General features: G+C 36.3%; 9 protein-coding genes and 1 pseudogene across 23 annotated transcripts in view; 7 read left to right on the forward strand and 3 right to left on the reverse strand.

Moving 5' to 3' along the window:
* Nucleotides 1–4,073: 4,073 nt before the first annotated feature.
* Nucleotides 4,074–12,791, reverse strand: mns1 (meiosis-specific nuclear structural 1). Its single transcript, NM_199433.2, is given in 10 exon segments — nt 4,074–4,480; nt 6,244–6,369; nt 6,477–6,734; nt 8,019–8,126; nt 8,209–8,425; nt 8,548–8,777; nt 10,615–10,717; nt 10,998–11,125; nt 12,309–12,533; nt 12,685–12,791. Coding segments are annotated over 10 exon segments (1,512 nt in total). The 5' UTR covers nt 12,688–12,791; the 3' UTR covers nt 4,074–4,366.
* Nucleotides 12,792–12,861: 70 nt separating this feature from the next.
* Nucleotides 12,862–17,016, forward strand: zgc:153219. Of its 2 annotated transcripts, none has more exons than XM_005168912.6 (8): nt 12,862–13,034; nt 14,267–14,333; nt 14,437–14,571; nt 14,658–14,905; nt 15,023–15,181; nt 15,296–15,416; nt 15,532–15,635; nt 15,800–17,016. In XM_005168912.6, exons 2-8 carry the CDS (start codon nt 14,276–14,278, stop codon nt 15,950–15,952), a joined length of 978 nt encoding a protein of 325 aa, XP_005168969.2. In that variant the 5' UTR covers nt 12,862–13,034; nt 14,267–14,275; the 3' UTR covers nt 15,953–17,016.
* A 95-nt stretch (nt 17,017–17,111) lies between these two features.
* On the forward strand, nt 17,112–25,047 carry si:ch211-194p6.8. 4 transcript variants are annotated; one of them, XM_073906854.1, is made up of 8 exons: nt 17,112–17,512; nt 18,830–18,905; nt 19,930–20,082; nt 20,169–20,416; nt 22,751–22,909; nt 24,142–24,262; nt 24,393–24,496; nt 24,661–25,047. In XM_073906854.1, exons 2-8 carry the CDS (start codon nt 18,848–18,850, stop codon nt 24,811–24,813), a joined length of 996 nt encoding a protein of 331 aa, XP_073762955.1. In that variant the 5' UTR covers nt 17,112–17,512; nt 18,830–18,847; the 3' UTR covers nt 24,814–25,047.
* Nucleotides 25,048–27,567: 2,520 nt separating this feature from the next.
* Nucleotides 27,568–30,346, forward strand: itln2 (intelectin 2). The gene is given in 8 exon segments (NM_001159541.1): nt 27,568–27,614; nt 28,043–28,121; nt 28,217–28,369; nt 28,456–28,703; nt 29,167–29,325; nt 29,405–29,525; nt 29,731–29,834; nt 29,936–30,346. Coding segments are annotated over 8 exon segments (1,026 nt in total). The 5' UTR covers nt 27,568–27,605; the 3' UTR covers nt 30,089–30,346.
* A 3,269-nt stretch (nt 30,347–33,615) lies between these two features.
* si:ch211-194p6.10 lies at nt 33,616–37,116 on the forward strand (annotated as a pseudogene).
* A 3,230-nt stretch (nt 37,117–40,346) lies between these two features.
* si:ch211-194p6.12 lies at nt 40,347–46,778 on the forward strand. Of its 2 annotated transcripts, XR_012383357.1 has the most exons (10): nt 40,347–40,405; nt 40,554–40,587; nt 43,311–43,379; nt 43,460–43,591; nt 43,678–43,925; nt 44,123–44,281; nt 44,386–44,506; nt 45,746–45,849; nt 45,987–46,293; nt 46,675–46,778. XR_012383357.1 is itself a non-coding variant. In XM_073908723.1 (9 exons), the coding sequence occupies exons 3-9, from the start codon at nt 43,319–43,321 to the stop codon at nt 46,134–46,136; spliced, it is 975 nt and encodes a 324-aa protein (XP_073764824.1). In that variant the 5' UTR covers nt 40,347–40,405; nt 40,554–40,587; nt 43,311–43,318; the 3' UTR covers nt 46,137–46,778. The 2 variants fall into 2 exon arrangements, 1 of the variants encoding a protein (XP_073764824.1); XM_073908723.1 differs by having other exon boundaries at nt 45,987–46,778.
* Nucleotides 46,779–47,080: 302 nt separating this feature from the next.
* Nucleotides 47,081–204,088, reverse strand: itga11a (integrin, alpha 11a). 7 transcript variants are annotated; one of them, XM_073906539.1, is made up of 31 exons: nt 203,757–204,088; nt 152,094–152,253; nt 112,540–112,651; nt 88,524–88,636; nt 86,112–86,203; nt 84,064–84,178; nt 83,590–83,717; nt 83,354–83,502; nt 81,411–81,555; nt 80,994–81,159; nt 80,660–80,730; nt 74,472–74,616; nt 73,266–73,414; nt 72,344–72,487; nt 67,845–68,048; nt 67,620–67,750; nt 66,608–66,774; nt 62,709–62,848; nt 62,320–62,430; nt 60,906–60,991; nt 60,154–60,358; nt 59,918–60,016; nt 56,116–56,192; nt 55,574–55,657; nt 55,398–55,488; nt 55,209–55,322; nt 53,514–53,597; nt 52,311–52,421; nt 50,187–50,282; nt 49,396–49,509; nt 47,312–48,463 (listed from the first exon to the last, which is right to left on the reverse strand). In XM_073906539.1, the coding sequence occupies exons 5-31, from the start codon at nt 86,160–86,162 to the stop codon at nt 48,386–48,388; spliced, it is 3,255 nt and encodes a 1,084-aa protein (XP_073762640.1). In that variant the 5' UTR covers nt 86,163–86,203; nt 88,524–88,636; nt 112,540–112,651; nt 152,094–152,253; nt 203,757–204,088; the 3' UTR covers nt 47,312–48,385.
* coro2ba (coronin, actin binding protein, 2Ba) lies at nt 157,095–229,712 on the forward strand. 2 transcript variants are annotated; one of them, XM_683629.8, is made up of 12 exons: nt 157,095–157,232; nt 203,736–203,936; nt 212,138–212,254; nt 213,982–214,131; nt 214,729–214,893; nt 216,794–216,910; nt 217,916–218,020; nt 218,888–218,984; nt 220,242–220,354; nt 223,080–223,170; nt 223,262–223,401; nt 225,485–229,712. In XM_683629.8, the coding sequence occupies exons 1-12, from the start codon at nt 157,218–157,220 to the stop codon at nt 225,647–225,649; spliced, it is 1,476 nt and encodes a 491-aa protein (XP_688721.4). In that variant the 5' UTR covers nt 157,095–157,217; the 3' UTR covers nt 225,650–229,712. The 2 variants fall into 2 exon arrangements, with proteins under 2 accessions (XP_688721.4, XP_073764822.1); XM_073908721.1 differs by lacking the exon at nt 157,095–157,232 and adding an exon at nt 195,155–195,274.
* A 1,064-nt stretch (nt 229,713–230,776) lies between these two features.
* On the reverse strand, nt 230,777–236,704 carry anp32a (acidic (leucine-rich) nuclear phosphoprotein 32 family, member A). 2 transcript variants are annotated; one of them, XM_073906207.1, is made up of 8 exons: nt 236,337–236,704; nt 235,032–235,096; nt 232,757–232,906; nt 232,537–232,659; nt 232,168–232,366; nt 231,949–232,067; nt 231,811–231,865; nt 230,777–231,705 (listed from the first exon to the last, which is right to left on the reverse strand). In XM_073906207.1, the coding sequence occupies exons 1-8, from the start codon at nt 236,350–236,352 to the stop codon at nt 231,641–231,643; spliced, it is 792 nt and encodes a 263-aa protein (XP_073762308.1). In that variant the 5' UTR covers nt 236,353–236,704; the 3' UTR covers nt 230,777–231,640. The 2 variants fall into 2 exon arrangements, with proteins under 2 accessions (XP_073762308.1, NP_956280.1); NM_199986.1 differs by lacking the exon at nt 236,337–236,704 and having other exon boundaries at nt 230,780–231,705; nt 235,032–235,172.
* Nucleotides 236,705–258,515: 21,811 nt separating this feature from the next.
* The window catches only part of glceb (glucuronic acid epimerase b), a 74,624-nt gene continuing 44,781 nt past the window's right edge, over nt 258,516–288,358 (forward strand). Inside the window, exon 1 of one of the 2 annotated variants that reach the window (XM_073906002.1) lies at nt 258,516–258,685. The gene's annotated coding sequence lies outside the window, so the exon portion shown is untranslated. The remainder of the gene's footprint in view (nt 258,686–288,358) is intronic. The other variant, XM_005168839.5, reaches the window with a different exon arrangement.

The raw sequence follows: 288,358 nt of genomic DNA on the forward strand, positions 1-288,358 counted from the left end.
TGTATAAAATGCAAAATGTAATTTAGTTCAGACACTTGATGTGAACTGGATCAGAAAACGTTAATAACATGGAAAATCAAGTGTCATGCGATGGTGTGATCTCAGCTGATGTTTCAGCACTATTGCCAAACGAACAGCTCCGACAGGCCATTAAAAGATTCATAAAAATCGCAGACCTTGGCATTTAAACACACCCAACCTTTCATTTGGTTTGCATTGTTGACATTGGTTTATTTATTTACACTTTCCAAGGTTGGTCTGGGATCAGTGAGCTTTATTTCCACACCTCTGTGGAAAACTAGCAATGAAAGCGATGTGGTTTATGGTCTAATATGCCACGGCAGCAGTTCTAGATTACCTGGCGACGACTGATTCGGAATGTGCTTGTCACAGGTTGCTGTTATCTCCAAACCAAAGGCCCCAATCCCCACTATAGTTCCAGTACGGGGGTGATTTGTTCCAAAGGGAGAAACATGGAAAATAATACAAGCTTGCAATGAGCGTGGCTCGGATTAATAATGATGTGGTAGTTATGAGCAATGGCTGTTTACAAGCTCACACCAGCATTAATTAGCCCAAATGCAATATAATTAGGTACTGTTGTACGTCCATTTCCAAATGATATGACTAATCTTTTATTCAGACGTTCTCACGCTACTTCTGTGCTTTATTGGTCCATTGTCTGAGCCTCCCACTGCTTGGTCATTGATCTGAAAGACCTCCATACCCCTCCTCAGACAGTCTTTTGTATGGCAGCCCATAAATACACATCTCATTAGAGCTTCATCAAGTGAGAGATACACCATCTATTGAAACACAGCCAGTTTGTACCAGTTCCAACAGCATGCTGGGATTTAGTGCAAATGTAGAATATCTTTATACCTCTGCAAAGCCTTGAAGATGCAGCATAAGGGCAAACTGAAAGCCTTTGGGCTTTATGACTCTCCTTTATAAAACCACATCTTGTTAAAAGGTTAGCCACAGGAAATGTCTGAATTTTTTTCAGTGCTAATATCTATCAGGGGGTCCATAGGAACCAGGAAATGAGCAAAGTTCCACTCAGAGATCCCTGTATGTTTTTAATATGGTTAGCATGTGTATGATTTTCATTTCCGTTTGGCCTCATATAGTAATGATGCCTGCATAGAAGTGATGACGTAAAGTGTGATTGATCCAAGTCAAACCAAGCTCAGACTAATCCAATGGAGCGTTGGAGTCTGGTCTATTAGCATAAGCTTCATTGTAGACACACAGCTTTGACAAACAGAGTCTTCATTCTTAGACAATTCAATACAGTCAGGCTCAGGAACAAAAAGTTTCCATGCTAGAAAAAGGCAATGATGGCGTAAGCAATGATACACACACTCTGAGTTCACTGGCCTGTCAAACAGCGTAAAGTTCCTTCAAGGTATTCGTGTTTCATCTTCCCAGGTGAGCAGATAAAGTATGTGATGCAGAACATTGTCAGAAAAGATTAAGTCATGATCACTGAGCTTCAGTTCAAAGATGACAATTGAAAGAAATATTTGGCCAACTTGAAAGAAAATCCATTACAGTAGGTGGACCACATAAAATTTGATCCAGTGCTGGGGAAAATAACCAAAACTCTCATTAATGGTTTAACTGAGCTGCAAGGCACCTAAGTCAAGCTCTGGCATGGATTACAAACTTTATGAGACGGTAGATTTTCATGCTGAACATTTCTATATTTGACTTAAAGGCAAAAGTCTTCTTTCTCTAAGAAACAAAGGAAGGAAGGAATGAATATCATGTCTGAGTATGTGCGCAGACATGAACAAGTGCGTCAGTGTGCTGCATGTGCATCTGGTATAGTCAACAACCCGAGGACTCTTCATCATCATCTATGAATGGTGGACAGTGCAAAACATGGCTATATGACAGGACAGACATTATATTTTCTCAAAGCTATGGAGGACATCACTCTAATGTACATGTGTTTTTATATATATTTAACTTTAGAGTGATTCATAAATTCATATTTTTAAATTTATATTTTTGTTTTATTCTGTTAGCCACTAGTGACAATTCTTCTTAATGTAAAATAAAAATATATATTAATGCATTATTTGCTTAAAAAAACAAAAGGGTGCCATATTTTCTGACATTTTTGACACAATAGTAGCGACCCTGATTTTCAGTCACAATGAATGAAAATAATATATTTATTTCAATCAATTCTCATTTTTTAAGGGTCTTTACGTTTTTTTTAGAAATAAAAAAAATGTCCAAATAAATTAAATATATAAATACTAGTATATAAATATATGGGTTTTTAAAAATTTAAATGTTATTAGATACTTTCAAACCCATAAGTATAAACTACATATTCAAAAAGCTGAACATTTTTTAAAGTTGTACCTTAATTTTTTCCATAAATATACCTTAGTAAAACACACACAAACACAAACACGCATTTAATGCTAATATGCTGATTTGCTGCCCATAAAGCTTATTATTACCATCATAATTTGATTTTGGTTATTATTATTATCTTTAAAAATGTTTTCATCCGTTTCATAATTGTGTGGTAGATGCGATACATTTCTTAATTGACTAAAAAGTAAGAGTGATATAACAGCCTTTATTTTAAATTATATCTTTGGTAAATCATTATAAATATTTAAATCACACTCATTTTTTATCAATATAATGTGTGCTTGATAAATTAAACATTAGTTAAAAAATACATATCAAACTGAAAGTATAATATAACTTATATAAATGAGAAAAAAAAATCATAATTTTACTGAATGATAATTTTAAATGAGTCATCTGACAACATCATTTGGCACTGCAACAATATCAACAAAACGGCTTTTCTAAGTAAATTTTCCCAGTCATATTGCATAGTGTCTTATGACATAGTAGTATAGTGTATAGTATAGTGTCCTATTACTTATTACCATAGTAAAGTGTTAGCTTGGTACTAGCAGTAAACACTAAAGCTATTTAACACAGGATATTACCTGCCACAGACACTTAAAATGATTGATTGCTTTTTAACATTAAACCTCTACTACTACTCAGAGGTCATTTCTAGGATATAATTAAGAGAAGACTTATCTGGAAAAGACAAAAGCTTTTATTATCAGCATAGCACATAAGAAGAATATGTGGTGATCTAATAAAACGGATTTTAACAGGCTTAAAATCCATACGAAATAATATGAAAATGACAATGTTTATTATGCAAGCACACAATGTTATTCTTTAGGTGAACAATTAATTTGTGCAAGTTAATCCAAAGAAAAAAATGTTTGCTTCGACATTTAGAGTGGCAGTCTTTCTCTGATGATGTCCGTTTGATGGTTTCAGCCACAATATTCTTTAAGCTCTTGCTGTAGGTGTGCTATAAGGGAATGATGTGCAAAAAGAAAGCCCCACCCTCTACTCAATAATCCAGTTAGTTGGAAGCTCATCAACATACTGAAATACAAGTCAGAGCAACTTCTGGTTCATGCTGACTTTAACATTGAACTTGAGCTTCCTCGATTGCTGATGGTGACACAGAGCAAGGTTAAATCGGAAAGCTGAATTTTTTTATTGACACTTTCAAGAAATTCATTTTATGGCTCTTTAATTTTAGAACAGTATTAAAGAAGAATGAAAAGATGACAGCCTTTCAAATTAAACTTTATAAAATCATTTCCAAGAGGGGCATGACATTTTTTTTAGTAGGGATGTGGTATTGACTAGTCAACACTTCTAGTAGGTGGAAGAATATTATGGCCATGACAGCAGGCAGACCAATGTAATGGACTAAGTGAACAGACTGACTGACTGACAGCCGCTGAGACACTGACAGACTTGACTGTACATGAGCAGTCACATTTGATTAAATTCTTGCTTGTATGATTTACTGCCTGCCAACCATTAACCATGTCCAGTTCTTTCTTAGAAAGCAATGAAATCACGCAGAGGAAAGGAACTGCTTATGTGCTTTCTGACTCTAGATGAATAATCTAGTCTATGAATAATAAACAATCAACAATATGGTTCAGACAAAAGAAAGCAACACTGTATTACCCAGAATGTGACAGATTCACCTTAGATAATTCAAATGTTCATCTTTAATAGGTAGTATCTTTTTGAGACCAATATTTCATCATCAACCACAATCACTAGCTTAAATAAGTTTGACATTTACACAATTACAATTAACTTGAACATACTATGGACATTTTATTAAAGGAAACATTTTTGCATAATGTCTGACGTTTGTTCTAATCTTTTGTGAAAATGGAAGATGCACCCAGCAGCAAGCTATACTAGTCCAGTAGACACAGCTTAGAATGAAAAAGAATGCCATGTAGTGTTCATAAATTACCATCATGGTGGAATTACCCTACTGTGAATCATCTCCCCAGCCCTCATCTGAGAATATATCTGCCTGCCGTTGCTTGAAATTGTTTTTAAAATCCTCATCAAAGTGCTCCAGGTCTTCTTCTTTGAAAATACCCTACAGAATAAAAAAAATACATATATTATAAATTATAATATAATAAAAAAAAAAAAAAAAAAAAAAAAAAAAATATATATATATATATATATATATATATATATATATATATACTGTACATATACATACATACATACACATATGTATATATATATATATATATATATATATATATATATATATATATATATATATATATATATATATATATATATGCTAAAAGGGATAGTTTACCCAAAAATGCTAATTAAATAATCTATTATACACCCCTTTACTGTTTTAATGCGGATATCTTTTTCTGACTTAAAAAAGATGCTATTGAATCACAAAATAATCTCATGTAAGATATGTTGTAAAATCCCGCTGTTCTAGGATTATATGGAATCTGCCTAAAAAATCACAAACAGTATCTGTGTATTTTCATCATTAAATTATACCTGAGACAGTATCGAGCAAAAAATTATGGCAGTCAGATGACAGTCAGATTTCCACTTGACAGATTAGCTTGGACACGTTTTTTTGTGACAAACACAACAGATATATTTACTTTAGAGATGACGGACAATGTTTGTCCTAAATAAGTGAGTAAAGTGTCATTTTGACATTTGTGTGAATTTAGAGTCTAATATTTGTTACATTTAACTATTTGTTTTAGTATTTACCATCTGCACTATTGGAATTAAAAACTGGTGAGTGTCTTCTGCTAGTTAGCTAAGCATTAAAGCACTCTCTTATCTTATAAATAACAGACTGGAGATTAAACCAACAGCACATTTACTTAATTTTATATATATTTATATAAACACATCCATGTTTACAAAAAACAGCATATGCTGGTTAGATTTTAAAATATGGCTGCTGGTTTGAGCTAATTTAAAGTAGTCATGACTGGGCTCACACAGAATTTGCACACACAGAAATCTGCAGACTTCCTTCAGTTTTTAGCCTATCGTTGAGCTTATTTATTTGCTTGTGTAAATTTACATTTATTCATCTTTTTTTATAATTTCAGTAATATTATGGTCTAATATAAAAATGTTCATTTGATTTGTTTACAATATAGATTGTAAAGTAATATTTTTTGTCTTGTAGTAGATCTAATATGAGAGAGACTTGCTTTGTTTACCAAATAAGTAAATAAAAGGTAAAAGCATATTATTTTTATTTTATTTATATTTTTATTTATATTTTATTTATATTATTTCATATAATAAGTTTATTTATGATACTCCCAAAACCATTCCGCATAAATCCACACATTTTTTACAAAATTATGCACAGAAATGGCAAAATTCTGTCTGGCTCTAGTCATGACTAATGAACTGGTCTTGTGCTGTCCTGAGCAGGAGCTAGTTGCACAGGACCAGCTAAGAACCAGCTTAAACCAGCAGCCAGTAATGCTACAAAACCTACCTACTTTTTTCAACAGGATTAGGATGGAAATTAAAGCCAGAAATGTACTTTTTCTATGTTAAGATAAAAGTCCTATATTTTTAGTAACTAAATATTTATGCTAGCATGTGTGGAAATGTTTAAATCATGTGTTAGAGCTAACCCTATGTTAGTTTGTGCCCCGCTCACTCCACCATCCCACAGTTAAATTTGTGTTTTCAGAAAAAAAACTTGTGTTGTGTGAAAAAAAGAAAGAAGGGCATATGGCATTAACACATCACCAGAGTGAGCAAATGATGACTTTCATTGTTGGAAGAACTATCCCTTTAAAGCAGTGTTCATTTACAAAAATCTATCTCAAGTATTCTCACCTTTGGGAGGTATCCCAGCAGTTTAGTCGCATGCTGTTTCAGGAGCCTCTGTCTCTCCTCTTCAATGATCTTCCTGCGCTGAGCTTCTCTCTCCAGTTCAACTGCTCTCTCCTGTTCCTCCCTCTCCTGTTGAATATTTAGATTCATTCAGTACATGTTGTCTGTACTATGAACTTTTTTATATGGACTGAATCAGATGGAGCTAATGGCTTTTTTTGAGGTTTAAATCTTACTTGTTCGGCCAGATACTGTTGTCTCCTCTCTTCCAGAAGCTGCTCCACAGCCCGTTTGTGTTCTAGCTGTTTCATACGACGCTTTTGAGCGTTCATCTGCTCAATGCGATCATCTTCTGCAAATTTAGCCATCATCATTTGTCTGAAGGCCTCCTCTTCCTCTTTTTCCTCTTGTAAGCGCAACTTCTTGAAGGCCATCATTTCTTGCTGTGTTTGCTGTAGCTCCAGACGCTGCCGGATCCTCTTCTCCATCTCTTCCTGTGAGTGGCATGATTGTAAACAGGTGGTAAGTGTGAATAAGATGTGGAACTTTGAAGGTTTATTTTGGTATTCAACATCAGTCTCAAAGCCCTGCACCCTTCACTACATAACTAGTGGCAGCTTAGTTAACCACACCAATAATGAAACAAAAGTTTAATTCAGTTAAATAAGAACATTTTCTTTTAGGCATTTTCAATGTGGACACATTACTTGCATTATTTACGCTTAGAAATTCATCAATAAATAATGTTAAATAATTTTAATTATTATTAAATATAATAATTATTATTTGAATTATTATTACAAAAATGTACAAATTGTTATCAATCAGTCATCCAATCAACCAATAAAATAAGGGTTTGAATTTAATATATAAATATATAAGTGGTATAACGAATCACAAATCTCACAGTTCAGCTCACATAATATTGTTTTAGTCACGGATCAGCTTAAAAGGGAGGAGCTAAATGTAATTTGCTTTCCATTTATTACAAAAACAGTACTGCAAGAAACTTTTAGTAAAATATTCAGTATTGTGAAAATATTACTGTTACTAGTACTGTTGCTGATGATGCTAAATGCAGAAATCGAACATTATAATTTGTATAACCCATATTTATTGTTAATCTCATTTTCATTAAATGATTCAGTAATTCAATCATAAAACTTCATTTTTCATTGCTAGATGTGTACTTTTTGAAGAATTATTTAGTGGCATATTTTTTGATGGCTGGTTGTCGCCACCTATTGGTTAAATAATGTCATTTGTGCCTAAAACTTTCATTTTTGAGCATCAAGTTAAATGCATGACCCCAATTTTAATCTTTACCAGAAACATCAATGGTTTTATATAAACTATAATCTGTTATTCCAGTACTTCTGTGTTATTTGACTGTGTTTGTAACTTAAAAGACTCAATCTCTTGATTTTTGTGTTTTCAAATTTGAATGTAGCGCTTCAAAGGATTAATAAACATATGCAAATCACCATCATTTATGTTGCATTGTTGTTGAGAACACAATCTTTTAAGAATTAATCGTTCAGTTTACACTGAATACATTGATTCAGGCTAAACAAGTAGTGAAAGAAAACACCTTTAATGAACCCCATTACGTCCCGAATAACCTGCCTCAAGGGTTTTTATTTATTATTAGGGTCACAGTGAAGAATTAGGGTCATAAACATAGTGCATAATTTTGTTGGCTATGAATAAACATGACTAAAACATTTTAGAGACAAAAATCACAAGATTGAGTAAAAAAGTAAAAAGCGAGTTCTTACAATTTCTTGTTGCCTTGCAGCTTCTGCCTGCTCTTCCAAGCAAAGTTCCTCACGTGCGCGCTCCATCTTCTCTCGCTGTTGTTTTTCCAACTCAATCTGCTCAGAAAGCTAAAAGAGAAGGACCATGTTAATAATCAAATCTTGCCTGCTTTCCTGTATTTGAAGGAACATAATTTGAGCTGTCATGTACCATTTTGTGCAGGGTCTCCTTTGCCTGCTCTCGTTCTCTGACTTTGGCCATTCTGTCCTCCTCCTTCCTCTGTTGGTACTGGGCAAACTCAATGATGCGTCTGTTCTCTGCTTCCACCTTCTCTCTCTCCATACGTCTCCACTCTGCTTGTTGCTTTTTAAAATCTTCAATGTACCTCTGAGTGGCCTTCATCTTATCAAGTTGTAACTGAAGTTCCCTTTAAGTTAAGCTTTTCAGTTATTAACCTCTCCAGAACCTTCTTACTAAAACATCTGTTACACAATATATATATATATATATATATATATATATATTTTTTTTTAAAAAGAGCACACTCACATCTGATCCTCCATATAGATCTTCCGCACGATTTCATCCACCATGTGTTTCTCTTTAAGAAACTCCTCATAGGCTTCCTGCCTCTTGCGCTCCTTCTCCTCAAGCTGCCGCTCAAGTTCTTGCTGGTATCGCACCACCTCTTCATACTTCTTCTGCTCCAGCTTCTCCTTCTCCATCTCTGCAAGCTCATGCTCATCCCGCATTGTACGTGCAATCATAGCCTCTTCTCTCTAATATGTAAATAGAGAGCAATATATGGGTTCCAGAAGTAAAGGCTACATTTTTTTTGCCATTTTCAGTGCTTTATACACAGTGGCCTGCTGGTGCTAAAAACTTTTGTTAGGGCACAGTTAAATTAAAAATTTGACCAGAAAAAAACTACTCTTAAAACATGCAATAAAGTACAGGGTGATTCAAAAAGAATACCACAAAATGTTCTCTGAAAATCAAGAACTCTGCAAAAAACCAAAGGAGAGCTAAGATCTTTCTGTCATCTATTTAAGGCAGCTCTGACGTTTCATTTGGTTGCCTTTTTGAACAAAAGGTCCCCAAAGCAACGGATTGGCCACTAGGCAGCTTGTGACAGACCACTTTATCACTGGCTTCCAAGAAGTCCTGACCCTACCCCCTTTGATTTTTTTTTCTATGGGGGTACGTTAAAGATTTGGTGTTCTTTACCAGATAACATTGAGGAACTAAAAGAAGGAATAAGTGCAGCTATCCAAACTGTTATGCCTGAGATGCTACAGAGAGCGTGCAACGAGTTCAAGTATCAGGTTGATGTCACTCGAGTGTCTGGAGGGAGTCATATTGAACATCTATGAACTTGTTTTCTTCTGAAAAACAACTTTGTCATGTACTCTTCACATTGACTAATTACCCAAGGTTCCATCAGATTTCTTTGATTAAATACAGATTTTCAAAAATTCTTTTTTTAATCACCCTGTACTAAACCATTTATTAGTAAATGATATTTACTTTAATACATCAATTACAATATGTATCTGTTTTAACAGTAGGCCTAGCTTTAAACTATCCAAAATGTTGTTGTCATCACAAGTAATTTTTTATTATGAACAATGTATATTTGTAAACAAATAATTTCCCCTTTGCCGTATGTAGTTAACCCATCATTTAAAACCAAATAAAAAAATAAATGTATAATAAACAATAGATAATAAAAAAGACTTTATGCACAGTTTATTTCTTGAACAATATTTAGAATAACATTCTAATATTTTTTTCAACATAAAATTAACATATTTGTAAAAGATTAACAGCATTTTTCTCTAAATAATATTGTGGGGGCGCCCCCTATTGGACAGTCACCACTGTTTATATAAGATTTCTTTCTTTTTTTTTTCTGATTTCCATACATTTCATAGTTTCAAAGCACCCTTTGTGTAGTTGTTTCTTAGGTTTTACCTTTTGTCTTTTGTCTGACTTTAATACATTTTACCATTTCAAATCAAACTTTATATTTTTTTGTGATTCAACCTATATCTGGCTGTTTGGTTCATGACTTATAATGCTTTCACAAACACTTTTGTAAGAAACTATTGTCTGTCTCTGTCCAGACAGATATTCCACTCTACAATAAAAGTATGTTGATGCTCATTTTCTAAAATGGCTAAATTATTATAGAAGATTAAATGTGAATGATTTTGTTTTTGGGCCATTTGTGATGATCACATCATGAGCAAGTTGTGACCAAATTTAGAATAGGAACAGGAATCTGAGAACCATCTCAGACAAAAGAACTGCATTAACATACAGAGCACCGCTGTGACAACAAGAGAAACCACAATTACATTAGTGGTGGTAAACTAAAACAGTACAAAATGTTCGGGGTCCCTTATGACTCCACTGAACCCATGCCATGTACTTCAAGATGGCTATCCTAAATAAATATTGATAATTTGTTCTTACTTTCTAAAAAATCCTATGAGAAAAATTCTTACAGAACAAGCACTGCTGAAAAAGTGATCAGGCACTAATACACTTGATTCACAAATAACATCACAAGAAAATATGCCTAAAAGCAAGATATTTGGAGTTCACACTCACCAATGTCTCATATCGCATCGCTTCTTTTTCTGCCATCTGTGCTGCCCGCTCTCTATTCAGGTAAGCAGACTTGAGCTTTAACTCCAGCTCTCGGAGCTCAACACTGCAAATGAAACAACAAATGTAGTAAATTCTAAACATTATACAGAACAGTCCACATAAAATGTAAAAGTAAAACAGAATATCTAATAGTAAGCTGTTTTGTTTTATTGCACTGCCCATTTTATCAAACTGACATCAGAGAACATGCCATCCAAAATCAAGAAGCATTGATTTCAGGTTTGGATGAGTAGGCCAAGACAATGATTAATTGCTTACCTCTAGAACAGCAAATTGACGTAAGAAAATAAAAGAGTACATTTTGATTTTATCATGACTTATACCTGTTCTCTTTAATATACTGCCTCATCTTCTCATCTCGAAGTTTCTCGTTATTAATTCTTGCCAGCTCCTTGGCCATCCTCTCCTCCTGTTCAAGCTGCCTCTCTCTGAATAATTTGTCCTCTTCTGCCTAAAACATACATTTTTCAGGGGGAAACAGTCAGTTACAATTTATTATTATCACATGTAAGTATAATTTGAAGTAAAAGTAAAATATGTAAATAACGTTTGCCCACTGGCCTCTGCCCACGATCATGGTGTTCTATTCCTCACCATATTATCTACTTTGTCTCTTCTCCACCATGCTGATGACTGGTGATGTTCTGGCACACTATGATTGCATTCACATTCTAAGGTGAATTCTGAACACTGGTTGAAGAGATTCACCCTTCAAAAAATGTGTGTAAAGTGCTTTAGGAAAAAGTGCTATATAAATAGAACATTATAACGTCTTAACTGGCATGTTAATTAGAGATACTCCGATCGATCAGCCAGAGTACCGTATCGGACGATAATCACGTTTCATGACTAGATTGGTACTTGCTAATCTGGCTGATCTCATGAACCGATCCCAATTGTTTGTTTACGAGTTTACAAGCAGAGGACACATAAGAACTGAAATATTTTTACATATCAGAACTGAATGTTCTGTTTTCAGCAATATTGCAAGTTCATTTAATCCTGGCTGGAAAAATTAGGTGATTAAAAAAACAATTTTTTTTCCCCTAAAGTCATATAACTTATTGTAGAAAATTTGTATTGTAATAAGCAGTAGTTTATGGACCTATCCTTTTAGTAAAGAAGTAATGGATTATAGATGTGCCTTTTAACTCCTTATGCATCAAATATGCGCTCCATACTTCAATGAGACATGATGAATTCTTCTTCCATGATTTGCAATGTTTCCAAATTGCTTTATTAGTGTTTTTTCTTGCCAATTTTTAAAATCGGTTTTCATCTGTAAAGTTGCTTCTGACCATGACATGTCCAGACTAAATGGTTTAGTATCTTATGTGTCTTAAGCTTATACTTGGACTGAAAATGTGCTTATGCATTGTAAAGCGTAATGCATCAGAATCGGAGCAGGGTATCGGCTAAAAATTCTTATCTTATCATCCCTAATTGTATGTTTAATAGTTATGTGTTTTTAAACGCATGGTTATTGATTCAACTATGTTCTTGTTTGTTTAATATTTTAAATATGTATGTGGACCGACTCAGGAAGTGCTATATGGTACAGCTACTGGGAATCCATAAGGAATTCTAACAAATAAACAAAACGAGATTTTTTTAGCATATGTAATGAAACTAACCCTGAGAAGTGATTCCTCGATTTGTTTGCCATACTCTTCATCTTGCAGCTTGCGTAGGAGACGCTTTCTCTCGATTCTGTCTTCGCAGCTAAGGTTGGCTTCAAGCTGCCGCTCTTTAACGACGCGTTTGGAATGATCTTCACGCCTTTCCTCCTGTTTGCGGTGCTCCAGGATCATCTTCTGATGGTGGTTGTGAGAGATGTTGCGCCGTTGACTTGTAAAAGACTGCAAAGAGACGGTCGCTTTTAACCTCTGTACGTTAACAAATCCCGCACTATTTGCGTTTATATTTGTGGCATCTGTACACTAAGGTTACTTTTAACTATTTTGTTCAACAGACTCTTCGTTCAATGAACAAAAAATCTGTCACACTTACCATTCCTAAAGGTGTGCTGGAAGTTTTTGTTCAGCTCCGTGCGGTATAAGGGTTTCTAACCAGACAAAGTGTAATACACGGCGCTCAGTTGTTTGTGACTCGTTGTCCTAGAAACGTCGGATTTCCTGACCTGAGAATAAAGAGGAATTTTATTGGCCAGCGCCACTCATGGGTCCCGGAAGTAAACAAAATTTTTTCAAAGAGAAATTCATTTCGAGCTGTTCCCCATCGATCTCTGAGAATTTTTTCCACATTTTATTCCACTGTTATTTTTTTATGCTATATGTTTCTTTTGAAGACAACAATCAACGGTTTTTTAACTTAATTTAAAACGGTTCTGCTCTCGAACAGTTAAGTTTTTGTCTTAAGCCTGGTCAGGGTCCCGCATGCCTCCTCCTGCCCTTCCTTTGTTTATTGTATTACCCAACAAATGTAATACAACCAAAAATATATCCTAATTCCTAAATCTAATCTAAAAACTAAATCTAAAACTAATTTAAATGTTTTTTGATAATAATGTATCAGTAAGACAAATGTTGGTCTTTAACAAAAAATATACACACACACACACACACACACACACACACACACACACACACACACACATATATATATATATATATATATATATATATATATATATATATATATATATATATATATATATATATGTAACATATATGTGTGTTACATGTTTTAAAGTAAAAAAAAATATTCTAATGTGAAACAAGCTAATTAAAAATAAAAATGTTGATTTTGTTAGAATTTGGGTCTTAGAGCTTCAGAAAAAAGTCTATTATATAATATAAAAGATAAACATACACAGACTTCAGTGCATTATAAAACAAAAATAATGTGACAGCTTTTTTTTTCTTTCCCCCGTCTCTTTCTCCAAAATGTGCCTGCATGACCACAAACACCAAAACGTTTGTTGTCTGTTTATAACAGATCAAATGACTGTAATAGCTGGCTTTGGCGTTTCACACTACAGAGCTCTTTGGTCTCATCTGAGCAAGTTACAGCTGTTTACAAGTAATCCACTGTGTGGTGCTGTTTGTATGAAGTTTCAAGAAATGCATGGGCCTACTGGTTTTCAATTTTCTTTGTGAAACTTCAAAGCAACTGGGAAAATGTAAAGTCAAATTTTGGATTATTAACAATCACGTTTATGAACAGTACTTGTGACAGTGAAAGCATAAAGTTTATGAGAAACTTTTTTTTAAATACATGATAAAATATATATGTCTAGTGGTCATTTACTTTATCAATAGGTTGTTATTGCAGAGGTGCTGTTAATGTGTTCTTTATTTTCATGTTTTTTTATTGCTGGAGGGGAACAACAAAAAAGGACGCTTAAAGGCTATCTGCTAAATCAGAGGAAATAGTCAATCAAGTTGATATCTTATTTTATTTTGTTGCTTTTTTTTAAACAACTAGTGCAAAAAACAGTAACTGCTCTCAAAATCCTCTCAGAGCTAAATATTTTTCTCAATGAACAATTCAGTGTCACCAGAATAGCAAACTGTTGTCTTTGTTCACAAACAACAAATTAAAAAAATGTTTTCCCTGTTGCTATTGGCAGGAATAAAACATGTTTTCAGAACTCATCATCCTCTCACTGAGTTTTTGGTTCTGTAACACTGCACAAAGTAAGTGTAATTTATCAAAAATAAAAGTTAAGACTTGAAGATTGGTATGTCAATTTTAAATACGTTTTTTTATTACGCCATGTCCTTATCTTTCACATTGTAGCAAACCAACAAGAAACATCATCTACTAATATTGATGATGTCAGCATCAACCCTGAGATTGCAAAATTTGTGGACAGAATTAAATATGTTGGTCGAAGTTGCAAAGAAATCCGTGACAAGTACCATGTTTATGAGGGTATGATCTCATACTGTATCTTTTATTTGTAATGTTAGACAGCATCTGCATGTGTGTGACTGAGGAATGCTTGTGTTGACATACAGATGGCCTGTACTATCTGATCTCTTCAAGAGGAGTCCTTTACCAGACGTTCTGTGACATGACCACTGCAGGCGGCGGCTGGACGCTGGTGGCCAGTGTTCACGAAAACAACATGTATGGAAAGTGTACAGTTGGTGACCGCTGGTCTAGTGAACAGGGCAGCAATGAAAACCGGCCTATAGGTGAAGGCACATGGGCAAATAAAGTCACATTTGGAGCCGCAGAGGCCGCTACAAGTGATGATTACAAGGTATTACAATAATGCACTCACAATCTAAAAAGTTTATCTAGAAATAGAATCATATAAAATCTGTATTCTGTTATTAACCATGAATATTATATGAATTATTGTTACTTGACTTGACAGAATCCGGGATACTATGACATTGCAGCTCAGGATGTTTCTGTGTGGCATGTGCCTAATAATATGGAGTTGGAACACTGGAGCACTGGCTCCATTCTCAGATACCACACTGAAAATCACTTCTTAACCCTACACGGAGGAAACCTATTCAAGTTATTTATGGTAAGATTACCTTTGACACCACTTTTAGTTGGAAACATTAACTGAAATTTAGCCATTTTAAATTTTGTGTGGAAAAAAAACACTTAATGAATCTTTTTTAACTGCATTTCCCAGAAATTCCCTGTGAGGTTTGGAATCGGCTCCTGCAACATTGATAATGGACCTGCTGTCCCGATCGTGTATGATACTGGAAATGAAGAATCTACCAAAAAACTGTATGGTCCAAGTGCAAGAAGTATGACAGAACCTCTTCTAGTGCTTTTTAAGCTGACACATTAATCTGGTTACTCGAATGAATTGAAAGAAAACTTTATGACATCATTAATAATATATTCTCTGTGTTTTTTCAGCACAATTTGAGCCTGGATTCATCACATTCAGAGTCTTAAATTATGAAAAGGCAGCTATGGCACTTTGCTCTGGGGCTAAGCCAACTGGCTGTAACACTGAGCATGTGAGTTATAAATCACAATGGATTATTTACAGCAACATTTGTACACAGCAAACAACATACAACACCATAAGTCATGCATTAAATCAACTGCACCAATGTCATATAGAGAAATGCATGGGTATATGATGTGTTGTAAGTAATGCACTCCTACTGTATTTTTGCAGTTTTGTATTGGTGGAGGCGGACACTTTCCTGAGGGTTACCCTAAACAATGTGGAGACTTTACGGGTTTTGACTGGAATGGCTATGGTACTAATACAGAATGGAGTGCTTCCAGAGAGCTAACTGAAGCAGCTGTGCTTCTCTTTTATCGCTGAAACTTGAGTATATCAGAGTTTTAAGAAGAGACTTGTTGTGATGTACTTGCTGGAGCTGTCTCATAAAAGTATCCTGAGCAACGGAGTTGTCAAGCATTTTCCACAGTAATTAGATCTTACTTTGGCATGTTGTATTTTTAATTTAGATTACTGATTAGGCAATTGGATATTCATCCATTCATATGAGCATTCACTCTCTCTGTCTCAAACACACAATCGCACACACACCATACTATGGTAAGTAAGTAGTAAGTAAGTATAACAAGTATATGAACTGATGTGTGTGGTAATTTTTCAATTCAATTCAATTCAGCTTTATTTGTATAGCGCTTTTACAATGTAGATTGTGTCAAAGCAGCTTCACATAAATGGTCATAATAACGGTCATAATAATAATTCTATTGTTGCGATAGTAATGCACAACCATAAACAAAAATTGTTTTGAAAATGTGTAACTTTAGAGTTTATTCAGTGTTATGGATTTACTACACAGCACTGATGATAATCCTCTTTCCAAGTTTTTTTTATTAAAACATTGGATGTTGCTTAACTAAAAAAGCCCAGTGTGTTACCAAGAATGTGGACTATTGACATATAAAATATGGATCACTGACAATCTGAAATGATAAGGATGTTTTATAGCAACATTTTTTTTATCAATCTGAACCTTGAGAACAAAATCCTTGAAAACCATTATCAGAAAGCACAACTTCTCTCAATAACCTTTCATCTGTATAGCTTAATTAAGGATGTGCTGCTTTTATAAATAAGCCATTGATAAGAAAAGAGCAACTACTATAGACAGAGAATGTTTTTCTTTAGAATAGAGAACCAGTGAAACATTTAAACGATTAGATTATTACCTCAAAACCTTATATTTAGCCTACATATGAAACTTTTGTGTTTGGTTTTCTTTTTTGGAAGACTAAAAAAATGTTTAAATGTATAAATGAACAGTGGAGCACATTACAAGTATGTTCAAGAGTAATGTTGTCAGATAACTTTTTGTTTTCAAATAATGGAATGTTTTCAAATAACTAATAAACTAATGCATTTCTTTTTCATTTGCAAGAAAGTTTTTTAAAAAGTTTATGTTAATTACTTTGTTTTCTGATTTATTAACTTATAGCTCTATTGTTGAGAGAAATCAGGAACAAGTGCAGAAACAGATACAGTGTCACTTAAATATAATAAAATTCAATGCTAAATATAAATATTAATTGCTGAAGTTTTTGTTCATGCATCATATTCTTCATGAAATCCAGAAATACATAACATTGGCTCATTCTGAAAAAGCAGCCCTATATACATTTCTGGAGATCACAAATTATATAGCTAGAAATATGTATAGCTGCATTACATCTTTTAATCGAATGTTTCGGGGCAGTATAACGCCGTTCCTTTTCGCACTTACCAGCTGACTGCTTACCTCCGTGTGGACCGCTTTTCCGCTATCACCAGTTCGTCAAGTGGCTCGCCACTTATGTTGGCCAACTTGTGACGTGGAGTTGACTGCGACAGTAGGGTTTAAATTCTGTGAAGAAAGGTTCCAGAAAGCAGGTAAGACAAAAAACAAAAGCCAAAAACTTAATAAACAAGTAAATGACAGTATAAGAATTGGGTAAAATCTATAAACATGGTAAAAATCAGGCTGCTTTGCTTTTTCTGAATTGCTTTTAAAAACACTGCGGTTAGGTTTAGGGAAGGAGGATGGTGGGTCAGTCGATCAGTCAGTCAGTCGACGGTGGCCTCTGGTGGATTTATGCAAGAAGAGCAGGCACGAATGGCACTCGAGAGAGAAAACAAAAACTATACGTTTTAATAATACATACCTCCTGGGTGCTCACAAGAAATTTATATAGGGGTATGTTTTCAGAATGAGCCTGGGTTGGAAATGCAGCATTGCTGGATAGTTTGTTTAAGCAGCATCTTCAACTGTACAGACGTAATTTTATATTTTCTTTAGCCGAACTTCACTTCACAATTCACTTTAGTGTAAAAGGGTGACATCGACATGGATGATTTTGTTTCTTTTGCGAAAAGAAAATGAATGAATGAATGAAAAATATTTAAATTGTTAATAATCAGATGATTAACTGTCAGCTAATAATCAATAAAATTATAGTAAAATAAATTACTTACGATAAATGATTGTATGATTAAAGTAATAAAATGAGCAATAATAAAATATAAACTAATAAAAATAAAACACAACATAAATTAATGGTTGCTTTTGTTGCAATATGAAAGCCCAGATGAAAAATTAGTTACTTTTTTAAAACAAGATTGTAATATACTGTATTACTTTTAAAAAATAACTTTCCCTAACATTTTTATTTGTAACTGTATGAATTTGTTTTTCACACAATGAATGAATGTAAAGTCTAAGACAACACGTAATAGACTTTTAACCTTTGAACCCTTTAACTTTCATTGTATTGACAGAATAACTTTATCCTGCAGAAGAAGGAAATTCATTCAGGTTTGACGAGAATCCATCAAACAGTTTATAATCTATGTCTGATAAAATCAATAGATAACTCTTAAATGTCATATTTTAAGGATGCATATTGTGTTTTTATCTATATATATATAGCTGTAAACTCTAGTTATTCATAAATTAGCCAGTGAAGAGAACATTATAAATAGACATAAACACAAAACCCATTTACCACTGGCTCATAGAAATGGTAAATCGATGTGCTGCTTTGTTAAGATTCTGGAATATAAAATTGACTGTTTATTCAGAATATAGTTTGATAATACATGTGGAATATAATTAAATCAAGACATGATGTGATGAGTAACAGATTTGTTTGTACTAAGATTTTAGATGTTAGTCTTTGTCTCTTACAGCTTCCCCTTTTTGATATCCAGGTTGTCTTTCTAGCAAAAATGTTTTCAGGGATCCTCATTTTGTCATTGGGCTTATGGTTCTGTGATGCAAAATCAAGTAAGTGTAACTATTTTATTTGATTGAAGTTGAATTCTTGTTAGTGGCACAGAGGCTCGGTGGTTAGCACTGTTGCAAGAAGGTTGCTGGTTCCTGTCCAAGACTGGGCCAGGAGGCATTTCTGTGTGGAGCTTGCATGTTCTCCCCTTGTTGTTAGTGTGGGTTTCCTCCTGTTTATCCTATTCCAAAGACGTGAAACCCACGTGCATATGATCTACCACAGCTGGTCCTGCAATAGCTAATCATAATCCTCCAATTATATGATTCCTAAGTTACTATAAATAACCACAATCTTCATTCCACAATTACCCTCTTCTGGAAGAAACTCCCCTTCCTCCCTCTTTTTTTCTCATAGATTGGGCAGCACGACGGCCCAGTGGATAGCACTGTTAGCCCCACAGCTAAAACACCGCAGGCTCTGGTCCTTTTTGTGCAGAATTTGTATGTTCTCCCCTTGTCCGCGTGGGTTTCCCCCAGGTTCTCTGGTTTCTTCCCACCATCAAAAGATATACTTCATACATAACAGACTAAGCAAAACAAGCACTTTTTCTAGCTAACTTCCTGCTCAAAGTTTACCTTAGCTACTTAAGCTGGGGAGTTCTTGAGATGTTCCTGAGCTCAATCTCCCCTCTCGCTCTGCTTCGGGAGGTTGCCCTGGGCTCGAGGATTCCTTGAGCTCAGAGCTCTCTCCTGGGACAGCATGCCAAACAAGCTTAAGATAAATCATCAGCTAAGTGTGAACTCTTGAAATGTGGTATATTTTAATTGGGTAAAACAAAATTGCCCATACAATGTATGTCAATGAGACGGATGTTCCCCAGTGCTACATTTGCCGCACCAGTGTAATTAGTGGTTCATTGCATTGTGGCAACCCCTGATAATTCAGGGACTAAGCCAATGGTTGAGAGTGAAATTGAATTCTTGTTGAAATATGACTTTAAAAATATTATCTTTATCTGTCATCCTGTCTCACAGTCACAATACAGTTAAAGCATTGTTTACTATTTTAATGTTCATTCTACAGTGGGGGCCATGTATGTAATACAAGAAACAGAAACGCCATGTATTAACATCAGTGACTCCAACAGCAACCATGAACTTGAAAAACTTCTGGACAGAATTAAATATGTTGCTCGAAGCTGCAAAGAAATCCGTGACAAGTACTATGTTTATGAGGGTATGATCTCATACTGTATTTTTTATTTGTAATGTTAGACAGCATCTGCATGTGTGTGACTGAGGAATGCTTGTGTTGACACACAGATGGCCTGTACTATCTGATCTCTTCAAGAGGAGTCCTTTACCAGACGTTCTGTGACATGACCACTGCAGGCGGCGGCTGGACGCTGGTGGCCAGTGTTCACGAAAACAACATGTATGGAAAGTGTACAGTTGGTGACCGCTGGTCTAGTGAACAAGGCAGCAATGCAAACCGTCCTGAAGGTGAAGGCACATGGGCAAACAAAGTCACATTTGGAGCCGCAGAGGCCGCTACAAGTGATGATTACAAGGTATTTCATTTTTACTAAAACCTGGTTGTAAGGGCATTTATTATTTTGAACCAAGTGTAAACAGAAGCTCTGGTAAAGGGCAATGTTTGCTAATGTTTGGCATTTGAGTTATATCAACAGGAATAGAGGAAATTTACTTTCTCTTCTCTTGTGCTGCATTATTTATTGACATTCAAGAAATCAATAAACTAAATTATTTTACCAATACATTTTATGACAACGTAAAACATATGCCTTTCACATTTGGAACTTATGGTCTTATTTGGTCTATCACTAGCACCGTCAAACATATCTGAATGGATTTAGTAATTATTAAATAAAAAGCATCTTAGTCAGTTAACCAGTAAAATTAAATGACTTAACTTTGAAATTATGAAATAGAGAAGTGCATTAGTTTCATTTCTTTTCGATATTCATTTTCTTTTCGTCTTAGTCCTTTTATTTATCCAGGGTCGTTACAGCAGAATGAACCCTCAACTTATCCAGGACATGTTTTACGCAGCGGATGCCATTCCAGCAGCAACCCATCTCTGGGAAACACTCATATACACGAATTCACACTCATACACTACGGACAATTTAACTTAACCAATTCACCTGTACCGCATGTCTTTGGACTGTGGGGGGAACCGGAACATGCGGAGGAAACCCACGCGAACGTGGGAAGAACATACAAATTCTACACAGAGATGCCACAGCTCGAATTAGCGACCTTCTTGCTGTGAGGCGACAGCACTACCTACTGTGCCACCGAGTCGGCTAAATAAATATACAGTTCATTCAGATAGGTGTGCCAAGCTTGTGGCATTATGTTCAAAAAGACTTGAGGCTGTAATTGCTGCTAAAGGTGAATCAACAAAGTATTGAGCAAAGGCTGTAAATACTTATGTAAATGTGATTTTTTACATTTTCTTTTATTTTTAAGAAATTTGCAACAATTTAAAAAAATCTTTTTTTACATTGTATTGTGTGTAATTTAATGCATTTTGGAATAAGGCTATAACATAAAAATGTGTACAAATTGAAGCGCTACTTACCGGATGCACTGTAGAATAAATGTACAGGTTTATGATTCTTTTATTTATTTATTTAATTTAGATGATTATTCAGAAAGAGACCGATAAGCAGTTGTTAGTCAGTATACAAGTAAAAGGAAATGATTTTTATTTAAAAGTACACAATTACACATCTTTCTGTGGAGCTCAAGCTAAAGAAATATTTGCAAATCAGAGGTGCCCAGTAAAAAAACCTACAGTTGAAGTCAGAATTATTAGCCCCCCTGAATTATTAGACCGCTTGTTTATTTTTTCCCCAATTTCTGTTTAACGGAGAGCAAATTTTTTTCAACACATTTCTAAACATAATAGTTTTAATAACTCATCTCTAATAACTGTTTTATTTTATCTTTGCCATGATGACAGTATATAATATTTTACAAGACATTTCTATACAGCTTAAAGTGACATTTAAAGGCTTAACTGGGTTAATTAGGTTACCTAGGCAGGTTAGGGTAATTAGGCAAGTTATTGTATAACGATGGTTTGTTCTGTAGACTATCAAGAAAAAATATATCTTAAAGGGGCTAATCATTTTGTCCCTAAAATTGTGTTTAAAAAATTAAAAACTGCTTTTATTCTAGCCAAAATAAAACAAATAAGACTTTCTCCAGAAGAAAAAGTATTATCAGACATACTGTGAAAATTTCCTTGCTCTGTTAAACATCATTTGGAAAATATTTTTTTTTTTAGAAGAAGAAAAGAAATTGAAGGGGGCTAATAATTCTGACTTCAATATACGCTGACAGCAGGAATTTTATGGTAGCAAAAAAATGTAACCTAAGAAGAATGTTTCTTTGATGTTTTTTAAAAAGGCAAATGAGAACCAAAAAGTAATGTTGTGGAAATGTTGCATGTTTAGTTGGCGGGTATCTATGTAGCAACTGTGGGCATTGTTGGTAAAGCACAACATTTTTCTGTACTTTTTTGAGCTTTAAATAATATTACACATATTTATTATAATGACTACCAAAACATGAAAACTCACTTGTTCCAAACCCGTTTGAGGTTTTTAGTTCTGTTGAACACAAAATATATTTTGAAGTTAAATGCTGGAAACCTGTAACTATCAACTAATACAATATTCGTTTTTCTAACTATGCATGTCAGTGGTTGATTTTAAATGTTCTTCAAAATACATTTTTTATGTTTGTTCAACAATGCCAAAGGCTATTAGTTAATCTAATAATAAAATGCTGGACTAACAATTCAAATCTGTTCTTGAATCATGAACTGAAATCTTGAACCTGAATTGACAATAGTGCATGTTCTGTTACAGAATCCGGGATACTTTGACATTGCGGCTCAGGATGTTTCTGTGTGGCATGTGCCTAATAATATGGAGTTGGAACATTGGAGCACTGGCTCCATACTGAGATACCACACTGACAACAGCTTCTTAACCCTACATGGAGGAAACCTTTTCAGACTGTTCAAGGTCAGATACATTTTGACTTCACTCTTGTGAAAGTAAAAAAGACATTATTATAGTGAATTACTCAGAATTACTTATATTAATAATCAATAACAAGTTATTATTTAATTATGAACATTTAAATTGATTTTATCATTAATCTTAGCAGAATTAAAATTACAATAAACTGATCAGCTAATCTGTTGAGCATATAATTTAACTTTATATTATTTCAAAATCAAGTCGTTTTTCTGTCCTGGTAAATCATTTAAAAAAAATTTAATACAACCTGCAGATTTATCTTTAAGTATGTGTGTCCAACATCAAATAATAATAATAAAAGATGACAGACACAAGACAGAACATCTATTTACATCTAATGCATGTATTTGAGAGCAAGAGAGAGAGAGTGTGTGTGTAGGGATGGAGATAGTCTGAATGGTTGGTCGTCTTATCGCTTTAAGCACAGCTAAATAATCATCTAAAGACACTGTTATTTCCAAACAGATAAAATAGTTTGCATTGTTCAGAATTCTTGGTGAGCTTGGTTCTAGAAGTGGAAAGCAAAGGACTTTTCATTTGCATGCATAAACTTTTTGATGAATTTGACCAAAAGAATCTACCATAACATCTACCATATGAGATATATGATCACTTGACATATATTGTCACTTTACAAATTGAATGATGCTTAATTAGACACTAAAAACTTCAGTATATAAATTTTACATATAGATTTTTGACATTTTATTACATACAATCAGGATAATTCAACACTTGTACTATTAGATAAAGTTCCAAGAATCGTAATCTGTAAATATTGTAACTAATACACAAATAATATTTACACACACACAAAAAATAACACAAACACACACACACACACACACACACACACACACACACACACACACACACACACACAGGTAAAGAAAACATGTCAAACATTAAAATATATTTTCTAGCCATTTCTTTAGCGAGAATTCACATGTCGTCATAGTATGCTTTAAAACTTACTAAGTTGCCGTGGTTGCTTGTGTTGGTTTCTCCTTAAAATGTGGGTGTTTATCAAATAACAGGCCATAGTGTGGTAAAACCAACCCAAGGAACCACTGCAACTTTGTAAGCTTTAAAGCATAGAGACTGAGAGGGGCTATTTAGCAATTGTTTGCTAGATGTAAGTTTATTGTTATTGATCTGCATCTATTTTTCACATATTACATCAAACTATATATTTTTTATTTGGCTTTTCTCAGAAATTCCCTGTGAGGTTTGGAATTGGCTCCTGGAACATCGATAACGGACCTGCTGTTCCAATTGTGTATGATACTGGAAATGAAGAATCTACCAAAAAACTGTATGGTCCAAGTGCAAGAAGTATGGCATGTGTATTATTTACAAGGCATCATCATTATTTGTGATCATATGAGCGTGAAATTGAAACCATATCACACGTACATGAAACTAAAATGAAATCATAACCGATATAACCTATGATATTTTTTAGCACATTTTGAGCCTGGATTCATCACATTCAGAGTCTTCAATTCTGAAAAGGCAGCTATGGCTCTTTGTTCAGGCACTAAACCAACTGGGCATAACACTGAACATGTGAGTTTTGAATTTAATCCAATGAATTTATGTGGATTAACTGTGACAAATAATTTAATTCTGTTCATCACCACAGGCATTGATTCATATAATAAATAAAATTCACCCTGCCTTTTGGAGAAATTAATGCATGTGTTGTTAGTAATGTACTCAATTTCTTACAGTTCTGTATTGGTGGAGGCGGACACTTTCCTGAGGGTTACCCTAAACAATGTGGAGACTTTACGGGTTTTGACTGGAGTGGCTATGGTTCTAATATCGAATGGAGTGCTACTAGAGAGATAACTGAAGCAGCAGTGCTTCTCTTTTATCGCTGAACCTTTAATCAACCTTAAATCTTCTGCTTGAAATATTCAAAAACACTTCAGTGTTACACAAACAGTTGTTTGCTCAAATGTTTTAAGGTTAAAAACCTTTAAATAAACCTTCATATATGTATAGTGTAAAGATGAACAAAAACATGTCTTTTTTTGGTCTTTAATTGTTAATAAATTGTTCATGATTGTATATATTTTCAAATAAAACAATGGATAACCTGTTCTGACAATGAAGTCAAACTTTCTTTGGTTGTATTTCTAATTTTAACACTGAAATTCATGCTTCAGGATTATTTAATTGTAAAGTTTTGATTTGTGTGTTTCAAACTTATAAAAAAGACAATTGTAAATATTCAGCATCTAAAACTGGGGTCAGCAATCTCGTTCCTGGAGGTCCGATGCCCTGGCCGGCAGGGTTTAGCTCCAACTTGCCTCAACACACCTGCCTGAGGGTTTCAAGTAGGCCTATACCTAGCAAGACCTTGATTAGCTTGTTCAGGTGTTTTTGATTAGGGTTGGAGCTAAAATCTGCAAGACCTCCAGGAACAAGTTTGGTGATCCCTGATCTAAAAGATAATATATCCCATAGTATAGTTCAAAAATGTAAAAACAGGGAAAAATGTGAATCAATAGCTACAGTAAGCTGTTAAGATCAATGTAGAAATAGCAGAAAATAATGTGATGTAAATGTGTGTTGCTGTGCTGAGACTTTTAGAAAGTAGAAAAGACAAAAAACATGCTCTACAATTACAGCTGCACAATATTATGAGATTGATGCTTTAATTCTAATATTTTAGACATGAAAAAAGGTTTTTATCTATGCAAAAATGACCCTTACCCAGTCAGATTGCTAAATGTGTTTGTGCACTTGAATCTTCAGTAGATCTGTGCACGTGAAAATGTGCTGTTTTATCACTAAACCTAACTAGGCCAGACGTCTGATATAAATACACACTAATAAATACACACTAAACTGAATTTATAATAAGCCATTCAAATAAAACCGAATCAGTTTCTCATAAATCAGTCACCGATTAGAAAAGGAGAACTTCCTGGAGCCAGATCAAAAGCTGAAAAATACTTGCAAAAATAAATCCAACACTGACCTCTACATGCAAATAATAACCTATTTTGCCCTTTTTTTTTAAAGTCATGTTGATTCATTCCAGACTTGTACTGAAATCTGCAACCCAGTAAGTGCATTTTCATAGCAAATGGTCAAAATCTGTTATCTTTCAAAAAAAAGAAATAAAAGAAGAAGAAATACGCCAAATGACATTTCAGTGTCCCCTAATATGGCAAAACTATGTGTCGCTCTTCACCAAAAAAAAAAAAGAATCAAAATGCATCCTTTTCCTTCTGCTATTTTCAGAGTACAATGTTTTTAGAGCTCCCTTTTAGCCTCTCACTGAATATTGTTGTAAAGTGAGTGTAATTATTTGTTTTATTTGACAGAGATTTATTAACAGACTTGAAAATCTAATTTCAAGCACAGAATATTTCTTTACGGTGTGGCTTGTCTTTGTTTTACATTATAGCAAATCAACCAGAAGCGTCATCTACTAATATAGTAGCTTCAAGCTGCAAACAAATTTGTGACAAGTATCATGTTTATGATGGTATGACGTTTTAAAATTAAGCATTTCTTTACAAGACAATAATATAATTCACTGCAGTATGTTTATTAAGTTTTAAAAAACGTAATGTTTTAAAATAAAATAATGTTTTATGCAACATGATTCCTACAGTCAGTTGTGTTATAGTTATTTTGCTGTGTTTATTAGTTTATTAGCTGAGATTTACAGTGAAAAATTTATAAAATTGCATAATATTATAGGATAAATGTTTTAAACAAAAAAATCTTGATTTTACAAATATGGACTAATAATGCAAAAAGAGCAGGTGCAGTATCTAGTCAAAGGGCAAAAGGGCAAGTGTTTGCAGGCTGCTTTGAAGATATGTTGCATTATCATTGAAACTAAACTATGCCAGGCATCACACACACGCTAACCTGCAAATAAACTGAATTTATAATGAGCCATTCAAATAAAACATGACTAAATTACTCATAAAACAGCCGCTGATAAGAAAAATATTTCAATCATTTCCTGGAGCCATAGTTGCAACACACACAAAAAAAAAACCCAGAGCTGAAATGAATACTTGTGGCTAAATCGCTTAATGAAGTCGCTTGTTGACATCTCCTAACTCTGTTGTACATTTCAATCTTTTTACAATAACTGCACTGAGATGTTTGGACACATTGTAATTTACATAATTTCTCAGTTTCCCCCCTCTAACTATAAACACATTAAAATCTAAATATTTACCTAATCTAAATCTTAACATCTAATCTAAAGATCTATTATTTTCAATTTAGTTCCCACCCACGCAAATACGGTGAGAATATGCAAACTTCACACAGAAATGCCAACTGGCCCAGCTCGGACGTGAACCAGTGACCTTCTTGCTCCGAAGCGACAGTGCTAACTACTGAGCCACCGTGCCACCCAGAAAAAACATAAAATGTTTAATTTTATTAGTACATACTAGTAGAAACTAGAAAGATCTAACAAATTTTTTTTAAGATCTTTGAAAAAAAAACATGCACTCAAAGACCTTTGATATTCAAGCCCTTAAGAGATTATGATCATATACACGTGCTGTAAACATTCAGCATCTGTCTATATTAGTTACTCATAAGTCAACCAGTGATAAGAAAAATATATAAATACACATAATTCCATTCACTTCAAACATCAAGAACACAAAAGACAATTTTCCACCAGCTTATGGGAATGGTAAGTTTGTTGCTTTCTTGTTAAGATGATAGAATAGCCCAAATTAGTGAGCAGTACTACAGTATATGTTTTGTGTCTTTAATAGCTGTGTATAGTAATCCAATAGATCACAAAGAAGAAAGCTTTATTTTAAAACAAAAAACAACATAGAAATAACACATTTAACACAAACAATACAATCAACAAACTAAAAGAACTTAAGGACTTAAATATACTGTATCATTTTTTCTGATGGTTCCATTTTGTTTATTTAAGATATTACAGCTACATTCTGATTAGAGTATTAGTAGCCTGTAAAATTAGAGTAAGTGTACTTGTTGTTGACATGTACTTGCAAAGTTTCTTTTAGTCAGAAAAATGGGTTGGTGAAGCAGTGTCTGCAGATATTAAGCGGACAGTCTACTTAAATCTTTTTCTCTTTTTTGCAGGCTGCCTTTCTTACAAAAATGTTGTTAGGGTTCCTTTTCAGTGTCACATTGAGCTTATGGTTCTGTGAAGCTAAATCAAGTAAGTTTTTAAATCTATTTGTGTAAATAAATATTGTATTTCTGACACAGCAAAGTAAAACTGTTTACTCTTTTTTTTAATGCATTTTTTTTCAGTGGGGGCTATGTATGTAATACAAGAAACAGAAACGCCATGTATTAACATCAGTGATTCCAACAGCAACCATGAGCTTGAAAAACTTCTGGATAGAATTAAATACATTGCTTGAAGCTGCAAAGAAATCCGTGACAAGTACCATGTTTATGAGGGTACAATATACTTCATGAAATGTATTTTGTAATGTTAGACAGCATCTGCATGTGTGTGACTGAGGAATGCTTGTGTTGACACACAGATGGCCTGTACTATCTGATCTCTTCAAGAGGAGTCCTTTACCAGACGTTCTGTGACATGACCACTGCAGGTGGCGGCTGGACGCTGGTGGCCAGTGTTCACGAAAACAACATGTATGGAAAGTGTACAGTTGGTGACCGCTGGTCTAGTGAACAAGGCAGCAATGCAAACCGGCCTGAAGGTGAAGGCACATGGGCAAACAAAGTCACATTTGGAGCCGCAGAGGCCGCTACAAGTGATGATTACAAGGTATTTCATTTTAAAGTCCTAAAGGTTATGTACTGAAAATGTGCAAACTTAAAACAATGCAGCTCTTTTCCATTCTGATCCAAAATTACAATATTGTGGTGAACTGCATGTAATGCCTTCTAGTAACTAGTGTTCTTTGTGCTGCTCCTTCTAGCTGCAAGTTAGTGCAACCAAGTCAATCACAAAATTGTATGCAATTTTAATCAGAGAATAACAGTGCAAATATTTGTCAATATTGCTACACAACACAACATTGTTAATGCATTTTGCATGTGGAAAGGAAACATAAAAGCTCAGCTTAAAAAATGGTCAGTGATTTCCACATCTTTAGTAAATCTGTATGATTTAATACCAAAAACTGTCAGTAAATCTGTTCTTAAGACAATCAAGAATTAAGAATTAAGAAAATCAATCTCAGTTTTTCTTGAGCCTGAATCGACAGTATGCTTTCTTTCTGTTACAGAATCCGGGATACTTTGAAATTGCAGCTCAGGATGTTTCTGTGTGGCATGTTCCTAATAATATGGAGTTGGAACACTGGAGCACTGGCTCCATCCTCAGATACCACACTGAAAATCGCTTCTTAACCCTACATGGAGGAAATTTATTTAGTTTGTTCAAGGTCAGATAAAATATCAATTATTTTGTGAAATTAATGACCTCATACCAAACTCTAAAAAGTTTTGTCTTCCTTTTCCCAGAAATTCCCTGTGAGGTTTGGAATTGGTGTGTGCAATACTAATAATGGACCTGCTGCTCCAATCGTGTATGATACTGGCAATGTGGATTCTACCAAAACCCTATATGGTCCTAGTACAAGATGTATGGAAACTCTTCTTGAGTCCGTGCTTATTAAAAAAGTTTCTATGACCAGTCATAAAATATTTGTATCAATGCTACTATAAATTAATGCTGAGTATTATTCACTAGTAATGATCATTGCTGATATCAGATCATTTTGATTATGGTACATGTGTACTAGCTTATCTTGTTATTGTCAATTATATGTTTTGTCAATTTTTTTCAGCACAATTTGAGCCTGGATTCATCACATTTAGAGTCTTCAATACTGAGAAGGCAGCCATGGCTCTTTGTTCAGGCGTTAAACCAATTGGCTGTCACACTGAATATGTGAGTTAAAACTAACCATGGATTATTTACAGCAACATCATGCAGTACTTGTGCCATTCTATTCATGCATTAAATAAACTGCATTTCATTTCAACTCACAGTTCTGTATTGGTGGAGGCGGACACTTTCCTGAGGGGGTCCCTAAACAGTGTGGAGACTTTACTGGTTTTGACTGGAATGGCTACGGTACTAACACAGGCAACAGTGCTTCCAGAGAGATGACTGAAGCAGCAGTGCTTCTATTTTATCGCTGAAACTCTAATGAACCTTTAAATCATGTTTGAGATATTCATAAACACCTGATTGTTACATAAACACTTATTTTCTGAATTGTTTTTAGGTTAATACAATAAATAATTTAGGAAATCATTTGTATGATGTTTGTAATAAATGAAAAATTACATGTCAGATTAACCCCTTATTGTTTAGGTTCTGCTAAGTCACATTAAACCCTTTCACTGTGTATAAACTGTTCAAATGTATATATGTTCAAATAAAACTTGTGTGATGTAGGTGTGTTGCTGCGTTAAGACTTTTACTATTAAGATCTATCTTTGTAGCTAATAAAAACACAAATGCACGTTCTACAATTTAAGCTGCACAGTATTGTGAGATTGATGCTTTAAAACATTGGACTTGCCTATGTAAAAATGGCACTCACACAGTCAGATAGCAAAAGGTGATTTTGAACTCTACAGTACATCTCTGTACGAAAAGATGTGCTGTTTTATCACTGAAGAAAAGTAGGACAGATGTCTTGCATAATCAGAAACAAATACACACTAAACCAAATGGTTACGAATGTAACCCATATTGCCCAAGTGAGGGATTTCCAATGCTATGTTGCATGACACATTTGGAGTATAGGGCTGAATAGCATATTGCTAGAAAGAGTATAGCAAGCCTACACCAATCCAATCAGTAAGAAGAATATGTCTAAATAACCAAATCACCATACCTCAGCATCCCTCCACCACCCTGACTCTACTCCCACTTCCGCCTTCAGTTGAAGAGTGCATGAATATTTTAGCTGCCTGCAGTAATAAGTGTGACCTTATGAACTGGAATTTAGACACCTTCTTGCTGTGAGGCGACAGTGTGAACCAAGACAAGCGTTAATGTTGCTAAATTCTTTATGATTAATCTAGTTTTTATTTATAAACTTTTTGTTAAAGCAGCTCTTTGGTAGTGTCATTATATAGGTCAATTTATGTTGAATAGATTTAAGCCTTGGCTGGGTCAGTTGGCATTTCTGTGGAGTTTACATGTTCTCATCGTGTTGCAATGGGTTTCCTCCGGGTGCTCTGGTTCCCCACACAAGTCCAAAGACATGTGGTACAGGTGAATTGGGTAAGCTAAATTGTCCATAGTGTATGTGTGTGAATGAGTGTGTATGGGTGTTTCCCAGTGATGGGTAGCTGCTGGAAGGGCATGCGTTGCAAAAATATGCTGGATAAGTTGGTGGTTCATTTTGCTGTGGCGATTTTTTTATTTCTTTTTTGTTAAGTTAAATATAAACTCTATTATAATGTTTCAGATAAGGATAAGTTTAAATGTACTCACTGTTTTCGAAAAAAAAAAAAATAAATCAACAATCCACATAATCAGTAATTAAGCCTAGTAATACATTTTCATATAGAAATACTGTATATATGTTGTTGTGAATTTATACATAAAGTTACATTTAGAAAACAAAACCATTTTTTAGCAAAACAATACTGTAAGGATGATATGGATTATTGATATAACTGTCGTACCATTGACTATCAGATAACTAGAACTTTAAGACAAACACAGTTCACTCCTTTAAAAAAAAAAACCATGGACAATTAAAAAAATAAAATAAAAACATATATATTTATAATCAAGATTTATTTATGGGCAGTAATATAACCAGTAGCGCTTAGTGTGCACTGGCTAGTTTAGTTCCTCTGTGAATCTAAATGGTAGAATACACAGTAACAAGTCAGATCACCAGGTTCACTAAATAGGGCAAAATGAGGCAAAACACATTAACAAAAGTACCAGACAGATGATTTTGCAATAATTAATTTAGTTTTAAAGAAAATTAGAATGAATGCAATCGTGAATTAAAAAATAAATAAATAAAATTTTACACAATCTTAAAGGCTTCTTTCCCTTTAAGAATATAACATTTTGGAGTTTTTTTTTTCTCTATCTAACTGATTACATCATGATATATTACATATGTTTACTGTACTATTTAAATTGATATGAATAATAATATCTCTTATATATTTAAATAACATTTTTAACTTTGTATGTATTTAAATTCAGTTCTTAACCTCCTTTTCAGTTTGTATATGGTTTAGTTCTTGCTTGCTTAATAGTTTCTTCCTATTTTGTTTAACTTAAACTAAAAAGGCACAACATGAAACAAAATACAACGCTTGACTGAAATAATATATAATACCACTCAGTTGACGTATTGATATATAGGCCTACTCATATCGACCTAACTCAAATTGTTTATTGATTAGAAATGTTGCAGTTTTACGTTTTACGTTTGATAACACACCTCCTCATCGTGTCAGGTTTAATTTGGGTTTTAATAATGTTCTGAAGGCTCATATGACAGTAACAGGCCTACTTTGCCCCCTACTGGACGTACAAGGAATAACAGGCCACAGGGGCGTATATCCAGCTGCAGGCCCGCAGAACCACACACACGATTTAGGCAAACCATATATGGTAACTAACTCGTTAAAGAGTTAATTAATAATTAGCATTATCGCCACCTATTGAATTTCACATGTATGGTTTACCATTTCAGTCATTATTATTATTATTATTAATAAATCGTAACGATCATTTGAACATCTCTGCAGTTTCTGAACTCAAATTAGCCTATGTAAATAAAAATAATTAGTTAAAGACACTTATGACTTTATTCATGTGTCCACATACAAAAAACATTATAGACCGTCTAATTGTTGGATTAAGTGTAATAAACTAATTCAAGATCTTAATATTATCATACTTGGTTAAAATCACTTTGTTGTAAAATATAAAAAGCAAACAATAATGTCACTTTAAAATAAATTAGCCTATTAGTTAATCATTTGAACAATATATATAGTTAACTGATTATAATTATAATTTAAAGTTAATTTGTTCCTATAGCTAAATTTTGGTTTAAAAACTATTTGTTGCTTACTATAAATTATACATAATAATATGTGGGAAATCATTAATTAAAAGATTATTAGAAAGTTTAGCAAATAAACACTATTAAATCGCTTGAGTAAAATATGAATATGTTATACATTACATGTAAAAAGATTTTTATTACATATAATGTATTATTGCCTATGTTAACTTGCTATTGTTTTCTTCATTATAAATTAATCCATTATATAAATGAAACCTGTCCAAATTAGATCGTTCAGCAAGGCCAGTAAACGTATCTGCCATAATATTGTCAGATAATAATGACTGATCAGCTATAATGACTGATTAAAAACTGTTCAGTCTAATTTTGAATGGTGATCGGAAACAATGCTCCCCATTGGTCCGTCTCGATTGCAATATTTGTGAAATAAAGTGAAGTAAACACTATTGTTTATTGTGTACAATATTTATTAATCATATATATCAAAAAATATCGATGACGATGTTCAAAAAGACGTTAATAACATTAACATCCGTCGTAACCATACATGGTTTGCCTAGATTGTGTGTCCTAGATTGTGTGTGCTAAAACGTGTGTGGTTCTGCGGGCCTGCAGCTGGATATTATTGGGTAAAACTGCCTAGGCCATAGATCTGTCTGCCTCAAGGTCTGCCTATGGTCTGCCTCCATGTCTGCAGCCTCCCCTTCCTCTCCCCAGAGCGCCACCCCAAACTAGCGAAAGCTGTTGGAGAAACTCAATACAAAAACAACCGTAAGAATAGTTGAACCATTACACATAAATGTGAAGAAATTGCATAAAGTGAATGCTACATTTTCGTTTAATCTTGTGATTACAAAATAACTGTAAAAGTTAACGCGCATGACCTTACATATATACAACTATTTTGCCTTTTTTCAGTCATCCCTAAATCCTCCTTGATATCTGCAACTCGGTAAGTGGATTTTTTCAATAATTCGTACGTCACAGCACGAATACTTGAAAACGCAGCTTGATCAAAATGTGTTATGACAAATTGTTTAATTAGGCCTACTACTTTATAAAATGTTTACAGCAAAAACAGTGTAAAAACTGTAAAATTCTATAAGGACTTTGTAAATATTATTTAATTTGATAGTTTTGCCTCTGTACCCTGCTTTATTATTATTATTTTATTTTAGTATTATTTATTTTCTTTTATTTATTTTTTTCCCCTTGTTTATTATTGTACTTGATGTCATACAATTTTATGGTTAATATGATTGTATTGTTAAAACAAAACAACAACAACAATAATAATAATAATAATAATAATAATAATGAAAAAATTAAAAAAAACTTGGTCAAAATGTGATTTCCAAAGTAAATATGTCAACAAACATTTCAGTGCCTCCTAATAGCAACACTTTGTGTCAGTATTCATAAACAATAGTCAAAGCTCAACTTTTTTCCTTCTGCTATTTTTCAGAGTACAGCATGTTTTTAGGGTGCATTTTCTGCCTCTCTCTGAATTTGTTCTTTGCGATTGCACAAAGTAAGTGTAATAATCGACATCGATTTTTATTAAACAGTTTTGAAAATCTCATTTTATGTTATGGAAAATTTAATTATGTCGGTATTTAACCTTGCAGCACATCAACAGGAATCATCATCTAGTAATACCGATGGCATAAACCCTGAGATGTCAAAACTTCTGGACAGAATGAAATACATTGCTCAAAGCTGCAAAGAAATCCGTGACAAGTACCATGTTACTGAGGGTACAATATACATCATAAAATGTATTTTGTAATCTTTGACAGCATCTGCATGTGTGTGACTGAGGAATGCTTGTGTTGACACACAGATGGCCTGTACTATCTGATCTCTTCAAGAGGAGTCCTTTACCAGACGTTCTGTGACATGACCACTGCAGGTGGCGGCTGGACGCTGGTGGCCAGTGTTCACGAAAACAACATGTATGGAAAGTGTACAGTTGGTGACCGCTGGTCTAGTGAACAGGGCAGCAATGAAAACCGGCCTGATGGTGAAGGCACATGGGCAAACAAAGTCACATTTGGAGCCGCAGAGGCCGCTACAAGTGATGATTACAAGGTATTTTGTTGCAACATTAGCACTTGATACTTTTTTTATTGCTTCAAAGCAATCTTAATTTTATATATTTTAAATGTTACTTGAAATGTTACAGAATCCGGGATACTATAACATTGCAGCTCAGGATGTTTCTGTGTGGCATGTGCCTAATAATATGGAGTTGGAACACTGGAGCCATGGCTCCATTCTCAGATACCACACTGAAAATCACTTCTTAACCCTACACGGAGGAAACCTATTCAAGTTATTTATGGTTTGATGAAACTTTGGCATCATTTTGGATTTTTTTTTAAATTTGCTAAAAATATTGACAAATATAACAGTTTTGTGAAGTATTAAAATTAAAAACAGTAATAACAATAATATTTTTAATTTCCCAGAAATTCCCTGTGAGGTTTGGAATCGGCTCCTGCAACATTGATAATGGACCTGCTGTCCCGATCGTGTATGATAGTGGAAATGTGGAATCAACCAAAAAAACTCTATGGTCCTAATTCGAGAGGTATGTCAGCACCCTGAGCCCATAATTTCTAATAATTAAAAGTAAGTAAAGAAGTCATTTTTGCATTGACCCACCATGACATCATTATTAATGTTATATTCTGTGGATGTTTTCAGCAATATCTGAGCCTGGATTCATCACATTCAGAGTCCTCAATACTGAGAAGGCAGCCATGGCTCTTTGTTCTGGTGTTAAACCGACTGGTTGTCACACTGAACATGTGAGTTCAAATATTATGCTTTCTGTTGATGAGCTTTGGTGTATAAATGAAGATATTTAGTTACAACAGAAATGTCCTTTTTTCCCTTCAGTTCTGTATTGGTGGAGGTGGACACTTTCCTGAATCTCCTAGACAATGTGGAGATTTTACAAGTTTTGACTGGAGTGGCTATGGCACTAATACAGATTGGAGTGCTTCCAGAGAGTTAACTGAAGCAGCGGTGCTTCTCTTTTATCGCTGACAGATCAAACCTTTCTTTCCTTTGTTGTAATCACAGTTTACCATTTAACAGGTGGAGAGTTTTTTAATTGCAAAAGCCGCTAAACACCATTTTGGCCAAAAAATGAGCTAATGACATTGAATGAATGCTTTAGGCATGTAGTACATGTTCAACATAGTTTTGTTTGAAATCATCTAAATCCCCGGTGAACGCCACTTGCCTTGAGAGACGTACCGCACAACCAATCTGACCAACCCCCTCTCCCTCCGCTCTTCACTTACCGATCGTCCCATACCCCACCGACACCCCATACCCAAACTATAGCTACATTAAACAGCAACTCCATTTCACGAGAGACGAAGTTAAAATGCCGTTCTTTTATCCTGCATGGATGCTATGAAGATAATTAAGAGACGAAAAAGAAATCTTGCATATAATTAGGATGAATAAATGACAGCTCCTGAGGGACATCCTCTTTTTTGCACACTAGGCCAACATTGTGTTTCTTTTTCAAAAGCAAGCTATATGTTTTAAAAGATAAACATAATGTATAAAACTATACAATATTTATATTACTTCAATAAATTATTTTTTTAGTAATGGACAATGCACAGATATTGACAATGTTTCACAATATTTTTACACTACATTATTTGAATCTAACAAGCGTAGTTTACAATGTTTGCAATGTGTACATTGCACTACTTACATTAAATCTAAATCTTGAATATCAGAAATGACAACAGATTGTTAAGATTTAATTCATGTCAATTTTAATGTTATTGACTAATGTGCACAAGTTTTCATTCATTCATTTTCCATCAGCTTTTTCCCTGGTTTATCAGTGGTTACCACAGCGGAATGAACCGCCACTTACTTGACAGATTTATTTTTAATTTCAGGTGGTTTGTGTTTTATGTTTGGTAAAATAATCTCTAATAGCATCTTTAGTGGTTTTTAATCTAACTATAATGTCTTGTCCTAATAGGTGGATTTAGAGGGTTTTGCAAAAAAGCAAAAAGTGGATTTAGCTGGTTTTGAAGCAAAAGAAAATTTACTTTGTTAAAAACCAAAGAATTGTCTAAAGTGACATTTTTGGAAATAAAAAAGTTATTTTATTTACTGGCTAATAACCTTTTCATTATATATATATATATATATATATATATATATATATATATATATATATATATATATATATATATATATATATATAAACACACACACACACACACATATATATATATATATATATATATATATATATATATATTCATATATATATATATATATATATATATATATATATATATATATATATATATATATTCATATATATATATATATATATATATATATATATATATATATATATATATATATATATATATATATATATATATATATATATATATATATATATATATATAATGAAACTTCTAAACCTAATCAGAGGAGCCTGATAGAAAATGCTCATTTACAAGAAAAGAGGTCTGATGGATTTAGAGGGTTTTGCATCTGAACTCTTCAAGTGTCTTTTTCTAGTTTTTAAACTCATATTCAGTACATTATCATTTTAAACATACAGTATACACGATTCTCCTTATAACTGTCCTTAATGGAAATATATATAAAACCAAAATAAAATCTTAATTGCCTGTTTTAAATCACAAACATTCCTTCATTCATTTTCCTTCGGCTTAGTCCCTTATTTATCTGCTATCATAAACCTAACCATCCATCCATCCATCCATCCATCCATCCATCCATCTAGAATCGACTCACCAGAATGCTCGAAAAACACATAAAAAACCCGCAATAGCTGATACAATAGCTGAACTGAATTAGTTTTATTGTTAATAAGCTGAATTTACTTTATTGAACAGAAACGGAAATAAGAAATGAAAAAAGATTGATAGTGAACTGACTGAACTAACAACTTATTTACTTTTCTACCACTGGCTCCCTTTCCCTTCTTCATCAGGGATCTCCACAGTGTAAGTATCTGCCTGATTGCACTATACAACTAAATAATGACACTTCTGTGATGCTACTTCATGGCTTTACAGCTGTTATTGGTTTGAATTGAATCAACATAAATTGACCTATATGACACTATACCGGAGAGCTGCTTTAACAAAAAGTTTATAAATAAAAAATAAATTAATCATAAATAATTTAGCAACATTAAGGCTTGTCTTGATTTGCACTGTCACCTTACAGCAAGAAGGTTGCTGGTTCAAGCCTCGGCTCGGTCAGTTGGCATTTCTATGGGAAGTTTACATGTTCTCCTTTTGTTCGCATGGGTTTCCTCTGGGTGCGCTGGTTCCCCCCACAAGTCCAAAGACGTGTGGTATAGGTGAATTGGGTAAGCTAAATTGTCCGTAGTGTATTTGTGTGTATGGGTGTTTTCCAGTGATGGGTTGCAGTTGGAAGGGCATCCACTGTGTAAAACATATGCTGGATAAGTTGGTGGTTCATTCCACTGTGGTGACCCCTGATTAATAAAGGGGCTAAGCCGAAAATAAAATAAAAGAGCAGTAGTCTTTGTTCTTTTCTTTTATTACTGTAAAGTTGCTTTGAAACAAACTACATTTTATTTTTGATGTGGCTTGTCAGAATCCTGGATATTTTGACATTGTGGCACAGGATGTTTCTGTGTGCCATGTTGCTAATAGTGATCTAGAACAGTTCAACACTTGCCTATCCTGAGATACCACACTGAAAATCACTTCCTAAAACTACACATAGGAAACCTTTCAGAAGGTCAGAAAAAACATTGACCACATAAACTCTATAGAGTTTATATGATGTCAATGTTTAAACGTATGCTTATCTGAAACATTATTATATATAATAATGTTTCAGATAAGGATATGTTTAAATGTACACACATTATATACTCACTGTTTTCTTAACAAAAAAATAAATAAATCAACAACACAGTTGAATCAGTAATTGAAGCCTTTTAATACGTTTTCATATAGAGAGATACAAGCAATTTATAGCGAAACAAACTAATGATAGTATTGATTATTGATATAACTGTGGTAATGGATAACTGTAGAACTTCAAGACAAAGTTCACACCTTTCTAAAATTCTATGGATAATTTACCTAGCTGACAAAATAAAAAAGTAAAAAACATATATACTTATAATTAGGATTTATTTATTGACAACAATATGACTAGCACTATGCAATGAATAGTTTAGTCATATCAATATAAATGATAAACAGTAACAGCAAAAATACTAAATAGGGCAAAACAAAACACATTAACACAAAGACCAGACAGACGTTTTAGCAGTAAAAACTTTACTTTCAGAGAAAATTAGAATTAATACAATCGTGAAATGAAAGAAAAATAAATACAATTATGAAAAAATCTTTCTCTTCATAAGTATAACTTTTTGTAGTTTTTTTTCTAACTGATATATAAATCAAATTTTATTTTTACATTTTTATATATTTGCTATATTTACTTTTGACATATTACATTTGTTCACTGTACTATTTAAATTGATGTGAATAATACTATTTCTTATATATATATATATATATATATATATATATATATATATATATATATATATATATATATATATATATATATATATATATATATATATATATATATATTTTTTTTTTTACTTCTTATGTACTTAAATTCAGTTCTTATCATGCTACTGTATATTTTAACTTTTGCTATAGGTATTTTTTTTTCTTTGGGGATTGAAATACTTTCTTTCTATTTGGTTTAATTTGAACAAAAATAAATAAATAAATACTAAAAAAAATCTAACAAACTTGATTGAAATAATTCAGAAAACTCACAGTAACTCAATATACATTATAGCGATCAGTTGACGTATTGACCTATATAGGCCTACTTATATCGACCTTAATCCAGTTGTTTATTATTTAGAAATGTTGCACAGTTTAACATTTGCTAAACGTTAACATCTCTTCATCGCGTTGTTTATTTTTTAGATTTGATACTATTCTGATAAGGCTCATATTAATACAAGATAAAAGAAACAAAAAATACCAAAGCAGAAAGAACTGTTAATATGTTAAAGCCTTAAGTTTTGTCTGTAAATAATTGTATTTTTTTCTTTTCTTTTTATATTGTATTTGTTTTGATGTCAATATAATGTTGTTATTGCCCTTGTGTGTTCTGTGTTCTAAAATTGCAATAAATAAATAAATAAAAATACTGCGCAGTCTCCCTCTATTGGACGCACCAGGAACAACAGGCCATAGGGGCATAAAACCGCCTGAGCCTAAGATCTGGAGAGATCTGTCTGGCTCCGGGTCTGCAGCTTTCCCTCCTCCCTCCCTCCTGACCGCCGCCCCAAACTTGCGAAAGCTGTTGCAAGGAGAATCTCAGTACAAAAACAACCGTAAGAATACTTAAACTTTTACACATAAATGTGAAGAAAAATACATAAAGCGAATGCTTAATTTTCGTTTAATCCTGTGATTAGTAAATAGTTTTAAAAGTAAACGCACATGACCGTCACTTATTAAACAATTTTGCCTGTTTTTCAGTCAATCCTGAATCCTCCTTGATATCTGCAACTCGGTAAGTGCATTTTTCGCAAAACAATTGACAAAGCAAAAATAACTAAAATAGTAACTTGGTCAAAATGTGATTATCAAAAGTAAATATTTGTCAGTAAAGATTTCAGTGACCCTAATAGCAAAACTCTGTGTTCAGACTACGGACTGGGATGCTCTGTGCGTGCCACATGGTATGGACATTGATAACCTCACAGACTGTGTCACTGAGTATATCAACTTCTGTGTGGATAGTACTGTACCATTGAAATCCATACGCTGCTTTCCTAACAACAAGCCATGGGTCACTAAAGATATCAAAGCCCTTCTGAATGAAAAGAAGGTGGCATTCAGGTCAGGTGATAAGGAAGCAGCTAAGGAAGTACAGAGGCGCTTGTCGGTGAGGTTAAAGGAGGGTAAGGAGAGATATAAGAAAAAGCTGGAACAAGAGCTGAAACAGAATAACAGTAGGTATGTGTGGAGAGGCATGAAGAACATTACTGGCTTCAAGACCAGCAGCCCTAGAACTGATGGTGATGTGGATAGGGCCAATCAGTTTAATATGTTTTTCAATAGGTTTGACAGTAGGCCTCTCTCCAGCTCTGACACAGCCCTTACTGCACCTAGTGCATCTGCTCCCCCCAATAGTGTCACGTCAAATTGCAGCATTTTGCCCTACTTCATGCCCTCTCCTTCCTCCTCTTTCACCATCGTACCAACTGAAGCCTCCATCGCCTCTCCTCCTTTCATTGGTGTCTCAGACTCTTATAAACCACCTATGATCATCACTGAGGACCAAGTGAGGAGAGAATTATGCAGACTCCATCCTGCTAAGGCACCGGGTCCAGACGGATTAACCACACAAGTACTTAAGCTGTGTGCTTCTCAGTTAAGTGGAGTACTGCTGAGGATCTTTAATTTGAGCCTCAGTATTAAGAAAGTTCCTGTGATGTGGAAAACATCATGTCTGGTTCCGGTACCCAAGAAGGCGCGACCTAGTGTTCCATCAGACTACAGGCCAGTAGCACTTACTTCACACAGTATGAAGGTCTTTGAGAGGCTGGTCTTGGGCACTCTCCGCCCCCTAGTGAGGTCAGCGCAAGATTCTCTTCAGTTCGCTTACCAGGCCAAGATTGGAGTGGAAGACGCCATCATTTACCTGTTACATCGTGCCTACAGCCATCTTGACAAACCGAGTGCATCCCTGAGGATTACATTTTTCGACTTTACCAGTGCCTTTAACACTATTCAGCCAGCCCGGCTAGGGAGCAAACTGTCTGCTATGCAGGTTCATGCTCCCTTAGTTGCGTGGATTATGGACTATCTGACTGATAGGCCACAGTACGTACGGCTACAGGGGAATAAGTCCGATACGGTACTGTGTAGCACTGGAGCACCGCAAGGAACTGTTTTGTCACCGTTTCTCTTCACACTGTATACATCTGACTTCCAATATAACACAGAGGGCTGTCACCTGCAAAAATTTTCAGATGATTCAGCAATAGTCGGATGTATTAAGGGGGGGGACGACTTGGAATACAGGATGGCTGTGGACAGTTTTGTGGACTGGTGTGAGCTGAATCAGTTGCAGCTTAATATCCAAAAGACCAAAGAACTGGTGGTGGACTTGAGAAGATCACGGCGATCTCCAGTTACTCCCTTGTCCATTAGAGGGGTGGATGTGGAGATTGTTCAGGACTATAAATATTTGGGTGTGTATATTGATAATAAGCTGGACTGGTCCAAGAACTCTCTGGTCACATATAAGAAGGGTCAAAGTAGGCTGTATTTCCTACGTAAACTCCGATCTTTTAGAGTCTGCAACACCATGTTGCGTATGTTCTATGAGTCTGTAGTGGCCAGTGCCATTTTCTATGCTGTGGTGTGCTGGGGTGGTAGTGTAAAAGTGGCAGATATGAAGAGATTTAACAAATTGATTAGGAAAGCTGGCGCTGTGGTGGGTGAGGAATTGGACAATATGGAGACTGTGGCCGAAAAGAGAACATTGTGCAGACTTCGGTCAATTATGCACAATGTAGATCATCCTCTTTATAATGTGGTTGACGAGCTGAGAAGTACCTTTAGTCACAGACTTACCAGCTTAAAGTGTTCCACTGAACGCCACAGAAAATCCTTCCTTCCCACTGCTATCAGACTTCATAACGTCTCCCTCAGTCACTTACCCTCACAGTAATTTATGCAATATCTTGCTGCTCGTGCCATATATTAATTAATTATTACGGGTTTTAATGCGTGGAAGTCTGTGCATTATGTTCTATGATGTGCAATAGTCTATTAGGTGCAATATTTGTACGTTTTTTTACTGGGTCTTAAATATTTTTAGTGCAATATCTTTGTTTTTTAAATGAGTGCTGAATGACTTTACTACTTGAATTATTGTATGTGTAATTGTTTTATGTGTAATATTAGTTTTGGTTAATATTATTTTCATTACTTGATATATGACTTATTAGTATTAGTTACCACTGATTCTTTTAAGTGTAATATCTTATATAATAGTTTGTATACTTATGTATTGTGGCTGTTTTCTTTTATAGATTGGTTGGATTTATGTGACTTATTTCACTTACTTAATTTATTTATTTTGTCTTGTGGTTTTGTGTTTCTGTGTTCTGTGTGTTATGGCAGTCATTACATAAGCAATTTCCTGCGGGATAAATAAAGTTTTCTAAGTTAGACTAAGTTAAACACTGGTCAAAGTGCATCTTTTTTTCTTCTGTTTTTCAGAGCACAACATGTTTTTAGGGCTCATTTTGTGCCTCTCTCTGAATTTGTTATTCTTTGAGAATGTGCAAAGTAAGTGTAATAGGCTACTTTGTTTGGATTAACATTGATTTTGTAAAAGAAATTTAAAATCTTAATTTTTGGGATTGCAGCAAATCAACAAGAACCATCATCTGCTAATATCAATATCAGCAATGACCCTGAGATGTCAAAACTTATGGCCAGAATGAAATACATTGCTCGAAGCTGCAAAGACATCCGTGACAAGTACCATGTTACTGAGGGTACAATATACATCATACAATGTATTTTGTAATGTTAGACAGCATCTGCATGTGTGTGACTGTGGAATGCTTGTGTTGACACACAGATGGCCTGTACTATCTGATCTCTTCAAGAGGAGTCCTTTACCAGACGTTCTGTGACATGACCACTGCAGGCGGCGGCTGGACGCTGGTGGCCAGTGTTCACGAAAACAACATGTATGGAAAGTGTACAGGTGGTGACCGCTGGTCTAGTGAACAGGGCAGCAATGAAAACCGGCCCAAAGGTGAAGGCACATGGGCAAACAAAGTCACATTTGGAGCCGCAGAGGCCGCTACAAGTGATGATTACAAGGTATTTTGTTGCAATAATGGCTTGACTAACCTGATACCTCAACATATAGGACAGGGTTCAATGTTTTTAGCTTTAGCTTAAACATATTTTATAATTGATTAATTATGCAACATTCACACTTGTTACTTTTGTATTACTGTGCTCCTAATTTACTGTAAATCCTACTGTATAAAAATAAATATAACTTGACTTGACAGAATCCGGGATACTATGACATTGCAGCTCAGGATGTTTCTGTGTGGCATGTGCCTAATAATATGGAGTTGGAACACTGGAGCCATGGCTCCATTCTCAGATACCACACTGAAAATCACTTCCTGACCCTACACGGAGGAAACCTATTCAAGTTATTTATGGTTTGATAAAACTTTGGCATCATTTTAGATTTTAAAACAGTAACTGAAAATATAGATGAAGATGACAAAAAGTAATAATGATATTTTTATCTTCAATTTTCCAGAAATTCCCTGTGAGGTTTGGAATCGGCTCCTGCAACATTGATAATGGACCTGCTGTCCCAATTGTGTATGATACTGGCAATGAGGAATCTACCAAAAACCTGTATGGTCCATATTCAAGAGGTATGTCAGCACAATTGAGCCCAGAATTTTCTAATAATTAGAAAGAAAGTAGCTACATGGGGTTCCCGTTTGTATCATTAATTGGCTACATATATATATATATATTGTTTGCATATGAAGAGCTCCTATGTAAAATCCTCTAAATGTCATCTGGAATGTTCTCCTAAATGAAAATTTTTGTCAGCCTCCTATGTTTATGTACAGTTATGTGACATCAAAGGCAATGTAAATAACTTATTCGTCACTTTAAAAGTAAACTTACTGAGCCTACACACAGGAGTCGGAGAAAAATGCTCATTTTAGAAGAAAATATCATATAATCATATAATTTGTTTGCACGTCATATAATTTGTGCATAGATATTTACATTATATCGCCTATCCTGTTGCTTTTGTCTATTAGTAGAAATGCTTCAATAGAGCCGCCGTTTTAGTACAGGGTAACGCTCCTTTGAAATGAATGCGGGACCAAGGTGTAGTGGAGGACTGGCCATCCGGAGCCAGAGATATGTACACATCTACACATATATCTATGATTGGGAGCTTTCCAGGTGGTCAGTGTGCAAATATTACATCACTTTTCTACAATGATAAATAAGTGTACGGGTATTGCCGTCAAAGAATGTGTGTTTATGTGCATAGAAATGTATTATCCTCCCTTCTGTTTACTTTGATTTAATCCGTGACTGAAACACACCCCCTCTCCTGCTTTCACTTCTCATTCTAATGGAGGGAGTGATTCGTTTGTGAATGAATCTCAGTTATGAACAACTTCTTCACTTACCCGACAATAATACAAGTTTCTGGCAGCGCAGCATCCGGTTGTCATATTTCATTTACATTGTTTGCTGATTTTATTCAACAAAACTAGCATAAGCCCTGTATTTAGTGCAAGTTGGTGTTACTTTGCCTTATATTCAGGGCAGTAAGAGACTGTATTATCATCAAAACTTGTTTAGCACAAAAGTTCATAACATACAAAAACATAAAAAACGAAATTGAATGCTTTGATTCTTTGTTTGCTCATTACTACACCCGTACACAGCAAAGAAGTGCAAAATCTTCAGATTGGCTTTAGTCTTGACTAGTGATTTTGTCCTGGGAGCACTGTACAAATGTGGTGGCGCTATTGTCGTATGCTCAGAGTCCTTATGCAAAATCTAGTGTACATATCTATGTAATTTGTGCATTGACCCACCATGACATCATCATTAATGTTATATTCTGTCCATATTTTCAGAAATATTTGAGCCTGGATTCATCACATTCAGAGTCTTCAATACTGAGAAGGCAGCCATGGCTCTTTGTTCAGGTGTTAAACCAACTGGCTGTCACACTGAACATGTGAGTTCAAATATTATGGATTATTTTCACCAATCTTTATGAAGCGTAATTTGTGACATTCTGTTGAAGATCTTTGGTGTATTAATGAAGAGTTTTACATGTTGTTTTGTTAGTAATATAATTTTTTCCCCCTACAGTTCTGTATTGGTGGAGGTGGACACTTTCCTGAATCTCCTAGACAATGTGGAGATTTTACAAGTTTTGACTGGAGTGGCTATGGCACTAATACAGATTGGAGTGCTTCCAGAGAGATAACTGAAGCAGCGGTGCTTCTCTTTTATCGCTGACAGATCAAACCTTTCTTTCCTTTGTTGTAATCACAGTTTTCTACGGAGACCCGGAAGCGACGTGATGGTGGGGGAAAACAAAACTGAGTGGGAGAAAAAAAAAATGGGTGGGAGAAAAAAACAGTGATAGGAAAATATGTCGATCATCACCCTTCATATGCAACCTCTGAATTAGTGAATGCATGTATACAGACCCACTCTGTATGATAAACTGATCCCAGATCAGCTTCTGTACATGCCATGTAAAGTGACACCTGTTATCAAACAAGTGAAGAGCGGCAAGTGGATCTCTCGTTTTGTTTTGATTGATAACAGAGGTGTCTTTGTAAGAATGCACAGATCTATAATGAAAGCGTTCCATTACTTTTGTAACTGTTTGTGCTCATTTAGGAGAAAATTAGCTGTGTTTAAAATAAAACATGCAGGAAGATATGTTTATGTATTATTAAGACTATTTGTCTGTTTAAACACGCATCTTTAAATGGCGTGTACAGAAGCTGATGTGGGATCAGTTTGTCATAGGAGCGAGTCCGTATACATGCATTCACTTATTCTGAGGTTGATTGACGCACAGCTTAAATGGAAAAAAGTGAATGCAGACATTTTTATATTCATTTCAACGTGCTTTCAAGATATAAAATACATGAGAAATATGGGAAAATACTTAATGATAGGATGATAACGTTTTCCATTTAGTCTTTTTCTATTTCCTAAAATGGAAATATATACAAAACCAAAATAAATTCTGTGCATTTCCACCTGCTAAAATATGAATTGCCTGTTAATTCATACATTCTTTTCTTTCGACTTTTTTCCTTATTTATCAGGGGTTGCCACAGTGGAATGAATCGCCACCTATTCCAGCAAATGTTTTACACAGCGGATGCCCCTCCAGCCGCAACCCAGTTCTTTTTGAACACACATACACGCTTACATGCACACACGCTTATATACTACGGCAATTTATTTAATCTAATTCACCTATAGCGCATGTCTTTAGACTGTGGGGGAAACAGGAGCACGCGGAGGAAACCTACGCCAACACAAGGAAATCATACAAACTTCACACAGAAAATCCAACCGGGACTCAAATCAGCAACCTTTTTGCTGTGAGGCGACAGTGTTAACCACTGAGCCACCGTGCCACCCCATTCAAACACTCTTTTTCAAAATTCTTTATTCAGATATTTACTTTATTATCTTAGTTATACTTTATGTATATGATGAAGAGAATCGGGGTCCCTGACTACAATACATCTACACATAATATGGATGTTTCATAGCATTGTAAACACTCAACATCGTTTGATGTTCGGAAACATTTGGACAATATCCTTTAATATTTGAAATGACTGCTGAGGTGCTGTACAGGAAGCATACCCTTTCTCAAAGGCTACTTGTTGAAGCATATTTAGGGATGTTTGAAACTCGTGTTTACAAAGATAAAATATATTTACAAAATTCAAGTTTGTATCACTATGATATAAAAAAGTGCATCAATGTTTTAAAAATAGAAAAAAAAATCCACATCTGTTGAGACTGAAGAATGCTGATGCATCATTATGTAGAGTACTAGAGCAAGAAAATAAAAACAAACAAACAATGTGAAGTCTACAACATAGTTGACTGCCTATTCAATAAATTATGACCACTGAAAAAAAACAGAGCTACTTACTCCAGTGCCTTACATTACATAGAATAACAACGGCCATCACAATAAAACTTTTGCACCCTTTTTCCTCCCAGATGTCCTAGAAGAGCACCAGAAAACATGGCTGTTTTGTACCATCTCAGCCCTTTGAGGTTTCCTTTTGTATATTTGCAGAAGAACAAATGTAATCAATGCGCTTCCAAAGTCCCTGTGAGAAACAAAAGTTCTTTCCTTTGAATTTGTGTTCTTCCCACAAGCCATTTGTTGTAAATGCATCATCCAAAAGTCTCTGTTGAGCGTGTCTCTCAGGAGAAAGTCCTCGCCTTGTCGGCCCCAGGGTTTTGGTCTGGGATGAGAAGAGAGATGGAGACCCATCCACAGGGTCGGCTCAGTAAGCAGTGCAGGCATGGTGAGGGTCATCGCAGTGTTTTTCATCAATGAACAACAGGTCGTCCAGTGCACAGAACTTCTCCCTCTAGCTTTTTCATTGCCTCAAGTCCTGTCTTTCTCCCTCTCTTCATGTTTCAGAGACGTCTAATGTAGTTGTTGGTTTGTCCCTGAGATGTAGGCCTGTCTGAACCCTCTTGAGCAGCCTGCGTTATCTCTCCTCCATCGTCTTGCCATTGACCTCATTCTCGGCCTCTTCGCGCCTTTTCTGTCTTTGGAAAAACCCCAACTATCAGAGAGAAAGAGAGAAAGTACAGCAACAATAGAACATTATTAAGAAAACTACTGAAGATCTATCTACCTACCTACCTACCTACCTACCTACCTACCTACCTATCTATCTATCTATCTATCTATCTATCTATCTATCTATCTATCTATCTATCTATCTATCTATCTATCTATCTATCTATCTATCTATCTATCTATCTATCTATCTATCTATCTATCTATCTATCTATCTATCTATCTATCTATCTATCTATCTATCTATCTATCTATCTATCTATCCATGTGTGTCTATCATAAACCTAAGCATCCATTCCTGTTTCCATCCACCCACCCATCAATCAATCCATCCATCCATCCATCCGTCCGTCCGTCCGTCCGTCTCTGTGTCTATCATAAACCTAACCATCCATTCCTGTATCCATCTATCCACCCATCCACCACCCATCCACCTATCCATCCATCTGTCTGTGTGTCTATCATAAACCTAAGTATCCATTCCTGTATCCATCCACCCACCCATCCATCCACCCATCCATCCATCCATCCATCAATCCATCCATCCACCCATCCATCCATCCATCCATCCATCCACCCATCCATCCATCCACCCATCCATCCATCCATCCATCCATCCATCCATCTACTTGTCTGTCATCCATCCATCCATCCATCCATCCATCCATCCATCCATCCATCCATCCATTCATTCATTTACTGTACTTGTCTGTTTGTGTCTATCATAAACCTAACCATCTATCTATCTATCTATCTATCTATCTATCTATCTATCTATCTATCTATCTATCTATCTATCTATCTATCTATCTATCTATCTATCTATCTATCTATCTATCTATCTATCTATCTATCTATCTATCTATCTATCTATCTATCTATCTATCTATCTATCGATCGTTTACCTTTCATTACCTTCCAGAGTGCCAGAATGAGAAGAGAGAGGAGTAACAGGCCTCCAAGTGTGCTGCCTATGATAATCCAGATGGGAACACGGTAATCCTCCTCTTTCCTAATCTCTAGGATTATCTGAGAAAACACACAAGCAAAAGACAATATAACAAACTGTAAAGCTTTTTCAAAGACGTACCTTTGCACTTCATTGCAGTGATCATCAAATAGCTGCTTGCCGACCAATTGCTAGGTCTGACAGTATGATTTCCTCTGTATATTTTAATTTAAACAAGCCAGTTCTTACAGCAAAGCAAATGTCAGGAAATGTCTTATCAAATGTTTGATTTGTTGCAGCTGAGATCAGATTTGCTGACATTAATGTTTTTTTTTTTTATTCTGTCCTGCCAATAGATGGCAGCATCACACAGCAATAAAGAATAGTACAGAATTAAAGAGTGCTGCTGGTCCTTTCGGTCCCCTTGGCTCCATGTTCTTTTACTGTGGGGAAACAGCTCACAGCTGCAGCTCACCAATGCACAAACTGATGTATAAAGGGAAGGTTCCAGCATGTCTGAACCAGTGAATTTGAATTCAGTTAGCATAAAAGCATTTTAATCTCATGCTTGTTTATAATTGTTCTTCACTCTTTCACACAGATGAATGAAACGCTTTTGTTTTGCCAAGGATGAAAAAGACAAAAGCAGTGTCTCACATCGTCTTCTCAGTACAGTGGTAGATTTCTATTTGCTTAATCTTAACATGTTGTCTAGCAATGTTTCTGTGAATGCTGATGTGTGTAGAAGGTGACTCACATGTCTGACCGGCCTCTCTTCAGGCAGAAACATAGGGCTGGAAGGGTTCAGCTCCACTGAGGCTGTCGTCACCAGCTCAAGGGTTTTGAACTTCAGCTGCCCGTGACAAGAAAAACAGTTTTCAGTTTCTCTGACAGGCCATTACTTTGGTGAATGTAAAAAAGGTGGACAAGGACAAACACTTAAGGTGAGAGGCTAGAGGGGTGGTAAAAAGTATGTGTACTTTGACAGTTCACTTGAAAATGAAAATGTGCTGTTAATTTCCTCACACCAAGATTCAAATCATTTTAAAAGTACACTCCGTTATGCTCACCCGAGTTTGTTATTTGATTAGAAAAAAAACTAATGGAAACCCAATTATCAAATTAATTACATGATGTGTAACAGCAAAACAAATCATATTATGTGACTAAACTAACAAGCAAACAAAATTCAAATGTGTGTGTCATCTGTCTCAGAGATGCTTTTTTAAAATGGTTTCCCCATTACAGCTACTTATTTTATTTTAGTTCCAGGAGACCATGGAATATAGCCTTAGCATTACTGCCTAATGCCTACAGCCCCATTGATACCCTCTGCCACTGCATTGATGAAATTAACAGTTAGATGTGCCAAAACTTTCTTCAGTTAAACAAAGAGTCAAGGAAACTGAAGTCATTGCATGGGGAACAGAGATGAGGTTCTCAAGGTGCATGTATACCTTGGCTCTAGGGGTCAAACAACAAAAGTTAAGGTGAATCTTGGTGTTATTCTGGAGTCAGATCTGAGTTTAAGAAGTCATGTCAAAGCAGTCAGTAAATCAGCATACTGTCATCTCAAAAACATTGCAGGAATTAGATGCTTTGTTCCTAGTGAAGACTTAATAAAACTTGTTCATGCTTTTATCAGCAGCAGGGTGGATTACTGTAATGGCCTCCTCACTCCTCACAGGCCTTTCCAAAAAAACAGTTGCAGCTCATCCAGAACAATGCTGCCAGGATTCTGACCAGAACCAGAAAATCAGAGCACATCACACCTGTCCTCATGTCTTTACACTGGTTCTAAGTTACATTCAGAACAGATTTTAAAGTATTACTACTAGTCTATAAGTCACTTATTGGCCTAGGACCTCAATACATTACAGCTATGCTCACTGAATACAAACCTAACAGATCACTCAGATCATTAAGATCAAATAAATTAGATATTCAATTTCAGCTAAAGCAGGGTGAATCTACCTTCAGCTACTACACCCCCTGCTGCTGGAATCAGCTTCCAGAAATGATCGGATGTGCTTCAACATTAGGCACATTCAAATCAAAACTGAAAGCTCATCTGTTTAGCTGTGTCTTTACTGAATGAGCACTGTGCTATGTCCGGCAGATAGCACTATTATGTCTTTCTTTTCTTTTACATTCTTTTACAACCTGTTTTTACACATTTTTTATCTGTTTTGATCTGTTTTAATAATTTTTAATTTCTTGTGTCTTTTATTTGTGTTTATGTAAAGCACTTGGAGTTTCTATTGTGTATGAAATGTGCTACATAAATAAACTTGCCTTGCCTAAAAATGGCTCAGATTATTTGTGGTATCAGTTTATCATAAAAGTTAAATTCACTTTGAACGTGAGCATACATACAATACAAGTATTTCCTTATTTTCTTTTGCATTAGATACAAAATACTATATATTCAAGTAAAATCTGCAGTCTAATAATAATAATAATCTCAGTGCAAATGTAAGTTTTCTGAACAAACTGATCTTTTAACAAACTGATGTTCTTAGTCAAACTGATTTTAGGTATTTTGGTGTGGAACAATTTAATATTCAAATATTTTTCTAAATATATTTTCTGTGTCACTGTAAATTGAAAGCATCTGCTTTTTTTGTTTTTGAAAGACAAAGGGGAATGAAAACATAACTTTTAGCTGAACCAGATTTAGTAACCGTATCCCTGCATGAACCATTTAACATCTTCTCTCTAATTACTGCTCTAGTCAGAGTTTAGCGTTGGTTTATGAAGATCCTTCTCTTGAGCAAAGCCTTCATGCAGTGTGTGAACACTGTGCTCTGATGTCAAACTCTTCCCACACTGCACTACTTCATCTACATCAGACTGTTATTTCAGTGTCATAGCTGCTCACCGCATGCAGTGCATCAGTACGGAGGGATCCGCCGATCTTCACGCTGACGTCTCTGTAGGAAGGCAGATTGACGGTGCATTGCACTGGCACTGCCAGGGTGTTTGAGTAGTTCTGTGCATAGAAACAAGCAACATTTAGCTCTAAAACAAATTACCTTACTAATGAAACCCAGCTGCTTGTGGTGGGAATCTGACATAGATTACAAAATTCCTTACCTCAGACATATGAGTATCTTCAAAAACACAATAACATATTAAGAACGTAGAGGAACTACTAACCCCAAATATTCAGCTTTATTTATGGCACAAATTAATACACTAAAGTGGCTTTATTCAGGCAGTATAAACCAGCTATTTTGCAGAGAGGTGCTTTATGGTTGTGAATTAAATCAACAAGTCTAAAAGCCCCTAATCAGGCAAACCGTAAAGCCCCTTAAAGGGATAGTTTGGCTAAAAGAGGGAAGAAATCACTTTCGCGAACGCTCAATCTGCCCAGTTGGTGGAATGAACTCCTTAACTGCATCAGAACAGCAGAGTCACTCGCTACTTTCAAGAAACGACTAAAAACTCAACTATTCAGTCTCCACTTCACTTCCTAATCTGCAATTGCCTCTCTGGATATCACACAAACTGTACCCAAAAAAAAAAAATACTAATACTACTAATACTTTCCTTCTTAGACTTTACAGACCTGAAACTTGCCTATAGCACTTATTCATTGTTGCTCTTATAGTTGTGTAAATTGCTTCCTTGTCCTCATTTGTAAGTTGCTTTGGATAAAAGCGTCTGCTAAATGACTAAATGTAAATGTAAATGTAAAAATGAAAATTCTGTCTTCATTTACTCCCCCTTCACTTGTTCAAACCCTATTTGAGTTTATGTCTTCTGTTGAACACACAAAAAAAACACAAAGATATTTGGAAAAATGCTGGTCACTGGCACCCATTGACTTCAATACTACTTATTTCCTATATGGAATTCAATGGTTGCCAGCGACCAGCATTCTTTAAATATCCTTTTTTGTGTTGAGGAGAAATAAAAAAAAAATCATAAAATAAAATAAAAAACAGGAGGGTAAATGATGAGGTAATTAATCATTTTTGGTGAACTATACCTTTAACAGTACATACCTTCCTAAAGTGCTAGTCTAAAATGTGATGCACATTTTATCAGGCACTATACAGTTATCAGAGAGAGTCTTTACCAGGCGTGATGTTCGTGAGAGGTCTTCTGGAGAAGCCCGACTATGAGCCACATGCTGAGGGGGGATACACTGGCTTCCACCTATCTGATGGACAAAGGCACATAGAAGCTATTAATAATGAAAACACACAAATCTATTAAAACTCTAAACCAGGGGTGCCTAAACCTTTAGTTATGAAGGGTCAAAAACCAAACCCTGATTGAGGTAAATATCCAACTGTATTATAAACGATAATTTCCTGATTCACTTTAAAATAAAGAGAAAACAGTACTTTAATCACATTAACTAATGCATTATATGTTTTTACATTTTATATTGAACCTATTATAATAAAGGCAAAGAATTACGTTTATAAAACAAAAGAGTTTTCAATGCCAAGCTGCACCTGCCTTTGCCTTCATTCATACACAAAGGACTTCTGAACTGTACTCTGTTTAATGAGCATTTAAACTTTTTTAAATTCATTTAAACCATTTTTTTTTGAAACTTTTGTTTTTAGTAGCTTAACAATAAAACAAACCAATGAAAGGTTACGTTAATTCAGAAATTATAATGTGTATTAAAGGCATTAGACTCCAAAATTCTCCCTCTCTTCCCAGATGGCATGACCATGGGCCAAATTGAAGGTATTTGGGCCAGCTTTGGCCTACGGGCCCTAGTTTGGGCATCTCTGCTCAAAACACTATTAATATTATTTGTGTAGCTCAAATAATAGAGCATGGCATTGGCAACCGCAAAGCTATGGATTTTTATTCCAGGAAATCCATGAACTGGTAAAATATACACCTGACTGATACCCTGTCTTGTCTTGCCAAATGCATTTCTGTTATATATCTTCTTTTGGTTTTCAATTCATTCTTTGGTCCCTTTGTACACATGTCATGTATCATCATTTGTTGCCATAGTAACCGATGTTGAGCACCCGTTTCATGTTACAGTATGTTCCTTGTGTTTTTGTGTATTTATGTCAATAACGTTTTTTTTTTCTTTTTTTTTTTTGCAGTGATGACATAAAAGAACCCACTTAGACTTCTTAAGGAAACTTGACTTATTCAGATAATGGTATTAAATATATTAAATAAATAGACATCATTTTATTTTGTTAAAGAACATTTAAACTATTCTTGTAGATCACTGATTTATAAAAAAAATAATAAAATGACTAAACAATTAAAAATCACAAGAAGGTCACTGGTTCAAGCCTTGGCTGGGCCAGTTGGCATTTTTGTGTAGAGTTTGCATGTTCTCCTCGTGTTTGCGTGGGTTTCCTCCGGGTGCTTCGGTTTCCCCCACAAATCTAAAGACATGTGCTATAGGGGAATTGGGTAAGTTAAAATTGTCTGTAGTGTATGTGTGTGAATGAGTATATAAGGATGTTTCCCAGTTATAGGTTGCAGCTGTAAGGGCAACCGCTGCGTAAAACATATGCTGGATAAGTTGGCGGTTCATTCCGCTGTGGGTACCCCTGATTAATAAAGGGACCAAGCCAAATAAAAATGAATGAATGAATGAATGAATAAAACAAATTTGATGTCCTCATGCTGTATTGCATTATAGTCTGCAGAGATATTTCCAGCATACAGAGATTTTCTGTGAAATCTGTTCACTCAAATCTGCTGACTCTTTCAGATTTTGAATCTGGACTAAATCTTTGGGCTAAAGAATAAACATTTTGAGGGAAAGGATCCTGCTCACCTGGTCAATATGGAAATCTCTGATCTGCAGGAGTTGATTCCCATTTTTTGTGACCTCAGGGATTGCAATGTAGAGTTGCAAATCTTGAATTGGAAAATAACCAAGGTTCTGGATCTGTGTTGAATAGAGGAAACATTTATATTAGCTTATTCTCACTTTAGCTCATGATAGCAGGGAATAGTACCTCACCTGAAAGGTAAAGTTGAATGGGGGGTTGAAATCATCTGCTTTCTCTAGAGAGAGGTCAGGTTTAAGCTCATATCGGGTCGGGTAAAAATCCCTGGGGAAATTAAAATATGTTGTAATTACCGTAATTCACACAACCACCATCTATCGTCAGCAATTACATGTATACTGTAGCTCACCTTGTAAAGAGCAAATCAGCCTCATACTTCAGATTGTAGAAAATTTCATTGGAGTTATCATAGAGGATGACTTCTTCTCCTTCACTGCAGACACATGACAACAATATGAGAAACCTCACAGGCTTTTACACTCACCCTGTAATTCCCTGTGACACTTGGCCGAGTAGAAGAACATTCCAGCTCAGGCATCGTCAGTGTTCAGGATCCAACATTTCAGACCATCATGCAATTTTCTAGGCCACATTGAGTAGATTTCCCTCTGAGTGCAGCCATTTAGTAGTCATGCATGCGTTCATTTTATTTTGTGATGCACTGGATGAAAGTTACATGGTTTTTGAGCAACTAAACGTTTTAAAGGAAAACTGAATGCAGGGAATAGTACAGAATCAAAAGCTTTAAAGCACACATTTCAAAGTAAAAATCTTAACTGCGATTTTGCGTTTCATATGCTAAATTGCATTCTAAAGTTACATTTGACACATCTTAAAAATAATACAATGATACTTTCTTAGACTGAGCACAATTGACTTTGTGTGTCCTACCTAGTAACCTCCAGTATGATTCGTACGTGATCCAACAGCTCCGAGTGGCTGAATTCAAATTCCAAACGAAATATAACCTGCAGAATTAGAGACAGAGTCATTTTCATTTTAACAGCAACATAAATGATGGTCTATGTGTGTTATTATATTTTCAGACCTCCAAAGCCAAAGCTTTGGCAGAGGATTTAGGAGTAAATCCAGCAATAACCAGCCTTAAGCTAGAGGCCTCAAAGTCAAACTGACTAAAGATTTCACAGCAAGACTAGAGAGAACTGATGACAGAAATAATGTTCAGTTTTAGTTGCACAGACTGTTTATTACACTTTAGAAGTCATTGATGTATCATCAGGAGCCATGGGTATTGGTTTTGCTTTGCCTGTAAATGTTTTTGTGTTAGGGCAACACAGTGGCTCAGTGGTTAGCACTGTTGCCTCACAGCAAGAAGGTCTCTGGTTCAAGCCCTGACTGGGCTAGTTGAAATTTCTGTGCAAAGTTTGCATGTTCTCACTGTGTTCACGTGGGTTTCCTCTGGGTTCCCACCACAGTCGAAAGACATGCGCAATAAGCTAAATTAGTCGTAGTGTATGTTTGGGTGTGAATGCAAGAGTGTAAGGATGTTTCCTAGTGCTGGGTTGCATCTGGAAGGGCATCCGCTGTGTAAAACATATACTAGATAATTTGGCGGTTCATTCCACTATGGCGACCCCTGATTAATAAAGGGACTAAGCCAAAAAGAAAACGAATGAATGAAATTGTCTGTAGCGTATGTTTGTGAGTGTGAGAGTGTATGGGTGTTTCCCAGTACTGGGTTGCAGCTGTAAAGGAATTCGCTGAGTAAAACATATGCTGGCTTGTCAATTCACTGTGACGACCCCTAAATAAAGGAGCTAAGCCGAAAAAAAAAAAAAATTTAATTAATTAATGTTTTTGTGTTTGATTTGCATGCTATAAATCACCAAGGACCCCAGTGTCACTATCCTTTAAAGAGATAGTCCACTCAAAAATAAAATTTCTGTCATCACTTGATGATATTTTTTAATTACTGGAAACCAAAAACTTGATGTTTCCCTTCCTCTATACAAATGTATACTATGGAAGTCAAAGGCTACTAATTTCAAACAACATTCTTTAAAATATCTTGATAAGTAAATAAACTCAGGCAGGTTTTGAGAAACATTATGGTGAGTAAATAATAAGCACATTTTTAAAAACCACCTGCTCTGGTGTTTTAGCGAAGTGGTAATGAACATTCAGTCTTGGTTCCTGAACAGAATGTACTGGAAAAGTACTTACTGTACTATTTTCTAGGCTGATATGGCTTTAAATTATATTCTCATTCTGGTGTAATTATCAAGAAAATCTGCTGCCATACCATGGTTGCAGTAAGCACAATGATATTACGCAGCACCTGTAAATAGTCCTCAGCACCTTGTGCCACCACTTGCATGATTATTGCACCATTATCTGCATATTATCATTTTCACCAGCTGCAGTCATAGCACGACAGCAAAGTTCCTTGAGTGTTATATTACAAAGGAAATTTATTGAACCTCTTTGGTCATTTTTAAGCAAGAATCTAATGGTCCAATCCGATTCAATGATATGCTAAGCTAAGCTAAATGTGCTCCAACCAGACCTGGGGATTCAAAACTGTAAAAACTCAACTGTTTAACTCTAGTGGACTTGTAAAATGAGCTTATTTATTAATATTTCAGTTGGAGTGTTCCTTTAAAGCACAGGAGTTGGCTTTTGATTTTATTCTCGCTTAAAGAAACTGAAGCACTTGGACACAGTTATAGCTACGTGGGCAAACTGTTCATTCTCCCTCGGTGAGCAGTGGCAAAACGCAGCATGGAAAATCATTTTTATGTTCTCTCCTCCTGAGTGTTCTTCTAATATTCCCTTTCACCCTGTCTCAAACTGTTCGGAGCTGAACCAGGCTCCCACGTGGGCCCATAAAATCTCTCCCTGTAGCCACAAGTGTAGCACCAGTGACCCCCAAACCTCAAGAAAATGAATCAGGACTCTGTGAGAAGCTGCTGACCCGATTCCTAACAAAGCAGTGCCATTGCACAGGACAGACTTCTGTGGTCCAGGCCGCGTGATTGATGGCTTTCGCTCTGTATGGATGTAGTAAACGGTAAGCGGTATTCTTGCGTTACATTCCTGCTTCGTGTTTTTCTTTTTCTGAAGAGCCCTGAACACAAGCTCAGGGGTCAAACCAGGAAAAAGATGCTAAGTGAATCATTCTGTGACTTCAGGGTGCTGGAGACTTGTTACGTATGTTTATGTCTCATGCAACATTCCAGATGTAAAGAACTGGTATTTCTATGACAGTTTCTGAGGTAATGCGAGGAAGTCTATAGGAGTTTTGACAGCATGGATGGAGAACTGACCCTTTAAATGCCCAATATACTTCAAGCATAACTGAAAAACAAACTAATGTAATATGATTTAGATTTGAAGGATTTAAAACAGGCTCCAGAAAAGTTTGGTTCAACTGGTGAACACCTTTGAGGTACTACTGGTTTGTAGTGACATGGTAGGTGAGTGTGGTTCTGACTATCTGCCTTTTTTGACATGAAATGATAATATGATCTTCTATGTGAAGCTGCTTTGACACAATTTCCATTGTAAAAGTGCTATACAAATAAAGGTGAATTGAATTGAAAAATCTTTTGAGCCCATTTTCTCTGCCAAGGCGTTTTTTCCCCTTCGTGTTTAATGCTAAAGCTGCAAATCTACTGCATAAAGTGCTCAACAAACAACCACAATGTGCCTTGGCTGGAGTGCTGAACTTCAGAACTTGTGCAAACATCCACATGGCTATTATGAGATGTCTGCTTAACTGCTCTACATTTTACCTTATATTTATTTTGTTAATAAGAAAAGAAAGCACCACACATATTAACATGCTCATCTTTTCTAAATGCCAAAGAACAGAATTTCACTGTGAGTATATTGGGTCCTTAAATGCCCAAAGATGCTAAACATGCTTATAAAAATCCTCCCATTAGAACATAATTCGGCAATATGTGCGATAATGGGCCTTTCAGTAAACATTTTTAAAAATGTAAAGATTTTACTCTTGCTTTTCATTATTAATAATTTATTAAATTATATAGTAACTTAACGAAATATAGTAAATATAGTAAATTGGACAAATCTGCTAAATGACTAAATGTAAATTAATTAAGGACTAGCAATTTGTCTAATTATAAGTACATACAATCATTACATTAGTGACTTATTCTGAATTATTGAATAATGAATAATATACAGCAAATTAGAAGATTTTAAAGACTATCATCACAGTTAGCAGGTAGTTAGTGAGAACTGGTCCTAAAACTATGGTGTGATCATGTTTTTAGCACTTATAATAACAATAACAATTATTTAATCAGCAAATCAGCATATAAAGATGATTTTTAAATGATAAAATGACACTGAAGACTGGAGTAAATGAATATTGAGCTTTGTCATCACATGATTAAATAACATTTTTTAAATGCGCAGTTTAAGCAATCTTAAAATGTATTGAAAAATTTTACAATATTACTGTTATAATATTTTTAATAAAATAAATGTTTAACTTGGTAAAAGACAAGGGTCAAAAATAAAACTTGTTGAGCATAAAAGACATATTTAAAAAACATTTTTACACCCAAACATTTGTAGTATATTTATCTATGCAGAAAAGTGCTTTAATCAATTGTCAGTGTAATTACTTCAAATTATTCAAAATATTTCTGAGGATTCAGTGTAAATGTCTTATGTATAAATAATGAATATGCTCACTCACCTGGGACTTTGCTCTCATAAAGGGTTCACTGATGTTGCAGGTTTTCTCATATTTCCGCTTGTTCTCATTACGGCAGTCTATATGTATATCAGAGTTATCCTACAAATAGAGATGACCCCATTCAGCTTACAGTAACAATTACTAATGCATATGAATTTATAAAATATGAACAATGAATAAATGAGTTAATCGTTTTAAAGGTCCAAACAAGCAAAGCTATTAGAATGATGTTGTACCTTCACTATAAGGCTGGAGAAGCGTAGGTTTTGAGTGTAAGTGATGTTAAGCTTGGCTCCGTATGCATTCTCTCCTCTGTTTTCTAGACGTACATCCACTACCATCTTCCTCCTGGAACCCTCTATAATGCGTTCAGAAGGGTCTGTTGATGTGTGACCCTGACATAAGAGACTGGCTGCTCGAAACGCCTGCCCACAAAACTGCCTGTAGAGAAAGGTCGCTTGGTGATTTCCAAAAATCAAATTAATTTCATTAAACGATTAGAATTACCATATATTATCCATAATCTACTGAATAAAAAAAATAGTAGGTAATAGTTGCACAGAAAAACAATGACATGCAAATAAAAAGCCATCAGCCTTTTCGATTTTTTTGCATTATAAAAATCTGGGGTGATTACATTATATTCAAGTATATTAAAGACACAGCAGATTGATTTTATGGCACCAGGTTAAACTTTCTGACACGTTTATGGCACTTGCGTACAATAAAAACAAATACAGGCCACAACTGAAGATGGAGTATGGTCTCCAAATTCTTCCAAAATTAAATGATGAATAGACTTGTGTCTATTGGTATTTATGCCGTTGTGTGAAAGGTTTATTTATATTTATAACCACTTCAGAGGGTATTGGGGGGTTGTGAGTCACTAGCATTGTAATTTTGGGGATTGCAGGCTGAAAAGTTTGGGAACCCCTTTGCTAGCATACTGTACATGTGTGTGTGTATGTGTGTGTTTTTTTTATCTTACTGGCGATTCATTAGATCGGTGTGAGCTTGTAACAACAAGTCTGGAACACAATGGTCATCTTCATCACAACCGTTCCAAAAGGGAAGCTGGTGAAAAACAGAAAATTGAATGACATTAGGAAAAGGGAATTTTTGGATATTAATACCATTTCTCTCCTGTTTTCTAAGCAAATATTAACAATAATCATACAAGACACACACTAATTAGTCATTCATATTTTATTACTATTATCTTGTCGGTTTTATTTAGAACAATAATTTGATGACATATTAAATGACTCTTTTTAAAGATCCTGTGAAGTGGGCTCTTAAAATGTGCACTTTTATTCGAAGTTTGACATAATGTCAAACAAAAAACAAAGAGAGGGCAGGACATAGAGTAGCTAAGACGAAAAGAAAGTGAATGAATGAATGAATGACCTTGTTTACATTCACTGCAAACATATTTTTTCCTTTTTTTTTGCAAAAGAAAAAATTAAATGGCATTTTCATTTTAAATTTCATTCATTCATTCATTTTCTTTTCGGCTTAGTCACTTTATTAATCTGGGGTCGCCACAGCGGAATGAACTGCCAACTTATCCAGTATATGTTTTACACAGAGGATACCCTTCCAGCAGCAACCCATAACAGGGAAACACCCATACACACTCATTCACATAAATCCACTATGGACAATTTAGCCTACCTAATTCACCTGTACCGCATGCCTTTGGACTTGTGGGGGAAACTCACGCAAACATGACACAGAATTGCCAAGTGACCTGCCGCATTTAAATTTCAATTCCATCAAATGTTCCAAAAGCAATCCAACAATGCAAAGTGTTACAGATGTCTACAATTTGTGTAGATTTTTGCATTATGTGCATTAAAAACAGTCAAAAAACGAATGTGTCTATTAGCAGTGGAACATAAATAACAGTGTTACTTTCGTCCCCACTCTTGCCATTTAAAGCTGATTTTTTTAAAACTGAAAATCTCAGACATTTTAAACTCAAGGATGTGTTATTGCTAAATAACCTGTAAACTGATCATTAGTGAGACACATAAAAAAAGCGAAACACAACTTGTAATGAGGAAAAAAGAACCGCTACAATAATTTACTTTTTGCATTTAAAAACAGGAATTTGGAGCTAACTGTGGAACATGGTCCCAAAATTACATGTTTGGTAGCTCCATCAAGGGTTGCATGCTGAAAGTGCTGTTATAGCCTGGAAATAAAATGTTGTCAGGGCTTCGAGAAAATTGCTTTGTTACTTTAGTCCCCGCTCTCCCCATTTATTTTACATTATTAAGTCTATTTTATTAAGTAAAGTTGACACAATACTTGCTCGTGTGTTTTTGATATATATAAAAATGTTGATGATGTGTGTTAATGATGTTACCAAAAGTTTCCTTTGCCCTGCAGACACTCACCTGTGTTTTCACAGTCGTTGGCCAGCTGTCATCCAGAACTGGGCCGTGATACAGGTCCAAAAGCTCCGTCTCTACAGTGAATATAATTGGCCTGGCATAGTCTGTAGTCTCCTGTATCAACATTACAATATCATAAATCTCTCACTCTAAATATATATCGCTATAAAAGAGTAAACTGGAAGAACATGATCTGCTGTTGTAATGCTAGAAAGTGAAGTTATTAAAACCGGAATGCTGCAGTTGCAGTGGAAAATCTGAATGAACAATTGAATGGATTGTTATTATAGTTGGCCATCACTGATGATTATGTTAGAATTATCAGGGATTTCAAATGCAGTGCAAATTCATCTTCATTCTACTTTGGTGACCTGAGTAAAGTGAGAACTAACCATGACGTGGAAGTAGATGTGATCACAGGTCTCCTCTCCAGGAAGCAGTGTGAGGTTTTGTGGCTGCTGGCGATCTGGATCATCAAATACAGCCCGAGGGTTAAAGCGCTTCTCCTCAAAGAAAGCACTGTATCTAAGAGCTAAGAGAAGTGCAAGAAAATAGCTTTAGAACTTAATATGTTTGCAGTATTTAACAAGGGCTGCGCGATACTGGAAAAACATGCAATGTTGTTGTTGATTATTGGGAAAACAATATTTTTTACAAAATAACACTTCTGTAGAAAAAATGCTATTTTTATTGACTGTGTTTTTAATTATTTACATATTTAATGATATTTAAATAAATATAAATAAATTAAAATCAAATTAATGAAAAAAACTGTAAAAGTGCATGCGTTTAGTCTTTAAAACACTATAAATAAGTGATCGGATATTCTGATTGGCTGTTGTCAATCTCTCGCCCTCCATAAGTGTTTAATTTCAGTTCTGGGTTCATCTGTGGGCCACTCCAGCCAATAGCAGAACATCAACTACTAGGAAGGAGGGGTACGGCCCCATCTGATTTGTCAAATTTAGATAAAAAAAAATGCACAAATGCATTGTAGGGGCAGCACGGTGGCACAGTGGGTAGCACAATCGCCCTTAGAGCAAGAAGGTTGCTGGTTCGAGCCCTGGCTGGGTCAGTTGGTGTTTCTGTGTGGACTCTGCATGTTCTTTCCGTGTTTGCGTGGGTTTCCTAAGGGTGCTCCAGTTTCCCCCACAAGTCTAAAGACATGCGCTGTAGGTGAACTGGGTAAGCTAAATTGACCGTAGTGTATGTGTGTCAATGAGTGTGTTTGGATGTTTCCCAGTGATAGGTTGCAGCTGGAAGGGCATCCGCTGCATAAAACATATTCTAGATAAGTTGGCGGTTCATTCTGCTGTGGCGACCCCAGATTAATAAAGGGACTAAGCCGAAAATAAAATAAATGAATGAATAAATGCACTGTAATATTTAGAAGACAGATGCTGGGGGTCATGAGTCACACTAGGAGTCATCAATCAAATTGGTGAGGGCTCTTACACACCATTAAAGTCCAAATTCTTCATGGTTAATATTGTAATTATTATAATCATTAAAAGTACATTTTTATTCATTTTATTTCGTATTTCATTTGTAAATTACACCTAATTAATGTATGAATGGTAAATACTGTACAGCATTTAACAAAGTTAGCAAGAGTCTCACACAAGTTCAGCATGAAGATTAAGTTTGGCTTTGTATGACAATTTGGTGAAGACCTGCAGGAAAGAGGCTTAGATGGCATTCTTACATTCTTACTTTCATTTTCTGTCTAATATTGTGGTCAGACTGTCTGGAGTTTTTATTCTGATCATAGACTAATTCAGACCAATCCAAAAGTTAAACTAAGTTTAAATAGTACATTTATTTTGTATTTTCTTTGAAATAAAAGTACTTAGATGCTAATTATACCTTTGGCAGATATTTGCCCCTTAGTGTTGATATATATATATATATATATATATATATATATATATATATATATATATATATATATATATATATATATATATATATATATATATATATATATATATATATATATATATAAACAATAATTTTATTGTGCATATAAATAAGTATATTTATCTAATGGATGCTGCCTTAATAGGACAATAAATCTCTTCCTACACCCACCCTAACCCTAACAATGAACAATTTCCTATTAGGGATTTATTAATTTGTGCTGAAAATAATTATAATAATTATAACTGGTGGAAACTTTGGGTCAATCATGTCAAACTATATTGAGAGCTTAATAATTTCTATTATTTTGCCCCCAATTTTGTTATATACATAAAAAGTACAAGGACAATCAAGACTCAATGGAGTTAGCTTAAATAACAGACATTTTAAATATTAATATTAACGTTTGCTATGTTGTTTTACATTGGAGACATCAACTACATTAGTAAAGGACAAATGCACAGCATCAGCTTCATAGTCATTTATTCATGAATAGTGCTGTAGCATGTGTGGGATACAGTCAGATTATCAGACTCTAGAGGTGAAGCTGATGATCCTGAGGAGATCTGAGAGCAACCTAGGAGTTATGAGGCCTTAAAAGGCTAAAACATCTAATGTTAAGAAGAAAAAATAAACTTTTAAGAGACCTGAACGACACGAAGATGTGCCAGATGTTCAAAAGGAATCTTGTTCATGACCCGAGAAAAACCTTATAAACCTAAAGATGTCTCATTTTCTAAGATCTCATAAACGTGAAAAATGTGCGCAGATAAATGACACACTTAAAGGCTTAACTTATTCACAAGCCTCTCGAAAACATGTGAGGAGAATAAGACTTAGAGAGAAAATGGCCTTCCATTATATTTCACCAAATGTCTGATTCTTCAGATAATAATGAAGACATTTAATCTCTCTGAGACCATTACATTAGTTTTACACACTTGACATTTGTGAAGAAGATGCTCTGGGGTTATGAAAGGTTAACTAAAAACAGTTGCACTACACTGTGGTCCCACACATTAAACAGCACCCTGACCTTCCATGTCTTTCAGTACAAGACCATCATGGTCACTGAGGCCCAAAGTCAAACTGCATGAGTCAAATACTAAATGGATCTGTCCTGATATACTGATGCCTTTTAAAACAACAATTAGAGTTGTTTTAAAAAGAGCTATGACTTTTTGTTTAGATCAACATTTACATCTATAATATCTGCAACCATCTATAATCTTTACAATTTGAATGCTATTAATTTAAAATGTTTGGCTATACCTTGCGTTATATTACACATTCTAAAAGGACATTTACAAATTTGTTAGTTTTTTTAAGCCAGAGTCTTCATACGATGTGTCTACTTAGAATTTCCAAATCTAGCTAAGCAGCTTTTCTTTTCTACTCCCAAAATAAATCCTGAACCAACAGAGGAAAGATCAAGAGATTACTGTATGTCGAACAATTCATCACTACTGATGTTATCTTTTTGTGCTGCTAATACGTGGAATGCTTTGCGGAGCAACCCTAACTGAACTACACTGAGAATGCAGCTGTTTAGTGCTATGAGGAGCTGGCCAGCTGACAGATGTTTAGCTTTAGTCTTTTTAAAAAACAGATATTATACGATGAGAGGAAGCTGATGCTTTATAAAGCACTTCCTGTTTGAGTGTGTTTGGGTGAACGCTAAGTGTTATGTCATCCTTTGGCCTAAAAACACAGTTGCAATCCAACAATTTAGCAGATGGATTTGGTGTCGAAAGACCATATTATTTACATAAGCATTTAAATGACCACCAGTTTCATGGATGAGATACAATCTACCAATATATATAGAAAATGTAACAATTTATTTGTCTGAGGAAATATTTGGAAGACAATAAAGTACAGAATTGCTAATTTATTTAAAACGGACCTTTTCACAAGACATTTAACGATCATCATAATCTTAAATTGATACTTAAAGTTTTTAATATTTAGATTTTTTTAAACATATAAATATTCATATGCATTTATGTATGTATTGTATCATCTTTGCCTCAAATTACAAAAAAATATAGATGAATTATTGCTTATGCGAGGTGTTTCTAATGCAGCGTCTATGAGGCTGAGAGTAAGCTTGACGCTATTCTCTCCTTTGGCTGCCTTCATCAATCTCACACTATTTTTTTTTTTTCTGAAAGTCTTGATAACAGTATCAAGAAGTTTTTCTTTTATTTCAGCAAATGGGATTGTAAAAAAGGATTTGTTGTACTCTCCCATTCACTGTGCTCTGAGTTTACCCAACCATGAAGACTTCTGCTGCTGCTGAGAAACCCGGACGTGTGAAAAGGGTCTACAGTATTTCAAATCTGTATTAGACAAAGAGCATAAAACTGACCTATTTCCTGTGAGGGGTTGATAGGAGTCCGTGATGTGACATTCAGACATACAATAGCTGACATGCATGTCACGTCTTTTCCTCCTCTCCGACAGTCTTTATTGAATATGTTAATCTTGCTGGGCTCAAAACGGACTACTGAATTGATTCGGATCACACTTCGAGACCTGTAGCACAGGAGAAAAAAAATGTATTTATAAGAAGCTAACTTTTCTAATCCATTTTTCTACTTAATATATTATACCAGACAACCTGTAAATGACTGCCTGAGTCATGCAGCTTTCAAATATTACTATGGACAGTGTGAGGCCGTCTTATAGTATGTAAAAAAGAATAATTATCACTAATTTATTATAGAAAAATTTATGTATGATTTTTATTTTGTGGATCAAATTGACTTGCACTGGATTTTATGTAAATCACACAACAAACCTTTATGTTTATAAAGGTAAATGACTACTGTATATAACCTAAATAACCTGAGCAACTGACATAACAAATCAAAAATGTTGTACATCACTGAGATCATACAGTAGGTTAACTAGTGCTTACAACAACAAAAACATCAAATGTTGAAAACATCAAATTCAATTTAAAGATCCCAGTTTAAGAAATAAAGTCTGCCTTGACCCAACTTCCACTCTAAATGGTGTGTTGATGCTTATAATGAGAGAAAAGAGAAGTCATCAGTTTGTTGTCTCTGCATTGTTTGAGGTGACTACATTTTGACCAAATGGGAACAATTGTAGAATGGGGATGGGTGTGAGACACAGAGAACCATCTTATCAATGGTGTGGAAACTGCATTAACATAGACAGATAGAGAGAACAGCTGGGTCAACAGCCAAGGAGCAACTTCACTAACATCTAAAGGCAAGTCTAAAGACAACATCTAAAACAGTATAAAAAGTTTGAGTTTAAGAATGTTCAGGGGTTATTTTAACGCAGATGAAATTAGAGTAATGCCGTGTATTTTGAGACTGCTATGTCGTCCTTTTTTTTTGCAGACATACCACAGGAGAACTGCAGCACCAAGAGAGCCCACAGCCAGATCCACCAGGTCATCTCCATTCATGTCCATCTTCCCATGAATGCTACGACCAAAGTACTGCAGACCCGGGCCCAGCTGAACTGCACCAATCCTCTGACAGAGACAAAAATGAATAAAATAGCACCACCATCCCTTATTAATCACTCAAATTAATTACTATTGGGCACAATGGGCACTCATGTGGTACCTGTTTATATTTCCTCAGTATTCTGTTGCGTTGGCTGTGATAGATGTAAATGGCTCCTTTGTGGTCGTCCTCCAGCGGAGCTCCCACCACCACATCATTAAATGAATCCCCGTTCAGGTCAGGCACAGGAGCCAATGCAGAGCCGAATCGTGCATTCTGACCCTGATCTAACACCTCCAGGGAGCCTTCCAGGATAAAGCGAGGCTGATGGGTTCACAAGCATAAGGGACAGTCATGAAGTAGAATACAATGCATATATGGCACACCATGATATGAACAAAATAATAGCTTTTATAAAAGTTGCTGCTTCATAAAAGTTGATGTGTTGTACACTGCATTTGGAAAAAGGCAGTGGGGAAATTAATGAATCTCACAATGTAAAAACATACAGACATTTTACTCTTAAATTAAGTCATTTGACCTGGCTTACTCCACTACACTTAATACATTTAGCAGGGTAAACAGTTAGCGGTTCTGATTTGTAAAACAGTTAACCTGTTAAACTGGTTCACAAATCAAACTGAACAATAAATTCAGCAACTCACTGATTCATCTTATCCAGACAAAACAAGTCTTCTTCAGGTAACAGCTCAGTTATTCAAACTGCTCAGTCAAAGCAAGTCTCTAAATTACTCACTGATTCAAAAAATCTTAAATAATGCCAGAATGTGGATGTGTTTCACTAATAAAATCAAACATTTTCTTGCAAACCAAACATTCAATAATAAGTACTTTTTTACTTATGATAAGAGACATGGAAGTAAAATACAAATACTCACACTCAATATACTAGAGCAGGGGTGGGCCAACTTGGTCCTAGAGGGCAGATGTCCTGGACAGTTTAGCTCCAACTCTAATCAGACACACCTGCTTATAGATTTCTAGTGATCTTGAAGACACTGATTAGCTTGTTCAGGTGTGTTTGATTAGTGTGGAAGCTAAACTGTGCAGGACACCAGCCCTCCAGTACCGAGTTTTCCCACCCCTGTAATGGAGTAATATAAGTCTGTATAATAGTAATATATAATATCATAGAGGCGGCACGGTAGCTCAGAGGGTAGCACTGTCGCATCACAGCAAGAAGGTCGCTGGTTCGAACCCCAGATGGGTAAGTTGGCATTTCTGTGTGGAGTTTGCATGTTCTCCTCGTGCTTGCGTGGGTTTCCTCCAGGTGCTTCGGTTTCCACCAAAGACATTCAATATAGGTAAATAGGATTTACTTAATTGGCCGTAGTGTTTGAGTGTATGTGTGTAAGTTAGAGTCTATGGGTGTTACTCTAATTGTGGCTGGAAGGGTATCCGCTGTGTAAAAGATGTGGTGCTATTAGTCGTTTATTCCGCTGTGGCGACATTTAAAATCAGGGACTAAGCCGGAAAATGAACGAATACTATCATAGACTTTAGTCAACACTGCTTGTAATCTCCTATTTCTATATCATCGGATGCTCAAGCTCATCTTATCTAAGTCTAATTGGAATAATACATTGGGGATGCATTAGAAATTAGGACTAGGTGCAGTATGTATAAATATTAGGGCTTAAGATGTATAAAAAGCCTATTTACATTTAAGTTATATTGCTGCTGACAACATTTGACAAGAAATAGAAAAATTGTATATGCCTTTCATACACCCACCATAACAAAAACATTAAAACTCTGAAAAGCTGTTGTTTATGGTGGAAATATCCAATTACGCCATAAAGTAGGCTAAAGGGCTAACATTTCTTTAACCAGAGGCAATCCTTTGAGGAATTTGTCCAGAGACCCTAAAGACAACCCATTGTGTTTACGCAAAAGAAATCAGACTGACATTCTTGCCTCTTCAGACAAAACTGGGATCAAATAAACCAATACTGCACTACTTAAACATGATTAAAACAATAAATATAGCTTCAATTTCTAGTACAGTCCAAACCAGACTCTCAAGGTCAAATGCTAGAACTGCTCCTGTATTATCACTTAAGCCGAGGTCAGCGAGAAGGTATTTGTGCCTCTGAAAACAATTAGCATCAAAATGGATGGAAAGTTTGAGGGAAATGTGCATTTTCTCAAAGCAAAGACTGTGAACGTCAGCCAAGTATTTGGAAGAACAATTAGCCATGCACATCACCCTCCTCCTAAATTCCTAAATCTCTCTCCAAAAATATATGACCATAGACGACAGACACATGAAATCAGATGTTTTCTCAGTCTTCCTAAAATAACATCAGACTACAGGAGAGAAGAGAGGAGACGATGAGAAAGTACAAGTACAGAATAGACATGACAAGAGAAGAGACGAGACAAGACAAGAAACAAGAGAAAAGACAAGAGGAGAGGAGAAGAGACAAGTCAAGAGAAGAGAGAAGACAACAGAAGAGAAAACAAAAGAGGAGAAGAGAAAAGACAAGAAGAGACAAGACAAGAGACGACTAGAGAAAAAACGAGAGGAGAGAAGACTTGGCAAGAGATGAGATGAGATAAAAAGAAACAAAAAAATAGACAAGACAAGAGAACACAAGAAAAGTGATGAGATGAGATGAGATAAAATGAGATAAGAAAAGACAAGAGATGAGACAAGAAGAGAAGACATGAGAACAGACAAGACAAGACAAGACAAGACAAGAAAAGACATGAGAAGACAAGCGAAGAGATGAGACAAGAAGAGAAGAGATGAGACAAGATGAGGCAAGACAAGGAAAGAGATGAGACAAGACAAGACAAGAAAACCAAGTAAACACAAGAATAGAAGATGAGATGAAATGAGAAGACAAGACAAGGAAAAACAAGAGAAGACAACAGAGGAGAAGAGACAAGAGAAGAGAGGAGAAGATTCAAGACAAGACAAGTCAAGAGAACTCAAGAAGAGAAGACGAGAAGAGCTGAGAAGAGACAAGACAAGGAAAGACAAGAAAAGACTACAGAGGAGGAGACAAGAGAAAAGAGGAGAAGAGAGGAAAAGAAACAAGACAACAGAAGAGAAGAGACCAGAAGAGACTAGACAATAGAAGAGGCAAGAGAAGACTAGAGAAGACACAAGATGAGAAAAAAATGAAAAAAAGAGACAAGACTAGAAAGGAGGCAAGAGAAGAGATAAGATGAGACGAGACCAGAAATAAGAGAAGAGGCAAGAAGAAAAAAAAAGAGACAAGTTAAGAGAAGAAACAAGACTACAGAAGAGAAGACAAGAGAAGAGAGGAGAAAAAACAAGAAGAGACCAGGCAAGAGCAGAGGCATGAAAAGACAAAAGAAAAGACGAGAAGAGACAAGAGATGAGAAGACTAGAGAAGAGATAATATGAGAAGAGACAAGAAGAGACAGGACAAGAGAACAGAAAAAAAGTGATGAGACGAGATAAGATGAGACAAGATAAGACCAAAAGACAAGAGATGATAACAAGACAAGTAAGAAGATGAGACAAAAAAGAAAAAGAAGAGACGAGGCAGGAAGAGGTAAGACAAGAGAAGACAACAGATGAAAAGAGTGAAGAAAAGAGACGAGCAAAGAGAAGTAGAGACAATACAACAGAGACAAAACAAGAGAAAAGGCAAGAGAAGACTAGAGAAGAGACAAGACAAGAAAAGTGGCAAGAGAAGACTATAGAGGACAAGATAAGAGATAAGAAAAGACAAGAGAAGAGACAAAAAGAGACAAGACAAGAGAACGAGAAAACTGATGAGATAAGATGAGAAGAGACTAGACAAAGGACCAGAAGAGAAAAGACAAAACACAAGAAGAGAAGAGATGAGATGATAAGAGAAGGTAAGTGAAGAGATAAGACTAAAAGAGAGACGAGAGGAGACAAGACAAAAGAGCACAAGAGAAGAAATGAGATGAGACAAGAAGAGACAAGACCAGACGAGAATAGACAAGAAGAGAAGAGTTGATAAGAGAAAACAAGAGAAGAGTTGAGACAAGAAGAGATAAAAAAGGACAAGTCGAGAGACAAGAAGAGAAGGGTTGTTTGCTTTATAAATGCACAGAGTTCATACCATTTAAATAATGCCTTAAAGTAATCATTTATTCAAACAAATAAATAACATGCGCTGTTAATGTACCCAGTGTTTGGCTGCATCTTGAGGACTAACACAGATTGTGGTCTCCTGGTTAAGACCACAAGGAAATAGCTTATAACAGCTAAATGAATAAAGATGAAGGTCTGCTTTATTCACAGCGTTCATCTGCTCCAGCTTTTTCCATTTATTAAAGCGATGCTCTCTTTCTCTCCCTTTCTCTCTGTGAGCTTCGTATAATTACATTTCAAGGGGGAATATTTTCCTGCTGAGTTCACCCTTCACCAGTCTCTGGTGCGAGGTATAGCAGGTGGCAAAGGCCTGTCAGAATTTATGTGAGATCGTTAATGAGAAAATGCATTAATGCACAGTCGCAGTTTCTCAGATTCTTAGGCTTTAGGACAAAAGACAACATCTGCAGCGTTGCATTCCACATAAGAAGTAAACAGGAGGTAATATAACAGCTCGATAGCTAATTAACTTGCTAAAGGACTGAAGGGTCTTTACCTGCTCAGTGACTCTGTAGATGTAGACTTTGCCTTTCTCCCAGCCTCCACTGAAGAACATGGGTGCAGCCACCAGCAGGTTATCAGTCACTCCATCATTATCAATGTCCACTGGAGCAATCTCACTGCCATAGTATGAGCCGATCTGTAAAAACACCCCCATTGATAACAAACTCATTACTACTTTTACACCTGTAAAACACTTTACTTGAAGCGGTGTTCATAAAGACATGTCATAAATGTGAATGAGATTTTATGGATGCTTATAACAATTGTAATTAAGTGTCATTCGCTCAGTTGTGACATTTTAAATGCAAATATGACATCGCTTGTTATGACAACTTGACATAAACAAATACTGTACACCGCCATCTGTTTTTAACTTGACATAAGCAAGTCATAAATCTGTCATAAACATGAACTAGAAATTATTGTAAACATTTCCTTGCTCTGTTAAACATCTCTTTGGAAATATTAATAAAGATTTAACATTTCAAACTATATAAATATCTAGCAAAAACAACATTAATTTAATGTGTCACTTATCACAAGTACCTGTTTAAGAAACTTGAAATAGTATTTATCATTTATAGGGGTGCTATTTATATCTGTTTGATTACTGTGGTGCTAATCATCTGTTAAATGATAAATATTCAATATCATTGCTTTGTTTGTAAGAGGGAATTTATTTGCATGCTTCAGAATTGGGATGAGAAGCACATGGCTTGTGTGGGCTTAAAGTCTAGACAGTCTGCTTTTCACAAATGAAAGCCAGGAGAGAGATGTGCCGAATTGAAAACACCAAATTTAACACTGGTGTTTATACATCGGACAACATTAGATACAAGTCTAACAAGAATGCAGTAAACACAGACAAAAGTTAAAATTGTGTTGCAGCAGAATCTGCGATGCACTTGCATTACCTGCTGTCCCTTGAGTGAGTGCAATATAGTGAGCTCTCCTGTATTTTTCAGGGTGAAGATGATGACTTTGCCCGTATGGTTAAAGCGAGGTGCCCCTGCTACATATAACTGGCCACTGCGAGCAGACACCACAGACGTCACTGTGTAACCTGCAGATGATCATAAATGCTTGTCAGTCTTAAAACAGGTATATTGCATGCAGTTTGCATTAACTTTAAAAAGTTAATAATTACTACATCATAACAACTGCATTTAAATTACTTTTGTAATTACTTTGTCTAAAAAGTAATTTACTCAATAATTAATCTCATTACTTGACTAAATACATATTCAAATAAATCTAAATGCATATTCTATAGAAATTAAATTAAGTAATTCTTTAGATTTAAGTTTTTTTTTTTTTTTTGAAATTAGGACTTAAAAGTTAAACAATATGTCTATCAAAATACAAAATATAATATATGCAAATGTATGTGTCAGCGTAGCTGACATAGTATATGTCAGCTACGCTGCTGCTGTTTAGATTATTATGGCGCAGCACGTACAGAGACCTGCTCTGCCACTATATACACAGAAATGCCATGTGAGAATATAACACACTGCTGCTGCAAACATTAGGAGGGTCTCTGAACACCTGCTGCAGCTTGACAGCATAAAATGACGTGGAGCATTTAAACTGATGATATTGGCTACCGAGGTGACAGAAACCAATCAGATTAGGTGACCGATCATCCGGCGCGAGTTTTATGGCAGAAATTTCACATATATTCATCAACTAATTTCTTTCTTAAGCATATGCCATTGTCTTGATAAATGAAAAATGTTTTTTAATTGAAAAATTTAATTATTCCTAAATTATAAAAATTATTAAAAACATTAATTATATATATATTATTCTGCTTCTTCGAATTGATTTATATAGAACTGTTGAATATAGGTACAGTATTCAAGACAAGTATTTTGTAGTAACTGTAATTAAATTACAGTAAATTTGTATTAAAAACTAATTCAATTACTGTAACTAGTTACTTTGTAACTAATAACACCCAACACAGAGTGTGTGTATCTCTTGCCAACATGAGGAAAAAAGAGTATTAAATGAAAAATAATCATTAACAGAGATAGACAGATAATAGATTGAGGCGTTTTTCTGCTATAAGCACTGATAGCCCTGATTAATGTGTAGAGTAAGTGTGCATTTTTTACCCAGGTAGGCTCCATGGTTCTTTAGTTCTTCTGGGAACTCTTGTTCATAGGAGGATTTCGGTGGAACCACTTTCCCTTGCCGAGTCTCCTTTAGCACAGCGCCGTTCCAGTCATAAGCTCCCACAGCTCCCACTAAAATACCATCCTGCAGACAGAGCATACCAATATATACACAATCACATAAAATTCAGGAAACTAACCATATTCTTTATTTCTGTCAACCCTTATGGCATCAAACTACAGACTCTGGGCCATTAAACGGATGAATGAAGACATTTATTGCGTTTTAACTTGCCAAATCTTCCATCTTTGAGAGCATTGCTGAAGCTAATTTTACATTGATGTGCATTTGCTGTCAACGGCACTACATTAATAAAGTAATAAATAATAAATAAATAAACGTTAGTGACATTGGCATCAAATAAAATACACATGTAGAATTAATACTCGGCAGATGTTTTTGTCCAAAATAACTTACAAACAGAAGTAATCAAAACATATGAAACATATGACAAATCAAAGTAAGTCTAGCATGCAAAGTTCATCCAAATTTCAAACAGAAATATGATCATTCTGAGCATTTTCTTTAAAAAAAACAAAACAAATACAAATGTATCAGAATAACAAATGTTTTCATTTGCTGAAAATCAAGAATAGTCCACCGCAAGTCTTAAAGTTAAAACATGATATTGAACTGTCTAAAAATAAATATAATCATGTAATAAAACATTTCAACATATTACTTTTTTGGCAAGAAAACATCTTCATCAGTATTTTATTAATTAAACAAAAAATTGTTTATTTATATAGCACATTTTTACAACACAACTTTGCTCAAAGTGCTGAACACAATCAATACTAATTAAAATAAGTCTTACATCACATGCATAACAATTAAAACATAATAGCTCAAATGCTAAAAAACAAAGATGCCGTTTCAGAAGCTTTTTAAAAACAGATAAAGATGGTGCGTTTCTAATGTGAGCTGGAAGCTTGTTCCAGAGTTTTGGGGTGATGACAGCAAAAGCCCGATCCCCACTTCGCTTACACCGGGACCATGGTACAGAAAGAATAAACTGATCAGAAGACCTTAGAGACCACCAGCATTATATACATATAGAAGATCTGATAAGTAAGATGGTGCCAGTTCATTTAAGGATTTATAAACCAAAATTAATCTGTGACCAAACAGGCAGCCAGTCTAGAGAGGAAAGAACTGGGGATCTATGCTCATACTTGCAAGTCCCTGTCAGACGTCTCACAGCCCCATTTTAGACTAATTGCAATATATTCAGGGCATTAATATATGCCTTAAAACCTTATTTAAAAACTTCATGAACACCATTAAGCTCCAGAAAGCTCTGTCGTTGTGGTAAAACAGTTTTCTCCAATATCTTAGATAACAAGGATAGTTTTGTAATACAGTAGGTCTAAAATTGGACAGCACAGATTTATCCAAATTTGTCTTTTTCAGAAGAGGAAAATTACTCCCTCATAATTATAAACTATAAATTCAGAGAGCTGTAATCTCTTAATTTATTCTATACTTTAGCTTCAGTATATTAAATACGACATGGAAAATAGAATAAAAAGTGATGGAGTTAACAGGGTCAAATCATTTTTATAATGAATGAATCGTGAAACAATTGCTGAAGAATAATGAAATCAATCACTGAATTGATATGATTTACCTGATGCAGCATTCCTTCAGGGCATAAGGTATTAGAATGTTCTGTCTCACCTAGAAGTGGTTCTAAATCTATCTGAGTTTCTTTCTTCTGTTGAACAAAACAGGAAGATATTTTGAAGAAAACTGGAAACCTTTAACCATCGACTTGCATAGTTTAAAGGTTTTCATCTTTCCTCAAATTATCTTCCTGTTTTGTCATACAGATTTAAAACTACTCAAGGATGAGTACATTGTCATTTTGTGTGAACTATCCCTTTAACAAAATTTCCTTTCCTTTCCTGCTTTATCAAGGGTCTCAACCGCAGGATGAACCACCATGTATTGTGAACGCCCTTTCACCTGCAACCCAGCACACTGAGAGTACACTGACCCATGAACCCCCACTGCTGGAAAACCCTATAACAAAAAAATATCTTAAGGAATTTACTGTAGATTAAAAGCACACAAAAAAATCCACATTTTCCAGTTGAATTTACATTCTCGACCTTGTTAGACTCTCAGCAAAGTCCTACTAATCATTCTCATTCAATGTCCGTCCAGCTCCTTCATAATTTCTCTGGAAGTGCTTTCCAGTCAATTGCCATGGAAATCTCATAAACAATTTATTCCCTTAGTGACGAGTTTATTCGGCTGTAAATTATGAACAAAATGCTTGGCATCCCACACTATCAATTATGTAGACAGTAGTCGGAATGTGAGCAAGTGAAATGAGTTCATGTTTAGAGAGAGCTCAAATTCCCGGGCGGTTGCTTACACATAAACAAACAGCAACGTTGCGAGCCATCGCAGGCCAGAAGGAACATTCTTACCAAACTTGCAAGCCACTGGGAACGAGCTGCTCCAGTTTAGAGGATACATCAGAGCTGAGCATAAACACAGAGCACTGATAATCATGCCTTTCTGGTTTTTAATCAGAGAACAAAATGCACCGTGGATGAAACCACCAACGTTTTCCAGAAAGACTCCTGTGTTGTGTGCCTTTATGATGTGACCTCATCTTTTCAACAACTTCTGTTCTGCCTACTGGGTCCAGGCTACACGTACATGAAGGAGCGCTGACTGTGTGTGATGCCCATTGCACATGACCGCTACCATAAATCCAGCATGCTTTCTTTTCTACTCAACAAGCTCCACAGTGTATGCTGAATATCAGAGTCACAAAGCACGACAGCTGATGCCACCAGAAAGGCGGTGCTTTACTTTTCCCCCTGGGCTAGTTTTATTATCAACCACTAGACTTCATAACACTTTTACTGGACATGTTTTTCTCATTTTCGGCTTTTCTATGTCAAATTTATGCTCAGGTAAACTTTGCTCCCATCAACACCGCTGTCTGCCCTTTCCATTACAGTGGATCTTTTGAACTGACATTCCATAAAAGCACTTGGATTCTCAACTATAAACCTTGTAAATGTCAAACTAAATTGAAATAGATTGCTTTACTTTAGTTCTTTCCTCGATTAATTGCTCAGACTGAAAGATTTTGGGTTTTTCTTACCTTTATTGGTTCTTTCTTTCTAAGTAAGCAAAAAAAATTTAATTCTAAATGTAAATTAAATGTTTTACTATAGTATAACCTCACACTGTTTAATTATTAAAAACTGTAACTAATCATTCTTATTTAGTGCATCTAATGATGAACAAATAACACATTATAGTTTATTTTATTGTTTTATGCTATTTCTTTCTGTCATGTGGTTTATGCATTATTGTCTGGTGTAAGAGTCAGGGATGTGTAATTCAATTGTGACAATAATTTAGTTAAAAAGGTTAAAACTTGGTAAAAATGGTATTGAAATGTAAAAAGAATTCATAATGATTGTGTTATCTAAATTTATTAATTTATACAACTTCAAAACATTTGAAGTTGGTATTTTTTGTTTACATGGTATTTTTGTTTACGTCATGATGTTATAAGTTTGTACGTTTAGGTCAGATTGCAGCTATGGATGTTAGAAGCAACACAGTTTTTTAAATGAGCTATATCGAGTCTATAGTACCTTTGTATTTCCATTTTACATTTCTTCAGCAAACCCTTTTTAAAAAAAGATTTGGAACTATTCACGTCCTTTCAAATACTGGTTGTTGGACTCGCTGTAAAAGGTGGTACATTAGGATATGCAAGAAAGGTGTGCTACTGCATCTGAATTTGTGCACTTTTTATTTCCATGTATGCTAATTTGTGTTGTCAAATAATGTGGGTGGGGTTAAATGTTTTCATTTATATAAAAATATACTTATGGTTTTCTAAAGTTTTTGCATTCACTGTTATTCGCTTGTGTGTTATGAATAAAGTTTATTTTAAAAATATCAGTTTGACCATTTATAATTATGGGATGGATGGGATGAACTCGTCTTCCTCAATGTCAATGGAAGTTACAGCCATGTGAAGCATGAAAAAATGCTGAATGTGTGTAATATATGAGCCATATTTAAACCTGGATGCATCCCACTTTACAGAGGACCATCTGGATTCTGGGGTATGATTTTCTCCTCGAGTGCAAACATTCTTTCCAACTTATCCCTCCTCTCAACACTCAAGTTGCTTTTGTTGCAAATGCTGTTCCAGGCATCATCCAGAGGCCTGATAGATTGGATTTCCAGTCATCCCAATGGCCATCTGGAGTTTTCCTATCTGTTTCTTTCACCAATTTTTTTTTTAAAAAGACTAGATATTAATATCTCTCATGGCAGTTTGAGTTTGCCTTCAGGGGATGGAGTGGAAAAATTAGACGGGTTGCATCAGCGAACTCTCCAGCCCGGACAGAGATGATTAGCATTACAGTTGGGAAAAGATCTTGGATGGATACAGACCCACCAGGTACTGATTTTTTTGGACTGAGTGTGGCAGACGGCCTGCCAGAACAGCAGGTACAGTATGGGAGTGTCAGATGCTCAGTCTGTGCAGGAGGACAAGCTAGCTTTAAAGAGACAGTTCACCCTAAAATAAAAATTCTGCCATCGTTTACTCACCCTTTACTTATTTAGGTTTCTTTTTTCTGTTAAACACACACAAGAAGATGTTTTGAAAAATGCTCTATAGTTCTATAATATTTTTGGTCACACTTTATTTTGATGGTCTGTTTGTTGAATTTAGGTTACATTGCAACTAATTCTCATTAGATTATAAGTAGACTGTTAGGTTGGGATTAGGGTCAGTGTAAATTGACAAGTACTTGCAAAGTTTCTTATACTCAGTTAAATGTCTGTTGAAGGACTGTTAAATGTATGTATCAACAGATATTAAGCAGACAGTCTACTAATCCTCAAATGGACCATCAAAATAAAGTGTTACCACATTATTTTTCTACTATTAGTTAATACGCAGGTGTCAAACTCAGTTCCAAAACTCTGCACAGTTTAGTTCCAACCCTAATTAAACACACCTGATCAAACTAATTGAGTCCTTAAGGCTTGTTTGAAACCTACAGGTAAGTGTGTTGGAGCAGGGTTGGAACTAAACTGTGCAGGACTTCGGGCCTCCAGGAATTGAGTTTGACACTCCTGAGTTAATAGGAGCCAACAACCAGCATACCATCAAAATATCTTCTTTTGTGTTTAACAGAAGGAAGAAAAGGTTTAGGGCAGGGGTGTTTAACTAGGTCCTGGAGGGCCGGTGTCCAGCAGGTTTTAGCTCCAGCTTGCCTCAACGCACCTGCAAGGATGTTTCTAGAAAGCCTGATAAGAGCTTGATTAGCTAGCCCAGGTGTATTTGCTTGGGGTTGGAACTAAACTTTGCAGGACACAGGCCCTCCAGGACTGAGTTTGGACACCCCTGGTTTAAGGGTTTAAATCCACATGAGAGAGAGTAAATTATGAGTTTTTTTTCCTATCCCTTCAATTCACAGATGTCAAACAGGAGGGTCACAGGTCTGCACACTTTAGCTTTAACCCTAATTTAGCACACCAGATCAAACTCCTTCAGGCTTGTTTGCAACCTACAGGTAATTGTCTTGATGCAGGGTTGGAACTAAACACTGCTTTAATATCAGAAAAGAAAAGGTAAAAGTAAAAGAAAAAAGGGGAAAACAAAAAAGAAATGACGAGAAGAAAAGGAGAGAAAAGAGTAGACATCTTCCTTCTTCCCTGAGTTGCAGCTCCTCCACACTTCACAATAATCCATGCCCTGGGAAAACCTGGAGCTCAATTCATTTCTTTGGAATGAAAATCCATTTAAGTTATCAGGCAGGAATCTTATCTGCTCACCATTGTAAAGGTGTAATATTTTTGATGGATCTTACTACTGACAGCGACACATAAAGACGACCTAAAGAAAGAGAAGAAAAGAGAAGAAATGAAGAATGTATAAGGAGAGAGAAAGAAAGTTGGAAAGATAAGGCTTTAGTTCAAAGAAGGTAAACCTAAACATTCAGTGAACGTCTGACTCCTGCTTCACACAAAGTAGAACTTAATCCCATTTTGCTTTTGGAAAAAATAAAAAAGAGCTGTAAATTTTAGGAGTAGAGTTAACCGAGAATTGATGGACACCCAGACTCACCTCCACTGTGTGTGTGGAGAAGCCGGCTTGAGACATCTGGAGACCAAATGCTGTCCCGTTCTTGCTTGTCCCTGCAGAGACAGAGACAAAATTAACACAAACGAAAGCAAGAAATAGTCCAGTATTTCCTACAATAGAGCTCAGAGGTCTTAGCGTGTGAGCTGGCGCATACAATCTATCAAAGAGATGTGGTATAAATTTGAAGATTCGGTCTAATGAGATTTACAATGTAGTGCTGGGCAGAGATGTAAAGGATTTACAGGCTGAGGTTTTGGGCTGTGTTATGGCTATGATGCAATGCTGTGTGTGGTGCCGTCATAGTATAATCGCCCACCCTCTAAACTGAAGATCCTCTCTCCTAGAGCGTCCACAATGTCCTTCAAAGCTGCCTCGTCTGTCACGTTGAAGAAATGCTTATCATCGGGGTCACTGGCGATGTACTTAATCTCGTTGAGGAAAGCTTCAGGGTTGATGCCCCTGCGGTTGTAGTAACCCAGTACCTGGTGCGAAGAAGAACCCCAAAAATTAATTAGCCTGAACATGACGCATTGCTGCTGAGTGCCCAAGACCACGTCTCAAATCTGAGACTCAATAAATAGGAAAGAACTGGTTTTCTTTCACTTGTGTCAGCAGCTGAATGTGACCTCAATGACTTTTCTAATGTTCAGTTTATAAAGGCCTGGCTTCTGATCAGTGGCACAGTAAATAAAAAAGGAGAGATTGTAAGTAAATTAAGGAAGGCAATCCTTACAGCAATGGCATATCGGGTGATGCCGTCCTTCTCACTTTCCTCAATAACCTGCTGGAGGTCTGCGCTGTCATGCGATTCTCCATCTGTGATGACTATCATGACTTTCTTTGCTCCTCTTCTGCCTCCCTGTTTAAAGGCCTCTGAGCTGTGAATATCCAGAGATTACACATGATTCATGTGCATGGACATCCATTTAGCTTGTACTTTGTAAATGTAGTTAAACAATTGGTAACACTTTATTTTGATGGTCCATTTAAGTATTAGTAGACCATCTGCTTAATATGTTGATACTGCTCCTTCAGCAGACATTTAACTGACTCGAAGAAAATTTGCAAGTACATGTCAGCTTACACTGACCCTAACCCTAACCCTAACCTAACAGTCTACTTATAATTGAATGAGAATTAGTTGCAATGTAACTTAAATTCAACAATTGGACCCTCAAAAGAAAGTGTGACCAAACAATTTTTAAACTCTCATGTTGAATTACGGGTCACAAATGATCCGGGCATCAGTTTAACAGCAAAAAAAAAAAAAAAAACTTTTTATATTTTTATAAAGACTGTACACATTTAGGGTAAAATGGTTGTTCTTCCGGTCATTTTTGACTCATGAGCTATTAATCCCTTTTTACCCCACATAAACTACTGGCTCTAACATACACACCACAACACAAACCCACAATAGAAATCTGTTGAGAATACTGTCTTACTAAAAACTTTTTTACACTTATGCGGGTACTTTTAGCTTTAGAAAATTGTACCTTTCCTTGAGTGGTTGAGTGGTGTCCACTGATTAAACACTGATGAAATACTCCACACTGATGAACTTAGATATTCAAAGTTTCTAATGAATTTCACGAGTTCACACTTGCATTCGTTTAAGTATAAAGCATATTTGGCGTGCTGTCCGGGGGGAGGGCTCTGAGCTCGAGGAGACACCCCAACTCGAGTGATTCCCCTTATAAGGAAACAAAGAGGAGTTGGGATTCGAGCAAAGTATCTAGCCCGGCCCCAAAACGCTCCCCCCAGGAATGTAATGCAAGAGGTGAGGTGACGGGGTGGTGGAGGGATGCTAAAGTCGTGAGATGCTGCAGGTAAAACAGCTTTGGTATATACAGTATAGGGGTTGCTGAAGAACTGATTTGATGATGGGATAATTGTCAATGACGTATTCGATACTAAAACTTCTGCGCATGCTCCTCCCGAAATTTGTTTATAAAACATCACATGTTGTTTCTTAATGGAAAAAATTAAATAAAATTTAGCTGCTTTATTTTAGAAGTTTAGTGAAAGCGGGTTATTTTTGACCTGAAGGGTGAACAGAATTCTAAGACAACAGGAGGGTTAAGAAATTATACAGTACTCTGCATGGTGCATTAAACTGTCAATTAATATGGCAGGAAAGATTCTGAATTTTACAAATCAATGCTGAACAACCAAAAAAACCAAACCAATATGATAGTGTTTATTAATTAAACAGCACTAAAGCTTTCAGCATTGACAATAATAAGAAATGGTTCCTAGTGACTAAGCACATTACTGATCATGTGATACTTAAGACTGCATGGCTACTGAAAGTACTGAAAAATAGCTTCTTAAAAATATTTATTTAAAATAGAAAACAGCTGTTATAAATTGTAACATTCTTTATACCACTGTAGTTTATAAACAAACAAACAAAATCACAGCATTGGTCATTTATAACAGTTTGCAGTTCTCACATTTGCTGACATGGTTTGTTTACCACATTATCTACAGAGACTGCAGCACCCAGAATAAGGACATGCAACATTTTAATTGTATATACAACACACTCTGTTGTAAACTAGAATGGTTGTGCACGACACTGATTGCTTGCTGAGGCTGGGGTTTATGCTGTAATATTCAGACCAATTGTTCGATTTCATTGTAGGTTCTCAAAAGTATCTGTATGCATATTACCGTGCAACATTGATTCCCAGCGCAGTGTTGGTCTCTTCTCCTCCTCTCTGGCCAATCTTTCGGGCTGCTTTGACCACGTCCTCCACAGAGCGGAAGTCATTCAGCTGAAACTCGCTTACCACCTTTTCTCCATACTGGAGTACTCCAACCTGACAAGAACATGATCCACCTTACATTACAAAAACTAAGACACAAATGTTATTTCACACAGCTGTTATTCAGAAAGTCAAAAACACCTGAATCTGTCCCGGTCCAACGTAGAATTTCCTCAGGATGTTGATAAGGAAGTCTTGAACTTCATTCCAGGGGTAGATTGAATTTGAACCGTCCAAGACAATCACTATATCCATGTATGTCTCACACCCTGATGACGGGAATTTAGAAATTTTATGATGATTTTGGCATAATGAACTAATAAAATGTTAATAGAATTGTTGAGAAGCTAATTTTTAAGACATGGCCTGTGATCTGTGCTTTAGAAAAAATTTACAACAGTTTTTTATTTTTTTATGAGCAGTCACAATCATTTTCTTTTTAACAAGAAGATTCATTCCACAATAAATTGCCTAAGGCAGATCCAGGAACAGTCATGGCCAAATTAAGCATAAAAATAAAGTCCATGGCAAAGACAGAAAGTGGAAACATATTACTAAAATGTCACTTCAAAAACTGTACCAATTAAATAGAAGGTGCAGGTGTGCTCTGCTTACTTTGGAAAGCAGGAGCAATAGTGCGGGAAAATTTAAAGCTGGCATTGACTCTGGAGCAAATTCCAGTGCTGTAGTATGAGCTGCCACATTCATATGACCAGAGGGGACCACAAGCCTGTAAATTATCCCAAAGAGAATAAAAAGGATTAAGTTATGATTTACATAAAGATCATGAACTCATTTGAGAAAAATGATGATTTCAGTCTTTCACAGATATTGAGTGATGCATAACCACTAAAAAAAAGTTCCCTTAAAAATGAACATTGCACCATTATTTAGCACCCTCACCTAACCTTTTTTTCTCTACTGTATATATTATAAGAATGCTGGAAACTGGTACCAACTGATTTACATGCACACACACTTACCGGTTTCCAATATTTTTTAAATTATCCCAATTTCTGTCCATTAACAACAATACCACAAAAAAAGAAAATCAGAAAGGTTTGGAATAAGTGTAGGGTGAGTGAATAGTAAATATTAGCATTTTAGAAGTCTAGATGAATGTAATATATTCACTTACCAGCCACTTTACTAAGTACACCTGTCCAACTGTTCGTTGACACAAATGTCTAATCAGCCAATCACATGGCAGCAACTCAATGCATTTAGGCATGTAGACATGGTCAAGATGATCTGCTGCAGTTCAAACAGCATCAGAATGAGAAAGAAAGGTGATTTAAGTGACTTTGAACGTGGCATGGTTGGTGGTGCCAGTTGGCTGTTCTGAAAATTTCAGAAACTGTTGTCTACTGGGATTTTCAAGCACAACCATCTCTAGAGTTTACAGAGAATGGCCTGAAAAAAATAAAATATCCAGTGAGCGGCAGTTCTGTGGGCGCAAATGCCTTGTTGATGCCAGAGGTTTGAGAAGAATGGTCACAGTGGTTCGAGCTGATGGAAAGGCAACAGTTACTTAAATAACCACTTGTTACAACCAAGTTATGCAGAAGAGCATCTCTGAATGCACAAATACGTCCAACCTTGAGGAAAACGTTTCCTGGTCTGATGAGTCCCGATTTCTGCTGCGACATTACCCCCACATTCCACCTCACCGTTTCATTTAGGGAAACTCCTGAGGTAAGTAAGTCATATCTCTGAACTTTAATAATAAATCTAAATAAAATGCTGCGTACTCGATATCAAGATAACATCCGGGAAGTTTTACGAGTCCTCCGTACTTGCGGTTTTGAGTATTGGAACTAAACTTTGGCAGTTGATGATGACGTTACACAAGAAACCGAGGATGCAAGACCACTGAAAAACGTATATTGAGAAACAGCCAATGAGTTCACTGTACTCAAATGGCCTCCACAGTCATCAGATCTCAATCTAATAGAGCACCTTTGGCATGTGGTGAAAAGGGAGTTTTGCATCTTGAACGTGCAGTCGACAAACCTGCAGCAACTGCGTGATGCTATCATGTCACTATAGACCAAAATCTCTGAGGAATATTTCCAGTATCATGTTAAATCACAAAGTATTAAGACAGTTCTGAAGGCAAAAAGGGGTTCAGGCCTGTACTAGTAAGGTGAACCTAATAAAGTGATTGGCAAGTGTATATACCACTAAATAAACATTTTTAAAGGTGCAATAAGTGATTTTCTTTAGGAACATTTTTTGTTATGCTAGTTGAAACTAAAAATAGTTAAATAAATAGTTAAAATAATTTAATTAAATTCAAGTTGGTCCAAATGTATTTAAATGCATTTTAATATTACTTGGAAGGTGTAGGACCAAGAAAAGTTTATCTAATCAAAACATTTGGTCCAAACATTACTATAGGCTGTCCTACCTGCCTGTCAAAGTATGTAATTGCATACCTTTACGCACCCTGTTTGGGCAGAAAGGATTACTTCAAAGGAACGTTTATGTTGTCTAGTGCTTGCTCATGTGTTCAGGAGGATTGGTTTTGGGTGAGACTTGCAGGATTGGATGTTATCAAGCCAACAATGTTATTAGGCTTTCAGTGTTATCAGCCCAACTTTAGCATTTTCCAAAACCTCCTACAGCACCTTTAACTACAGTATGTAATCAAGCATACTCACCACAAAGCTGTTGTCTTTAGGGTTGGACGAAAGGGTCATTCCAAGTCTCATCCTTTCCTTTCGTTCAGATACATTTGTCAACGATATCTTTCCTTAAGAAACAAATTCAAAATATGTTGCCAATGTGGAAACAAAATAAAAGGCTGTGCTATAAAATCTGACCACACTCCATATGTAGCATATGTACTTTAAACAGGGACTTCCTCTAACTGTAAACATATTTGGTAATCCAGTCTAGACATTCCTGACTTTATCTGCAGGGTGCATCTGTTTCGTGTGCGTACTCGTGACTGTATCGGCACACTTAACATTATATAGAACACACATGCTCTGCATAAATGTTGCGTTCTGTAGCGAAGAACCCAGATGTGTACATGTAAACTCAATTAAACATCAGGAGTGCATCTGAATGAATCAATGTGTTGCTTTTCACAAGGCATGCCTGGTAACACTTTAGCCAAACCACAACTCCAACCCTTATTATGAAAGCTTTGTGAAGTAATTATGTGGTGCTAGTAAATCAATACAGTTCCTTTTAAAGTGCATTCACAAAAAATATTTATGCTAATTATTTATCTGGAGTTTTAATCCACAGTCACCCAGAGTTAATCTCAGGAATCAAATTATAGTTAAGGAAATTTTCAGTTAACCAATGAAGATTTAAACTGATAATAAACTGATAATAAAACAGATACAGAAAATGTGCTTCATTAAGATTCAGTTGTTTTCATACAGATTAAAACTTGCTTAAACTAATGAAGTAATGTATTAAAGCACTAAAAATAAAAATACAGATTTCATGCAAGACTCCTAATTTATTACATCCAATTGCATTTTATAATTGACTAGTATGGGGCGACACAGTGGCTCAGTGGTTAGAACTGTTGCCTCACAGCAAGAAGGTTGCTGGTTCGAGTCCCAGCTGGGTCACTTGGCATTTCTGGGTGGAGTGTGTGTGTTCTCTCTGTGTTCGTGTGGGTTTCCTCTGGGTGCTCCGCTTTCCCCACAGTACAAAGTCATGAGGTTTAGGTGAATTGAATAAAATAAATTGGCTGTAGTGTGTCTGTGTGTGTGTGAATGAGAGTGTATAGATGTTTCCCAGTTCTAGGTTGCAGCTAGAAGGGCATCAACTGTGTAAAACATACACTGATAAGTTAGCAGTTCATTCCGTGTGGCGACTCCTGATAAATAAAGGAACAAAGTCGAAAGAAAATAAATAAATTGACTTGTATTTTCTAAAGAAAATGATTGTATCTGCAATTGATATTAAAATTATCCAGTGTTTGTTCGTGTTTAGCAAAATTCCAGCTTCTAAGCTTAAGCTAAGCTTCCAGCTTATTTTGATGGCAAGAAAGTTTTTACAATGTATTTTTGACAAAAAACTCAAACTATTTGGTTTATCAGTATTAAAATTCTGTACAAAAAATAGAAGTGAATAGAAAAAACCCTCATAGAATTAAACCAGACACAATGTACTAGAACATGTTTTATAGTTGAAAAGTGCTTTAGAACTAAATCAAAAATTCAAAAATAAATCAAATAAAAATGAACTTTTGTTAAGTTTATGTATTAATTGTGATGTAAATACGTGTCTAAAATGTATAATAAGCATAAATATTTACACTACGGCCAATTTATCTTACCCAATTCACCCATACCGCATGTCTGTGGACTTGTGGGGAAACCGGAGGACACAGAGAAAACCCACGCGAACATGGGAAGAACATTTAAACTCCATACAGAGATCCAAACTGGCCCAGCCGGGGCTCGAACCAGCGACATTCTTGCTATGAGGCGACAGCGCTACCCACTGTGCCACCATGTTGCCCCCCAAATTTTAAGAAAAACATTAAATACAAATTTTAAAAAGAGGAAAGGTCAAGAAAAAAATGTACAAAAGCACACACATCACTTTAACTGGGTGCTCAGCCAAACCGCAAAAAGTGCAGAATATATATTCAAAAACGTTTCGAGCACATGGCTCTTCATCAGACAGCAAAGCAAAAAAATATATATTTTTATTATTACTTTGCTTGAATTTAATTGTATATCTTTTAATTTCTATATATGTTTGATATTTTTTTTTAAATAAATATGCTAGTTTAATAAATCTGTTTTGTTTAAATGCACCAATATACATTGCCCATAATTACTAAGAAATTGATAAAAATATTCATTTTCAAAATGGGATGGGATGCTGAGCACTATATATATATATATATATATATATATATATATATATATATATATATATATATATATATATATTGAGGAACACATTAAATAATATTTGTTGGATTGTATGCAATAAAATAAAAGTCAAAGTAATTTACTACATTTTTTCATTTGTGTTTTCCATACTGACTCATTTTTTTCTGATTTGGGGTTGTACTTAAAAAAAAAAAACTGTACCAAGATTGAGTTTGGAGCAGCTGGGTCCTCCAGATCTTCTGCTTAAGGGACATTTGTACACGTCTCCTGTCTGATGCTGTCCATTTGTTTCCAGTGGGGCTCCTACCAGTAACCTAAAATCCACAATCCAAACATTTAAATATTACCTTTGACACAGTACAACATTCATCCAGCAGAAACGTCAGGAAAGAAAACACACATAATCACAAAGCAGGTGTGTGATCCACTTCCCTGTAAATAAAACTGTTGATTTAAGCTCCCTCTGAAAACAGGGTCGTTTAAAGGAGCTCTGAGGAAGTGAATCAATGGGAGATATGGCAGGTGAGTGGAATCTTCTGGCAAAGGAATGTTTAAACAGGTTTAAGCTGAATGTTGAAGTCTGAGGTAATGTATCGACTGAAGCGCGCCGGGCGGTTAGGTATGTGGGACTTAGGTTTGTGTGCGTGATGAAATATGTATCCTACGACCCCGACTGACTAAACACATTGCTCCATTAACGCTGGCATGCTTCACACCTAAAAATGCTCCTGCAGAGAGCAATCAGGGACACACACATCATTTGGGTACAGTAGCAGTAGCACTGGATGGAGCAATATGTGCTTCTCGTGGATCTCAAAAGCATGTGGCTTTTAAAAGCAAAGCCCGTCACTTTCACTAAGTAGCCATAGAGGACTCATTTTACTAGTCACAGATCACCGGGGAGCTAGGCATGCTTAAAGGGATAGTTCACACATACAGTTTATTTTAATTTCTATTTATTTTTCCTCCAAAGTGAATAAGATAAAGATAAATTTGTGTAAATAGCCAGTTTATGACAAGTGAAGGGTGAGAAAAAGATGCCCGAATGTTTAGTTTTGGGTGAACAAAGCCATCAAACGTGGCAACATGTGCACTTTCTAGTGTTTATGCAAGAGAAGAATTCTTTCACACTGATAGTGGTCTCAAGGGAGAGAGAAAGCCTGCTTGCCTTCACATTTACATGCTTGCGCCAGGTCAAGATGGGCTCTTAAATGTTATTCAGAAGCTCGTAATTAGTTTATGGTGAGATGGTTCCTCTAAAAAAGTCTGTCAGATGCAATAAAGTGTCTTTGCAATGGGGTCAGAGAGTGTAAGTAATAACTACACTAATCGTGGGAAACTAAAAAAGCGGGTAATTTTACGATATGTGGGTTATTTGTCTGCCTTTTTAGTTTGAGTTTTAGTTCATTCATTCATTTTCTTTACAGCTTAGATCCTTTATAAGTCTGGAGTTGCCACAGTGGAATTAACCGCCAACTTATCCAGCATATGTTTTACACAGCGGATGCCCTTCCAGCTGCAACCCATCACTGGGAAACATCCATACACACTGATTCACACATACACACTACGGACTATTTAGCCTACCCAATTCACCTGTACCGCATGTCTTTAGACTGTGGGGGAAAACCGGAGCAACCGGAGAAAACCCACGCAAACACAGAGAGAACATGCAAACTCCACACAGAAACGCTAACTGACCTCAATGCAAACTGAGGCTCGAACCAGTGACCTTCTTGCTGTGAGGCGAACGTGCTACCAACTGCGCCTCCGTGCAGCCTTTGAGTTTTAGTTTAAGTTTTTCAAGGAGGGATGTCAGTTCTTATGGCTTATGTAGAGGTTAAATTACAAATTAAATAGCAAATAAATAAATAAATAAATAAATGAAACTAAACCAATAAAATGTATTGTTTTTGTTCGACCACCCAGTACCAAGAACCTAATTCAACAAACCGTTTAATGGAAACTCAGTTAAATTTTATGAAATGATTCAACTTCAGATTCAACTTCAGTTCCAGTCCACTTAAAAGATCACTGGTTAAAACAAACAAGTCATTTGGGAATCGCTTGTCATCACTACAGTCAGAAACAGAAACAATGGCGGGCCGGAGACTTACATTTTTGCAATGATTCTTGTTATTTCGAACTCATCGAAGAAAATAAGTGGATTTTTATTATGGTAAGTGTAGATTATGTGCAAGTAAAACTCTTGACAACTGCATGAAACACGACATCGAAAACAAACAAACAAACAAACCTGAATGCAAAGCACTACACCTGCACCCTGCACCTGCACTTGTTATTAAACATTTTAAAACCTGTTTTTGCCTCAATATAAATGATTTTATGTTAGTACACTCAGGCTTTATTGCAGTCCTTATCTCAAAGGACAGTGAATTTACTCAACTAATAACACAAAAACGTACAAAAGTAGCAAACACTTTACATGTTGTCATTAATATGTATATACAGCATGTAAAGCTCTGGGTTCAGAAGAGTTCTCAAAATATAATTTTATCCTACATTTTTAAAGAAAAATGAAGGTGTAGGTCATATAGGTGGTTATTAAATGCAGAGTTTCTTTATAAAAAATGTGAAAAAACACTTGCAAGTTCTGAAAAAGATCAAACCTCAGCCATAGGGAAAAGTAACCCAAAAATAACTTTATTATAAAAGTAATATAATGCATTACGTTCCATAAAAAGTAATTAAGTAATGCAATTAGTTACTTTTTGAGGGAACTTTTAAAAGTAACAAGTTACATGCAACCAAAACAGCGAGCTATGGTTTGTACAGATCATGAATCAGTTGTGAAACACTTAAAGTTCCTTCCTCTAAAAATGTGACCAAATAGGTTGTTTGTCCTATGCTTATCATGACCTATAGACTTTTGTTTTAGGGTTAAACAACAACCACAACAATATAGAAAAAACATATCCCATCCTCTTTTAAGTGGTCACCATTCATTCATGCACAGCTCAATTAGGCTTATTTTTAAAAGTGTGAAGGAGAAGTTCTGTGGTATTCTGTGCATGCCTTAAACAGCTCAGTCTCACAGACTGTCATCATGAAATAACGTATCATTGAAAATGCAGGTTTATTTTAATGCAATGTGTAGACTTTTTAGACTGTTCCTTACCTACTATTCTCCTGTTTATAATTCACAAAACTTAAACTTGTGCATTTGGAAAGGGCTTTGGAACATTATTTAATCTAGTCAAGGTAGACATTTTAACAATGATTGTGTACTGGTTGATGAGGCTAATAAAAACCCTCCATAACATTTAAAAAACTTGTTTTACAGTTTCATCAAAACTGCATAGTTTCACAGACACAGAAATATATACAGAAAGTTGGTGACCAAAAATAAACAGCTGTATTTATGTTACAATTGGCGTCCTTCAAATGGGGCTCATCATATATGAGGATCCTTGGAGTTAGAAAATTCCTTTTAATTCTGTGTTATACATAAAAGAAGCCAAAGACAAAATTACTATAGCACACGCCAATGATCACCACATCTAATGCTGATTCTGGTAGGTGGTAAAGGTTAATGCACTACACAGAAGCAATACCCACTCAGGGACAGTGCGATTCAGGCAGTGATATCTGACACTTGTTTACTGCAGATCCAGACCTCCATGAGTGTTCTGCCATAGGCCAGGGGTCAACATCACGGGCCCCTCGAGAAAATATTTCTCTGTTTGGCGAGCTTCACTAGTGAAGCATTCCAACTAAATCTGGATCCAGCTTCCCAAACAAATGGATTTCACCCTTTACAGTTAAAATACAATTATAAAAGACCCACAGGCTATTTACAATAGAATCAGGGAATGAATCTGAACAAGAATCATGACACAGGTCATGCTGTTCTTCCTCACTTAGGCAAAGAAGTCAGTCAATACAATCAAATAAACAATATGAACTCACATTGGCAGTTTATCACTGTAAACATTACATTTATGTGATTGATGAAATTTGAGAGTTCATAAAATTGGGTAAACAAACCCTCTAAGTCTGACGCTGCTTTGAAATGAGCATGAAATACGGAAATAAGCTTACATTTTAAAAAGCCAACAGAAGTCTCCAGTTAGAAGTTCAACTAAACATTTTCAAATGTCTCTGGAAATAATTTTTCACAGAAAGAGCTCAGACTGTGTGCATATTTCCACTGCTATTAATATTAGTGGTGTTATAGCTGCCTTTGGCGCTAAACTTTACACTTGAGTTCAGCTAAGGACACACTTACCTAAATAAAAAAATAAAAGTAGAGGGAAAGAGAAATAGAGAGATGAGTATGAGAAAGACCATTGTTGCAATGATTTAACGGTCTAGTCAAACTTCCAGGGTAGTGACACTGTGAGCTGTTAAAACAATCAGGCTCAGACTCATTAAGATCTTACGTTTTTTTTTCCTCTGCGGCAGGGCTACAAAAGACTAATAGCACTGAATGAAACAGCCTTCCTAGTACACTAGCCTCACATATTCAATGTCCCACAAAACGCTGCACCAGCAGCCTAAGTCTTTTGGAAAAATCTGAGAGGAAAGGCTTTGCCATTAAAGGCCAAATGTTTTTCACATTTGGAGAGTGAGAAAAGGCTTTGCTCACAGTACCATGGTGCTGAGCTCTATGATGTGCCAGTGAGTCCACTAATATGCCATTTCATTACTTTCCTATAAAGTAGGATGAGATGAAAAAAGAACAGATGCACCACAAATGCAAGTAAATCACAGCCTTTGTGTTACTGATTTAAAAGGACATGTCAAACATCATAAAGCAGCAGACAGAGTGATATTACAATGAAACCAAACACTCATTTTATTAGTTCCACCTGTTTAACTGCTTGTTAACGCAAATATTTAACCAGCCAATTACATGACAGCTCAGTGTATTAAATATGTAGACATCATAAAGATCTGCTGAAGGTTAAATTGAGCAGCAGAATGAGAAAGAAAGGTGATTTGAGTGAATGGATTTTGATGGCAGACAGGCTGGTTTGAGAATTTCAGAAATAGATGATCTAGATCTATTACACGAAATGGCTAAGAACATGAAAATGAAATTATTCACAGGGGCTCACCAAATTGGACAAAAGAAGATTGGGAAAAGCTTGTGTGGTCTGATGAGTCTCAATTTTTGCAGCAACATTTAGATATATAAGGTCTGTATATAAGTATAATAAGACTGAATGGATCCATTGTGATATTTCAGTTTGGCCCAGTAGTTACAGGCCCGTAGCCAGTGGGGGTTCAGGTGGTTTTAGAATTAATCCCATACATGAACTCATTTGTCCAATTTTGACTGCTACGCCATCATAAATAGTGAAATTAACCCATCAAAAAAGCCTTTAGAGCCAAGTGGAATCCTCTGTTGTCTGTTGTGCTAATCAGTTTTGTTCAATGAGTCAAACATCCAGTGTTGCACGAAAACAAACAATCTGACGTAAGGTCATCTAAATAGAAAAAAAAATTTATAAAGAACTTTTATTCTATGTCTTGGACCTTATTCTTGAAATAATAAATGACTAATAAAAGGTGTAAAGCATCAAAAGTGGCTCATATTAAAGTTAATTGTAACACTAATTACAATTAATTGTAACACTATTGTTGTTATTAATGAATTTTCATTTGAACGATTTTACAAGAGAGGCTAGAAAAATTGTGAAGCTCTACAGTGTTATTATTATGATTATTTATAATATTATTATTATTATTATGTGTGAATTTTTATCATTCAAATGGCCAAATTCTGAGAAAGGTTGAATGTGCTTTGGGCCAGTTTATTTTTTTAATATAAATGACAATAGGCCAAAGACTTTAACCTATTCTAATTATTTTCTAATGATAAATGATATTTGATGATAAATAACATTATATAATAATGATAAATTTGTATTTTAAAATTTTTAGCTGATGATCTATCGAAAGCTTGTTTGGCATGCTGTCCTGGGGGAAAGCCCTGAGAGAGGGGAGCTTAAGCTCAGGTGGATCTCAAAAACTCGGCTACAGTAGCTAATGGAACACTTGAGAAAGAAGGGAGCTTGACAAGTGCCTGATTTGCTAAATCTGTTATGCATTATGTAAATCTTTGGATGGTGGGAGGAAACCGGAGAACCCGGGGGAAACCCACAGGGAAACGGGGAGAAAATACAAACTCCTCACAAAAACACCCACCGGCCTGGTGAGGACCAGGGCCGACAGTGTTCTTGCTGTGGGGCTACCAATGCCAAACACTGGGCCGCCGTGCCGCCTGATCTATGGTAAAGGAGGAGAATGGGGAGGAAAAGGGGTTTCTTCCAGACAAATGAAAAGATAAACGTGGACTGAAGACTGTGGTTATTTATAGTAACTTTGAAGTCATATGATTGGAAGATCATGATTAGCTAATGCGAGACCGGCTGTGGTAAATCATAAGCACGTGATCCTCTCAAAATTAGTTTATAAATAAACTTCACTTATTGTTAATCTTTAGGAAATTTTTGGTACATCAAAAGTGTGGTTATGATGACCATCTGTCAAGCTAATGCAGACTAAAATGTCACTAAAATGCTGTATTTAAATCTCGTAATTACAGCAAAAAGATCCACTTTTTGAGAAAAGAGAACCATTCCTTTCACCAGGCTGGCTATGGGTCTGAGTGGTGAAATGGTGCATATTTCTAGACAAACTCCATCTTTGGATGGCTACTGAAGGATTATTTTGCTCTAATGAGAAAGAGTGATTTTTCCCTAAATTCATATGAAGGAAGCAAAACAGCAAAACAAGTAACACAGCTGACATGAACAGCGGAGGTGACAAATTGTAATTATAATTTAAACCAGGATTACCTAAGAAGTAAGCAAAAATAATAACGTAAAAAACCTGCATGTACACTTGTCTCGGTTATAGTCAAAGATTACTTCTTATGTGAATTTGATATTTTAAATTTGAATACATTTTTATTTTATGTTACAGTTATCTACTATATTGTATTTGTACATGTTTTACAAACAAATAAATGTAAAAGTAGAGTTTTTATTTTTAAAATACAAGTAAAAAGTACTTTGTTCTATTTGTTAACAAATAATACAATAAAGAGATGGTTGAAAAGTGACATTCAATTAATAAAGTTAATTATTTAATTTTACTTGCTGGTAAGTGTAATGTTTATGAAGAAATTGCCCATGACAGACTGCTCTCTGACTCATACTCATTACATCACTATCTGAATTTGCACACTCAGTTTTGTTCCCTCTTTCCTGTTATAGTCCACTCAACTGCCATATGCAACATAGGGATTAGAAAATAAGTAAATAAAGTAAGTGAGCATTTTCAGAGACAGCTAATGTGTTCATATACTAATATGACAAAAGAGGGACTAACCTGGTACTAGCAAGGTATACCAAAGCAACACACCCTGCTTTCTTAATATACCCATAAATATACTAATTGCCTTGTTAGTTTAATCTAACCTGTACTGTTTTGTGAACCAAGACATTCATGTCAGATGAACTTTCCTCCACCAGTGTGAAAGAAGTTTTTGTTTGCCGAATTTCAGCTGAGTTTTTGTCTAGAGATGACGAACGCCTCAGCGCTCCTGCTGCTTCTGGAATTCAGAGGTCACAGGACAGACCAAAGTCAAAACTCAGCAAGGAATTCAAACTGCAACCTCTCAAAAATAAACAGGCTGTGTGTGCGTGCGTGTGTCCACGAGTCTGTATGTCCATCCCGAGGGAACTATCAGACAAATTCTGTGGATGTGTAACTGTCAGTGACCACCCATGATTAAAAACTCCATTGGTACACTGAGAGACACCAGGAAAAGAATCCAAGCGTCATGAACACGTCACTCTGAGAAATCTCCCCCTATATGCTAAAATAAGAAAACCACAACTAAAAATTTATTACAAATGTCTATTAAAAATCCATGTGTGGTACATCTATATATTTCAAAAGGTCATAATTATATGTTTTCAACAGTATTCATGATTGCTGAAAATGCATAAACTCCATCACCGACAACCAAATCATAACAGTCACGCAAGAAATAACCAAACTCAGCTGATGTTTTCCCTAATGCACCGCCATACAAATATGCCTTCTCTTCATCTTTGAGCTCTGATCCTGTTTCTATCATAACAAAATCCAGACTACTACAGCAGAAATTGAGACATGATGAGAAAAAAACACTTGAAATTTGTTCTATTTGAGATTACTAACAGCTGAAAATGATGTTGCAGATGTTTTGCAGCTTTTCAGTGCTGTCTGAATCTAACTTATATTTGATACAAACATACAAACTGCCTTGCGAATTTATTACCGGTACATGGCTAATTATATATTAGACCAATATATTCAGAAACACATCTTAGTTGCAACATAAACATTCAAGGTGCATTAGGTAATATGTTAAAATCCTAGCATAAAGTTTTTAAAAACACAGTCCAACCTCTGCAATCTAAAGCTAAGCCTTCTGATATCATGATATCATTACGCACACATTAAAGAAGACAGTAGACAATCTACTAGATCAGTGGTCCCCAACCATCGGTACCGATCCGCGGAATAATTGGTACCGGGCCAAATAAGAAATCATAAATTATTTCTGTAGAAAATATTCCCCCCACAACTTGGTGTCTTCTACTCACCCCTGCCATATCATGAAAATGGACTATGCCAAAATCCACCATGGAGCGGGAAGAACTATCACTAGAATATAGCTCGATGGTGGTTGTTGGTAGTTTAAAGTTATAAAACAGGTATTATAGAGTCCAAGTCAGCAGAGCATTTAAGGACTGTGCATATACAGTATGTGTGCGTGCATCGCTAAATAAGTACCCGAAATCATTGCAATATGTATCTATATGGAGTTTTACATAATCATACTCATTAGGGCTGTAACATGCCAATGCAAACATTTAATTTGGCTATACGGTTGTGTTATTGTTAATATGTTCGTCAGTTGAGATGTTTGGCACAGATGTTATGTATGCAACTAGGGCATGCGCACTGAGTTGTTCATGATTAACCTGGATGCACGAGCGCAGCAGCTGTGTTCACGCGTTCAGTTGTGTAGTTAGCAAGCAAAACTTGTGTTGCCAACTTAGCAACTTTGTCGCTATATTTAGTGACTTTTTAGACCCCCTTAGCGACAAACTCACTACACATCTATACTGATATACTCTATTCAAACAGCAATACATTTATTTCAATTAACATGCATATATAAAGCATAGTGCTAATATAAATACCTCTTTAGTAATCATATGCTGTTAAACAAACAGAAACAGCATACCGTGATGACGTCAGTAGTATGCAAATTGGAGTAATCTAGCGACATTTATTGACTTTTCGGGCAGAGCTTAGCACCTTTTCATTGAAAATAGTTGGCAGCACTGAACTTGTCAATGTGCAATATTTTATGCATGCAAGGATTGCTGATCTCACTCTCTCACGCTCTTTGTCCTAAAGCGACTATACTATATGCTTGGTGCTTGGCCGGTAGGGTGGAGGAATTACACTTACACAAGCCATACTTACATGCTATTTCAGACCCAGTATTCAAAGTAGCATGGTAAACATTATAGGGAGCGTGTCACAGGCTGTCATTGTTCAAAAATGAACCAATTTGAATATAAAAGCAACTTCACCCAACGACTATAGAATACACAAGACATGTCTCTAATATAGTTTTTAATGGGGAAAAGTGTAACGCTCAATATGACGAATGAAGCCCCACCTACAAGTACAGAAGCTAATCATCAATCGCTATAGACTGGCGTTTCTCCGGGGGACCAGATGTGTGCTTTTACAACAGTTTGGTGGTCAACAAACACACTGGAATCTCAACGAATACTTGCTTCACAGACATAAGAAATATATCCACATAAAGTTTGATATATGTGCTTTTAAATGTACCAAGTGCACTTGAAAACAAAAGGTGTAAAGCATCAAAAGTGGACCCTGTTAAAGTTAATTGGAACACTAATTTGGCTATTGTTGTTATTAATGAATTTATAACAACAATTGATAATCTGTATAAAACAAACACGAGGTACAGTTCATCCTGTCAAATGCACACACTGTTAACCCTTACTGTAGATTATGCAGTAAATAACTGTAAAATAGCCAGTGTTTTGCTGTATTAAAAGGAAACAGTATTTTACTGTAAAAGGAGCAGGATTTGTATGAAATTTTGTAGTGCAAAGAATAAATTACAGTAATTTACTTTATGTACCCATTACAGATAGTTACTGTGATAATAAATGGTAAATTACTGCTCAACCATTATTACCCCATGTACTGCTTTATGTTGCTATATATATATATATATATATATATATATATATATATATATATATATATATATATATATATATATATATATATATATATATATATATATATATATATATATATATATATATATATAATGTTCAGTTTTGGTATGTGTATGGTCAGTATTGAGGAGAAAGTGAGACAATGCATAGATGATAAGCTAAATTTCTCTGCAGCCATCTCTGTGTTTTCTTTGGTTCCTTTTATGTTTTTAACATTGAGTATCAGGAGTCAACCAATGTCAATGTCACAGAGCTAATTAAAAGGTAAAGATATCGACGAGATGCATTTAAAGGCAAAAATATTCACACAGAGCAACCAAATTATCACAATCATTTTTATAACTTTGTTTACTTTTCTATAATTAATTTAATGTGCCTAGTTTAGTCAATAGTTAAGCTTTTAAATTGCACTTTAAGCTGAATATTAGTATTTTGCTAATTAACTAGTAAAAATGTGTTATTTAAAAAATATGTTAAACAGCATGTACAAACATTTTCGCAGAGACTCAGTGAATTTGTTTGGAAAACTTCAAATGAAGTTAGTAAAAATGGCATTAACAGTATAGTATAAAGACTTTCCTAAATAAATGTATTAATCAGGTTATTTGTTTTTTATTATTATTATTACTACAGGTTTGGAACAACATGAGGATCAGAATATTTATTTATTTTTTATTTTTTTGCTTTGGATGACGTTTGTATATTGTTTGTATATTATTGTTTTTATTCAATGATATGTGCATGATTGTGATAAATGTAGGCAATTCCTTTGAAAATATGCTATGTACCAAGGATGTCAAACTCCTGGAGGGCCGCAGCCCAGCAGAATTTAGTTCCAGCCCTTCTTCAACACACTACCTTTAGATTTAGTTTGATCAGGTGTGTTTAATTAGTATAACTGCACTGCTACTCTGTAGATTGTGCAGTAAATAACTGCAAAATAGCCAGTGTTTTGCTGTAATAAAAGAAAACATTTATTATTTATTAACACATTATTTTACTGTGAAAGGAGTAGACTTTGTATGAAATTGTGTAGTGCAAAGAATTAATTCCAATAAATTCTCTGATGGTTTATGTTGCTATTTATAGAGACGTGCATTTTAAAGGCAGAAAATAATGATTTAGGCATCCCCATACACTCCCACAGGCTGTCTGTCTTATTCTAAACACAAAGGTGTTAGAAATAGTTTTCAGAAAATGCTGGCCCTTTAAGGGAGCCAGGTGTTTGATTTGTTTACTGCTGAGTGCGCTCTATTCTCTGTCCATCAATTCAGATGTAGAGTCTGATATGTTTTAGGCTTTAAATAAGAATCTATAATGAGTAAGTAAAATGTGTTCAAATGTTTTTGAGGGTTTCTAAAATAAGGCTGTGTTTTAAGTTATATTGTTGTTATCTTGAACTGTGTACTTGAAAGCTACATTGTTAGCTAGTTAGCCTCTCCTCATATAACTTCTTACATTACTTTTGTTTAAGTATTTATTGGATATTGCATACTGCCATAATGTACAGATGCTAACAGTTGTATGTTTCTTTCTGGCAACTAAGCCAAAATTAAATTCCTTCATCTCAGTAAGGTAACTTGTGCACATCGTCACAGGGAATCACAAAAACATGATACACATAGCCATCCACACACAAAAGCTCCACTGTCCGGTCCCAGGTTGTGAGTTTGTTGCTAAGTATTTTTCAGAGCAGTGTTTCCACCTATGAATTTATATTAGAAACATTAATAAAGTTTGTTGTCATGAGATAATTATAACAATAAAAGATTGGATCCTTTGGTTTTTCTGTGTTGCCAACTTTATTTTTTATAATTACTTTAAACTTTTTATTGAGATTTAACACAGTTTTTAATTATTTAAAACTTTAAAATAATTATGTTGTGTTTTTTGCTGTTCATTTGCTGATCTACCTTCCTGCAGATTTTAGTTGCTATTCATTTCAAACACACCTAAACCAATGAATTAGGACCTGAACACCAGGTGATAATTACAGGCAGGTGTGTTTGATATTGGTAGCAACTGAAATCTGCAGGAAGGTAGATATCCAGGAACAGGACTGAGCACCACTGCTGTATACCATGGGGGTCAAACTCCAAGTTCCTGGAGAACTGCAGCGCAGCAGAGTTTAGTACCCACCCTGCTTCAACATTACCTGTAGATTTCTAACAAGCCTTAATTAGTTTGATCAGGTGTGTTTAATTAGAGTTACAGCTTAAAGTCCCGGTCACACTGCACTTTTCTCCCTATAGACTTCCATTCATACACATGTGAGTACTGCAGACCTGGAATGATAGCTCATGCGACAAATTTCATAATTCGCAGCATTGGAAAGTTCAAGCTTGGAGAACGCTGACGTGCGAAATCACATCATGTGATTGCTTAATACCAATCAAAGATCAGAACATGACCTCTCTGGCTTGCTTTTTCAATCTCTAATTATTTTGTTTAATTCCACTACTCGCTTTGTTTAATTCCACTTCGCAGTGCCGTATGACAGAATTTTGCTTGCTCAAATGTTAGTGTGACTGCAGCCTTACTGTGCAGACCTGTAATATGCAAGACAATATTTATATCTGCTGATTTCTTAATTTTGTTATACTTTTTCTGTTATTTATTTGTTTCGTGCCAAAACAATAAAATAAATTTGTCTGAAAAATTTTATGCCTTCTATTTTTAAATAACAGCTAAGAATACTGATTAATTTTAGTAACACTACAATAACTATATATGACATACTATTAATGTGTATGCAGTACAATGCTGTGATTTGTAACACTACAATACAGTAATTAACTGTACATAGTTTCCAGTTAGTTACCACTGCTGCTCTATTACAGTAATTAACTGGCAACACTGTTGCCAGCTACTCCCTGTATCGGTTCAGTTACAGTAAATAACTGGCAACACTGTTGCCAGCCACTCACTGTAATGGTTCAGTTACAGTAAATAACTGGCAACACTGTTGCCAGCCACTCACTGTAATGGTTCAGTTACAGTAATTAACTGGCAACACTGTTGCCAGTTACTTACTGTAACCAAACTTTTACAGTGAGTGGCTGGCAACAGTGTTGCCAGTGTTCTACTGTAAAAAACCCCGGTAAGGTCTAACAGTGCATTACATGACAGTAATTACTCAAACATTCACAAACTTGTTAACAAAGAGTCGCTGTCATTTCTGGAGGACATTCGCCATCAATACCATGTTGTGGATTACTTCAGAAGATTACTTCATGTGTAACACTCCCGTACATAAGGTTTTGTGGTCTTTGTGAATGAGGTGTTGTGATCTTATTCCTTTCAAGTGTGCATGCCCATTAGCTTGGGCAACCTGAACATATGCCAATTTTAGAAACACAACTTATGAAACAGTGTTGATTAATTTTATTGTTGATTCCAAATATATAAGGTAGACATAAGTTTGGCTAGCAGTTTCGAAGAATTTGGTTTTTCCCCATTTAGACAGAATGCCCGAGCATACTGCCCGAGAGGTGTTTCAAAGACGACCGCCAAGTGAAATAAAGCAGGCCAGGCAGAATATTGCTATCTCCTTATGTTTTGTTATTAAACTAAATAAAAATCTACATTATTGATGCAGTAAAAGATGTTTCAAGAAAAGGAATGTTTCAGTGGCTTTAAAACATGTAAGTTAACCCATTCGTAAAACAACAAAATCTACATCAGCTTTGCATGACTAAAATAGTTTCAAAACAGAACTTTACCTATCTAATAGAAATACTGCAGCCTTGGTGTCATCCTTCCTCCAGCGTGCAAAAGCAACTTCAATATTGATTCAGGATTTTAAAGTTTTAGTTGAGCATATGTTTGTACTGGTCACTCTCTCTCGTGTGCAAGTAAACGCGTGTGCATGTGCAGATGGCAGATCTGCGTGAACAGCTGCAGATGTACAAATCTACATTTGTTGACAGACAGTTTGGGCTACTTATCAGAATTATGGTAATTGTCAGCCCGACAAATTTTAATAAGATGAACATTTTATTAATCTTATGCTTCACCAGCGTATAAAAACACATAAATGCATTTAGATCATTTACTTTAGTCATTACTATTGGTGGGTCGCGGCTGGAATGGCATTAAAGAATTGCTGGACAAGTTGGCGGTTCATTCCGCTGTGGTGACCCCAGATTAATAAAGGGACAAAGCAGAATAGAAAATTGATGAATTACTATTGGAATGTGAAGAGACTTTCAAACAGCACAACAAAAAATGTTTCTGAAGACAATCACCTACAGTACTGCACCTTTAAGCAGTACAATTATATCCAGAATTGAAAATAATTAGAAATGTTACTTCAACACTATATAACAGATTTTGAAGAATTGTATGAAAATGAGAACTGGAGTAATGTCTGCTGAAATGTCAGCTTTGCCTTTGCAGAAATAAAAACTTTTTTTAAACATATTCAAACCGAAAACAGAACCCAAGCTTGTATAAAATGTAATATAAAAAAATAAACAAGTGAATGAAAAACACAAAAATCTCACTCACAGACATATCATATCACATATCACAGACAAAAAACACACTCAGACATATCAATACAAAACAAACACACATAAATCATACTTCAAAGAGCTGTAAGAGGCCAAACACAGCAATCCTGTACACCAGAACAACAGATTCCTGGAATAGTTCAAATATTTATCACCCATGAAACTTTCCTATGCCCCAAATCACCCACACGCTCCCTATATGAGTTGTGCAATGAGCGCTCCGAGATAGATCTGTTTTTATCATCATCATATAGAGACTTGGGTCACATTTCTCTATGAGTTACAAATAGTAGGTACTGCAGTTGTACATGGTAGCAAAGCAGGCATATACTGTCACTCTCTGTGTATATATGATGAAACCTGATTTAAAATAAAATTCAACATGCTTGTTCGGTGGTTTGCATGGCACTAAACTATAAGGTTTATCCAATTGCATAAAGTCTAAACACTAATTTGTGGGACACACGGTAGGCTAGATTTAACATGATAAACTCAACGTTCCTAGTCTGTAATTACATATCTGCTATTGAAAATGGTAGCAACTTCTGAGATTGTTCCAGTATACAGTATGCAGGGCAATGTCTGCATCTTGGAATACTGTATGGATAGTGAACACGTTCAAAGCTATTCTGGTGTACTGACCTGAAATAAAATGCATGTGTTAATATGTTACGACTTGGAGAGAAAAATATGAGTTTGCGATGACTACACACTTCTTTCCAGTCCATGGTTGCAAAAACCACAGCTGATGTGCGTGTTGCCAGCCCCTTTCCCCCATTTTCCTACACCACTAAACCCCTTCTGTGCCTCTAAACTGGGATAACACCTCTTTCCATTGTGTGCTGCTATGATAGGATATTCAAAGCAGACAAAGAATGGAGAATATTACTAAAATACCTAAATACCTATACCACTATAGGAGTTGAATCATTATTATAGCCAGGAATAAGAGCCCACCAGGTCAATATAAGGGGGCGGGGGGGCCCACCTCTTTGGAAGTTCATGGGTATCGAAGATATCTACTTTTGTGTTCAGGAAAAGAAACGCTACTTAATTACTTAGTTCATTGGTAACTTTATTAAAAAAAAAAAAAAGAGTAAACCCATTGCTTTAAACGTGACAAGCTAACTTTACTTATTAGATGAAAACATCTGTTGTAACTTAAAACTGTTAATTCATTCATTAATTTTCCTTTGGTTTAGTCCCTTATTTATCAAGTGTCGCCACAGAGGAATGAACCGCCAACTTTTTCAGCATATGTTTTACACAGCGGATGCCCTTCCAACCTCAACTCAGTACTGGGAAACACCCATACACTCTCACAGACACACATTCATACACTATACAGTCAATTCTGTTTACCCAGTTCCGCATGTCTTTGGATTGTGGGGAAAACCAGAGCACCCGAAATCCACACCAACATGGGGAGGACATGCAAATTCCACACAGAAACACCAACTGGACCAGCTGGGACTGGAACCAGCGACCTTCTTGCTGTGAGGTGACAGTGCCAACCACTGAGCCTCCTTCCCGCCAACTGTTGACTTAACTTATTTTTTATAATTATGCACATTTTTGATTTACCTAATAATTATAGGCTAATTGGTTCATTCCTTTTTTAAGTAAAAGTCAATTAATCTTTTTTTTTCACATTGACAAAAGTCAATTAGGTGGAGTATATGAGGAAATAGTTGACATTTTTGGGCAAAATATCCCTTTAACAATGCAAAGAAGTATGTGATGCAAGAAAGGAGGTTCTTTATTTTCATGATTCTTATTTTAATTTCAGTTCTGATTAAAAAAAAGTCTAAACATATTTTAAATCATCTCTATTAATCATTAGAAATGTAATCCATGATAAAATAAATAATCAGCCGATTTTTTATAAATCATTTCCAAAGGTTTATTCAATTTTGATGTGTTATACTAGCCATAATAGTGCATTCATGATGTGTGGGAGTTAAGTAGCAATTTATATACGATTATATTAAAACTAAAATTGTCCTTGAAGTTTCTTTGTTTTGTACAGTTTTGATATTTGTTCTTAGCCTATTTGTTATGTTGCTTTGCTGGTATTTGATAATTCGTTATCTCGGTTTATTAGTATTGTTTATCTTTATTTGATTTAAACTTTGTTGTTGTTCAAGGTTGTTACTGTCTGTTCTTTGTGTCACCATATATTCCCTATCCTCATAAGTTTCCTCATGAGTTTAGAAAGGCTGGTAGGTAATTATTTCACTTGACCTACATGTCAACGTGTAGGTTAACATCTATTTAGAGATACACTCTACATGCTTACGGGTGCGTGCCATCTCTCCGACTATCTAATCACTATCTTGTTGTCAACACCTTTACTTTGCTCCACAATTTACTTTTGAATTTACTTTTCTGCCAAAAACTAATTCCCTTGTTAAATGTGCAACCCAACTCCTCTAGACAAAAAGGGGTTCTAACACTTGGTTATTGGTTTCCAAATGTAAAGCGTTATTGTATTGCCTAACATTTCCATACCAGTGCATTCCCATATTGCATAGCACAGGCATTGCTAAACATTTGAGGGAATGGAAGCAAAACCCCGCTTCAGAAACAAATCTCCATAGACCCCCGGTCAAGCCTTATGTCAAATCATTTGAGTCAGTTCACTGAATTTTGCACTGAAAAAATAACTTGAACTGTCAGAATGAATGCACTGTGTGTTAACCACACTGAAAGAATTGGGGGTTGTGAGAGAGGTGATACTCAGCTAGACTCTATTACTTTCTTGGACTAAACATTCTCCTCCGAGGATCTGACTGTGCTAATCAAGACATTTCCTGAGTCAAACTGTGCAAGGACACAAGTAAATAGCCAGCAGTGTCTTGCTTTCCAAGTGATCTGAAGTAGCCTTACACCGCACAATGATGATTCGCTACTGTCTACAGCCAACTCCTGCACAACGCTTTCCCTCTCCTACTGCCAGCATAAACACAACGCTTTATCACAGATGGAAATGAGAGAAGGTACTGCTGGCAGAAGACATATTAGACTAATATTAATATCACCATGAGGTACTGTAAGTGCTGGTTTATTAACTGTTTAAAGCTGCAGTCCATTTTGCCAACAATTCTTGAAATTCTTGACAGCTGACATTCTTTGTCAACATCTTTGTTTGAAAGGTGCAACTGAAGTTATTTGAGGAAGTATATGTATACTTTAATAATAAAATTTATATAAAAATAAATAAATAATTATTAAATTATCAAATAATCTTTGATAAAATGTTTTAAATTTAGTTTAGTTTATTTGGAAATATGGAAAAGTATTTGGAAAAGTATAGTGGTCAATAAGGTAAATGAAGCCCCGCCTTCTAGTCCAGGAGCCAATCATCGATCGCAAAGATTCTCCAAGGGAGGGGCTTGGACCAGATTTGAGTTTCTGCAGATTTTTTGTGATTCGAACATTTAGAAATAAAGGTAAAGAGACAGTTGTTGTTTTACCTTAATGGTGATTTCTAAAATGAAATTTAGTCGTAAGCTTGGCAAGCAATTTTGGAGAATTTGATGTTTCTCCACTCAAACATTCCCCATTCATGCCTGAGCATACTGCCCGAGAGGCATTTCAAAGATGGCCATCAAGTGAAATGACCTGCCTTAAAGGGATATTGACTTTACGCCTATTGCGTATGATGTTACCCTTTAGTGTGGATAAATCGAATGCTTTGCCGTGTATGCATGGCAATCAATCGATATCCGTGGATATTGTACTGTGAGGTTAGAAATTTAAAATCTTAAGTGTTTGATCCAAATATAAATATTTTAGCGAAGATTGTCAACTACACATGTAACAAACATGTCTGCCACTTTTCTGACCTACTGAGAAAATAACAGTAGTACAATAAATTTCGCTATTTACCATTGTTGATTCAATCTAATGACTGATAATCAGCTTATATAACAGCAAAAATTATAAACATCAGCGATTCAGATTTCAATATCTGTACAGTCTAAACTCTGCCATAACATTCAAATTTCATATAGATTATTTGAATCTTGCTCAGTCAATGGTGCATTCAATCAGGCCCATAGCCAACTATCCGCTAATTAAGTGTGACGTCATGCGAAGCAGCTTCCGGGTCCAAGCGCTCTATTCAACTGAATGGTGAGACTCATGAAATGGTAATTATAAACGTTTACAAAGCGATTTAATACTTCCGAAAATCACGATCACAATATACATGTCCAAGCCTTATATCCAATGGCCAGAAAGTGATTAATTTTTTTATAAATTGTTAAAATGTTGGTATTTGATATGCAGCAAACCCAGAGATTGTTGTGTACACTATGACTTTAACTTTAATTTAACTTTAAAATTAACTATAAAATGAATTTAACTATAAAATTAACTTTAATGTGTGTTATGAATAAAAAGTGATCATAAACTAATGACTTTTCAACTCAAATGAGTGGCGGCTTGGACCTAGAAACAGTATTACATACGTTACCAACACGTCCCCACTTAACAAGCGGATAAGGTCTTCAGGTCTGGAAAATTATTTAAAATCATGTGACAGAATGAATTCACATACATGACTTACAGCAGCTGTCGGATTCAGCCTGAGCTCTAGAGGGCGCTGCTGCAGTCTCTGCTTCCCTGTTTTGCCAGATATAGTTATAATATTTGTAGCGTCACTGGACTTTTTAATAATAATACTGACAGCATTGATAAAGTGATTTGGGCATTGATGAAGCAGGAAGAGGAAGTTTGGTGTTAGCAATTCCGTATCCTATTCACAAAATACAATATTTGGATTTAAATGAGCGGCGAGGTGGCATGGTGGGTAGCACTGTCGCCTCACAGCAAGAAGGTCGCTGGTTTGAGCCTCGGCTGGGTCAGTTGGCATTTCTGTGTGGGGTTTGCATGTTCTCCCCATGTTTGAGTGTTTTCTGCAGGTGCTCCGGTTTACAAGTCCAAAGACATGCGCTATAGTTGAATTGGGTAGGCTAAATTGTCTATAGTGTATGTGTGTAAATAAGAGTGTATGGGTGTTTCACAGTGATGTGTTGCAGCTGAAAGGGTATCAGCTGTGTAAAACATACGCTGAATAAGTTGTTGGTTCATTCCGCTGTGGTGACCCCTGATTAATAAAGAAACCCAGCCGAAAAGAAAATAAATGAATGAATTTATTTAATAGAATATTCTTTTTGGGAAATTTGCAAGACTATCATTAGATATGTTAGACAGTAGATAGTAGTTATAGTTAGATAGCCAGTGGAAGTCAGGTTAAACTGTATAAACAATCATTAAACATTTATATAAATCATGTAGAGCATAAATGGGCTCTATGTAAAGCTAGAGTTTTATGGCCAACGACAAACATCCGGTGAAAACTTAATGTGACTATTTTTAATTTCATAAGGTTGTTTTTACAGCATTGATATTGTAATTTAATTATTATACATTCAGTTAAGCATTCATTTAGTAGTTCAAGCGTAAAACGAGATGAAAGACCATTGAACCCACTGGCGCCGTCAGTAGCTACAGGATAGCGCAGAAATTCTATTAAAAATACTAGGGTAAAATTAACTGTCATTTTTTAAAGAGCTGTTGGAGGTAATGGAATTTAATACAGTGCTTCTTGTCTGGTCTGAGACCCACTTCATATTGTATTTCTAACAGGCATTAAAGATAGAAGATTTTTTAAAGAAATCAGATTTTAAACGTGACAATTTTTCAATGGAAGGCCTCGGGCTGCCTGGCTGACAATTAAAAGTCTGTGTGCATGTCGTTGTCGTTGTCATACACAAATCCTAGTAAAAATGATGCCAGCAAAAATATTCATATATTGCTGCATTAAACAAAATGCATATTTCTTTCATTCATTTATACAGCATTATTTAACAACACCCAGACATCCCTCATTTTTAAATGTCATCTATGGCCATACTTTTAGTAAGTATTGTTTAATTTGTACTATAATCTGCAAGTATTTGTTGGTGTATTTTTATAGTCCAATTCATTCACAACACATATCTTGCACAAAACTTGAATATGCGTGCACACACACAAAGTCAAGCCAGACACACATGCCACACTGAAAATTTCCTCTGGCCTGTTAATGGCTTCCAGATGCTGTGTGAATGGGGCAAGAGACTGAAAGGGGGTCTGTTTGGCAGCCGCTCACTTGAGAAAGTCTTTGCTGATATCGCCTCACATCAGTCCAGCTAAAGTGACAACACACTCACATCCAAACTACACACTGAGCCATTTAACTGTTATCTAGGGAATGTGAGGTGGAATATATCATATTCATGATCTAAGGTACAGTGGAGCTCACTACTAATATAAAAACTCCTCATTATGAAGAGAGTCTGTATTGGATGATGCACTGAATGAATTGTCCTGGATGCTTATTACACCTATTTCTGTCACATGAAGACAAAGTGAGGAATTACACTGACTAATAAACAAAGAAAAGGTTTTATTTGCAGGCATGCTTAATATTTGACACACGCAGACAGATGCAGACCTCTGGGCTGGGTTTCAGGTGAACTGAGGCCAAGCAGACATACTCGGATGACAGATTTGAATCAATTTGCCAAAGCAAAGAGAGATGATGATATCACAGTGATGGACGACTGATGTTAAACTCCTTCCAGTTCTCATAACCCCCTAAAAGCATCACACATGGATTTTCCTATTACAAGAGATTTAAATTTACTTGTGATGAAAACTCTATAAATCACTGAGGCAATGAGACCTACTGTCAGTCTGGGAGATGAAATGAGAGACAAATTCACAACGCTCTTTTTGAATTCAACTTCTTTTGCTACAGGAATTGGATACAGACTGACAGACTGATTGATTGATTGATTAATTGATTGATTGATTGATTGGTTAATTTTTTAGCACAACCATGGTGCTATTCAATAATGGTCAATAATTTAAGATTATAATTTATTTATTATCTGTACATTTTATTTATCTTTATTTATAAAGAGGAGTAAAATATATTTTGGGACTCAAATGTTGGGAATGTGTTATCAAAGCTGATGGATGGCCAAGTCGAACTGAAGCAAGGATACTGTATGTGTGCCAGCATATATTATTACACTTAGCACACTCTCAAACACCAGCAATATTATGTGACAAGCAGTTTACTAAAAAACAAAAAAAAGGCAAAAAAAAAGGCAAACGTTTCGGTGAAGTGTTGACCATTGTCAATGTCAAACAAACATTGGTCAACATTGGGAAAAGGTCAACATTTGGCTGTAACGTTTACCTGTTGCCTTTTTCAGTAAACTGCTTGTCGCTTAATATGTCAGGTGTTCTTTTGTTGTTGAAGAGTGTGCTGACTTTTCTTTAGTCATGTCATTTTTTTGGGATTTTTTGGTTTGTGCACCTATTGGACCATTTTGAAGGTGCAGTGACACTGACTTTTGGAACAGAACAAAATACAGGAACAAACTTACCAACCTTCCTGACAATGATGAGAAATAAACAAAAGAGGCATAAATAACAGTGCAGCATAAAAAACAGTACCCACACAATGCATAACAAAAAGCCTTTAGCTTTATCAAATTCTTTAGTTTATATGAAGTACTTTTTGATTTTCAATGAAAATCTTTTGTCAGTGCCAACAGAACGCCATATCCTTGTGTCATTGATTGCACAAAACATACTCAAAATGCTAAGTCTTGTCAGTACTGCAATCTCTCAGTATTTTTGATGTAATCTATGGTTATAACAAATTGACACATCACAGTATGTGGAACAACTGGCTTCTTCTACCTCTTCCTTTATTTTGCATCTATAAATTTATAAATATTGTCTTCTTTGCTATAAGCCTTGTTTGTTTCATGTTTGTTCTTTCATAATCAGAAATTGCAACTATAATGTCCTGTCTATAAAGTGTTTAAATTAGGCCTGCACAATATTGGAAAAATCTAACATTGCAATGTTTTATTTTTTAATCATTCTACAATACATATTGCGATATGAATTCTATTTCACTAGATTGAATAACCATTTGGAAAGAACTGATAGTTTTAGATTGACTGGGATGATAGGGGTGCATAAAATATAATAAACAATCTACAAGCATAGATAATTTCAATAAAGAAAAAGATACAAATTAAATAAACAGCATTTTATTATCTTTATAGGAATCAAACCTTATTCAGGTATACAGTAATTAAACAACTAAATGTAAAATAATACTGCATAGTCTTCGTTATACAAACAATTCGGTATTGATTTGTCAAAGTGGTGGTTCATTCCACTATGGCGACCCCTGATTAATAAAGGGACTAAGACAAAAAGAAAATGAATGAATGAATGAACTAATGATTTAATGAATAATTTGTCAAAGTTACAATTTTATAAGACTGAAAGAGTTTAAACCCCTCACACAGTCACAGGTCTCAAAAAACACTTGCAAAATGATCAATTATAATCCAGACTCAACAGTGCATATACTCGCAATGTGAATATTGCGAATGATCACATTGCCATAACAATGCTGAAACGATATATTGTGCAGCCCTAATTTCAATTTTCATGGGATTTACCTCTGAGGTATTTTAGAGATCAGATTAATCACTGGCTTAATCAATGTTAAACAACCCCCTAAATTTGTCTAATTAAAGATTTGGGTTTGCAATTTATCAATTTATGAAATTTGAAAAAAAGAAATGTATAGAAAATAGGCTTGACAGATTAGTTTTACCATACCATATTTAATTGTTTATGCAATGAACTAATGTCAAGGTGTTAAGGGAGTAAAATTAATCAAAAAGTATTATATATTTTGATCAATATATGTAACATTTGGTAATGTAGAATAAAGCTGACAACAATTTCATAATCAACCGTATGAATGTAAAACAGCATTTAAAGTTTGCTCAAAAGAATGAAAAAATGTACTTCTTCAATTTTACATTCAGTTATGTTTCGAGATTTATAATTATGATCTAAGAACTGTGGCTGAGAAACCAGGAAGAAAAAAAAAAAGAACGACCATATACTGAGCCAGCTTAGTTGTAAATTGTTTGCTCTGTTGTGAAATTTGAGCTCTGTAAATAAAGGTTTAATTTTAAAGGTGTAAAAATATAAAATTCTGGATTCTATGGTTCTGAAAAAGCCCTTAAGGCAAACTTTACTCTCAATACTTTATCTCATCTTAACAAGTTTTTATTTCTTCAGCAGAACATAAAGATAGCATACAAATAAGTCTTATATGGACAATACAATGGAAATCATTGATCGAAAATGTTTGGCAACCAACAATATTCTTGTATAATCATTTCCATTTATTACTTTAACATCTTGTGACAGAATTGCCATTCTTGGGTAAACAATCCCTTTAAGATGCATGGTACTGGAAAAGACCCAAGAAGTGTTTCTTACCATTTTTGACCTCCAGCAATGTGTTGTTGGACAGTGTAGCCAAACTGTGTCTGCCTGGGGCCCTTTATGATCCTGTGATTTCTGGTGTCAATGTTGAAACAGTCATGGAGCCCTGTAAATAGACACAGACAGTTTAAATATGAACCATCCGCTGCATGCCTGCACAGAAGATTACACTTCCTGGCAATGGCAATCGATTGTATGAGCCAAGCGGCTACATCACTGACCCAAAACTGAGCAGCAAAATTTAATTGTGGCTAAACCAGGTTTCTGACAGCGAAAAGAGTCCAAACAGCAGAGCTTCTGGACATGAACTACACTGGATTTAATATATACTGTTTTTACATATAGCTTATACACAAACAGAGAGTAAACGACAGACTGTTTTTGTTTTTGAGTTTTAAATAGTGGTTTGTTGTTTGCCAGGGCAAAACGCAGTACTTATTTCGTCAAAAATGAGTTATGACCTACAGTGAATATGGCCTTCAAGGCTATGATCTGGTTTAGGCAAACTATGCACAGACATCTGAACATCTGACAGAAAATGCGTCAAAATGTTGAATAATTCACAGAACAAGTTCATTGTTTGTTTGTTTTTATAATATATATTTCTATATCTATATTTGGACAAATAACTTTTTACAGTCAATTTTGAACTGAAATTTAAACCATTCTACTTATGGCATTTATACAGAATGTTGTTGTAAGCATTGCTTATAACAGTACATCTATTAAATGAATTATGTTTGTGACAACTGTTATTTTTGAGGGTCTATGCATGAACATGTAGTCCAGAAATCTTTCTCAAATAGAAAACAACTTATAAATAGATTTCGCATTTTCCCCATCAAAGTTCAAAAGTGTCTCTGTTTACACATCACGTCTGTATGGCTTCTGCTTATGTTCTGACGGCCCCTGGAGACTGCAAGAATTCAGTCACTGGATTAACAAACACCTTCACGGAGGTCCTCTGCTGAAACCCTTTTATAATCAGCCTAATACTCATGTCCATGCAAAAAAATTTCCAGCACTTGACCTGACAATCTCCAGCTCTGTCAACAAAAGACTATTGGACCTCATTTTGGATGAGACTAAACAATAAAGCTGTCAATCACCTCAGCTGATCTGTCAATCAAAGATAGACATAATGAGAAATATAAGGCTCTTTCAGGGAGCTTCAGATTTACACAGTCAACATTTTTTGAACATATGAATGAATATATTTTCCCTTTTAAGCTGCTTACTGTGAACATAATAGTTATGGTTTAACCTTAAGCAAATGCCTGATAAGGTTGATATCTGCAGACTTAATTTAATGAATCACTGAAGACTACAAATTCAGCAAAAAAAAAAAAAAAAAAAATCTCATTTTAATTTTATATTGAAGAACAAACTATTTAACAGTGGCGGCTTGTGGAAAATATTCTTTTGTGCGAAGAGGTGGTGCGAAGAAAAACATCGGTCGATGGAAATGCCAAGATGCACATCAGTTTTGAAAATGCGCATGAAAACAACGCATAACTGAGTAGGATAAACTTTTATTCGATAAGAAAAGATGCTCATGAACTACAATGCACTTTTACCGAACAAATTCCAGTATGCGCATTAAAAAAGGTCATTTGATTTTGTTATACATCAAGTGATGATAAAAATGTGTGTGAATTGACAAACCAGCAGGCTGAGCACATTGTAAAACACCTAAAATGTTGTTTTGGTCATTCTAAAATGTCTTAACCATTTCAGTATTAGTGTTATTATATTACTAATGACCTTCAGAACTTTCAAGAGCATCTGTGCTCTGCATCTCACGCCTTCAAACGCCACCAGGCATTCATTGCGAGTCGATATCATCTTCTGAGATGCAAGTCATTTATTAAAAAAAGAAAAGATTTACACAGCTTCTCCTACTGCAGCAAAGTCCATTTATACTGTTGATATTTGGCGTCAGTTAATCAGGAAGTGACGATTTTGTTCTCTTTGACTTGTTGGATGGAAACGCTACTTTATTCGCACTTCTTTCATGCGGCAATCCAGTTTTGTGCATAAAGTTAATTCGCATTTTTGGATTGAAACATCGCTACAGCTTCAATTTACCAAAACTTCTAAATTAAGCTGCTTCGACACAATTGTAAAAGCGCTATAATAAATAAACATGAATTGAATATTGCAATAAATAAATAAATAAAAAACACTGCCAACTTTTTTGTTTTAAGGAGAGAAGTATTTTTCAACACATTTCTAAAGAAAATTTTTTAAGCTTTAATAACTTTCTAATAACTGATTTATTTTTGCCATGATGACAGTAGATAATATTTGATAAGACATTTCTTCAAGACACATCTATAAAGCCTTAAGTGACATTTAAAGGCTTAACTAGGTTAATTAGGTTAACTAGGCAGGTTAGGATAATAAGACAAGTTATTATATAACAATGGTTTAATCTGTAGACTGTCTGAAAATATATAGCTTAAAGGGGCTAGTAATTTTGACCTTCAAATGGTTTTTAAAAAATTAAAAACTGCTTTCATTCTAGCCGAAATAAAGACTTTCTCCAGAAGAAAAAATATTATCAGACATACTGTGAAAATGTCCTTGCTCTGTTAAACCCAATTTGAGAAATATTTAAAGAAGATAAAACAATTCAAAGGGGGGCTAATAATTCTGACTTTAACTGTTTTTGAATTTATATTTGAAGTGCTATCTTGAAGCCATTCATCACTGCTGTTTTTACCATCTGTAAATTATATAATCTGATGTTTATTTATTTTACAGATATATTTTTGAACCAACTGCTTATTGCATACGTGGTCTTCTCGTGTTAGAACCTCAAGTGATGGCAGCCTATCATACAGATCAGTATGGCCATTAAAATAAATCCAAAGCAGGCGCCGAACTGAGGAAAATATATTAAAGCTTTGATCCAAGTATAAACACAATGGTTAATTTATCTGAGAATTACACTGAATTACAGTTTTAATCTCCGCTCTGAACTCTGAACGACAGCATATGGATGTCATAACCCTGCACACGTGGAAACTGAAGTGTAGGAATGTATTCGTTTGACAAAAAAATGGCAAGGATGCAGAAAACCTACAATGGGATCTGATGAAAGGCCTGACTGTCTCTGGTGGCCCGCAGGTCTCCTTGCCTCCACTTTGGCCTTTGTACCAATGGAAAAAGCAGAGGAAAAACATCCATCTCTTCTGGATTCAATTAAAAGTCTTTTAAAGAAAAGTTATAATAAAATATAATATATTTTCCAGCTGTCACTCTTGAAAATGAAATAGTTTACTGATGACAATGCTGATAAGTATAATGTCTGCTTCGTGCAGGGATGTAGTTTCCATTTAGCGTATTATATCTTGCAAAGGATTGATGGATGCAATGACGAGATCTTCCTCTTAGTGGAAGGGGAAAGGAAGAGAAGTGAAGTGCTCTTAGTGTTTCCCACGTTCTCTGTCTGTAGACTAAAGCATGAATTATGATGAGCTACTGTAGTGCTAGGGATCATGTAAATGCATTTTTGCACATCAATCTGCTCAGGCACAAGAATGCACAGGGACTAATGGGGACCACATGTTTTTCTTAGCCTCATTTTCAGTCATTGGCGTTCACAGACAGTGTTGAAGAGTTAAAAGTGAAGTTGCCAATCACAGACTTTTTATTCTTAGCAGGAGTACTGCATGTCCCACTGTGAACTTCAATGAAGGCTTATAGAGAGAAACTCAGTGTGACCCCTGATTCACACAGACAGACTTATTCTTATCTGATCTGCTGTCTAATATCAGGCTTTCTCCTTCAGAAAAGACTGATACAAATGTGTGTCTTTTAAACAATTACACCTTTCAACATCCCTATGTATTTATATTTTCAATTATCCTATATACTGTATATACAGTCTTGCTATTTTGTAAGTTTCTATAAAAGTGAATTGCTTATATCATTCATATAGGCAATTATGTAAGTTTATATACAGTTGAAGTCAGAATTGGTAGCCCCCTGTTTATTTATTTATTTTTCTCAATTTCGGCTTAATCGTGAGAAGATTTTTTTTAAACAAATTTCTAAACATATTAGTTTTAATAACTGATTTATTTTATCTTTGCCATGATGACAGTACATAATATTAGACTAGATATTTTTCAAGACACTTAAATGCAGCTTAAAGTGACATTTAAAGGCCTAACCAAGTTTATTATGTTAACTAGGTAGGTTAGGGTAATTAGGCAAGTTATTGTATAACGATGGTTTGCTCTGCAGACTATTGAAAAAATATAGCTTAAAGGGGCGAATCATTTTTTCCTTAAAATGGTTTTTAAAAAATTAAAAACTGCTTTTATTCTAGCCAAAATAAAATATAAAGAAATATAAAGACTATAATAAACATATTATCAGACATACTGTCAAAAATTTCTTTGCGCTATTAAACATCATTTAGGAAATATTTTAAAACGAAAACAAAAACAAAGGGGGGCTAATAATTCTGACTTCAACTGTAGGTAATAATGATAAATAAATAAATGAATAAAATAATAATAAAAAATCATAAAATGATCTTTATAAACTTATATAAATGCTTATATGAACCATTTAGTTCACTTATATGGAAACATTCAAAATAGCAAAACTGTAAAAAAAATTTCTGAAACTTTTGCATAAATATTATTCTGAATTACTTCTTTTATGAATAATCATAAAAACGACCTTGCTCCTGAATGAATTTAAATATATCAATGATTTCACCAGTAAAAGTCCAATAACACCTGTGAGAATCCTGATTATATTAAGTTTTTTTTTTTCTTAAATGCATTTCCCTATACACTACCACACTCATTGATCACTTATTCAAAGTACTGGGATACGTTCACATCTAAGGCATTCAGTCTGTTACTGAAACCAAACTCTCCAAGACACCATCTGAGAACAGCTTTAAGGAAGAGAAAAAAGAAATGAGAAAAAGAGGGCAGCAGAAAGATTCTAGTTTCCATTTAAAAGGCCTAACGTGGCAGACACTTTAATATTCTCTGTAATATCAGCAGGTCCATAGTGTGGGTTTCCTCTGTGTGGATTCTTTTGCCCAGATAAATAAACCTCAGTACAGTGGCTGCAAGGGGTTGTGTTCGGTGTGCAGGCCAGGCCTGCGCTGCTTTTGGATCACAATCAAGCTACAGGAGCCACACCACAGTCATACTGACAGAGAAGCACCAATCTATGAGAATGTTCGTGTATCAGCAAGACTATTACAATCTGCCAGTTTGACAGAACCCCAATGAAAAGGATTTGCATGTACTCAGGTGCACCTGAGCTGTTGCACCTGGATGCAGCTTTGTCACGATATCAACATTACAAAGTAGATACGATATATAGATTACCAATACTAAAGTATATTACACCGTGAAAAAAAAAACCCTAAGGTTCATTTTAAAATAATACATCATTAAACACTTGCCAGTGCTACAGGTCTGAGGTGAATATTGCCTAGCCTAGATCTTTGTTAAAGTCAGCAGAAACCGGAAGTTGCTGAGACATTTTAATTCAGTGTGTCGATGTACTTCCAGCTGAAACAGACTATTGTGTAGGGGCTGATACTATCTTTTTGTGCATCATTCACCCATACCAAATTAAAGGTAAGATTGGTTTAGTATATTGTGCCTTAAGCAATCAAACTGATGTCAGCAGAGAAGGACCGCCACTAAAATCAAATGCAAAGTCAGACTTTGAATGAAGATAACCAAAAAAAACTTCTTAGTGAAGTAACATAATTAAGCACAGATTGATTGTTCACCTAAGGCATAGCAATACTCGCTTGCAAAATAATCATTGTAAATTTTAATATCACAGACTTTAATTTAGGTCATATAATTTAATTTAATAATTAGGGCTGAAACATTAATAATTTCAGCATGGATAATGCATAATGATCATTTGCAATAGTCACATTGCAAGTATTCGCAATGTTGAGTCTGGATTATTATTCATCATTTTGCAAGTGTTTTTTGAGGCCTGCGACTGTGTGAGGGTTTCAAAAGCATTCAGGCATAAGACATTGTATCGTTTGTAACTTTGAAAAATTTATAATGATTAATTAAAAAAATATATATATATAAATTGAAGACCATGCAGTATTATTTTGATTATTTAATTAATGTATATCATGGCTGACGTCTTTCAAGATAAGAAACCTTTTAAACAGATTTCAATATATTATGCACACTATCATCTACTGTATACTGGTATTCAATTAATATTTTAAAAATGTAAATACTATTGGAAAAGATTTATGGTAAAGAAATGATTAAACCCTTGTGCTTACTACATTTCATCTTCATTCCAAAAACACTGAAGCAGTGTTATCAGTATCAGCAAAAAATCCATATTCTTTTCCCAAAAATGATGCAATACTTGGCAATAGCACAATTTTTGAAGACAGACTTCTGCTTATTTGATAAAAAATGCAGATTTTCTCAAGCACAACAAACGATGAAAAAATATTTATAACATGTTTTTACAAAAAAGTACATGTCAGACCACTTCATCAGCAAAATGCTGACCTGCAGCTGCAATATATTACAGTAGTGCCCTAAACCAGCCCAAAACACATGTCTGGACACTACAGTCTTGAACAGCTTGCGATCAAAATCAAAACATTTCTAAAGAAACATTTAAGCGGGTGTCAGTGTCACCATAGGGCATAACTAAATTATAACCAAAGCCCACATCAATGCCACCAAAGACAATTACCATCACTGATTTATTACCAAGGCCTTAGTTAGCCATGCAGCTGTGTACAAGGCCACATGTGACAGACATCCTCTTCTAAACATCTGCTCAGCCCTCAGTCATCCCTTCCCTCCTTCACAAATATTTACGTGAGGAGCTGCCCCGATGCTAATGAGCCTCACTGATGCCCAGTGGCGAGGATTATGGGCCAGCAGATTGGCTTTTAATAAACTCCACATGCACCTTTTCAAACTTTTTGCTTTGATGCATCCCTGCTTAAGATCTCCTGGGCTTTGAGCTCTTACTGTATGTGCTGCACCCCAGGGACTGATATACATTCGGTTACACTCACAGATCATGAGCAAAATGACCAGACATTGCTCATTTCGTGCTGAGTCTCCAACTGTGAGCTCTGTGGTCTGGAAAGCTCATTGAAGGGCTGCTGAGAGATGGCTAGCAGGAGATGAGCCCGGTGGCCTGCGACTGCTTTTGTGGCCAAAGTAAACTAACCGTGAGGCACGTGGCATCGGCAGACGGATTTAGACCACAGCCAGGCATCACTCATTAGCTCTGGAGCTCCTCACCCACGCAAAATAACCTTATTCTATAATTATAGGTTCCAAAGTAAAACTCCAGGTATTGTAAAAGCAGCTCAAAATTTCATCTTTGAGCTGTTATGTTTTAAAAAAAAAAACATTTGCTGAGTAGCATCTATATCCGCTATGAAATTCAATCACTCTTACATTAAGGACTGAGAGCTATGGAGCTGTTTGTTGTTTATTGATTGACAGATGATTATCTGACTTTTTTCAGGTTTGGATTTTATGCAGTTTATGACAATATTAATTAATTAATTAATTCTTGTTCCTTTAGCTTAGTCTCTTTATTTATCAGGGGCAGGGCTTCATTTGTGCCGGAACATGCTGATGACGGATCCGGCACCTCTGAAATCTAATCAGGCGCCGCATTTTACAGATCTCCCTCCTCAACCACCATCCACCCCCGGCCACTGTTCGCTTTCACTTTCTTTCGCGACTCCCCAACCCTCTTCACTTTTGTTTGTGACAACCCGCTCTTCACTTTTGCTCTTCATCCTCGACACCTCCTGCCATCCAACGCCCCCTACCCCTCTGCTCTCCACTTTCATGCATGACACTTCTCCATCCTCGGGTAACATGCAGAATCCAAACCCCGATCTGTTCCGGGACATCGCAATTCACAAATTAAGCAATAATCAGGGGTTGCCACAGTAGGATAAACTTACCTAGCATATGTTTTATGCAGTGGATGCCCTTCCAGCCAAACCCAGCACTGGGAAACACCCATACACACATTGTCTTTGAACTGTGGGGGAAACCGAAGAGTAAACCCACACAAACGTGGGGAGAACATACAAACTCCACACAGAAATGCCAACTGACCTAGCCAGGGATCGAATCACCGACCTTCTTGCTAACCACTGAGCCACCGTGCTGCCTTATGACATAATACGATGATTAGAGTGATGAAGCCAATTATGATCTGGGGGTGTAAGGAGGCCATAATAGACCTTGGGCCAGTCGGCGAATTTGGCCAGGATGCCAGGGTTAAACCCTTACTCTATTTCGAAATACATACTGGGATTTTTAACAACCACAAAGAGTCAGGACCTCGGTTTAACATCTCATCCGAAAGAGAGCACTCACAGAACACTATAGTGAGTCCCCTTCAATATACTGGGGCATAAGGACCCACACAAACCGCAGGTTGAGCACCCCCTGCTCGTCTCACTAACACCACTTCCGGCAGCAACCAAGATTTCCCATGTGGTCTCCCATCCAGGTACTAACCAGGCACACAGCCCTGCTTAGCTTCAGTGGGTGACTATGTGAGAGTTGCAGAGAGCTAGCTGCCGGCTAATGACTGCACATTACTTGCATTGAGTGAGTATGTAAATCAATGCCTGAAACCATGTCTGAAATTATACACGTTCAAACTATCGTTGAAACTATAGGTAATAAAAACAGCCACAAAAAGGAAAGAAATGTATTTGATCAGTAATTTCAAATTCCAGTCACATACAGCAGCGAAGTGATGCAAGTTTAAGTGATATAAACAGAGACAGCCTGAAAGGAGTACAACAGACAGTAATATTATGGCATTGTACTTGTGCTTTGTTTACATTGCTGGACTTGATTAAAATTGGCCTGGGTCACAGATGGGTTTCTGGCATATGGTCAAGATGAGTAACAAATAAACAAAATAAAGAAACATGTTTGCACAGACTGGCACACACGCAATCAGCAACTACACATGCAGTTCCTCTTCCTTTAGTAGATCAAAATGATATATTGATATTCTCACTTATCGTCTTTATCATTTTGCAGACTGACATGAACAGACTGACAAAATAAAGTAAGTTCTATAACTTGATAGGACTGGACAGGAATGCAAATTCAATTTAAATTTCCTGAGGGTCCCTTGACAGCCCTGAGCTCTTTAAATATACTGTCAAGAGTGTCGTTTCACGAGTGAGCTCTAATCTGGCTGCTCACCACATCTTTCCCAGACACAGGAAACTATGAACTCCCAATATATTTCTGATAACATCTCCTTCCATTTCAAAGTATGCAAGCGCTAGGATGGAAATTGGAGCAAGGGTAAACTCCAAGCGTTCCACAGCCAATTCAGCATCCCCATCTATCACAGGAGGTCAGTGTAACAGCGATTGACATCGGAAAAAAAGACATGGGAGATGCAGAACACTGGGAAACAATACATTGCACTTCTTTAGCTCTCAGCTCGCAGGGTATCTCATTCAGTTTTGTAGCATCAGCGCTTTTCCTAAATGACTTCAACAGAAAACACACTCACCTGGCATCACGCTCCAGAAAACCCAGAGGAGGTGGATCCAGTTGTACTCCATGTGTGTGTTGGAGAGGGAGAACGTAAAAAAATTGTGTGTGTTGGTGTATGTGTGTGTGTGCAGAAGGATGAAATATCCTGACAGTGCGCTCTCCTGTACACCCGGCTCTGATTGACTCTACTGCTCCTAAAAACACTCTATATCTGAAGCAGGGAGGAGGGGACTGTGGCCGAACTAAAAGGAGGTGCTCATTCAGCCAGCAGACAGATCTTTTCTCTTTTTCTTTCTCTCTCTTTTACTTCCTCCCTCTGTGTGTCTGTCCATCTACGTTGGAGTTTGGGTCACTTTCTTATGAGCTCATTGCTAAATGCTTTGAATATGGAAATTCAGGTTTTAGGGATCACTGTATATCACCTCTATGGCAAAACCTGATCTTCCGTAATTTTGTAATTCGCTTAACATGCAGTTTAGGCTGCATACTTTCGGAGAAGATGCCCTCCAAGTTGATTGATGCTGAGATTTGTGGTTAACATACTGTAGCTGCAAGTTACCATATAAAGCCCACAGACAAACTCACAGCAGAACCTCAGACACCATCCAAACCACGCTACCCAAGCATATAATTACAGATTATATAATGACTAATACTGACGTTCTGGCTGCTCTAATAGTGAAACATGGCCCACCTCCATTTCAACTTGACCTTGAAAATATCAAAACCGCTGTTGCTTAGTTTTTGGTCAAAATGAACATGCAGTGTAAATGTAATCTTACAATTAAACTACCAAACACATGCATAATATCCTGTTTATATATTTTACAAGACAACTGTCAGACTTAAAAGCAAATTTCACCACAAAATGTTCATTTACTCACCCTCAAGTGTTTCCAAATCTTTATGGAGCTCATTTTTGTGTGTTGAACAAAGAAGATATATATAAAAAAACATACAGTATATTCATTCATTAATTTTCCTTAAGCTTAGTCTCTATTTCAGAAGTTGTGACAGAGGAATGAACCGGCAACTATTCCAGCATGTGTTTTACGCAGCGAATGTCCTTCTAGCTGCAACCCAGTACTGCGAAACAGCCATACACTCTCATTCACACACTCATATGGCCAATTTAGTTTATTCAATTCATCTATATCACGACTTTAAATTGTGGGGGAAACCGGAGCACCGGGGTGAACATGCAAACACCACACAGAAATGCTATCTGGCCCAGCTGGGACTCAACCCAGTGACCTTCTTGCTGTGAGGCAACAGTGCTAACCACTGAGCCACCATGCCACAAGACATATATTATACATGATTAATTAAAGAAACCTGCAACCATGTGTAGCCACCCATAGTATGAAAAACAAATACGATGGTAGTCAATGGTTGCAGGTTTCCATTTATCAAAATCACTTCTTTTTTGTGTTCAACAGAAAAAAGAAACTGGTTTGTTATATATGAAGGGTGAGTAAACGATGACAGATATTTCAATTTTAGGTGAACTATCCCTTTAAAGGCTGTACACAGTGGAATGAACCACCAACTTATCCAGCATATGTTTTACGCAGATTATGTCCTTTCAGCTGCAACCCATCAATGGTAAACATCCATGCACACTCATTCACACACATGCACTAGGGACAATTTAGCCTTTTCAATTCACCTATACCACATGTCTTTGGACTTGTGGGGTAAACCGGAGCACGAAAAATACTGGGAGAGAATGCAATCTACTGACAGAAATGCCAACTGACCCAGCCCAGGCTCGAACCAGTGACCTTCTTACTGTGAGGCGATTGTGCTAAACTTTGTGCCACCGTGACGCACAGGTCAATTTCATTAATTATTTTTATAGTAGTTAAAGCACATTATTTAATTATTGTGCATTGTTAATGCAGTCATCACTATAGTTATAGCAACCATCTTTGGTGTAAACATGGATTTTATTCCAGAAAACTATCACGTTCAGTGCTCGCGGTTTTTACATTTTTGGTGCGTTAATCTAGTTAATAATATCATTCAGAAGGTCATCATTAGCACTCATTAACGGTGCAGTAGGTGATATGCCAAAATAATAACCGGCTAGCATGATATCTTTAAAACAAAGTCCCTCCCCTGCTGTCCAAAGCCATGCTTTCTGAAACACAAACGTGCGCACCTTAAAGATGACAGCAGACAACCTATTAATTAATGTCATTCGCCAGCTAGAAATGTAGTTAGTGGTTGGCTGGTGGCGTGCAAAAATTACACTTATTACTAAGCCATACTTGCGTGCTATTTCATATCGAATATTCAAAGTAGCATGATAAAAATTATAGGGTGTCATTGTTCAAAAATGAACCAAAGCAGGCTAAGAGGAATAGCTCTATTAACTGATGCTTTGTTGTTAAACTAAATAATAATCTGTCGATGCTGTAAAAGGTCCCTTATGAAACTGAAAATAGTCACATCAATCTTTTGCCGGAGGATTTAAGTTGGTGAACAACACTTCTGTGCATATAACTCACTTGTAAAACAGCACAATCCACATCAGCTTTGCGTGACTAAATAATTTTAAAACAGAACATTACCTGTCTAAGGAAATACTTCAGCCATAGTGTCATCCTTCCTCCAATGTGCAAAAGTCAATCACATTACGTCATTAATTAGACGACCACTTAATAATTAAAAACTCGTTTTTAATATACTGTAATTAACCACAGATATTTAAATATTTCCTTTACCTTTAAAAGCATTATCTCCATTGTATAGGAAAATAATATTCAATTATCATCATTCACTTATTCATGTCTGGAATTCCGACTGTCCAAAACAATAAAAATACATTTTTATCTCATTATTTGTACCATTATATACTCAAAATCCATGATACCCAATATTATAGATAAACAATAAAACATTAAAGAAGCACATTAAAGAACTCACGACCTTCTGACTGCCAGAAAACTAATCCACCAAATTGTGGAGGAAGATCTGAGTTGAAAAATCAATGTTACATACTATTGAACACACGATTAATAAAGAATATATAAATTCTTAATAGTGTGAGGATGTTGCAGTTTCTACTATGTTTGTGCCTTAAGTTTGAAACCAAAGAGACCAAACATCTGATCAACACTGAGCTGATTTTGCTTAAAACAAAAATGACCAAAGTAAAGAGCGCTGCTTTCATTAAGAGTACTTAAAAAGTCATCTGTCTTTCCTTTCATCAAATATTTCCATCAAAGCAGAGCAATTCACTCATTTTGGAAACAAGGCAGCTGGGAGTTCTTTTAAATTCTCCAAAAAACAGCATGGTCAAATCAATGAGCTTAGAAGTTATTCCAATAGACAGACACAGGCATGTACAAAGAGACAGAATGAGAGAGGTGTTTAAGCCAGTCACACAGAGATAAAATAGAAATATTAAGTACACCTGACCTCTGTATGAACACTTCAACTCATAATGTACTCCAGATTAAAACAGCGATGTGTTTACACTCATTAACATCTTTGTTTGATGACCTGTCCATGAAGACTTAAATACATGAAATTGTAATAATTTACGATTTCATTCAATATTCAGACGATAAATCAATAATCAACTCAGTTGCATTTTTTTCTGAACAAATTTGGTGTCTGAGTCATGAATAACAAAATTAAACTATTTTTTTGATAGCTTTGAAATGGTTTTATGTACCCCAGTTGTTACTTAAAAGTTTATAATTTAGTTTTACAGGACTGTAGACTACTTACAGTAGATTTAAAAGCATCCAATGTATAAATAAATAAATAAATAAATAAATAAATAAATAAATAAATTAATTAATTAATTAATTAATTAATTAATTAATTTCCCATAATCTAATTTTCCAAAGTGTATCAAACTATTTGTTCATTTATTCAAAACCCCTTCTTTTCCAAGTGCCTGCTCTGCTCTGATTGGTCAGAGGGTCCAGTTTGTTGTGTTTGATTCAACACTTCAGCAGGTGTTGTTAAACAAATCACTCATTATTATGTATATCTGAATTAGAGTCCCATAGACTTCCTCACTTCTCAGCAACTGTAAATGTCAAAACAGTAATGACAAAATCAACTTACCTAGTCTAATGGTGAAGTACTGGAAAAATCTGCTAATAAACCCAACCCCAAACTGTACGTCCCCTTATCACCATAACAAAATGTCTACCAGGGTCAGAAATTAATGATGCCTTGTGTAAAATATGCCACTTTATTTCAATTCGAGATCAGGGGGAGCATTGCATGCATCTACTACAACTGTCGTGTATATTGTAAACGGTATTATGACATTAAATGAATTGCAGGGAAAAAACATTTTGTCTCAAGAAATACATGTTGCTTCTCTTTATTAACATGAACCAACTGAAATAATTGAGGCAAAACAAAAACCATAGAAACTTTATCAGATAAGCAAAAGATTTTTCTAGCTCTTCTTCCAGACTTCTGTACTCTATAGAAGTGGATACAAACAAGCGGATGAGGATTAAAATAGTGGGTAAACGGAGCAGAGACTATTTTGTTACACAACACAAGGCAGCTTTTACCAGTATTGTGAGGTTGGAACTCATAGCTCAAGAATCCCCACTGTCAGTTTGCAAAATGTCAACAGCCCAAACAAATGATAAATCGGAGAGGAACCTGCAATTAAAACTAAAGTCTGATTCGTTCTCTCAAAAGAGGAGAGGGGCCTGAGAGGGAGCTGGGCTGCTTCAACTCACTGTTTCCACATGAAAGGAAAATGCTTTTGTTTACATTGCTGAGCTACTGACCAAAATTAAAAGTCAGAAAAGAACGAGTTGCAGAAAGTAGTTGTGAGAAGTTGTTTTTGCTGGAAATCGTACCTTCCTTTTTTTCCACCTACATGTGGGGGTCCAGCACCCCTTGTTGAGAAGAGGATTGAAATCAATACATATCCTTTGCAGAAGCAACACTTACCTCATGACCCCAAACCCTCTAACAGCAGTAGCAACTGCAAACAATTATCCCAATAAACTTCACTTTACCTGCTGCATGATGTAAGACTGACTTTTTACAGAAACACAAGCAATATCCATTGCTGAACTCCTGCTTAAAATGAAAATATCATTTTCAATGATTTCATCAGTCCTTCCACATCTTCATTATGGTTGCAACTGATAGAAAAATAATGGACTTGTACTCTTGCAATCTAATAGCAATAATAAAATGCGTAATGCTCTTCAGTAACCGCTTTAATCACAATGGAAAATCAAAGAGATTAAATGGAAATTTGGTGCATCGCTTCTCATAGTCTTTATTTTGAACTCTGAGCATTATTCAGTGGTTTAAAGTAACTAATTACAAATACTCAAATTACTGCAATTGAGTAGTTTTTATCAGGAATTGCATTCCCTAAGTAGTTTTAAAAATGTAAGCTTTTACTTTCCCGTGAGTACATTTTTAATGCTGTATCTGTACTTTTACTCTATACTTTCCTTCAACCTGAAGTCAATACTTTTTTTTTCTTGGCTATGTGGATTATAAAAATCAGTCATGTGATTCCTGTCCAATCAAATCGCACATACTGTAGAAAGTAAATCACATCATAATGAACTACCTCAAGACATGTGCACTTTATAATTGCAGTAAACTGTTTGGAAGCATTAAAAATGTCCAAAATCTTTACATGCATTGACCCAGGAACTTTTTAGATGCATGTCACTGATGAGAAGATGACGGATGTTTACTGTATAATGATCGAAATGACCTTAAACACCCAGCAGGTACAAGACGTCAACATGACATCAGATTGACATGGTACCCTAATGTTATGGGGATTTTGCATTTTGTTTGAAAATGAAAATCAGGTTGACGTCAGAACTCAACGTCAGGCCAACGTCAATGTCCAATGACCAACCTAAACCAACCAAATATCAACTTTGGTTGCCGTGCCTGACGAATAAATATCAATATTTGATGACAATAGGATGTTGGTTTAAGATGTTGGCTCGACGTTGGATTTTAGTCACTTTCTAACAACCCAAAATCGATCAAATATCAACGTCATTCGATGTCATTATTGAACATCAAAATAGCGTTATCTTTAGAAGCTGGCTAGGTGTTGAAATTTGGTCACCTGACATCACAACCAAATTCTAACCCAATATTAACCTCTTATGACGTTGTGTGCCTACTGGGCAATAACAAGATGCACTACGGAATGTTAAGTTTATACACAGATGCACAAATTACACGTAAACACATCGGCTTTTGACTCACTACTCTTGAGTACTTTTGAAAGCTCTACTTTTTACTCATACTTTTAGCAATATTTACAACATATACATTTAATACTTGCACTACATTTTTAGGCAAGTAATGGTACTTTTATTGAGTATGATTTTTTCAGTCCTCTTTCAGCCACTGATTTTTAAAAAAAATAACATTTCACAAAAAGTGTTTTTTATTGAATTTATCAATAAAAAGAATACTAAATTTTCTCCAAGCTGTGATCATTACAAAAAAGCAATGCCAGTGACAGCCGTGCAGTTTTAAAACCATAGAAGTAATAGCAGTCATATCAACCCAGATCTGGACCTTTGACTGTTTCTTTGTGATGTTGCTCAAAACATGGCAACCACAGTCAATAATGCAGAACTGTGGTCATATCTAAATGCCAAAACCCTGCTTCGTTTTATTGCCTTTCATTCCACCTCCAGAATTTAAAACAGAAACTGTCAGAAAGCAGATGATGATTGACCTGTACTGAACAAACCCTAGTACATAATGTATATAAGCACAATTTGGGCAAAGAACGATTTGGGCAAGTAATGCATTTAAATGTCTTAATAATAATAAATGACTAAATTATATAAAACTAAGTAAAAACCGCTGTTATTTTCTTCACATTTCATCCATAGAATATAAAAAGGAAACATTAGAATTTACAAATAACTTTCAGAAGACCATGAATAACCTCAAAAACTCAAAACACATATTTCTGAAGCAATAGTATTAATGTATATTGAATATTACTGTACTGTCAGAAATTCAAACAGAAAATAATCTGAAAGATCAAAGAAAGAGCTTCAGCCACAGATATGCTTGTAATACTAATGTGATACTAATGTCACTCACATTGAATTAAAAACACAATTATGCTTAAAACCAAACTCTCTCGATTTCTATTTGCTTCATTTTTTGAGTTTTTGAAACACAGCAATCACATAAGGAATATGTGGATAAGTGAAATTCCCAACTGTGAAGTTACCAATACGGTATGTGATCATCGTCATAAAAGATACTGTAGAACCACGTCTTATGAAAATACCATATGACAGAGGTTGCTCTATAGCTTCTCTATAACATAAATACTGCTACTCCTTCACAAATTTAGTACACATTACATTAACCTCTATGACATGACTCTCCAAACCCCAGCATAAACGTGTTCATGAATCATATGAAATCATCCTAGGAATCAGAGATTTTGTGGTTAGGCTCGAAGCACGAGTCCACCAATCAGACATCAGTGTGTGATGTGCTTGGCCGTTTGACTGACAGGCAACGTTCAACTGGAGGAATTCAGTGGTTTGGGCGAAGACGCTGGTGTCCTTGCTCTCACTCGCAAGCTGTGATGAAAGCTTTGCTTTCCCAATGCACAATATATTACCAAGAGCTCAACTTGTGTAATCTTGGTATGCTAAAACCCGAATCAACACTTACGTTGTGTTGAAATCCAGTGGTTTGGACTGTAAATCGTGATCTCATAGTCATTTAAATTCCAGCTGCTCTTCTCTCGCCTTGAGATCTGCCATGAAAGGGCATTTTTTGCTGGTTTTGCTTTTCAGTTCAAAGACAAATTCTGAAAGAACTACATAAATAAAACAGGTAAACAATTCTTAAATGTCAAATTTTCATGATTTAGTGTCAAAGAGTTTCTTTAAGGACATGGAAGTCGAGTTCACGCTTGATGGTTGAACTGTGGCTTTCCTCTTAAATGAGTTTTCACTGAGCAGAAGCAGATTCATTATACTTTGATTTGTTCTTCTGGAAAGCTCAAAAGATGACGATTACAGACAATCATCTAAGTTCAGTGCTACTGTTCTGTCAACAGTTGAACTGAACGTCAACCACACATAGAGGTCAAAAACACTAGCTTCGATGATTTATGATACGCAAAAGATTGACCAACACCTGCAAAATTTAAAGCGAACGACAAGCTTTTCAATCAATTTATTTATTTATTTTTTAGTGACAGGCAAGGAGGGTATTTAAATAAGGTCATTTATTTGGGTTTGAAGGTTGTTGTCTTTGATTGATTGTATTTCTTTCTGATCTGACTCTTATAATAACTTTCAGTGGTGTGGCCTGATGAAGTCATATTAAAAAAATATTTTTGAATAAAAGTCAGTTATTGTATGAAGCATTTCCAAAGCTTATGAGTCACTATTAGGGCAGTGAGATACTGGAAAAACTGACATTGTATTACAATGTTTTTTCGATGCTATGCAATATTTGTCATTGTCATTTGAAAACAAAATAATTTGGGTGATATTGTTGGGGATTGAATTAACATAAACAAATCACAATCCTAGATAAACGCAATAAAACAAAGATACATATAAAAATACAAAGCTCTCTTTCTTGGGAATCTAACCTTCCAACACAGAAACTTTGCAATCAAATGCAATTTTTTTGTTACTGAAATAAGAAAATAAAGAGGTAATGTTTTTTTATTATTATTATTTATTTGTTATCATTTTTTAAACATTTATTTAAAGATTTACAATGACAGAACAGTGGTATACAGTTAAAGTGAAAATATTAGCCCCTCTGAATTATTAGCCCCCCTGTTTAATTTTCCCCCCAATTTCTGTTTAATGGAGAGCAGATTTTATTTAAACACATTTCTAATAATAATAGTTTTAATAACTAATTTCTAATAACTGATTTATTTTATCTTTGCCATGATGACAGAACATAATTGACTAGACATTTGACTAGACATTTTTCAAGACATTTCTATACAGCTTAAAGTGACATTTAAAGGCTTAACTAGGTTGATTAGGTTAACTAGGCAGGTTAGGGTAATTAGGCAAGTTATTGTATAACAATGGTTTGTTCTGTAGACTATCGAAAAAAAAAAATTGTTTCAAGAGGCTAATAATTTTGTCCCTAAAATGGTTTTTATACATTTAAAAACAGCTTTTATTCTAGTTAAAATAAAACACATAAGACTTTCTCCAGAAAAAAAATAAAAAATTCAGACATACTGTGAAAATTTCCTTGCTCTGTTAAACAGCGTTTAGGAAATATTTAAAAAAATAATAATTCTGACCTTAAATGTAGGTGTCTCATGTCATCATATACAATAATATTGCCATCTATTATACAATCGTCCATCGGCTAGTAATTCAAGTCTTTTGTGAAGAGTAAAATTAACAAAAAATAAATAAATAATAATAATAAATAATAATAAAATATTTCATCTTTCAAGATACATTCTCCAAAAACTCCCAAAGAGGATTCAAGATATACTAGAAATCATCAGATTTGTGACGCAAGTCATAAGTCAGTTATTTTAAGGGCAAGAAAATGGCAATCTGATTTATCCACATATTGACTAAAGGAATGTTGGGAGAGGACCACAGCAAAAGAATACATTTTCTTGCTTGATATGTACAAAAGTGTAACAGATTCTAGTCCATGACTAAGGTGTAAAGCAGTTTTACAATTCAGAAGATAAATAACTGGAGATAGGGAAAAAGGTTTACCTATAATATTCTCAACTAATTTGTGGATTTCTTTCCAGTATGTCTTAATCATGTCACAGTCCCAGAATACATGCTTTACAGTACCAACATTTGCACTTAAAACAACATTGAGAAACACTAGGAAAATTCTTATAGGAAATGTTTTATAATAAATCACTTTAAACTGCAAACTAATTTACATGTACAGTCAGCATTTCATATACCAGGATTCATATTTGACATTTTTAATAAAAAAATAATGTGTAAACTAACAAGGATGAATCGATTCACTAGCAGCATGCCACATTAAAGGCTACATCCTTAAAAGGCTAAAAGTTTCACAGGGGGCCGTCAAAGGCTGTTCCAATTCAAAGATCTCTTCAAATGTGGCTTTGAAATGCATCCTTCACTTCCTGGATAATGAAGAAAGAACTACAACAGATAGAGCCTTCATGGACCAGACAGTTCATTACACACCGTTGACAATGGGGTGTTTGAGAAATGTGGGGTTACATTAGTTCTACACTTCTTTTACTCTACTTAACATACAAATGCTAAAAACACAAACATTTTCAAATATTTACATTTACATTTACATTTAGTCATTTAGCAGACGCTTTTATCCAAAGCGACTTACAAATGAGGACAAGGAAGCAATTTACACAACCAAGAGCAACAATGAATAAGTGCTATAAGCAAGTTTCAGGTCTGTATAGTCTAAGAAGGGAAGTATTAGTAGTATTAGTTTTTTTTTTTTTTTTTTTTGTACAGTTAGTGTGATATTCAGAGAGGCAATTACAGATTAGGAAGTGTAGTGGAGACTAAATAGTTGAGTTTTTAGTCGTTTCTTGAAAGTAGCGAGTCACTCTGCCGTTCTGATGCAGTTAGGGAGTTCATTCCACCAACTGGGCAGATTGAGCGTGAGCGTTCGCGAAAGTGATTTCTTCCCCCTTTGGGATGGAACCACAAGGCGATGTTCATTCACAGAACGCAAGTTTCTGGAGGGCACATAGATCTGCAGAAGCGAGAGCAGATAAGAAGGAGCAAGGCCAGAAGTAACTTTGTAGGCAAACATCAGAGTTGAATATCAGTTATTTGATTGCAACTAAGAATACTGGAAATGGCACAGACCTGCTCATACAAATTATTTTTACAGTTTACACATCAAGTACAATTGTGTGTCATTTTACTCTTTTCCAAGTCCTATCATTTACAAGATTTGTATAAACCAATGTAAGTATGACAATGTTCTATGTCCTATCGCCAAATACCCCTTTCTTGCCACTATGGAGGTCTTTTCTTCCCCCTATAGCACCAAATTCTTAAAAGTGTCATAAAATCTCAATATTTCTTTTGGAGAGTCTCCATATTTCTAGCACGATGTGGCAAGAGCTTTTAACCCTCTTAGACCTATTTGGTTTTATTATTGCGCATGATGTGGTTATTCACAAGAATACTGCTGAGAGAATGGAGAGTGTTTAATTGTAAGCTGGGCAATAGAACCAATATGCTCATATAATGTGAAAGATGGCAGAGGGCATTAATATAAATACTGAACGCAAGCGAGCAAATGGTCTAGCCTGAGTAGTGAGTCATTCTTACTTTTCCAGATATCTGGCAGTGGAGTTGACTGGCGCTCAGAGCCAGTAGCAACATGGAGAGATGTGGAAACTGAAACCACACACCGACCACAGCAGGAATAGCCACATGATTTGTACCACGTAACACACACATGCGCATGCACAAAGTACTCAAACATGCAAACAAATGCACAGACATGCAGACACACAACCAAAGACTGAGCAGGGAAACAGAGCTCCATTTTAACTTCACAACTTACAAGCTTGCCATCTAAAGAAATCATTTCTGCAGGTGGGGCGGCCAAATGTCAGATTTTAGATTGAACAATCAATTGAACAATTAAAAATATTGTGTCCGGCTACTGGTGCTGTTCTGAACTGTACACTTATTTTTTTTTCTTATGAGATCATCACTTTATTCAATTATACGAATTAAAACTAATACTTAAACTATGCTTAATTTAATATCAGGCAACATACATTTTAAACTCATTATTGTTACACTGCCTGCCTTTTACCACCAATGGAAAAGTTCTACATAGTTAGAGCAAAACTGCTGTATGTACCATCAACAAAGTGATGTTTGTTATGGAATGACTCAGCGTTTTTGTAAGTATTACGCTGTTAAAAGCTGATGCATTTACATGTAATCTGTGCATGTGTGTGTAAACGTAACAATCTGTAGTGCATCTAATTATTGCCCAGCAGGCACACAACATCATATGACGTTATTATTAGGTTACATTTAGGTTGTGATGTCAGGTGACCAAAATTCAACGTCTAAGGACAACGTTATTTTAATGTCTATAATGATGTCAAATGACATTGATATTTGGTTGATTTTAGGTTGTGTGGGAAAGTGACCCAAATCCAATGTCAAGCTAACTTTTTAAACCAACATCATAATGATGTCAAATATTGAAGTTTATTGCTTAGGTATGGCAAACAAAATCCCACATCTGATAGACAACATAGTGGTAACGTCCACACAACGCCAAGCTGTAACATCATTAGACCTTGATATTTGGTTGGTTTTAGCATGATTGTTGATTACTGATGTTGGCCTGACATTGAAGTTTGACGTCAACCCGATTTTCATTTCCAAACAAAATGCAACGTCCCCATGATGGTACAACGTCAATCAGACGTCGTGTTGACGTCTTGTGCTTGCTGGGTGTTTAAGGCCATTTTGGTCATCATACAGTAAACATCCGTCATCTTCTCATCAGTGACATGCATCTAAAGAGTCTTTGGGCTATAGCGTGTAAAGATTTTGAACATTTTCTTGTACACTTTTAATGCTTACAAACAGTTTGCAGCAATTATGAAGCACCCATGTCTTGAGGTAGTTTTCTAATCCCCATAAACATAAAATAAATAAAGTAGTGACTGGAGGTTGAAGGAAAGTAGTGGAGTAAAAATACCGATACAGCACTAATAATGTACAAGGGAAAGTAAAAGTACACATTTTGAAAACTACTCAGTAAATTAAAATTTCTGAGAAAAACTACTCATTTACAGTAATTTAAATATGTAGTATTTGTAATTACAGTAGTTACTTTACACCACTGCTTTTAAGCTACAGAAATCCTGACGCTGAATCTGAGCTCTGGCCTTGGTTTGTTCTCACTTGAGTCAGCTCTTCAGCGGCTGCTCGAACACAGGCGGTTGTTTCAACATTGACCAATTAGCTCATAATGTGGTCTGAAATCACCCGATGCCGCGTGCGTGCACGTTAAAAAGAAATGCTCCTGTTTCATAGAGCTTCCGCATCACTGCATACGAAGCGGGATGGAAAAATGTAAGAGAAGGGGGAAAATCATATCTTTCTTTTCTCCTGCATCACCATGGAAAACCCAAAGCTCCGTCATTTCCAGCATGTAATTATTAGGTTTGAGGAGCCTTATACGTAATTATTTATTTCAGGGTTGACCGCTTAAACGCCGAACTGAGCCCCTGTGAGCAGGCCCTGCAAATGTATCCCATATGATGACACATTAGCAGGAGAAAGCATAATACTTCTTGCGGTCGAGAACATTTTTGCAGCAGTAACGTAGAGTCATTTCTTTCTCATATAAATGTTTTTTGTTGTCCTTTTATTTCCTAGCAATGCAGTCATTTAAAGGACATTTCACTTAGTAACAAGTGAAAACATTAAGACCCCCATCATTCCCAGTGTCCTAGGGCTATTAACATTGAAGTAAAATATGAAATAAAAGGTAATTAGCATATTTAGGTCAAATAAAACTGGAAAACTGACTAAACATTTTAATTACTCTAAAACAGGGGTGCCCAATTTTTTTTCGTATGAAGGGCCAAAAACCAAATACCATTGAGAGCTGTGAGCCGAAGGTAAATATTCATTCATTCGCTCATTTTCTTGTCGGCTTAATCCCTGTATTAATCCAGGGTTACCACAGCAGAATGAACCGCCAACTTATCCAGCACGTTTTTACGCAGCGGATGCCCTTCCAGCCGCAACCCATCTCTGGGAAACATCCACAAACTCATACACTACGGACAATTTAGCCTACCCAATTCACCTGTACTGCATGTCTTTGGACTGTAGGGGGAAACCGGAGCACCCGGAGGAAACCCACGCGGACGCAGGGAGGACATGCAAACTCCACACAGAAACGCCAACTGAGCCGAGGTTCGAACCAGAGACCTAGCGACCTTCTTGCTGTGAGGCGACAGCACTACCTACTGCGCTACTGCTTTGCCCCGAAGGTAAATATACCAAACTATTTTACATTAAAGTTGCAATGGGTAATTTCTTAATTTAGTTCATATCATTTAAAAATCGATAGAAAACATTGCTTTGATTAGGCCTGCTTGATATTGGAAAAATCTTACATTGCGATATTTTGTTTTACCGCGATTTTATTGCATATGAATACAATTTTACCAAATGATTTGAATAACTCTATTTGGAAAGATGTCATTCATTTAGATCAGCTGGGATGATAAAGTTTTTTTTTTCCAAGTATTTTAAAATCTTTAATAGATAATAATAACCTTCGATGTGACTATTGAAGATACACACATTGCGATGTCAATGCTTAAAAGATATATTGTTCAGACCAACTTTGAATCGTACAAATGCAGTATATTTTTCAAAATGATAAATTATTGCAATAAAAACATAAACAATCACATTTATAACACAGTGAAGATCAATGCTGAATACACTTGTCAAGTATTATCTGCCTGATTTGCTCACCAAAGTCACTACATTGTCCTCTATTCGTCAAAGATGCCAGTATTTTAAACTAAATTACAGCATTTCAATTAAAATATTTCATTTCAGTTCGCCTTACATTAACAATAAAACACATAAATAAAAGATTACATAAAATTTGAATTGACAGTCTCTAAACCATCCTCCCTTTCACCTTTAACATTCTCCCTCTCTTTTCAGATGGAATGGTGGGCCAAATCAAAGGTTACCATGGGTCAACTTTGGCCAGCAGGGACTAGTTTGGGCATCTCCCCTCTAAAATTATTTAAATTCAATAAAAATCTATTTGTATTAATTTAGTTTTGGACATTTTTTTAGAAAATTTGACAATACTCAACAAGGCAGCATGGTGGCTCAGTGGTTAGCACTGTCGCCTCACAGCAAGAAGGTCACTGGTTCGAGTCCTAGCTGAGCTAGTCAGTGTTTCTCTGATTCTCTGAAGAGTTTGCATGTTCTCCCCGTGTTTGCGTGGGTTTCCTCTGGGTGCTCTGGTTTCCCCCACAGTCCAAAGACATCCGTTATAGGTGAATTGGATGGACTAAATTAGTTATAGTTTATGAGTGCATGTGTGAAAGTAAGAGTGTATGGGTGTTTCCCAGTACTGGGTTGTGGCTGAAAGGGCATGCACTGCATAAAACATATACCGAAATAGTTGGCGCTCCATTCCTCCGTGGCAACCCATGAGAAATAAAGGACTAAGCTGAAGGAAAATGAATAAATAATATTTAAACAAAACAATTAAACGTAGAATGAAAATAACAAAATTGAAAATTAAAAACAATAATTAAGCACTTTCATGAGGCAACAGCATTCATATAGTACTAGGGGATGGGATTTTAATATTTGTTTAGCGTTTTTTATTTTAGCAGGGTTTTTTAAAGCATGACAGTAAAACACGTACGCGGTTATGAATATATTAAAACATGTGCTTGTTTGCTGTAAAAATTCGTAATAATGACAAAAAATACTAATTTGTGGATCTCCTTACTTCCGGGTGTAACTATCCGCCGTTGTGGCTGGTGTATTCTGGAAAATTTTCTTACCCCTTGGTTTCGAGTGTGGTCCTGAAAAATCTTCATTCGAAGGGCTATTCACCCTTTTCCCTTAGCCCTACGCCTTCAAGCTAAAGAGAATTGGGACACCCCTATCCCTTGACGTGAACACGGAGACCACAATGGAAATAAGCCCAGGGCTTTAATGTGTTTTTATCCTCAACAGTTTTGTTTCAAAATGTATGGAATAATTGTATTTTGTACAGTTTAAAATCTGTCAAATTAAAAGTTCAATTCAATGACTATGACAATTGTCACTGAAATGATCAAATATATTAATAAACCATAACTCAAACAAAAGCATTTTTTCTCATGAGAATCTCAAAAAGCAAGCTATTTGAGAAGATGGGAAGTAAACATTGCGCACTTCCCTGTTTACGGTTCGCTCCTCTGATGTTTGGCCAGGTCAGGGGTTGCTGGACAGACTTCAGAGAAATTAGCTTCCTTTTCATCCTAGACTGACCACTTACAGTAACAAGACCTCATCCATGACGTGAGCATGCAAACGCTTCAAACTGCGAATCCAACTGCCCTTTAAGAACACCATAAAATGAAAAAAATCACAATCTCAGATTTTTTCCTAATGTCACTTAAAGACCTTAAATAGATTTTTACTGTCTGCTTCATCAGCTTGTATGAAAATCACAGCCAGAAATAAAGTTTGTCAGGAATGAACAAGAAAGAGATTAAGCACTCAACAATATCACTTTCCTGGACGTAAGGCACAGACACCGCAGAAATTGCAAATATGCTATGGACAGAAGTGAAAATAAACACATAATTGCTCCACAAATGGGTATGACTCACTTCCTAAGTCGTTCAAAAAGGTCTGGAAAAATCGCACAGGCATCTTTACAAAGAGTACTGAAATACGGCTGGGTTTGGATCTGGCCAAACAGCTGGGGACCTGGAGCGGGTGTTCATCTGGAAATACCAGCTCAGATTTTCAGCCTGTTGATTTTACATACTGCTTGGTGAATTAAAGATTGTTCCAGAGACAAAGAAGCTCCACTCCATGAAAAGAGTGGAAAATCCCACAGTGCCTGAATTCAACAAAGGAGATCCAGGGCCAGCATCAGGGGGTGCACTTGTGGTTTTTAATTCATTTAATATATATATATAAATAATATATATATATATATATATATATATATATATATATATATATATATATATATATATATATATATATATATATATATATATATATATAATTAATATACTGTATACTGGCAATAAAAAACAGCAAAATGTGCATGATTTTTAAGTTAATATTTTAGTCATTATAGTTTTTCTAACAAAAATAAAGCTATTATGCTGTTTTGCTTCTAATGTTTATGATTGGTTGCATTTCATCTGATCCTTTATTGCAGGTATCATAAATATCAGCGATCATAATAGGCTGCATTGTTCACGGAAAAATTTACTCAATATGTAGTCACCCATAAGTGGTTCTTTATGTGATTTGCATGTTATCCCTGTGTTCACGTGGGTTTTCTCCGGGTGCTCCGGTTTCTCCCAGTCCAAAGATGTGCTACAGGTAAACTGAATAAGCTTAATTGTCCGTAGTGTATGTGTGTGAAAGCAAGAGTTTATAGTTGTGTTGGGTTGCGGCTGGAAGGGCATCTACTGCGCAAAACATATGTTGGATAAGTTGGCGGTTCGCTCCGCTGTGGCAACCCCTGATTGATAAAGGGACTAAGCCAAAAAGAAAATGAATGAATGAATATTCTTCTGTGTCAGAAGAAAAAAAGTCAAACAGATCTGGGAAAAGTGAAGGGTGAATAAATTATGACAGAATTTATTGGGGAAACTATCCCGTTAAGGATATATGCTGGTCTGTAGTAGTTGACTTTTGAGTTTGAGTTTTGGCAGTTTTTATATTATACCTTGTTTTTGTAAGCAGTTGCTGATTGTGTGGCCAATTTTTGAAAGCTGTGTGCCACCCTGTTAGTTAAAAGAAAAATAAACAAAAGAACTGATGATTGGTTATTTTCAGTCCGTCTGCTCTATAGGAAATCACCATCATCCTAATATGAACAATTCTATAGAAACATTCCAAGAATATTAGAACAGGATCTGTTTGGACAGTCATCTGGATGTATATTTACTTTGTCCTAAACCGTCATGTCTCATAAGGTCCACATATGGGCATTTTCCCAACATAGGTATGATATATTTCCACAGATGTTAAACAAGAGAGCAAAATCTCTTTCCATGATGGATTTTATGATTTACTATTAGCGGGGGGTCAAATGAATTGAGCTTACTTTTACTAGATGATCAGTTATATACAAAAAGAAATGTAACTTTTACATCTTTTTTTTTTGTAGTTTTCACACAAGACGTTTCACTGGCCAGCAAGCCATCCTTATACTATATAGCAGGGGTCACCAATCTCATTCCTGGAGGTCCGGTGCCCTGCAGGGTTTAGTTCCAACTTGCCTCAACAAACCTGCCTGGGTGTTTCAAGTATAGTAAGACCTTGATTAGTTTGTTCAGGTGTGTTTGATTAGGGTTGGAGCTCAAATCTGCAGGACACTGGACCTCCAGGAACAAGTTTGGTGATCCCAGCTATATAGCATCTCTAAGATTGATGGAATTTTCTATGCAGCATTATGGGCAATGTTGTTTATCTGCAAAAAAATTTATTTAAATTCTAATTCTAAATTTTAAAATTAAGCTGAACTAATGGTTCATCAAAAACATACCTAACCTAATGACCTCAAAGCTCACAACTAAGTCAACTAAGATTTATCAATCAGTGCTTAAAATCCGTGTCCCTATGGAGAAAATGAGCGGAGTTTTTACTGAATCTGACAGTTGCACTTGAAGAAGTCCTTGTAGCAAACTTATGTGTTAACTTAAATCAATCATTCATTTATGTCATTAATCATTTATATAATTATCATTGTCATTTTATTGATCATAAATGGTTTTATTATTATTATTGATTATTATTTGTTATTTATTATGTTTTTATCTTTTATTCTTACTATTTTTCTATATTTCTTTATAATTATTTCCATATTGTTCAAATCTTATGACTGTGTGGATTCAAGCGACAATTGTTTTCATGAGTAAGAGAATGTCTTCATTTTAGGGTCTGTATTGTGTCTGGACAATGTTGTGAAGCAGTAATTTTCCATTGCCATTGCTTGTGGTCTAATAACACTTGTTGGATTTATTGTGGTCAGACAAAGTCTGAGCATTGAATCTCACAAAACTAAGATTATTCAATAAACTCTGCTCTTTCTTTATCATCATGAATTCATCTCTCGACTGCTTTCTGGATTTCTATCAACAACAATTGATAGAAGACTGTTGATCAGTTGAATACTGGTTAACAGGTTTGGGTATATTGGCTTGGTGTCCGGATGCAGACATTTTCTGACAGGATCTGGTGTCCAGTTCTAGATATTCTTTATCTGGCGTGAAGAGTGTGATCTAACACACTCAACTGTGCAAAATGTTACACTGATCATTTCTTTGAAAATAAGCAACTCTCGTTTACATTTTTTCTATTTCTCCCAGGTCTTTATGTTTGACACAAAATCTCCAGAAGCTGATAGTACTTTCCTACAGACACACACCTGAATGTTGACAGGAACACCACCAGGCTTTGACTGCTCGATGGCTGCAAAGTTTTTATAGACTTGAGCACAATTTCCTCTTCTTTCATTCTAATCTGTGGTTTGTTAATAAAGCTTTGCCGTACACCTCTGCGAGAGGTGTAAGCAGACTCACAGCTCTGGTTTAATTGAAGCAAGACCACTGGACTCAGTGGCTCTAGGTTAAAGCCTCACCGTTCTTCAGAGGTGAGCTTGCAGACAGACCACACACACACATCTCACACAGTACATATTGTTCTTTGGATTGTCAGTCCTAAAGACACACACACATGAAAGTGTTGACCTCTGTACGCAACACAGTGCCTGGCACTGGATCAGCACAGCACACAAAAAAGCTTAACCAAACATCAATGCACAGATAAATAGATGCCTGACCACATCAAAGCATCTGTGACCATTGAGTTCGGTACAGCCTTTAACTATTACAATTTACTACCATTCACACTAAAATAAAAAGCATCTTTATACTGCCAAAGAAGATTTAACTCAGTGAGTACATCCAAAAAGAGATAATTTAGCTCTTACATGTCCGACTGTTATTTTATACAGTTATTCTTACCGTAAATTTGAATATTTTTTTAATAGAAGAAACGGTAGATGGTTTATTATATTCTTTATTAATGACACCCTGAGGCATGCATAAAGGGATAGCTTACACTCACTTACATTTGTGTTGCAATAATTCTAAAACGACGTCTATAAGCTGTCTTTTGCGACCACTTTCGCATATGTGCAGTGAATCAGTCAAATATGATGTGCAGAAGTGTGTAAGTCTTTATGAGAACGTTGCATGATGTTTAAATCTTGTTTAAAGTTATCAGCTCGTGAGACGGATCTGTTTCCAGCAAGCCAGTTAACCCTGTGGGGCAGCAGCAGTAACTCAGCAGAATAAGCCTGTAATGATGTGACGGGGTTAACAGACTAATGTCTTTATGAGGGGAAAAATGCCACGTGTGCAATGCAAACCTTCATGTATCACTTTGAGGAAAAATGCAGAGAGTTATGGTGGATGAGGAGGGTGGGTGGACTCACATGGGTTGTTAACACTTAAGATGTTTTAAACATGAAGATGTATGGAGCCTACAGGGGAAGTTATATTGTTGAGAAAAAATGTATAAAAGAGAAGCTTATCTACAAAGGTCGTGGTCAGCAGTGCAATTTCAAAGTCTAAAAAAAATTAAGTTGATAATCATTAAAATAAAACAAAATAACTTTTTACTTTATTCTTTTTTTATCGAAGTTTATTTATAAACTATTTTCAAGAGGATCACGTGCTTATGATTGCTTGCGACTGGTCTCACATTATCCAAATTATGATTCACCAATCAGACAATTCCTAAGCCAATATAAATACCCTATGTTCCATATAACAGCCATCTTCGTTTTGAAGAATCCCCCCTTCCACACCTACTCCCCCTCCTTTCCCAGATGGGTGGCACGGTGGCCCAGGGGTTAACACTGTAGCCTCACAGCAGGAACATCAATGGTTCTAGTACTTACCAAGGCAGCTGACGTTTCTGTGCGGAGTTTACATGTTCTCACTGTGGTCACGTGGGTTTCCCCTGGGTTCCCCGGTTTCCTCCCAATGTCCAAAAACATGCAACTTATGTTAATTGACTAATCCAAATCGGCACCATAGACATGCTCCTAGTAAATAGTTATCTCTTAAGAGCAATGACTATCTGTTCATTAGCTACTACAGCAGGGGAGTTCCACCTGAGCTCAAACTCCCCTCTCACCTTGCAAACAGGAGGGAGCCCCGGGCTCAAGGTTCTTAAGAGCTCAAGGCTCTCTCCCGGGACAGCATGCCAAACAAGCTTTACAATCAATCATCAGCTAAGTGTGAACTCTTGAAACATAATTTATTTCCATTAACATAATAATTAAAGGCAGATTAAAAGTTTTACTTCATGTGCATTTTAAAATATCTTTTTTATGAAATGGTTAACATTTTAACATGTACAAACAGTTATTTCTTACAACTTTGATTGTAGCATGCTTAATATTATATATTTAAACCAGATACATTTCAAACCTAAAATAATACCTGTTACAAACCCCTGATGTTAGTCTAGGGTGTGGGGTTTGACATTTATTTAATTAAAATATATTTATATAAATAGTGAATGAGTGAGAAAGACAACCAAAGTAATGCCAAAAAAAATGTGTGCTTTTATTTACAATCCCAAAGTGAACAACAACAACGAATTAATCAAAAATAAAGAAAAAGTAAGTAAAGCAAAAATATTCTATTTACAATATGTACAAACACTGAGACAAATAAAGACGGGAAAAACAAGAGAGCTGGCAGAAGGGACGCGGGCGGCGCTAAAGAAATGAAAAGAACAAAACCCAAACTAAATCTAACTTCCCAGAAGCATCTAGCTAACTAACTATGTGAAAAACAGTATAATTAACACACGAAGATCTTCCGAGTCCTAACTATCTACTCTATCTATCTATCCAAAAAGTACAAGGAGTGGCGCTCGCCCCTAACCTAGTGTACTAGACAGCAGAGTAGTCCTGAGTGTTGCGAAATGTATGTCACGTGACCTTCTTACCTGTCCGCTTCGTCCAAGCCTCGTAAACAACGATAAACTAAGAACAATGTACGAATAACGGACGGATAACGTGCACACAGAAACAAGCAACAACAAAACACAGTTAGACGGGGTTATTTCAAAACGCACGCGGTAAATACAAACAAGCGACAAACAGCAAAAGAGAAAATGCAAGCAAGAAAGCAAGAAAACAAGAAAGAGCGAGTGGTCTGGCGCGCGCTTTTAAGACGGGAGGTCTTTGCTCATTGGATGTGACGTAAGAGTGACGTAACCGGAGAGGAATGACTGACAGCTGAATGGACCAATGAACAGAACCTGAGAATACATGAGAGCAGATACGGGAGAACAGAGCGAGAGAGAGAGAGGGAAAAAACACAGAGAAAACAGAGCACAAAAAACACAAATACATAACACTCCCACCCATGAGAACAAACATATAATATTGTTTGTTAAAAAAAAATTGTGAAATAGAAAGAAAAAAAACTCGCAAAACAAACCATGCGGTTTAATTACGACCAACTACACACACCTGGAAAGAGCATCGGCCACTATATTGTCGGTGCCTTTCTTGTGACGGATTTCCAGGTTGTAATTCTGTACAATCAAAGCCCAGCGCATGAGGCGCTGATTTTGATTGTACATACGGGAGAGAAAAACTAACGGATTGTGATCGGTGTAAACCATGATTGGAAACGAACTGGAACCAAGGTAAACTTCAAAGTATTGTAATGCCAATAGTAATGCAAGTGCTTCCTTTTCGATAGTGGAGTAATTAATTTGGTGTTTGTTGAATTTTCTGGAAAAATAACAGACTGGGTGCTCGATGCCATCACGGTCCTCCTGAATAAGTACCGCGCCAGCACCTAAAGCACTCGCGTCTACTTCCAGTTTAAAAGGAGTGGTGAAATCTGGGGCCGCGAGGACAGGAGCGCAGCAGAGCAAAGCTTTTATGCTCTCAAAAGCATGCTGACACTCAGCTGACCAAACAAATTGCTGAGAAGGACTAAGTAAATTCGTTAGGGGTGAAACCACACTGGAAAAGTTTCGGCAGAAACTCCGATAGTACCCCGACATACCCAAAAACCGGTGCAACTCTCGCCTGGTTTTAGGTACGGGAAATTCGGCTATGGCGGAGCGACTGGCCGAACTTGACCTTGACCAACTTCCTTACCAAGGTATGTGACGGTCGCCCTAGCAAATTCACATTTTGCCAAATTTAATGTTAATGTGGCGTTGGACAGTTTTTCAAAAACAGTGTGCAGCAAAGAAATGTGTTCAGACCACTCAGATGAATAAACCACTAAATCATCCAAATATGCGTTACAATTTGGAACGCCGAATAAAACCGTATTAATTAATCTTTGAAATGTGGCAGGTGCGTTTCGCAATCCGAAGGCCATAACTGAATATTGCATGAAGTGATCTGGTGTAACGAAGGCTGAGATAGCAGAAGCTTGCGGAGTTAATTTAATTTGCCAGTAGCCCTTTAACAAATCAAGTTTAGTGACAAAACTAGCTGAACCAAGGTTGTCAATACAATCTTCCATACGGGGTAAAGGGTAGCAATCTGGGACAGTGACAGCATTAACCTTACGGTAATCTGTGCAGAATCTAAATGTTCCGTCTGGTTTGGGTACCAGAACGCACGGTGAACTCCATGGACTGCAACTAGGAACTGCAAGACCATTTTCCATCAAATATTCAACCTCCTTCCTCATAATAGCACGCTTGTGTGCGTTCACACGGTAAGGATGTTGCTTTATTGGGGAAGAATTTTGAATATTGATGTCATGTTTAATTACGGATGTTTGCGTTGGAGTGTCACTGAAAAGATTGGGGAATTTCTGAATTAAATGAATGATATCTTGCCTTTGAGAATCTGATAAATACGTGAGATGTGAATTCAGATTTTTCAGCATCTCTGAATTAGTTAAACGAGCGCACTGCTGATGAGCATTGCGTAACACCAGGCCATCATCATCAGCTTCAGAATGCGTAACATCGCTCACAACTGCAACAGCAGGAAGAACAGGTGTGGTGATCTGAGTTTTCTCTTTAACATGGTACGTTTTTAACATGTTAACATGACATACGCGCGATTTGCGTTTTCTGTCAGGTGTTTCAATTACGTAATCTGTCTCGCTTAACTTTTTCTGCACCACATAGGGTCCAGAAAAGCGGGCAGAGAGAGCAGAACCAGGCATTGGCAACAGTACGAGCACCTGATCGCCGGGCTGAAAAGAGCGCGCGACTGCTCGGGTGTCATACTGACGCTTCATGACATTTTGCGCAGCTTTAAGTGATTCTTTTGCCAATTTACAGGCATCATGTAAACGTTCTCTAAAACGGCTGACATAACTAAGAACATTCATTTTAGGACTTTCCTTAATTTCCAAAATGTTCTCTTTCAGAAGTTTAAGAGGAGTTCGCAAATAGTGACCGAATACAAGCTGAGCGGGGCTAAACCCAAGAGACTCTTGGATAGTTTCTCTCACCGCTAATAGTACCAATGGAACGCCCTCATCCCAGTCTTTGCAGGTATCCGCACAGTATTTCTTTAACATAGACTTGAGCGTCTGGTGAAATCGCTCGAGAGCACCTTGACTTTGTGGGTGATAAGCACTTGATACTCGGTGGGTGATAGACAGTGATTTTAGAACTTGAGCAAACATTTTTGACATAAAATTTGATCCTTGGTCAGTTTGTATGATTTTTGGTAAGCCGAATGTGGAGAAAAATTTAATCAATGATTTGATTATAAGAGGAGCTGTAATTCTGCGGAGCGGTATTGCCTCGGGAAATCGAGTAGCAGTACACATTATTGTTAGTAGAAACTGATTACCTGTTTTGGTTTTAGGTAGTGGACCCACACAATCAATAATTACATGTTCAAATGGCTCTCCTATGACTGGGATGGGAAAAAGAGGAGCAGGTGGAATTACCTGGTTTGGCTTCCCCATGCATTGGCACGTATGGCAGGTGCGACAAAACTGCACGACGTCCTTCTTTAAACAAGGCCAAAAGAAATGTTTAAGTATCCGATTGTATGTTTTCGTGATACCTAAATGACCTGACATCACATGATCGTGTGCTAGACATAATACATGTTGGCGGTAAGCGGAGGGAACGACAATTTGATAGACATTATTCCAATCAGCATCAGTCTCAATATTAGAGCACCACTTGCGCATCAACAAGCCATTTTCAAAGAAATACGCAATTTGCTTTTTATCAATCTGATCTGAATCAACAACGGAGTCGAAGCACTTTACCAAAGAATCATCATCTTTCTGCGCAGCAATAATCTGCTGACGAGTAACGGGCAAACTCAGAGCATCACCATCAAAATTAAAATATTCTGATTTTTCCTGTTGTTTCTGTGTAGCTGTTTTGTCTGGAGGAGAAACTACATTCTCAGAAAATACTGGCGCAATAAAAGAGTTTGATAAATCAACTGAATCATCTTTCCGTGACATGGCGCGCGTCATTACGCACGCTGGGAAAGTATCTGGGTGATTTACTGATAATTCGTCTGGACAATAGGTAAGATTGGGGTGATCAGTAACTTCTAAGATAGGCATTACTTTACCACCGGCCAAATCATTACCTAGAATAAATGAAACTCCTTTAACAGGAAGAGAAGGACGAATGCCGACCGACACAAACCCAGTGAACAAATCGCACTGTAAATGAACGCGATATAGTGGCACGTTTACAAAACCCATCTCAATGCCTTGGACTAAAATATTAGATCCACAAGATGAGTGTTCAGGCAGAGATAATGCATTTTCTACCATAAACGAGTGAGAAGCGCCTGTATCACGCAGCAGTACAATCTCACACTGATCTTCAGGGTTGCCAGATAATGAAATTAGACCCCTGAGCAAGAACGGTGTGTAGCTCGGATCAGTGCTCTCATCATTGCCGTTAGTTAAAATAGATTTTGCAAAACCAACACTTTTAGATGGCTGTTGCGGATTTTTTCGCTTCAGCGTGGAACATTCAGATAATTTGTGCCCTTTCTTATGGCAGTAGTAACACTCTATTGCCTCTTTAGGTCGGGAAGTAGCAGTCGGAATACGTGGAAAATTCACAGACTGAACAGTGGGATTTTTATCCGATCGGACTGGATAGAACACATTTTTGTGCGTAAGCACAAACTCATCTGCCAACACAGCTGCCTGTGACAACGACACAACTTTTTGTTCGTTAAGGTATACCACTACACGTTCAGGCAATCTATCTTTAAATTCTTCAAGCAAAATTAATTCTCTTAACGAATTAAAGTCAGTTGCCTTACTTGCATTACACCATTTATCAAAAAGAACGCCTTTTTCTCGCGCGTACTCAACAAAAGTCTGGCTAGAAAGCTTTTTGTGATTTCTAAATTTCTGTCTGTATGCTTCAGGTACGAGTTCATAAGCACGGAGGATTGCTGATTTAGCAGTATCATAATTAAGGCTGTCCTCTAAGGACAGTGTAGCAAAAACCTCCTGTGCCTTTCCAACCAATTTGCACTGGAGAAGAAGGGACCATGAATCTTTAGGCCAGCGAAAAGAAGCCGCTATGCGCTCGAAAGCGCTAAAATATGTATCGACTTCGGATTCTCTAAATATTGGTACGAGAGATACATATTTGCTTATATCGAAGGTGGTTGAGGTTGGATCGCCCACCGGAGCAACAGAGGTCTCAGCACGGGTGGACTGCGCAGCCACTTTAGGAGGAGTTTTTAAAGCCTCCAACTCCAGCTGACGCAGCTTCACCTCTTTTTCGGCCGTAATTTCAAGCCTGCGGATTTCGAGTCTCAGTTCCATCTCAGCCTGACGCGCTTGTGCCCTTTCCTGTGCCTCAAACTGTAAACGGGCCAGGCGGACTTTTAAACGTCCATCCTCTTTAGACCCAGAATAAACGGGGGAAAACGGATCGAAAGGTGACAGTGTTGGCTTGCCTTCAGTGAGCGCAGCCGCAGCACCGCTTTCATTTCGCCCTTCATCCGGCTCATCTGCACTTGAGCTTTGCGCGCCAGCACCAAGAAACTCGGTTTCTTCCTCTTCCACAACAGGCATTTTGAGAACCTTTAATTCAACCAACCTTTCGTATAAGGCACTCTTAATATTTTTCTTAAGACCTTGTTTTACCACTGAAATTTTGAAATGGTCCGCTATCTGTAATAAATCATCTTTTCTACAGCGGTCGAATTGTTCTACGGTTGGATTATTAATAAATGTCTGTAAATCAAACAATGCCATCCTGTTTATTTACTTATACCAGAAACAATACAGAGAGAAATGTGTGTGTGTGTGCGCGTGTTTACCTGAGCAGCGCGTTCCGCGGGTCGGGCCTACAGTGGGCCTTCGTAAATTAGCAGGTTGCTTTCACACTCAAACTATAAATACAAACAATTTTAATTGTTTAAAAATGGGTTAAATGATCCCGGACGAGCCCCCAAAAATGTTACAAACCCCCCTGAAGTTAGTCTAGGGTGTGGGGTTTGACATTTATTTAATTAAAATATATTTATATAAACAGTGAATGAGTGGAAAGACAACCAAAAAAATGCCAAAAAAAATGTGTGCTTTTATTTACAATCCCAAAGTGAACAACAACAACGAATTAATCAAAAATAAAGAAAAAGTAAGTAAAGCAAAAATATTCTATTTACAATATGTACAAACACTGAGACAAATAAAGACGGGAAAAACAAGAGAGCTGGCAGAAGGGACGCGGGCGGCGCTAAAGAAATGAAAAGAACAAAACCCAAACTAAATCTAACTTCCCAGAAGCATCTAGCTAACTAACTATGTGAAAAACAGTATAATTAACACACGAAGATCTTCCGAGTCCTAACTATCTACTCTATCTATCTATCCAAAAATTACAAGGAGTGGCGCTCGCCCCTAACCTAGTGTACTAGACAGCAGAGTAGTCCTGAGTGTTGCGAAATGTATGTCACGTGACCTTCTTACCTGTCCGCTTCGTCCAAGCCTCGTAAACAACGATAAACTAAGAACAATGTACGAATAACGGACGGATAACGTGCACACAGAAACAAGCAACAACAAAACACAGTTAGACGGGGTTATTTCAAAACGCACGCGGTAAATACAAACAAGCGACAAACAGCAAAAGAGAAAATGCAAGCAAGAAAGCAAGAAAACAAGAAAGAGCGAGTGGTCTGGCGCGCGCTTTTAAGACGGGAGGTCTTTGCTCATTGGATGTGACGTAAGAGTGACGTAACCGGAGAGGAATGACTGACAGCTGAATGGACCAATGAACAGAACCTGAGAATACATGAGAGCAGATACGGGAGAACAGAGCGAGAGAGAGAGAGGGAAAAAACACAGAGAAAACAGAGCACAAAAAACACAAATACATAACAATACCATTATCATGATTAAAACATGATTAATACAAAAATCCATACAGTTTTTGTCGAAATTACTTTTAATGAAATTTTAGTTTTCCATAAATGGTTCTTAGTTCATTTAAGAGTACATGTTAACCATATTTAAAAGACAGCAGATCTAACTAGATAACAAAGCCACAACTAAAAGTTAAAATAACTTTGGAAAGGGTTAAGTTACTCAGGTAGTCAATTAGAAATTTGAGTGTAGCTTACTTAACAATATTGCATGGCATGGATATATACATTAGATGTCGCCTACCCTGTTGTTGTCTATTGGAAGGAATGCGTCAATAGAGCTGCCATTTTAAGTACAGAGTAACGCTCCTTTGAAATGAATGCGGGATCAAGCTGCAGTGGAGGACTGAGCCAGAGATATACATATATAAATGATCGGGAGTTTTCTGGGAGGTCAGTATGCAATTATTATTTTTTTAATTATGAAATGTATAATATTACATCACTCTTTTACATTGAAATATAAGTAATCACACAGATATTCCTGACAAAAAGCTTGTGTTTGTGTGTATGGAAATGTACTATCCACCCTCCCTGTTAGGTTTAATCTAATCTGTGTCCTGAAACACACCTCCACTCCAGCTTTCACTTCTCATTCTGACGGAGGGAGTGATTCGTTTGTGAATAAATCTCCGTTATGAATGAATCGTTCACTGAGCTGACAATAATACAAATTTCTGGCACCGCAGCGTCTTATTGTTATTTCTTCTGCATTGTTTGCTTATTTTATTCAACAAAACTAGCATAAGCAGAGTGTTTAGTGCAAGTTGGTGCTACTTTACCTTATGGTGAATGCACTAAGTGACTGTATTATCATCAATAACATACAAAAACGTAAAAAACAAAATCTTACATATGAAATGTTCTGCCTTTGTGCTTTTTTTCTTTGTTTGCTCGTTACTACACCCGTAGACAGTGCTAAAGTCCAGCATCTTCACGTAGTAACACTGTCTTGTTGACTAGTGTGGTTGAATGACACTTGCCCTGGGAGCACTGTACAAATATGGCGGAGCAATTGACGCATGCTCAGGGTCTGTATGCGATATTTAGTGTATCTATGATTGCATGGATTAGCATATTTAGCATGTTGCATGGATTAGCACATTTCTCAGTTTCTTACTGTTAACACAAATTACCATGTTGTTGTGACATGATATGTAGATGTCCATGACTAATTTGTTTTACCTCATTGTTAACACAAGTTAGCATGTTCATAGCATGTTTAGGATATTATACAGCCTACCACTTTGTTAACCTGTTGCTAATTAGCATATTGGTAGCATGCATATTTCTAATATTTGTATATTTGTAATTAAAGAGTTTCCTGTACCTTTCAAACGTGGTTGACATATTTTTTAGCGTATTGATAGCATGTTTCCTTGTTAAGCCAATATAATTGTGAAAAAAAAAACATATTAAGATGTACTTTAGTCCTACTTTAGGTCAAAATCACTCTAAAGTTCACCTAATTGCATTTGATGTAAATATTAATGTTATTGAAATGTATTTTAACTGCAATTCACATGCAATTAAGTGTCAGAAAACCACTAGAGTCAGTTCACACAGTCACACCTAAGCACTTTTCATTTAAAAATGAGTGTCTTTACAATAGAAATAGATCTGTCATTATTTACTCTTCTTTACCCTGCCTCCAGTGAGAACACAACAAAAGCAGTTATTTTGAAAGATGTTTCAAAATGTTCATGTCATGTACATATTTTTGGTTGATATTTCCCTTTAAAGTTAATTCATTAAAGTTCAGCTATCATGCCCATGTCCCCTGTTACACACCTTCTTCTTCTTATATTCCACAAAGACATCAGTTCATCAGTTCCTCTCCTGTCTCCTTCCTGAAGGCCTCTACTTTTTCCCCTTCGCCCCCTGACTTCAGAGGAAGTGGTTTCTGTGCAGACGGCGTGTTGCTGGAACATTGTGTCATGTACATGGGAAACTGTAACCAAAGAAGTGCACATTAAAAGTTCCACTAGAGTAACACTTTCTGTGCAGACAGATCTGGTGAACAGTCAAGCCAGAAGAACTGAGTCTGCATCGAATCCCATCATACGAGAGGGAGTATAAACTCTGGCAAAATGTATAATACTGCCCCCTGGTGTTATTATTTAGTTATTGATCAGCGAACAGCGAAATAAAAATGCAACCAATATAACCAGATAACGAAACAAACACATGCATGCACATTCACGTTCAGTGAAAACTTCTTATCATCACTGTCTAACACAACACAGAACGTACAACTTATTGTAGAATCTTGCTGTCTAGATCCAGTAAAAACCACTAAAAAACAGTTAAAGGGATACGCTTTGACTAAAATTATATGGTCATTTTCCTCACACTTGTCACAAACATGTTTGAGTTTCCTTCTTCTGTTGAACACAAAATAATTATTTTGAAAAATGCTGGAAAGTGGTAAGCATTGACTTCCATTGTGCTTTTCTTACTATGGGAGGTTACAGTTATTAAACATTCTTTTAAAAATCTTACTTTGTGTTTAACAAAAAAAAAAGAAACTCAAAGGTTTGGAACCACTCAAGGGTAATTAAACAGTGAGTTAATTTTTATTTTTAGGTGAACTATAAGAGGACTTTCAGGAATGAGATCAGATCAGATATTTGCTGCATGCTGTGTCCTTATCTTTGCTTCTGTAGGTACAATTCCAGCAAATAGGTCTTTGGGAAGTTCAAAGGCATGGCTTATCTCAGTCATTTATTCTCATTTTTTTAATGAGCACTTGCAGACGGTATGTACTTTGCGTTCTTGGACAAAATATTTTTTATTCCACTACTGTAACGCAATTTCCCAGCATTATTCAATGCATCAGATATGACCCATAAAAGAGTTTGTTTAGTTCACTTAAAAATGTGTATGACATACTTTCCTCCTCTGAACAGAAAAAGGTATTTTGAAGAAATGTTTGTAATCAATTTGACAAATGGTTACTTTTTACTAACAAAAATTGTAAAGTGATCAAACGTGACAGTAAATTCAGACCATTAACAAAAGTGTCAAACAAATATTGTTCTTTCAACAATACTGAAACTTTATTTTTAATTTCGATTACAATTCATTTGAGCACACTACTTGAAGCTTATCTGCTCTTGGGTACTGAAAATCTAATGCAAAGACCTTTGGATGGAACCTTTATTGTTCCATCCTGGTGGAATAACTTACCAAACTCTACGTGAGCAGCTGAGTCTCTGACCATTTTCAAGAAGCATCTGAAGACTCATCATCAATACTTAATCATTTAACTGCCCACCAACAAGACTGCAATTGAGTGTGCTTCACACAGGTGCATGAGTGAGCTTTACAAATCATCTGTAGGACACAACCTGTCTTCTCTGTATGCATCAGGCTCTTTATCAACACTCCATTCATTCATTCATTCATTCACTTTCTTTTCAGCTTAGTCCCTTTATTAATTTGGGGTTGCCACCGCGGAATTAACCGCCAACCTATCTAGCATATGCTTTACGCAGCGCATGCCCTTCCAACCACAACCTATCACTGGGAAATATCCATACACACTTATTCACACACATACACTATAGACAATTTAGCCTACCCAATTCACCTGTTACCGCATGTCTTTGGAAACATCCATACACACTCATTTACACACATACACTACGGACAATTTAGCCAACCTTTTTTACCTGTACGGCATGTCTTTGGACTTGTGGTCGAAACTGGATCACCCGGAGGAAACCCTCGAGAACACGGGGAGAACATGCAAACTCCACACAGAAACGCCAACTGACCCAGCCTAGGCTTGAACCAGAGACCTGTTTGCTGTGAGGCGATCATGCTACCCACTGCATCACCGTGAACCCATCAACACTCCATGTTTCTGGAAGACCTCTTGCAGTTCTTAGTGTGCTTCACGCAGGTGAGTGGGCTTTACAAACCACCTGTAGGTGTGTATCACATGTACCAGACACTTTCTTTTATGTACCTAATACTTCTTAACCACCTTCACCCCCTGGACACACTCTCTCCTCCCTTTTCAACAAGCAAACAAACAAACAAACAACACCTTAGACTTGTAGACTAAGTAACTTAGGCGGATCATAGCGTTTACATACTGCAACTCTTTTGATTTGATGTGCTTCTTTTATCATCAATTGTTATTCGCTTTGGATAAATGTAAATGTACAATAGATCCTGAAGGATCTTGTGATGATGATCACTGGAGTAATGGATGTTTTACCATCACTGAAAAAAAGTATATTTTTATTTTCACTCATTAATTAATTCATTCAACCCATTACTGAAAAAACATCCATACACACTCATCCACAATGGCCAATTTTGTTTACCCAGTTCACCTGTACTGCATGTCTTTGGACTGTGGGGGTAACCGGAGCACAACGACAACACAGGGAGAACATGTCAACTCCACACAGAAACGCTAACTGACCCAGACAGGACTCGAACCAGCGACCTTCTTACTGCAAGGTGACAGTGCTAACCACTGAGCCACCGTGTCACCCCTTTAATATACATACCAATAAAAAAAGTTATTTTATATTCTAACATTTCACAATATTTCTTGTATTTCCTTTATTTGTCACAATATAATACAGCTGCTGTAGTGAGGAGAGACATCAATCAATCAATCAATCAATCAATCAATCAATCAATCAATCAATCAATCAATCAATCAATATGACTATTGTTGAAGGCCTGTAGTGAAAAACACTTTTTAAAGGACAGTCAAAAATAAACATTCATACACTCCGTGTTGTATGTGACTTTCTTTTGAACATAAAATGTAAATATTACTTAGAATGACAGCCTCAGTCACAATTCTCTTTAACTGCACTTTCCACCCAAATATCTCCTTTTGCTGTACACAGAAATAAATAAGACATTCAGAGAATAATGACTTTTTCTGAGTGAAATATTCATAAACTACTCAATCTATTGTTGTTTAACCTCTGTAAAGAGTAATGTAATATTGCTGTGGCCCACAAGAGGGCAGTAAAACATAAAAATCCCACTCAACCATGCTTTCTCAGTCATGAAGCTTTTGCAAAAATCAAAGCACCCTAAAATGTTTGTTTTTCTACTTCTTTACATTTTTCACAAAAAATAAGAAGTTTGATAAAATGTTTGCATTTAATAATGTGTTATATTCTCTCTCACTCATAGCTTTAATAGTAGGCCTACTAAATATTCCAAAAAACACACTGAGCTTTATTTCTATTACACACAACAGTAGTCTCTCTTTAATAATTATAGTCCTCTTTAACCAGTTTTAAAGCTTTCAGTCTTTGCTCACTTTCTGAGTTTTGATTACAGCAGAGAAGTTATTTTAAAACCTTTTAAACAAAGCTGACTGGAAAAGCAAAATGGAATTTTCATAGACATGGGCACAAAAAATAATTCATTCATTCATGAATTTTTCTTTGACTTAGTTCCTTTATGTCATCAAGGGTTGCTACAGCGGAATTAACCGCCTACTTATCCAGCATTTGTTTTACACAGTAGATGCCCTTCCACCTGCAACCCAGTACTGGGAAAGATCCATACCCACTGGATGTTTTATACACATCCAACAGACACATACACTATGGCCAATTTAGTTTATTCAATTCACCTTTAGCGCATTTTTTTAGACTGTGAACCCACGTGAACACAGGGAGAACATGCAAACTCCACACAGAAATGCCAACTGATCCAGCAGGGACTCGAACCAGCCACCTTCTTGCTGCTAGACGACAGTGCTAAACACTGAGCCACCATGTCACCCCGAAATAATAACTTTCTTGGTTAATTTCAGAAGCATTTTCTTCACGTTGTGAAGAACATTTAAACAAAGTAAAACTTTTTCCCCTACAAAGAACCATTTGTGGACAGAAAAGATTCCATGGATGTCAAAGTTTCAATTAAAGATTGTACCGAGGGTTATTTTGTGGTAAATAATAAATAAAAAAAAACACTACAAAGGGAGCAGGAGTTTGATCATATGTTATAAACAGCAAGTGAGTGTAGGTGTAAAGAGAGTGATGTTAAGATAATAATCTTTATAAGCAATAACAAGTTTGTCAAAAATCTACATTTTTCATAGTGTAAAGCTTTTAAAGCCGATGTTTGCCAGAAGAAAAAAGATTTTGTGGAATGAAAATGTTCCACGGATGTTATAGGCTCTTTGTGGAACCAACAATTCCAATAAAGAACACTTAAGAGTGAACACAGTGTAAAAGAATCATGCCGCTTTAAATTTTTTTAGTTAAATCAAATGAAATTTTCTAGTTGTCTCAACTTAAATTAGTAAAACAGACAAAAATATTAAAATAAACATTTACTTGTTTTAAATTACGTTAAAGTAACAAAAACATTTGTCATGACTTTTTGTCATATCATTTTTTACAGTACAGAAAATAGACTTTTAAGAGTGTACAGCAGTGAATGGTTTGAGTTTGGTCATATATTGTGAACAGAGAGTGAGAGTATGACGTATAAACAGAGTGATGTTGTGGACATTCAGTAAGCTTTATTAGCGCTTGCAGTAATCAGATTGACAGACTGAGAGAGAGAGAGAGAGAGAGAGAGAGAGAGAGAGAGAGAGAGAGAGAGAAAGAAAGAGAGAGAGAGAGAGAAAGAGAGAGAGAGAGAGAGAGATAGAGCAGTAGTAGCAGCAGCGTGCAGAGCTTACTTCACTGCAGTATCCAGACTATACAAGACCACGGCTGCTGCGCCACTGATAGGCTCAGATACTTAAAGAGAGACAGCGACCAGACCCTCCCTCTCTCTCTGTTTCACAAGCTCATTCTGCTGTCGTAGAAGCTTCAGGCAGCACATGCTCAGTGGCTCCTTCTCTCTGTGTGTCTGTCCTGCTGTTTCTGTCAGCATTTCAGGATCAGAGACTGACTCTTCTGCACTGTTCTCTGCATGACTGTCACAAAGGTAAGCGTGTGCAGGAGCGCGTGAGGCTGGGAGGGGCTGCTGGGTTCGGGCTTCACTGCAGTGGGATGTTCTGCTGAATCTGTGACTGTAATGTGTGCTGCAGTGTCGGACAGGTGGAGTGTGTGTGTTTGCATGTGTGTGTGTCTAGGTGTTCATGCAGGGGCATCTTACTATATAAGTGCAGGATACAAACTTCTATGTGTATTTGTTTGATTGGATGTCTGTGTGTGTTTAATATGCGAGTGGCCGTCCCGCAGTAGGGCAGTGGGTCTTGGCTGGGTGAGGCATGTTTGTGTTTGTGTTTGTGTGAGTGTCTGTGTGTGCGTTTAGCTTTAGCAGACTGATTACAAAGTGAAGCTCTTAATCCAGTGCTGTCCTGCATAAAGCCTGAGCTGTACTTTTTTTCTGAGGAGAGACTGTGTATGTCACAAACTTATATGCTTGACTGATTATAAGGAGGAAAGGGAGAAGGTGAAAAGAGGGAGGCCAGAGATTTAGGGTGAATTTGAGTCAAGTGGACCACTTTTTGACATTGAAAACACAATGAGGGTCAAAAAGTAGCTCAAATTAGCTGGAAGTACTGTATGAATGTGGATCAGGCTGAAGTAGTTTAGTCTTTATTGTGGGTTGTTTGTATGTTTGTCAACATGTTTGTTTAGGTTTGATTTGTGCTGTCTCTAATGAAATCTTGTCATGAGCTGCTGGTTAAATGAACTTAATTCATTAAGAGATGCAGAAAAACCTTTATGACTTTATGAAATCGGTGATTATTCAGTACACACGTAAAAGATTGTTGTCACAGTCTGTAAAGCTGGAATCATAGCTAGGCCTAACTCAAATGTTGCACAGATTAACAAGACTTTTATATCTAAGTATTATTTAGTCTATTTATGCTTGTTATTATTTCTCCATATACACGTGTGTGTGAACATTTCACTAGATAGTTCATAAATTATTCTAAAATGCTGATAAAATGTATCGTAATATGCTACTTAATACTTTTGTGGAATAATATAATTCAACAAAAATGTTATTAAAATGAAAATTAGTCAAGAATAGCCTAGTGGTTAGCGCGCCGACATATGGTGCAACAACACATCAGGTGCAGCGTCCCGAGTTCAAATCCTGGCTTGAGGACATTTCCCAACCCTACAACCCCCCTCTCTCTCTCCCACTTCACTTCCTGTCTCACTACTGTTCTATCTGAAACAAAGAGGCAAAAAGGTCCAAAATAAATCTTAAACAAAATAATAATAATAATAATAAAATTTAATTATTCCAGCAATACCTATTTCTTTTTTTGGGTAATCCTTTAAGATGCCACTTGTAAAAAAATTCATGCAATGTTTAGGTGTGATTTGTTCCCAGACGTCAACATAGTCTAAAAATCTTGACTGTTCTGTGGGTATCTTCAATAAACTCTGATCTGTTACTGTTTTCGATTGGGCTAAGTTCAGGTGATTGCCTGGGCCATTCTAGCAGCTTTATTTTCTTTTCTTAAACTAGTTGAGAGTTCCCTTGGCTGTATTTGGAATCATTATCTTCTTGAATTGTCCACCCTGGTTTTCATCTTCAGCATTCTGGTAATGCAGATGTTGTGTTTGAACCAGACAATATCCATTTACACTGACAAGAGGCAGGGATGCTTTCTAAATACTGAAAGCTTTCAGTTGCTGTCTTTTACACCTTTCTTTATGTGTTCAGTACTATTTCCCTGTGTCATCTCATTTTATTACACATAACTTCGTTTCTAAATCTTTATATCTATGAATTAGTTTAGTTTTTACAGACATCCAGTGAAAAATCCAAACCAAATGCATCTTTAAAAAAATATGTTTACTGAGAAAAATGATGACACGTTCAATAATTTTTTACTTACTGTTTATAAATATATCATGTTCCAATTATATTATTATGATCATCATTATTATTTAGATATTTTGATCACTAGATATTTATTCGGTCATTTAGGTTATGATTATCTTAAATCAGTGACGTGAACATTTAGTAGTTCCAGTGTTTAAGAATCCAGTGGTTATGCAGAGATGTGTGTTGCAGTTGCAGATATGCATGATGCAGATGCTGACTGTGTGAGAAGTGGTGTCTGTGTATGTGTGTGTGTGTTTTGCTCTGATAGAGAAGGTTAAAATGTTGAGTGGAGGCTGGACTGATGGATACCGTGTTACACTAAATGACCTTGAAGTGTATGTGTGTGTGTGTGTGTGTGTGTGCTGAGTGAGCAGAACAGCACTCAGTGTCAGACAGTGAGAGACAGTGAGTGTGAGAGCACATAAAGACTAGCATTGGACCACACAGCTGTGCAGCAGGATTTCCTCTCAGACTCTCGGGACTGAAACGGTCACACACCCAGACTGTCATGAACAGGACAGGACACATCTCTCACTGCAGGGCTATAAAACAGCTGGCATTACGTCACTTTCTGTCACACATAAGCGCAATGCGTTAGATAATAAATCACTGCGGATGCTAATATCTGATAAGTAAGGAACTATAGCTAAAAAATATTATTCAAATAAATTCAATAAAAGCATTAAATGTTATGCATTTTATTAAATGGCTGAGAAAATTTCTCACACAGGAAATATCTCCCAAGTAGTATAAAAAATTGCTTAGCATTAGTGGGCTAAATATTCTTATCTGAGCATTTATGTGCTGATTAGCAAAGTAAACAGTTTTGACCAAAAAAATAAATAAATACTTCAGTAAATAATAATCTGTAATTAATAATAACAATAGTAATAATAGTAAAACTAAATTAAATTATTCAACCACTCCTTTCTTGGATTAACCTAAAGGTATGAAATTTGCAACAAAAAAAAAAAAAAAAAAGCTAGAGGAAAAGTTAAAGAGCATTGTGTCTGTAAGGGTGTAGGGTCAACAGATGTGCCCTCATGCCTCTGTTTTAACATTTCTTTCAGCCTGGGACAGAATTCAGTCTGATAGAAATGCCAGCAGGCATCCGAATTACCAGCAAATAGAATGGGCTCATCAGATATATTTACTCCACATTCAAGACACAGAGCCAGGCAAACAGCATTGTGCTTTGTGCTCACAGAGTGTGTTTAATGGGAGGTTGTGTGAAGGTCCGTTCTCATATTTGGTGTATGTGGGTTGATTTTCATGTGTAGATGTCAGCAGGTCGAGAGGCAGGTAGGAAGCTTACAGGTGTAAGCGAATATTGCACATGTAAAATGTGCAGAATTACACTGGACAGGAGTGTTTTAGTGACTAATCGGACCTGCGTGGGAAGGACTATAAAGTCACAGGTGTAGACACATTATCATAACTGTTCTCCATATGCACAGCTGAGCTCTTGCAGAGAGTGGGTGTTGATTTGTTGACAGAAAAATGAATATAAGTATGTATGTAGGCCAAATGTTACACAAGTGTATGTTGGTGCCGTGCATCATAAATTAAAAAAAAGCAGCAAACCATTGTAAAATTTTGTTTATGAAAATTAATAAGTTCAAAATGCTGGTGCTGATTGCTTGAGACATGTTTCGGTATGTTCCACAGCAACAGGAAGTATTCATTATTAATCAGCGTACCTAACCTACAGCATGTTAATACAACAGCACAAATCACAATAAAAATGTTCGACAAGTAGTTATATTTCTGAAATAATATTTGGAATTTGTTGGAAATGCATATATTATTAAACAGAAGTAGAAATGTCAGGCATAAAGGGCCAAGTCCATGATTTTCCTGTGAAAACAGGCTATGTTTTATTTTGCTGGTGGTTGACTTGCATTGAACTATCTTACATATTTTATTTTCTACCATTGACACAACTATACAGGGTGATGTGTTTTCTATACTGGATCATGTGAGCTCCTATTGTCTCCTCTGTTTAAAGGATTGTCTTGTTATAAGAAAACATTGAAATTGTGCAAAAAAAGATTTACACACATAGATAGTAGTGTAATCTATGTATTTTAGACAAAGAACTAACATATTTTACATTTTGGTATTTATAATAGAGTAACTGCTCAGACTAGTTTTGAGCTCTTTTCATCTGGACATTGGAGTAGTTTTGCTTCTTAGACCTGGCAACCCTAAGTACATGCTTGAATTGGAGTTTGGTTTTTGTTCTGTCCTCAGAGGGAATCTTATAATCCGGACTGAAGTTGCTGGCTATTATTCCTTAATGCAGGCCGTGTGCACACACGCTGAGAAGAGTCACATTTGATCCAAGTCTTAACAGCTAGCTTAGCAACCCATACCTCCCGCTGTCCAATGTGCTTATACAGAAAACCTCCAATAATGAGCAAACAACTCAAAAAGATCCAGCATTTTTCTTTAACTTTTTTTTTTATTAAGCCTTGAGAAAGTGCAAGACAGTATGTTCATTGATCCAGATATGAGAGCGCCTCTGTCCATATTATGTGCTGAGAACAAACTGCTCAAACTCCACAGAGACTGAGAGTTTCACTGGGACTTTCTGTAGAAAAGGAAAGGAGATCATGTCATTTATAAATATCCTGCTCAGCTCCTGCAGAGCTGTGGTGAACCTGAGGTAAAGACTCTGGGAAGAGGATGTGCTTCCTCTTGTTCTGGGCTGCTGAGTGAATGTAGAGGGAAAAACTGGAGATAAACAGCAGCTGTGGGGCATCAGTGTGTGATGTTCACACTATCTTGTAATTTCCATTGTCTGTCTTTCTCTCTTTCCAATCTTCCTCTAAGGCTTTGATAAAAAAAACACAAAAAAATAGAAAAAAGAAAAATTTACTACCTGACAAGTCTTGTCGCCGATCCAGATTTTAGGAAAAACAAATAACTTCTGGTTGATCATTTGGTATCAGATGTGGCTTATATGAAAGGCAAAAGCCTCTAGATTACGCTTATATTACCAAAATAAAATATAATCATGCCTTGATTTTTAATGATTTAATTAGGACATTAAGGTCTGACTTTGCTTAGACAAAAGTCTTGTCACTTAACAAAAATAATGTACAGTGCATAATATAAAGTCATAGTGCAGTGGAAAAAGAACCAATATTGTGTATGACTCCCATGAGCTTGGAGGACTGCATCCATACATTTCTGCAAAAGCTCAAATTATTTACCAATAAAGTCATCTGGAATGGCAAAGAAAGTGTTCTTGCAGCTCCCAGAGTTCATCAAGATTCTTTGGATTCATCTTCAATGCCTCCTCCTTCATCTTACCCCAAACATGCTCAATTATGTTTATGTCTGGTGACTGGGCTGGCCACTCCTGGAGCACCTTGACCTTCTTTGCTTTCAGGAACTTTGATGTGAAGGCTGAAGTATGAGAAGGAGCGCCATCCTGCTGAAGAATTTGCCCTCTCCTGTGGTTTGTAATGTAATGGGCAGCACAAATGTCTTGATACCTCAGGCTGTTGAAGTTGCAATCTACTCTGTGGATCTCTCGCACGCCCTCATACTGAATGTAAACCCAAATCATGATTGGTCCTTCACCAAACTTGACTGATTTCTATGAGAGTCTTGGATCCATGCTGGTTCTAATAGGTCTTCTGCAGTATTTGTGGTGATTGAGATGCAGTTCAACAGATGATTCATCTGAAAAATCTACCTTCTGCCACTTTTCCAAATGATCAACTAAAGGTCGAGATATTATTTGTCGCTCTTACAACTGGGATCAATGACAACAAGACTTTTGTCAGGTAGTGTATTATTAAGATGCATGCCTTGAGATTTATGTATTGTCAACTTCGACATTGTTCAGCGACATCTTAGACTTCTTAGACACAGTTGCATATGCAATCACAAAGAATTAGGCCTCTTTACACCTGGTATTAAATTCCATTTTCATTATATGGTGGAGCAGTAGGTAGTGCTGTCGCTTACAGCTAGAAGGTTGCTGGTTTGAGCCTCGGCTGAGTCAGTTCACATTTCTGTGTGAAGTTTGCATGTTCTCCCTGCGTTTGCGTGGGTTTCCTCGAGGTGCTCCGGTTTTCCCCAAAGTCCAAAGACATGCTGCACAAGTGAATTGATTAGGCTAAATTGTCCGTAGTGTATGAGTGTGTGTGGATGTTTCCCAGAGATGCATTGTGGCTGGAAGGGCATCCACTGCACAAAAACGTGCTAGATAAGTTGGCGGTTCATTCCGCTGTGGCGACCCCGGATTAATAAAGGGACTAAGCCGAAAAGAAAATGAATGAATTATCATTTCTATTATAAATGGATGCAGTCAAGCATTTGAATACATGTTAATACATGTTAATATACATTCTAATAATGTAAACAGTAATGAGTGTTTGCTAATCAATTGTGATCATGTGGAAACAGGACTTTAGTGTACTCATATCCATGAAAACAACATGTCAACTATGGCTCAACTCAATGTTGTAAGTTTTGGAAACAGTCTTATTATTGTAATCAAATATTTGCGTCCCAAAGAGGTCCACATTGGAGCAGAGAAGGAAATGCTACAGCCTACGCAAATCAAACAGTGTGGGAAGGAACTAAAGCATGACAGAATGATAAAGATGGGTCAAACGCTTCTGCTCAGAGGATTTCAACATGCTCCTCATACATAAAAATGAAGCTCATTATCTATAATGCAGTACAGCAGTACATACCATGCGTTGATCCCACTTACTAATGGCTCTTCTATATTTGCTTGTGCAGCAGAAATGCACAGCGCTATACACTCTCCTAAAAATGCTGGTTAATTAGTTTTTACTCATGTTGTATGAAATGCAGGCTACATTACACAATATGGAGTGGATGAAATTAGATTTTTGTTTCCACTGGAAGAGTGATGCAATCATAATTCTCTGATTTACTTGTTGACAATGTTTATGTTTAAGTACGTGTTTCCAGTCAATAATGTGTTGTAATTTTGCTCCTTATCCTCTATAGGTATATTTAAAAAAAGATTAGGTTTATTATTGCTGATTTTTATGTTAAAAAAACAAACAAACATGATCTAGATGACATGCATTTGACACAATAAATCTATGTACAATCCATTTATAATATTTTGGAGCTGCCATAATTAGTTTTGATAGGCTCAGTCATATTACAGCACATTTTATTGTTGCCATAAGCCATTTAAACCAAACCGCCTTTTGATTTGATCCTCATCCATATAGTGTTGCCCCTCATAGATTATATACATGTCTTCTTACAGAATAAAAGTCAGTCTGTGCTTTTGAAAACACTATTGGTTGGGTTTAGGGAAGGAGGAGGGTGGATCAGTCGACTAGTCAGTCAGTCAGTCATTTAGTCGACAGTGGCCTCTGGTGGATTTATGCAAAAGCAGCAGGCGTGAATGGCACTCAAGAAAGAAATTTAAGGGGCCCTATTTTGACGGTCCATTCGCAAAGTGCAAAGCGCAGGGCGCAAACACTTTCAGGGAGTGTCAGAATGCATTTTTGCTAATAAAAGGACGGAAAAATCCGCTTTGCGTGGTCTCCGTGGTGCATGGTCTAAAAAGGTTCAGTTGTTTTCTTAATGAGTAATAGGTGTGTTTTGAAAAAAAGCAAATCAGAGTCTCATCTCTCATTCCCTTTAAGAGCCAGTTGCGTCGAGCCATAAGCGCATTTGCTATTTACATGACGTAAAGTAAGTGGAAAAACTGAGCATTTCACTAGCAAGAAAACAGTTAAACAGAGCATGTACCGCGCGAGAATGACAGATAAATGATATACTTTCACTTTCGCTCTCGTGGATAGGGAAACCTTTACGCACAGACATCAATTAGCCTATAAATACTTAATTTAGTTTGTTAAGCGAAAATATTTGTTTCAAAACTATTTCTAAATTCAGTTCTAATTTCCAGCAAACGAATAAATAAACAATAATAACGAAGTGTGTTCAAAAAGTTATATAATAAAATACATGCTGTGCCCCATATGGTCTAAAACCAGCAGGTGGGCACATCTAAGCTTGTTTTTAATAAAACAAATATAAATATGGATATAATAAATAATACTGCTAATTATAATAAAATTATACAAAAGCAAATTGTTATGAATGAACTGAAAAAGCCTCCCGAGATGAAGAAGGCATAAAAGCAGTGATTTTTCATATTAATGTAGGCTAGAAAATAATGTTTTGCAATATTTCAATCCTTTATATTTATATCCTATATATATTCTATATATATCCTTAATATTAAATTTTTTTTCATATGTAAAGATATTTGCGTACTGCTCTACATCTTGTGTGTATTAAGCAGTGTGTAAGCGAGGCGCAACTCTGCGCAGGACTTTAGACCGGGTTTGCTTTGGTCTAGTGAAAAATCTATTATAGTTTCTCATAAAAGGAAACACGCCAGCAATGCGCCTCAGAACGCCTTCCTTTTTAGACCAGAACGCCTATGGGCGCACTTGAGTGCAAATGCATTTGCTATTTAAACAGCGTGGCGCAACGCCTCAAAACGACTCTTGCACCAAGCTGAAACTAGCAAAAAAACTATTGCGTCATGCCTTGTACCATATTACGCCGGGTGTATGATAGGGCTCAAGATGTTTAAGATAAATGTTTTTTTGATTTGAGAAATTTAAAATAGAATACACAGCGGCCTCTGGTGGAAAATAAAAACAGCAAAAAACATACCTTCTGGGATTGCAGTAAGAAATGTTTCTAGAAAGAAAGATTGTTGATAAAAAGTGTCTGGTGCATATGGAGATGTTATGTAATATTCCAAATGTTTGCATAACAACAATTATAAGTAAACCTGTGTGGAATTTGAGGAACTTACCACAGAAAGTCTCCTGAACGTTTATTTACTATACATTGTTTTTCAGCTAGCAGTTAAGTTCTCTTGGCTGTTTAACACAATGTCTATGTTAAAATTATAAAGAAGCATAAATATTGGGACGAAAGTGAAACCTGGTCATAAGATAAAGCACCAAGGGAACATAATGAAGTAAACAATACCTAAATGTTGTCTAAGGCTATTGCCGCTTTAAATAAAAAAGAGAGCAGCTTTCTTTGTGAGCAGAGAGAAAGTGAAGGGTCAGCTGAGTGCTGTGAAGGTTCACATTCCTTCCCAGCATTCCCTGGCCCTCAGCAGTGTTTTTTGAAGTGATACGCCAAAAACTCAAGGCTTTTATTTTCTTAGAAAACCCATCAGTGAGAGAGCAAAGGAGCGAAGAAGAGTGTGTGTGTGTGTGTGTGCATTTTAGAACAATGTTAGACACTGCACTTTTACAACAGCATGTGGTTAGCAATTTCAGTGAGAGTGATCGATATTAATGTAAACACCAGCCGGAACATGATACCATCAAACTGAACTCATCCAGCTATACAGACTCTTTATGGCAGTAAGAACAACAAAAACCAACATGGATGGAGAAATCAAAAGTGGAAAATATGGGCTGAACAGAAAGCAAACTTGGCATAAGAAATGCATCACATGTATTACAGGCCTCAGGTAGAAAGTCGGCGTTGTGGAAAGGGATTTAAAGGGGCATGGATTAAAGCCCAAGTGAGCCTGGACTTACAGCAGACCAGACTTCCTTCAGGCAGTCTTCAGAGCACTCAGCTCTCCCTTCAGCCTATGATTAATCAATTCACAGACCAAACAAATCCCTCGCATCAAACCAGAGCAGGAGGATTAAGAGAAATAGACAGGTAAAAGAACAAAGGAGAATGTGCAGGAATGAAAAACAAAAAGGAGCATGCTGAAAACACTAAAGAGGATGTCTGAGGGAAAAATGGTTTCAAAAGCAAGGTGGTGAATCAAAACAAAAAGGTTTGGTAGCACTCCATAACAGGGCCTGAGGCCTGAATAGACAGATGACCAGGTGGAGACCCACTGACACAGATTTCAGTTCTACAACTTAAGCTGTTTACTGTTTGCAAAAAGGATCACCAAGTTCACTAAATAATAAGTTTCATTGTATCAACATCTTTATCACTAAAGGAATTTTGCAAGAGCTCAAATGAGTAAAAAAATGCATGACTTCAAAATGGGTCACATGATGAAGGACATGCATGTCACACGCATGCCTTTGTGCAGAAACAGAAATCTGTCAATAAAGAAAATTGATTTCTTGTACTAATGACGTCAATGACACAAATAGCAAACACAATAGAGGTCAGGAAAAATCCAGCTGGAAAGAGGCTCTAAAACTTGTCTAGAGTAATAGCAGCATTGTGTAAATGTTCTAAACAACTATATTTTGAATTATATTTTTGATAATATGATCTTTCAGATTTGAATCTTTGAAATCAACTGGTATATTTTATACATGTCCAATTATAAAATTGGTTCATAAGTAGGGGCCTTAGTTATGAACCAGTTTTCTTATTGAACATGTATTTAATATATACCAGTTAATATCAAAGGTTAAAATCTGAAATATCCTTGAAAAAACAGAAGGCTGTTTATACTATCTATGCTTTAAAATAGAAACACAGAAAACACCAAAAACATTTTTAGGTGAGGTTATGAATAACCATGTGAGTTATTCTGCTGTGGCAACCTCTAAAATAGAAACTAAGCTGAAGGAAAATTAAGGAATGACTAAATATGGGGGACGACACGGTGGCTTAATGGCTAGCACTGTCGCTGGTTCGAGTCCTGGCTGCATGGGCCAGTTAGCATTTCTGTGTGGAGTTTGCATGTTTTCCCCGTGTTGGCGTGGGTTTCCTTTGGGTGCTCGGGTTTCCCCAACAGTCCAAAGACATTGTAGTAGTGTATGAGTGTGTTTGAGTGCGTATGGGTATTTCCCATTACTGGGTAAAAAATATGTCGGATAAGTTGGCGGTTCATTTCGCTTTAGTGGCCCCTGATTAATAAAGGGACTAAGCCAAAGGAAAATGAATGAATGAATGAATATGAATATCATAACATAATTGTATTCAGTTTAACCACTTTGCAAATGTCTCTGTGCAGTTAAAGTTCTAACTCGGTGTATCTCCGTCTTTTCGCTTTACATCCAGTTAAGTTAATAAACACTGTTATAATGGGGTAGTGATAATGTCCTGTGTTGGGGGTAATCAAGGATTAAAACAGAAAAAAACTGTAATTTAAAAAAGAAAAGATACAATATAAAATGCCCATTTATTTTTTAATTAGTTTTTAGAATAAAAATGGACCAGTTTGCTGAATTGTTGGTTTTATAATATTTCCCTACAGGAAGATGGATTTTAAATTGAAAAAGCTATTAAAATAAATTTTCAATAATTATTATTTCATTCATTTTCTTTTTGGCTTAGTCCCTTTATTAATCTGAGGTCGCCACAGCGGAATGAACCGCCAACCAATCCAGCAAATATTTTACGCAGTGGATGCCCTTCCAGCTGCAACCCATCACTGGGAAACATCCATACACACTCAGAATCAGAGAATCAGAATCAGAATCAGAATCTTTATTGTCATTGTACAAAATACAACAAAATTTACATTTGCCCTTCCCTTCAGTGCAGTCCTATTTATCTAAAACAACAACAATAATTAAAAAGAGATAAAAATATAAAATCAAATGAAGAGTTACAATACAATATTAAAAGTGCGTATGATGTGCATATAAAGGTGCAAGTGCATTTCCAAGCAGCTTTTCAAATTTAAAAGTTAATAAAATGTGAGCCAGGAAGGCATACAATTTAATGTCCAAGTGTATAAAGTGGCAAGTGCATATCCTAGCAGCAAATTAAAAAGATTAAAATAATTTTGGCCAGAAACACCCTCAATTTAATGTCCATTCATTATTGCAACAGCCCTTGGATATGTGCTATTTTTTAGTCTGTTTGTTTTGGCTTTTATGGTTCTATATCGTCTTCCCGAAGGTAACATTTGAAATAGGTGGTATGCTGGATGAGACGAGTCCTTCAGGATGCTGCATGCTTTGCTGTAGCAGCGGGCCTTAAACAACTCCTCTAAGGAGGGAAGAGTGCAGCCGATGATTTTGTGCGCTGTATTGACAACCCTTTGAAGAGCAGCTTTTTCCTGGGCAGTGCAACTGGCATACCACACTGGGATGCAATACGTCAGCACACTTTCAATAGTGCATCTGTAAAAGGACACTAGCAGTTCTTGGGCCTAGTTGTTATTTTTTAACACCCTTAAAAAATGGAGTCGCTGCTGTGCCTTTTTGACCAGTGCAATAGTGTTGGTTTTCCATGATATGTTTTGATCCAGATGCAGGCCCAGATACTTGATTCACACTCATACACTACAGACAGTATAGCCTACCCGATTGACCTGTACCACATGTCTTTAGACTGTGGGGGAAACCGGAGCACCCGGAGGAAACTCAGGCGAACGCAGGGAGAACAATCAAACTCCACACAAAAACGTAAACTGACCCAGCCGAGGCCCGAACCAGCGACGTTCTTGCAGTGAGGTGACAGCACTACCTACTGTGTTGCACGTATAATATATACTTATAATATATTATAAATAACATACTATTATATTGTAATTTTAAACAGAACTGTAGGCGTGGGTGATTGCCTCAAAACCTGGCAACAGAACTAGTACTTCAGGTATTCTGTACCACTGAGCAAGTTTCCATTAGCATAAATCTGAATGTTAACAGAGAGCATTTTCCTTGTACTACAGACTTTGCTGATGTGCCTGGACTACCACATAATTTTGAGGAATGGACATTAAATTAAAGTCAGAATATAAAATAACTTTCAAGAAATGCATACATAAGATTCTTTTTCATAGAAACCACTTAGTTCTGCCGCCTTAACAATGCCATCTTCCCTAATATTTCCACTTAACAGTTGTTCACATCACTTCGCTTAGCCTCTCATACAGCTGTTTCATATTTGACACTGGCCTGAGCACATTTCAGAGCACACCTTGCAAAAGCCAATTTTAGCAGTGCTGTGCTGGCAATCACACTGAAACACAATCCTGCCTGCAATGAGAAACAGTCAGAAGAGATTAGCTGAGCAGGAAGACAACAGGCTAATACGACATTGTCATGTCACTGAGGAAGGTCACGGTGCTCATCAGTAGCTGGGTAACACTATTATGAGATGCCAGCCTCTGAGGTCTGCCTGCTGTTGTCATAGTTTCATCTGATACAGCCGCACCATGTTGTGGCTTTGTAAGTCCTAACATTGAAGGAAGCGTAGAGTCACATAAATATAATAACTGTAAAATGTCAACAACACTAGTATATTGGTCAACAAACACACTATTCTATTTCTGATTGAAAAATTAAAATCAAGCAAAGGCTGCAAAATTCTGAGATTGCAATTATTATAACTTTTCATAACATGTTTTAATAAAAGTCAAAAATGGAAAATATTCATAGTAGCTTAAAGAGGTGGTCCACAGTGCATTTTTAAAGCTTGGTTGTGTTTATAAAATGCAAAGCAATGAGTGCTCATGCAGCATTAGTAAAAGATCACGTTAATTCTTCACATATCGTACTTTGATTACACACTGCTACTCAGCTAACATGAAAATCATACTTCCTAGTTCCTCCGAAAGCATGCCCTCGAAAGGCTCTGATTGGTCAGCTAACAAAATGTGCTGTGATTCGCGAATCAGCTTTACGTCAGCAGGAAAAGCATCATGCTTCTAATAGCATGCGCTGTGCCTCTGCTGTGTAAATACTATCAGAGTAGCTGTTAGCTGTGTCAGTTTGAGCCTGAATCAGACAGAAAATGAAAACGACACAGCGAATCTCATGCCTGCTCTCTAAAATAAAATCTGACAAGTGTCTTTCACATATATTTCGGGTTATAAGCATGTGTAAGTAATATGAAATGGTCACATATCTTTAGCGAGTTTGTTATTTGAGATGTAGAACGCACGAAAAGTGTGCGCATAGAGAGAGATACTGCAGCGCTGCTGAAGATTGTGGGTGTTTACAGGCATTTGACAGATCACTATTTGTAGCTAAATTGTTAACTGTGCTAAACAGCATTTTTTTTTATTCATTCAATTATTCATTCATTTATTCTTTTTTTTCAGCTTAGTCCCTTTATTAATCTGGGGTCGCCACAGCGAAATGAACTAAAAACTTATCCAGCATATGTTATGGAGCGGATTTCTATTTTAAACTTATGCACTGTTGGAAGAATATAACAGAAGACCTTACTCCGAACTCCAAATTCATATATAGATTGTCTCCATATTTCAATGCAAAGGAACACAATGAATGCCACAAATATTGCCATAACTTTTAAGAAAATCAGACACAAAATCTGTAATTTGCAAAATGTCCTCTAAATATAGAAAAAAGTTCTTACACAATGTTATGTTACTGTGGCCATTTCAGATTTGGGTGTGGTGTGTCTGGCTAATTTTTTCCAGGGCAGATGGCATGTCTGAGCCATGATGCTCCTCTTCTGTGAAGCAGACTGTAACTTACACAGGGAGCCAGAGACTGCAGGAGAGAAAGTCTGTCCACTCAGCAAAGCATCGCCAAATCTGGAGCAATAATCCAATTTATAAAAGGACTTTCTCCAAGATGGAGAACGCTGGCACTGACCTATGTGGAGCTTTCACAGGATTAGAATGTGCAATATAAAGAGAGCAGTGCAAGAGGGTGAAAAGTGAAAATGTATCAAACTATCAAACAGCATCTTTACACAGCAAAGAAGGCACAGAAAACAAACCTGAAGCGATGCCATGAGGGTTATGATTGCTGCCTTTAACATTATGTGACATATCACAAATAGCAGAAACATTTCAGAACAGTTTATGCTAGAGGGAAGACAAGATGTCTGAATTGTTTCACTATAAAAAAGGCAAAATTTGATTTGAAAATGTAAAGAAAAAATCCTTGCAGTGTTCTTACCCATTTTCTACAGATTATGTTTTAAAATGTAATCCTCTGCATTTCTTTGTCTTTTGTTTTTGTAATCAGGCTTAGAAAAAGTTGTAACAAGGTTTATATTTATCTGCCAATTTCATATTTTCCTACAGATTATCTGCCAGTTATCTGCTTCTAAATTTAAAATATTTTTTATTATTAGTCCTGGACAAAATTTCCATATCAGTGCATCCCTAATTACCAAAAGTGTTTTTGAATTCCATCTTAACCCTCTACTGCACGCATTTTAATAAATCTATTAAAAAACTGACTGTTTTTCTTTTTTTAGAATGGCTTAACATAACTTGCAGTACTTTATGATATGTTGCCAATGCCCTGAGATCTATAAAGTACTAGACAGTACTCTATCAGAAAAGTGACTTGAGTAGAAGTTAAAGTGCACTTTCAGCACCATACTTAAGTGGAAGTACTAAAGTATTCAACATTTTTTGTACTTAAGTATTGCAAGTAGTTTATTTCAAAATTTACTACTCAAGTAATGAAAGTAAAAGTACAAGTATTGTGTAATTAGTTATTAAAGAAAGCGGTCAAAACACATCATCCTGTTCTGTTTATTTTAAATGTCTTTTTTGGGGCATGTGATTAAGTAGAACAAAAAAGAAACATGGCTTACAATACTGTTTTCTCACGAAAAACCTCAGATCTGACAGATTATAAAAGCTTTAACTATGGAACCAGATTAGTCTCAAAAGAAATTCACGCAAAAGACACAATGCACACATGCGTAGCCAAATTCACGTGCATAAAACCAAATTCACGTGTGTAAAATATTTATTTATATTCACAAACAAAATTTCACGTGCACAAAATAAAAATACATTTTCATAAAATATGTTTTACAAATGCAAAACACCATTTGCAAATGTATAAGAGTGTAAAAAAAGTTTTGAATGTTTAAAACTTGCGAGTTCATCCTGAATGAGAATGTGCAAATCCTCTTTCACGTACGACTCCCCCTGGATACGTGTGTGTGTATTTTTGAGACTTTCCTGCTAGAGTCAGGACTACTCGTACCTTTCAGCCAATCAGATGAGAGCTGTATTCAATGAAACCAACTCTGTGCTTCTTTTGCGCAGACTGTTCCCCTTCGGTTGGGGAACTTCAGTGCCATAAGTGGATGAAATCCACGATGGGAGGATTCGGATCAGAAGCCGCTTGTCTGGAGAGTATTGAACGGGCCAATGAATGAAATTAATTGGCAGCGTAAGCTTGCGCAGGTGTGCGGCATAGGCAATTAGCCCAGCATATAAGCGCACCTGAAGCCAGCAGACGCTATCCTTTTCGCTTCAGATCCTTTCTGAGTGAGTCGATGAGGGTTCCTCTTGCTGTTCAAGCACTTCAGAGCGAACGAGTGTGTCTCCCGGTCCAGAGTGGGTCTTCGCGGTGGCAGACGGTCGAGCTGGGTTTCTCCCTTGCCTGCGGTTCTTTGGGTCCGGTCCTCCAGAGCGGTGCGTATTGTTGCAACTTTCCTAAAAGAGCAACACAGTCGTGCAGCACGTCCTTTTCAGGATGGCGCTCCGACTGTGCGTTTCTGGATGCGGGGGTTTCCTGGCTCCAGATGATGGACACGATCACTGCATTGCATGTTTGGGGGTCCAGCATGTTAATGCGGTGCTCGCGGGCGGTTCATGTTGTCATTGCGATGCCATGACCGTTGCACCGCTAAGATCGCCGCTAACTTTCGCAAGAGAGCGAGCCACCTCAGTTGCCTCCTGTTCTAAAAAAGCAGCGGGCGCTCGGGCAGATCTGAGGGTTTCAGCGGGAGATAATCCGCCTTCCACGGGCTCGCGGACCTCTTGCTCCTTACGGCGCTCCATCCAAGCTTCGGGTAGTGGGAGTGATCCGTCTAACCAGATGGTAGCTCTCACACTCGCTGACACCGGAGATCAGATGTCCTCCGCAGCATCGGAGGGTGGGCTTTCACTGTCCGACGAAGATGCGGACCCGCTCGCCCCCTCCGGGCAGGTGAGCGCTGTCAAATCGGATCCTGAAGCGGACATGTTAGCCGTGCTTTCCCGGGCTGCTTCGGCCGTGGGGTTGGAGATGGTTTATCCCCCAGCTCCGCGGCCGGACCGACTAGATGGGTGCTACGTAGAGGACCAGAAGGCGAAGCCTTCGAAGCCTCTCGTCCCCTTCTTCCCTGAAGAGCACAGTAGGCTCACGCAGTCTTGGAGTGCACCTTTCTCTGCCCGTGCTGCGTGTACCTCCAATCAATCAATCAATCGCCTAGAGCTGTTGGCAGTGTTCCTCGCTCTCCACCGCTTTTTTCCGGTGCTGGAGCGGCAACATGTGCTGGTCAGGACGGACAGACTCCTCTGGAGTCACCCGCGGCTGAAATCGCTGCGCGCCATTCACGTTCCAGGCACGCTCAATCGTGCAGCCGATGCGCTCTCACGACAGCTGTTACGCCCTGGAGAATGGAGACTCCACCCCGAGTCTGTTCAGCTGATATGGGCGCGATTCGGGGAGGCCCAGATCGATCTGTTTGCTTCCCCCGAGAACGCTCACTGCCAGTTGTTTTTTTCCCTGACCGAGGGCTCTCTCGGCACGGATGCACTGGCCCACAGCTGGCCTCGGGGCATGCGCAAGTATGCGTTTCCCCCAGTGAGCCTGCTCGCGCAGTTTCTGTGCAAGGTCAGGGAGGACGAGGAACAGGTTCTGCTAGTTGCGCCCCTTTGGCCCAACCGGACCTGGATATCAGAGCTCTCACTCCTCGCGACGGCCCTCCCCTGGCGGATCCCTTTGAGAGAGGACCTACTCTCTCAGGGACAGGGCACCATCTGGCACCCTCGCCCCGATCTTTGGAACCTCCACGTGTGGTCCCTAGACGCGAGGAAGACTTAGGTAACCTACCGACTGCGGTGGTTAATACCATCACTCAGGCTAGAGCCCCCTCCACGAGGCGCGCCTACGCCCTGAAGTGGAGTCTATTCACTGAATGGTGCGTCTCTCGCAGTGAAAACCCCCGAAATTGCCAGATTAGTGTTGTGCTCTCTTTCCTTCAAGAGAAGTTGGACAGCAGGCTGTCGCCCTCCACTCTCAAGGTTTACGTGGCCGCCATCTCCGCTTATCATAGCGCGGTAGCTGGCGGCACCGTGGGAAAGCATAACCTGGTCATCCAGTTCCTTAGGGGTGCTAGGCGAATTAATCCATCTCGCCCCCCTCTCATGCCCTCTTGGGATCTCGCCCTCGTTCTCACGAGTCTGCGATCCGATCCCTTTGAGCCACTCGAATCAGTATCTCTAAGATTTCTGTCCCTGAAGACAGCTCTGCTGGTTGCGTTGGCCTCCATCAAGAGGGTCGGGGACCTGGAGGCATTTTCGGTCAGTGACCCGTGCCTGGAATTCGGGCCGGATTACTCTCACGTCATCCTGAGACCCCGCCCCGGTTATGTGCCCAAGGTTCCTACCACCCCCTTTAGAGATCAGGTAGTGAACCTGCAAGCGCTGCCCCCGGAGGAGGCAGACCCAGCCCTTTCTTTACTTTGTCCAGTTCGCGTTCTGCGCATTTATGTGGACCGTACTCAGAATTTTAGATCATCTGAGCAGCTCTTTGTCTGTTATGGCGGTCGGCAGCAGGGAAGTGCCGTATCGAAACAAAGATTATCCCACTGGATTGTGGATGCCATTTCACTCGCTTATTCGAGTCGAGGTCAGCCGTGTCCCCCGGGAGTACGTGCACACTCCACTCGGAGCGTTGCATCCTCTTGGGCGCGTGCACGCGGCGCCTCTCTAACAGACATCTGTAGAGCTGCGGGCTGGGCGACACCCAACACATTTGCAAGGTTTTACAATCTGCGAGTGGAGCCGGTTTCCTCAAGGGTATTAGGTAACCCTTTGGTGATTGAGGAGACAACTCGGTAGGGTGTTGAAACACGCTTGCTGCGCCATTCTCCCTAACACGGAGGTACGTGCGCCTTTTTATCTGTCAGTAAAGTTCCCCGTCAGGTGAGCCCTGCAGATTCCTCCGTGGCCCCCAGCACTGACTCAGCGGAGGAGTCACTTGCTGGCCCACTACGTTGTAGGTCTGCCCGCTGGTCAGCCCGCGTTTTGGGTATAGGTGCCTGCTATGCGTGATCCCCACTAGGCGATCCCATATGCTTATTCCGCCACGGTTAAGTCCCCCCCCTGGGCGGACCCGTGTCTTCCCTCTCCGCTAACCACGCTTTTGCTATGAGTACTCCCCCTTTTTAGGGCTAGTCCATATGTAAATTCTGCCATCTATCCCCCCCTTGGGTAACGGATGGCCTCTGCAGCGTCCTCCCTATCGGGATTGCACGCTTCCCAACGTACTGTCGTATTTCCTAGAATTATCTGCTCACGACTTCCTAAAAAATATATCTAAATCCGTAAAACTTCTGTTGAAATAGGATAAATTAGGGCCAGGGACACGTTGGAGGACCGCGCCCCCCATGATGTGGGTGCGTCACGCTTGCTTGACTATCTCCTCATCGGAGGTGTTGGTAAGGTGCAGTCATTATGGCGCTTTCCATACTTCTCCCATCGTGGATTTCATCCACTTATGGCACTGAAGTTCCCCAACCGAAGGGGAACGTTCGAGGTTACAGAAGTAACCCTTCGTTCCCCGAGGAGGGGAACGGAAGTGCCATACTCCGTCACCATAATGACTGTCCCTTAGCTGTTTGAAAGGATCTTCAGCTTAAAAGGATAGCGTCTGCTGGCTTCAGGTGCGCTTATATGCTGGGCTAATTGCCTATGCCGCACACCTGCGCAAGCTTACGCTGCCAATTAATTTCATTCATTGGCCCGTTCAATACTCTCCAGACAAGCGGCTTCTGATCCGAATCCTCCCATCGTGGATTTCATCCACTTATGGCACTTCCGTTCCCCTCCTCGGGGAACGAAGGGTTACTTCTGTAACCTCGAACGTTCCTCTCCAGCATGGCGAACGGAGAAAGCAGCAGTCGTATTTTTTTTATATATATATTTATTTATTTGACCATATCTTCACTCTTTTTATCCATTATTTTGCCGCAGCTCTGCTCTTCTTATTTATTGTCTCGCAGCCCTATGAGCAACATGGGTAATCATAAGTATAATAATTCGACTACAGATGTCCATGTAAACACCATCACTTTCTCCCGTGTTTGTGTGTTTGTGTGTGTGTGTGTGTGTGTTTTGACTCTGAAACTCGCGCGTGCCCAAATAGACACTCCCACACCATCCTACTTTAGTTCCTCCGACACTCCCACCTAAACAGAGCTGGACACGCCCACTTTTCTGACTTTTTCCAAAGTAGAGGTTTCATGGCCCTTTAAGTACAGTAGTAAAGGAGTTCTACTTCATTACTATACATCTCTGCCAATGCCATATGGCAACAACGTCCAATAGTGGATCTAACTTAGAATTTTTTTGTTTAGAATTTTCCTTACAATTAATAATTTGTTCTTTGAAATTTTGTTTGTTTTGATTTAATTGGTGTTGTGGTATTATAAGCTTTTACACAGAACTCACTTTATACTTACATACTTTACAACTTTACTTTATTCCAACAGCTTTCATTTATTCCATTCTTTTTGCTGAATATTATTAAAAAACAAACATAATGTTGTATTATCATGTATACAACATACAGTAGATACAATTTTTTCCACCAGTAAATATTCTAACAAATAAATAACAAGTCTAATATATCCAGATGCATCAGAATAATGTAGCTACTACAATGTTTATATATTGTACTGTATACTATACTATAACTGTCTTATCTGCCTCTGAGCTTACTTACCTGAACTGTCTTCATCACTGCTCTTATCGAATGTCCAATCTGCAGTATTCTTGTGGTCACTAAAATTTATCTCATCCTAACTTTCATCTGCAGGAAGAGCCAGTTCTGTCCACCATAGAACATGGTGGTGCTCGCTACACTGTTCCCTGTATTTATATCTAATCAAAAAAGTATTGCAATTACAATTAGATTTTACCCATAATGCAAATTCCATTAACATATGACTAATCACCATTAGATTACAAGCATTCATGTTGTTATTGTTACAACTTAAAAGATCACAGCTGACCTTGCTAGCTAGCTAGCTAACCCATTGCAATATTGCGCGGATCACTATTGGACAGTGTTGTCAACACATACATTTGATTGATTTACAAAAAAATCATTTGATAAAAACTTTTTTGAGTTGTGAATGTCATCATAACATACTGGAGATGATGTCTCAGATTCTTTTGTGGATCTGACATGAGTTGATTCTTTGTTTTTATTTGTGTTCAGCAACTATTCACAATAAACGCCAGTTTTTCAGATATCGCGCCACAGAAAAACACAGCATGCCATGTGACATAACCAAAGGATATCATTGGCTAAACCAAGGTCTTCTCTTTCCAACAAAAAAATAGAATGCTAGTCCTAAAACAGTGGCAGGGAAATGAACATAAATGTCATATGGCAACACTGTGCAGTAGAGGGTTAAATGTTCAAAGACATGTTTATTGTGTTTTTGGAGATATTTAGAGAAAAAAAATAAAGAAAATGAAGTATGGATCCTTCTAGTGCATGTATAGAATTAACAATAAATGGAGGAAACTTTGTGCATTTAACTGTGCTTTAGAAAATACTGATTGTAACAACTGTGAAGTTTAATATTAAAACACAGTGTCATTGCCAGAGGTTTTTGTCAGACATGATTACTATTTCTAAACCAGGGGTGTCCAAACTTAGTCCTGGAGGGCCGGTGTCCTGGAGGGTTTAGCTCCAACTCTAATCAAACACACCTAAACCAGATAATCAAGCTCTTACTAGGCATACTAGGAACTTCCTGGCAGGTGTGATGAAGCCAGTTGGAGCTAAAATCTGCAGGACACCCCTGGTTTGGACACCCCTGGTCTAAACCAAGCAATTCATCCAAGAAATATATTTATCTCCTTTTTCTCTAGTGGCTGTTTGTATTAGCTGCTTCTAGACATGGGACAATAACTGTTATCAAGGTACACTGCAGTTTGGAAGGGTCAAGGTTTTAAAACTGCCAGCATTTTCTGCTATACAGTTTCTACGATATATCTAAGTTTTTTTTTTAATGTTTTTAGGACAACAGCATCTCCAGCAGCAAAGATTCCAGTTTAAATTGTAAATAAATTTGTTTTATTAAAACTAATGAAGACAGCAGAAGTCAATGATTCATTTAAATTATTCAGCCTGACATGTACTGTTTCAAAATACTGTAAAAGTTTCTCAAAATAAAATAAATTGTGTTCAAAGGGGAAAAAGGTTTAGTTTTTTACCAAGACATTTAAAAGGAACATATTTTAGAGCAGTAATCACAAAACTGTCATACCGTGAGGTTTTTATCCAAGGTTATCATACCACCAGAATCTTATGCTGTCCCATGCCTAGCCGCTGCCAATAAAAAAAAAACAGAAAGCTGCTAAAAAAATGTCTTGGGCAGCTACATTGAATTATTCCAGACAGGTGAAGGGGATTTCTATTGAATCAGAGATGACAGGCTGTTAGTCTTTATGCAAGTTTGCGGGAATCTTGGCATCACAAACTAAGAAATATGTAGGTTGGGATGGAAGTAATTTTGAAAAGTGCATCTACATCTGTGCTGGAGCTCTCTACATAATGAAAAGTATTCCGCCAGCACAGTGCAGCTCCAGCAGTAAAGAAACTTTACATGTCAAATGCTGAACAAAATAGTTTTAACCATATTTAAACAGACCTGAAGCACTGAAAATAGCAGTGATTTTGGTCTGTTTGGTCTGTGTCTAGGAGGCGAACACAACTGAATATTCTTCTTGAGCACTTGCCAGATGGCCGTCATTGCAACTGGGGCTTATGTTTTTGTTGCATGCGGTTCGGAGCTGGCATCAGGACATCTCAAGCTGTGTCAGACAGCTCACACACATAGCAGTCACTCCGTATTCTCTATGCACGATGAAAAGTCACGCTCTTGTCTACCTGCATTCAGAAACCTCCTCATTTTGTGACAAATCGGTCACACACTTTAATGCAACAATATGTCATAAGTGAATCCCATGCCATTTGATTTGACAGATCAGCACAGAGCTGAGCCACTGTCTAGCCTCATGGTGACCATTATAATGATCATCCCACCCGCGTCTTCTCCTGCTCCCCCCTCCATTTCCCTAAAGTGTGCCATCCTTTGTCCTTCCTCTGTCTACCTCCCCACCGTAATCCCCATCTATCCATCTGCTGGTTCTGCTTATCACTCCCTGACTATTAGGCAGGTTAGAGGGAGGAAAACAACAGACAGCTTCTCTCCTGGGATAGACACTCTCTGGAGAACGCTCTTTCAGCTGATGCTGTAATGCTTAATGACACAAGGATGTGGGAGGACATATGGGAGGAACAAGTCTTTTTGGCGCTGATTTTGAGTATTCGGTCAATGAATAAATCATTGCATGATATTTTATTAATACAAAGTCAAAGGTCGATAGCAGAGAAAGAAATGTGGGACGTAGGAATATTTTTGATTACGATAACAAGCATAACTGCAGATATTTGTGTTTGGCTACTAGATTAAAGCAAATAGTCTGTTTAATCGACATGTCAACGTGTTTTACAAACCATATTGATTCTTGTTGCATGTATATGTTAGAAATGTAGGACCATTTAAGCTAAATTATTCGGTCACACTTTACAACAGGGGTCCACATTTTCTTATGAAGCAGGGTTCAACACTAAGGACATTTTCTACTGGCCCGACTGGACCAGCGATTCAGATTTTTACTTGCCCTGTCAAAATTTTCACTTGCCCCACCAAAATAAATAAATAAATGAAAACATATTTTAAATAATGTGTCAAAAATAATGTCTGTGAATCTAGAATTTAAATATGTTTAAAATGTTAAAATATTCAGCAGTGAAATATAGCAGCATGGAAAATGTGCAGGTATTTTATGGCAAAACAAAAAGTGGCGAACTTAAAAAACTGCAAAACATCACTTCATTTTTTTCGTCGTGTGCTACCCATGTAAATATCTGTTTCCATAATGTTAGAAAACGACGTTTCCTTTTAGCCTCATAATTTGATGTTTCTGTCATGTTGCCGTCTCTTCACTGTACTGGTTTTTACCAGGTTGTGGGAAAAAAATAACATAAAAAAAAAAGTAGCATTCAAAGACTTAAAAGCACACACTGTTTCTCGATTCTAAGACTGTATTTGCACGCAATTGACAAATAGTCGCAGATTAAAATTTTGTGACAAGGCAGAACTGGCCTGATTGGGCCAGTAACAATTCTCTCTACTGTCCCGAACATCTCTCACGCTGGCCCCAGGCCATTGGGCAGTCCTTATTGTTGAGCCCTGTGAAGGGTCAAAAACCAAACTTGATTGAGGTTGGCAGGCCAAAAGTATATATGCCAAACTGTATTTGTCACAATCACCAGTTAACCAGGCTGTGCAGATCGCTGGTAAACACACAGTTCCCTAACAAACTACAAATCTGACAGGAAAAGAACTACAAGATCTACTCATGCACCACTCACACACCTGGCCTAGATCCTGTCTGATTCCAAACACTTACAGCTGAAGCCGCTCATGAACTGTGTACATGGACTATAAAAAGAGCACTCCCACACACATCTGGGTTTGTTTTACTTTTGAGCAATTTTGTGAACATTACAATGTGTTTTCCTTGCCTTGCCTTGTCTTTGACCATCGCCTTGTTTTTTTGTTTGTTTGCTTTGCCTGCTGCCTGTCTGTACTGACTATTGCCTGTGCATTTGACTCCGACTCTGGATTTGCCTACATACATCTGTTTGCTCCTTATTGTGACCGCTGCTTGCCTGACCATCTCTATATAATAAACCCTGCGTTTGGATCCTCACTTCCTTGTCAGCGTCCTGCTTCACATTACAGTATTACATAAAATTCCTAATTGATTAGGATTTAAACCTGTCCTGTTCATTGTCCGCTATCCATCAAGTAACAGTATTTACCTTTTAACACAAATAAATCTGATTTATTCAAAACATTTAACTGAAACATTTAATATTTTAGTTTTTTTTGTAGCTCAACAATTAAACAAACAAACAAACAAACAAACAAAGTTATTTTAATCAAACAAAAAGTTGTGTTAAATTAAGTCATTAAAATGAATGATATCTGTTTTGCCCTATCTGCCTCACCCTTCCCCATCATTCTCCCTCTCGTCAGATGGGATGGTGGGCCAAATCAAGGGTTACCATGCGCTAACATTGGTACGCGGGCCCTAGTTTGGGCATTTCTGCTTTACACTAAGGTTTCAGTAGTTACTGGATTTACAAACATGAACAAATTATTAACAATACTTGTATTTTTTCCCAGTGATGGGTTGCAGCCGGAAGGGCATCCGTTGCGATAAACTTATGCTGCATAAGTTGGCGGTTCATTCCGCTGTTGCCACCCCGATTAATAAGGGGACTAAGCCAAAAAGAAAATGAATGACTAAATGAATACTTGTATTTATTAATCATAGTTTAACATTACTAAAGCATTATTAATTTCCAAATTCAAGCTAGTTAACTTGTTAATTAATACACTGTGAGTTAGAATGATGAACTAACAATGAACAAGAGAATTTTTTAAAAATAATGTTAACTAACATGGAAAAATAAAATTTTAAAATCTTCATTGCTTATGCTAGTAAATGTATTAACTAACATTAGCTATTACAACCGTAATGAAAATTACCAATTATTCTTCATAATGTTCATTGTTTTGACTCCTCAAAGCTCCCTACAAGCTTCCTCATATATCCAGGTTTTTCAAGACTGTATAGTGTATCTCCAGGCAGGTCTTATGTTTATACAGTACATAGGTACATTATGTATGTTTTGGTTGATGACGAATCGTTAACACTTTGGATGGACGGAAACGTGTAAAATATATTGTAACATTACAGCTACAAAAATGGGAAATATAAAAAAACTGCATCATAAAGATAATGTTGCAGACTCAATGTTATCAGTCTATAGATTTTTTAAATTCCATTAACCATATTCTACCCAAACCCAAACATATACATTGTATGATAATCACAATTATAGTAGAGATTTTTTAAGTATATTTTATAGTAGAGCATTGTTAAGGATTTTTGAGTGAGTAATTCCTTTACTGCCTCAAATCTTCATAGGGTTGCTTTTCAGGATGGTCATTAAATTCTGGGTCTGTTTCTCCAAAAACAGTTTTAATGATTTTGATAACATAGCACAAATATAATTAATTCATTTTGTGATTTTTATGCTGTTTTAGTGATTTTATGTCAGACACAGCAAAACTGGAAAAAATGCATTATTATAAAGTGAGAATTTTTGCATTATGTCCATTCTGAAGTCTGCAAAGTTAATCATGCATACATCATCTACATTTTCAATGTTATTTAAGTCAGTATAGTATGTTTAGATACACAAATATATATCAATATTTGTGTATTTCTGTGTTTATGCAAATAAGAGTAAATGTATGTTTGGTAGAACTACACTTCAAATATAATATTTACAAACATTCATGAGAAAAAAAGTAATTGAGGAAAGTGATATATCTTGTTTTTGAGAGTGTGTTCACACTTGTAGGTTTAGCTCCCTTGGTGGACTGGACTCCCCCTCGAAGTATGCTAAGAAAGTCAGCAAGTCAGTAAAATAATTAATGTAATACTATAACACATGCTTTAATTATATATAGATTTTTTAACTTATAACTGATAATTTTTATGATTTACCTAAAATGTACTCTACAAAAGGTAATACAAAAAAGTAAGCCTGACAGTACATCTGACTGTTGTATGTATTTATCAATGAGAAACACTCACAAGCAAGACTTAAAGAAAATAAAGGAGGGGTGTTAACCACTTCCTTGAGAGAAAGAATCTTTTGTAAGCACAACTTGACCATAAGAGCAGAGTAAGGCTGTCCTTGACTTTGCTCTCAGCACGGCATCAGATAACTTCCTCTCATTATTTTCTGCTTTCTTATCGAATTCTGATAACCCTCTCAAGGACATCCTGTCCCTGAGTGTATAGACAACAGCACCGTTTATATATTTTCAGATGACATGTTACTTTTTTAATGAAATTATCTGGTTAAAACCTTTCTATAACTGAATGCAACACAGCATCAATACACCAAAAAAAAGGGTTAATGAATAATGGGAGATGGAGATGCTTTTGCAGAATAAACTAAATGTAGATAACATTACACCCTAATGAGTCCATTATACTTGCCTTGCTTACTATTGGTTACCAGGTTACCAATGCTACAGTCAGCCGCTCTAATAGTACAACTTGATGGAAACACTCCTCATTCGCATTTGGAATTTTTTCTTGTTTTGCGAACTTTGAAAGGATTTATTTCACATAAGAATGGAAACCCTATGCCCTGACTGCACCCATCCTGTCTTTCTGATCCCCTACAAAGATGAAGGGAGGAAACTGTTCTTGTTTCTTATGTTTTTAAGAAAGTATGTCAGACAAAATAAAGCATATTTATTAGGCATGTCCAGATCTGATCACACGACTTGACTGGAATCAGACGTTACTTCCTGATGAGGACTCGATTTTTTTAATTATTATTTTTATCTATAATTATGCAGTGGCACAGAGTTAGACCTCTTTATTGACTTCACACAGAAACAGCAGCACATGCGGCATGACATCACTTTGTTGCAGAGATGCCATTGGTTAAATGCTGGCAAAGTAGAACACTGAAACAGCTTGAAGCGGAAAGCGCGAGTATGTCTGCAGTCTGGAGGTATTATGAAGTTGATGAGGCTTTTTAGTGCCGTTGCAAATGTTCTTGATAAGAACAAAAACAAGCTCCAACCTGGAATGGTAAAGATGTTAGTTTTCATCAAGAAAAACATACATGTGAAACTTACTACTGTAATGACATTAAGAGTTGAGAGTGCAGTTCCTAAAAGCACATTACTGGCTTTGCAAACAATGTGGCTTTTTTGTTTTTATTTTTTTGTTTACATGCCTGCTGAGTATTTCAAGTTGAGGTGCTATTTGTTTTTACAGTAGATTTTTTTTTTATATTTACTTTTGCACTACGATCCAAAAGTGAAGCATTGATGTGATTTAATACTTGATTGTTCAAGCTACCTTATAGAAATGCTCTGTTTGTTAACAGTAAAATAAGGTGAATTAAATAAAAAATAAGGAACGTCCTGGATGTTTCTTTGATCTTCTTCATTCTTTTTTTTATGTATTATAGAAGTATCAGATCCGGTTTTGAGTTGTGAATTTGAGTTCATTTGACCATTTGAGTGACTCAAAATCAGATACAGATCTGATGCTTTGCAATGTGACCACAGTGTGAACGGTTATGTAGGATTTCATGGACTTCAAATCCATCAACAAGCGTCATCAGTCTGTGCTGCAAACATCATCCACTCCTAAACAGCATAGTAAAATGCACACACAACAAATACATTACCAGAAAATGTTGGTTGGTTATTTTTAAAACATTTTTGAATGCAAAACTGGCACTTCTTAAACAATAATTAATCATCACCCTTTAAAAATATTGTTCAGTTAGATTTAACATAAAAAAATGTCCATAAAAATTTGCACACATAAAATAAATAAAACCCAGAGACCTGCACAAAATAGCTGTTTCACTTAAATAATTAATATATTAACTGAACCAAATATGAAAGACTATGATATGAAAATGATATGAATATCAAAAAACTCAGCCTTCATAGTTATGTCTGTGGCTGCTCTGAGCACCATGCTTGTCATAAATCACAAGTAAGGGTGTCACAATCCTCAAAATCCTCGATTCAATTACATTTTCGATTCTAAAGTCACGATTCGATTTTCGATTATGAATAATTAATTAATTAATGACCAATTAATTATTTTTAGCCTACCGTTTAAACTACCTGACCTGCATGGTCTTTGTTTTACCCATAAACAAATCATACAGTAAATTAATAAAGGCAAGATACACACAAAATTACCACCTGTCAATCACTTTTTCTGCGGGACTCGTGAATAGGCAGTGATCTGTGTCGTTATAATGGCGTCGGTAAAAAAGACGCACAACCAACAGGAACCAGCCAACAGTAGTGTTCGTTAATATGACAAGGTACATGTGAGTGAAAGATTGAAGCAGTCCTCTGACTGCCTGGACCTGCTGTCTCGAGCGCATGGCTGTGTATGCGTCTGTGTCTGTGTGGTCACGTGATGTGCATTTTCAGAGGTAGAGAGGAAGGAGGGCTGCTCAGAAATGCTACACGCCACTGTGGATGTCAAATCGTTGTCGTTCTAAAATGCCATTTAAAAACAAAGAAAGTGTAAACAGGGCCTGAGTTTGTACTTTTCACGAGCGGATTTGCAATGGGGGCGGGCGGAGGATCGCGATGCCGGTGTTGTCTATCGGACTAACCGTACGTAATATGTACATAGCAGAGCTTGCAAAACTGTTTTTATTTTTGTCGACAACACAAACGTTGTCAACATAACTCACTGGAAATCCAAAATGCTTACACACCGGCGACTTCATTGAATGAGAAGAGGGTTTAAGTTCTGTCGATGGGTCTCCTGCTTCTGCAGTTTAACAAGCACTTCAACAAGCCTGTTTTTTTCCCGCTTGGCAAGCCAAGCTGACGTGACATGGGGGCATGGCAGCATCGACGATTCTATTTTTTGATTCGATAATCGAAATTGAGCATAAATTTCGATCGATTTTGATTAAAAATCTAAATCGTGACACCCCTAATCACAAGTGATCAGTGTTTTCAATCCCAAGAGACTTATTTTAGATTTCAAATAACAAAATACACATTAAAAGTATAGCAGAACAGCCTTTTACAGTTCATAAAATACACCTGTCTGTGAAAAGGGCAATAATCACATTAAACCTAATCTAGCAAGGTGCTTACTCCTTATAATATAAATATTGTGTGCATTTTGTGCTGTTTGTAATTGTACTTTTGCACATGCGGGTCAGTTTAGGACACCGATCTTTTCACACTGTAAATCTGACTCTGGCCACATTATAACAACAATGTGAAAAATGCATGCAAAAAAAAAATTGATCTAAGAACAAATCCAATCCGGTCTTAAGTTAATTTCAAGTGCGCTATTTGCATTTGGAATCTGTTACTGTCAACACTCAAGATCCAAAGAGCTGTCACTATCAGTGAAGCAAGCCAAAGAGCAACCAAAGTGTTTTGAAGGGAAAGAAGTGGAATGTTATGCAATGGCCAAGTCAATCACCTGACCTGAATCCGATTGAGCTTGCATTTCATTTGTCGAAGACAAACCTGAAGGGAAAATGCCCCAAGAACAAGCACGAACAGAAGACAGTTGCTGTAGAGGCCTGGCAGAGCACCACCAGGAATTAAAACCAGCGTCGTGTGATGTATATGCATTTCAGACTTTAGGCTGTAATTGATTGCAACCAAGTATTAAAAAGTGAAAGTTTGATGTATGATTATTACTCTGTCCAAGAAACACAGTTGCCCCACAGCAAGAAGGTCACTGGTTCGAGCATCGGCAGTTGGCATTTCTGTGTGGAGTTTGTATGTTCTCCCAGTGTTTGGGGGTGGTTTCCTCTGGGGGCTCCGATTTCCCTCACATGTCCAAAGACACGTGGTATAGGTGAATTGGGTATGCTAAAATTGACCATAGTGTAGGTGTGTGGATGATTGTGTGTGGATGTTTCCCAGTGATGGGTTAAAGCTAGAAGGGCATCCGCTGTGTAAAACATATGCTGGATAAGTTGGCGGTTCATTCCACTGTGGCAACCCCATATTAGTAAAGGGACTAAGCCGAAAAGAAAACGAATGAATGAATATTCTGTCCCATTATTTTTGGACCCTTACCAAGTGGGAGGCACATATGCAAATTGTTGTAATACACACCATTCACCTGATTTGGATGTAAATACGCTCAGCTTAAAGCTAACAGACTGCAGATAAAGCACATTTTGTTTGTTTCATTTCAAATTCATTGTGTTGGTGTATCCAAATATTTACAAATCTAACTGTAGTTGATAACTAAAAATAATCCTTTCATGACTCCACACATTACTCTGTGAAGTCAGTGGCATAACGCTTAACACTTAATGGTTTAACTGTTAAAATCAGAATTCATTGGAAACTTTATAGATACAGACAGAATGTTCTCAGAATATTCAGATGTTATACGGCATGTCAAAGTTTGTAATCCGAATGTCAATTGTTATTCACAATTGCATATGCTTTTTCTTTGTCTGAAGAAGTAAAAATCCAGTCAAGCAGAGACAGACAATAACAAACAAAGAGCTCCAGTACACAAAACCCCCTCCAGTAGAGTACTAATGAAGGTCTCTATCCCATCTCCGAGTCGTTTTCCTCCTTCCCTTGAGTTCTGTCCTTACTGAAAACTGAAGATATAAATACCCTTCAGCTCTGACAAAAATGGTTCTGTTCTAGAACTTAACTTACACATGTTATTATGCTTCCCTCTAGGCATTGTCAGAGTAGTGTTAGCTCTCGTTACAGTGTGCATGCACCAGTGTAGTGAATCTAGCGAACACAAAATAAACAGTAAGAATGTACATTATCATTTGCAGCTATTGTCCTCATTATATGTTTATATCTGTATTGAGACACATGCAGAGCTTTCTAGTTTCCAACATTTCAGGCTGTTGACCTTGGGACAGATTTAAGGACAAGGTTTATCAAAGTCTACAGTAAAACCCTTCTCCAAAGTCACCAGCCTTGAATCTGAGTTTTCAGTGTGTGAAAGGACAGCATGCAACTTGACCTGGCTTTCTCTCTCAGCTGTATTTCATTCACACTTGGAGCCAAAGCTGCCAAAACAGACAGTGGGTCTCCAAGCTCTGGGTCTCCCACAGAGACAGAATGCCATCGGAACTGACTCCCCCTACTCACAAGTGGAAGCTGGAGGTTAGCTGCTCTAATGCCCAACAAAAACAAGCTCTGTGGCATGGTGAGGGGCTAAAAGCCATCTATCTAATGACCAGCTGTGGCCCTGTGGAGGCCTTTCATCCGTTTTTGTGTCCTATTTTAAAGACAGAAGAGGCTTGCTTCCTGTGTTGGAAGCTGATGGAATATTAGTGTCTTTGAAAGACTCATTGCATGAATAATATTGGGTTGGAGAGATCTAATATTTGGATGCTGTAACAGAGTGATGAATGGGAATGAGAGTGAGTTCTCTATGAATTAAAAAATGAAGCATAACTGCATATAGTTGGTCTTGTATCTGAGCTCTGTTTAATCAGTACAGGACTAGAATAATGAGATAAAAGTTGCATGTTTTAGCATTAGTGATTTGGAGATGCAACTTTTAAGCATAGATCTGCAGTAATGGAAAAATGCATTAATTGATGAAGGAAAGAAAATCAAAAGCCTTGCAGTAGAAGAAACTGCAAGCAAGCTGTGAAAAAGTCAATAAAGATTATAGTCTCTTGAGCCTGTATACCCTGCAGCCAAAACAGCACATGTGCACACAGAGTGTGGAACAGTGCACACACATCACATAATCACTTTCTCTCTGTCTGCTAGATTCTCATTGACAACATCTGAAATAAAATTATACATTCTTCCACCAGTTTTGCCCAACAGGACAAACTCTAGCCCACAATGAATCTTGTTCTGTTCAAGAATCATACAGGGGGAAATCTAGTAGTCCAACTATGAAATACAGCAATTCAAATTACGCTTTAAGGGAAAATTATTGGCTAATTCTTGGAAAATTTCTGAAAATTTTTGTTTTGTTGTTTTGCTTTACATCTGGCTTTAAAACCCTGTGTAATGGAACGTGTCACTCTTGAAAGTCTTGAAAGCAATGCCAGTCATACAAAATGCTTTTTGTGAGTAAAGCCCACTTAAGAGCAGCATTATCACCACCTTTGCAGTGTAAGCACTTTTCCTGCAGGCACATAACGTCATTAGACGTTAGGTTAGGTTAGATTTAGGTTGTGACGACAGGCGAACAAAGTTCACTGTCTAGTCAGCTTCTAAGGACAACATTAATTTGACATGAAATGACGTTGACATCTGGTTGATTTTAGGTTGTGATGAAAAGTTACCAAAATCCAACGTCGAGCCAACATCTTAAACAAAGGTCATATTGACGTCAAATACTGACATTTATTTGTCAGGTATGACAACCTAAATACATCCTTTGATAAACGTCATAGTGGTAACGTCTACACAATGTCAAGCTGTAACATCATTAGATTTTGAAATTTGGTTGATTGAGGTTGGACATTTACGTCAGCCTAATGTTGGGTCCTGATGTCAACCTGATTTTTATTTCCAAACAAAATTCAGCATCCCCACGACATTGCGGTACAACGTCAATCTGACATCATGTTGACGTCCTGTGCCTGCTGGGTTGTTACAGATAGATGTTTAGCAAATGACCTCATATTCGCTTTTTTTTTGGGAGGGGGTTTGGGGGGGGGGTAATAAGAGAAACCATGCATGCGTGTTTCAGAATTTAAGAAGAATAAAAATATCAAATGCTAATAGAAAAAGCATCAGTGAAGAGGCATAGAGAGTTTCACTCATGTCATTTCATTCAACGTTAAAGCTTTTATGCAAATAGGTTGTGTTCACCCAATCAATGACACTAAGAGCACAAATATATAAATAAAGACATTAAGTAAGTGTTTAGGAATGCAGTGTGAAATGTCATGAAGACTCTATAAATAACCAAGATTAATAGTTAACCCTGGGTAAATCATGAGCAGTGTGAAAGCTGTATCAAGATAACTAATGATTCTGTTTACCAGTTCACAATGACCCAGTCATAACTATTTCATGTGTGAGTTCCCCTTGTTTATTTGTATACATGGTACAAAACCAAAAATAATTGAAAATAGGATGCTGGTAGACATAAGCTAAGATTTTATTTCCATAAGTTAAACAGAAAAAACCTTCTGCAAATAGTAACTTTATAATAAACAAAAATTAAAACTGCTAAATTTTGCTATCTATAATCCATAATAAAACTCCTGTTTAGTAGTCCCACAACATTCTGACACTCGATGACACTCGAAAACCCTAGCAACAAAATCTAGTGGCTGGGAATTTTACAGTTTCTGCTATATTGTTAATGTTCATATTAATGTTTTGTGTTTTTACATAGAGGAATATGGCCAGGATGTAAATGCACAGTACACGGTCTTATTGCCACATTAAAATGTTATGATAACATGATATTGTTGCTTTCAGTGATTTCCACGAAGATAAATACCCAAAAAATATTGCAACTGAAATAACTACAGCAGTCGTGATCGTCTGATCTCATGTAAAGCAAGAGATTGCGATGACATATGAAGACGTGTGCAGGTGCTGTAGTGGTGTCCCATTTCTTAGGGGTAGATTTTGAAGCCCTTCCCCTTTACACTCTGTTTCAAGGGCCAAGGGGAAGGGAATTGGGATTGAGCCTTACACTGAGTTAATCAAGTAAATACTATGTAGTGACAGTGACTAGCTCCTCCTAAAAAGTACAAGTACAATATTTAAAAGCAACTGTATCATTGTAAAAGAATTAAATAAAATGATAGTGTAACAGTGGAGGACCGAAAAAAAATACCATCAATGACATCTTGATTCAAGAAGTTCCCTAGTACTAGCCAATCACATTAGCAGTGGCTATTTCAGTCAATGTATTCCATTTTTATGTGCAATATGCATCAGGCGGTCATTAAATGAACCGTGGGCCTTCCATGGGTGTGCCGCCTGAGGCTGAGACTAATGCTTCATGTGCACGTGTACACACACACATCCTCTCATGGGTCCAGCTCTAGTCTGTAGCCTAGAGAGATGCTCTCAAAATGAACATATCAACTTTTCTTAGGGCTAAACATCAATAACAGTCCACCTACTCTACATAAATATGTGGCTTTGATTTATTACCTAATTCAGGACAATCTTGGCTATTGTTTTCTTGTTTAACAGTACATAAATGCTCACAGACAAACAGACATTATCCGATAATGTACTGTCAGAAATATTCTCTGGACTACAGAGACTGTCTGTAAAAGTCAGAAAACCCAGACTACGAAATATCTGTTGGGAGTTTGACAGACACATGGTGAACAGAGAGCAGAGCTGAAGGGAAAGCCAAGGAAAGACTGCTGCCTCACTAAAGTAAAATAAATCACATCTGTTTGCATAGAGCTTGTCAAGAGCTAGCCAAATATCCCATTGAATCATTCAACATAATTAGAGAGAGAAACTAGATTTGTTTTAACATAGACCCGAGAACGCTCCAGACAATGTCCAAGGTCTTATTAACATTCTCCTGTTTATTTCTAAAAATATCACATTGCCTAATTATAACTGTATCGGCCAACAAGAAAAAAACCTGCCCTCTCTCATCTTCAGGTAGGGTCAATTTAGGACAAGCTAAAAATGCATTTATTTTGTGTAATACGCAGTAACATAACTGGTTAAGTAAGAATATGACAATGTGATCAACTCATTCAGCTAATTTCACAGACCATAACTGCTGCAACAAAATACAGCTAAAGAAAATAAACATCATACTTATTAAATGATATAAGCTGGACATAAATCCAGAAAACAACAGCCAATACAACTATAGACAACATGTACAGCATACAGATTATATACAGTTGAAGTCAGAATTATTAGCCCCCCTGTTTATTTTTTCCCCCAATTTCTGTTTAGCGAAGCGAAGATTTTCTCAACACATTTCTAAACATAATAGTTTTAGAAACTATTATCTAATAACTGATTTATTTAATCTTTGTCATGTTGACAGTAAATAATTTTTTACTAGACATTTTTTAAGACACTGGTCCTAACTAGGTTAATTATGTTAACTAGGCAGGTTAGGGTAATTAGGCAAGTTATTGTATAACAATGGTTTGCTCTATAGACTATCGGGGAAAAATATAGCTTAAAAAGGGGCTAATAATTTTGTCCTTAAAATTTTTTTTTTTTTTAAATAAAAACTGCTTTTATTCTAGCTGAAATAAAACAAATATTATAAGAAAAATATAAAAAATTTTAGTGAAAACTTTATTTTTTTCATGGCAAGGTTGACATTTGCATGGAATTGCTCATACATATATATGTTATATGCTCTATCTATCTATCTATCTATCTATCTATCTATCTATCTATCTATCTATCTATCTATCTATATATCTATATATCTATATATATATATATATATATATATATAGTCAGTAAAGATTTTTTATATTTACCAAAAATACATTAAAATGACAGTTCTTTCAAACTTTGAATTCATCAAGAAAAATAAATGCATCACAGTTTCCAAAATATTAAGAAGAACATTTTTGTCAATATTGAGAAGAATTAGAAATATTTCAAGCATATGAACATTTTTAAAATAGATGATTCAAAGGGTCATTTTACACTGAACATACGCTTTTTTTACTTTTTACTCAGCCATTTTAAAAAAATGAAAGCGAGGCTGCCCACTGAAACCCGAAAATCGAGGATAAGCACTGTAACATTGCAAAATGCTGTTGCCACGATTTTAAAGTGCAGATGTGTTTTAAACATCACTTTATTATTATTTAGTTAAATTTAAACAATTAAAGCATATTAGGCATAAAATAAAACCATAATCTTTTTAAGAGTAATACGCTTAAGTGTCCTCTTAGGCTTCAGTTCAAAGTAAACACCGTGGGGACACATCCCTGTTTCAGCCTATGTAACCCCTTGAGTGATAAAACAGTCCACTGTAGCACATCCTCATGTTGTCTGTAATAGTGTTGTCCCTGTACTGAAATTTAAAAAACGTCCATTTTCATCAGTTCATCAGGTCATCAGTTCACTGTAGTAGTGAAGATCAGTCGATTCATCAGCGGATCACTCGTCTGTGTTTGCACTCGGTAAACATCAGTGAAGTGCATTGACCCTATAACCATCACAGCCAATCACAGTCATTTCTGTTGAGCACTGGTAAATACTATGGCAAAACAGCGGTGTTTAAGAACACGCTCAACAGCGCTTAAAAGTAAGCAGGAATTTGACGTTTTTTAAATTTTATTTCAGTACCAAAATTTAGTATTGTGACAAGTCTAATATAGTGAAAGAATCAGTTTATTAAATTGAGTTTGGTGAATGGCATCTAAAATGTGTGTTTAACGTTAGCTATCTAGAGCCATTTCAGAGTGTGATATCCCTATTTATTTTTACTCTCTATTCAGAACGGACCTTCAGGTCACTCGCAAAGTAGTGGAATTATAAATTTGTGTCACTTTCTCTGATAAAATATACAGCCAGGTACACAACAATTCCTGTGTGACTCCAGGCGATACTTTCAGGTTTCTTCCCACCGCAGCCTCGCTTTCATTTTTAAAATGGAAATCAGTCTATTGAAGTAATGACTGCTGAAAATTGACAATACAACATTACTGCTTTAACTGTATTTAGATTATGATAAGGCAAAATTTTGGTGAGCATAAGTGATTTCCAGAAACAAATCTAACTGGCCATAAACTTGTCAACAGTATGATAAACGTTTACAAATACAAAATGACTTTGTTTATTTACTCATACTGATTCACATCTGATTTAGTTTTAGCATACAGATGAAACATTCAAATATGGCATGCATCTAAATGTAAAAATATTGCATAATGCAGAATAATTGTTATTATGTTTTACAAAAAATACTGAGGACACTGCCCCCGACAAAGTAGACACTGCAGTTGCATCATACTAATTACATAATGTTGTCTTTCAGTTTAGATCAATATGTTTTATAAACCTAATAAGGTCGATTTGAGGTCAGTCACTGACAGAAATGATTGGAAAGACATTAATAAGCAAACAATCACATAAAGAGAAGACAGAGAAACAATTTGTGCCGGTGGTGAGACAAGCATTATGTTAGAAAAGGACTCTCTCTTATGACGTGTGTGTGTGTGTGTGTGTGTGTGTGTGTGTGTGTGTGTGTGTGTGTGTGTGTGTGTGTGTGTGTGTGTGTGTGTGTGTGTGTGTGTGTGTGTGTGTGTGTGTGTGTTTGTCTGAAATGAATGTGTGTGTCTGTGTGTTTCAGGCAGAGAGAAGGATATTCGACCTCTAGCAATTACAGTAGCACAAAGTAGCTGATGTGGGGCTGGGCCTGGTAAGAGGGAGGGAATGAAGTAGTGAGGGAGGGATGAAATGAGGCTGTGGGAGGAGAAGGCTTGGAGGAAAAGAGGAAAGAGCAAAACAGATGCAACTAACTCAGGCCGGCAAACTAGATGCACACAGGACGCTCGAGAAGATACTGACTCTTTCTGTATATATGACTGCAAAATTCAGAGGGTGGTGAGCTCAAAACCAGAGGAAAGGTAAGATTTGGCATAAATAATTTGAACATTGGGGAGAAAACAACAATAAATAGGATGTATATTCATTTTGGAATAAGAAAACATGTTTTGAGGGATTTGTGTATGGAAATGTTTTCTGCAATTAGTAATTGAGCGAGTGTGTGTGTACGTGACAGAGGTGTGGACTCGAGTCATGTGACTTGGACTCGAGTCAGACTCGAGTCATGAATTTGATGACTTTAGACTCGACTTGACAAAATATAAAAAGACTTGCAACTCGACTTGGACTTGAACATAAATGACTTGGACTTTGACTAGGACTTGCCCCTATTGACTTGTAAAGACTTGCTGCTTCCCATGAAAAGCCCAACGATAAAAAAGTATGTTGACATGGACCACTCTCTCTCTCTCCCCGTTTATGTGTGTGTGTGTGACAGAGGAGTCACACACGCGCATGCGCGCTTTCGGCATGACGTCCAATCGAAGCACGGTAGATTGTTTTGATTCGACACTATCCAACGTGACTACTATGAGGCGCCGGAGTGGACAAAAGTCAAGCGAACGCAGAGAGAATTTGAATTTGAACTTGAGATCGAGCCAATACTCGCGTGCCAATACTCTCTCTCTCTCTCTCTCTCTCACATACAACATACACCTCTCTCTCTCTCTCTCTCTCTCTCTCTCTCTCTCTCTCGTGCATTCAGTCTCTTTGCGTTCGCTTGACTTTTGTTTACGATGGCGTCTCATACCTTTAGTGCTTTTGCTCTCACGGGATCCTCCTTTTAAACTGACCCTTCGCTAAGCCACGCCCAAAAACCGCCACCCACCAATCGCGGCTTACCAATCGTAGCTACGGGCAGAGGCTCTGTCAAGCTTTCGAGCGAGGGAAACAAGCCAAATCGTTGCGCAATTGGATTGTGAAAATCTGACACCCGCTATCCTAAAAGTTTGGACTGGGTGGTGGGATTTTTTCCCTTTTCAAAACCAAAGCCCAAGAGGAGAAATGCCAGCGTGAATCAAGCTGTGTGAGGGGCAGTAAAGGAGTTAAGCTAAGTTGGTTTTGTTTTCGATATTCACATTCAATGATAGGTGGCAATAACTCACACTCCTCTTATCCTAAACAGATCTAACCTGTGTTTCTTTAAAAAAAAACAAAAAAAAAAAAACAAAGCAGGTTATGCTTCCCAGCGGTCTTTTTCTTTTTTTCCACTCGATATTATGAGCCAGGGCTCGACAATAAGGACTGCTCGATGGCCCGGGGCCAGCGTGCGAGACACTCGGGCCAGTGTACAAAATGTTACTGGCTCGATCGGGCCAGCTGCTGCCTTTTTGCCTGCCAGATCGAGCCAGAGCTGCGTGCTGCGACTGTCTGTCAATTGTGTGCAAATACAATCTTACGGTGCTTTCACACATAGACGTTTGTTTCGGAATCTGTCTCGTTTCACCCGTTAGCGCGTTTTTTTAGCATATATCCAGCAGTTGCGCTCGCTTCCGCGCCAAATCAATCAGTCCAAGATCGCCTGAATGAGACGCGGTCTCTGTCCTATTGAGCAGATCGATTGTAGCGAGAAAACAAAACAATGCAACGAACTAACGACCCAGGCTATATCACAGTGTATCATGATCGTGTAATAGCCATATATACGGCTATATGAAGAGGGAATGATGAGCAGGGCGAGATGTCATTCTTACCGGTAACGTTAAATGCGAAAGTGAAAGCATGCTGAAATATTACCGAGAGCTGTTTATCCAGCCTGATCTCGGTTTATCCGTCAGGAAAATTGACCGAAATTACTATCTGTTAATTTTTCCATATTTTAATCGTATAATATGTTGTATTAGGCCTGTTGTTTTTGTTCATTTCCGCACTGACAGCTCGAAAGAAAGATTTACATTGATCTGATGCAGTCTCGGTTCATCTGCTATGTCTCTTTATAATTTAAGCCTAAAATACAGAATTATAGTCAACGTTTCTTTAATAGATTGATTAATTCAATTGATCGATTTCTACAAAACCTGACAATTGAAATGAGGCTCTGTATATATGAGAAAGTCTGACCTCGATTTGTATTTGGTGACGATGTCTGTGGGTTGTTAAAATTAAAGTGCACATTTTCACTTATAAAATATTCTATACACAATACACAAAAGTTTGGGGTCAGTGTGATTAAATATGTTAAAACAAGCTTCTTCTGCTCACCAGGGCTGCAATTATTTCATCATAAATACAAATTGTGAAATGTTGCACTATAAAATAACTGTTCAAAAGTAGTTTATCATTTAATTTATTCATTTATTCCAGTGATTTTAAAGATGAGATTTCAGCTTCATTACTCCAGTCACATGATCCTTCAGAAATCAATAATATTAATTATTATTATATTTATTAATGGTAATAGTTATAAAATCAATAATGTCTGGAGTAATTATTTTATTTGAGACTAAATACAATAACAAAGCAGTTATTTAAAATTTTAATAAATATTTAACAATTACACCTTTTTTACATTTATAAATATAGCCTTGATGAACTGAATAGTTTTCCTTAAGCATTTTAAAAATTACCGTAAATATATATACAGATTTATTAGCCCCCTTTTGTTTTTTGTTTTTTCTTTTTAAAATATTTCCTAAATGATGTTTAACAAAGCAAAGAAATGTTGATATTTTGTCTGATAATATTTTTTCCTCTGAACAAAATCTTATTTGTTTTATTTTGGCTAGAATAAAAACATTTTTTTAAGCATTTTAAGGTAAAATTTATTAGCCTCTTAAGCTAATTGTTTTTCAGACTGTCTACAGAACAAACCATCATTATACAATAACTAGCCTAATTACCCTAACCTGCCTAGTTACCCTAATTACCCTAGTTAAGCCTTTAAATGTCACTTTAAGCTGTATAGAAGTGTCTTGAAGAATATCTAGTAAAATATTATTTACAGTCATCATGACAAAGATAAAATAAATCAGTTATTAGAGATGAGTTATCAAAACTATTATGTTTAGAAATGTGCTGAGAAAATCTGTTCTCTGTTAAATAGAAATTGGGGAAAAAAATAAACAGGGGTGCTAATAATTTAGGGGGACAAATAATTCTGAAATCAACTGTGTGTGTGTGTGTGTGTGTGTGTATACACACACACACACACACACACACGCACATTCAAATAGCGATTAACTTCTTTTTTTTTTTTGGTGGGGCCAGTGAAAATTTGGGCAGGGCAAGTAAAAATCAAAACCACTGGCCCGATCGGGCCAGTAGAAAAAATCCTTAGCGTTGAACCCTGTGAGCACTGCTTAGTTTAAACCCTCGCTATTGTAACGCATATAAATACATACACTAATATTTGCTGGTAGGAAAAATCTATTTGTTCACTTCTGTTATTTATACTTTAATGTGCATTTCAATTTTTTTCTTCCACTTAACTGCAAATTTGAATAAAAACTGGATAAAGAGCACACAAACATGCTGACAGTAATATGTACTGTACACTGTTATGGGTCAATGATGCTAATATTCGGCACAAATCCATCAGTTTCTTAGGTTATTAGATTATTTTATAATTTCACCTCTCCTGCTGTGCATGAACTATGCTGTTGAATGTTCAGCGTATGAGGTTGCTAGGCTAACCTTGCTTCAATTTTGATAAAATTATTTTCTAATCAGTTGCTATTATGTTGTGAATATACCCCTGTAATGTATACTGCAGTCCTCTTTTGTCTGGCTTTCTCAGATATCTCACCTGTTTGCCAAAAATGACTAATTAAATCCTTGGGAATGTCTGACACCAGCGCATACACACTGTAATAGATGTGCCAGGCATGAAAGCTTGACAGGCGTAGCAACAGTAACTAAGGAGAGCGAGGCTTAGCGAAGGGTTGTTCCAAGAATGTTGATATGATTTCTTTCTTGCTTTACTATTTATTAACAATACACAAAAAACTAAAAGGTTAAGGTAAATTCTTTAAAAAATTCTAGTGTTTTTGAGTATTATACTTGTTGTATACTTGTATTATACTTATGTTTTAGGCTAGTATTATTTACGACTTGTTAATGAATGCTTCATAATACAGTAGTATTACCAATAGTGAACAGATAAAATAATACAAAGTGTAGTTTTAACTACAGTAAAGTGTAGTGATTTGTAGTATAAAATACCCTATATTGTAAAATAATACAGCACTGGGTAATTTGTTTATATTACACTTGTGTTACCATAGCAACTATAGTATTACCACAACTGATCAATTGAAGTTCTTTACTGTAGTAGGCTACTGTTCAAAACACAGTACATGCCAATATACGTGTTCAGGGGCCCTGTGGCACAGCTTTCCTCAAAATGAAGAGGATGACATGGAAAATGTCCTCCACAATCTCATCAGTAAAGTGGAAGCCAGCAGACACTAGTTTACTTTATTTTAGCTGCCATGATAAAATGAGATTGATAGTGAGATTTATTTAAAGAGTGAATAGTACAGTAGGCTATAATACCTTATCAAGTGTTTCCTTATTTTTATCACAGTTACATTTCTGCTTGCATTAGTTTTTGTTTAAATGCTTTTAAAATAAAATGTATTCTTTACATCCAACATCTATTCCAGAGGTGCCTTATAGTGGTGTAAACCCCTTTACAAGGGGTGTTACCCCTGTGTAAACTCTAGCCACCCCTGTGGCCAACCCGATATGATTTTGCTGTTGACATTATTTATTTAAATCTACTTACATAAATGCAATACAATGCAATATTTCAATAAATAAATAGCAGCCACTAAATTATTGTGGATTGATTGGTGCCACTGGCGTAGCTGGCCTCTTCTGGCCCCCCTTAAGCAAATTTTCAGGGGGGCACCACTGGTCTATTCTCTGTATTTAAGTGTTTGAAACTGAAAATATCTCATCATATAAAACAACCAAAAATGTTATGGTTTATTAGATTAAACATTTAATATATAAGTCTATTTTAGTATTTTGGGTATTGTTATTAAACAGTGCAGCAATATGAATCATATCAAAAAGCATGAAAGGAAGAGGGAACACGACACAAATTGTGAGTTTGCATATAATCTCTGAGAGCGCTCAAGAAAATTTGTGTGTGAGCAGTGCATATTTGAGAGCAAGAGAAAATTTGAGAACTCGCAATCAGTTTTGTCCACAAACAGAGGAAATCCGTGCACGAGCATCACACAAGGTAGAGAGCAAAGCTCTTCAACGTTATGTGAAGAAAACAACGTTATTGTTTGTATGAAGTAGCCTACTTCATTAACAATATGTGCTACCATTTTACATTGCTGCTAGACGGATTTGCAACTCCATCTCTTTAGCACACACGAGATTCAATTGACAAAATTCCAATTTCACTCAATTTAACTTTGCAGCATATACAGGAGTTGTTGGTCTACTGCTACCACATTGAGGTTATGTAATTTTGGTTAATCACAAGTTGATCACCGAAGACATAACATAGCACAACTAAACTTAATGAATTAGACAGCAGTAGACCTGCAATTTCTGTGTGATGTGAGGCAAAATGGAGTCTTTTTTTTGGTGGAACTCGTTCTTGTGCATTATGCTGTGGAGACGAGACGCAGCACTGTTCAGTACTTTTTCAAAAAATTGCATTCGTATTTTTATATATCTAAGCAATGTTCTTTAATAAAAAAAGGTTTGTTTAATTAATACAGATCTTACAACCATACCTAATCTGTATATATTTTATTTTTCTGTTAAAAAGACTCGAAAAGACTCGAAAATCAAACTGCAGGACTTTGGACTTGACTTGAGACTTGTTGCCTTTGACTCGGGACTTGACTCGGGACTTGCCTGTCTTGACTCGGGACTTGACTCGGGACTTGAGGGCAATGAATTGAGACTTACTTGTGACTTGCCAAACAATGACTTGGTACCACCTCTGGTACGTGATGTCATTTAATGAATGAATGCCCTTGTATGCAAATCTCAAAGGCACAGCTCTGTACAGCCCAAGGCCTCTGTATGTCGGTTATGATTGAACAGGCCAGACAACATGCACACAAACCGCTGAATGCTTTAGGACAGCTGTAAACATTCACACAGTGGGAGAGCAGAGGAAGAAAATATGATATGATGGAAAGGTCTCAGACAGATGCAATTCTAATGCCTCAATGCTAACTGGAAACAAATGGCCAAATATGTAATATGTAGACATGCTAACTTGTTCCTGATTAGGCAACAAATATATGAATGACCCTGGACCTCAAAACCAGTCTTAAGTTGTATAAGATTATTTGCTGGAATAGACAAAACTGACTTGAACTTACTGATTTATCTTTTAATCAAATTCATTAGAATAATAAACAAAGATCCTCTTCCATGAAGACATTTTGTATTTTTTTCTCACTGTAATTACAGTAAAACTAAAAAAATAGAAATAAGCTTAGGACTCAATTTGGACAACTTTGAAAGCAATTTTCTCAATATTTAAATTTTTTGAATGCTCGGTTTTTCAGATCTTTAAATCTCTGCCAAAAATTGCCCTATCCTAACAAACCACACATTATTGAGAAGCTTATATAAGCAGCTTTCAGGTGATGTATAACTATTAATTCAGAAATGTACCCTTATAAATAGTTTTGCGGTTCACATATTACAATTAAACTAAGCACAAAGCATGCTATGTTCTAACACAAAAGCAGAAATATTCTCAATACACTCTTTTAGTCATGAGTGATGTCAATCTCGCATAAAGATTCAGATCTGACACTGATGATTTAACACTTCCTCTCCTCCTTCTGGTCATCATCTCTTCGAATCACAGCTCATTTTAGTTTCACTGGCACATTGTCACATGTCTCATTCATTAGAGCCTAAATTGTTGCTTACACACATTCCTCTAGGCTAAACTACAAACAGAAATTTACAAGCATCCAGCAACCGCTTCCTGTTTGAGTGGCTTGAGTGGCTTTTTCATTCTGGAAAATGGAGCCAAATCAGCACTGAAGGGTCTAATATCAGTATTATGCTCATTTGCATTTTGCCTTTTATATCCTTGTGATGTTGCAGGGTTTATGACGGTTCTATGAAAATAGATTAAAATCCTTTTTAAAGGCCAAATAAAGAGAACATTATTAATCCCTTCCCTTCAAATTGATCAATTAAAGGGAACACAATAGGTCCCTGATAGAGAATTTGATAATATCATATATTCTTTAAGTGTCTTTTTATATGAAGCAACCAATGAGTTGTGACTGCAATATATGATTCACTGTATCAATTGACTTATAGTAGATATTTATAAAGGAAAAGGAAAATGCAAAGGAAGACAATAAATTTTGCAGTGCATGCAACATTGAATGCCATAACCATTGCTATTTGAACAAATTACTGTCTGGACTGATTTAACACCTTAAAAAGGTGATTTAGATATTTTAAGACTATTTTTAGACAAATGCTTTCAATAGCATCTGTATTGATATGTATTTATTGCCATAATATGTGTTTCTGTTCAGTCCCAAGACTCCAAGTGATGTTGGGCAGGATAATAGCTAGTTGGGTTTTGGGTGTTGGTTTCTATTCAGTTTGTCAGCCTTGCTGGTCCATTGCAAAAACACAAATAAAGGTTTCCCACAAGAATCACACTAAAACATACTTTTCATTTGAAGGGTTGACTGTTTTAAATAATATTGGTTAAGAAAGAAAGATTGTGTTTACAAACAACATTTTAATTATGCTTCTGCCCTATGTTTGTGGTCTTACACATTTACATTATTTATTTATTTATTTAAATTCATGCCAATTTGTTCATATAATAATCCTCACGTAGGCTATAAAAGGGACATTCTACCAGAAACGCACATTATCTGTCCCTAAAATAAAAACATAAATACAGTGAATAGAAATATTTCAGACCACAATGTCTAAAATAGACTGATGGTTAAATTCTGTGAGTTGTTCTGTAAAAGAATTTGTCATTCATTTGGTTCTCAGATTGTTTTCCTTATTAAAAACACTTTACAAATGTACAGTCCCCGTCAATGTCCTTTTCCTCAGCTCAACTCAACCTACAGCTTTAATAGTTTTATGCTAAAAACTGTTATTAAGAAAAAATACTTCAGAAATAGCCATTTTAAGTTGTTTTTATTCACATCAATTGATTTAAAACATCAAATTATAAATAAATTTTTACAAATAAATACAACAAATATATAATACAAATAAACTTACAATTGTCCACATTTTCGGTCAGTCCTGTCACATTGTGTGTGTGATTTTATGTTTGTTTTTCTATAATTTTTTTTGAGGATGACAAGCTTAAGTCAGGCCCTGTCACGTTTTTTGTTAGTAAAAATGTACATTTCTGGTAGAATGTCCCAAAAACAGATCTGAGAGACTAAAGCTAATTATCAACTCTTTATGCTAATTAAAGAAAATATTCCATTTGTAATAAAATAAATTAAAAAAAGGATGTAATACACCTTATCTAGTTTGCTGTCATGTGTTTTGCAGATGTCATGGCGGCCGACCTACCGGAGCTCCAAGTTTCGAAACGTCTATGGCAAAGTGGCCAACCGAGAGCACTGCTTTGAGGGCATCCCGATCACAAAGAACGTCCATGACAACCACTTCTGTGCGGTCAACGCCAAGTTCCTCGCCATTGTGACGGAAAGCGCGGGAGGAGGATCTTTCGTTGTAATCCCGGTCACTCAGGTAACCGCTGTCACGCAGCACGCGCGCGCATTACTGTTTTTCCCTGAACCGTTTGTCTTCTGGCTTTACACTAAATTAATGGCAAAATATAGGTCGTCAGACGAGCACTAACAGCAACATAAATGCAGCCAGCCTTTCAAGAGTCTTATTGTGGCGGCAGAAGTGCAGTCTGAATGCAGCCTGTTTAGCATAGGCTAGAGCTCGTGTTGGTGCGTTTGTGGAGACTGGTGAGTTTTGACAAATGGATGTAATTGGACATGTAAACATTGCAAAAACATTATTAGCTTCACTATGGGTTGTGTTTAAATATATGTCCAAATGAGGCATTGTTCAGGCTAATTAAATACATGTCAATTTGCATGAATATCCTGCAAAAATACAATAACATTGGGTGAAATCAGGTTAAAATTTTTATTTATTTGTTTATTATATATAGAGTTCAAGTTCTTTTCAAAATAATTTTGTGAATCTCAATTTATCATTTCATAAACTAATTTAGAAAGAAATCCTTGAATAAATCGTTTTATAGGCTATATAAAATTATACATTCTACACATTCAAACTACAGAAATGAATAAAATTGTGATGTTGAACAATCATTCATTAAGTAATAGATTGTCACCATGGAATTATAAGATCCTATCTGCATTGTAAATGATTTTGAGCTTTAAAGTTTTTGCATTCAATATAGCAAACAATAGCAGTTCTCTTTCATACATTAACATGACAGAGACCCTGAATGAACCCTAAATAAATTATCAACACTTTCTTAAATTCGCAAATTGGGGTAAAAAATAAATAAACAGGGCAAATGCAGATAGAACCTTCTAATTCTAAAAAAGTCATTTTCCACCTGGAATTATAAAGTTCTATCTGGCAGATCATTAATTGTGTGTCAATAATTGTGAGTTCGACTTTGTAATTAAAACCTTTTTTTGTTTTTTAAATAAAAAGTCTTAAAATGTAAGCAGCTTATACAAATTCATCAAAATGTAAATAACTTGCCATTTAATAAGAATATGTGAATAACTCAATATTGACAAAAATGTCAGATAAAACCTTATAATTATAAGGTGACGATTTGTTAATTATGGTGATTGTTTACATTTTTCTTAAAGCAAGCACTCAATATAACGAGGTGCAAAATCTAACCCAACTTACAAAATGTGTTCATAAAGCATAATATTATCATTAAGTTACAAAACTATTTTTAAAAGCTCTATGAACAGTCACATTATTTATTTAAAAATACTGATCCAGCTAAAATATTATCAATGCATTTTGGCATGTTGCTGGACACACTCCTAAACTTTAATGTTAAACCTTGAGTAAATGAAACTGCTGCAAAATCTTCTTTTTTTTTCTCGCCTTAAAGCAACCGTCACAGCGAAGTGCTAATGGATGCTTTGCACCAATTCACATTTACATTAATTTTAGCAAAGAACATGCAGTTGTTTCTGTACAGTGAAAAAACGTAGATGAGTCACCATGTACTCTTTTCTTATAAATGCACATGTGCTGCCAGCTGGAAAAAAAAAACCCACAGGCCTGCTACTCTCTTTCTGTCAAACACGTTAGTTAACACTGTTGTAGTCTAGTATGCATTTTCTCAGCACTGTTTCCTTTTTACAATGGAGATTTCATGTGATCATCTACATGCTGTTTGTTTTTGAATCGTCAAGAAATTTTGTTTGCATCTCCATCTTTAGTCTGACCCATGACTCAATAGAATCATACAAGTCAGTCTCTCACTCAGTGGCTTGACATGCTCTAAATTAAATCTTTCTGTTACCTTGTTTACAGGCCAAGCAAAAGCCTGAGCTGAAAGCAGATGCGTTGTGTTTCCTTTGATCTATGGCTTTAATGTTGGAAAATTGTCAAGCACTAGATGCTGTAACCTCCTGGTCACTGACATTGAGTAATCATAAGTCATTGAGTTGAGTTTATCATAAGTCATCAGTGTTGGCTGGAACAGAACAGTTTTGTGTGCTTGATTAAGAAAGGAATATGGAAGACGGGGATTTTGTTAGTTTTTCCAAAATTTGAATTCTGTCAACATTTACTCATTCTTTATAGATTTGGACCAGTGTTGCCAATCAAACAATTTTGGTCTGAATAAACTTCCACTTTATAACACACAGTAAGACACTTACTAAAAAAATAGTTTACCCAAAAATCTAAATTATGCCACGCATTTACTCACCCTTCACTTGTTCAAAACCTGTTGGAGTTTCTTTCTTTTGTTAAACAGTAAGTTAACTTCCAGCATTTTTCATATTTTTCATATCCACATGGGTTTCCTCCGGGTGCTCTGGTTTCCCCCACAAGTCCAAAGAAATCATATAGTTGAATATAGCCGAAAAGAAAATGAATGAATGAATGAATAAAACATAACGGGACCTTTGGCCAGAGTTCTGAGAATATTTCCTGTTAGCTTAGAAGTTTATGAATTTAAGTTTGTCTCAAAATTCTAACGCCAATGCACAACAGCAAGTGGCAAAACTGCACAAATATAGCCCAGACAGAAAAAAAGACAGATACGGCATTTATCATTGGCGTGACAATGAGATTTTGACTCTGATGTCCCATCTTTCCCTCTAGTCATCTCCTCTTTGCATTCTGTCTGTTCTTCTGTCCCTCCTCTTGAGCTCATCCGGTCATGCTACGCTGCCCAGTGGGCCAGCAGACCCTCAGTCACGGTCTCAGCCAACTTGGATAAACTATCAATAGCACTTTTGTATTGAACTTTGAGAGTCACCCAGTTAATGTGTGATGCAGAAGGCCAGCTTTGTACTCTTAATGTGCTCATTCCTCAGCGTTTGTGACTCCAACTGGGCTCTCAGGCCATGAAAAAGACTTCAGCCCCTTTTACTTCCGCGTATGTTTTTATCTAGACACCACGTGGAGTTCTGTTTTTTCCCCCTACTTTTTCATCCTTCATCTCCCTTGAGTCTCTGGCATTCTGGCATTGACAGCTCCCTGCAAAGTTTCCATGCTTACTGTAATAATGGGAAGTTCTCTCTCACCATCACTGAAAACTGTCTTAGAAATAACCGTGAAGCTATTTGATAAAAGTTCATTCATGCATTCATTTTCTTTTTGGGTTAGCCCCTTTGTTAATCTGGGGTTGCCACCGCGGAATCAACCGCCAACTTATCCAGCATATGTTTTATGGAAAGAATGGCCTTCCAGCTGCAACCCATCACTGGGAAATGTACGGAAGTTCAATACATTAATTTTAAGTCTTTATTTGGGAATTGTTCTTGCGCAGTGTAGTTTTTTTTATTTTGCTGTGGTACATAGCTCATTTCATTTTTGTAATGCTTTAAACAAGGCATTAATACAAAATGAATTGTATCTTACATGGACCGTTGCACGATAAATAATCAGAGATTCTCATAGTACATTTGAAATTCAGACACATGGCAGTGATACAATGGCGGCAGAGTTTTGGCTTTTCAAAAAGAATTCCTCATATGACAAAGAAGCTTCAGTTGTAGGATGGAAACTGCATTCAGAAACCACGATGAAATGGCCCAAGGAAAGAGAGAGAGAAAAAAAGAGTATGAATAGAAGACTGTGGTATTCGCGATGATGTCATCATTAACTGTTTAACCGTTTAAAAATGAAACCGATCTTTTCCTTGACCTGCTAAGCTGCTATTGACTGAAGCGTCTGTGAATAATAATGGGTTAGCTGGTGCTGTAATGCTTTGGGATGATTTCACGATTCTTAAAATAATGCAGAGCTCCCCTCGGAAAGACTCGAGCAGATACACACACGCACGCACATACGCACACATATAAAAGGGAGTTGGGCTGTCTGGCAACACTGATAGGAAACTGCCAACCAGTTTAAACTACTTTAGCATAGCCAAAAGTGCTTTTTACTAGACCCACACCCTTTTTTATAATGCCTCGCTTAGCATACAGTAAGCTCAAAGAACTGAAATGCCCTTTTTTTGAGAATTTTGTTCCTCAACCATGGAAAATTTTACGCTTGGTATTAGATAATTTTGAACAGACTTTAGAAAATAGGCCAGTCATGTCAGTTTTGTAATGAGTGTAAATCTAATGTAAATCTGTGGTGTCACTTGAAATCTACTACAAAATATTATTAAATGGACTCTACCAATCTTCATTCATTATTAATAATTGCATTGTTTTTGATTACTTTTCAAAATCCGAAACAGGTTTTCACCACCTAATTATATTCAAACATTTTAACTATAGAAATCAACACTGATTACAGTTCATTGTTTGGAAAAAACGTTTTTTATTTTGTTCAGTTTAATTTCTTTCTAAGGCAAAAAAAAAAAAAAACTATATATATATATATATATATATATATATATATATATATATATATATATATATATATATATATATATATATATATATATATATATATATATATATATATATATATATATATATATTAATTGTGATATACCAAACCCACTAAAATGTAATTCATTGTGATAGCAATTTAGCAGAAAATCTTGTCAGACATACAGTATAAGGATCAGAGGGTCTTTGAATAACAAATTTGTGGTTTAGTAAATTGCCGTATAATAAAAAGATGAAATGATCAAATATTTAAGAGCAATAAACTGCAGCACCTGAGTCTTTAGGGTATAATTTAAAGATATTACAGGCTGTTGAATGACAGGGATGTTTTTTATTTTAAAAGGGTGACTTTTTGATCAGGAAAGGGTGACTTCTTGATCATGTTATTCTAAATGAATTTTAGCAAACTAGAAAAACTTTAACAGACCACAGTAGACACTTCTGTTCAACTGTTCAAACTTTGTTTTGCAAACTGAAAGAAGGCTTAGGGCATTATTTCAACCATATTATTGCCATAGGTTATTTGAAACATTATAAGTTTGTTGGTATGAAAATATGAGTATTTTAAATGGATTTAATATGTATATACAGTATTTCTGAAAGAAATTAAATGGAATTAGAACAAATTTCTGCAAGACATTTCAGTTTGGGGGGATATGATGTGTTAATAATTATGCATTTATTAAATCATAAAAAATTAAAGCCTGTGGTCCCAAAGTGTACATTTAAAATTATGTAACTGTGTGAGCTAGGATTTTTACAATAAAAACTATCATAATAGCATCTTATTGTATCTGAACCTCAATATAGCTAGGAATTGATTTAACTGAAATGATTTCACAGACTACTCTTTGCATTGTCAATACTAATAATAGGTTGACTTATTTAGTCATTTAATAAAAAAGTGTCTCAGAAATGCCTTATAGTCTCTCTGTTTAGGATGTCAGATGTGTTTATTAAAAAAAAAAATTCTAGTGTGCTCTATGAGAGCTATATGCCAGTCTAGACTGTAGGCACATCCTCTGACATCATAATTAGTGTAATCACATGGCTGTAGTCGAGCATCATTGTGCTGCTCACAATAGGAGGAGTGGCTAAATGTATGATCTCCTTTTGTCTCAGACTAAAAACTCAGACAGCGACTACTCGGCCTGATCTGCAGCTAACACATCTGTGTCAACAACCGCCCGCCGCCAACACACTCCTACACATGAATCTGTAACGGTCTTACGTGCAAAATAACACCACACAGGAATCGAAATGAGAGATAATTAGAGAGAGGCAACTGGCAAACAGAGGGAAAATTAGGCACAAAAGCTATATGTATGAGATGCTTTTGCTTTTTATGCCTAATTTTCCCTCCGTTTATAGCAATATTTTACATATTCATTACCACAATAGATTGTATATATAATAATGAGTAATGAATATAGATAATATTGTTATTGTGTACTCTTCTAAACATTGAATTATTTTGTCTTTGAAATTTTTTTATTATTTTCAGAGCACTCTTTATACAAGTTGTTCAAAGTATAACCAGTCTAAAAATATTTTTTGGTATTAAACTTGTCTTTGTTTTGAAATATTTCCTGATATTTAACAAAACAAGGACATCTTCACAGTATTTCCTTTTTTTCTGTAGAAAGTATTATTCATTTTAGTTCGGTTGAAATAGTAGATTTCACTTTTTTATTTTAAGGTCATTATTATTAGCCGTTTCTAAATATATATATTTATATTATATATTTATATATTTATATATATATATATATATATATTTGAAACATCCTTTAAAAATGACGTTTTTATCAGGCTTCTGTGTGTGGGTTCAGTAATTTTAAGTTTATGGCAAAGAGTACACTCTTTTGGAGGTCTTTAAAATGAAATAACTCAACATAAACATAGGAGTCTCAGAAAATGCTACTTTTCAATGGAAATTTCAGATGGCACTTTTTTTGCATCTGTACTCTTCATATATAGTTTTGGATTTGTTTTGTTATTTGAAAACCATTAAACGGAAGTTTGCCTGTCTTTTCAGTCTCTTTTGTAATTTATTCAAATACCATGATAATGTTGTATACTGTGATAAAGAAAATCAGTAATTACAATGCCATGAAAATACAATGCCTAGTTTGAGCATTTGAGCATATAAAATCATCATCAAAAACAAATTTGCCTTATAATTTTTGCTAATTAGTTGTCATGATGGAAATTTGACGCATGTAAATACAATTAGATCATTAAATGTTTTACCTGTAGATACTGTAAAAATAAATAGTTCATATTACTTTATGCTAACTAACTATGCATTATGCTTTATGCATTTACTAATGTCAATGAGATCTTATTTATACAACAGTTCTGTCTGGTTCTCGAATCTGATTGGCTGATAGCCGTGATATATTTAAGTAATATCAGCACCCGTACAGCCTCTTTACCCTTTGTGTATTACTCCGCCCACATACAGCCAGCAACAAGCAGACACTACAGATCTAAAGTTTAAAAGATGCTTGCTCAGCTTGCTCAACTGTCAGCTTATGGTTTGAATCCAATGTGGAAGAAAGTAGTTCCTCATACAAAAGGGTTTTTGAGACTCTCCATGTTTGATTTTGTTTTTATAAACACAATTATGCCGTCAAACTGTTGTATAAACGCAATATCACACTTGTAGCAGTGCGATATGGCTGTATATCGGCACTGGTGGGGGGACTAAGGCACTAGGCCGCAACACACGCCTCCCACCAGTGCCGATATAAAGCCATATTGCACTGCTACTCGTGTGATATTGGTCATATATATATATATATTCGAGTCCTGATCAGGAGGTAATTTCTAATTCTGATCAGATCTGGACATCCCTAATAATAATAATAATAATAATAATAATAATATATCATTATATTTTATACTTCATGTGGTATTTTTAGTTCTAATATTTTTTATTTTTAATGGGGGTGAGGTACTTAATACCCAAAGTTACAGTTTGATTTTATAGCACACATTTTACTACAAAAAGCAAAGACAAGCAACATGTGAATCAAGTTTTATCTGTTTGCATAATAAGCACACATTCAAAGCTGCACATCCTAACCAAATCAGAAATCCTCACATGTAAGAAAACATTTGAACAACAAAAAGTAGCTACCAGTAGTAGTAGCAAAGGCTTTGACATTTTCTAATCGTTCATGTTGTTTTAGTAAGTTTTGATATCCTGTGGGAAATCAAGACACTTTCTTACCCATGAAAACTCTATTAAATGAACGCCCCTTAAGCGGTTGCTGTGCTAATTGAATTCAATAATCCAACACAGAAAAAATCACAGCCATAATTTTCATCATGCTAATCTAGGAGAAAAAGCACAGAAGGGCAGAGATAATGTGCATCATTGTTGTAATAAATGCAACCAATAAGCCAGATGCAGGCCGGTATGTGAGGTGCTTTTAGATTTTCTGGATCGTCTTCAACTGATGTCTTCATTCTTATATTACAGTGTTATCTCTATGCATTGAGCTATAGATGAAGAGCCTTTCTTAAGCAGCCCACTCATGCATGACCTGAACTACAAATCCCAAAGGACCTTAGAAAGAGGTCAATGGACTAAAGTGACATCAAACATTCATAGCATCATGTCTAATGTTCTGTCTACTATTGAATGGATGACTGTGGTTATGTAGCGCCATACTGTGGACAATTGTGTGTATTACAGTAGTATTTGTGGAATTTGTGGTATTTGTACTGTATTTGTGGAAGTTACATTGTTTGTTCTTACTGTACATCCATACATAGTTCTGTTTGTATACTTAGTCACAGTAAAAATAAATAAGATAACTATCTTGTACTTGTTTCCTGCAGTTTGGCCGTATCGACCCTCACTATCCAAAGGTATGTGGTCACCAAGGAAATGTGCTGGACATCAAATGGAATCCTTTCCACGACAACATAATCGCATCTTGTTCAGAGGACTCATCTGTGAGTATTTGCGAAGAGCAAAATCAAGACAATGCTCAAATGATTAATTTATTCATTCATTCAATCATTTTCTTTTCGGCTTAGTCTCTTTATTATTTTGGGGTTGCCATAGTGGAATGAACTTATCTAGCATATTTTTTATGCAGCGGATGCCCTTCCAGCTGCAACCCATCACCGGAAAATACCCATACACACTTACCCTACAGAGAATTTAGCTTAACCAATTCACCTATATCGCATGTCTTTTGACTTGTGGAGGAAACTGGAGCACCCAGAGAAAACCCACGCGATCACGGGGAAAACATACAAAGTCCACACAGAAATGAGAACTGACCCAGCCGGTGCTCGAACCAGCGACCATCTTGCTGGGAGGTGACCATGCTCCCCACTGAGCCACCGTTATGCCCTCCAATGATTCAATCTAATCTAAAATAAATTAAACATGTCTGAAACATTAGTTTGTAAAACAGACTCTTTAAAAATATCTCTTAAATAGAAAGTTCCACTACATTTCCTGCTACTGAAGCATTTTTTATCTCAATTCATGTTAATTTAACAAAATTTAAAAACATAAATTTACTTTATAATCATATTTATATTCCATTTTTTGTGTTTTTTTATAATTAATTTTTCAGTAAATGTAAACTATCCTGATGCACATGCTGAACAGAGCATAATGCAATGTTGTATTGTTATTTATTGACAAAAATTAATAGGATTAAATGGCTCTCTGGAGTACTTGTTTCTCAGTGGCCTGTCCAGTCATAATGTCACTATAGAGTCAGTATATGTTGCTTGATTGTATAACATTGTATTTGTCTTTTAAGAGTGCTAAAACTACTTGTGAAGTTTTACACCGTAAATAGAACAAACCTGATATGTTGTGGAGTAGTTAAATGTAATAGTTACGTAAGGTTGCATATAACAGTTTGTGCAACATTTAAAATGTTTAATAAATTGCACAAGAAAAACACACACTTATTTATTTTTTGAATTGCATTTGACTGCTTTAAAATTAAATGCGGGTGATGCTGTGAATTGGGTTTAGGCTAAGTTGTCTTTAGTGTGTTTGTGTGTGAATGAGTGTGTATGGATGTTTCCCAGGTATGGGTTGTGGCTGGAAAGGCATCTGCTGTGTAAAAACATGCTGGATAAGTTGGCGGTTCATTCATTAATAAAGGGACTAAGCCGACAAGAAAATGAGTGAAAATGAAATGCAAATGTTTTAGGACACGGAATAGGACAGATAAAAAATATATATATTTTCTATATGGCATTGTGTGTATGCTTTATTTTTTATATGAAATGTTTTTCCTCAATGCATTGTTAAAAATCTCTGTTTTCTTATATATTTGTGCAAAGACATGATTTTGAAAAGTCTTTGAAAAGGCTTTGTTGCTGCTGTAATTTAAAATATAATTTAAGGAGTGAAGGATTTTAAAGGTCTAGTAATCAGTGTTGTTATCAGTGAGTGAGTCCAGTAATCAGTGTTTTGTTCTACTGATTAAAATGTTTAAATATAATTAAGGGGTGAAAACCTGTTAGGAATTTAGAAAAGTTAGCAAATAAAGTATGGAAAATATAGTTACATTACTCAATACAATTTCAATGACACGTAGTCTGTAACCTGTTCAAACTATTCTCAACACTGCCCCACAATAGAGTCTGAAAGGATCTTCATGTTACATGGGGGGGTGTATGACTAAAAAGTGTTTTGTTTGCGTCAGGTGCGAATATGGGAGATTCCTGACAGTGGACTGACAAGGAGTTTGACAGAGTCTGTATTAGAACTCTATGGCCACAGCAGGCGTGTGGGCCTCATCGAGTGGCATCCAACCACTAGCGGGATTCTCTTTAGTGCTGGCTATGACTACAAGGTAAGGACAATTTGTGTGACACAATCTGATCAACTTAAACTTACTGATATGAGCTATAAAATTAAAACATCCTAGATATGTTAGATCATTAAAAAAGTGAGTAAACCCACTGCGTTAAAATTATTATGTAATTAAAGAATCTGCATAATTTTAAACCTCAATTTAACAGATTCTCAATTTAATTATTGTTTTTTTTAAAGTGTAGTTGACAAAGAAATCTGTCATTATTTACTCACCCTACACTTGTTTTAAGGCCATTTAAGTTTCTTTGTTCTGTTGAACAAAAAATAAGTTATTTTAAAACATGTAGGTTAATGCCACTCATTGTCTTCCTAGTATTTTTTTCTACTATAAAAGTCGATGGGTGCCAGTATTATAACAGAAAAAAAGAAACTCATTAAGGTTTAAAACCTCATCAAGAGGAATAAATGATGAGGTATATTTCTATTAATCTATTTAAGTAAAGAAATGGATCACTTTTTAATGTGTTTGTGAAAGCTGATTCTGATTGTCCACAATGTGAACACGACATTGCAGCGTTCAGAAATAAAACTGTCTAAGAATGTATCAGAGGTTGTGCTTTTTCTCACCCTGTAGATCCTGATTTGGAATCTTGAGATCGGAGAGCCAGTGAAAATGATCGACTGCCACTCAGATGTGATTCTGTGTATGTCATTTAACACAGAGGGCAGCTTGCTGGCCACCAGCTGCAAAGACAAGAAACTTCGTGTCATTGAGCCACGCTCAGGCAGAGTTCTGCAGGTGCGTTCAGCCTTACAATACACACATTTAAACACTCATTTACACAGACACGCTTATGCCCTCTTTCTTAGGGGTTTTCAATTAGAAACATTTGACATATTTTAATGTCATGCCTGAAAATGCAAACTTTTAAAAATGGGTTTCAAAGTGTAGTTTTTATTTAAAGCAAAACTTTAAATTTTCTGTGTGTAAACTACAAAATATGGATATTATGTGCTCAGTATATATGCTTCAGACCACAGTTTATGCTTCTTGAAACATTGCCTGAAATTGCCAGTTGTTGGCTTAGCATATGTGATGCTGTGTCTTATCCATTTTTCACAGATCTGTGTCAGGTCCTGACGTTATTGTCTGTGTGCAAAGCTTTTAAAAGATGCAATAGCTTTTAGTACACAGTTGTTAAATAAACAAAGCCTTAGCTTTATAATTGATGCTACACACTATTTCATCATATAAATCAAGGATTTAATGGATTAAAATAGATAAATGGGTTAAAAGGAACAGTAAAAGTGAAAGTAACTGTAAAGATACTGATCATGTTACAAAAGACTTTATTTTCAGATAAATCCTTTTCAGCTGAACTGTCTGTTTATCCGTGAAACCTGTTGGAACATTTAAGCAGCACAATTAGCATATTTCATTGATTTAATAATGTTCAGAATGGTTTTTGTGTGGCACTGAAGATTAGTTTAATGATTCATGAAAATTCAGCTTTGCCATCACATTAAATAAATACCATATATTAAAATAAATAAATTAAACCCAGCAACAATAAACACAGAGAGAAATTTGAAAAAGTTCCCATTAGAAATGAAGCAAGCATATATTATCGGATCATTATTTCAATAATTATTGTAACCAATATAATGCTTTTTATTTCTTAAAAACAACCAATATGGAAGGTGTATCCTATAGCCGTAGTACTGGGTGACAATGAAAGGAGAAATAATGACCACCAGCTGACCTAAAGTTAAACCCCACTGGGTTAGCCAGTAAACGTTGAAGGTCAGACAGTAGACAGAGCTCCCATTATCTACAAAAGAAGATCGCAACCACAAATTATGGTAACACTTAAAAAAACACTCATTAATGTCAAAATGAGTGAAACGATGGTTAGTGCTGTTGCCTCACTGCAAGAAGTGAGGTCGCTGGTTGGAGTTTCGGCTGGGTCAGTTGGCATTACTGAGTAGAGTTTGCATGTTCTTCTCGTGTTTGCTTGGGTTTTCTCTGGGTGCTCCGGTTTCCCTCATAGTCCAAAGGCATGCACTATAGGTGAGTTAAATAAACTAAATTGGCCAACGTGTATGTGTGTGGATGAGTGTGGATGGGTGTTTCCCATTTCTGGGTTTCAGCTTGAAGGACATCCGCTGTATAAAACATGTGCTGGATTAGTTGGCGGTTCATTCCACTGTGGTAAACCCTGATGAATGAAATGACTAAGCCGAAGGAAAATGAATGAATATCAAAATAATACTGTGACAAATACACAACATAATCAAGTCTGAATTACAATGAAAATTTTTGAATCTGAAACTTATATTAGTGTATTCCCAACATTAATACTTAATTTACGTTATTTTCTATCAAATAAATCTAACTTTAGTGAGCATGAGAAACTATTATTATAGACTATGCTTAAAATTTATAATGTCTACAAAAATGAAGTGTATAATAGTGTATAGTCTAGAAATCCATACACAGAAGATGAAATACTGTACTTTTACAGGGAGCCTGGTTTAATCATTTATTATTTAGAGACATCCAGATGAAAGATATCAAACATCATGTAGATATTTTAAAGAATAACCTTCCTTTTTATGCACCTTTGTAAATGGACTATTGAGAAAACTGCTGGTAGAACTGATTGTTTTTCTTGGTTTTGTTTTATATTGTCAAGCAGGAGGCCAACTTTAAAAACCACAAAGTGAATCGTGTTGTGTTCCTAGGCAACATAAAACGACTCCTAACGACAGGTGTGTCTCGCTGGAACACACGCCAGATTGCTCTCTGGGACCAGGTGAGAACAACCTCTGTGTATGTGTGTGTGTGTGTGGTTGGAGCTGGAGGTGGTGGGGGGTTGTGAAGGGTGCCCAGCAAACAATTTGGTGTTTAATAGAGGTCTAATAGACATCTAAACACAGACAGCTTGGCTAAAACAAGGCTAAACTTGGGCTGTCAGTGAAAATCTAATAGACATCTAAGAATAGCCCAAAACTAGATTAGTCATCAAATAGACAGATTAGACAGACTTTATATGTGTTGTCATTCATTTCTCATTATTTGATGACTAGTCTAGTTTTGGCCTATTCTTGGACAGCTATTAGATTTTAACTGACAGCTCAAATTTAGCATTGTTTTTGCTAAGACGACTATGTTTAGACATCTATTAGACATCTTTTAAAAGCAAAACATGCTTGCTAGGTGGTCCTTGGGTCAGGCTTTGACCTGATCAAATGTCCTCACAAGGGCAATGCAACCTAAAATCACTGATGATGTAGGACCAGCCAATGGTCACTGGGAGCAAATTAATAAACACAAGCAATATGTTAATGCTGCAATGTTTTGGTCAGGGTCAAGAATGAGAGAATATAAAGTTTAAAAAATCATTATTTTTTAACATAATGACAGATGAAGCCAACAGATGACAGAAAAACAAATGTGTGGATGCTTCTGTCTGATTAATTCCCAAAACTCATCCAGAAATACACAGTCCCTGATGTCTGCATGCATTGCCCTAAAGATTACCCACTGAAAGTCATTATGTTTTCTTCTCAGCATGCTCCCTGTAATTATTGTGTGATAATCACATTCATTGTTGTTTGAAATTGTAGCTAAACACTTACTCTTAACTGCAGTGGAAAGAGAATGTGGGTTAAGACGCTGGTTGCTTTGCTCTTAACGCATTGTTAATTTTTTTTTCTTATATCGTCAATTTGTTAATTGGTTATTTTTTATTTTAAAAAGATTTTTAAAAATCTGCAAATATTGGTACAGTGTTATCTGATGTTATCTTTGACTTCAGGAGGATCTGTCCATGCCGATCATTGAAGAGGAGATTGATGGTCTTTCTGGACTACTTTTCCCTTTCTATGATGCAGACACACACATGTTGTACTTAGCAGGCAAGGTACACATTACTTCTAACTCATAAGGATTCTTATATGCTTTTAATGTTTGTTAATTGTTAAAAATATAATTAATGGAAAAAATTTAATTATGTATTAGACTAATCATGTATCATATATTATCATTTTTTTGTTTTTTTGTTGTTTTTATTACTTGTATTCTTTTAATTTGTAAATCACTTTGGATAAAAGCATCTGCTAAATCAGTGGTTCCCAAAGTGGGGGTCGTGGGACAATGACGGGGTCTCTTGGTGCATTCCAAAAGTCAAATAAATTTGATTAAATTATTAGAATTACCACATTCTATTCATAAAACTAATAGTTAATTAAACTAGTAGTTAATAGTTACATAAAGATCAGCATCATGCAAATGAAAAGCTATCACCCTTTCAATTATTATTTAAAAGATTGGTGTGTTTACGTTCGATTAACAACACAGCGATAGCGTCGGCTGCAGCAGTTTGATTTTATAACACCAGGTTAACTTTTCTGACACTTTTCTGGCAATTAAACACATTAAAAATAAATATACAGGCCACAACTGATCATTGAGAATGATCTCTAAGTGGCGGTCTCTAAAATTAAACCAAGAATAGACTTGCACTGAAAACATTGTGTCCACCAGTCTTTTTAGGTAAGGTTAATATTTCTTTAAACTGAATAATACATTTCTAAAAAATATATATATGATTGTTAAAACCCCTAACTGTGGAAGAATATTGTATATCAGAAAATATATGCCGTATTCATTGTATCACAGGTAAACATTAAAATCCACATTGGTGCCTATGCTTAATATTGTTGAGTTCCTTAAACAGACTGAATCTCACCGTCATTGTCTGTAACTGACTGAAACAGTGTAATTGTAGGGTGATGGGAACATCCGGTACTATGAGGTCACACTGGAGAAACCCTACCTGCAGTACCTCATGGAGTTCAGGTCCCCTGCACCACAAAAAGGCCTAGGTAAAACTACATCCTTTAATAATCACACAACACTGGCTGTCTTTTCAAAATTAAGTTGATCACAATGACCCGCATTGGATTTAGTGGCCTTAAGGTTTATTTTAATTTCTCAAAAATGTATAATCTTCTGTCATCATTTAATCACCCTCCAAACCAATTTGAGATTCTTTCTTGTGTTGAGCAGAAATTTTGAGGAATGTTGGTAACAGGTTGATGGACCCCACTGATTTTCAGTATTTGTTTTGCTATGAAGGTCAGTATTTTTAGTTACCAACTTTCTTCAAAATAACTTGTTTTGTGTTCAGCAGAAGAAAGGTTAGGAACAAATGAGTAAATGGTGAGTTTTGTTTTTCATGAACCATCCCTTTAAATATGTTTTTGCTAGTTATCCCCTTGATAATGCTTAATTGTTTACCTCAAAAACATGTTTAGAATGTTTTTGTGAGACGTGTATCACCAAAATTTTGTGCTATATACCATATTTGTTACCCTTATAAGTTGCACATGCATATTTGTGGTAATAGTCAAAATACAGTGCATGAGTCAGTTATACAATTTTCTTTTATGCCAAAAATATAGATAATTTAATATTTTAATTTTCCACATTCCCAACAGTCTATATGTGGGTGTGTGTGTGTGTGTGTTTATACTTTTTCATCATAAGATTTCTAGCACTTGCTCTGGGATCCAAGCTTTTGTGGATAAAAAGTATAAAATTTATTTATTTATTTATTTGTTTGTTTGTTTGTTTTAAGAAAAAGACAGATAGTTTCACTATGTAAGACCTGTTTTTGTTTAAAAGATAATTTCCATAAATACATTTGGTAAATTTCCTATTGTATATATAGAGAAACTGAATTTTTGATCAGTAACGTGCTTTGCTAAGAACTTAATTTGTACAACTTTCAAGGTAATTTTCTTAAAATTTAGAGTTTATTTTAACCTTCATATATCATATTTTTTAATATTTGTATGATATTGTCCTATACCAAACATTGAAACATCAACAGATAGCTTATTTATTTATTAAATCTCAAATTAAATAATTATGATTTTTTTTTTTTTTTGTGGTCCAAGGTCACATTTGGATATGCTATCTTTTGGATATGCTCTTAATAGAGTTTTGGGGAATGTCAATAAATAAAATTGTATACTGATAATTAGATAATTATACTTATAATTATTATAAATAATATATTAAGTAATTATCATGTTTAGCTAATCACATGTTCTTCTGTCACATGTGTGTTTGGACAGGAGTGATGCCGAAGCATGGACTGGATGTAGGAGCATGTGAAGTCTTCAGGTTTTATAAGTTGGTGACTCTAAAGGGCCTGATTGAGCCCATCTCTATGATCGTGCCTAGAAGGGTAAGCATGAGGATATTTGCTCACCGTCACAGTTAAATGCATTATTGAGAGATTGAAGGATGAGAGAAATTTGTGCTAGAAGTCGTGGCAGGTTGGAGGAATAAAGGAATTTATAAGTTGTTCATTTAGAGGACAATATCACCTTTTTTTGCTGGTGTAACTGGTCCTTCAATGAAATGGGATGAGCCATGTAAATTAATAAATAATCTCCAAGTGTGTCACAGCATGTGTGTTTTGTTCTCTGTACAAAATGGGCATTGACAGTTTGGCCTATTATCAGAGGACTTTAAAACCCCTGTGAAAGAAACCAAATCCTCATGACACCACAAATTTAAAACACTACAAAATAAATTTAGTGCCAATTCAGTGCACACAGTTCTGATATTTTTGATATTTGAGAAAGCTGATGTTGGAGAGCTAACCATTGAATTCAGCAGTTACAAGAAGTTGAGCTCTAAATATGGAAGCAGTTACATTCACATTCAATAGTATGCTTAACCCTATTTTTGAAGCAAATTATTTACTAACTTATTGTTTAGGTAGATTTTTTACCCCTTCAAAATATTATTTTTAATTCAAATTTATATGTACAATATAATTTCAAAGCAACTTTACAGCAAAGAGCTCCATCAAATAGCAAGTTAAAGGCAATTTACTAAAATGAATATAGTGTTTTTAAACAACCATGGAATAAAGATCTTACCTAACAAAACCTTTTTATTTTACTTTTTATACTTTTTAAGCATTAAAGCACATCTAGCACTTGCTAAAAAGTATACAATGCTTAGTAGCTAAAAAGTATACAATTGATTTATGATTTTATTGATTTATTTTGAGAAAAGACAGATAGTTAAGATCTTTATTTCTTGGCTCGTATGATTTTGAGCCCATAAAAGCTGCATTGAAACTATAATTTGGAAGTTCAAATTATTGAGCCGTACAAAGGTGCTCCCTTATGGAGACAAATCCTAGAAAAATCCTAGAAAATTCTCTTTAGAACGTTAATTTCTTCTTGACTAAACAAAAGAAATAAACTGATTTCTTGGATGACAAGCAAGTGAGTAAATTGTCAAGAAATGTTCATTCTGGAAGTGAACTAATCTGTTAATTTGCTTGCTTTATATAATAATTTATTGTTAAGCTATGTTGAATATATTGCATAAACTACAATACAAATAGACTTGTGTTTTTCTGTAATATTGGGAAGAAAAAAAAAATAATGCATTCAAAGTCTTGGCGCAAAAAAAAAAAAATTAAAAGATTTCCTCATATGCAGCCTCAAAATGCGTCCTTCGTTTCGCCAAGAATAAAGGGCACAATCGGTGGATCCTTCGCGAACTCAAACATCTCAAAATTCATTGCACCCTGATAACGGCAGGACGTTTTTAAAAGAAAACTCTGGATTAAATTTTATTACTGCTTATTAACAGCAGCTGCTACTTTTGCCTGGTGATGAGATCTGTCCTCTAGGCCAGTGGTTCTCAAAGTGGGGGTCGGGACCCCCTGGGGAGTCGCGGGACAATGACAAGGGGTCGCTTGGTGATATCCAAAACTCAAATAAATTTTATTAAACTATTAGAATTACCATATTTTATTCATTACTGACAGAATATAGTTAATAGTTGCATTAAAGAAACAACAACATAAAAATAACAATCAGCCATCAGCCTTTAATTTTAAAAGCAAAATGTAATTAAATCCATAAATGACTTTAAAAAACATTATATGGCTAATAGACTGTTGCATTTTTGTGTTGTCAATAAGCTCATGTTTATATTTGCCTATAGTTGTGTATGCAATATTTACAGTACAACCACCTTGAAAAATGGGGGTCGCGAGCCACTGATATGATTATTTTTGGGGTCGCGGGCTGAAAAGTTTGGGAACCCCTGCTCTAGGCTAGTTTGTCTCATTTCAAAATGCTCTGTTCGGTCTGTGTGGACTTCGCAGTACTCACTTTTAAAGTCTGCATCCTTCGGAGGATGCAGCCTCTGAAATGAGACAGCTTATTTCACCACACAATATATATTCTTTTTATATATTTAACTACCTTGAAATTTAGGAAGCATTAAAAATGTTTTTCTTGTTTCCAAAGCAACTGCTGGTTATCTTTATTTGTAGCATAAACATTAAAATTAGGCAACCCTAAATCAACTTTAACATAATATAATATAATTTTCCCTAAGATATTGGGTTACCTTTTCATCCAGAGTTCACGCAGTGCACTAATTACATATCCTGAAGCAAACTTAAAAGGGCTTATTACAATGAACATGATAATAATAGTGTGCATTATGTGACCCTCTGGAGACTGACATAATACTTCATACTTCTGCCTAATATTAATGAATAACCTTAATGTAATTACACACATAATGTAACAAATGTAAGGTAAGACTGACTGTTTAAGGCTTCTGGCTTGTTTGTTGCACTTTATCAATTTGTGTTGATAGATTTCGGTTCAAGATGCATATTCAAAAAAAAATAAAAATTCTCATCAGCTCTAAATCATAAATCTCCACTTATATAAACCAAACTTCACACTTTTATTCATATCAAATCAATCAGCTTTTCAGTTCATAGAAAATATGCCTGTTTATATACAGCAATTTGTTATTTTTCTGGCTATTTTCGGGATATAAAGACATAGCCAAAAACATTTGATTCTAAACTAGTAAATAATTCTCAACCCTGTTCAACACTTAAAAACCCTCTTATTTTGCAGTCGGAGACGTATCAGGAGGACATTTACCCCATGACTCCTGGGACAGAACCGGCTCTGTCTGCTGATGAGTGGCTCAGTGGCATCAACCGAGGTGAAGAGCTAAACTTATTTTCAGAATGACAATATTTGAAAAGACAAAAGACTGAAACCAATCACCAAAATTTCTTCATCTGCACGCCCAGGCCCCGTTCTCATGTCCTTAAAAGAGGGCTACAACAGACCCAACAAGCTGGTGTTCAAGGCACCCGTGAAGGAGAAGAAGGGTGGAGTGGTCAATGGCATTGACCTGCTAGAAAACGTGCCTCCCCGTACAGAGAATGAGGTGTTTACCTGGTTTATTATGAGTTTTGAAGAACTGAAGGTAGAATTTCAGACAGAGAGCAGCGTTTAATTTTTAAACCACTTGAAAAGTGTATAGCTGTTTATCAGAATAAATGTGATTAAAAAATCAGTTATTGTTCCAAATATTGATTTCTCAACACTTCTGAAGTTTAAACATTGCTATTGTGCTGCCTAATTTGAATATAAATGTATGAAAACTATAAGAACCAATTAAATTGAATTTTATTTATGTTAAATTAGCAAAAATTTGAAAAGCAAAACTTGATAATATTGTACTAATAATTAAATTTTTAATATAGAAGATATGCTTATGTCTCTTCTATAAAGGAAGGAGATGTCATGAAGATGCAAGCAAAACAGTTTTTTGACTGTGTGATATACATTGCATGCGGAAAGTATTTATAGCGCTTGACTTTTTCCACATTTTTTTATTTTACAATCTTACTCTAAAATAGATTCAATTCATTTATTTCCTCAAGATTCTACACACAATACTCCATAATGACAATGTGAAAAAATATTTGTTTTTAATTTTTGCAAATTTATTAAAAATAAAAAACCTGAAAAATCACATGTACATAAGTATTCACAGCCTAAATTGAGCTCAGGCACATTCTTTTCCCACTGATCATTCATCAGCATCATGCTGTGGGGATGTTTTTCAGCAGCAGGAACTGAGAGACTAGTCAGGATAGAGGGTTTGGCAATGTACAGAGACATCCTGAATGAAAACTTGCTTCTGAGTGCTCTTGATCTCAGATTGGGGTGACGGTTCATCTTCCAGCTGGACAATGACCCAAAGCACAACGCCAAAATATTAATGGAGTGACTTCACAACAGCTCAGTAAATGTCCTTGAGTGGCTAAGCCAGAGCCCAGATCTAAATCCTATTGAACATCTCTGGAGAGATCTGAAAATGGCTGTACACTGTCGCTTTCCTTTCTACCTGATGGAGCTTGAGAGGTACTGCAAAGAGGTATGGGCAAAAATTCCCAAAGATAGGTGTGCCAAGCTTGTGGCATCATATTCAAAAAGACTTGAGGCTGTAATTGCTGTCAAAGGTGCATCAACAAAGTTATAAGCAAAGGCTGTCAATACTTATGCACATGTGATTTTTCAGGTTTTTTATTTTTAATAAATTTGCAGTAATTTCAAAAAATGTTTTCACATTGTCATTATGGGGTATTGTGTGCAGAATTTTAAAGAATTAATTAATTAAATCCATTTTGGAATAAGGCTGTAACTTAAAAAATGTGGAAAAAGTGAAGCACTATAAACTGTAGTTAAGTTAATTTGTTATTAAAACTTTGTTCGAAACAACATCACTTATCTTATGTTACTCGCGTTCGAATTCCGCTTGTTCAAAGAAATAAATAAGACAAGAAGTGATGTATTGATGGCACATACGTTTGCACAACATAATTAAGTTTGCAGATGTTTCTAAATTATGAAATTCAGAGAAACTGTCCTAATGTTCTCTTTCATTTATTCCATAGCTGTATATATACAGTTGAAGTCAAAATGATTAGCCTTTGTGTAAAATTCTAATTATTTTTCTAATATTTCCTGATAGTAGTTTTTTTGCAGCACATTTTTAAACTAATAGTTTCAATAATTAATTTCTAAGTAATTCATAAATTAATTAAACTAATATCTAAGTATTTGACATGCTGACAGTCCATAATAGTTTAATATTTTTTACAAGATGCTAGTAAATTGCTTAAAGTACAAACTAGGGGGGTTAGATAAAGTAGGCAAGTCATTGGACTAACAGTGGTTTGTTCTGTACCCAATCAAAAAAGAATCATTCATTAAGGGTGCTAATAATATTGACCATAGCCGGTTTTATTTATTTTAGTTTTTCATGTTTTTCTTCCTGCCAACATAAAATAATTAAAACTTTCTCCCGAAGAAATATATAAAACTAAATACTGTGAAAAAAAATGTCCTTGCTCTGTGAAAAATCACTTGTGAAATATTTGAGAAAGATTTCACAGCAGCACTAATGTTTTTGTCTTCCACTCTCCGTGTGTTTGTGTAACCCTGTGCGTTGTGCTCTCCAGCTCTTGCGGATGTTCTTCAGACAGCAGGAGGAGTTGCGTCGACTGAAGGACGAACTCACACAGAAGGACATTAAGATTCGACAGCTGGAGCTGGAGCTCAATAACATCAGGAACAGCCCGAACATCAACAACAACAATAACAACAGCAATGGTAGCAGCATTTGACACAGAACTGTTGATTTCCTAAAGTGACACACTACAAGCTCCAAACACTGCTGAAACACGGGCTTCCTCTTTCCTAACACTCAAATATCCTTCCTTCAAGACCGCAGGAGAGCCGGCGCTTGTCTTCATAAAGCAGTGTTTCAATCTGACCGCAGTGTTGACCCCACAGCTGCTGTGTGCTAAGTTGACTTTACTGGAGCGATGATTCACTAACCGGGTGAAAAATCTCCCATCACATGACCTTCAGTCACACTACGGGTCAACCTGAAGTGGTTTTGGTACAAGCTATCCATTGCATTTTCATCTCACAATTGTAGACATTACTAGATTGAATTATTAGAACTATTTATTATTTTCTTTTTTTTGCGCTACTTCTAAACAGCTTAATGACCCCATATAGAGATTAAAAAATGAGTAAGACGTGCTTCCCCCATCCAGCTGTTATCTCTTGTAAACATTAGGTCTATTGCATCATTATGATATGACCCACAGTGCTGTTTTAAAGGGATAGTTTACCAAGCAATGCTTGTTGCAAATTTGTACAAATATTTTTAATTCTGCTCCACACAAAAAAAGTAGTATGCTCAGCAGGCACCTTGATGTCAAAACGACATCAAAAACACATCAGTAATGTCAGTTGACTACCTTGATGTCAAAACGACATCAAATTGGTATCTAAAATAGGTGTCAAAACCAGACCAAAATCTATTACAGGATTGTCATGCAGCCCATTTTTAATCATGTTTTGTTTTGATAGCAGTATTAGATGTCAATTTGATGTCGTTTTGACATCAATTTATTTAAATCCATTGTAGGAATACACAATTAAGTGTAAATTTGTTGTTTGAAATTTAAGCTTTTAGATTAATGATAGTTTTCTTATATTAAACTTTTAGTGTCATTGTTTTGGTGGTCAAAATGGAATCAATGTGTGAATGTCAAATGTATGTCAAGGTTTTGACATCAAATAATTAATTCATTCATTCATATTCTTTTCGGCTTAGTCCCTTTATTTATAAGGGGTTGCCAAAGCGGAATGAACCGCCAACTTATCCAGCATATATTTAAGCAGTAAATGCCCTTCCAGCTGCAACCTATTACTGGGAAACACACATACACTCTCATTCACACTCATACTCTACGGACAATTTAGCTTACCCAATTCTTTTCTTTGAACTTGTGGGGGAAACCCACTCGAACATGGGGAGAACATGCAAACTTCACACAGAAATGTCAACTAGCGACCTTCTTTCTGTGAGGCGTTCGTGCTTCCCACTGCGCCACCATGGCGCCCTGACATCAAATAAATTAGCATTTTTGATGTTTAATTTTTTACCCCGCCCTCCAATCCTCAGATTTTTTGGGACAGTCTGTTACACCACTGGGTCACCAACTTTAGTATAGTATCTGATTGCAGCAGCCGCCCAAATTCCACTCTATAGTACAGTTACTAACACCACAGTACAGTTACTGACACCAGACCTACTACTCGCTGTCCCGGAATTTCATAGACAAATGTTAGCAGGTTTGTTTTGATATCAAGGTGTCCACTGGGTTTTGGTAACCAGACAGTTGACAGTAGCCATTGACCATGATTTAGAGCAGAGGTGTCCAATCTCAGTCCTGGAGAGTCGGTGCCCTGCAAAGTTTAGCTCCAACCCCAATCAGACACCTGGGCTAGCTAACCAAGCTCTTTCTAGGCTTTCTAGAAACATCCTTGCAGGTGTGTTTAGGCAATTTAGAGCAAAAAATCTGCAAGACATCGGCCCTTCAGGACCCAGCAACTTGAAGGTGTGTATTGTAAATGGTTAGAAGCTATCCCTTTTTAATGTTGAAAACACAACAGTTCTATAATCGTAATTGATGAATGACATTTTTCCTGTTGACACCCTCCTAAATCCTGAAGTACAGAGCTTGTAGTAAAACAATTTTGTGTCTGCAGTGTGAATTATGTTATAAGTCAGTTAACAGGTTAAATTATAAGCGTTGCAAAGGGGTCATGAATTGTATATTTTATTTTTATTGCATTATTTGAGGTCCACTTGTCGTTCTTTTTCATAATCATATTTTGAAGTAATTGGCTGTTTTCTATCTCGTCTCATTTTCAAACCCTGTTTTGATTGGCATGCCATATTCAAGACTCCAAAGTAAATGGTCACTGTTGGGTAACTGTTTGACATACTAAAATAATAGATAAACACTGCTTTGATGGATTCTAAAAAACAATACGAGTCACTAAGGTTAAAAACTTTCAATGACTATCAAACAATAGTTAATAGATAAACCACCAATACACATGGTAAAAATACAATGTTGCATTTGTATTTTTAATGTATAGTCAACATCTTTTATTTTAGTCTTTGTGAAAAGCCTGCATTAAACGTCTTATTTATGACCAATCCACACTCAAATGATGCAAAAAATAAATAAATAAATAAATAAATAAATGAATGAATGAATGAATAAACAAAATAATAATAGTAAAAGAAACAAAGGAACAGTGTTTTACTGATGAGAGTTGGAACACTTTTTTCTAATGTTCTGCCTTTTCTCATGATGTATTGTTATTTTCAGCAGCATCTCTATATACAGTATCAATAGAGGGAATTTGATTACCCAATTCATGGCCCCTTCAATTGAAAGGAACTGTTTATTGCAAAAATTTAAATATAATTATAATTTACCCTCCCTTAAGTGGTTCAAACTTTAATGAGCTTCTTTTTTTTGTTGAACACTAAAGAAGACATTTTGAAGAATGTTTGAATCTGGAAACCCGACATCCAGTAAAGAAAATTATCCTATGGAGGTGAAAGGCTACCCGTTTCAAACATTATTCAAAGTATTCTCTTAAAGGTTTAACAGAAGAATTAAATTTTTGGGCGAACTACCTTTACATTTATTGAAATGATTTTACAGTATAGATGAAGCAATGTCAGGTTTTATCGTTTATTACACTTTGCACCTGATGATGCATTTAAAAAACTTTTTAAAATTCCACTAATTGTATAGTCATTAATTGAATTAGTGATAGAGGTAGTGTTAGATGACATGCACTGTAGTTTGAAGGGAAGGCAAATGTTGAGAAAAAATGTGGTATAAAGAAAGTTCAGTGTTGTAGGATGCATTTTTGATTCAGTTTGATGAAGGAATGGTAATATCCTATTTTAGAGACAGACTGTGATTTATAACTCATAATGAAGCACTGTTATATTTTATTAACCTTTAAATCAAGCCTATTTATTGATTTCCATGTTCAGTTCGCACTTTTAAATGAAGGTTTTTGTCTTCAGGTTTTTTTGGTTTGAGCTTGTAACCACTTATCCTTGCCATTTCATAATTGTCAAATTATTTACATCTTAAAGTGCTTCTTAGTTTGAATGTATATTGCTGTCGATAGCATTGTATTCAGCATTCAACTTTCAGTGTAAGCCCCTTCAAATGTTGTACACAGGTTTCGGTTGTGCAAATATTATGCAATGTTTCAGTTCTTGAAGGAATAGTTTACCCCAAAATGAAAAATTACTCATTATTTGCTCACCATTAGTCAGTTTGAAACCTTTATGAAGTTCTTTTTTTCTGTTGAACACAAAAGATATTTTAAAGAATGTCACATATTTTTACATTGGATATTTTTATTGATATGTTTTGTTTTCAACAGAAAAAAAAACTTAAAGAGGTTTCTGACAAATTAATGATGAGTAAACGATGACGATTTTTAATTTTGTGTGAACTATCACATTTAAATCTTACTTTATTAATTAAAATATGCTAACATATTTATTTTGCCACCAAACTAGACTTTTCTAATGTTTTTAATACCACATTTGCTCAAACCTCTGATGTGATGTGTAAAGATGTTATCCATACTGATCGCTTTATTCCTGAATAACCCATGATTATGAATTAGCGCTCACCTCGATTGACCAGCATGGGAAGCAAACTCTTGTCCACCTCAGAAATACAGCCCTGAGTATTAAAAAAATTTCCTTGCTGACGCTATTTAATTAAAACAATATGCTGTTGAGCTTTGTGAATATTTTGCCTCATAAAACAATAACACAAACTGCAGCCGCTCCGGATTCGTTATTAAATAGTAATAGCTGGTTTAATGTAGTGACACCAGGGGGCAGTACAACCTCAGCTTTTAACATGTCAGCTCGTAGGCCTACACTTGACACGGAGCAAACATTACACAGCATCCCTCGAAAGGACACGAACAATTGTTCTAGGAAAAAATAGGTTCTTTTCTAGCACATGAAGTAATTGTTAAAACAATAACATACCATAAAACGAACAAACGTAGTGCCTTGATGAATTCCGTGGTGTCAATACTTGCTATACTCTGGCCCTGCATTTGGCACCAGCTCACTGCCTACATGAGCACAATCAATGTTGAAATAGTTTGTGCTGACGGTGCCAGAATAACTATAAGACATTAAGCTAACCATTGTCTTTGATTAAAATGTAGAACATTAATAAGTAATCAGCACTCTGTAGGGCACTATTCTTTATTATGATGAACTGACTATACACCATGTTGCAGAAAAGGTAACTGCATACTACTAAAAAAAAAAAAAATTCCTGCTGAAAATATGCTGCATTGAGTTTACTTTATCTAGACTCACTAATTTACCTGTCACTTTTACACTAAAATATAGTGATAAGATCAAACAACACACCTTAATTACACTCCACGCAATGCTTTCATGCTCTTGTTAACAAAGCACATACTTATACAGGAAATATCCATTTGCACAAAAACGCTGCTTTTTATTCATGTGAAATCTGGTCTTCTTTTTAATAATATTTTTTTTTTTAAATCAGTGATCGGACAACTGTATACAGCTCAGTTAAAACTGTATGGTTTGTATTTAAATAATTGGCATGGCGCCTCCGAATACTTACACAATATCCAGATCATCAAAGATACACAAGCTATTTTCCCTGAGCTTCACAATGCATTGTCACTATGTTCAATTAACCCGCAATATCAGAGGTGAGATTATATACACTTGGCATCACTGCAAATACATAATCTAGCGATCAAGTGTGTAATCACAGTTAATTACAATACGTGGATTTCTGTGGCCGTCAGAACAGAGACAGTTCAAAGTACCATAGAGCCGCTTGTGTTTTCATTCATTTTATTACAGTTAATGGTTACAACTGAGATTATTTGTGAAAATGTCTGCCATTATCAAAGGGAATCAGAAAAAAATATATTTGGTCATTATTTACAAAGAACACGAAACCTCTGAAACTATCCACACAAAAGGGAAAAGGGGATCAGGACTCATTTGACAAGGGCAGACATTCGGCTCTGAACATTTAAAAAAGAAATCAAATCAAATAGAACAAAAAAAAATAATCACATTGAGAGGTTGAACTGTGCATGTCTAAGCAGACATCTTGATGTATTCTTCATGCCTAAACAGCACGTCACAAGGTGGTGGTGATGATGATGAAGAAGAAGAAAACACCAAAGAAACAAAATACACAAATAAAAGATGCAATAAAAAAGTGGGTTAGAAAATGTTCTTCCTTGAAATCCAGTAGTCAACTTTAAAATAGAGTCAGCCATGCACTTCTAAAAGGTTTTTGGTTGTTTTTTTTTTTGTTTGTTTGTTTTTTTTAATACATAAGTCATCACCAGCATTTAGGCATCAACAGTAAAGACAGGGGAAAATTACAAGAGCATACTGGTCTGTTTTTTTTTCCAACAATAATAAATTTCCACACTGTGTTGTCAGCCATTTGAAGAGCTTTTGGGTGAAAATGAAGGGAATCAAACTGAAAGTACAAACCAAACCAAAAGAAAACAACAACAACATCAACAACGAAAAAAAGGCTAAAAACAAATATTTAAACTGTGTCCTCGTTTATACTAACCCACCCCCTACCAGTTGAAGACCTCCCCAAACCATCGCAGAGTGACAATAGGACAGATATACAGGGGTTAAACGGTCAGATCACAATGAGGGGAGTGCATGTTCAGTCATCATCTTCCTCCCCTTCCTCATCCAGCTCTCTTTTCCTCTTCAGACCTCGCTCCTCTTCTGTAAACAACACAGGAGGACCAGGCGTTACTCTCACCCTGCACTCAATTGGCATGTGGTAGCACCTGCTTTAATCTCAAAAACATGCTTAGTGTATTCACTCACCAAAGTCTTCCTCATCATCTACCTCGCCGTCATTTAACTCCTCTTCCTCCTCTTCCTAAAAGTGAGACAAACGGCACAGATGTACACCATGTATCTGCATTCATGCATAGAAAGAAAGCATCATGTGTCCACATTAACCTCTCCGCTGATGTCCTCTTCTTCTTCCTCTTCTCCCTCTTCCTCATCATCCTCCTCTCCCTCTTCTTCATCTTCTTCTCCTGGAGCTGCATCTTCATCGTAGTCCTCCTCTTCTCCCTCTGCGCACACAAAATTAGGTCAATGACAAATGAATTTCTTAATCTCCATTTTAGAAAAAAAATCATCATCTCAGAGCAGCCGGAGTGTTTGGAAACGCACCGTCTTCTTCATCATCCTCATCGTCTAGACCTTCAACGTAAGCTTCAGCATCAGAGTCTGGCGCTTCTTTATCTTCTTTGTCATAGCCGTCGAGATACGTCAACTGAGGGAGCAGCTTGAAAACATTTTCTCTGTAGTCGTTCAGGTTTGTCACCTCGCAGTTGAACAAGTCTAAACTTTTCAGGCTTTCCAATTTTTTCTGTTGAGGAAAGAGGACAGTGAAAAAAACAAACACTGATAAGCATTTGACAACCAACAACAAAATTTTGAGGTTTGTAGTCGGTATTGGTAATACTTCCACACATCAATATTAATAATAAATGTTTATCAGCACATGACTCCGTTAGCACTAGTATGAACGCAGCTTACCAGGGGTTCGATGGTGCTGAGGTCTTTAATTTTGTTGCCACTGAGGTTGAGATGGGTGAGGTTGGGACATTTCCCTGCCAGTACCTCCAGACCCCCTGAGATTCTGTTATCGCTGAGCTCGAGCTGCGGAGAACATGATTCAGTAGCAAATTAATAAGACCTAGCAAAACTTTACACCGCTGGCACTTGTGAAAAAAATTAACAAGAAGCTGCTCGTTACCTTTTTGAGTTTGTTAAGCTTCGGCAAATTGGTGACTGATGTTAAGCCTACATTGATTGTGCTTAAAAATTCCAGTTCCTCAAACTCATCAGTGAGGCCCTCGATTTTGCCCTCATTTGACCGACAGTTGTCGAGCACAAGCTCTTTCACCTGTTCAAGGGCACATGAGAAGAAAAGGATATTAAAATGTTATGATTAATTAATAAAGCATTTGTTAGTCTGTACCTGCAACTTCAAAACAATTAGATGAACGAGGTGGTTAAATCAGCTGTTTGTAACTTCTTCAGTTTGCTTCTAATGTTATTGTTTACCACCAAAAAGCTAACCATATTAAAACTCACATAAAAAGGCACATTTTCATTTACTGTCTACATAATAATCAGCAATTACAGTGTCCTCTAAGTATGTTTTAGTCGATTATTTTATTGATTCCCACGTAGGAAATGTCATTTAAAATACACATTAGTGTAAAAGAAATTTCGTTTAAATGGTTTATAATTCTCAGAAATTACTTTTATATGGCATACAACACATTCATCCTCGAAGATAATTGGCTAAAGATAGAAAAAAACTGAGCACAATAAACACGCCACGACCGAGTCGGGCGCCATTCAGTTGTTAAGTTTACTTCAGCATGCGGTCTACAGTAACAGATAGGGGTGCGTGTTTGGGTGCTTTGACAAAACCTCACATTTGACTCTCCATCCAACAAAATGGCTGACTCCGCAACAAGCGGCGTACATTGTTTTCTCATTGGGAGAACATTTTACTATAGTGCGTGCTGGAACAGCAAAGCGAAGACGCGTAAACGATAGCCTGGGTGTTACACAAATGCATTACATTGTCTTGGAAGAGCGAAGACACGAGGACGGACCCAAGAATTCACGAGTAGGAGGGGCAGAGAGGCGCATGATAATGCAACGGACTCGCTCTTTAAGCGAAAGGTATTGACTTTCACGGAATAAAAATTAAATGTCCCGGCTTTAAACGGGCTCGGCTCTCGGTATTCAGCGCCTCTGCTCGGTTCAAAGCACGGAGACGAAGGCGGCGACGATTCTCTGCTCGATTAAATATCGTGCGTCTTTGTTGCTGGTTAAAATGGCGGCTTGTCCTAGATCTTGCAACTAGAGCAGCGCAGCTTCAAGTTGCGTAGCGCTCACATAAGCGCCCAGTCTGTCAATAACAAGCCGAGCCACACGGCTAAAAATCTCTTTATCCAGCCAGTGGAGACGCACAGAAGTGGCCAGAACACGGTTATGACATTTTAATTACGAGTTCTATTACAGCGTATTGGGGTATGCGTAATGGGGCAATGACGGGGTCCCTGATTATTGTTGCTCTGAATTCATCAGAGAACGTGGTTACACTTCAGATATCGTAAGATAAACACGGAGGACACAAGTGAAAGAGGGAATACCGATTTGGGTTTTGCATTCTGGCAATGTCGTCGACATATGCAGTTTTAAATAGGCTTGGGAACCTTTACGCAACAAGATACACTCTGACACGATTCTTTCTATAGCCAACAACAAATGTGTTCATATGTTTTTACAGTCATAACCAAACCAAATACGCGATGATTAGCAACGTGCCGAAAGCCCACGGAAAGATCCCGCCTAAGTATTTACACAACTTTCTTTGATTGAGAAACGAAAATGTTTTCCATTCCGGCTCAAATCCGTCAATAAAAGCCGTTTGCTGGAGAGATGCCACCAAATTTAGTTGACCGATCGGGTTATCGCGAGCTATCTGTCAAATCGTCTGCACAGCAATCCACAAAATGCGTCCCACAACAAGTTACCGAACTGGCCAACGACCACTGTGACTGGCAAGTATGAATGTTGAATTGAAAATGGATGTGCGAAAGTGTGAGAGAGGCATGAACTGACGGCGGGCGACTTTTGCAGCACTGAGGATGCAAAGGAAAAGGGCGCGTTCAGGGGCTACAAAGTTACAAATATGGCTTCTCACGCCGCTTCCCTTGTTTATACACTGAATGCATGCAGCTCTTGCAGTCTCAGACCACAGCATCACCAAAAGGTCTCGCGAAAGTTGGGGAAATTCGTCGGGAAAACTGGTAAACTTATGGGCCGCGTGAAGGTAGACTGAGATAACAACATCCAAGGCTCTAGGCTCGCAACAAAGTCGCCGCAAACTTTTCATTCAAGACATCAACTTGACGCGTGCACATCTAGTGTTGTCCATCCACGCAGAACTACTCTAACCAACAGTTTTAATAAAATCATATCACTCAGCAATTAATAAAGATGCTTACGTCTGACGGCGTCCGGTTCCGCAACTCCAGGTGAATTCTCTTTTTCATATCCATCTCTGTGAACTCTAAATGAGTGATTTAAACCAAAGAGCGCAGTTAGACTTGGAGTCTTTGCTGCACATTCAGCTATAGCCTCTTAACAAACTAGCTATTGCGAGTCTCACAAACATGATGCCTCAGAAGGTGGGAGTTGGGTGTGGGATTGTCGTCACCAGCGACCAATTAGAAACGCGCAACGGAATGTGAAAACACTCACAACTGAGCTGACGGCCAATCAGCGGCCGATTACAAACTGGGTGGGGTTACAGGAACAGTTAGGTTGATCCTGCGAATCTGTTTTAGGGTGACATCTATGCGATAAAATCAACCGAACTGGCGAAGGCGCCAGATACTAAATAGAGGTTATGGTAGTTGCTTTAGTTTTGAGTGGGGTTATGTACGCTAAGTTGAAGATAAACGAGTTATTTGTCTACCAAGGCGCTTTGAAATTAATAAAATTAAACGCAATGAAGCCCGCAAGGATCGTGTGAACGAGGGTGGTAAACATAAATATTTAGTCAGAGTGCTGCTTTCTGTTTTGAAGCATATAATTTCCTATCAGGTAAGTGCAGTCAGTCACTTTGGACTGATGGATGGTAGACCGTCAGGAAAACACGACCCCTCCCCCTTTTGGAGGGAATGCACGGTGGCGACCACTGACACTATCTGCGCTAAAATCTTCAATACTTATATTCTAGTTTACAGTGAACACAAAGTACGACACTGCGTGTAAGCATGAGTGTGATTGAAGCAGTGGCCGTTTTTGTCCCCGCTTAGATAAATGCTGATATGTAAACAACATGATGGTTTTAACATATGGATCATAATTAGTGAAAGCGAACAAAGTGACTGTTGCATAACAGTATGAGACGTACAGATTGTAACATCCCGACATCTCTAACGCTGTAAGTGGTGATATGACATGAATCGACGTAGTTTAATTATTACATCCGAGCCCAGCTATACGGCAGAGCCCATAAGTTACCAGTCTTATTAAAAACAAGTTTGTCACATGCACTTGACTGCCACATCGCACACTCCAACCACGAGCCCACGCTTTTTCCTACAGTTCAAACCGGCCAATCGTATTTCAGGGGGAGCATTCACTTCCGCTTCTCGCTTTGACTATTGTTGGTATTGAGGGGGAAAAAAACAAGGTCACCTGACTGTTCCCGGCGCCATCTTAATTCGCAAAATACAACACATTCAAATAATTATAATACCATTTATTGACTTTTAAAACGAACAAAAAGCAGCAGACTTTACCTATATTTGATGTCATGTCTGTGTGTCGCTCCGCTACCCCTTAGAAACAACTGTAGAGCAACTGCTTGGCGCATGATTGTTTTCACAAGTGCACCGGCTGGGTTGTTTGTTGAGAGAGCGCATTTCACTGGCGAATTTGTCGTTTTACAACGTTATTTCGAAATCACTTCACACCAGGACATTTTGCCCTTGAAGACAACAGAAAAAAAAATCTTCTTCTCTCGATCTGGCCACTGACTCCAACCCGCGCAAGCGGGCTGCTCTCAAGCCCTTTTGATTGTACTTGCGCATTAGTTGAGACCATTTTTCCTCTGGGTGTGTCTCACTCGTTGTCTGAACGCCCTTGCTAGCAGTACTGCATCAACTGTGTGTGTCAGTGTGTGTGTGTGTGGATTGCATTGCAGAGTGCGTGCACGATGTGCGCAGAGCCAAATCGCATTCGCACGCTTTGTGGCACACACGCACTCCTTTTCACACCACCGACGGCTAACTTTCGTGCGTGAAAGGCGAGGAACGTCACCAGGACAAAGCGTAGAAGATTAGCAAACGTGCACGAACATGTTTGGTCATGCGAGTCAGAAATGAACGTTCAAGAAACTAGTTTTTGCGGGGTAGACTTCACTGGTTTGAGAAATGTCCATGGGGATCGCGGATATCATGTGACACTCGCCGAGAAGCTTTAGATAGTTGCGTTAAAAAGCTATTTGGAGAAATGTGTGCTTATTTTAACTGGACAGTTGCATTGATTAAAAAAGATCAGTTCGTGACGTGTTCAGTCGTCAGCCTTGACATTCAGCCTCTTCAAAACAATGCTTTTCCTTTTCCAGGACCATCTTTCTTACACAATGTTTCTAGTTTTGTGATTTAGTTTCAGCATTTTTTAACCAAACTGAAATATCCAATATCAAGCAGTTAATCACAAGTGTGTTGTTCTCACCACTTCTACTCCATAAATAGATCTTTATTCATGACCTAAAAACAAATCATATTTTCTATTATTTATTTTAGGTCCAGAATTTAGTCATAGCTAGACGAAGCCAGCAGTACACACAGCACTGATCTCCTTTCATAAATGATTTGCCAGACTGCTTGCTGGACATTTGATTCGCTTTCTATATTTACCCACCTCTAAAATATCTCATTTGTAAACATGCTCATGATAATATTATTACTAATAAGACGAACAACAATAATGCATTGTATATGTGCCTTATCAAACTCAAAAGCATATTATATAATACAATGCAGCACATGCTCATTATGTATTTCCCTCTTAAATCTGGTCAATTGTAATGTGTACCTTACTATGGGGAGTTTCTGAACTGAGCTGGGACTGTAATAAAGATATTGCTGTCTTAAGACTTCAGTTAACATGACTATGAGTTTCTAAACTTTCTAAATGAATGTAGTAGGCTATCGTATACTCCAATGTATCATTCTGACTGTTTTCACAACACTTCAGTACTAAATTACGTTCTAACTGAAAACATTTCTGCAATGCAGACACTGATGTATCATCATTGTTACTGCTCATTTCACTATTGTTAAGCTACTTGCTAAATCCTGCATATACTGTATGTGCATGACTGATGTTTTGGACGTAAGCATTAGATAGCTGAAGCATTCATGTGTAAATGAAGAGATTTGAGGAGAATTCACTACAAGTAATGAACTATTATCACACAGACTTTAGAAAACAAAAATACATTGTGATCTGAAGCATCTGTCTTTGGAAGGGAGATTTCCTGAACTGTGCAATCTTGTCTCCATTCTGCATCTCCTGTGTCATTCGGGCCATTGATAGACTGACAGTGAGAAAACATGCAAAACTGGAGTGGGGCTGGTTTGTAAAAGATTTGCATTGAGAACATCCTGTTTTACACACTCAGGCAAGGTGGTCTCGTAATGGAACAGTATTTCTCCATATCCGTAACAAGTTAATGGACTATGCTGATACGTGTTTACGTAAATAACACAGCTGTTCTTTGGATATAGAAGATATGACATAAGGTTGCTAATCTAGCCACTTGATTTTTGAAGGGTACTGTTGAGGGCTCCCTTTGATCATTTAATGAGTGTCCACTGCACACAGGAACATGTAGGTGGAGGGCAATGACCTAAATGCTGACCCACGCCGTAGGTTGTATAACAAATGATTTTGTCAACGGTGCATTTTGCTAAAACACCACTAGATGGCAGTCTTTTATAGGCCCAAAACTGGCTCTGCGAGCACAATGGAGTGACAGTGTTTTAGAAACGTTTAAAACTCCATTAGAGATTTCAAAACTGTAAAAAAAATGTTTTAATGTTATATAGGGACTTGTAAAATACAAATGTTTTTAATTATTTATTATAAAATAAATATGGTGTTATGAATAACCATAATGCATGGGTATACTTTTACACATGTTTCTGGAATTTATTCAGTATATTACACAGATGCCTTAAAAAAAGTTTCAGCATTCAGCAGTGTTGTAATCAGGCCTGTTACTTGCACTAAAAACCATGATGGGGTTGAGCCAAGCAAGGGTGTAGATGGACGGAGGGGACGTAACCCCACCAAAATCCAGAAATTACTGAAATGTTCCTACCAAGAATTTTATCAACTTCAACAACAAAAAAAAAAATAATGCTTCGTCAACCCTTAGTAACCTACTTGTGCACAAATAGTTAAAGTTAAGTTTGCTATGAGTTCACTATAATAATATTACCCAGGCTGTGAAATAATAATAATACAATTCCAACACTTCTCTAAATTTCACTTCAATTTCACTTCATACGTCCTCAAAGCCAGATTGCAGTAAAATCGTGTAAATTTGCAGCATGGAACGTGATTTATTAATTGTTATTTGTTTTATTAAGGGCTTATATTATAAAGTAATTTATTCATGTTTTTAAAAGCGCAAAAACAATTGCAGATCAGATGGAGTAGATCAGTCAGTGCCACTGAAATGATTACTAACTTCAAGCATTTATAATATAAGAGTAAACAGACTGGCTTAAAATAACTTTTGTTGTTATTACTACAAGAAAATGCCTATGTTTTGTTTCTCACCAAGTATATGCAGATGGTATATTGCTGCCATCTGCTGGTGTAGTAGTTTAACATAACACGGGAGCATGACGTCAGGACTTTTCTGCTTTCTGTCGTTTGTGTTGAAACCTAAATAGCAGCTAAAGGTTATCTTTTTAGTATAATTTCCCTTTCTCACATTTATTAGGCAGGCTCATAAGCATTGTCCATGTTTTAGACTTTTGTTTAACACAAACATGTAGGCCATTATCAGTGTTTTAATGAAAGTTTAGGTGTCGATCATACGTTCATCGTAGTAAGATATGTTTACCACAAGAGGGCGATCTAAGAAAACAAGAGAAAATATTGCCGGTGAGGACTGCATCATAGCGTCCTATTTTTTCAGAGATTGTGCTCCTCACAGGTATTTGCAATGTCTACTTTCTACAGGAACATTATCATAATACAAACACTTCATTTATAAGCGCATTAATGATTTAAACCAGAGGCCAATTGTACATTCAAAATGATTTTTGCTGCTTGTTCAAACTGCTTATTTAAAATGAGCCGAAACAACACAATTCTTAGATTTTTACATTGTGTGGGTTTTGCTCTAATTAAGATTTTTAGTGTGTGTGTGTGTGTGTGTGTGTTTGTGTGTGTGTGTGTGTGTGTGTGTGTTCAAGCACAAACTCGATGTCAAACCAGAATTTCCCAAAATTAAATTAATTATGCAGAATAAACACGTATTTATTCAAATTCTTAATAGTTTCTTCTTAAACTGTTATACTAATACATTGTATAAAGACTACTAAAGACATGCACTGTAGGTGAATTGAATAAGCTAAATTGTCCGTAGCGTATGTGTGTGAAGGAGTGTGTTTGGATGTTTCTCAGTGCTGGGTTGCGCCTTGTAGGGCATCCGGTGTGTAGAATATGTTAGAATAGATAGCGGTTCATTCCAATGTGGCGACCCCTAAAATAGAGACTAAGCTGAAGAAAAATGAATGAATGAATGAATGTTAATTAACTTGCATTAAAAACTTTGTTTTATGCAAACGAGAAACACTTCCACTGGTGGTCTCAGATGTTTGGGGTGCACAGTAATTATCTGACATTTTCGGGACCTTATAAAACACAGACTTTCTGACAACATCAAGCCAGAGTGATGGCCAAAAAAACAGTGACCCATTGGCGGGTTGTGTGTTTGTCAGATGAAACAAACTGAAATAAACCCCTTCATTCATTATTAATGTTAATTGACTCTTAGGATCTGATCTAAGATGGAGATTGTAATTTGATAGCCACTTAGAGGGTATTGATAGCCTGCTCTACAAAAGCATTCAAGACCATGTGGCTGAATGAAATTATGCTGTCTAATAGCAAACATTACATGAGGCTAAAATGGTTTTGTGCCTTGGAAAGGCAATGATTTAAATTTTAAGCGAATATTTCAAATTCAGAACCTCAATGTTTCCTCAAAGTATTTATTTGGATAGGTAGTATTCGATAAGTATTTGATTGTATATTATGGATAGGTTAAGTGTTTGTCCAAAACCACAGCATTTGTAATCTGCTTTACACTGCATACAGACACAAGTACACTAAAACATTCAAACTTGCTCAGTGTTTGCACTTTTTTTCTTTAGACGTTATGAGTGTTGAAAATAGCCCACATAATACCCCACCATAAGTTTTTAGTAGTTTGTTATTGTTCCATCTTCTTAGTTTTTCCATTTATTTATTAAATTATTATTATTATTTAAATAATTATTTCTCACTGATAAGCAATGGCCTGATTCAGTGTTGAAACTTTGTAGACCAAGCAATAAGGGTGAAAACCAACCCAGGCTCATTGGTAATACATGCCTCAGCCTACATTTTTGTAAAATGTAAAATACGTTGCTCTGGGTACTTTCGTTGCACATTTCAGATTGCAAATCTACTAGAGGGCGCTGTCTACTTTTTGTAAATATGTTAAGCCCCAGTCAGATCACACAATTTTCATAGTCGGTTACGAATGTCAGATTGTGCGATTTTGTTTTGATGAAATCTTGACATGTCATGGACAACAAATGTGATGTACGTTCCTTCACAATCAGTCATCCTGTGACATCTATGACAAGTGTTATTTCCTAAAGTTCACAAGTGTTGCTGTAACCATCTTAATAATATTTAATTAACCATCTGATTATTTATCTTAATTTAAGTTTTTTATATCTTATTTCATTCTCAATAAACACTGATGCTTTCTAACAACTACATTATTTAAGGGAATTCATTACGACATGGATATAATCAAACTTATAATCCCTTATAATGAAATCTAAATGTATATTTTCCAGCCATGGGTTGCTTATTAAACACTCCCTTGCCTGAACTTGCCACATAAGTTGGAGAAAATGAAACTACATCAGCACCAAGGGCGACGCAGTGGCGCAGTAGGTAGTGCTGTTGCCTCACAGCAAGAAGGTCGTTGGGTCGCTGGTTCGAGCCTCGGCTCAGTTGGCGTTTCTGTGTAGATTTGCATGTTCTCCCTGCGTTGCTCCCCCACAGTCCAAAGACATGCGGTACAGGTGAATTGGGTAGGCTAAATTGTTCGTAATGTATGGGGGTGTGTGTCTGTTTCCCAGAGATGGGTTGCGGCTGGAACGGCATACGCTGCGTAAAAACGTGCTGCATAAGTTGGCAGTTCATTCCGCTATGGCGACCCCAGATTAATAAAGGGACTAAGCCGACAAGAAAATGAATGAATGACATCAGCACCAAGGAAAAATCAGATGCTCAAGACAAAATAATGACTTACTAAAATAATAGCAAAGATATGACAGAGGTTTGTGATACAACAATTACAGTGAAGCATTAATTAAATCCTTATATTCCACAGAGCGAAACAAATCATCCACTCACACAGTTGAGTAGAGGACGGGCACAAACAAACATATAATTTGTATATTTGTCTTGGAAAAAATATATTTTTGAAACGAATTTCATTTGGTATAATTTGTATCTTTTAATATATTTTTTTGTTGGTCAGTTATCTAGTAGATAAACAAGAGTAACAAATAAGATTTGAGGTGAAGTGCTTCAAAACCAGTCCACTATATGCTTCAGCGCCAAAGCACAAACTCATTTGGTAAATGAAATTAAATATAGCCGAAATAAAATCAAGTGAAATATTCACAGTTTCAGAGAAACTTATATTAAACTGTTTTTAATTTTTAGTGACAAAATCATCCATTGCAGGTGAGTTTCAATTTAATTAGTTTAATTCAATTTAATCAAGTATTGAATAAGCAAGACAGGCTTTTACAATGTTTAAGCAGCACTTAATGTGTTTCCAGAATACCTCGGAAGAACAAACTCAGTTGGAAGGCTGAGAGAACTCAAAAACTTTTGAATGAGAGAAGGGAAATGTTTGCATATTTGTCTGTCAAATAAAAATGCTTAAACACTTTAATAATTTGGAGAAAGTAGTTAAAGTTTGATCTTATCAACCCGAGACCCACCCATTAATATGCAGTTTATGACTTAAAGATTAACGGCAGCAGCAGTGAATATAACTGAGAAATTATGTGCTCCATATTGTCCCGTGTCACCCACAGGACGGAACTCATCATGAAGATCTGGGAAAAAATTAAACATGCTAGACTTTCTGCGATGCTGTGGTGACGCGTCGCAGGTATGATATCCGTTGTTATGAACTGTGCCACATTACAGGACAAGAAACAATTGAATCTTGTGTCACGATGCCCATTTGTCACCAACGACATCCTACGTCTAGGAAATCCTGACAAAATTGTGTGATCTGACCAGGGCTTTTCTGTATATGTAGTGTGCATTTCAGATACATGTCTTGGCACAAATATAGTTTGAAATACAGCAGCTTCATGGCTGTTGTGCTTCCTAACATCATGTGTGCATATTAAAAATATTCAATTTCACACATTCTGATAAAAGAGTTTTGGTCCTGATTGAGATTTCATAAAAGAGTAAAAACCAGTTTATGCTATTAAGCACTATGTTCTATCCTCTTTTGCACTTGAACTAAATATTGCCATATAATGACAGGAGTATGACTAAATAATGACAGAATTAAACACCACATGTTCAGAGAACAAACATGACAACATTTGCACACAGATACAGCACATTGATTCAGAAACTTTACATGAAATACCCACATCTTTTTTTTTTCTGTGATGAGAGCCTGAGCATAGATAAGTTAAGATTGATTATGCTTTGTTTCTATCGTGCATTTCCTAAACTGTATTATTTTCTGATTATGTGGTGGACTAATTAAAAAAGTATAACAGATGGCTAGCAAAAAGTTGGAAGGATGTGGAAAAAAGCAAGATGAGTAAAAACAAAAGAGTGCTTGTGGTGTTATGCTTTGTGCCCATCTTCTCCAACATTTATAAAGATTCATCTGTCCAACAGGGTCATTCGATATTGTTTGTTTTCAAACGGCCTTTCTTCCTCCCCCACAGTCTTTGAAATGTTACTTCTCATTCTGTCTTTCTAAATTGTTAGTTTGGATTTATTGGTGTGATACAGTTACATAGTCGCTTTGCAAAACTATAGTTATAAGAAAGATAATAAGAAGATTTATAGCCAAATAATGAGCAAAGGAAACTCTCCCATTCTAAAATCTTTTTTCTTTTTCATGGCATTCCCAATCAATGCTGGCTAGTGACTGATTACATGTAATCTGAATTATGTAATTAGACTGCGTAAATATAGTGGTTGTAATTATTATGTAAAATCTAAATTCATAATCAGATTACAATTACTTATTTTATGCATTCATTTTCAGACCTTCTAAGGCTTTTTTCATGAAGAACCCAGTGTTGCTGTCTGTATATCAGCACGAACCAGATCCTCTGGATGTATTTTTTTAAAAATTGAAATCTTTGTCTCTCTTTCACTATTTTCTCTTTTCTCTGTTTATCCATGCTAAGTGTATGACTCCATCCTCCAGCTTGTAGATAATCACATTGTAGCGCAGCGGTGGATCCGTAATTGTGTATTTACTGTCTGCAATACGCCGCACTGGTGCCAGAAGGACATGAACCAGACAGACAGTAACTTCAGGCTCTGGAAATGGAAATCTGCTAGAGATATGTTGTTATTCACCCAGTCAAATCCCTTGTGTGTGCAAACACACTTGGCAATAAAGCATTTGATTGTGATTGTCATTCAGATATCAAATTATTGAGCTAATGACGGCTTTTTATCAAGAGAAAAACTTTTTAAATCTAACAATTCAGATTTAAATGGAGGCCAGTGGAAGCTTCTTAAGAGGGTAACCCAAGGCTGAACACAATTATAAAAAACAACGGAAAAGGTGATTTCACTCACCAAGAGTACACACTATCCCAACCCATCATAAATCAGCTCTGTCCTCTGAAAGTGTACTAAAGTTTCTCCCTCCCTGGCCTGCTTTTTTTCCTCCCAGGTTTACAACCTGGCTTCTCTCCAGTCACTCCCTCGTCCTCTATAGGTTTCACTATCATTCACCATTCATGATAAGGTCTTCTGATTTACTTACAATGACAGTCACTGTGCCCTTGAGCACTGTCCTGCCGGGAACACCAGCATAAATAGCCACCAGTTTAGGATACTGATTCAGAACACTTTGTATATGCAGCGTTAAGTGATCAAACAGCTGTGGTTGCCAGATCTTTACTCTATACTGTATATAGGGTCGGTTTTTGGTGGCATAGAGCACAATGAAAATCACACAATCAGCAAACTGAGAAAATGCCACCACACACAACATTAAAATAATACAATACATTAAGCAAAATATAGAACAGCCTATAACAAAATGGGACTATGAAAAATGGGTTCAGTGTTTTAAATGAGCTCTTCAGCATATTCAAAATAATTATCACCATTTCCACCTTTTCACATCGATAGTATCATTATTAGGAGTTTAAGCGTAAAGTGCTGAAACACTATTGTTTTTGTAAAGATTATTATTATTTTAAATTAATTATTATTATTCAGGCCTAGTTTGTATTGGTCAGACCAAACCGTAAGTCCAAGAGAGTTGAAACTTGTTCAGATAGTAGTACTTTGGTAGACTACATCCTTACCAAAAATCAGCCGAATCAGCCCATAGGTGATGCCACAGGGCTAAAAACCAACAAAATCTTTTTTGGCCACCATTTAAACCATTTGTCGCAGTCTAAAAAACTTTACATATTTGGAATTCTTGGATCAGAATTTTCTGTTTTACCATTTTAGTCACTAGATGTAATTAAACATACTTTAATGTTTATTTGTTACCATTATAACCCCTAGATGGCAGCAAAAGACCACTTTATTATTTTTTTCTCATTCATTTTTAACGGTAAGTCACTAAAATAGCAATTAGCATCATTCTAAATAACTTTAAATATTTACATACGACACAAAATATAAGTATGTTTAATGATTATTTATTGATATGTTATTAAATATGTTATTAATATTAATGTTATTGAATTGAAATATTTCACTAGACTGTGTGTGAGTCTGTTCTCCATCATAGACATGTTTTACTGTAATTAAAACATTTGGGTTGTCCTGATTAACTTGAAATTTGCTTTACATTATTTCCAATGTGGTGTGTTTGCAGTATGCCTAATATAATTCAGAGTACACTTTGTTTGTTTGGAAAGAAATAATGAGCCACCAAAATGATCGACTGTAACACTGACAGATTGCAATACACAATCTTTATTCAAGCATTACCTTGCTTGTTGTGAATAATTATGTAAAATAACTATTGTGCTTTATACAGATTGTTGCTCACCTATGTATGTTTTTATCTTGCAGTGGCAACCTTGATTTCAAAATGAAATCAAAAATGTAGTTTGATTTGACTAACTAACTTCCTTGATGCCACAATTTTGATGTGTTTTTTGACATCAATATTAGGTGTTAATTTGATGGCATTTGGATATCAAGGTAATTGTCATGCATTTTAGGATACAAAATCCATGATTGAAACATTTCTTATATTGTAATACTTTTTGGTTGTTATTTTGGTGGTGATAAGAGCAACAAAGTGTTTATGTCAAATTAACATCAAGGACTCTCTTTTAATGGTCTAGGCGCTAAATGCATGGCACAAAAGCATTAGGGGAAGTCCGAATCCACTTTTGTTATTTTAAGGATGGAAAAATACACTCTGCGCCCTGGAGCATGTTCTAACAGGGTTGTGCTTTTTCTCTTAATGAGTTATGGGTGTCATTTAAGCATAACTTGCATTAAACCCAGTCTCATCTCTCATTCCCTTTAAGAGGCAGTTGCGTCACACCATGGCACATTTGCTATTTACATGGCAGACTTTGTAAGTGGGAAAAACTAAATTCTTCACCAGTGAAAAAACAGTTAAACAGACCATCTGCAGCGTGAGGATAAAGAACGAGCCTCCTCAATTCGGCCTCTTTACTTTCTCTTAATTTTACTTTTATTCCTTATTTTACTCCTTTACTTTTGTGGGCAGGGAAACGGTTTTGTACAAACTCCACTGAAGACATCCACTAGCCTACATATTTATTTTAGTTTGTTAAGCATTAAGATTTGTTTCAAAACTATTTCTAAATTCATTTCTAATTTCCAGCAAATGAATAAATGAACAATAATAACGAAGTGTACACACCAATGTAATATCCAATGTATATCCAAACACACATCCTGTTCTTATGCCATACATGGTGATGCATACATGTCCAATACCCTCACAGATGGACAGATCTAAACTAGTTTTTTTTTTAACTAATATAAATGTGCATGTAATAAATAATGCAAATTGTCGTGAATAAACTAAAAAAAAAGCCCCCAAGATGAATAAGGCATGCAGGCAGTAGTTTTTATATTTATGTAGAAAATAATAATTTTTGTAACAATTTAATCCTTTAATTTTTTTCATATGTAAAGATATTTGTGTATTGCTGTACATCCTGTGTGTTTAAAGCAATGTGTAAGCGTTTGGACCTGCATAGGCGCATAACTAATGTGCTTTATTCTGCAAATTTAGACCAGTTTTTATTTGGTCAATGGTGCGTACTATTTTAGTTCCTCAAAATAGCAACGCGCCAACAATGCACCTTAACACACCTCCTTTATCCCAGAACACCTAAGTGTCCACAAAGTGGCACGAATGGATTTGCTACTTAAACAACATGGTGCAAAACGGAAAAATTACGGTTGCGCTGGTCTGAAAATAGCAACAAATTGTTCCAATTATGTCTTGCACTTTATTGCGCTGGGTGTATTATAGGACCCTAAAGTTTTGACATCAAATCGATTTCTAATTTGAAGTCATTTTGATGTTGTTCTGACATCAAGGGCCCCGTTGGGATCCATATGTTTTCTTTCCAAAAACAGATATGCATAGGCAGATAATTGGGTTATGAACATTCCAGTAATATTCCACAAAAACTACAATCTTTCCACACAGTGTTAAGTGAATACCTCTGAAGTTTGGAGACATACACATCTTTTTGTTCCACCCACATTAGAAGCTCCGTGACACTTTAGAGGAAAACTAGCGTGAATTTGCATGTGGTGTATATGAGCAGAGAATTTGTCAGTCATCGTACCCTGCACTAGGAGACGGTCTTTGAGACACAGAAAGAAGAAAGAAAGCGAGAGCTGAGCAATATAATAGATGGATTTGTGAAAAGGCTTGGGAGGGGAGCTCAAGATGAGAGCGAGGGAGCAGAATAGACAGACAGGCGGCCTGTCAGACATATAGACACCGAGGAGAGGATTTAATGAGTGTGTGCATGGAGGGGGAGGATGAGAGAAAGATGGAGATTTGATGGTCCCATTTCCACTGTCTTCACAAGCCCCTTTCACCCCCAAACCTCTCTTCTTCCCTGCGTCTGAGTGTCACCCAGGAGAGGAACGCACATCTGCTTAACATGCAGCTGATATAAACAACACACACACATACACACACACACACACACACTGACATTAAGACAGAGACACTTAGAGAAAGAAGATGAGGAGCTGAAAAGATACCATTAAATGATTTATAGCAGGGTTCGAAGTAATGAAATGTTTACATTCACTGTATGGCCAAATCCCTCTTAAATAAGGGCTATGAGGAAACACATCTGGCCGAGGTGATCACAATGAATTTACCATAAAAACACAGTGAGAGAGCCTTTTGGGTTATTATAGACTATTTTGAGCGATGTAAACAAAAGCAATGGTCCCAACATATTTCCTGTTTTACATTTCTATAGCTTCCAAGAATCTTAAAAGAGCCAGATATTGATAAATAATGTTATGATAGCTGTTTTAACATTAAATTATGATTGAATTGCCTCTTGTTACAGTTATAAAATTTGATAATCCTGCTTGTTCGATAACAAGCAGGAAATGTTCATGAGTCAATGACATAACCGCATTGTAATGATTTATAATGCAAGATTAAAATACTCAAAAAATAATAATTTAAATCAAATACCTAAACATTTAAAGCAATAGTTCACTTCTAAATTAAATAAACTTTCTCATCCTCAAGTGGTTCCAAACCTTTATGAGTTTCTGTTGAACACAAAAGCTGATTTTCTGAAAGCTGCAACTGTTGAGTTCCATGGAAGAAAAAACAAATACTGTTGAAGCCAATGGTCACTGGTTTTCCGCTATCTTCTGAATATCTTTTTTTGGTGTGGTTTACAGAGTTTTAATGTTAGTACATAGACTTTAAACAAGGCATATAGACCATTAAAGTGTTCAAATGCAATCCAGGCTTATTCTGATTATGTACCTCTATATACATTTCTGGAGAGAGCCAAATGCATCCTAGGAGCTACATTTTTTATTTATTTTTTTCTTCAGTTGTTGTTTTCGCGAGTCCACCAGAGGCCGCTGTGTATGCTTTTTCAGATTTCTCTCGCAAGCGCTATTCGTGCCTGCTGCTCTCGTGTAAATCCACCAGAGGCCGCCACTCGACTCAAAACCCATCGTCACGTCAACTCCGCTCTACATCTTAAATCCGCTGACTTGCGTGTCGAGCTAATGGACAAACTGGTAACAGTGGGAAAACCAGCCACATGCAGGTAAGCGGTCAGCTGGTAAGCAAGAAGAGGAATTGCATCATTCCGCCCCGTAGCATTCGTTTTAAATCCATACGTAGCTCTGGCTACATAATGCGCGATCTCCAGAAATGTACATAGGGCTACCTTTTCAGGATGAGCCTGTGTTGCAACATGTAATATTGTTTCATGGTTTGGTAACACAACACTTAAAGAGAAAAAGAAATTATCACAAATTATCAATCAGGCAAATAGGATAACTGGTCACATAGATTTTTTATTTGACTCCTTTATAGAAAAAACAGCAATTGTGATTTTTAAAGATAACACACATCCCCCTTACTCAGCTTCTTAAAATGTTACCATCAGGACGCGGGTTATAAATTCCTAGAGCCCGAAGAAATGCTCATAAAAAAAGTCATTTATCCCAATTGCAGTTGTTGTTTTAAATCAGATCACTGTTTAATGTGAATGGTGCGGTTGTTAAGAAAGATCTGCAGTGTTATGTATAGGGATAATATTTGTTAAGTTTTTATTTTATGTGGTTGTCTTGATGAGCGTTGCTATTATTTGACTGATGTATGTTACCAGTGTAAAAATTTTCTTTCTGTGCCAAGCAGAATGGACAATAAAGTTTAAATTAAACTAAACTGAACAAATCTGTGACAAATTAATTATCCCTTTAAATAAACTAATTGTTGATGCTAAAACAAATACATGAACTCATCCATGTTTCCTGCATAAACATCCTATTACCTATCATTACATTATCATTCATTCCTTTTCTCTTTGGCTTACTTTCTTTATCCTGCATGCCAAACTTTTATAAGCTTTTTCTTTTGTTGAACACAAAAGAAGATATTTTGAAGAAAGCTGACGAGTTTTATCCATTTAACTCCATAATAGGAAAAACAAACACTAAAATGAACAGTGCCATCTCATCTTTGGGTTGAAAAAAAGATTTTTTGATGTCCTAATTAGTGTCAAGCATTAATTAGGTAGGTCGATCCCCCCAAACCACCCTGTAGTTCGCACCCTGCTTGTATGGTGTTCAAGTCTGTGCACCTGTTTTCATTTTTTATCAAAATAAAAAAAAATTTTAAATTTTTTTTTTTTATCTTTTTATCTGACTTATTGCCCTTATCTCATTTTCTATGACAAACATTCATTCTTTTTCTTACTTCGTCAGGGGTCACCACTGTGGAATGAACTGCCAACTACTATATATGATGAACATAAACCAGAATAAATTTTCAGTTACCACACATTGTACACCTACCTCCTACAAATGTATTACATACAGGGTGTTTGGGTCCACAAGACCTAATGTAATTAAAGTACGTATGGAAATTCAATCCCAACCTGATTTCACCAAGTATGTTCCTGGAGTAACATCTGTGTTGATCCTGGAACAACATTTCTGCCAATCAGAATTAGGGGATATGTTTACTGTTTATGTTTAGTTTAGGCTTACGGTTAGGTTTATGCACTTCTACATGATTGTTATCCAACGATTATTACCCTCTAATATTGGGAATAATTTACGGTTGGGTTTAGGAGTAGAAAAAAAGGTATGGATTAGATTTTTCAACAAAAATGATGTTCCAGGATCAAGATAGGATCGCATTGTGCTTGGCAAAATCGTGTCGTGTGCAGATAGAAGCTCCTTCATTAACTCTGTCTTTTTGTATGCAAACCAAAGCGGACCAACATAGGCTCATTCCGAAAACATAGCCCTATATACGTTTCTGGAGATCGCGAATTATGTAGCCAGAAGTACACATGGCTGCATTTCGTCTTTAAAATGAATGTTACGGGTGCGGTATGATGCTGTTCATTTTTGCGTTTACCAGCTTGTCATTTACCTACGTATGAACGGCTGCTGTTACCAGTTTGCCCAGTAGCTCGCCCTGGCAGAGATCCAAAGAGGAGTTGATCATGATGACGGTGTTCGAGCCTGGTGAAGAATGGTTTCAGAGAGCAGGTGAGACAAAATCAGAAAATTAAAAAAAATGAATTAAAAATTTTCGTGAGAATGTGGTAAAATCTGAAAACCTGGTAAAATCAGACAAGGGCTTTTCTTTTTCTGGACTGCTATTGAAAACTGTCAGTTGGGTTTAGGGAAGGGGCTGGATGGGTCAATCTTTGCTTTTAAAATACTGTTGGTTGGGTTTAGGGAAGGAGGAGGGTGGGTCAGTCGATCGGTCAGTCATAATTCAGTTTACAGCAGCCTTAGGTGAATTTGCACGAGAACAGCAGGTGCGAATGGCACTCGTAAGAGAAATTTAGGATCTCAAAATAGAAAAAGCATACACAGCAGCCTCAGGTGGATTCACAAAAACAAAAACTGCAAAAATATAGCTCCTGAGACGTATTTGGTGCACTCCATTTATATAGAGGTACATTTTCAGGATGAGTCAGGGTTGAAGTGGACAGTATCCACAATATACCATACATGCATCAACTACAAAAAGTACATATGTTCCACAGCTAAACTCTTCCTCTCGTGTATTGTACAGGCTGGCATGTATAGGTAATCTGTTCAATGGGGCTGACAGAGCAAAAACAAGTACCTTAATTCATATAAAGTCAAAACATGTTAAAAAAAATGGAGCGGGTCCACCAGACCCATGAACAGTTAAATAAATATGAACACTACACAATGGTTAATTCTGGATCAACATGGCATTTGTGCAGTTTCATGTCAACATTGTCTAAAAAAATGCTTCCATAACACCAGCTAATGGATCTGATGGCAAAGAGAAGTTTCCATGAGTGCTTGGTCTTGCTGCTGGTGTCGTGCTGATGTCCATCTTGTTTAAGCAGATGTGACAGGTTGCTAGAGCTCGTCAAGCATGTCTCACACAGTGTATCGTGACTCTTTTACCTGCTCACTTTCTTTTAGGAGTCTTGCAAGCAGCATATATTTGTGCACATGTGCTTATTCCTTTCTCATTGACGAATAAGTAGGCTAACTGCAATTAAGCATGCATGCGTTATCAATTGATCTGTGCACCCGTGACCTACTTATTATTAAAAAAAATACCCAACATTTTTCTAAAAATATGCTGCCATTCTTTTTCATTCTGTCATCATTACCTACATCCGTTCAGACTGCCATGTTGTCAGCCTGTGTCACTTTGGCCTCCTCATGGCGATGAGATCTCAAGAAGACTGTGACAGAAATAAGCAAAGAAATACAGTGGAGGAGGAAAGCAAAAGGAAGAAGAGGCATGCATGGCATAGTAAATATTTATGAAGGGGGAGCCGATGCTCTCTGGCTTGGCGATGCGGTGCGTTGAAGTACATTAACAAACACAGTAAGCAGTCCGCATGAATCTTTTATATGCTTGGAGGTCAACGACAATAAAAGACAACAAAGGGTTGCAGCAAGCACACACAGCAACCCTGAAATCAATCAGCTGTCAGCTCCGTTCACTCTCTCTGCAGACCAACAACACCAGGCAAACAAACTGAAAGCGAGCTGAAAGTCTTCTCAGAAACCTCTCAAATGATCTCATGCGCAGAGACAGAAAAAAGTGGATTTGGTGATTTTTTGGGGATTATTCTAGTAGCAAAAAATAAAAACAGCCTGTGTGCCAACAAGCAATCAATTTATCTCTAGTCAATAAAGGAAATTACTTAATCATAGATATTCATAGCCAATATGCTAGTTTACCCTGTTCTTTCTTGATCATATAAAATATACATTCTTTCATAATTGGGTTAAGAAGTTTGGTTAATTAGTTTGTTTTTCCAGCCAAACTAAAAGAAATAATACTTTCTCTTGAAAAAAAAAACATAATAAGAAAATTATATTATTTGAAAATGATATTATATGTATCTGCCACAGCCATATCACCCTGCAACCCAAGACCGGTTACTCACTGAAGCTAAGCAGTGCTGAGCCTGTTCAGCATGGGAAAACTAGGTTGCTCTTGGAAGTGGCAGGGGCATAGCAGACGTTTTAAAATTGTGGGGGACAGCTAAACGAGACCTAAAAGTTTACGTTCATATAATGATTAATCACCTGTTTCTAAATGTTGCTACACCCCTGGGAAGTGGTGTTAGTGAGAGCAGCAGAGGGCGCTCAACCTGTGGTCTGTGTTAGTCCTAATGCCCCAGTAAAAGTGAAGGGGACACTATACTGTCAGAAAGCGTCATCTTTTGGATGAGACGTTAAACCGAAGTACTGACTCTCTGTGGTCATTAAAAATCCTATGGCACTTCTCGTAAAAAGTAACCACGGTGCAACGGGTGCAACCACGGTGTCCTGGCCAAATTCCCTCCATCGACCCATACTCATCATGGCCTCTCAATCATCCCCGTCCACCAAACTGGTTCTATCACTGTCTCTCCACTCCACCTATAGCTGGTGTGTGGTGAGCTCACTGGTGCCGTAGTTCTGTGGCCGCCGTCGCATCATGCTACACACTGATGGTGGTGTGGAGAGACCCCCCCTCATGATTGTGAAGAGCTTTGGGTGTATGGCCATACACAATAAATGCACTACATAAATATAAAGAATAAAATAAATAAATAAAATATTTCCTTGCTCTGTGATGTACACATATTAGATTATGAAATTGTTTATTTATTTACAAGATATACATTTTTTATATGAACAATTCAATTTTCAAATGTTAATCCTTAATACCAGGAATTAAATTTCTATAAATTATATAACAAAGGTATTTTTGATATTTCCAGTAGTAAAAATGTTAATTCCTGAAACAAATAATGACATCACTATAATGAAAATCAAATTAATGACATAAAGAAATAAAAATGACTATAATAGCAATTCAGTTGTTGATATTAATATTTGCCCTGTATTAATCATGCCATTAATCAGAAATCGTTAATCGTTTTTTTAAAGTTCACTGTTAGCGGTTTTTGTTAATTACACAGCATTTCACTGTAGTATGAACTGAATTTTTACTGTAGGACAGTTATGCGATGTTACTATATTTTAAAGTTGCTTTGTAAAATTACTGCATAGTTCATAATGAAAAATAAATGATACTGTAAACATTGTACATACACAGCAAGAAAAATGTTGCTGTAACTGTAAATACAGTATTTTTTGCTGTAATTGATTTATAGTAAGTTACTGGTAAACTGTGGCCAGTAAGTTACTCTAGATTCCACAAGAATTTTTTAACAGTATAACTATACTCCTTATATAAGCACTTGAAATTTAATCTAGTGAGTAATTACTTTTTAATATTAAAAACTCAATTTGAGAGGCAAGCTATGGTGACTTTTTTAAGTTTAAATTTAATGAAGAATATGATTTTTCAAATATTGACATCAATTATAAAAAGATTTAATGACACATTATTAGTTTGGCTAATCTGCCCCCCCTATAAAAATACTTTGCTCAATCATTTTTATTCACATTCCTCTCTTTTCTAAGATGATGAGTGTTTTTCTATCAAGACAATGAAGGACATCTGAGCATCAAAAGGAAACGAGAATCTGCAATGGTTTATATCTATGCAGGGTCTATCTTATCTTTGTCGCTCACTGTTCTTTGTTGAATTATAAGCTACAAGTACTTAAGAACAATGCAGATTTTCTCATGATGGCCATGAGGCATCGCATCACACACACACACACACACACACACACACACACACACACACACACACACACACACACACACACACACACACACACTTGCAGTGAGATAACATCAGCCATCTTTGTGTTGAGCATTTCCAAACCGCATTTTCCTCTCAATTGTAATTCTTCTGCAGCTGTGGAGGAGCAAAGAGACTGCAGTCCCCGAGGATTACAATGACTGTGGTGTCTCAAAAACTAAAATGACCATTTTCGAGACTCATAAACTATATGCTTCATTCCGCATTGTTTTTTGCTTTGTCAATCATTACATGATCATTTCATTTGATATTATTTTTGCTTGAAATGTCTCTTTTTTACAGTTTAGAGCAATTTAAATGTCCTACATGCATCTTCCAGTAATCAGCAGTGTTTGGTTCTTCTCATTTTAGACGAGCCATTTGTTCAAAATAATGGCACATGAGTAAAGCATATCACCGCCTTTACAAAAATTAACCCTCATCACTGTAATAGCAGGAAACAAATTGCATAGAAATCATTCTTTATGGTAAACAACCCATGAAAATCCATAAACTTTATTCACACTTCAGTTCATGTACAGTAAAATATATAATACATATAATTAGATTATTTTGTAATGATGCACTTATAAAAAATAGTACATGGCATTTATTTGTACTATCTAGGATGACTTGTCATAACTATTGAATGCAAGTGAATGCAGATATAAAAAGGCTATAAAGACTCCCACACTTCCCAGAGTGAGCTGTCAAGATAAAAGATGAGAGTTTTAAAGTTGTTCTGAAGGCTTCTGTTTCTTAACTTTTGCATATTTTAGAAGGAGGCAGTTAATTCAACATCACTGCGCTGTGTGCCGGAACAGTGTGTGGGTGCATAATCACAACCATTTTGTGGCTGTTGGCGCAGCTTGACATGCTTTTGCTGGGGAACTCATGAGGGTCATTGGGCCGGTCATTAGGATTGTTTCCAGATGGATCGTGGGTAGTGATGCGGTACGGTGACAGTGTACATGATCATTGTCATGCTCCCTCACTCTGCAAACTGACTCATTGTGTTAATCTGTGCACCACATGCACATGCTCTGGTAGGAGGAACACTTCGGTGGCTATAATAATGGGTCTCCTGGGTTAAACCGTATGTAGAGACAGCAGAAACAAACTAATTGCTGATCTGAAGTGAGGTGATTCACATTTACTTGTAGATGGTAAATCAACAGCTTAAAGAAAATTCGGACATCAATACAGGTTCAACTTGGTTAAAAGCATTTGGACAATGCTTAGGCTATTACACATACAAATATATTTTAAATAACAAAAAGTTTTACAAATTAAATAATTTAAAGACATAAAGTTTTACTCACTTCAAGTTTAGTCTACACTCTCAGAAATAAAGGTATGAGAGCTGTCACTTGGGTGGTACCTAAAAGGTCCATCATGATACCTCAAGGGTACATATTGGTACCTAAAAAGTACAAGAGTGTTTCCTTTTAAAATTTGTAGGTACTAATATATACTTTTGAGGTACCAATATGGACCCTTCAAATACAAATGTGTACCTTTTGAAAAGGTACCACCCCAGTGACAGCTCTCGTACCTTTATTTCTAAGAGTGCATATGTTATGGACTCTTGTGTCTGGCATGAAAACAAAGTGACTTTTTCAATCAGTTTTGACATTCAGAAAGAGACTTTCATAGTTTACATTCAAAGAGCCGAATTATCTTAATGACATAATGCTTTCTAACCATTTGGTTATTTTGTTTATAAGGGATGGTTCACCCAAAACTGAAAGTTCAGTCATCATTTACTCACATTTCAATTGTAACCATACTCTCTGTAACCATACTTCCATAGTATTTGCTTTTTATTCATTCATTTTCTTTTCAGCTCTTTATTCATCAGGGGTTGCCACAGTGGAATGATCCTCCAATTTATCCAGCATATGCTTCACACAGTTTTAACTTCCAGCAGCAACCCAACACCAGGTAACACCCATACACTCTCACACACTACAGCCAATTTAGCTTATTCAATTCACCTATAGCGCATGTCTTTGGACTCTGGGGGAAACCAGAGCACCCGGAGGAAACTCACGCAAACACGGTGAAAACATGCAAACTCCACACAGAAATGCCAACTTACCCAGCTAAGGCTCGAACCAGCAACCTTCTTGCTGTGAGGTGATTGTGCCCACTGCGCCACACTGCTGCCCAGTACTTGCTTTTCCCACTATGGAAATCAATTGTTACAGACTGTTCAGCAGAAAAATTGAAACTCAAACAGGTTTGTGACAAGTGACTTCGCTTGACTACAAAAAGGGGAGAATAAAATACATTAAGACACCATTTGAATAATAATAATAACAAAATAACAGAATCAAAAAACAAAAAAATATATAACAATGTAATCGCTGGTTCAGGTCCCGACTAGGCAAGTTGGCATTTCTGTGTGGAGTTTGCATGTTCTCCTCGTGTTCGCGTGGGTTTCCTCCAGGTGCTCTCCCCCACTTGGAGGCCTCCAGGGTGCAGCCTTACATACTTGGGTCCTCCCTCCACAAGTCCAAAGACATGCGCTATAGGTGAATTGGGTAAGCTAAATTGTCTGTAGTGTATGTGTGTGAATGAGAATGTACGGGGTTTTTCCCAGTACTAGGTTGCAGCTGGAAGGGCAAAATATATACCAGATAAGTTGGCGGTTTTTCCCAGAGATGGGTTGCGGCTAGAAGGGCATCCGCTGCGTAAAAACTTGCTGGATAAGTTGGCGGTTCATTCCGCTGTGGCGACCCCGGATTATTAAAGGGACCAAGCCGACAAAAAAAATGAATGAATGAATGATAGTTTGCGGTTCATTCTGCTGTGACGGCCCTAGATTAATAAAGGGAATAAAGCAGGAATGAAAATAAAGCAAGAAAATGGAAAATGGATGAATGAATGAACTATAACAACAACAACAACAACAACAACAACAATAATAATAATAATAATAATAATAATAATAATAATAATAATAATAAAAAGAAGAAAAAGAAGAAATAAGTGAATAAATATATTATACAATTCTAAACACTGGACGCATCTTTTGACTTGCCAAAGATTTTTTTAATTCAAACCAAAGACAAAACGTGAATTACAGTCAACCATCAATATCTTGCACTTCCTCGTTAGGACTTAGCAACGCTCTCTACACTGACATGACTGTAAAATCCACAGATTTTCTCGCTTTCCCTAAAATGTGCATTCGCTATGCTTATATCTGCTTTAACAAAACTTTACCATTTTCACACACTCGAGTTTCCTCTTCAACCATGTAAACAAATCGCATGAGCGAGCTCTTTAAATCACTCTCAACAGTGTCAATCACACTGAACTGACCAATAATGGGAAGGATATCCTCCACTCTGCTTTCTTATTGGTAAACGGGTTTTGGTTATGATTGGCCAGACAGGTACCGTCAGCGATCTCGTGATCTCGCGATATCTCAGGCATAAGTTGTCTCGGTGCAGCGCTGTAGCGGGCTGAGTGTGGGAGCTCGACTGGCAGCGGAGCCTCCGTCTCGCTCTCGAGCCAACTGCAACCCGAGATCTTCAGGCTGTTTACTTTGCCTTTTAACTTTTGAGGGGCCCGAGGAACCGCGTGCTCGAATGTTTCAATGGTGAGTAAACACTGCTTCTCTGCCTCTCGGCGGATGTGAGTGCTTTCTTTGCTCATTTACTTGCAGTGCTAACACGTCGACAGTGCAGTGCCTTTGAGTTGAGCACCAGGACTGCTAGCAGCTAGTCTCAGTCATTCTAGTTGGATGAACTCTTAATTGCTGAAAATCAATGAACGATAAACTCCAGTTCCCTTAGCAGTTTCACCGTGCTCGTCCGTTTGACAGCTTGTCCTTGCGACTGTAGGGGAATATAAAGAAGTTCCTGCTCCTCTTGCAGCTAACCAGTGCTAGTGTGTAATAATCAGAGTTTAAAGATCACATCTGTGTGATGACAGCTCTGTAATATTGACAGGACAGCAGTAGTGACCTGTTCTGTCTCTTTATCATGCTCTGACAGTGTTTTCTTTCCCTCTCTTGTGGACGTGGCTTGTGCTCTACTATCAGTGATCGGACAGCAGGGCTCTTGCTGATAATGAATCTTTGCAGGATTGCCTCCTTTGGGCATATGTGGTTTTGTTTACAAGATCCTATATATCTATTGGTGGGAGCTTTTGGTCTGGTTGTATTTTTTTCCACAGATTAATGCAAATACTGGGATGTTTGTACATGTTGGTGTCATTTAAGCTGTAGAAGTCATTGCAATAGTGCAGAAATTACATTTTGAATGAGTCCATTTCTCAAAATAAAACTGAGGTTATTGGAAATGTTAGGTTTTTGTGTTGTAAAGGTGCACCTTCCTTTTTTCCCTGGCTAATAAGGGTTTATTTGACAAAAATCATGCAACGGCATCACTTGATCCAGCTGCAGTGTACAGTTGACTGATTTAATAATAGCTACAACATAAGCAATAGTAATTAGGGCTTCACGTTATTGGAAAATTCTGACAGTACGATATTTTGTTTTGCTGCAATGAATAATGCAATATGAACATGATTTCACCAGATGACTTCGCTCTATTTGGAAATATTTCATTCACATAGATAGACTGGGATGATCTTTCTACGCAGTGCATCTGCTTAAAATCTATTAAACTGCAAGCAAAAAATAAATAAATAAACAGTGCTTTATGGTTTTCTGGGGACTCAAACACTATTCAAGTACAGAATTTGAACAATCAAATGAAAATTAAAAATGTTTATCTTTAATAAATAATCTAATGCTGCAGTGGTACTATTGCAGATACACACATTGCGATATTGATGCTCAAACGATAATAATAATAATAAATAATAGGAATGATTTGTAACATGCAATAGTAATCATAATATTTAACGCTTACTTCAAGATTGACCTGTAATGGATTTTACTTATGGTGATAACTACTTTGGACTGCACTGGACAGTTACTGATTAATAAACTGATAGTATAAAATTGATTCTTTAGAACAACAAACAAAACGCACAACATTTAATAAAATATAAATGGTGCAAAACTCATGACAAAAAAAGTAGTATTACCATTTAGTATTAGCAGATGAATTACATCTGGATCTTTTCTTTTAGTTTGTAGTAGATTAATAAATGTTAAAATAACAACTTAAAATGTACTCGTATATGTTGATATCAACTTAAACCTAAAATGAACCGCATAGATACAGCATGCATGTATTTAATTAAGTTTATGTTTACAAATTGAGTCTTATTGTAAAGTGTTACCATTTCATATAAATTCTGAGTGATCAACATATTTGCCATTTCTGAATGTCTGCGCATTAACTAAAATTGAAATTGGATACAAATGTGTGTTGCATGTTATATGTTGTTTTATAGACCATTTTGAGGTATGTAAACAAAAGCAATGGTCCCAACGTATTTCCTGTTTTACATTTTTCATTTCCATAGCTTTCGAGAATCCAAAGAGAGCCACATATTGATAAATGTTATGACGGCTGTTTTAAAATTAAGCTATGATTGAATTGCCTATTGTTACAGTTATGGAATAGTTGGATAACCAGCAGGAAATGTTTATGGGCCAGTGACATAACCATACTGAAATGGTCTATAAGTTTCTGTCTGTTGCAATGTGCATATCACTAGTTTAAATAAATATGCAACTTCACTTGATTACAAACTCCTAAACGTGACCACCTGGATATGAAATAATGCAAATATCTTGTAGCAGTTGCAGTGTTAAAAAAATCTTGGTTAAAATGGTGCATTTATTATATTAAACAGAGCAAATATACTGCTGGTTTTACTATTCTAATGAAACACCTAGTCAAAGTGTAGCGTTTTGTTTGCCTTAATGCCTTAAATGTGCAACTGACATCTCCTGTTCTTATCAGCTTGCAGTCTTGTGTTTCAAAACAAACTCCAGGATCAGTGATTTTTGCTCCTATAGGCCACTCCCATACTGTAAATTGCCTGCGGATTCTTCTCAGTTGCTCCAGATAATAAAAGCAACCTGGAAATACTATTGGTATGGATTTTTGCAGATAACAGTTGTTCCAGCAATTGCCTACGGTGCCGATTAATTGGCAAAACCGATCAATCAGTCAACCTCTATGTTTATTTTTGTTAACGTTTTTATAAACCTTGTGGTATATTTTATTCTGATTGATCTCATGTAATCAGATATTTCCTAATTTTCGCTCTGCATGAAGGGTAGTTGATTATACGATCCTTGCATAACTTAAGAAGTTTATAGAATTATCTATCTATCTATCTATCTATCTATCTATCTATCTATCTATCTATCTATCTATCCATCTATCCATCTATCCATCTATCCATCTATCCATCTATCCATCTATCCATCTATCCATCTATCCATCCATCCATCCATCCATCCATCCATCCATCCATCCATCCATCCATCCATCGTAAAGTGCAGTAGCAAACAGCTTTTTTCTCTTTGCTGTTGAAGGCAATGGTAATAATAACATTTGCTTTAGCCCTCCATATACATTTCTTGAAGTTTACCCTGCTATAGTTTACCTCCTATGTTTTACCTTGGTAATGTGAAGAGGGGCAATGATGTGAAAAACCATTCAGTTGAAAGTGGAATAAGATGTTGTAGTGAACGACTGTTATATTAGGAAATGCTATTCTTTGTGCATCTTTTCAGAGTGCCACCGAAATAGCAGCTAACACCCAATTTTGTATGTGTGATGGGCTCACACTATCATTTGGACACCTGGACCAGTAACAAATTGGCTGCGGTATGGTCTTTACATTAGCTAAGTGCTGTCTGAAATGGCTACATGAGTCGGTTATAGTTTCAGGGATCAGGTGTTCAAAGGACAGAGCGGAGTCATCATATTTGAGCTGTGTAGAATTGGCAAACTGTCTATCTGATAGCCTCAGTTGCAGAAAAGAGTTCAGTCCAGTAAGGTGAGATTTGTGGAAGAATTGTTTTTTTGTTCTAGGCTGTGCCAGCTCTGCTGTCCCCTAAGAAACAAATAGCTATTCTGTGCTGTTTTTCTTCAAGTAGAGATCTTCATCTCTCTGGAGTCCCAGCTCTGGTGCCGAAGGGTGAATGGGGCAGTAAAGAGGATAGTACAAAGTGAAGTATACGATGTAAACATTGGAGAGGTTAATTGGCTCTGTTTTGTTTTTCAAAGAGTTTCCAAATATTTTCTCTAGAATCATGTTTGCAGCCATGTCTTGGCAGTTCTTTATAGTAAACATTAGAAATAAAAAAAATGTGAAAAATAAACATTCAGGTATGCTGTGTTTGTCAAAATGCTGATTTTTATATTTACAGTATTAAAGAAATCCTAAATATATTTTGATTTGTAGTTTTTCATTGTATAATAACAAAAATGTGTAAATAAGAAAAATATAATTAATAATAACCTGCAACTTACCCTAAACCAAATCCATTATCCTACCCTACTTAGCACTTGTACATGCATTACAATGTGTACAGAGTACTGTAAATGTATAATGCGGTGGTACTATTAGGGTTGGGTATTGTTTGGGATTATTTTGATACTGGTGCTAAATTGATACTTTCAAACCATTACTGGTGCCAAAATAGTGCCTGAACTGATACTTTTGAACCACAAAATTATGGTGGATGCCTCTAGAAAAACCTCTAATTAGTCAAAATCTTTTTACAGTATACAGAACAATATAATTAACGTTTAAAGTTTACATCAATTCATATTATATATATGTTTGAATTGAATTGCAATGATATATTTCTTTTTGATTATTTGTTTGTTAGCATGAATTTAAGATTTGCATCATGCAATTAACGTTACATTAGCTCACTACCAAGCTGTGGAAAGGCTGTCGTCTAAAACATAAAACACCTTTTTTTTTCTAGGGTTGGGTCTTGTGACTATGTTTACATAAATGTTAGTAATCTTAAATAGGGCTGGGCAATTAATCAAAGTAATCAAAATCGACATTTAGAACTAATAATCGATCACATTTTATCAGGTAAATTTTTTTCAATTGTTTTCCCTACCATGTGTGGAGTCATATGAAGTCATGTGTATTTTAAAATCAAGTAATGCACCCTTCATTCAAAAATCTCCTACTTGTAATAGGTGAGCTTGTTTACTGTACAAAACTTGTCAGTGAACTATGTGAGGGCAAAAAAGAATAATAAATAAAATAATCATTCATTAATCGTTATCGAGTTAAAATGTTCAATTAATCGAAGTTTTGATTAAGGCAAATCGCCCAGCCCTATGATTAAGGTGTTTACATGAGTTGCTTTTTGAATGTTCCTTTCATGATTCCATTTTACATGTTATAGCACATTGATTAACGTTGTTGCATCACCAATGATATCAACATTTAATTTGCAGTTTCATGTAATTCATTTTTAATTTTTCGACTTTAACCATAGTTCAGCAGTTTCACTTTCATTCAACAAAATATTGTTCATGCTTGAGCTATTGAATGAGACAAAAATAAGAAGGAATGGTGGAAGAGGTTTTTTTTTTTGGAATTTGTTACCGCTTGCCAAATGGAAAGAATAAACCTCAGCAATTCGTGATGCAGGTGTCAACAAGATCAAACCTCTAATCAACAAGAATAAAGGTCTAAAATCACAGATAGCGTCTGTGTCCCTCAAAGTTGTATAGAATTAAATGTTTAGAGATGGTGTGACACTACGCATGCCTATGTGTGCCATAGTGCTTATGTCTTTGAAGCAGCATCAGTGGCACAGAAATTAGGCACCAAAATTCATATGTTGATTCTGTTTGATTGTGTTGAATCTGGTGCATACCGCTTGCATAGGTACCAATTGCCAAAATGCCACCGGGTTCCGGTACCCAACCTTGGTTACTATATCAGTTTATTCTAATTTCTAAACATTGATTAAACCATTAACCAGATCTACAGAGAGCTCCTATTACTTATTTGTTGACAGCTGGGTTTATAATTATTAATACAAGTTTGTGCAGATAGTTGGTCCATGTTGCACTCTATAGTGCAGTTATAGGGCACCTAAACTTAGAGCAGATCCAAAGGTGGTGTTGACCTGACACATAAAAAGAAAAGGAGTAAAATATATTCAGTGTGTATAATCAAAAACCATAAATGTATAAATCAAATTCGAGACTGGTGTGTGTTTATTTTTCATCAGTTTAATTTGTACTTCCATGCAGGTAAATTACAGTAAAGGTGCATTTTTGTTAAGTATTTCCTGCACTCTAAATAGATGATAGCAAGCAAGCTTTACTGACACTGTCTACAAAAAGAAATGCAAGTTCAAATCAGTCAGATCGTGTTGCTTTGTCATTGCATGTTACTTGTTGTATAAACGCAGTTTAAGAGTGTCTCTGTTTTTGCTAATTTGTCTTTTATGCACAGTAACTATCTACCTAGACCTTTAACTCAGGCAAACAATTCTCAGTGGCTTTGTCCTGGTACGCTTTCTCTGATCAGCTTTACCACAGGCAGCACATTTGCACTCCAAAGAAATCAGTTAAAAAAAATCTAAATCCATTTGCTCACAAAAGTGTAACAACTCGGTCTCCTCTGATAACAAAACACCACCTTCAATTTTCTTCAAAGATGTGATCTCTTGTCAACCTTTCTATCATGACTAATTATAATGAGACAACTTAAAAACCCCATAGTTCAGTTTGATTAAGAGGCATGTGATATTTTGTCACACTAATTTTACTCAGAGGTACAGAAGGGAATTCCGGTTGATTTTGGCCAAGGGGGAAATTTGGAACACAAAGGAATGTTGTAAGAAAAGAGGGCGAGTAAATTGGCAAGAGCTTGGAGTCATTATGAAGCCTGGTTTTCAAAAGGCCTCCGAGAGTATGCCGGTGTTCAGCTTCTGTGGCTGCATTATTATGTGGGTGGAGGAAGAAGACCTTCAGCTATTCATAACAATAAAGCACTGTCATAGTCATCGTCTGGAGAAGTGTCTACATAAAGTCAGAACGCTTTCAGCGTACTATTAGTAGTAATCATGCTTCAACAAGAAACGCCACTATTCAATTGCTATAAAAGTTGTAGTAGTATTATGTTGGGCTGGAAGGGATTGTGTGCCATTCTTGAGCTTGTTGTTGATTCTGTTGTAAGCACATGGCCAGCACCTCCTGTGGGGACTAATAACAGTCAAATTTGGGAAGTCGGTCCCACTTGGCCCTTGGCTGGACACTTCCTGAGCCCTTGGACACAGGGGCCACTCGTAATTTGGATCACTCGGATGCTCTTGATGAGTGGAGAGCTGGCCAAGGAGCAGTGCTGGTGCAGGCCTTCTGCCAGCATCACTAATCCACCGCTGCCGTGCCCTCCCTATACAGGAAAGTTTAAGGGGAACTTGAGCAAATGCTTGCTCTGCCGAACTGGGACAGAAAGCACTATGTATGTAAAGGACGCTAATGGATTTCAGGCATGTGAGATCAATAAAACCTTAAGACTGAAAATGTTTACAGCTTTCATGTAACCAATACGCGTCAACTGTGTTGCTGACTTCGAAATAGATATATTTCTCAAATTTAGTGTGGAAGAATGTACTTCAGCAGTGTGAATTAGCTTTGTTTCCCATAAAAGAAATGCATGATTTTTATAATAGGCACTGACATTTTGAAATGAGGCAGGAATTTTATTTGTACATGCTTGTTGCATTTGAATTAATGTTTTCAGTGTATGTGTGAATAGCTTAATGAAAGTCTTGTCATGAGGGATTTGTGCTGGCAAGTGCACAATGCCTGAATCAATAGGCAAAATCATACCTTTTCATGTAATTATGTATAATTTAATAATGTAATTGCAGCTCAGCTTGCATGGTAATTGTATAGTTAACCTTGCCATTGTGGGTCCTGATGAATTGTTATATGTTTTATTTCTCTTTTAATTTGTGTTTTGAAACTTTTTATTCTCTTTTTTATATTTTTAGACCGCAGTTTTTTTTTATCTAAAAAGCACATTTAATTAAGAGAAATCATGAAAACTATTTAATTTATCAACCATTTATTTGATAAATAATTTACTAAATATTTATTTATTTGATAAATAATTTACTTTATTATATATAAAAATAATATATATATTATTAGCCCAACGTTTGAATTAACTTTTTAAAAATATTTGCCAAATTATGTTTTACAGAGCTAGGAAATTTTCACAATATTTCCTATAATATTTTTTTTTTCTGGAGAAAGTCTTATTTGTTTTATTTTGGCTGGAATGAAAGCAGTTTTTAATTTATTAATGAACATTTTAAGGTCAAAATTGTTAGCCTTTAGGCTATATATATCTACAGAACAAACCATCGACGAGAAATTGCCTAATTAACCTAACCTGCCTTGTTAACCTAATTAACCTAGTTAAGCCTTTTAATGTCACTTTAAGCTGCATAGAAGTGTCTTGAAAGATTATCTAGTAAATATAATTTACTGTCATTCAGGAATGGGACGATAACCGTTTTCAAGGTATACCGCGATTTGGAAAATGCAAGATTTCAAAAACGTCAGAATTGACAGAAAGACAGCAGAAGTCAATGCATAATTTATTATTTAGCCTGACATGTTTACTGCTCCAAAATATATAATAAATGTTTCTTAAAATAAAATATATTTTGTTCAAAGGGTAAAAAAGTTACTTTTTTTTTTTACTCAGACATTTATAAAGAATATATTTTTATATCAATACTGTGAAACCGGGATTTTTTTTTATCCAAGGTTGTCATACTGTACCATCAGAATCTTTCACCGGCCCATGCCTACTGTCATAATGGCAAAGATCAAATAAATCAGTTATTAGAAATGAGTTATTAAAACTATTATTTTTAGAAATGTGTTGAAAAAAAAATCATCTCTTCGTTAAACAGAAATTGGGAAAAAAAAAATAAATAAACGGGCCAATAATTCAAGGGGGCTTATAATTCTGACTTCAAATTTTTTTTACAGTTTTCCTCAAATACTCTGGTCAGCAAAAGAAAAAGAAAATGTTGTCAGTTTCATATGTCCTATTTCTAACTATGCATTGCCCAACTTTAATCTTAGTGTTTTTTTTCCTGTGTTTGGTGCATCTTGGCTCATCTTTCAGCCTTTTTTCGCTGCAGTCGGTGCCCATAGCTAGCAGTCAGTGCTGGATAATTTCTGTCTGGTAAATGATAGGCCTACTCATCTCACACTGTTCTTAAAAGTCTTTTAAGCTCTGTATGTCAGAGCCCTTTAATGAAGCCATTTTAGTGAAGCGCTGCCTTGTTGTTTTTTTTTCAGGTCTGGTTTTTGCTTCTCTTTGAAAAGCTTCTGGAAGGCCACAAATTGGCTGTTAGATTCCTGACTAAATTGCAGCTCAAGTGTTGATTTTTTTCCCCTTTCTGTTTATTTAAAAATAAACATGTTCTGCAAGTTTTCTTTGGCTTTTCTGCTTTGTAACTTAAATAAATAATAACCAAAAGTTTGAACTGTGAGCTGAACTCGCGGAGGGGTTGCAGGAATCTCATCTCTTATGCTACAGTACATAAATAAGTGTCATGGTCTTAGGCGATCATCTAGGAGGGGTTGTTTTTGCTGGCAGTTAAACCCCTTTCTGGGCGCCTCCATCCTAGTTTTGTTTGCAAACGCATCTATTCATATTTCAGACAGTGGTGCCCGACTATCCCAACCTCAATAGTTAAAATCTCTCCAGCCATGCAACAAAGGCTTTAGGCCCTGTCTACTCAGGCATCAAGAAAAACAGTATTTTAATAACAATACAGCTGGTGTTGTTCTTTCTCTTATCTATTGTTTTAGCTGCTGAACAAACAGAACAAAGGGAGGGGGTGTTGGGGGTCCAGTCTAGCAATTATTATTTGGCAAAGCAGACACCAGCCAGACTTTCTAAGCACATGCCAGCTTTGTGACGTTCTCAGAGTTATGGTAGTGATCAGACTGCACACAGTGGGTTCTGATGGAGGAGTTCTCGTTGGCCTGCTATGTTTCCTGCTGTCCAATAAGCTGTCAAGCTATTGACATGACTGTTGGACATGTCACACCCCACCTGCTCTGCTCCGCCGCCCAGCTGAGATCAGATGCAAGGGCCTGGACCTTTTCCCAAGCTGCTAGTTTTTCAGTCTCCTTAGTGCTCCAGTGGGTTTTCAGTAGTGTGTGCCCGGTCGAGCTAGTGACGGTTGACTTGGTCTATGAGTTACTGTCACACACTAGCATAGCAAAATGTTGAATTTAAAACCTAAACATGGCACTTAAATAGGCTTTTTAATGAAAGCATTGTGATTTATTTATTTTTTTCCAAATTTTGTCTGAAATGCATTGACCTCCTACAAGGATCTGCTTTCACGCCATGTCGCCTCTCGATAGCTTGCAGGTGTGAAGAGAATGAGAATGTGACCTTCTGTGAAAGACAAGGTGCGACTGTAGAGCTTTGCCTTGATCTTCAGCAAATATTGTGCCGGTGATTATCTCCAAGCTGCTTAAAGTCCATCAAAGGCTTGTGTCATATGAGAGCTTCGGTGTCTTGTGACAAGCATGAACCCTTTGATTTCAGCTTATACAAAGAACATTTCCTAAATTTGTAATGCGATTTTTGATGTTAGACTTGCTGTTGGCATGTTTTGATCGAATCGGTGAGTCAATTTGATTGAATCAGTGTCTTTTTTGTGTTAGAAGGACTGTTCTACCCAGACTCTGCTTTTAGGCATTGTCAATTCAATTTTTTTATTGCATATTTTTCAATGCATGTTTTCTGAAAGCAGTTTTAGAAAGATCAATGCTTTAAACCCCTAGTGACAGGAGCAAAAGAAACCATCTTCCTGTCTATGTCATCTAAGGAGACAAATAAGATGATGACTGGGAACTCATCCTCTGGTTGATACTTATTTGTCTTTTATAGCTCTTGCTATATAATTAATAGACTACTACTGCAATTAGGAGTATTGGAGGAGAGCTTTAAATTCTTTAGTGTTATTGAAGGCATGCAGAAAGTAGTTGAAGTATCTCCTCTCACTGTTTGCATCTAATGACTCATTAAAAAGATTGTCAAACTTTGAAGTGAGTTTGTCTCATGAGTCAGACTTATTCATTTGAATCGCTCTGCTCGCAGATGATGCTCTTGCTGAGTCATTTAAAATTATATCTATTGTAGATTTCCTTTTAATTAATCTTTATCAAGTGACCACATCCCGCTCTCCCTCATGAAGTCAATACGTAAGTAACTGAAACTGCAATTCATTGACTCTCCTTTGGGGGCTGGCTCCAGGAAGTCCAGATGTTCACTGACTGCAATGCTAAATTAGCCAATTTTACAGCTGATAAAAACATGTTTACAGCCTGCTACAAAAAATGGCTTTTGTGCATATAGCTAATACTACTCTTTATGACAACTGTGAGGGGTGAAATTTTTCATCCGTTTCATTTTTATTAAGGTAAATTAATTCATCAATATGATCTAACAAAGGTAAAGGGGAAAAATTAACCATTTTTGCTGTGCATATGGCTTGTAATTGGGATTAGGTAAACATTTGTTGAGTAATTAAACATAAAATTGTTTGATAGTGTTAATTTGGAAAGCCAAAACTCTACCGGGTTCACCAGACCCATCAACAATGGCTGAGTAACCAAAATACGAACACTACACAACGATTAAGTATGCATAATTAAAGGCGCGGCTACTTGAGAGACTGCTAGGTCTCACTAGTCACTGTCATGTCACCTCAGCTGATTCCGGCTTGTATTTTTGTTTTGTTTCATGTGGCCTTACACAGTCTGTTGTCATTTGGAATTATTTCCTACAATTATCAGATGATATTGCATGCTGTGTGCACTTAATTGTGCTCACAAACCCTTCTGGTGGCCTCCATTTCTCAGGTGAGTGAAATTGTATACTTCTATACCATCTCTACAAATATATTTGTTTATTTAAGATAAATTATCCAAAACTGCACTCCAAAATCTGACAGATTTTTAAAAAAAGACTAAACACTTTATTGATATAGTACTCAGCCAATAAGCACATGTGGTCAGAACACAAACAAGTTGCAGGTAATGAAGTATCAAGCGTTTCTCCCAAAGACAAGCTCATCTAAGCAAAATGGCAGCATGTGTCTAAAGCTCCGCTCACACTCTGCCTCTTTTCCCTTGTTTGGTATCCCCCGTTTGGTGCGATGATGCCCGAACAAAAATGTGATGGTTGGCCACGCCTACTTTTAGTTTTATTTGCACTCTTCAGAATCCTTTGGGTGACGTCATGAATACTACGTCCATATCTTTTATCCATCTTTATTAAACAATTCTGTTAATTAGCAACCCAAAAAATTGCCATCTAAAATAAAAGCGTACAAAAACTGATTTTTATTGAATAGCCATTTCATCACATTAGGCAGAATGAAGACACTGATCTGAATGTCTATATCATTTTCTCTGTGGCCCTGATAAGACAGTCTTATGATGATGCTTTGAATATAGGCGTCCTTGTTTCTGAAGTTTTATTTATATGTTTGGCAGTTAAGCACACACTCTTTTCCATAGAGGAATTCAAGCCTTTTATTTTTTTTACAGCTTCACAAGGGCTGAAAAAATCCCTTTAAAGTACGCTGCTCAATCATCTACACTTATTTGCCCATCTCACTGCATGCATAATAGCTCTCTGTTTTTCAAGCGTCCTTTGTACTGCTTTGGCTCCTTTGGCACTTTGAGGTCAAGAGAAGCCCTATTTATCAGGCAGCCTTCAGTGAAACCTGTAGGGGAGTTCTTGAAAAGCACATTTAGCCAACATTTGAAGTTATTCCTAAATGGAGCCCTCTTATAAGAAGCCTGCCTAATCAAAAGCATTCTTGAGTTGTAGTGCGAGTGTTTTTGTTGAAGGTGAACGGGGCTAGGAAACTCTTTTGTCTGTGTGGTTTGTGTGTGACAAAGCAGGGTATATTTATATGTCTCTCAATCAGTGGTGGACGAAGTACAAGAATTAGGCACTTTAGTAAAAGTGCAGATCCCCTAATAAAATGTCACTCCAGTAGTATAAAGTCCTCCTTTCAATATTATGTGCTTGATCTTTAATTTACTTTAATCTTTCATTTATTTTACCCCTTTTACAAGATGTAAGATAAGACATTGGTGTCTCCACAATGTGTCTGAAGTTTCAGCTCAAAATATCCATTAGATATTTTAGTATATAATGTAGAATCTGCCCATTTTGTCTGATAAGAATGTAGCTGTTTTTGTAGCTTGTGGCTTTAGATCCAAATGAGCTGCTTCTCCTTGCCCACCGCTCTGACGTGCGTTTCTGCTTCTCATCATGCGTTACGCCAGATAAACAGCCGTCAGTGATAGAGACAGACATGAATGAAGCTGAATTAAGGTCACTCGTCAAAAATAAAAAGTAAGTTTATTTGATTTATTTGCAGTAGAGTCTATTCAAGCCTTTCTGAAATGATGAATCTCACACAAATGCTGTTTGCTGTAAACTCACACATGTGCACGTTTACTGACATGGCCATAGTGATTGTAGCAGTTAAGAATTACACAGCAATTGTATTCTATTACTAACAGGCTCTGTTTTAAAAACGTTTTAAACTAATAAAATGTATTGAGGTGCAGCTGGTCATAGAGAGTTTTAACATATGTTTTAATCCCAGTTTCTTTACAAAAAATATTCTGTGAACATGTATATGCATGTTATAATGGAAACATGGCACCAATTCCATGGGAGGGGGGAAACCGCACTCCTATGCCACATTGTGGCGGGCCTCAAAATCACTGGGATTTGAATTCTTTTTTTCTATCGTCAGTTAATTTAAAAAAAGAGACCTATTGTGTTTATATGACTCCAGTGTGACAGAGAACACACTATACCTACACGCAGTTCTGTCCAAACACCTCACAAAAGCAGATTTTCATCATAGTGTAATTAAAGTTAATTTAAGTAAGTAATTGAATGAAGGTACTTGCTGATGTTGAATGCATATTTTGGTTAATGCCAAAGCTTGTACATTGATAATCACACTGATAATTCATGATAATATAAGTGGAAACATGTGAAACCACATTCACATTCTGAACTCAATTCAGATGTATTTTTAGTAAAATGTTTGAGACTCACTCTGAATGCATAATTTGAATCAATACTTTGTTACCTCATGAAAAGATGTCTGTCCAATTCACAAATTAATTGTTTGATGCAATTTGTCTACTGATTTAACATGTTGACTGATCAAATTCTGCTTGCTCTTGAATTAACCACCACTATCTAATCTCTGAGCTGGTGACCATTTCTCACCTTTAAAATAATTTTTTAACTCATTCACTCAACTCATAACTTCATTCAGGAAATATTTTGAAGTAATAAGTACAAAATTCTGCTTTATAAGGAAGAAAAGGAGAAGTTTCCTAAAATAAAAATACTTAAAATATGTACTTGAGTACAGTAGTGAAGTAAATAATTTACTTTCAAGCACTGGTCAACCACAGTCACAGAAACGTTGCATAGCCTAGGGTCTTCTCTTTGGCTTATTTTATAATGTCTGTTCTCAGAAGTATAGGAATTCCAAAAAAAAAAAAACATACTTTGCTTCTACTGGATTAGTATCTGTATCGATCAACACTTTGTATTTTGGTATTGGATCAGTTCTAAAAAAAAAAACAAAAAAAACATGGCATTGGTTGTTTTAAGTTTCTCTGAGGGCGAGGCAGTGGTGCAGTAGGTAGTGCTGTCGCCTCACAGCAAGAAGGTCGCTGGGTTGCTGGTTCGAACCTCGGCTCAGCTGGCGTTCCTGTGTGGAGTTTGCATGTTTTCCCTGCCTTCGCGTGGATTTCCTCCAGGTGCTCCAGTTTCCCACACAGTCCATCGACATGCAGTACAGGTGAATTGGGTAGGCTAAATTGTCCGTAGTGTATGAGTGTGTGTGAATGTGTGTCTGGATGTTTCCCAGAGATGGGTTACGGCTGAAAGGGCATCCGCTGCATAAAAACTTGCTGGATAAGTTGGCGGCTCATTCCGCTGTGGCGACCCCGGTTTATTAAAGGGACTAAGCCGACAAGAAAATGAATGAATGTATGAATGAAGTTTCTCTGGAAGAACTGAAATGAGTTTAGCACTTCTGAATTGAGTTTGTAAAACAGTTTATATGACCTATTCTACAAAACAATTCTCAAACTAGTTTGAAAAGTTACCAGCTGCGATGATGAACAGAAATGGTCTCTATCTGACAATCTCTTTCAGAAATAAGCCAGTCGTCTCTTTCTTTGGCAAAAAAAAAAGTTGTTGAGAAAACTGAGGATTTTCACCAGGAAGTGTTTTTTCAGCAAGACAGCCATGAAATGAACCCTGCTGTGCTTCCTGTCTTCAGATATTTTGCACAGAAACACTCATATACACGGGGTATGGAAAGCGTAAACCTTGCAAATACGTTTTTGCACTCGCTTTGAAGAAGAGCAACAGCTTGGATATCTGTTAATGTGTTGAGTGCCCTGAAAGCCCTCTGACTGAAACATGTCATTTCCACAGAAAGCAGGAAGTTAGATTCAGTTCCAGCCGCGCACATCAAAGAACGCTCTGAAATCTGGAAATGCTCTCTGTGGACTCAGGATGATATGACTCATTTCGGTAGATGTTTATTCTGCTCCGCTGTGTTTGTGCTCTTTTATCAAATGGCCTTAAATCAAGCGGAGATTTTTCCGATTGAAGGTCATTTCAGGTCAGATTTTGGGTAATCAAGAGCATCATATTGGGGCTGTGTTTCTAAGTGCACAGTTTTTACCAGCCCCGTTTATTTCAGGTTCAGACCAGCCAGAGCACATTTTCAACTCAAAATGGCCCATGTTAGCATGGTATTTAATTCACGCCCTGAAATTCTGCAATTTGCTCCTTATGAAGCTCTGCTGCAGGCATACATACACTGCTGGAAACCCATTGCACCTTAGTTGTTTCTCTCTCCCTCAGGCCCATGTGGAATATTCCTGCCGGTTCGGAGGGAGAGGGTGGGGGTGAGAAGCCCAGCGTGTGGCTCTCTCGCTGGGGAACATAGTTGTTCACAAGCTCAGTAAGAGGATTTTTCTCCCTGTTGACTGCCTTGATGCCAGGTAGGGTGTTTGGCAATGGGGGGTGGATGTTTTTGTTTTCTATCAGAAAGTTTAGAAGATGAGCTTGGTGGAGAAGAGTCAAACGGATTTCTCAGATCACCTTTTAATGTTGTTTTGCTCGCTGCTGCTCTAGAGACAAATGGGAAGAATTGCAAACTGCTTCATGAATATTCACGAATGCTTTGCAGCATCTTGTTAACATCAGAGTCAAGATTCATATCAACAAGAATACTTTAGATAAGACGAATGCAACACAAAGAATTTGTTTCTTCAATGCTACGGCAATAATCACAATAAAGCTGATTGTTTTTCTTTTTTTTATTAAACTGCAAACAAATATGTAATCAACAAACTATAGGCCTTAAAAGCTAAGGAAAGTAAAAATTAAAGGAATAGTTTACCCAAAAATGGAAGTTCTGTGATCATTTAATGTGCTTTTACACTAGCACTTTTGATCTGCACCCAGGTTTATTTTATGTCAAAGTATGGTATAAGCTAGTATGAACGTGTCTCCTGAACCCTGGTGTGCACCCGAGAACCATACCTGAGTCTGTCTGAAAGAAGTGGTCTCCACCAAAACCCACTTTTGTTTTTAATTTTTGTTTTCTTTTGTGGCACATAGACACAAATGTCTCTGTATTTTTTTAAACCAAAACGTTCAGTAAAATCAGATTGACTGTGATATGCAGATGTCTCCATTTTTCTTTCGTGTTCGTCACCTAGCAACACCTGTGCACAAAACAGCATCTTGATGATGCAAGCGTATCGGGAGTCAGACGGAAAAAAGATGGTGCGAACACAAACCTGCCAAAAAGGTGGCAAAGGGGTACAACGGAACTTTGGTACGCTCCAGGCGATTTAAGTGTGGAAGCACCCTTTCTCTCCCTTCACCTATTCCAAACCTATATTAGTTTATTTCTTCTTCAAAATAAGATCTATTGAAGAAAGCTGGAAACCTGTAATCATTGATTTCCATATATTAGTTTTTCCTACTATGGTGGTCAAGTGGTCAAGTTTTTAGCTTTCTTCAAAGTATCTTCTTTTGTGTTCAACAGAGGAACTAAACTCATAAAGGCTTATAACCCCTTGAGGTTGAGTAGGGAATACTTCGAATCAGCCGCAGACGTGGTTCAGTTGGCCGGCCCTGGCCCGGTCGAAAGAGGTGTGGCAGAGCGCGGTTCGGTTGGGCTTTGGCGCTGTATACTTGTAGTGCAGTGCCTGAGCGTGAATCTAAAGACGCAGCATCACTTTTAAAGGACTGTTTCATATGGATTTATTAATCATGTCTACTTTTCAATCCACACAAAATGTTATGGTTTATTAAAGATAAAAACTCCTAATACATGCAGCACAATGACTTTAGGAACATTTATGAGCATCAAAAGTGGTGGATCTGCTTATCAAAATAATTTGTTTGTGTGTCCACTGCATCCCAAGCAACTAAAAATAATACAAAACAATACAACTAAAGCAATATCCACTGTGCTGAGCGAGAGCAATTCTCTCCCTGTTAAACTAAACAGTGGCATCATCAATGACGTATAGTAAGCGTGCTCTGACTCGTAAGGCAAAATTCAGTGTGAGTGCAGGCCATCGGGGGAGAGTGGAGGGTGGACAGTCTGCTAAGGCAACTGTACCTAGTGTGAGTAAACCCTAAATAGCTTATTAAAATTTTTAGCTGAATGCTCCCTTTATTAAATTACATATGTTTAAAACAGGAATCCTAACCTCCTGGTCGACCTTTTATCCATAGGCTATCATTATTATTTTAATTACCTATTACTATTTATCAGAGTTGCGTCAGTATATTATTCAATGCAAGCGTGCAAAAAAAAAATATTTTTAAGGAGTGCACCTTAAAGGGTTAACAGGAACATTTAAGGTTTCACAGTTAACAGTTTCATTTACCATTTAATGACAATGGCGATTTTTTTTTAGCGTATGTAAATATTTTTTCAACGAATATATTATAATTTTATGTATACTTAAAACAGATCATTTAATATTATGTAATTTAAACATAATGCCTGACTAAAGGCAGCTGTATTGAGGATCATTTGCTGTCAGAGAGAAATGCGTCCTTCTGTGCACATCATTCAAGGATGTTTCAGTCAGTAAGAGGAACACATTATGTTCTTTTTTTTATAGGTTATTTTGTTTGATCACTTCACTGTATCACAAACAGCGAGCTTGCTATGACTATACAGTATTTAGTCTACTTGTGTGACCGTGCTCAATCTTCAGGGTCTCCGGCTTCTGTTGATGTACTTTGTTCAGGCATCATAATTCTCCACTCAAATGACTTTTTAGAAAATGATTGCGATTCAACTGAGCTAGTTTGACACAGAGATTTTCACAAATAAATCCAAGCAGTCCCCAGTTACATGGCTGATTGTCTGCTGCATCTGTATTTATAAGTGTGAAATGACCTGAAAATTATAATTTAATGACCAATGTTTAACCTATAACATATTTGAATAGCTTGTTTTGCTTTTTGTTTAGTTGAATTATGCTTATTTTATTTGTGAGGCAGCTGAACATCTTGGCATGGCAAGTAAAAATCTGAAATTCTAGTCCAGTCTGCTGAAAGAAAATGTAAATATTTATATAACGTATAAGCTAATGTGGGACATGTTTTTGAGGCAGTTTGATGAGATGAAAGCATGGTGCAGATTTTTCCTTGTCGCGTTGATGGTTGTGCATGTGCTTTCTGTCACAGTCACTCATGTTTGGCCTGTGAGAACTTGCCATATGCTGCTGTCTGAACGCATACCAAAGGCTTTATATAGACTCACTCTCTGATGTGTCAGCACTGTTTTGTTTGCTGGTTTGTCGTCTCTAATTAATGTCTTTGAGTGGTTCTGACTCGTCATAATGGTTGTTTGTGCAAGCTCTGAAAACACAGAAAAAGCCCTGAAACGTCTAAAGTGTTGCAAGTCCCTGCAGTGGGATTAAAGTTAACTCCTAAAAGTCACCCTCTGTCGCGCGCTTTATCTTATCCATCAGATAGAACTTTCTTTGTTCGCTAGTTTTTCTTTTTGTCACGTTAAATAAGCTTGTTTAATCAAGCCATGGTGGTTCACTGAGCGTCGATTTGTGAACTCTTTTCTGATTTTGCATCTGTTAAGAAACCCTGAGCTGCCATTTCATTTTCCTCTGGCTTCTATTGGCTTTATGATGGGAATAAGGGATGATTTTAGTGACACATTCATCTCGCCTCTGGGATTGATTTAGGATGATTTATATGTCCGTAGATGGAAGGAGAACATTTTAATAAAACCTCAATGAACCTATTATATAATACTATACTTGGCATTTTTGTTCCTGAATGTGTGAATTCTTGCCTTTTAAAATAATGTGCAGTTGTATTAAAAACAGCCATTCTGTTCATTTTTACAGCTTCTTTTATTTGCCTTTTACATTTTTTAAAGCATTCTAAAAATTTAGGATTTAGAGGACATGTCAGTTAAGACCTTTAATATAAACAAAACACTTATTTTTGCTTTTAATATACTTGTTTTTATATTTTATTATATTATATTTTATTTTTCCTTTTTTTAGCTATCTTCTGTGGTTCACCTATCATAATTCATTTGTTCAAACAATTAGTTTAAAACTGCTAATTCATTTATAAATAAAGCAAGTGACTGACTTTGTGAATGAATCACTAAACCTCTGACTCAGGAAATACAGTGTTGTGCTCTAAATGTAACACTCAATACACTAAAAAATATTCAAAGAGGATTTCTTGGATTTACTAAAAATTAAGATAAGTGGCTTTAAGAATTTATTTGGGCTGAATTTAAACAAACAAATTAAGTTGAACAGTACTAAGTAAAATTTTCTTGTTTAAATTCAACACAAATAGTTTGCAGCAATTTAGCAGAATCTTTTGTTCACTACACTGTGTTGTTTGTGATTGTTGCACTGTTCTTCTTTCAAAACCATAGTAAGTCTTCTTATTTAATAGTCTTTAACATAGAGTGCCTAAATGCTTTTGAAATGTCAAAATACAATTACTTGAAATTAAATTGAGATCTCATTTCAGCAAAAGCTGTGATTCTCATGCACTGCTCTCTGTAGGATTGTTGTGCGATTTAATTATAATCTTATTGATTGTGATTTGGACATGTGTGATTTCTAAATCGTCTTGCAGCACATTTTTCCAGCAGTACGCTATTTGAACCAATCATAACGCAGCAACCCTGAACAGCGCAAGAACAGGAGACTGATTAGCCCGCATAAACCAGGATGATCAGTTCAGCATAGGAGGACTTTTTGCCAAAAGAAGTCAATATCTGTGGTGTGGGACAACTTTGCATCAGGAAGATTGATGTATCACTGAACCAGGTAATTTGTGAGTCAGTCATATATTACATCTATTAACATGTGGAAAGCACAAGCTCGTCACTTCCTTAAGCATTTCCGATGCCCTTTGCACTCGCGCTCCTTTGTTGCTCGTTGTTGCTTGGCGACCATCAACCATTTTGTCAGAGGATGACAAACTAACAAAAGGTTGCTGCAGTTTTTTTTTTAATATGGAGAAAATTTAAAAGCACTGGGTGTTTGGGTGTTCTGTGTTTGTCAGAGGTTATTAGTCTGCTGAAATGTGTATATTGCAAACCAAGTATGATGAAGCTGATCGGTCAGTTCTTGTTGCGTGACTTGTGTGGCATTTCTTAAAACTAAATTTCAGTTTTGTCTGAAAAGAGATATTTTCAACTGGGTGCGCCTGGAATTCACAAGTGTGTCGCTCTCAATATACGTGTACAAGCCATTCGCCTCCATTGGTAATAACTTGACTTGCATGACTTTGCATGACTTGTGCATGCAAAAGACGCGATATGTTTGGTTCAGGATTGGTAGAGCTACGCATCGATGAATTTGCTCTTCAGTGTTTAAACTCTCAGTAATGATTAAATCACACTAAACTGAGCTAAACTGAACTGAACTGAACTTAAACACTAAAACCTGAACCACACTGTTCCAGTTACTATGACCATTTATGTGAAGCTGCTTTGACACAATCTACATTGTAAAAGCGCTATACAAATAAAGCTGAATTGAATTGAATTGAATTGAATATGTAAACGGCCTATTTCATGGCAGTGTCACAAAGAGCTTTATGATCTATACATGGCAAAAATCTGTGAACATGTAGAAAACTTATAAGTGGTCAAGCAAAACAACGGAGCATTACTTCAGTTTTACAACACACACACACACACACACACACACACACACACACACACACACACACACAGAAGTCTTTTTCTTTATTTGCCATAGGTCTGTTCTAGACAATATTTGTTACGCCTTTACTAGGTGATGTTTATTTAATTTTTTGCCTTATGTCTGTTTTAGAGACATGTTACATGTCTTTGATAAAGATCTAATTATTTTCCTCCGGAAAAATGTTTCAAATTCACACTGTAAAACGTCTGTTTGACAATCATGATTAAAATCGAAATCACAATATTGTTCAAGAAAATTGTGATGGGTTGCTTTGCTCATATTGCACAGCCCTACTGATATGTGATCAGTAGTGAATCTCCTGCAAAGGCTAGAGGGTGCTTATTTCATGGAAACTTCATATTTGCCACAAACAGCTGTCTTTGTTATCTTCGATTTCAGGATCACACCAATTAAGTCATCCATTATATTATTGTATTTTTTGTGTAGCTTTGTCAGTGAACTGACTTTGTGCAGCAAATGCTGCTCCACCTGAAAGTACATGTTGAAGATTTACAGCTCCAATGACTTTACTGTCAAAATGTGCATGAAAGCCCCCTTCAATTAGTTATGCAGACCTATTATTGCAGGCTAACCTTGCACACAAACTTTAAACGTTACTTAATGCCTAATTATATAAATAGTAATTCAACTGCTTGTACCTAAATGCCAACCTAAACTATGCAGGCTCAATGTGGAAAGGAGTTAACCTTTCACAATACATTTTATTACAGGCTTGTGGCACTCATCTGTTCTTTCATTGTTGTAAAGTGATATTTATATATAGATATAATTCCTTTAGCTTATTAGCATTTGAAATAACCTATTTAACCTTTACATTTTCTTTGGTAGCAAGGTACTTTTGATGCTGGTAGATTTGAAACAGCGGATTGTCTTTCACCTCCTTCCCACCAGCTCTCTGTGTGCTCTCTTTTGCATAGAAACAGACCAGCAGTCCAGACTCTAACACACTTCCAGCTGTCGTTTGCAGCCTCTGTGCAGAGCTGCTTTTTCACTATGACAAGACTAGGAATTTTAGACAGTTCTTCTGTGCTTGTGGGGTTTTGTTTCAAGCATTTGATTTGTGCGCTGTCAGCCCCAGGCTTGGTAGCATCCATTTGCTGCACTGAAGAGACCTCAGGAGAGACTGATGGGAAGACTTGATTCCAGATGCTCGCTGAAGATCATCATCATCTATATCCATGAAACGGCTTCTTCCATCCTCTGCTCTGTCTCTCTCTCTCTTTGAATGTCTTTGATTTCTTTTCTCCCCCTACTGTGACGGTCTCTTCTTATGGAGTATGAATTATAAATCCTGATTTGCACGCAAAGCCTTTGATTAGTAAATAATGCCTTGTGCTCATGCAAAGTTCAGATATGGATGCGTAATCCTCCCCCTCTTCCTGTCTGCTCCTTAGAAGCTTCTTCCTGCTGCACTGCATTTTGTCTTTGCCCTCATATCACCCTCGCAGAGATCCTGTGATATGGCCCTGGCTTTTTTCAAGCACTCTTCTCTCAAAGCCTTTTGATTTCAAGCATCGGCTGATAAATATTCCATGCAAGTTCCTTTCATAAGCAAACAAGGTGCAGAGAATGCGGGGCTTATCTCTTCTACGACAGCCAGGAAGACTTGCTCTCGCTCCGAGGACTGACACGAGGGTCGCAGGTCATGAGATGCACCTGTGCCTTTGTGTGTTTTTCGGGGTTGTATCTATGTAATCGGCAGAAGGCTGCCATGAGTAACACTCTGCTCGGGCTGGTGGGTTGCGAGTGGGCCCGCTTGGTTGCTGTCGCTGAAGCATTAGCCCATCTGAACTCGTCATCGGTGAATAATCGCACACATACCCCGACAGTCAGGCGCAAGCCCACGGCCGTCTGACCGAACATCTGTTGGCTTTCTTCATGGGATCCCACGTCTTGGGTTCTCCTGAGGCAGAACTTTGAAATCTCAGGCTCACTACGGCAGTACAATTGAAGACATGCAGCACTTCTAGGTTTATCTAGTATATTTTTAATTGCGGGTTTGTGTTCTTCGCTGACTCTAATGGAACTAACTTGTCCTGGTTGGTCCTTACAGTCCAGTTCATATAAAGCTTGAAATTGCTGCAGATTGTTTTATTTTATTTTTTTCATTTATTTTTATTATTATTATTATTATTATTATTATTGTTGTTGTTGTTGTTGTTGTTGTTATTATTATTCAATTGAACTGAATTGAATATTATTATTATTGTAATTGTTGTTGTTATTATTATTATCATCATCATCCATTTAACTGCCTGCTCTACTAAACGGTTGACCATATTTTGACTGTTTTAAATGATGGTTTACACAGCATTGTTGGTTTACAAAAAAAATCAAGCAAACATAATCCCGTTGCACTTCTACACTTGATTTTGGTTTAATTGTAAAAAAAAAAAAGAAGAAGAAAGAAAACATTAAATGGGAATATGAAATATGTTATGACATCAAAAAATAAAGATGATTTGGTTTTCAAACATGTTTTATAATGATTTGGTTTTTAAATAAATTGATCTTACACCTCATATTTTTCAGATTTTTCATAAGATATGCATTAATTATGGTATTTTAACCATAAAACGACACATCAACCATTTAATAGAGGTTAATATTTTAAAAATGCATTGATTTTGTTAACTAGAGACAAGAATGAAGAGTTAAGAAATGCAACCCATAAATGTTTATCTTGGTTTGGCAGTTAAAGGGTTATTATTATTATTATTATTATTATTATTATTATTATTATTATTATTATTATTATTATTATGTAGTGGGTTTTCTCTCAGGTCTTTTGGGTATAAGATTGTTCTTCAATTTAAGGCACATTTAAAGCCCCAGGGGAGGATTTTTATCAAATCATATTTCAACTTGTATAAAGGTCACATTAGCCTTGCTTTGAATATACCATGCTTTGAAAGCCTACTTTTGGGTGTAAGAAAAACATGCTGTTTCCATTCTTTGATACACTGATGAACAAATAGACCATCTAATTGTTTTATCATCTCTTTCGTGACCATCCATACATGGCACTGCAGTTTTTCATCAATGGACAAATTTACATAAAACATTTTTTTCTTAGAATGTGAAATTTTAGAGACTTCTAGACAAGATTTTATGTTTTAATAAATGTATTTATTGGTTTTAAATGTATATTGATTTAGCTTATATCAAACTGAAAAATAAAATTTATTGTTTTAATGTAAAATTTATATACATAATAATAATAATAATAATAATTTAGCCTATATATAATTTCAGCAAAAGTGTTTTGACCTTGTAGGTTTAAAACCAAATGTTATATCTGATCATACATATTCACTATAAGATCAGTAATATGCATTTAGATCAGTTATTTTAAATTCTGACTTAAACTAGTGAATATGAGAAACGTGTATGCTGTTAGAAAGTTATTCAAATAGTCTAAAGGCCAATGAACAATACTCAATAACCTTAAGCTTGTTACAGTCTCTGACTGTCTGGCTTACCATTTATTTATTTATTTTATTTTATTTTTTTTAACTGGTTGTCAAAGGTACACAGCGCTCTAGGTGTGAATATCCTTCTTTTGAGCCACTTCTGCTCTCAAACACTCCAAGAGAGCTTCCTCCAAGGGTGTTATTTGGATGGACTTGTGTGCCTGGCAGGAGCTTTCAGAATTCCTTGGTTCTTTAGTGCTCAGTGCTGTGCGGAAAAGGTCTCTTGTAATATGTGCATTGGATTGCCTTTCCTTTGAATTGATTTGTACTAAAGCTGAACTCGGTGGTGACATTAGTGTGAGATGTCAAGAAATGAAAGGGAAAATGCATTTCGATTGCCTTCTATGCAGCACTTTTTCTCCCCTGAAGCTGCCTAATTTACCAAGCCTAACTCTCACGGTGCTCCGAGATTAGATGATGAGAGGAAAGAGAGATCACTTTTATGAGAAACTAAGTTATAACATCTACCATAAAGCCTGCATGCTGAATGAGCGTGAGGGGGAGGATGTGTGAGAAAGCTTCTGGAAATCTTGAGATATCTTTAGGTAGACACGCTCTGCAGGGAAGCACTTATGTAGCAGCTGCTAAAGTGTCGCAGGCCTTCAAAACAGAGCGAGGGTCTCCCATATCCATCTAAATGGAGAGATGGCAGGAGAGGGAGTTAGCCAGGGTCCAAAATTAACACTGATCATGTGCCAAATGTTTGTGTGACTGGACTTCTAATCTAAAAATGGAGTTTCCTTGTTATTCCATTAGGAATTGCATTATTAGGTGATTCAAGACCAACAAAGCGAACTGGAATACAGTTTTGCTACTCATTTGAATTGAGAAAATATGTTCATGACCAATTTTTAGTCATATCACACATTAAAGTGAATGTTATTTAAAACCATGGTGTACACATTAGTCGGTGGATTGCGATCGGAATTTTTGAAAGGATTACATCGCTTTGTAAACGATCATTATTACCATTTGTTTAGTCTCTCCATAAAGTTTGATTGATGGATTTGACCCAGAAGCCACTGTCACACTTAACAAGCAGATTATGTGCCCCAAAAATGCAAGATATTGAGCACGGTAAATGGAGTGTATGAGTTTATATAATTTGATATAAGCAATATAACATGAGCTAGTGCAGAACAGCACAGCATATTAATAATGTACAGTATTTTTGACACAATATTTTCTGGTTTTGTTTATTTTGCCAACAAAAATATTAAAGCCACAGTAGAACTGTTGTGTGTCTGATCAACACAAGCGTTTCATTTTTGCTTGAATCTACCTTTTGAACTAATAGGGTGATGCAGTGATTCCATAACATAATCAAATATAACCATTTATAAAATAGCTTGTTTTCTCATGACGTCATTGATGACACGTGAGACACAGATGGAGGGCTGGAAATGAATCTTTTACATTGAAATCGTTAACAGAACATCAAAATGTTTCCGTTTTATGTATTTTAAATCAAATGCCAAACAGCTTTTATGAACCTCTAAATGTTTTTGCCCATAAAAGGGAGTAAGTTCAAGAAACTGGCTGAAAAATGGAAGGAAAGGTTACATGTAGTAAACATTTATTCAATACAACCATGTGTACAAACTTTTTTCAAATGCGATAATTCGTTTGACAGCACCAATAAAGATTATATACTGGACTAGCTATGTGTATTATGTTTTAATGTGTTGTATAAAAATCATATACAAACACCACCACACTTGTACAAAATCCAGGAGAATATAAATAACGCACCCTGCAATGTAATTGCTGCAATGAAATCTTCGTCATGTTGTGCAATAATCCAACAAATAAACAACCATAACGTTAATGACAAATGTCGTGAGCGCAGTATTAGAAGTCGAGCTTGCATTTATCTAATAGCCTACAAGCATACGAATCTCTTTGCCTGCACACCTATTTCCTCTGCTCGTGCAAAAAACTTCTTGCACGCCCCCTCAAATATAAGCACTTCACCTTAAAGGGTTAAACAAATGAAGCACTATGGTTACAGAAAAGTTTGCGCTGTTATAATTCACTTACCTTTTAACACGCTTTGGTGCGATTATCACCCGCTATTAAAAAAAATGTAATGTTTTGAATGAGAAGCTGTAATGTAGCCGTGGCGGTATGAATTTTGGCGTGGCGCCCCGCCATGGAAGAATGAATGTAGCGGAAACCATGATAATGTAGACTGTGTGCCCACGCTTTTCTATGCTTTGTTATTTCGTGATGTCTGGAAGATATCCGCATGGGAAAAATTCTGTAGTAATTTATAATAAACATGTTTTTGAACCACTTAGTAAAGTGTTTAATTTGTAGGACACTTTGTTAATGAATGTTACTGAATACTGTAGCATAGTCAATTGATAAAATGTAACTGTCGTGCATTGTGATGGTGTATAATTAAAGCAAAGAAAACAGATTTATTACTACAGTTTTGTTGTACCACAGCAGCAATATAATTGGTTCGACAGTTTAATTCAAGTAATTATCCATAGTATGTTTCCAAACATTGTAATTGCTATATTATTTCATAGGGCTATAACCTAAAACATTATAGGACTATAGCAAATAACGTAATCGCTTACAGTATCTACTGCCTCTGACAGGCAAATTTATTTTATTTTAGTAGAAAACTTAGTCCTCTTCTTAATATAAGGGTCATGGCCTACATATGTGGTTATTTTCTATTTATATCTCCTTTGAAATATGCTATAAATCGCAAAAATACGGACTTTACTTTGTCTCCTATTCAGTACTTCCTGCCCTCCTACTGAATTTCACACACCACCAGAACCACGTTACTGAAAACAAACTATTCCTCAATGCATCAGTCATGCAAATGAATTAATGAAGATTAAAATGGTCCATTTCACTGCTGTAAGAAAACTCCAGAAATTCTATTAATGACTGTTTTCTTTATTTTTTTATTATTTTTATATTAAATACTAAATAAATGGTGAGGCCAGTGAAAACATTGACAAGGAAAGTTGAAATGCACTGTACATGTGTAAATGATGATGTTAATGACAGAGTGGTCTTGCTGTATGTTGTGAATACATGACCATTTAGCAGGTGGAATCAGCATGTCTTAAAGGTTTTTAGATGGATTCTCTTATGTTTATCACCAGCCTCATTTATTTAATAAAACACAGTAACATGTTTATACAATTTAAATAACTTTTTATTTGAATATGTTTATAAATGTATTCCAAAGCTGAAGTTTCAGCATTATTACTTCAGGGTTGGATTATGCTTAAATAGGATTTTGATTGGCTTATTTAGTGTTCAAGTGAAATTACTTTCATAACTACTAAGTTCAAAAGAGCATTATTTCACTAGGCTGTTATTTTCGTTACATTATCAGTCAATTGTCTGCACTTTTTAATTTGTCTTTGCAAAAAAAAAGCTTTGTGGTTGGTAAGAAACATTCAAAGCCAGATTCCCGGTGTTACCGAGTGTGGCACAAAGTTAATTTTGGACCCTGAGTAAGTCTATGAGATGAGACTGAGAATCCCAGGAGGCAGTTCAGTGATATAGAGAGAATGTATGCAAAGCCTCTTCAAGAGCCATAGGAATTTTACAGATGAGCAGCATATCCCTGAGAGACGGTGACAGGCCCCACACATCACCCCTACTGCGACACTCAAACTCCCAGCTTCTTTTTGTTCCCCTAATCCACTGTGACGGTGAGGGTCGCATTTCCACTGCGAGAGGGCCTGACTGGAGGAGGGGCTGCCGGATCACACGGGCCATTTATAGGGCCACAAAAAAAGTGTTGGGGCCCTGGATATGTGTCCAGAGGGTCAAACAAAGAGGTCTTTCTCCTTTTTGAGACACTTGATGTTGCTTTTGTTGCTGTTGTTTTGGCTCTCTCAGTGTTTTTAATGTTGTCCGGGCCTGGGTATACATGAGGCCAGACGAAATAAAGCGTCTTCAAGGAGGGGTCGCTTTTTGACAGCGTTTGTTCCTTTTTTTTTCTTCTATTTGAACAGCACTTCTTCCAGACTTCTCAGAATCAGATATTAAGATGTTCTTGTCCGATCCATCCTCGCAGGTATTGAATCTGCCAGCCCACAGTAAGTTAAGAATGAGGTGCTTTCAAGTGCACATCTGATAACTGGCCATATTTTATATGGCGCATCGCTGTCGGCTTCGTTCTGCCATTCTCCCACTTTCATTCTTTCTATCATGTGAAGCTGAAACCTCCATTACTTCTAAACGCAGAGCTGGGGAGATGAAGTGTGAGATGATTTCCCGTGAAGGAGGCCATGTGCTGACTCTCGTTACTCTCGCTCTTAATGGATTCCACACTTCTGCACATTGTGAACGTTCTCGACAAGGACTCCTTGATCTGTCCTTGTTCTCAAGAACATCATGGTTGCATTTATTTTATATATATATATATATATATATATATATATATATATATATATATATATATATATATATATATATATATATATATATATATATATATATATATATATATATATATACACACACACACACACACACAGTTAAAGTCAGAATTATTAGCACCCCTGAATTATTAGCGCCCCTGTTATTTTATCCCCCAATTTCTGTTTAATGGAGGGAAGATTGTTTCAGCACATTTCTAAGCATAATAGTTTTAAAAACCTATTTCTAATAACTGATTTATTTTATCTTTGCCATGATGACAGTAAATATTATTTTACTTGATATTTTTCAAGACACTTCTATACAGCTTAAAGTGACATTTAAAGGCTTAACTAGGTTAATGAGATGAACTAGGCAGGTTAGGGTAATTAGGCAAGTTATTGTATAACGATGGTTTGTTCTGTAGATTATTGAGAAAAAATATAGCTTAAAGGGGCTAATAATTTTGTCCCTAAAATGGTTCATAAAAAAAATCTAAACTGCTTTTATTCTTACCGAAATAAAACAAAAAAAGACTTTCTCCAGAAGAAAAAATATTATTAGACATACTGTGAAAATTTCCTTGCTCTGTTAAACATCGTTTGGAAAATATTTAAAAAACAAGAAAAAAATCAAAGGCTTTGACTTCAACTATATATATATATTTCTTTATTTATTTGTTTATTTGTTTACTTAGATTAAATGTATGTTTGGCTTTGAAATGCCTGTTTGGGAGATTTCACAGATATTAAAAGTGAGAAATGGGTTTATTAATGATGAACAACATATCGGCTGTCATATCTATATTGGCTGATAAAAATCTTATCATTCCTTCCCGACAAGAATATTATTAGCACACTGTATTACAGCTGTAAAGTTCTGGTTGATCCCCTTCAGCTGTGAACTGCTTGGCTTGAGGGTTTAGATTGGTGCCTTTCACATTATGTGATGCGTCACACAGAACAGATGTGCATTTTTTTTGCAAGGTGAAAAGATTTTGGGAGCTATAATCAAAACATCTAGATATTTTTTTTATAATTTTTTTTAAAATAAAATGCATTTCCCACTGAATTACTTAACCTTTTCTTTTTGTAATCAGGCTCGGAAAAATTATTTAAAAATGTATATAATCCGTT

Source organism: Danio rerio, chromosome 7 (genome assembly GCF_049306965.1).
Source record: "Danio rerio strain Tuebingen ecotype United States chromosome 7, GRCz12tu, whole genome shotgun sequence".
Taxonomy (NCBI): domain Eukaryota; kingdom Metazoa; phylum Chordata; class Actinopteri; order Cypriniformes; family Danionidae; genus Danio; species Danio rerio.

Bases quoted from the DNA above. Each gene is read 5' to 3' on its own strand.
- coro2ba (XM_683629.8), top strand. The intron at 216,911-217,915 runs GTGAGAACAACC...CTTTGACTTCAG, and splicing joins AGATTGCTCTCTGGGACCAG to GAGGATCTGTCCATGCCGAT. The intron at 220,355-223,079 runs GTAAGCATGAGG...CTTATTTTGCAG, and splicing joins CTATGATCGTGCCTAGAAGG to TCGGAGACGTATCAGGAGGA.
- anp32a (XM_073906207.1), bottom strand. The intron at 232,660-232,756 runs GTAACGAGCAGC...TGTTCTCCGCAG, and splicing joins AGCTTAACAAACTCAAAAAG to CTCGAGCTCAGCGATAACAG. The intron at 231,866-231,948 runs GTTAATGTGGAC...TCTCACTTTTAG, and splicing joins AAGAGGACATCAGCGGAGAG to GAAGAGGAGGAAGAGGAGTT.
- itga11a (XM_021477524.3), bottom strand. From the start codon at position 122,164: ATGGAGTACAACTGGATCCACCTCCTCTGGGTTTTCTGGAGCGTGATG. The intron at 80,731-80,993 runs GTGGGCGATTAT...CTGTCTCTGCAG, and splicing joins GAGGATCTTCAGTTTAGAGG to GGACAAGCAAGAACGGGACA. The intron at 72,488-73,265 runs GTAATGCAAGTG...GTGTTTTTACAG, and splicing joins ACTCACTCAAGGGACAGCAG to ATCGGCTCATACTATGGCAG.
- si:ch211-194p6.8 (XM_073906852.1), top strand. From the start codon at position 18,324: ATGAATGTAAAGTCTAAGACAACACGTAATAGACTTTTAACCTTTGAA. The intron at 20,083-20,168 runs GTATGATCTCAT...GTTGACACACAG, and splicing joins CAAGTACTATGTTTATGAGG to ATGGCCTGTACTATCTGATC. The intron at 24,263-24,392 runs GTATGGCATGTG...GATATTTTTTAG, and splicing joins GTATGGTCCAAGTGCAAGAA to CACATTTTGAGCCTGGATTC.
- zgc:153219 (XM_005168912.6), top strand. From the start codon at position 14,276: ATGTTTTCAGAACTCATCATCCTCTCACTGAGTTTTTGGTTCTGTAAC. The intron at 14,906-15,022 runs GTATTACAATAA...TTGACTTGACAG, and splicing joins CTACAAGTGATGATTACAAG to AATCCGGGATACTATGACAT. The intron at 15,182-15,295 runs GTAAGATTACCT...TGCATTTCCCAG, and splicing joins ACCTATTCAAGTTATTTATG to AAATTCCCTGTGAGGTTTGG.
- si:ch211-194p6.12 (XM_073908723.1), top strand. From the start codon at position 43,319: ATGTTTTTAGGGCTCATTTTGTGCCTCTCTCTGAATTTGTTATTCTTT. The intron at 43,592-43,677 runs GTACAATATACA...GTTGACACACAG, and splicing joins CAAGTACCATGTTACTGAGG to ATGGCCTGTACTATCTGATC. The intron at 45,850-45,986 runs GTGAGTTCAAAT...TTCCCCCTACAG, and splicing joins CTGGCTGTCACACTGAACAT to TTCTGTATTGGTGGAGGTGG.